At 42.1% G+C, this 285,688-nt stretch overlaps 20 protein-coding genes and 3 long non-coding RNA genes across 30 annotated transcripts in view; 13 read left to right on the forward strand and 10 right to left on the reverse strand.

The window, feature by feature from the left end:
• Nucleotides 1-1,845, reverse strand: part of xkr6b (XK, Kell blood group complex subunit-related family, member 6b) — a 29,356-nt gene extending 27,511 nt beyond the window's left edge. Inside the window, exon 1 of the mRNA XM_067242138.1 lies at nucleotides 1,277-1,845. Coding sequence (XP_067098239.1) covers nucleotides 1,277-1,845 — 569 coding nt within the window. The remainder of the gene's footprint in view (nucleotides 1-1,276) is intronic.
• A 4,284-nt stretch (nucleotides 1,846-6,129) lies between these two features.
• mtmr9 (myotubularin related protein 9) lies at nucleotides 6,130-14,204 on the forward strand. Its single transcript, XM_067242327.1, has 11 exons — nucleotides 6,130-6,167; nucleotides 6,797-7,001; nucleotides 7,466-7,574; nucleotides 8,091-8,216; nucleotides 8,821-8,994; nucleotides 9,320-9,537; nucleotides 9,732-9,893; nucleotides 10,376-10,517; nucleotides 10,640-10,860; nucleotides 11,107-11,258; nucleotides 14,041-14,204. The coding sequence occupies exons 2-11, from the start codon at nucleotides 6,820-6,822 to the stop codon at nucleotides 14,202-14,204; spliced, it is 1,650 nt and encodes a 549-aa protein (XP_067098428.1). The 5' UTR covers nucleotides 6,130-6,167; nucleotides 6,797-6,819.
• On the reverse strand, nucleotides 13,611-17,063 carry LOC136948063 (uncharacterized). Its single transcript, XR_010877043.1, has 3 exons — nucleotides 17,024-17,063; nucleotides 16,765-16,864; nucleotides 13,611-14,200 (listed from the first exon to the last, which is right to left on the reverse strand). It is a non-coding gene; the product is annotated as an uncharacterized lncRNA (long non-coding RNA).
• A 1,931-nt stretch (nucleotides 17,064-18,994) lies between these two features.
• On the forward strand, nucleotides 18,995-24,761 carry tdh (L-threonine dehydrogenase). Its single transcript, XM_067242306.1, has 10 exons — nucleotides 18,995-19,067; nucleotides 20,030-20,151; nucleotides 20,875-21,070; nucleotides 21,527-21,569; nucleotides 21,693-21,763; nucleotides 22,556-22,705; nucleotides 22,793-22,965; nucleotides 23,265-23,355; nucleotides 23,976-24,245; nucleotides 24,479-24,761. Exons 3-10 carry the CDS (start codon nucleotides 20,887-20,889, stop codon nucleotides 24,616-24,618), a joined length of 1,122 nt encoding a protein of 373 aa, XP_067098407.1. The 5' UTR covers nucleotides 18,995-19,067; nucleotides 20,030-20,151; nucleotides 20,875-20,886; the 3' UTR covers nucleotides 24,619-24,761.
• A 7,675-nt stretch (nucleotides 24,762-32,436) lies between these two features.
• On the forward strand, nucleotides 32,437-52,323 carry pinx1 (PIN2 (TERF1) interacting telomerase inhibitor 1). Its single transcript, XM_067241467.1, has 7 exons — nucleotides 32,437-32,467; nucleotides 32,884-32,993; nucleotides 33,652-33,744; nucleotides 34,145-34,226; nucleotides 34,710-34,799; nucleotides 39,357-39,439; nucleotides 50,677-52,323. The coding sequence occupies exons 1-7, from the start codon at nucleotides 32,449-32,451 to the stop codon at nucleotides 51,499-51,501; spliced, it is 1,302 nt and encodes a 433-aa protein (XP_067097568.1). The 5' UTR covers nucleotides 32,437-32,448; the 3' UTR covers nucleotides 51,502-52,323.
• LOC136947400 (uncharacterized) lies at nucleotides 40,335-48,035 on the reverse strand. The gene is made up of 5 exons (XR_010877013.1): nucleotides 47,939-48,035; nucleotides 42,527-42,600; nucleotides 42,188-42,307; nucleotides 40,933-41,073; nucleotides 40,335-40,640 (listed from the first exon to the last, which is right to left on the reverse strand). It is a non-coding gene; the product is annotated as an uncharacterized lncRNA (long non-coding RNA).
• A 2,090-nt stretch (nucleotides 52,324-54,413) lies between the features above and the next one.
• On the forward strand, nucleotides 54,414-58,317 carry sox7 (SRY-box transcription factor 7). The gene is made up of 2 exons (XM_067241466.1): nucleotides 54,414-54,899; nucleotides 56,337-58,317. The coding sequence occupies exons 1-2, from the start codon at nucleotides 54,668-54,670 to the stop codon at nucleotides 57,290-57,292; spliced, it is 1,188 nt and encodes a 395-aa protein (XP_067097567.1). The 5' UTR covers nucleotides 54,414-54,667; the 3' UTR covers nucleotides 57,293-58,317.
• Nucleotides 58,318-71,513: 13,196 nt separating this feature from the next.
• Nucleotides 71,514-76,065, forward strand: LOC136947586 (retinitis pigmentosa 1-like 1 protein). Its single transcript, XM_067241703.1, has 4 exons — nucleotides 71,514-71,999; nucleotides 74,527-74,704; nucleotides 74,946-75,449; nucleotides 76,049-76,065. The coding sequence occupies exons 1-4, from the start codon at nucleotides 71,514-71,516 to the stop codon at nucleotides 76,063-76,065; spliced, it is 1,185 nt and encodes a 394-aa protein (XP_067097804.1).
• A 994-nt stretch (nucleotides 76,066-77,059) lies between these two features.
• Nucleotides 77,060-81,999, forward strand: LOC136947587 (nucleolar protein dao-5-like). The gene is made up of 4 exons (XM_067241704.1): nucleotides 77,060-77,233; nucleotides 77,295-78,715; nucleotides 78,769-81,856; nucleotides 81,964-81,999. Exons 1-4 carry the CDS (start codon nucleotides 77,060-77,062, stop codon nucleotides 81,997-81,999), a joined length of 4,719 nt encoding a protein of 1,572 aa, XP_067097805.1.
• A 2,293-nt stretch (nucleotides 82,000-84,292) lies between these two features.
• Nucleotides 84,293-85,517, forward strand: LOC136947588 (retinitis pigmentosa 1-like 1 protein). Its single transcript, XM_067241705.1, has 2 exons — nucleotides 84,293-85,051; nucleotides 85,488-85,517. Exons 1-2 carry the CDS (start codon nucleotides 84,293-84,295, stop codon nucleotides 85,515-85,517), a joined length of 789 nt encoding a protein of 262 aa, XP_067097806.1.
• Nucleotides 85,518-85,568: 51 nt separating this feature from the next.
• LOC136947590 (pneumococcal serine-rich repeat protein-like) lies at nucleotides 85,569-88,149 on the reverse strand. Its single transcript, XM_067241706.1, has 2 exons — nucleotides 85,618-88,149; nucleotides 85,569-85,586 (listed from the first exon to the last, which is right to left on the reverse strand). The coding sequence occupies exons 1-2, from the start codon at nucleotides 88,147-88,149 to the stop codon at nucleotides 85,569-85,571; spliced, it is 2,550 nt and encodes an 849-aa protein (XP_067097807.1).
• A 143-nt stretch (nucleotides 88,150-88,292) lies between these two features.
• On the forward strand, nucleotides 88,293-89,428 carry LOC136947591 (uncharacterized). Its single transcript, XM_067241707.1, has 2 exons — nucleotides 88,293-88,382; nucleotides 88,472-89,428. Exons 1-2 carry the CDS (start codon nucleotides 88,293-88,295, stop codon nucleotides 89,426-89,428), a joined length of 1,047 nt encoding a protein of 348 aa, XP_067097808.1.
• A 5,976-nt stretch (nucleotides 89,429-95,404) lies between these two features.
• On the forward strand, nucleotides 95,405-103,367 carry blk (BLK proto-oncogene, Src family tyrosine kinase). Of its 3 annotated transcripts, none has more exons than XM_067241128.1 (14): nucleotides 95,405-95,504; nucleotides 96,453-96,622; nucleotides 96,723-96,819; nucleotides 97,014-97,044; nucleotides 97,199-97,295; nucleotides 97,567-97,665; nucleotides 98,044-98,147; nucleotides 98,425-98,574; nucleotides 99,032-99,184; nucleotides 99,480-99,659; nucleotides 100,030-100,106; nucleotides 100,959-101,109; nucleotides 102,515-102,646; nucleotides 102,820-103,367. In XM_067241128.1, the coding sequence occupies exons 3-14, from the start codon at nucleotides 96,724-96,726 to the stop codon at nucleotides 103,020-103,022; spliced, it is 1,473 nt and encodes a 490-aa protein (XP_067097229.1). In that variant the 5' UTR covers nucleotides 95,405-95,504; nucleotides 96,453-96,622; nucleotide 96,723; the 3' UTR covers nucleotides 103,023-103,367. The 3 variants fall into 3 exon arrangements, with proteins under 3 accessions (XP_067097229.1, XP_067097231.1, XP_067097230.1); XM_067241130.1 differs by having other exon boundaries at nucleotides 97,202-97,295; XM_067241129.1 differs by having other exon boundaries at nucleotides 95,478-95,504; nucleotides 96,509-96,622.
• A 9,637-nt stretch (nucleotides 103,368-113,004) lies between these two features.
• Nucleotides 113,005-131,865, forward strand: fndc4a (fibronectin type III domain containing 4a). The gene is made up of 6 exons (XM_067241137.1): nucleotides 113,005-113,080; nucleotides 120,587-120,702; nucleotides 121,729-121,933; nucleotides 127,211-127,300; nucleotides 129,648-129,781; nucleotides 131,824-131,865. Exons 1-6 carry the CDS (start codon nucleotides 113,005-113,007, stop codon nucleotides 131,863-131,865), a joined length of 663 nt encoding a protein of 220 aa, XP_067097238.1.
• A 5,686-nt stretch (nucleotides 131,866-137,551) lies between these two features.
• Nucleotides 137,552-166,139, reverse strand: si:dkey-71h2.2 (low density lipoprotein receptor adapter protein 1). The gene is made up of 9 exons (XM_067241134.1): nucleotides 166,055-166,139; nucleotides 151,475-151,617; nucleotides 149,770-149,882; nucleotides 144,875-144,989; nucleotides 144,430-144,502; nucleotides 144,174-144,254; nucleotides 142,971-143,098; nucleotides 141,974-142,008; nucleotides 137,552-137,719 (listed from the first exon to the last, which is right to left on the reverse strand). The coding sequence occupies exons 1-9, from the start codon at nucleotides 166,137-166,139 to the stop codon at nucleotides 137,560-137,562; spliced, it is 933 nt and encodes a 310-aa protein (XP_067097235.1). The 3' UTR covers nucleotides 137,552-137,559.
• An 859-nt stretch (nucleotides 166,140-166,998) lies between these two features.
• Nucleotides 166,999-179,138, reverse strand: si:ch211-278j3.3 (E3 ubiquitin-protein ligase RNF19A). The gene is made up of 9 exons (XM_067241125.1): nucleotides 178,973-179,138; nucleotides 177,749-178,239; nucleotides 175,859-176,064; nucleotides 175,064-175,211; nucleotides 172,826-172,988; nucleotides 172,422-172,536; nucleotides 169,919-170,050; nucleotides 169,359-169,623; nucleotides 166,999-168,976 (listed from the first exon to the last, which is right to left on the reverse strand). The coding sequence occupies exons 1-9, from the start codon at nucleotides 179,123-179,125 to the stop codon at nucleotides 168,676-168,678; spliced, it is 1,974 nt and encodes a 657-aa protein (XP_067097226.1). The 5' UTR covers nucleotides 179,126-179,138; the 3' UTR covers nucleotides 166,999-168,675.
• Nucleotides 179,139-185,188: 6,050 nt separating this feature from the next.
• znf513a (zinc finger protein 513a) lies at nucleotides 185,189-192,699 on the forward strand. Of its 2 annotated transcripts, XM_067241123.1 has the most exons (6): nucleotides 185,189-185,369; nucleotides 186,121-186,258; nucleotides 187,261-187,395; nucleotides 189,323-190,093; nucleotides 190,258-190,467; nucleotides 190,563-192,699. In XM_067241123.1, exons 2-6 carry the CDS (start codon nucleotides 186,219-186,221, stop codon nucleotides 191,486-191,488), a joined length of 2,082 nt encoding a protein of 693 aa, XP_067097224.1. In that variant the 5' UTR covers nucleotides 185,189-185,369; nucleotides 186,121-186,218; the 3' UTR covers nucleotides 191,489-192,699. The 2 variants fall into 2 exon arrangements, with proteins under 2 accessions (XP_067097224.1, XP_067097225.1); XM_067241124.1 differs by lacking the exons at nucleotides 185,189-185,369; nucleotides 186,121-186,258; nucleotides 187,261-187,395 and adding an exon at nucleotides 187,923-188,696.
• Nucleotides 192,700-193,538: 839 nt separating this feature from the next.
• Nucleotides 193,539-218,030, reverse strand: snx17 (sorting nexin 17). Of its 3 annotated transcripts, none has more exons than XM_067241131.1 (15): nucleotides 217,296-218,029; nucleotides 212,509-212,583; nucleotides 210,443-210,560; nucleotides 208,823-208,887; nucleotides 205,934-206,044; nucleotides 204,135-204,225; nucleotides 202,419-202,506; nucleotides 200,425-200,494; nucleotides 199,475-199,567; nucleotides 198,895-199,098; nucleotides 197,075-197,203; nucleotides 196,669-196,746; nucleotides 196,262-196,336; nucleotides 196,113-196,154; nucleotides 193,539-195,875 (listed from the first exon to the last, which is right to left on the reverse strand). In XM_067241131.1, the coding sequence occupies exons 1-15, from the start codon at nucleotides 217,353-217,355 to the stop codon at nucleotides 195,756-195,758; spliced, it is 1,419 nt and encodes a 472-aa protein (XP_067097232.1). In that variant the 5' UTR covers nucleotides 217,356-218,029; the 3' UTR covers nucleotides 193,539-195,755. The 3 variants fall into 3 exon arrangements, with proteins under 3 accessions (XP_067097232.1, XP_067097234.1, XP_067097233.1); XM_067241133.1 differs by lacking the exon at nucleotides 217,296-218,029 and adding an exon at nucleotides 214,446-214,721; XM_067241132.1 differs by lacking the exon at nucleotides 196,113-196,154 and having other exon boundaries at nucleotides 217,296-218,030.
• A 930-nt stretch (nucleotides 218,031-218,960) lies between these two features.
• Nucleotides 218,961-221,316, forward strand: atraid (all-trans retinoic acid-induced differentiation factor). Of its 2 annotated transcripts, XM_067241135.1 has the most exons (7): nucleotides 218,961-219,190; nucleotides 219,357-219,490; nucleotides 219,666-219,734; nucleotides 219,831-219,902; nucleotides 220,001-220,122; nucleotides 220,212-220,312; nucleotides 220,526-221,316. In XM_067241135.1, exons 1-7 carry the CDS (start codon nucleotides 219,101-219,103, stop codon nucleotides 220,628-220,630), a joined length of 693 nt encoding a protein of 230 aa, XP_067097236.1. In that variant the 5' UTR covers nucleotides 218,961-219,100; the 3' UTR covers nucleotides 220,631-221,316. The 2 variants fall into 2 exon arrangements, with proteins under 2 accessions (XP_067097236.1, XP_067097237.1); XM_067241136.1 differs by lacking the exon at nucleotides 219,666-219,734.
• A 739-nt stretch (nucleotides 221,317-222,055) lies between these two features.
• On the reverse strand, nucleotides 222,056-227,759 carry eif2b4 (eukaryotic translation initiation factor 2B, subunit 4 delta). The gene is made up of 13 exons (XM_067241126.1): nucleotides 227,713-227,759; nucleotides 227,083-227,120; nucleotides 226,798-226,978; nucleotides 226,209-226,463; nucleotides 225,974-226,056; nucleotides 224,716-224,807; nucleotides 224,410-224,524; nucleotides 224,029-224,105; nucleotides 223,722-223,824; nucleotides 223,378-223,505; nucleotides 222,914-223,091; nucleotides 222,511-222,691; nucleotides 222,056-222,361 (listed from the first exon to the last, which is right to left on the reverse strand). The coding sequence occupies exons 1-13, from the start codon at nucleotides 227,753-227,755 to the stop codon at nucleotides 222,162-222,164; spliced, it is 1,674 nt and encodes a 557-aa protein (XP_067097227.1). The 5' UTR covers nucleotides 227,756-227,759; the 3' UTR covers nucleotides 222,056-222,161.
• Nucleotides 227,760-228,659: 900 nt separating this feature from the next.
• On the reverse strand, nucleotides 228,660-231,561 carry LOC136947217 (uncharacterized). Its single transcript, XR_010877004.1, has 2 exons — nucleotides 230,595-231,561; nucleotides 228,660-229,215 (listed from the first exon to the last, which is right to left on the reverse strand). It is a non-coding gene; the product is annotated as an uncharacterized lncRNA (long non-coding RNA).
• Nucleotides 231,562-238,045: 6,484 nt separating this feature from the next.
• Nucleotides 238,046-241,988, forward strand: nme6 (NME/NM23 nucleoside diphosphate kinase 6). 2 transcript variants are annotated; one of them, XM_067241138.1, is made up of 6 exons: nucleotides 238,046-238,076; nucleotides 238,335-238,429; nucleotides 238,966-239,068; nucleotides 239,345-239,384; nucleotides 240,269-240,429; nucleotides 240,689-241,988. In XM_067241138.1, the coding sequence occupies exons 2-6, from the start codon at nucleotides 238,337-238,339 to the stop codon at nucleotides 240,838-240,840; spliced, it is 549 nt and encodes a 182-aa protein (XP_067097239.1). In that variant the 5' UTR covers nucleotides 238,046-238,076; nucleotides 238,335-238,336; the 3' UTR covers nucleotides 240,841-241,988. The 2 variants fall into 2 exon arrangements, with proteins under 2 accessions (XP_067097239.1, XP_067097240.1); XM_067241139.1 differs by lacking the exon at nucleotides 238,046-238,076 and adding an exon at nucleotides 238,092-238,185.
• A 293-nt stretch (nucleotides 241,989-242,281) lies between these two features.
• baalcb (BAALC binder of MAP3K1 and KLF4 b) lies at nucleotides 242,282-244,593 on the reverse strand. The gene is made up of 3 exons (XM_067241141.1): nucleotides 244,410-244,593; nucleotides 242,956-243,155; nucleotides 242,282-242,508 (listed from the first exon to the last, which is right to left on the reverse strand). Exons 1-3 carry the CDS (start codon nucleotides 244,591-244,593, stop codon nucleotides 242,332-242,334), a joined length of 561 nt encoding a protein of 186 aa, XP_067097242.1. The 3' UTR covers nucleotides 242,282-242,331.
• Between the last annotated feature and the right edge of the window lie 41,095 nt (nucleotides 244,594-285,688).

The following is a 285,688-nucleotide window of genomic DNA, read 5'->3' on the forward strand; positions in this document are numbered from 1 at the left end:
CCCCCCCTCTCTCTCTCTCTCTCTCTCTCTCTCTCTGTCTGTTTCTTCATCTCTTTCACTGTCTCTTGCTCTCTCCCTGTCTCTCTCCCTCCGTCTCTCTCTCCACCTTGCCTCACACGCGCACACACACTCACACATGCGTTGTATGTGTTCAACAGCACAAAAAGAGCAATAGAACAGGAACTACTGAGACCACCGAGCTTGTCTCGATGCGCAAAATAAAAAAAATGCTGGTTTTACATCCCCCAACCCCCACCCCCCACAGCAACAGCCGTCATGCGTTACATTTTCCCATTAAATGTCAGCCACTGCGTCTGTCTGCACCAAAAACAACACGCTGCTGAGAACCACCGAATAAACAATACGAGTGGGCTGATTCTGTGAATGTGTGTGTCCGTGTGCCTGTGTGTGTTTGTGTGTGTGTTTGTGTTTGCATCCACCAGCATAATTGTTAGAGCAGTGTAGGGTCAGATTTTACTACCAGTGCTTCTGCACATCAAGTCAGCGATCACAAATTACGCACACGAAGGTAGACCTTAGTAGACGGGAGTAGGGAGATGCGCACGGTCGTCGACGCATCATTTGGGGTTCTAAAAGCAAAATTTAAGACCAAAGAGCCCGTCCGTGTCGCAGAGGAATCGATGACATCATGTCTGTAAAGGGGAGGAAATGTCGTTTTTATGAGACGCGCGCGTTGCCGTGAAAACAGATGCTTGTCTAGCCGCTGTTTGCAGAGTTGAGTGTTTCATGCGGGAGGGTGAACGAAGGCTCCTGAATCCTCACATGCACTATGAACGGCTAGCCTGACGCCAGCTCCCACAGTCATGGGCTACACCATTTACACACACACACACACACACACACACACACACACACACATACATACAGGCACTGGCAGTGGCGCAGAACCCAGTGTGCAAAGACTCTCAAAATATAGACATGCAGTCAACTGCGATGGCGCGTGTCTGAGTTCCAATTTGTTCGGGAATTGTGCACAAGCCATTAACACTTTACCGTGAAAAGCAAACAGCAAAGTGGGACATTTGTGTAAAAAGCAGTGAGCGATACCAGAGACACATACAGCCAGACAGGTTCACTTCTCTGTCTTGTGCTGCTATACCTCTAAACCATGTCGGCTACGCAGGGTTATACCAGGTGACAGTGAAGCAGGCGAGGAGAGTCGGGGTGAATGTGTTTAACAGGGATGGGGCGGGGGCACAACTGCGCTTGTGGTTTTAAACAGATGTTCTCTAATGGAGATCACTGGTAAACTTACCTCCAAACTTGCCCCATCTGAAAGATGTGGATGACTGTCTGCCAGACCCAAACGGAGAGGAGACAGCATCTGTCTCTCTGGTTTCCGAAGGTAGCCGTGGCTCTCCGGCTACTCAATCCCTCTACGGAGCCCAGTCCACCCCCGGTGTAATCCTGCACGAACCACCTGAAGCTAAGGATCTGGACCAGAACCGAGGGGACAAGCACGAAGAACAGGGTCAGTCCGGACCAGAGGTAGTCCTGCTTATGGTAGTAATCGATGGCCAGCCACAAGTCAGTCCCCACGTCCCAAAAAAAGACCAACAGGGCCAGGACAATCCACAAGCAGTCCAACCATAGGCGCTCCTCCTGCGGCGGTCGCGCCGCATCTCTCTCCTTCCCCTTTCCCTTGAGGTAATGCAGACAGGCGCTCCGGCAGCCCCAGTAGCACGATGAAGTGTTGCAGCAGTGGCAGATGTGGAAGGAGCTGCCTCCTCGCGGGTCGCACTCGCCGGTCCCCACCACCTCATCCAGGTTGTGCAGCTGGGCGAAACCGGTGACGACCCCGCGACCATCGGATTTCGCTGCCATCTTGCTCTCTGAAGCTCCCACCTCCGGCTTCCGGGGTTCGTGACGACACTTCCCTGACACCTGTTTTTCGAGTGCACCCCAAATGTGTGAGCCATCTAAAATCGGGGTGACGGTGCGGAGGCGTCGCCCAGTTGATCCCCAGATTGAGCGATAGTGGCGTCACAGAGCCAACCCATCATCCCTCTGTTCACGCTGCAGATGTTCTCACCTGTTTTCGGTGGGTTTGGCCACAGGTTCAGAATCAAGTAGCCTATATCCAAAAAAGGCTGGTAGACTAATTTATACCCGTGTAGTTATTTCTCGTCAAGCCCTCAGCGTTGTATACTCAGTGTTGTCCTTCTCTGCGACACTCCGCCAGCTGCAAGGCTGAATGCCATGAGCAGACCATCTCTCCTCTCCTCACTCACTGTCCCACGACGACGTAATTCACCCCCTCCTCTCTCTCTCTCTCTCTCTCTCTCTCTCTCTCTCTCTCTCTCTCTCTCTCTCTCTCTCTCTCTCTCTCTCTCTCTCTCTCTCTCTCTCTCTCTCTCTCTCTCTCTCTCTCTCTCTCTCTCTCTCTCTCTCTTTCTCTCTGTCTCTCTCTTCCTCTTTTTCCCTCTCTTTCTACGTGATTGCCACCTAGTGTCTTGTTTGAAGCCCCCAATATGAGGCTGCATGATGTAATGCTGTACTGCACACAGCGTGCTTTTAACCCTTCACTTTTTTTCACCAACAGTTAGGCGCTACAAAGGCGTTATAAATACGGGGCATCCGGCGTATTTTCAGTGTTGAAGTCAATCTCAGCGGGAGCTGTCCAGTGCTGAAGTGGTGCTCATGTTTGACAACCTTAGACTACGGTATAATTGGCCTGTTACAAAACCGTTTTGATGTATGAGTCAAGGCTAGCATAGGCTACACAAAATGTATCCACATTTATCTTCCCTCTCTCACACTAGCTACTACTGCAATCAACCTGCAGCAGTCACAGGAATTAATTACAACAGCATTTCCTCCCCTAACAATCCATAATTTGTGTCACACATGCCTGCCTGTTTGCGATAGCATGTCACAGACAGGCAACCAAACTAACTTTACGTACTTTGTAGGCCTATAGGGTCCTGGAAGTAGGCTACAGCCGACAACACTCTCATTTCCCGCCAAATAACACAAAAGCCCAGGTAAGACCAATGATAAGGCACTTCTTTGGGTCTACAGAGAGCTCCCCTTAGACTCAACCTGCTGAACAAACGGATACCCTGCTCCAAAGGTTTTGTGAAGAACTTGTTGAGGCTGATGTCTGTGATGTTGACTGGCGTTTGATGGACGCAAAATCGCGGAATGCGCTTATAAGGTCCATGAATGTAAACATTTAATGTAAACCTTAAAATAGCGAATTTGGCCTAGGCCCTACTTAAATAATTACGTGTAGCCTCCGCACATTATAGGCGTTGGAAACATTAAAATAGCGAATTTGGCCTAGGCCCTACTTGAATAAATACGCACATTATAGGCAGCATAGGGAAGCAGCAGCATGCCTGCCAACCGCGGCGAGTAAGACCCATTAAATGAGGCCCGAATATGCCGAACAGCGTGGACGCATGTACTTTACTCTACAGTCAATTTCCGTGCAGCATATGAAATGTAGAGTTTCCTTTCAATACCTGCAGGTTTTCTGGTCTCAACTGGTTGATGCTTGAGTGACCTACGACTGCACCCCTTGCCTAGATCTGATGCAGGTGTAGCCCAGTGAACTGGGAGAATTTTAACCAATTGAGGAAATCGGATCAGACATAAGAACAGTAGGTCCTATGCCTTTTCAGTTCAAAGCAGGCAATTCCAAAGTTTTTTTAGGCCAAGGGGCGGCCAATCGCCAAGGGGGCTATAGCATACCGAACCAGGTAATAGGTTATAAAACAGCACGTCACGTCATCTTTAAACATCCGCTCTGAACCACACATACTTTTTTTCTTCCAACCCCTCACACAACATAAAACTTTGATGAAGGCAAATAGAGTAGCAGAAAATTCCTTGGGCGCGCAAGGTTCATCGCCGCACACATGTAGAGTTATCTAAATAATGCAATGGAAGTAATTGGTGACAAATCCCAGGGGAGACTGCGCGCACTCAGTTTTCTCGCCAGGAGAGGCGGCTGGGTAAAAGGAACCTCTGTCTATTGCAGCGGGTGCAGATGCGCGGCCAGAACCTGACTCAGCCCCCAAACATTGATAACCCCACTGCCTGACACCACTTTGAGAAAATAAAATCTGTGACACTAATGCTGAGATGTAAAACCCGTTCCTGTGTTGGCCTACATAGAACGCTTTTTTGAATAATCCGCGAAAAGAGTTCGAGTTCGAGAGTTCTTCCATAAGGAAGCTTAGGTGCTACACTTGGAGCTACATCTTCTATTAACCTCGAATCTCGTGTGCTCTCTTATGCGTGCTCTCATCCATCTTCAGCGTCTCTACTGACTATTTCATTCTGACCACAGTTGCATCCTCAGAATAATAGACGGAAGAAGGGAGCCACCTGGCGGTGAAACAACGAAATTATTAGATTATTTTATCATCTTTATTTACAAGAGGGGAAAGCACAAGCAGTGATCTGCTCTGAGCCCACACAACCCCATAGAAGCAGTCTACATTGCGCAACCAATTGTATCAGTATGAAGATGTTGAAATGTAAACACTGATACGTCAAAATCAGAAACTGTCAATGTTAATGCTCAGATGCTCCCATAACTAAAAGTACAGTCAAATAAAATCCAATATGCATTTTTGACCTTGCTGTTGTAATTATTCTCGAAATAATGTGTTGATCACAGATAACTTAATCAAAATCAGGATCCTAAAACTGTTGTCAACTGCTGATACATTTGTATCAGAAACATTACAAATGTATGATTTATTTAAGGCTTTTAGGAAATAAAATGTACTTGTTTAATAGACATTAGACATCCAGAACGTGCACACATGTGTACAATAGGTATGTGTGTGTGTATCCTGCTCCCATGTCACCTCTACAGTTGATCAGACAGTACACCTGAGTGAGAAGAGAAAAAATAGACTAGAGGAACACTCAACAAATGAATTGTGCTCTCTGCCGCTGGTATGGAGTTTCACCTGTTACTTTTGCCAATTAAGTTTCAGGGTTGGCAAGGGAATCCCATGCTCACTGAAGCAAATACAATTTCAGTAGGTTACATGTTTTTGTTCTCATAAAATAAATGATCATATCCTGGGAATACAGTTTAGGCACTAGGTCAAATTTCCTCCTGCAGGCAGTTTTCCCACAGCTGTCCTGAAGAGTCAGTTCCTGTTTTAGAGTAGCAGTTAGAAGAGCAACGGCTTGTTTCCTCACTGACACGGTATCCTGTTGAATAAAACATACAGCATTTTGAGTGCCATGATATTGAAGATTTGCTTTGAAAGCTATTTTTTCCCTTACATCCCTGTCTTCGCCAATGAGGTAAAAACAAACAGCAAGGCAACTTTTCCTAAGACAAAGGACATTTATTTGGTTTGTAAAGCACACTGGGGTTCCAATACAATTGACTGCTGGCATCTCCATGGTGCCTGGAGACTCACCACCCTGTATGATGTGGGCTGGCAAGGCACTGATTGTGGAGTACAGACAGCCTGCAACGGAAGCAGATATCTGGGTGATTTCTAATACATCACATAAAGTTGACCAACACAGACAGGCTGACGGAGGAAACAAACAAGCAGAATGCATGACTCAGCCAAGCTGGGCCATCTGTTAATCCTTGTATATCAAACGTGTCCCCTATCCCCTATCCGTGTAGTTGTGGGAGTCTCTCATTCCAGGTGTGTGCCTTTTTCATGCGGATTTGGAGATGAGAGGCGGGGTGGAACAGGCTTTGGAGGCACCCATGAAAGGAATGGATAATGAATACAGCCACATGAATAAGAAAATTCCTCAGTTGAAATGCTGATGGTGACATGAGCTGTTTGATGGGTTCAATCTGATTAGTTGCACAGCTTTTAGCACGTAGCTCGACAATGACCTCATTCCCAGGCTTCATGTTGAGGCGTTACCTGCTACATGGGTCCTGGGAGTAGGCTACTTACTGTACCTCAAGTAATAATAATAATGAAATAATTTCGGATACGTTTTTAACATACAATGCAATGTAAATGTGAAGCATACCAAATTATGTAAAATTGTTGCTTGTAACGTACAATTTGCAAACACGCCAGGCGCCCAGCTGGTCTGGTTGAGCAGAACATATTTCTCAGCTTCGCTTGTTCCCATCGGCGTATTATTGTCGGAGCACCTCACTTTCGTTCGATCTGTCAAAAAGCTGAGACTGGTATCAGGTAGTGTATTCCCTATATAGTTGTATTTTAATCAGTTGTCTGGCGGGTTGTATCACCGTTAGGTTATTATATCAATGTATTGGTTTGTTCCCATGCTTCTTTATTCACATAACATCTTAAAAATCCATTAATTACGTTACTCAGTCCGTTGCTTCCGTGAGCTAAGCTTTCTGAGGAAAGAAAAACTAGCAAGCTGCAATTTTCTTTGACAAAATGTAGCCTAGCTCTATCAATATAGACGGCATTCAAAGTGTTGTTACTGACGTAGTTTTATAGTAAGCTTAGACTGACAATCTGCCATGTTTGTCCAGTTAGCTAGCTAGGGAGGTAGACTAACGTTATCACCAGTCTTACACATGATACTGTTTAGCTAACTAGCTGCCTAGCTACTGTAGCTGCACTGCAGATGAATGGTGCAACTCTGTGCTAGATACGTAGGCTAGCTGTGGCTTGACTAGTCTAGACAGCCTCTGGACTTCCCTGTTCGCATCCTGTTCTACGCATATCTGTATGGTCACGTTATTAGCTATATTAGTCAAGACCAATATTATCTTAAATATCGACCAGGTAGTAAACACCTTTACAACACATCGATGCCTGATAACACTCGTGTTTTGTCCCTTCTATAGATTTCCTAAACCTCATCTCTGCAATGGAGTTTGCAGAGCTGATAAAAACTCCACGGGTGGACGGGGTGGTCCTTCACCGCCCCTTCCTGCCCACAGTGGAGGGGACCTTGTGTCTGACAGGGCACCACATTATCCTGTCCTCCAGACAGGACAACACAGAGGAGCTGTGGCTACTGCACTCCAACATCGACTCCATTGAGAAAAGGTGCAATAGGATAATTGTAGACAAGCCCCAAATTAAGAGTTTTTAGCATATACATAAAGTACATTTAGGTACAGTTTGGCAAATAATTAATTTGAGTGTAATTCACTGAGTGTGGCGAGTAGTCTTTGGTACATAAGCAAACATTGTGCTGCATTAATACAGGATTGTGACTGTAGAGACTAGCCTTGGCAGAGTGTCATTTCTTTAGGTTGGTTTCAGTGCCAGACATCTGTGAATCTCTCTGTAACTGCTTGTTAAAAGGGCTATACGTACAATTTGAGTTGATTACACAGCTAAGGGAGAGGTGTGTGTTTACGAGGTGCCTTATCAAGGTCCTAGCCCACACTCTAGATAAGGGCAATATATCCACTTGTGGCTGAGGAGTATTCATCAACCTCATTCAATTATGTGCCAAAATAATCTTCATAGACCTTGTTATATGATCATGTACCTCACTGTCTCAGGTTTGTAGGCTCTCTGGGCACCATAATAGTGAAGTGCAAAGACCTGAGGGTGATCCAGCTGGATGTCCCTGGGATGGAGGAGTGCCTCAACATTGCCAGCTCCATTGAGGTAACAGAGCTGTGCTCCAACTGTGATGTCCTCAAGTAGCAGTATCCACCTCAAATCTCAAGGACTTGATTGGGTTCTGATTAGTCTCCATTTAGAATATGTGCAGGTAAAGTTGTAACCTGCGACCCTTACATTGGCATGGGGATGGGTATAGCTCAGTGGTCGAGCATTCGGCTGCAGATCAAAAGCAGTGCTAAATAAATACACTGTTATTATTATAGCATACTGGTTGTAACAGAGTGCGGCTTGTCAAGGTTTTTACAAACTGTGCCCTCAGTGCACCTTCTGTTGCCTCTACTGCTGACGTAGGCTTAATAGTATCCCCTCAGTCATCAACTTCCTGCATTCTGTTAGAAGTGCTTACTCGGCAAGTGCCATATCATCATTTGATCATGTGAATCCATGTTTTTTGAAGCCCAGTCTCCTAGCACCCCATTGGAGACTGTAGGTTTTTCACAGTAAATGTGTTTTGCTGTGTAACAGCAGGTGTACTCTGTCTGTGCTGACTCCCCACAGGCTCTGTCTACATTGGACTCTGTTTCCCTGATGTACCCATTCTTCTACCGGCCCATGTTTGAGGTCGTAGAGGATGGCTGGAAGTCCTTCCTGCCAGAGGACGCTTTTAAAGACCTGGAGTCCATGGTACAGCTGCTTATGCCCACTCTCATTCATAGGATTATTATATGTTTAAATGTAGTACATCATTTGGGGCATCCTGGTAGCTGACCGGATAAGTGCAGATACCTTGTTGGAAAAGGCCTTACTGCAGTGGCCTGGGTTCAGTCATGTCAGCCCTTCTCTCTCTCTCTCTCCCCTTCATTTCCTGTCCCCTTTACACTGTCTCTATGACAAATTATAAAGGCAGAAATACCCCCAAAATACTTTTTAAATTTTTTATTACAAGGGTCCTCACTGTGCTCACTAGTGAGTGGGCCTGTTTTCTGCGTAGGTTACACCAGTCAAATGTTACAACCTGATAAAATGATAAGCAAAACCAAACAGGGGTTACAAAGGTATCCGGTTTCTCAAATTCAACTTATGAAAGATAAAGGGACGTTTCAAACATCTCAGTTGATTAATAAAAGTTATCTTTCCCTATCAACTCTTCTTCTACTTCCTCTCGCCTTATCTTACTCTACTCATCCCCCCCTCTCTCTTCCTCCCATGTCTCTTTACTTCTCCCTTCCCTCTCTCTTTTCCTGTCTACTCCTCCCTTCCCTCTCTCTGCTCCACATTACCCTCCCAGACAGATGAGTGGAGACTGAGTGAGGTCAACAAGGACTTCAGGACGTGCCCCTCCTACCCTCCTCTGGTCGCCGTGCCCAAAGACATAGATGACGACACCCTGAGGAAGGTGGCCACCTTCCGCCATGGAGGACGCTTCCCTGTCCTCAGCTACTATCACAAGAAGAATGGCATGGTGAGGGACACGGCATCATGGGAAGTGGTGTTCCCACATGACGTACATTTTTTTCCCTCACCCTTCACAACCATGAATGTCTCTTTGGTGTCTCTCTTCCTCTCCTTTGTAATCTTTCCATCTCAATTGTATTTCTTCTCTCTCCCTCCCCATGTATCTTCTCTCTACCTCCCTCTCTTCTCTCTCTCTCTCTCTCTCTCTCTCTCTCTCTCTCTCTCTCTCTCTCTCTCTCTCTCTCTCTCTGTTGCTGCCTCTCTCTCTCTCTCTCTCTCTATCTCTCTCTCTCTCTCTCTCTCTCTGTTGCTGCTTCTCTCTCCACACCCAGGTTATGATGAGATCGGGCCAGCCCCTGACGGGCACCAACGGGCGTCGCTGCAAGGAGGACGAGAAGCTCATCAATGCCACGCTGAGGGCGGGCAAGCGTGGCTACATCATCGACACTCGCACCATCAATGTGGCGCAGCAGGCCAAGGCGCGTGGGGGCGGGTTTGAGTCCGAGGCCAACTACCCCCAATGGCGGAGGATCCACAAGGCCATAGAGAGGTAGGGGTCAGCTTAGAGGTTGTCAAACTAGTCATTAGGTACATTGTTATGCATTCGTCCAGGCACAAAATGATTTCCTGGAGCACATATTCATGTGTACTCTAGTAGTAGGGTACCACCTGAGTGATCTTTGGGTGGAAACGGCACTGTTCAAGCAGCTGAAGTAACAACAAGGTGGAAACTCTCTCCGTCAGGTCCAGCGTCCTGCAAGAGAGCCTGATCAAGCTGGTGGAGGCCTGCAACGACCAGTCCCACAGCATGGACCGCTGGCTCAGTAAGCTGGAGGCCTCCAACTGGCAGAGCCATGTCAAGGAGATCCTCACCACCGCGTGCCTGGCCGCTCAGTGCATTGACAGGTGAGTGACGGAGCACCGCCTCTGTTGTGCTGTCTGAGGATCTCTCTGTGTAGGTCTCTCTGTGGCTTTGTCTCTGTGGCTCTTTCTGCGGCCCTGTCTGTGGCTCCCTCTCTGTCTGAAGCCGTGTCTCAGGTGGAGTCAGTTGGCTGAGCGGTGAGGGAATCGGGCTAGTAATCCGAAGGTTGCCAGTTCGATTCCCGGTCATGCCAACTGACGTTGTGTCCTTGGGCAAGGCACTTCACCCTACTTGCCTCGGGGGAATCTCCCTGTACTTACTGTAAGTCGCTCTGGATAAGAGCGTCTGCTAAATGACTAAATGTAAATGTCTCTGTAGCTCAGTTGCGTTGCTCTCTCTAACCCTCACTGTCACTTGCTCCTCTGCTTTTCTCACTTGTCTCTCTCTCTCTTACTGTCTCTCTCTCTTACTGTCTCTCTCTCTTACTGTCTCTCTCTCTCTGTTTCTCTCTCTCTCTCCCTCTCAGGGAGGGGGCATCGGTGCTTGTCCACGGTACAGAGGGGACAGACACCACCCTGCAGGTGTCCTCTCTGGCCCAGATCATCCTGGACCCGGCCTGCAGGACCATCCGGGGCTTCCAGGCTCTGGTGGAGAGGGAGTGGCTGCAGGTGAGGAGAAGCAATAGATCAGAAGGGGTGGGGGTGGGGGGTGCAGATAATGAATGGCCACCAATTACTCTCCCTCCCTTCCTACATTCTTTCTCCCCCTCTCCCCCTGCGCCCCTCCCCAGGCCGGTCACCCTTTCCAGCAGCGCTGTGCCCAGTCAGCTTACTCTAACAACAAGCCCCGCTGGGAGGCCCCTGTCTTCCTGCTCTTCCTGGACTGTGTGGGCCAGATCCTCAACCAGTTCCCGTGCTCGTTCCAGTTCAATCAGAACTTCCTGGTTCTGCTTTTCGAACACGCCTACGCCTCCCAGTTTGGCACCTTCCTGGGCCACAGCGCCGCCGAGAGGTCAGTTTATTGACCGTTACAAGAACCTGACCGGCAGGTTCAGAGCCCAAACACAGCAGTTTGATTTTAGCGCCTGCTGGACTGCTAATGATGGATGGAAAGAAACAAGGAATGAATGGTCTGTGAGCTAGGACATTTACCACATGCTCTACATCTTCTAAGTGTAATGTCAGTCTCTTTTTTTCAAACTTTTTCTCACTCTTGCTCTTTCTCCCCACCCTCTCTCTCTTTCTCTCTCCCCCACAGGGCTAAGCTGGGCCTGCCTGAAAAGACAGTGTCTCTGTGGTCGTGGGTGAACTGTCCCCAGGAGCTGGAGCGTCTGTCCAACCCCCTGTATGAGCCCAACAGCCTGGTCATCTGGCCCTCAGTGGCCCCCCAGAGCCTGCAGCTGTGGGAGGGTAAGACCTCTCTTTTCCCCCCATCTCACTTCTCACCTCCTATCCTCCTGAATCTGCTGTGGTGAAAAACGGTTTCATATTTACACCAGAAGGGGGCAGCCTTTATCAAAGTAGAAAAACAGGATATATCCTGAGTATTTGGCATTAAGAAAACATCTAGTCCGGCAGATCAGGAGAAACCAGTCAAACGACAACAGAGACATTTTCTGTAATAAGCTCATATTTGATCCTCCTGCCTTTTTAATGTCTCATTTCCCCAGCCCTATTACTCCAGAACATATAGCAAACCTGTATTCCTTTCAGTTATTGTGATTGACTGAAAGGTTATTTAAGTTCTTTCTGTTGCTACACACACACACGTTCCTGGAATGTTCAAACCTCAAACGTACGGTAACCCCCACAGAGCAGAAATAGTTCAATCTTGTCATGTGACCACCTTACAACGCTCAAATGTTGACTTAGAACCGCCCACTCTGACGACTAACCTGACCCTGAACATAATTTGGACATATTAACCTTGTCTAGTGTGCACCTGACTGAACAACCCTTACCGCTTACCCTAATAAAGTGATTTTGCTGAAATGGAACTCTTCAACTACAGTCTAGATTTGAAGGTAGTGAGGCACTGGGTTTACTAACTGGATTTGGATGTATATGGAGGTATATGTGTACCTCATATAGCTCTGTATATCCTCAACCCCTCTCCTCATCTCAGATCAACCAGTCATCACAGCCCCCAACCCCAAAGGGTAGAGGGTCTTATTATAGACTGTACCACAGGTGTCACCTGAGCTCCCGTGACGCAGACCGGTCCAGTTGGAAAGTTTGCTACTCATCTTGGCGGTGGCATTGTAGCTTTACTAATCGGTGGCATTGTAGCTGTACTAATCGGTGGCATTGTAGCTGTACTAATCTTAACTCTCTGTGGCGGACGGAATTTAACGGTCTTGAGCATCAAGACTAGGATTTTTGTCACATGTAGTCTTTCACCTGATAATCCCTGCAAGAATCTTGACCGAGATTCTGAGAGTCCATATGAAAACCCTCTTTCCACCTTTTCGCCCTTTTCAGTGTGTCCTCTCTTATTCCCCCTTCCACTGTGGAGCCTGACCGCTCAGAGAGCAGACCCCGCCCCTCCGCTGGGTCGTGCCGAGGCAGGCGCCAGGGCGAGGGTCACAAGGTTCAAGCGTGCCATGTGCCGTAGCTGGTCACACTTCATGCTCAGAGGGGCGGGAGCCACATTCCACAGTATGGGGCGGGCCCCCGGAACCATGACAGAATGTCTCCCACATATAAAAGCCTGACGCTCCACGTTTACTCAGGAAACAGCTCCATACATTCACTTTAACAGGAGGACCGGTTTACCCTGAGAGATTTATAAAAAGAATGTTGGTACATTATGTTAGTAGTATAGTATTGGTTGGTAATAATGTGGTTGTAAGGTTGATTAGTAGTATAGTATAGTTGTATAGTGTGGTAGTAGTGTGTGGGGTTGGCATGGATCAGTAGTGTTGTAGTAGTAGTGTTTTAGTAGTATTGTGTGGTAGTACTATTCAGTATTAATACAGGATTGTAATAGTGGGAAAGCAGTGTTTCTACTAAAGACTTTCTTATATTTATATTGACATATACAAGACATCCTCACTTGTAAAGCATTTATATAAAAAGTGTGTATAGCAGATGTGAAGCTAACTGGCTATAGACTTGTTTCCCTGGTTACTTTAAAGCATTGTCAGTGTGTAACATTTGAGCCTTTCATAAACCTCCTTCTCATTGTTAGTTAAACGAGAGTGAAGAAAGAAAGAGCATCACTTTTCCGTGTCATGCTGAGCCTGCCCTGATTGGTCACTCCTCCCCCACTCCCTCCTCCGATGTAGGCCAGGTGTTTTCTGTGACTCACGTGTGGGAGGCGTGTGGAACCACACCACCTCAACTGCGCTCCCCCAACCCCCTGCCCCTGCCGACCCCCGTACCCACTCTGTCCTGTTGGGATGTCCTGTCGCTTCGTCTGCACAGGGGATTCACATGATGTTTCTATATATGTCGCTGTCTAGACTACTTGATATTGCCACCACACACACACAAACACACACTTTACACTGCATACTTAGATTGCTATTTTAGAAATGGCATGCCATAAACTTTCCTAAACTTTGTAATTGCTTTCCAGTCTTGTTTTAATGACATGGTTTTAGCCATAACTTCCCCTCACTAGTTATTATATATCTGGGGAGTCTGAACTGAAGTAACAGCAGGCCAGGTTCTATCCACTAGCTCCGAAGCTCTTGAAAAGCCTTGACAGACTGATAGACCTGACTGACTGACAGATCTATATAGTATTTATTAGAGGTGTAACAATATATCGTGGAACAATATATCGCAATACAAAATGTTTACAATATGTATCGTAGAGTTATGCCAATATTTTAACAATACGACGTCCGTTTGATCCTATTGGTTGAGCTGCCAGCACGTGACCTACTCTGCACCTGCGTCATGCGTGTATTCACTGCATTCACAGAAATCGCTTGAACAGAGTTAACTGAATTGTATGTACAACAAAGAAAATTATTGAAAATGTTTAATGTTTTGGAAATAAATCTGTTAAGTGAATTTCAGTTTAATTTCAAATGTTGTTCAAAATATCGTGATACATATTGTATTGTACACCCAGTATCGGGATACGTATTGAATCGTGAGCTGAGTGTATCGTTACACCCCTAGTATTTATATGGCCCAACGTCAGGTGACTTCCATGCCCTCTCTCTCCTTCCCTCCCCAGGGGTGTTCCTGCGCTGGAACCGTTCGTCCAAGTGCCTGGATGAAGCCTACGACGAGATGGTGCACATCATCGAGTACAACAAGGAGCTGCAGAGCAGAGTCAACAGCCTGCGCAGACAGCTGGCCCAGCTGGAGACGGAGGACCCTCTACTGCAGACACCCTAGAGAGGAGGGAGGGGGGGGGGGGGGGGGGGAGGGAGGGAGGGAGGGAGGGAGGGAAAATGGAGACAGAGAGATGGTGGAGGGGTAAGAGAGAGAGAGGGGATGAGAGAGAGGGGATGAGAAAGAGGCGGAGAAAGCGTCCTGTCACTAGGGTTCACAATGGTGGTCCTTTTAAAAAAAAAAGACAGTTTCGGGACATGAATTAATATTCACAAATTGAGCTGTGCCAAATGAATTGAGGTTATATCAAGTCAATAGGGAGAGAATCATAAAAAGAAACACATCCAGTCACTAACTCGTCTAAAACAAACACCCACCATCCCTCACAACATGTAGGCCCACATGCATAATGCATTCTCATGCATTCAGTACTCAACACACACATTCACACACTCACAGGCTCAACACAATTATTCAACACTCTACTTGTCCTAAATGTTACTGCAGTACATCACATTACTACTGAACTCTACATCACACTACAGCACACACATTACACTGCGTAACCATGGCAATGTAGACCAAGGTGCCAACAGAGCCCATAAATGCATAGGAATATATCTGTGTATATATATAATATATAGACAGACACTGAGCATACAGGACCCAATGAAACACACGTACACACTGAAACAGTACATACTGTACAGGCCAACTGCCCCCACTGAAGTACATGTATACATACAGGCCAACTGCCCCCACTGAAATACATGTATACATACAGGCCAACTGCCCCCACTGAAATACATGTATACATACAGGCCAACTGCCCCCACTGAAATACATGTATACATACAGGCCAACTGCCCCCACTGAAATACATGTATACATACAGGCCAACTGCCCCCACTGAAATACATGTATACATACAGGCCAACTGCCCCCACTGAAACACAGGAGTGAGTGTGGAGGTCAGCCGCTCCCACTCACGAGTAGGCCCAGTTCTGCATGTATTAGGTTGAATAATGCTAAACACTGAACGTAAGCAGATAGAACATGTGTAGGCCGAGTTCAAAATAGGTTCGACCAACGTGATTTAATCAACTGAATACAGCTTTACTGCATTTGCTTTATCTTGATAAGTTCTACACAAGCATGGTGCGGAAATTGAGAATTCAGCACATATGAGAGCAGAGCAAAGTGAGGGAGACAGTTATTGTATGTGATTCAGCTCAACATGTTACGATAACAGGACAGATCAGAGCTCTATGACATGTTATATATGAGTGTTCTGATGTTATGGGTCATAGGTTATTGCTAACAGGAATGGCAGGGCACTTATTGGACAGTGTATTCTGTGTTTTACTTTTACCACAACATGCAGAAGTCCATGCTTTTTAATGTTATGTATTTTACACTTTTCTGACCATTGTTTTCAATACTGTCCCATGTCTGTTCACAGTGGCCATACGGTCCTAGTACTGAATGTCAAAACTCAATCAATGTACAGCTTCAGTCTCGTCAGGAGACAAGAAAATCCTTCTTTGCCCCCTAAAGAAATAATCTCTGTGCTTTTCTATTCCTGTTATCAAACTTCTGTGCTGGTTGTGCCTCATTCCTGAGGAAAATATTAATAATTCTGCACAGACTAGGTCTATTGATCTTCTGCTTTACTGTTCTTACTGTGTCTAAACTACTATATCTTGTTTTCTTCTCTTTGTGTTGAATATGATTTATTATCTTGTTTGCTTTGACCAATGCTCCATGTTTGAGCTGCACACTATATAACCGCTGTTGCGAGAGACAACAAAGTTCCAGTGTTGGTGTCTTCAAAAATTGCACTGTCATTATGGGAAAACAATGTCACGCTGTATGGCTATATTCTGTATTATTACCTAAATTCAGTCAGCTTGCAAATGTGGGATTTTGTGCGTTGCTGCTGCCAGTTTTACTTTACAAGCCAAGTTTACTTTACTAGCTGATGCTGATGATGTAACATTCTCAACTGGCCTAGCAAATGTCTGGTATTGTTTGTTTTTATAAGGGAAAATAGTGCATTCTTTTTTTTTTTTACTCTACAGAAATCACTTCTATATTATGTGAATATGTTCAACCTGCTTCCAATATCCTTATAGTGACATTTCATGTAAATATTTACACTTGCATGTATGAATGGGGTTGACATGGTAAGTTTAACAGAGGGTTCTGGGTGGTGTGGCAGATAAACCATTTCCACACAATTTCTGCACTATTTAAATATGATAGATATTATGATAGAATATTCTATTTTGGCACAGGTATAGTCACTGGGCTTTTATTCCATGTCACTCTGATTGTATTGTGCTTTCAGTGTCATAATCCGTGCAATGAATTTTTGAGAAATTACATGTACATTTTTTTTTTTTTTTCTATCATTACTGTTATGAGAAAAAAATAGTTTTTGTATTAACCTTCTGCAAAGATCATAAATAATGATTTATTATGTTTGTTCTGGGGGCATTAAAAAAGTCTGTTCAAAAGGCCTCTAATCTTCTAAGGGAAATATAGAAAATGTTCTCAAACATAGTGTGTTACAGTGGAATTCAATCGGGTGATATAAAAAATCTAGTGAAACAGGAGATACCTCCAACCCATTGTGGCAGACGGCAAGGAGAGGTGAGTGGTGATTGAGGGAAGATATCTGGCAGCCCGTTGGCTCCACCCCCAAGCCATGTAGGGACTTCCTGCAGCAACGAGACAGGCTGTGTCATTAAGCGGTTAAGTGATTGAGTGTTTGTATATAAGAAGGGAGCAGGCCAGAAGGGGGGTGTATTACAGAGAAGTGTATCACAGGGAGCGTGACTGGAAACTAAGATTTATGTGACGGATTTAACACTGCATACCGAATTGGACTGACGGAGAACGATGCTTTGGATTGACCCTGGATAAAAGGACGAAGAGAATGGATTGTGAACGGTGAACTGATAGCTGAAAACCCCTTTTACCAAATTGTGAACTGATTCCCCTATTAAATGTACATCTGCATTGAAATTGGACTGTTTGTGCGTCTGTTTGTTATTGGGGTTGATGTTGTGGAAACCCCACACCCCTTAACCTGTAAGAGCTTATATTTCAACACTACATTCAACGTGACAACAGTGACGTAGGTATAGATTCACATGGTGTCCTCAATGCAAGGTATGCCACCTCACCCCCATCAATGTCACGGTTGAGTAATATAGTATGTTTCCCCCTTGCATGACGAATGGATCATCTGATGAACCCATTCGGAAATAAATAGCCCTGACTTTTCATTAATGTGTGTGTGTTGAAATCTTGAATTGCTACCTGTTAGTTTCCTATTGGCCATTATTTGATTTTCACACATGCATAAACGTTTTACAGTATCTAAGAAGCTTTTGTTAGAATGTTTGGGTTTGTTAAAACATGCCTTCTGATTACACTTCACGCCCTTTCCTCCATCAAAACTGAAAACCAGTACTTCGATCTCTGGGATACATAATGTAAAGTAAACCCAGTATGTGCTCCGAGAACACAACCTGTTAAATGATTGGATTACAAAAACATGCACTGATTCCTAGAATCTGTGGGTGTGTGTGTGGGGGGGTGGGGGGGGGTGGTACATCTGAATGCAACCTCAAAATCCCCAGTCTGGAGTCTTGTTTCATGCTATCGTTAGGTGAGTTCGACTTCATGCAGCGCCGGCGTCGCCTGCAGCCGTCCGCAGCCCGGCTGACCCGAAGCAGCCAATGGCATTCTCAGCTTCAAGTTAGCCGGCTGCAGCCGGCTGTCGGCGCCGCCGGCAGTGCATGAAGGCGAACGTACCTATAATCTGAAGTGGGGTGTGTGATCCTGTCGACCACTCACATGCTAAGATTAAAACCTGCCTCCTTCCTGATGGATCCACAGTTCATTGGCCCATTCTCTCCTAATTCTCTCCTGTCAAAGTCAAACAGAGGTTATGGTGACACAGCAAACTCACCTAAGGCTGTTCATTTTCACATTTTATATTTAGGTTTTGTTTTACTGTCTCAGAATCTGGGGTTCCTGAATGTGAATGTGCAACCACAAAAGCCAATATTAAGCTGTTCTAGTTGATCAAAGGTTTAAGTTTAGTATGTCTATTGTAAGACCTAGGTCCTACTAAAAGCTCACATTCTCCAGGTGGTGGTATTATATTACACTGTGAAAGCGAATTCTCCTGGAAACCAAGACAGTGGGCTTTGGACATGTACAGTTAGTACCTAGTACACACGCCAAAAAGATGCAGTGAACTGTGCACACAGACACACACGTGAGTGGAAGGACCACTGCCAGTGTGGCCATGGCAGGTCTGGTCTGGGGACTATGGGTATTATTATTATTATGTATTTTTTTTTGCATTATGCCTTGGCCGTTTGACCGGCCGTTCGGGAAATCTCCCGACTATCCCGACGGCCAGTCCGACCCTGGGCCATGGTGCCTGGAGGAAAACATATGCACCACTTGCTTGATCATCAAAACGTTTGCCAAACTCTCCCTCACCCAGGCAACCTTCCGTCCTCCGAACACCACCAACTCTTTACGACAACCGCTCTCACGCCTCCCCGCCACTTGCTGACTGTTTCAGAGTCTGGAACCCGTGGCACCGTCATGCGCAGCAGTGACACAACCAAGAAAGCCCCCAGTGACGTGGGTGGGAGTGGTTTCTGAGTTTTTTGAACCGCACCTCCGAGTGTCAGCCAATCCGAACAAAAGCCGGCTTCCCTTGAAACCAAATGGCCGCTGATATATAGCTTGAAGCCGAAGCTGATGCAATAGCAGAGAGATAACACACGTGTGGCGTCAGATAGACTGCTTATTATAAGGACCACCTCCAGAAGAAGCATCCGTATCTAAGCACAGAGGATAGGGACGTCCACTTGTCTGTTTTTATAAAACCTATTGGTGAGTTAAATATATTTGTATTTATATGTACGAAATGTCTGGATAGTCTAACTAGCAGACTGCCTTCAATTTATTTTTCATGTATAAATGATAGTCTACGATATTAATATGCTAATATTGAAAAAAAAATCTACATGGATTCAGGATTCCATATCGCTTCATCCTTTGTGACTAATGGAACTAATGTCTGTTGTCTGAGTTCTCGGCGGCCCAAGATCTATTGTAAAACTGTTTGCCCTGCTCAGGGCTGGCTGTCAGTAGAAACGGATAAACCTAGTCTACACGTTGTACGACAAAAGGAAATGTCGACCCTCCCTCTCAAGAGAACTGATTAAGATAGATAAGCGCATTTGCTACATTCAGTTATAAAATAAGGAATTAACTCAGTAGCTATTACCCCAAAAATGACAGAGGAGAGAAGGTAATTAATAACAATTGTATTCAACCATGCATACAAATCTTTGTCTAGTTTTAATTTAGTAGGTTACGGCAGATTAGCCCAGCGATCTGTCAAATAAAATAGGCCTAGGCCATATGATTTAAGAATCTTTGACCTCTTCGCGAATCACAGCCAGTCCACCCAATTAGCCAGTGGAGTCATAATGAAGACAAACACAGGCTGGTTACGCAACCAGCGTATTTATAGCCTACTTGATTAGCACGTCAAACGCCACTGCTTCAATAGTTGGTAACCATGCCCGTTTAACCCAAATTGCGTAAAGTGGGAATTTGGCCAGTTGATGAAAGGGCAGTTCAGGACGGTGTCTGTTAATTAAGAACATAATTAGGTTTCAGTGCATGACTGCAACATCGCGCTTTATTATTTGAGGGACAGATATATTCACTCTACATCCTGTCAGATTAAAAGAAATATAATCGTGGTCCTTTTGTGACTTTGATCTGGTCAATTTTGTGTGACCTGCTGAAAACTATTTCAACAACTTGGCCGTGTTTTCTTCCAGACTGTACAGTATCATCATATCCACTCCTCCTGCTCTGATTGGCTGACGGTGAAGGCAGGGCAGTATAAGTGCTCTCAAGTTACTTACTTCTTTCCTTTTTCAGAAACTCACCCGACTTTTAGGTAAGATCAAACCCATACAAATTATTATTATATATAATGGACTGTATATATATATGATATCGATGCTCAACAACAGCATGCATATATGGGTGTCTGAAAGGGCATTCTTTCAAAGATGCTTTGCTTCCCCCAGCGATCACGTTCTCTGCGTAACAATGTAGCCATTATGCTATAGAAGCACTGTAATAATGCGCTCACTTTGTGTCAGCATGGGCATTGGGGAATTCGTACAAGCGTAGATCTACAAGGGAGTGTTGAAAATTATCGAACCTTTTTTCACTTTGGGATATTGTACGCTACACCATGCAACTCGGATTTTAAACTCTGTAAATGCAGACTTCTCGATAATATCAATCCCTGGCTGCAGAGTAAGCTAGAGCTCTATTCTCATTTTAGTGAGTCTGCTCATTTATTTCCTTCTCGTTTACTGGCATTTCTTTGTTTCCTGGCACTGTTCCAGTTGCCATGTTCGGTTTGGAACACCTCACTGTACAATGCGTCCTGAACTCTCCAGATGATGAAACGAAACGTTTGTTCTGCGTAAAAATCTTCCAGTTTGAAAACAGTGTCTCAAACGTAACAGTGAACAAAGTGGAAGTTTGGAATTTGTGTGAGATTGTCCCATAAACAATAAAAAGGAAATGGTAGACTGAAGTCAACTGTGTTTGATCTTTGCTGCAGCATTATATGGTTAATTCTTATGCTGCTCTCTCCCTTCAATAGGTGACTGTCAAGATGCCTGTAGTTCGAGCCCTCAGCAAGGTGGCCAAGCAGGTCCTCCTCACTCCAGGGTGTGGGTGCCAGCCTCTGACCGTGGCCGTGAGAAGCATCAGCTTTTCCCCGCGCCAGGTCACGTCTGATGCCAGTTTCCATTCTGTGTCGTTCTCTGAGACGGACCACCCCAAAGTGCTCATCACAGGTAAGGAACATGATAAGTGAAAATATTTAGTTATGTTTTTATTGCCATTATTTTTACTATGGCATTACAAAACTGACTGTGTGACAAGTACACCCGATTTACTCAATATACTAAACTTGACTTTACTCTTGGGATGGCAAACTCAGTATATACAAATAGCTGGCTGTATGTGCAGCCAGGCTTGGCACAGGAAACACCCATGTGTGTCTTGTATGAGGTTTCAACCACTAAGACCCTCCTCCTGCCATTTGCGTTCACAGTTTCTCATTCACAGTCTCTCTCTCTCTCTCTCTCTCCCTCTCTCTCTCTCTAACGTAACCCAATCACCATGGAAACACTCACAGAATTCACAGCTATTGATCTAACCAAGTGTTGTTGTCTTTCTCGAGTCAAGGATGTCCTCTAAACTCTGGTCGTCCCCACTTCTCACTCTTTCTTTCTCTTTCTTTCTCGCAGGTGGCCTGGGACAGCTGGGAGTGGGGCTGGCCAAAATGTTGAGGTAAGACTACTGCAGAGTGTGTGACTTCTTTAGTCTTTTAAAAACTGTGATTACATCAGATTCGATTACCCACCATGAAGTTGACACAACTCCCCGTCTGAAATGTGGCTTCCTGTCCCACAGAAAGCGGTTTGGAAACAACAATGTGATTCTGTCTGACATCAGGAAGCCTCCGAGCCATGTCTTTCACAGCGGTGAGTCTCACCCTCCAACACATGCACACATAAGGAGTTTTATTGTTAATAATTGACATATGATGTATGCTTTGAACGTAAAATAAATACAATAATTAGGAAATAATATTAATATACTTTAAAAACACCCACATATCTTCGATGACTTAAACATTTAAAACCTTGTATCATGGCCAGTAGAGATACTCCAAATTCTAATGCACGCATGCAATCAGTTAATATTTTACATATGTGCCAAAGCCAGCGTTAGAGTGAGATGTCGACAGAAATGGCAAATACCACGTTGGCAACCGTTTTTTCAAAAATATTGGGCAGCAGTTTTCCAGAATCGTACTTGAGAGCAGAACAAACACTGGTATTGATTTTAGGGGAGGGGGGGGGGGGGGGGGGGTTGTAAAGAAAGGTCAATAGGAAGCCAAAGTGTTCTTTTCAAAGGGGGCTCTGATGATGGTGACCTTCTGGATCAATACATGACTTCTGCAGGCTGGCTTGCTAAGCTAATATCCATTCACAAAAGTTATCAAACTAGGTTGTTAACGGTAACCCACAAGAACATGATATGTCACCCCAGGCACAGCAGTCTTCATACTAACACATGTAAAGGCCAGATAGCACTGGTGTTCTCCTATCCGCCGAATTATTATTATTATTATTAATAAAAATATGGGATCAGCACAGAAACCAAAATGGGGGAGCAGATGAAGTAATTACTTATAGGTCTCTCTGGCAGCTGGCCATTTTTTCGTAGAGTGAGCGATGTGGTTTAAACCTTCCCTCCATTGTTTTCCTCAGGGCCCTTCATCTACTCAGATATCCTGGACTATAAGAACCTGCGTGAGATTGTGGTGAACAACCGCATCACTTGGCTCGTCCACTACAGCGCTCTCCTTAGTGCTGTTGGAGAGGCCAATGTACCCCTGGCACGTGCCGTCAACATTACCGGTGAGCACAGGCCACAATTACGACAGCAGTTTCCTTGAAACCCAGGTGTTTTAAGATCCTAACCGACTCCCATTCCGTCTTTCTCAGGCCTTCACAACATCTTGGACATTGCAGCTGAACATGGCCTGCGTCTTTTCGTCCCCAGCACCATCGGGGCCTTCGGACCTACCTCGCCACGTAACCCCACCCCTGACCTCTGCGTGCAGAGACCACGCACCATCTACGGTGTCTCCAAAGTCCACGCAGAGCTTATGGGCGAGGTGAGACTTGGTTGGTGTTGGGGTCAAGTAATTTATGTTATGTGGAAGATAGTGGATGGGGTGGGGGAACCAAAATTCATTTCTTTAGACTTTTTCACACATGTTAACATTTGAGAAAACCCCTCAAAATTAAAAAGCCAGTGGATAAAGAACAAAAAAAATGTGATTTATGCAAAAATATATACCCGGACAAATTGCATTGCATCTTCCTACTTTAAGACCCTTGTAATTCTCGTTATCAATCCTTCTCTAGACTACGAAATCTGACTGTTATTTCCCTGTGTGTCCACCTCCCTCAGTACTACCACCACCGTTATGGCCTGGACTTCCGCTGCCTGCGCTACCCCGGAATCATCTCTGCTGACTCCCAGCCTGGCGGGGGCACGACAGGTGAGCCAATCACATGCGCCTGTGCCCACGGTTTCTCCATATTGCTCTATTTGCGTACTCTGACAGACCCCTGCTGACATCAGCTTGTCACATGGTTTATGTAACTGTGACTTCCAAAAAGTTCTCATGGCCAGTTGTATTTTTAGTCACCCTGATTACATTGGGTGGGGCTAGCTCATGTTTGAGCCCATCTTCTCCCATACGTCAGACCCCGCTTTCATTCTTGAAGGAGGGGGTGTTTGTAACTAAAGCAGGTGTCAGACTGTGTCATCTGAACTGTAATATTACAGAAATGATCTTGTACTTGAAATCAATCCTACTTTTTTGTCAGTTGGTTTCGTAAGATCAACCATCCCAGTAGAACTACAGTGTTTGACATCAAGGGTTTGTCATCTCAAATATAACCACAAAAACAAGATCTTGAAAATGTCTCACTTCATGTACACCTCCATAAAACTGTATAATAATAGTTTTACGTTGTCGCTAATCCTGATGTTCGGTTCTTTCTACTCACTGGAGAACCTTATCAGAGCCCTTTATGCTGTAAACATGTAATATCCAATACAATACACCCTCATGTTCCTCACATCTACCAAACTTCACCCATTCTCTCAACACAGACTACGCCGTTCAGATATTTCACGACGCCGTCAAGACAGGAAAGTTTGAGTGCAACCTGAAGTCCGACACACGGCTACCCATGATGTATATTGATGACTGCCTGCGCGCCACGCTGGAGGTGTTGGAGGCTCCTGCTGACTCGCTGAGCATGAGGACCTACAACATCAACGCCATGAGCTTCACCCCTGAAGAGCTCGCCCAGGAGGTACAGAAACAGATGCCCGATCTGGAGGTCACGTACGACATCGACCAAGTGCGACAAGCCATCGGTAAATACTGCACACACACACCACCAATAAAAAAACATATTGTCTGGTCCAATTCTTATCTTTTCAAATCTATGAAGTATGTGCTGAGGCAAAATATTTATTTCAAATCTCTATTAAAAACCTCCCTTTTAACCTAAAGAGTAGATCCAAAACCAAAGATGATCCAGAGGCTGGGAATGTTTGGGTCGTCTCGGAACAGGACATTGACATTTCTGTTTCTTTTCCCTCTGTAGCCGACAGCTGGCCCATGAACTTTGATGACTCCAATGCACGGAATGACTGGGGCTGGAAGCATGACTACGACCTTCCTGAGCTGGTTCAGACCATGATCAACTTCATTGGCTCAGAGTCGCGTATTGCTCGTGCCAACTGAAAGGCGAGGATGAGGGCAAAGGGAGTTTCTTTGTACATACTGTAAAGATGGCTTAATTAGAATGGAGACATGTGGTCTGTAAATAGTATTTCTGTCTCTAATCTGTGTAATTTGGAAGGGCTCTGTTTGCCTGCCTGGCTTAAACTACCGTATCTGCAGAATGTGAATGTCACTCAACAGAGCATTCCAACCCCCTCCACTTCTCTCTGTGCTGCCACCTCATTTCACGCTCCTTATTTCCCTCTCTCTGTCTGTGTTCTGGGGAACTGAGCTTCCTTTGCCAGTTTGATTGTCATTGAGAAAAACATGGCAGATTGCATGGGGTTCGAGAAATACATTATGATCAAACCTCCTTGGGGAGGACTTGCACGGCTAACAATTGTAAGCAGTAAACATCAGTAATGCGTTTTAGGAAAAACCAAGCAAATTTAACAAATGAATGGAAGCGCTTGAACCCTTTCTCTTTAAGATACTAAAGTCAGGATTGCTTTATTTTATTTGCTAAGTCAAGTTCTTGTGAGTTCAGAAGGGGGGGCAGATCTATACGGGCAAAATCAAGCTGGGAAAGGAGTTTTGATTGAAAGGTTTTAAAAAATAGAAATGGTGTCTTTTGATGCACTTTAGAAAATATTTCAACCTTTTAAAATCATCATTTGGCAAACTGATGCATTGAATCGCCATGAGTGAGGAGGTGGTTCTGTGCATTTGCGTTCAGAGGTGTGGATACATTTTTGTATTTCTTTTTTTTTGTTGCTTTTTGTTATTCCATTTTTTGCATTCTATATTTATTTTGTCTGCTTATGAAATGTTTATGGGAATCATGTTGAGCAAATGTGCTTGTTGCACTCCTGTATGAATGTTCCACAACCCAACGGAAGTCTTTGTCAAACTAAATATGGACTGAGTTTTTCTACTTGTCTGTTTTAGTCTTTTTGGCAGGGTGACTCCGTGGAGTTATGGATTAGAAAAGGGAAATGTAGTCATTTCTGCGATCTGTTCTATAATTCTGTTAATGAGGATGAATGATGAATTTAGTCACTTTCTATGTGAAAGTATGAGCAAGTGATGTTCTTTCGATTGCAAACACCTGCTTCATTAAAAACTTATTTTTCATGTACCTAAGTCTTCTTTCTAAATTAGTTTTACATGATGTTAGTCCCTAACTACAGTATCGGTGCAAACAGACTTCTGTTTGAGCATGTTTTTTCAAACTTCCTCCAAAAGCATAACATGACAACAATGGAAACTATTCACACACTAGAGGAAGTTCCAAAGCATAAATCCCACTGAACAAAATGTCTTTTGACATTGGGCTTTGACTTGATCGATAATAAGTCTGGTGAGTTTCACTGACCTGTCCTTAGGAATGTATGCATGTTATAAAAACCGTCAACATTATTCATACAACTGTACCTTCAAGGCTGACACCTAAAAGCTCAAATATATAGCATTTTTTGCATTGGAAAAATGTATCAAGTAGCAGTAGTTGAAGTGATAGTAGTAGTAGAAATAATAATAATGGTTTCAGCGGAATTAGTTAACATAATTGTAATAGTAGTACAGTATTAATAATGTAAGTAGTAACAGTGTTGGTCTCACTAGCAGTAGTAGTATCAGCAGCCTGACTCAGTGGGTCATCTGATGGCAAAGGCTTCTTTCTTGTTCTTCCAGTTGTAAGGACAATAAAACTGCTTTGAAGTTTGTACAGTATTGTTTGAGCTTAGACTTGTCTCCATTTCATGAGCCAGGTTCAACACCTACCCTAAATTACCACCAGCTTCGAAATTGAGTGGTCATATGCTTCTTTACTGTAAGTCAGGACCGTTTTTAATCAATCATTTGGTCAGACCTTTTTTTGTAGCTGTTGACATGCGGGTTTTGAAACATTAGTACGTTAACAGGAGCAGATGGGTGATATTTGCAACATGAGATTAAGTTTGTCAAGTCACATTTGTGCTCTTTCAAGGGTGACACTCAGGATACATTTTATGTAACTGTGAAATACCACCGCTTCCGTAAAAATGTATAAGCCCATATGTAGATTGTTGATTTGTAGATTGTGATCTAAACCTTTCCATAGCATACACACGTTATTTTACAGTTGTTTTTCATGACACATATACAATAACTTAATACATGTACAAGGAAAGATATTCGCCCACAAGCTTGAAGAAAAAATTATATTTCCAGTCAGTTTTCCTCCTAGAACATTCTGTCTGATTCTTATTGTTACTGTGCGCAGGTTGACCTTAGCTTTGAATCAGAGGCGTTGTTAGACATAACACTACTGGGGCACAGGCCCCTAATTCATATCCTTTTTTTTCTTTCAAGCTTGCTGCGCACAATGCACTACTAGGCTATAGAAACTCCCCTTGCTTAACCCACTATACAACAGTTCAGGGACGCAAGTTTGATATCAGCTTTGGCAGGGACATCAATAGTTAACCGGAGTGCGCATTCGGTGCGCATTTTTTTCGCATTCATTTGAGCGCAAATACTGTTTTTTTGAGCATCATGTCATATTGGTTTTATGTTTTAGTCAAAATAACATGATCGGTAGGCCTATCATTTAGAAACTATCTTTAGTTTTGTCATGTTTCTTAGCTTACCTCAATTCTGACTTGTGTGCCGAGTCCGACACCTGGGGGGTATTCCAGAAAGCAGGTTATGTGACATACCCCTGTAAGTTAACTCCCCAGCTGACACCCAATTGTAGCAACATTGCCAGTAGGTTGCTGCAACATTGTGAATAAGCTGGTGTGAATCACTATTTGGCAAGCTCAGAAGAGCGCGCTGACATGGAATTCTGAATGCATATAGGTTTGGGTTTTCGGTAAAACACTTTTACAAGCGTTGATTGATACTCCATTAATTTTCCGGGATTATCAATCTAAATTAATGCACTGACTAATAAATTGTTAAAACTCAAACTTTAGATTTTACTGGGGCACAGCAGATTTATACTGGGGCACGTGCCCCAGTAAAAAGGGTCTAACGACGCCCCTGCTTTGAATAGAGCTGCTTAAAATCCTTTAGGAAACCTTTAGTTTGACTTGGTTACATCATTGTACTGGGTAACTCATGCTAATAAATACCTGCTTAACAAACTGTAGAACATAATTTGTCTGAGCCAAAAGGAAGTATACGTTGTATTCAACCATGGAGGCACAGAACATGCTGCTGATCAATCAGTTTTATGAGACAGGGGTAAAAAGCAAGGTGTCAGCACCACAGATCTATGACTCATCAGTGTGTAGTCAATGGGAGGCCATCACAGGTCAGTTTCTTTGTGGGATTGAGTTCAGTTTTAGCAAGCAGAACACTATCATACCTCCTCACCTACCCACCCTGCCCCCTCCCCTTCCCACCTCCCTGGGGTGACCGTGGGGCATTTTGTTTGAGATGGGGTGGAAGGGGTGGAGGTGGAGCAAAGGACATTGGCCGGATTTCCCATATTCGTTAAGAAGCTCTTAACGCTAAGAGCTTCTTAGGAGCGTTCTAAGAGCGTTCTTAGGAGCGTTCTTAGAGAAGCTCTAAGAAGCTCTTAGCGTTAAGAGCTTCTTAACGAATCTTGGAAACCCGGCCATTTTGGGTGAAAGCGGTCTAACATGCTCAGCATGATATCACACAGTGTTCTCGCTACCTCATCCTCCTCCACAGATGTTGATGTTCTCACAAATGTGCTACGGGTTGTTACATGAGTGCCACATCTGACACAGTGCAAATTTACAAGAAAAGACATGCACAGACATGTATTTCCATAGAGAACAGCCTGTCTAGAGAGAGGTAAATTGGTATAAATGTTAGTGACTTGTCTTTCAGGTATTGCTGAATTGCGGATGTATTTTGCACTAAAATATTTGCACTCAGACTTTTTGTATATTTATTATGCAGTGTCAGAGATTCCTAACAGTCCTGCCTTATTCTGTATTGGACCTTGCAGATCTGAAAATGTTCTGGAAGGAAAGATCCCGCATGTTCATTTTCATCCTTCATTCCACCCCTTTATCCTTCTAAAAACGTATCTTCTTTGGCTGTGCCTGAGAGGGTGATTTCATCTACATTCAGCAGTTGAGGCCCTATTATGGCCCTATAAGGCCTTCAGGGTTTCCAAGAACACATTGGCCAAGCAGACCAAGAAGTCTCGATTACATAGAGAGTGTGTGTGTATGAGAGTGTGTGTGTGTTTGTGTGGGTGTATTGAGGAGGGGCAGTGTTGGTATTAGAGGCTTGGCTGGCCTTGAGCCAAAGCCTCTAAAGAAGCGGGAAGTTTTAGGTCGTTGAAAGAAAGGCGTGGGAGGGGGAGGAGGGGAGGCATCTGTCAGGGCCTAGCTGCAGCTCATGTCTTTAACAAGAACTGGAATCTGAGCTGCCAGACCAGGGGTGGGCTTCCCTGTGTGGGATAAAGCCATAGTTATGCAATAGGCCTTGGTGCCTGCACAGCCTGACAGCTTTGGGGGGCTTGTTGTTTTTGTTTGATCGTCATGTAATAAGATTGGTAGCAAGTGGGAGGTGGGTGTGGACCTGAAGGGGGGAAGTTGGTGTATGCATATCTATGAGGAAGATACTGAAGGAGGGTGGGGTGTTGGGGGGCATGGGGCTTGGGGCTTGGGAGTGTGGGGGTTAGGGGCAGGCATGTTGCACTTTAACAAGCCTAAGTACGAGATAGTATGGGGTGGGAAAGGTGCAGCCTGTGCCAAAACACTCTGTGCTGCAGATGTTGTCTACTAAGTAACCTGTTGCTGTTGAGACGTGCAAGACAACTCTCCCTCTCTCCTACATTGGTTATCCTCTCCCTTGTAGGGTAATGGAAGAGTAACATGGGATACCCTCCCTCTAGCTTTGGAAACTAAGTCAAAACACTGAAAAAAGGTGGTGAGGGAGTGAGGTTATGGACTAAACAAACAAATCGACGAAAGCAATGGACCAAACATCCATCTTCTCAGGATTTATAACAACCTATAAATGGATATTGGTAATCGTGTTTCTAATTAAATCTTCGAATTAAATCATCCAATGCAATAGACTCTTTAATCAGACCTAACATGCATGTTGTTCCATTTAAATGTTGTGAACATGTTGAAACCAGCTTTGCTATGTAAAACTGGCAATGTTTCATGTCCTTGAGACATGAAACGGTTGTTCAGAACTGCAAACCAGGTAAAAATTCCCTTTACAGGAAAACAGTACGTGCAGAGCACGGACAGTTCCTCAACTTGTGACCCAACATGTACTGTCAGATTATTTGGAAGAAAGAAGAACTCTGTCAAGATTGACCAGAAGTCATGTTGAAACCTTTGAAATTCCACATCAGTTTGTGTAATGTCAAAATTCACAATTCCCCAATATCACAGATACACTGGTGGCCTCCCATTGACCCCCCACTGTTGAGTCATAATTCTCTGGATCTCTGGACACCTTTCTTTTTGCACATCCATTGTTTGACCAGATCTCACCAGTCAAAAGCATTATTGATTTTATTTCCATCCCATCTGATTTTTTTTTCAATCCCATCTGATTGCTTAATTTACTGTATGAACAACCATACCAACTCATCTCTCTGACCTACACTTTTTCCCCACACCCTTTGTTAAGGAACTACTTTTGATAAAAGTACATATTTGATTGCTACATTTTACACCGTTTTAAATAGCAAAGGATATTAATACTGTGGTGCAGCTCTTTGGGCTGACCCCTCAGATCTTCTAAGAATGATGGCTGATCCTGGTCACTGATCCATCTCAAGCTACTGTCACTGTTGCGTAACACCTTCTTAAACCCTTGCTTGAGGTAAAGGTTTCCTTTAGACACAGACCTGGGATCAGATTACCCAATGCTTAGTTGTTGCTTTCACTATCTGAAAGTTAAGTTACCTTCAGTAACATTTAATCCTGGATCAGAGGGTTAAGTTAAGGATATTCTGGTTTCTAATTGCTTTCGTTTGACACTCTGTGAAATGGCATATTGTATTGTAAATGGCACAGAGAGTAAGTTTGGATTTCTCCTTAGGTGTCCTCATAATCTATTATCTATTAGTATAGTGTGGAAGGTAGCCATAAGGATTCATGTAATTTATTGCTATAATTGGTTCATAGTATCATAACTTTCTCTACCAGGGATGTAGTACAGTATGAACTTCTGGGCATTCAGTCAGTTCACCAACCCTGATTGATTTATGATCTGTCTCCTCTTGAAGGCTTGAGCTTGGTTGCACCTTATTGTTCAGGTATCAATGTAGTGCTTAATGCATATAGCCTGCACAACAGTTCCTGTCTATAGTCCTTCAATGCTTTTCTTCATAGAAACTGTAGTCATGAATGTAGAAAACAAGTCAGCAAACCAATGCCATTCCCAAGAACACTGATAGTGTTGAAACAGGGATATTGATGTTTATTTAACAAGGGCAGACAATCTTTCAATCTTGAAGTAAGATTAAGTGTTCAAGACAAGTAAAGAGGTGTTGCTACCATGGAACGGCAAGGTTTTGTCTAAAACTGTAAATAAAAACACTTTGTTATTGACATTTCTTATCAGAACACTGGGGGTTTGGTTGCATTTGATTACAGACATACATTTAGTAAAATCTTTCATAAGAATTTCTTGGCTTTTTAAATTTTTATTCAGGTCACAAATACAGAAGCATAGTACAAATACAATTTACAAATACAATAATAAAAACATAGAATGCAAAAATAAAGTAATAACAATAAGATTTAAGTACAGTGGATCACAATCAAGACAGTCAAAAATAGAAAGAGATAGAGCAGAGACATATTTCAAAACAGTTCCTTATAATATTGAATAGTATATAAGGCTGTCTTATTTCGGAGAAGTTTAAGAGATTCTATAAAGAGATTAAAGTATATTAGAAATAGGCTACAAAGCACGGAATAGTTTGAAAATGTTGCTTTATGAACATGAAATTTACCTATCAACACCATAATGTTAACTATCCAGTTTAAGGATATTAGAGTACAGTCAAAATATGCAATAACATTTTTGTCTTTGATAGTAATAGAGTGACTAGTTTGATTTAGTATGAAACCTTCCATATCTTTCCAGAATCATGGCTCCTCTCCTCAATAGGTGCGTTCGCCTTCATGCAGCGCCGGCGTCGCCTGCAGCCCGGCTGACTTGAAGCAGCCAATGGCATTCTCAGCTTCAAGGCAGCCGTGCTGCCTGAAGTCGAACACACCTAATGTGATCTGCTCAGGATCTTTACGTCATAGCTGTTGACTGTTGGCAAGCCTAGCGCACTGAAAGGGACAATTTGTTACGGAAAGGTTACGTACATTCATATTGTTCGAGAACAATATGAATGTACTTTCTATGGCTCTGGTTTGAGGTAGTACCCCAGCCAATCGGATCGAGGCTAGTGTGGCCGTGTTGTCCTTCCCACATTAATCTTTGCACGTGCACAAAATACTGGAGCCACACACTCAAATTTCATTATTTCTTGATCTGTTGGTCATAAAAACACTTTCTTGTCCAAAAACAATTTTGATAACATTGTTCACTTCTCTGAATTTTCACCGTAGTTCTATTTTTTTTATTAAAAAAAATATTAAAGGAGACGCTTCGGTGAAACTGATTTAAATGGTTCAATGGTGACCCCTTGAGTTACAAAACATCCAATTTCAGTAAAAAATAAAAATAGAAGATAAAGGAATCCAAATTAAAGACCATTTGCAAATAACTAATTGCAGTAATAATTAATTGTATTTGGAATAAATGCATTCGAATTCTAAATAAAATGATATGATAATAAATAATTTTACACAGGCAATTCTAAGACTCACAGGACCTGTCTACGTGTTTAAAGACCTCAAGATGTCCATGCTTGCGGAACGTGAGTGTTACACTGAACTTTAAATATCTGGATGTTGTATGTAATTATGTTAAAATACGGTTCCGATGTTGTATTCCTTGTTCATAACAAGTCGCCATTCATTTAACATAAAGTCATATTTTAAAGAAACGTTTCCGTGAAAGTGTGGGCTGAAAACATTTTCCCCAAGTTAGCATTGTACAAGGCTAGGCTAGCAGGTATGGAGGCGTTAATTGTGTGCACTAGTTAGCTTCAACTCCTGGTACATACTTATCTGTCTAAATTGTATTGATTGTAATGTCACGTATCTATAATTATGGAAATATAGCAACTTATAGTATACAACAGATTCATACCACAACATTGTGCCTAGTTAGTTACGTAATTTTGTGATGGGCCTCAAAAAGCTCGCTAGCTAAGGTGTCTGTTGTTTGTAGCCCGGAGAAAGCAGAAGTGGTCTGTTGATCCGAGGAACAGCGCCTGGAGTAAGGATGAGTCGAAATTTGGCCAGAAGATGCTCGAGCGGATGGGCTGGTCGAAGGGCAAGGTAGCGTGCGAATACTAACATATTTTTCTATATAGCTATTAAAGCCAAAATTATTGTAACATATAATGTAATACTAATGACGTATTGCTGAAATTTGGGGCAAGTTTAAGAAACGTGGATGTTTCAACCGTGCTTAAATTCCAGCTCTAATGTTTACCCCCATTTTATTAGGAGGGATGCTGCAATTCAGTCTGTCTTGATCTTGGTCCTCGGGACCCCTTGCCATGCTTCTTGTAGATGCTTCCAACACACCAAATTAATAAGGCTCGTGGGCTAGGGAGTCAGATGGCTGAGCGGTGAGGGAGTTGGGCTAGTAATCTGAAGGTTGCCAGTTCGATTCCTGGCCGTGTCAAATGACGCTGTGTCCTTGGGCAAGGCACTTCACCCTACTTGCCTCGGGGGGAATGTCCCTGTACTTACTGTAAGTCACTCTGGATAAGAGCGTCTGCTAAATGACTAAATGTAAATAAGGCTTCCACTGATCTTTATAACAACCCATTCATTTGAACCAAATGTGTTGGAAGAAGGAAACAGGGCAGGGGGTTTGTAGGGCCAGGATTAAGAAAGGTTACGAGTGGTCATTGCTTTAGAATCACCTACAGTGGACTTGTAAACTCGAGAAGAGCAGAATCCAGAATTGTACTTATTGTGTTTGCAGGGATTGGGGAGAACAGAGCAGGGGTCAACAGAACACATTAAGGTAAAGGTGAAGAACAACAACCTGGGTCTGGGAACTGCTGCCAACCACGAGGTGAGCAGCTCCCCTGAGGTCTCATTGTAGCATGTGTCCTTGAAACGACAACCCTGTGCAACATGTGTCCTTGAGACTACAGCCCTGTGCAGGATTTATCTGCTGGGGCCTGTTGTTTCCTTGCTTGATTGTGACGGTCATGAATGGGTACCATTTTACCAGACGGACACACATTCTTTTCCCTGTTCCTACATAGTTTAACCTGGTAGAGGAGCTGGTTTGTAATTACATGTAGGGGTGTAATTTATTAAACACGTGTAAAGGTATGGGGAAAGGAACCTTCGATGTGTGTGATATGGTGACACGGCAGGTACCTAAACCAAAACATAAGCCAACTAGTCATTTAAATTGCGATAGGAAGACTTTCATGGGTGTTTTTTTGCCCACAAATTGTTAACAGGACAATTGGATTGCTCATCAAGATGACTTCAACCAGCTTCTAGCCGATCTGAACAACTGCCATGGTCAAAATGACAGCAAAGGTAAGAGACACACAGGCATGCTGTGATGTTCTTTTTAGGCTCTTTATGATCTTATTATGTGTTTTTCTGGAACTGAAATACATGCAAAATCCAGAGATAAATCTGAAATAGGTTGTAGTGTGAAGCCCAAGCAATCATCATGTGTCCTTACTCTCTCTCCCTGATGCAAGGATATTTTAAGCTGTCAGTCAAATGACCCTGGAGCCCATGCCCCACAGTATGAGAACCATTGCTGTAACCGATCATGTTAACCGTATTGGGCTCATTTGTTGCCCACTAGGAGGTGCTGTTGTGACACACAGGCCCTACAATGTTAGCTTGTAAGCCTTTATTGTAGAAAATGCTAATCAATAAAATAAAAAGTATTCTGTGCTAAACAAATGGAACAACTGAAGGATATTGTAGCCTGATGGAAGTGAAATATGGTTGTTGGTAACTCACCACCTGTGACATGTTTATGATCGTTTTTTGTTTGTTTCTCAGAGCCCCCGACAGAAGAGAAGCAGAGTTTTAGTCTGGAGGAAAAGTCAAAGACATCCAAAAAGAGGGTTCATTACATGAAGTTTACCAAGGGTGAGTGTGATGTCATCAAGTTATTTTGAGATAAGTTGTATTGTTTTTATTTAAGCCTTCGTGTTGGACCTGGCCTGTGTGCATGTAAAACATCCTAATCGAATCAGATCTTCCCTGCACGGTCGGGTAAGTAGGGACTGAGGGTTGATGTTCTGCATCCCCATCTGTCAGATCTTAGATGGGCTGTCCAGGCACGTCAGTAATCTGCCTCAAAGGGCATATCGTTTGTTGTTCTTTTTATTTACAAGTAGACACCAAATACAGCTAGACACCAAAAAATAAAAGTTAAAAAAAAATCGTCTTTGATTATTTAACAGTATCTCTGCAGAATCCCGGCCGAATGTTAATTTTTAACTCCACATGATGGATCCTCTGCATGGTTGCTTTGACCTCAGCCTAGCTGCTCTCCCCACAGCTCACAAAGCCCCTCAACCCCTTCGCTGACCTCAGCCGCAGGTCACAGCACCACTCCATCACGCCGTACCAGGTTGATGAGGAACGGCTCGGTCAGCCTAACCACAATCCACTTTCTGAGAGGGAGGGGAGAATGGAGAGGGAGAGAAGTTGAAGGGGGAGAGAGGGAAGGAGGTTAATATTAAACTTGCCTGTTTTCTGACCTGACATGACTTCCTGTCAGATAGCCAAGCATCAGGCCAGAATTGTTAGTAGATACCAAGGCCAAATGTTCAGGTCCATTGGGGATGGATATGATATGAACCAGTTGCATTGCAACCTGTTGTACATGAATGTGAGGGGAGGAAGTTTAAGCATCCATGATTCAAATAGGCCCATTTGCACCACAATGAAGAGTTGTTATATGGTATATTTTGATAATAATATAGCAAAATCATACCATTTAAATAAGCACCTTTAATGTTCTGCTCACATATGCTATGAAAAAACTAAACAGTTTTACAGCAGCAACATTTGTAAATAGTTCACATATCGCATCATACCTTCTCACACCAGTGTTATTGGAAACTACCCTGTTTTGCCAATACAAAAATCCTCACCTCACCTGGAAGACTCACTGCTACGTCACTCAATGGCCACTTCCTGTTTCCTGTTTGGGGCATCTGGCCTTTCCATTTGAGCCCCCCCCCCCAAACAACATCTACTATCGTCTGTGTAACCCATTAGGTGACCCCTCCTCTGATAACACAGACCTCAATCTGTCCCCCAGACTCTTTAGGTCCTGTTTTGGTGTTCTTTATTTAGCCGGGACCGGAAAAGGGTCATGCACCAGATAGATAAATAAGAGAGATTTGGATGCACCTTGCAGGAGACACTTGGAGGAGAGGATGGACATCCTCACAGCCTTGCCCTTCCACCTCCAAGCCCCCCCCCCCTCCCCCAAGCCTTTCCCTAACAACATCATTGACCTCCATGATAGAAAACCAAAAATAAACCCACTCATTGCCAACATTTCATCTCTGCATTCCTTTGGAATTTGGTAGGGGAATTTTTAGCAAAGAAAACACTTTGCTCTTATAATGGAGCAAAGTTGATAATGTCATCTGCTCATATGTTTGTTGATAACAAATTGGCAACAAAGAAAAGGTTAGCATTCATATAATTTCCCATTACCCCCCCCCCACAGCACTTGATGGACAGCCTAAGCCAAAGAGCAGGTTGTACTTTGTAGGATAGTTTACATCAGGAGTCCAGTGTTTCCCACAGATTAGAAAGCTATTTGTGGCGGGGGGGGGGGTCGAAATAATTCACAAAATCAACAACAACAAACAAATAATTTCTGCATATGCAGGTAGCGACGCTAGTGCTAAATAACTATTTAACTGGTCGGCTCCATGATGCCGGGTAAGTATCTAGCTCCTGAGACTTCTCACCAAAAGAACGAAGGGGAACCTTCGATTATGTCCGTAGGTACCTAGCGAAAAGTAGCCTCAACTTTCCTTGACCTTAGCTACGGCACTAATGCTGAAGGCTCGCTGATATAGCTGTCGGTCTTACTAGAACGGCGTAGGTATGCATCGTTGCTAACGTGTGCTGACATTGTGATTGTGCTTATGTGAGAAAGACGGAGGGAGAGCAGGGAAAGGAAATGCAGCTGAACGAATTAGTATTATTTTTTTTTTTTACGAAACACAATATGTGGCGGCCGGTGTTGATTCTGTGGCGCACCGCCACAAATTAGTCTATGTGTGGGAAACACTGGGAGTCTCTTGTTGTCATGCCATTAAAGGGACGCTGGCTAGACTCGTTTGTCCACAAACTGCTAATAACGGTGTTATGAAAGTAATGGCCTAATGCTAAGCAGGCCTTTGTGGGAAGAATAGAGTATCAATTTACATTTCCAGGGTATGGTAAATGGGACATAACTATTTCCTTGAGGTTCAAATAACTATCTCGCCGCTATGGTTACAGACAGTGTCCATAAACCCACATCACCCACCTGAGGTAAAGTGTTGCCTCTATCTCCACAGACAAATAACGGTTACTTGGCAACTGGCGTATAGCCACACCCATTCACATGCCTCTTGCATGAGTACCTCTCCAGGGCGGCAGTTGCCAAGTTAAGGCAGGTAATGGATTTACAGTGACTAAGCCATTTACATGAGAAGTTTTAAAGGTGGACTGGTCACCGGTGCTGCTTATGCAGCTCTGGCAACTCACATGTAATTAAAACATAAAAGGACACCGTTTATATTTACTCATAGAACTGAACCGATATCATGAGCGGGAACAACGAGCTCCCTCAACCAGTCAAGAATGTTGTTGAAAGTTTCCCACAGTTAGGATGCAAACTATTGTCTGACTATCGCAAATGATCCCACATTTTGATATTTATTGAATTCCAGAACTCAGGAGTTATTTTGTCAACAAAGGTGAGTGTAATTGTGAAAAAGCAGTCTTCATTAGATTAGTTTTCTTTCTTTTTCTTCTCTGTCCAGGCCTCCTCACTGCTAGCATGGAGGATTGATGGCCTTCGTTTTCTGTAGAAAGGCACCAGCATCTCTGCTGTCTGGACCTCTGCTCACAGTGTAAACAGTAACCCAGTTTTAATTGTAGCCTTCACCTATCACCTGTCAGGCAGAGGTAGTGCATTTGATGGGGTATGTAACCACTGCAGTCCGTAGCGCTAGTGTCTGGCGTCACTCGGGGGGCCCTCGATACAATATAACCCTACTCTCGCTCTGGTTCAAATTCAAGGAAAGTACTTGGCTTTTAAAATCTGTACTTTTTAAAGGTGGATTTAGTGTTGGGTTGCTGACACAAACCATGTGAAGTGTACTGATTAGGTAAACTAAAGGTCACACTATAGTACTGTTGCTGGTGTTGCAACATGTACTAAGCCAATACAATTCCAATCTTTACAAAAACACTTTTGGCCTAAACTCTCCCGAACGTGCAGTTAAATGTCACTCAGCATTAATTGGGACACGATAGCTTTGATCTTGGACCCCGTACCATTCAGGTTGTGTTCTGAGTATCTTAGATGTCAGATTAGTCAATCTGCTTGAGAGGGCAATGGGGCGATGGGGTTAAGCTGGTTTGGCAAGCATCTCCATTGGCAATCGTTGCATTCGCAACTGTGACCTTGGAACCAAACAACGTATTCCTTAGAGCTTCCCTTGTGCACCGCGAATACCCTCCCTCCTGTCCAGGCCAATGGCAACCAGCCATTTTGGGACGTTCAACACAGTGGGGGAAAAAAAGACTAGATCCTTTTTATCTCCATGTTTCGGCTAACACTTTCACCTGAAAGTTTCCCTGTCCATTTTGACAGATACTTCCTGAGGCCTAAACATGTCACGGCCGGGTCTAATTTTACCTTCAACCAAGATCAGTAGGGTACACACAGACAGCCCCCCTGTTTGTTTTCCACTTGAAACACCCGACTGCTTGCTCAATCCTCAGCCCCTGGACCCTTTGGCTTGAAAGGCAGGGAGGGGGAGGAGGAGGAGAGGGTTGGCGGTTGGAGCAATAAATAACCAAATGTTATCAGAGCCCTGCTGAAGGAAGAGGATGCAGCTGTAAGAACAGGACTCTGAGTCCAAGACGGCTGGCCCTTGTGCTCCTGGAGTCTTTGAGGCTTGACTGGAAAACGGGAGGCTGAAGGCGTGGCAGGTCCTCCTGGCGCTGCGCGTTTATTTTTCTTCTTGGTCGTTTTATCCCGAAGCAACCATGCAAAATGTGTCCTTTCTCCACTTTTAAGTACTTTTTCATCCCCCATCTCCTCCCCTTCAACGGCTTTAGCTAAAGTTTAAGATGTTATCAGTTCATAAATAGCTAGAAGCATTTGTTCTGTTCTGTGGATTGTGAGAAATTGGGACTGGTCGGCATGTGCCACAATTTCTGCTCCTATTCATTCTTTTCAAGAATGACCTCACCCCCCAAGGTATAGACGCAAAAACCACTCGTGTGAGCTGTGTATCAAAATTCAATGTGTGATATACTGAAAGAGCATACCTTTGATGCATTAGAAAGAGTTTGATCCATTTGTATTGGCCCAAACTCGTAAAGTAGGCACAATCCCACAATGTTGCGTAATGCCAGGCATTAATAAAAGTACATCTGTTTAATCTATTTTTCCAGGAAAGGACCTGTCCAGTCGCAGTGACACTGACCTGGCCTGTATCTTTGGGAAGAGGGCGACACACTCTAAAACCCAGAAGGAGGTAACACACCACCACCTTCATCCTTCCCCAACTCACACCTGTTAATGATCTGGATGACCCATCCCTGCCTAATTGACTTGAACTTTTGCTGCAGGAGTGAAATACCTCCACAAGTTATTGTAAGCTTAAACTAAATTGAAATGTATCAACCAAAATATCCACCTCCTGTCCAATAGGATCACACTGGGGGGGTGGCACACCTCTGGCATTATTTAGTCTTTTCCTCATTTGACACTGTAATTAAGTCCGACTACCGCTGCTATAACCAGCTGACACAACGTCACCCACCCCCTCTTTGGCTCAAGGCCTCCAGCAGTCTGTGGTCCTGGATTAACTGTGATGTAGCGTGCAGCTTGAGCACCAACAACCGGCCACCTTTTAGAGGTGAAAGCGCCTCAATCCAGTTAAAGGATTTGCACTTCAGCCCTTTTTCCTCCTCCTTCTCTTCCTCTACTTCTCTACCTTCTTTCCTCCCTCCTTCTCTGAAGAGAGGTGGCTTCAGGTCATTCTGTGTGCCAAAGGGCACCATTACCGGGGACCTGAGAATTTGGGTGAGGTGTGCAGAAATCTGTAATGATGACACCTGCAAAAAAAAGATCAGTTTGCTCAGTTTTTCAACTCTCAACTTTACTGGTTTGACCACATTGAACTTGTGAAAACTGCGATATGGCTCTTTTTGGTTTACTCTGATAAATTCATGAAGCTGCAAGTCCGTCTCCAACCTATAGAGGTCCCTGTCGACGATGTTTGTTTTAGCTGATTAAGCCAATTAGCAATGTGACTGTCAGCCTACGCTATGTCTTATTTCAGTAGTTAAGCCAAATTGTAATGCCAGCATGGATAGGAAAAAGTATAGTTTAAAAGTTTTTAATTAACAACAACTGGAATGTTTTTTGTTTTTTTTGGGGGTTGGGGGTGCATATTGGGAATTGATTGAAATAAGGCACATTTTGATATGTTGATTTAAAAGATTCAGAAATGACTTCAGAATTACTGTTTATTGTGGGTACGTTTTCCTTTTTTTTTTTTACATCACAAAGATCAACAATTGTTCAGTACATGGTGTCATCTTGATCTGTTTATTTGGTGGCTGTCTCAGTGTAGCGTAGCTAGGACGAGGTGGGACTGCGTCATGCAATCCCACTGCTCAGGTGTCGAAGTGATTGCCTGCTTCATGTTGTTGCTTAGCACCTTATTTGTTCTGAAGGAAACAAAAACACAGTAAACAAACTGTAATTAAACACTTATTCATTTATCAGTTCATTTATATGTAATGATTATAGAAGGAGGTTAAGTAAGGCTGAAATCAGTTCTTTAACAGGAAAACAATTCCCTAGGATGTATTGAGAGGTAGGCTAATCATTAGTGGGGAACAACTTGACTTTTGTGTCACAACTGTGTATTTGTCTGTGTATTTGAGTTATGACAGTCATGGTAGAAATATTTTAAGTGGAGGACAAAGGTAAAACAGGACATGTGTTCCATAACCTTGCCTTTCATATTTCATTTAGAAACTATCATCACCACTTTAAAAAAAGATATGTCTTTGAGCTGTGACACGTTCGGCGCCTCTTTTGTCTGCGTCTCAACAGGTTTTTCTGCAAGCTCGTTATTTCCTTCCTGTCGTCTCAGGCCTAAGAACACAGACAGAACACAAACACAGGTGTAGCTTAGACTAGGATGCATACTGGACACTGACTCCATCTCCCCCTGCCCTCCCCTCTTTCTCCCCCATCTTTGGCTGTAAGACATTGGCAGCCCCAAATCCATAATTCCAGTTAAAGAGGCTCTTCATTCCCCGTTGAGGCCAGGCCATCGGCATCACAATGGCCTCATCTCCCACGATGATTAGCATTGGAAATAAACGCAAGCAATATGTGCCTTTTTTTTTCTCTTTTTTTTCTTTTTTCTTTTTCTTCCTTATCCCCCTCCCCCTCTAATCGTTTTGTCACGGGTTGTTATTGTCCTGGTCTGATGGGACCCCATTGGCTGGATCGAAAACACTCAGCGCATTCACAATGGTATCCCATGAGGCAGTGCGGCATGGCCCAGGAACAGCAGAGGCTGCTGGGTAATGGTGGAGGGCGGTGGCGGTACTGGCGGTTTGCAAGCGTGAATTTCATGCGACCCAGTGAAGAGTATTTAAACTCAGACTCATGCAATGGGATGTTTGATAGTGTCTTGTTTATTTCTATGCATACTTGTGTAGTTGTAGCTTTATGTATCTATTCAGGAAGAGTTGTGTTCCCCAGGACTGAGGCCTGTATCCACACAGGAAGCTGCATGTGTACCTGGTTTAGTGCCTAAATCCACAATAGGAGGTTTGGTTTGTTGGCGGCAGTGGGTCCACTTTGCTAACACACACACACACACACACACTCTTAGAACAGAGGGAGCAGAGCTGGTTGGGGCGTGTTCACACTGCTTCCAGACCCATATCTGCACTCCTTCAAGGTAAGGCCCTGGGACCATCTCCCCCGTTATCTGGATGAACTTCCCAAAAACCTGTGTCTTCCTTCTCCGGTGGCCACCTTCCTATCCCTGTCCGTACCCCACCCTCCACCCACTCCTGCCTCCCCCTTTTCCCTCCCCCCTCCCCCTCCCCCGCCTACCCTACCCCCCCCCCTCTCTCTCTGCTGGGGTTTTCCTTCCTCCACTGAGATGTGCTTCCTGCCAGCCCTTTATCACTAGTCACAACACTCTCTGACAGACACACACACAGTTGCCGTTCCACACACTCCTACTCACCACAATCTTTGCTGTTTGCATGGAGAGGAGCAGGAGGACAGCCAAGTGTTATCGTCACCCTCACCTGCTCGTGTGCAGTCTTCATGCATTCATGGAGCTTAAAGTGTCTTCTCTCGCTAACTGTCTCAAGTGAGCATGATTTCGAACATTTTCATATAATATATATATTTTTTTGTCCCGTTAAATTATACTTTGACATTAAACTTTATTCTTTTACCAGATGCTTTTATCCAAAGCAGTGTACAAATACTGCATTCAGAATGTAATGCAGAAGATCAACAGAACACATTTCTAAGAAAAATTAAAACAGCTTTAGCTTGAAGTATTACAGTAGTCTACCTGTCTCATCGTGTGGGTGATTGATGCTGGTGTCACCAGAGACTCCCAGGCTCCACACCCTAGTCTCCAACCACCTGAAAATATTTCCATCCAAACATTATTCAACCCTCCCCAACCAGGGTGGCTTATCCAGCAGAGTCAGAGCAGCTGTCCATCCACACTCCTCTCTGTCATCCATCACACCTCCCACGCCCCCCTTCCAGCTCCTGCCTTCGCCTCTTGTCTGCTCCGCGACACAATTACTCACGGCAAGACAAACGACAGGCTCTCGCCTGCAGAGATATCAAAGAGCCTCGGATTTTTCTAAATGAAGGTGCTTTGGCAGCCTCATGCTCCCCTTGCTTATCGGCGGGCGAGCAGTGCCCCTGGCCGTCCTGTGTCCCCGTCCCCACACTACCCCTCCTTTGACTCCTGTGCCCCCCCCCCCTTCTCCTAGTCTCCCCAACCCCAACACTCCTGACTACTCCTGCTACCCTCCCTAAACCTCCCCCCTCTTCCCTTTTCTCCTGCCACCTCTTCCCTTTTCTCCTGCCACCTCCCCCCTCTTCTCCTTCTCCTGCCACCTCCCCCCTCTTCTCCTTCTCCTGCCATCTTCTCCTTCTCCTGCCTCCTTCTCCTGCCACCTCCCCCCTCTTCTCCTTCTCCTGCCACCTTCTTCTCCTTCTCCTGCCACCTTCCCTTTTCTCCTGCCACCTCCCTCCTCTTCTCCTTCTCCTTCACCCCTGCCTCTAACCCCCAACTCCCCTCTACTACTCTTGCCACCCCTTTCCCACCTCCCAGCCCTCCCTCTACTGCCCCAGCTCTCTGCTCTCTCCTCAGGGGGTTTCGTTAGGGGAGCCTCGGGGAGGACCAAGCAGCCTTGATTTATCTCTCCTGCCCCTTCGCCTGGCCACTCCGCCCAGCCGAAAGAGCCGACGAGGCTCCATCGGGCCCCGGCTCCAAAGCCCGGCATTAGCTGAAATAAAACATCCTGCCGCACGGTGAAAAATGTCCTCTGATTGGCTAATTAATCAGTCAAAGGGGAGCGACGCGGCCCGTGACTTGAGGGACCCTCGCGGGCGACCGCAGAGGGCCCGCTGATAAATAGACTCCACGCCGATTCATACATCAAGAAAAGTTACTCATTTTTAAAGCTGCCAGGCTGTCTGAAAGGTGGAAACGCCAAAGCCTACAGTTTTGTAGTTTTCGCAGACTATATTTCTTTCCTCTTTTGGTATGGAATAAGGCTCCTGTCTGACAATTGTATGTTTGACATTGTGACATTTCTTGAGCTTTTTTGTTTTATTCCTTGTAAATCATTATCCTTGCTGGAATATTGTGATTTACCTTTTTTTAAACTGGACTTAAAATTATCTTGTCGATACAAAACCTTATTTAAAACCCATCTCAGTTGTTGAAGGGGGAGCTTTTATGTTTAGAATTGAATTAATAAGTTTATAGTTGATAACGATGAGGTAAACCACCTCCTAAAAGATTATGAAACCACTAAGAACCCACAATTTGACTATGAATTAACATGGATTTTGCCGAGGTGCCTGAATTCCAGTCAAATTATTTTTCTTGTGGTTCATTCAGATACTTTACCCTTGTGTTATCTTCGGGTCATTCTGACCCATCAGTCATTGTGACCCACCGTCGTATTGCGACAACTTTACCGCATACAAAAACAGTTTAAAGTAAAGCATTTTCTTTTAACCGTTGGGCTGTCTCAGACCCCCCACATTGCGAAGGTTAAAAGAAAATAATTTGTATTTGTTTTGTATTGGGTAAAATTGGGTAAACACAACGATGGTTCGTTATGAACCTTTGGGTCATGTGACCCGAAGGCAGCACAAGGGTTAAGGTGTTTAAAGAACAATGCATTTTGTTACAAGTAGCAGAGCATTTATTCATTATGAGCAATAATTGAAAAAATAACTTTCAAACGACCCTAAAGAAACAGAATTGTAGTGTATACTCTTATAGAACATATTCTTTAGATTAAACTGACAAAAACATATACCATCAAGCAGCATGTTATATAAAGAGAGCACATCCATATTGTCATGCGACAAGTTTCCTACACCTCATCCACGCTGATCTCCTCCTCAACACAGCAATTGGTGAACAGTGGCTTGTTAGTTTCTGTTGTTTATAGTGAGTCTGGACCCGTTCAGACGCCAGAAAAGTTTTCTGCAGTCGGCATGGCGTGCTCCTGGGGTCGTCCTGACCTCCCTGCCCTCTCCCACTCCCACTCAAGCACAAAGGGCCAGAGCCCGGGCCTCGCCGAGTGGCACCTGTTGCTGGTTACTCCTGCCCACGCCCCGTCCACATGAAGGATCACACATCAGCGGGTGCCTCCCCTGGCGCCACCCTCTCAAGGAAAAGGGGGCGGTGCCGACTGGGGGTTTGGCAGATGCGCCAGCGAGGTGACGGGCAGAGAGCATGAAAACACTGCTGACTGCACAGAAGCGTGGTCTCTTTTTGCCCACAGAGATGTATGCTAGCAGGCTAATGCAGAGGCATGAGTGATGCCGGACAATTAGTTAGATGAGACATTCCCAGAGGTTTATATTAGTTTGAGTGTTTTTCTTTTACTGTTTTTAAAAGATCATTTAGGTTACTACTTGTTACCATGACCATCCTGGTTCAGGTTGTTTACAAAACTGGCCAAAATTAAGTTACATTGAACTACCAGTTTTCAATGGAAGTTCAGTAGACACCTTTTCATTTTGTATCTCATATATTGTCAAAGTGATTATCTTTTGTAGCTTAAGATGTTTTTTTTATGTAGCTAGATGTTTCCCTCCAATCAAGCAATCGTATTCTCATTAGTCTCACTTTCCACTCCCTTAATTGTTCATTAAGGTGTTGACAGTCAAGTGTTTGTTTTTCCTAACCCTGCTGGTATTTCATAATGGAATTGCCAAGGAGAATTTTTTTTTTTTTACAGCATGCTGAAATAGACGTTCTTATTTTAGTCTCGAATACGCTGCAGGTTCCCTTGTTAAACGTGCTGAACGTGCCCCTTGGTGGGCCGTCCTGCCTGCTCGGCACGGGGCTAATGCTCCTGCCATGTTTGTTGTGAAACCGAGGAGCTCTAATTCACTCTCGGATAGCATCTAATTGCCTCAAACAAAAGCGCTGCCTCTCAAAGAGCGTGGGCGTTGACAGGGCCCGCCACTGCTGCCTCCGCTCCTGCGTCTGAAAAATAAGAGGCCTGCCCAAGTCACACTGTCCCTTGCTCACCCCCACCTGTGCCCACCCCCCGTCCCATCCCCGCTCCCTGGCAGCTCACTCGATGGGTGTCTCCAAGCGGTGCCAGCTCGCTGACGCGTACAGATTAGCGCAGAGGGAAAAGGGGAACAGAAAGCGTCTGTCTCCTAGTTACGGGGCCGCGGCAGGAATGCATGGGGTAGGGTAATTACAGCCCCGATGATGCTAACCATCCTGAAGAGTTTCCAGCCCCCCTCGGCTTGGTAGGGCCACTGACTCCAGTTTAATCACTGCCTCTTTAATCTAATAAATCACAGCAGGACGGCGGGGTTGGGGGGGGGGGGAGTAAACGCTGAATCCTCCATCTTGAGAGGGGTGACATCTATGCTCTGGGGGTGGAGGGCACTGCTGGCAGAGTCTCACCATGTTAAACAAGCACAGGGTAGTCAACCTGCATGCATAATGCTGTCTCAATTTTTTGGCATGATAAACGTTCCTGCAACGCCACGCAAAGGAGGTTGCCTCTAAACGGAAGGTCTGTTTTTGTAAAGGTCAAAGCCTAGTAGTTCATTTGAATAATTTTTCTTGCCTCTGAATTGTATACTTCATTATCAAATACTGTTGCTAGACAATACCATTTCGGCTAATTCGCGTTTATGTGTCCGTGCCCGTACTGTGTAAATAAATATATATTAAATATAGGGTAATATAAATATTACCCTATTACTCTTATTACCCTGCCTTAAGCAAGGAAAGAATAACCCACAAAACATAACTTTAATATTTATATTCAATAATTTACACCATCACAATCAGTTGTGTGTTTCCATGTACAAGTAATTGATTATGACGGATCAAGTGGCATGGTCATGTCTGAGCTGCAGGAGAGCCCCCTGTGTTCATGTCCGCCCACGCCAGGCCCATAAAGGATTAGTGGGCAGCCCTGGGAGCTGGCCAGGGAAGGGCAGCAGGGTAATATGGTCCTTAGATCCATAGACCCCTGCTATCCCCACATTTATTATTGTGGCAGGACAATGAGGGCCCCTCCAGACAATTAACTGACCCTCCCACAATATCGGCATGATGATATTATAGAAAAACAGCCATCAGTAATGCAAACCGGCACTTTTTTGGAGAATAAAGTTCTAACAAAGGCTCCGATTGGGTTCTTGAGCTACTGAGTCAGTACGACAGCGTCTGGATGTTTTCTCACTCTACAGCTGCCAATGAAGAGAAACCGTTGGCTTTGGGATGGAACCGTCTTGTAAGTCTTTGATCCTGGAAGTGAGTGAGTGAAGGATGGAACAAATTTGCCTAATTGTCTACTTTTCCACGCAACTAATACTTTTTTTTTGATGACAAAAATGTGTCCACCCTCTGTGACAAGCACAGTGGGAGGACTGGAGACTCATAATTCACTTAAGCTTTTATTGTATCTCGGTGTAGTCAAGACCAGGCACCAGACATCCAGTATTACTGGACTTATCAGGAAGATCAAGGAACTCTGCGTGTTTTGTAATTGTAATACTGCGTTTAGCTCTATACAGTTTAGAAAATGAACACTTTTGTGACAAGGCTGAACAGGTCTTATCAGATCCTAAAGAAGTGCCTTCTCTCAACACATATCTTAACACTTCAGATACATCATGGATTACTCCTGTCACAATGTCAGAAATCCTCTCGTTCTTCACGTTAGATCAAGACGAGCGCCGCTTGCACATTTGACATTGACGGCCACTTGAGGAATATCTTGATGTAAGCCAACCTTGAGCCTGCCGACTTAACAGGCTATCGTTTTACATAAACAACAAGACCGATGTTCTCAAAACACCATCACTATTAACCACCTGTATTAGTAATGAAGTATTTACAAGGTAAATGTCATGAGGCTTTCTTGAGCAGTTTATTAGGGAGGGCACTAGTCATCCTGGTTGATGGTTTGCAAAGTTTGTAGCCATTGCAGTATTGTACTTGATTACGGCATCTCAGCATTGTGTCATGTCACCCTCCATAAGTAGGTCTTAATCCCTGGACACTCCGAGAACAGCCCATTGCTGACTCAGTAAAAAGCAAAAGTAGCACCCAGAAATCTGTTCCTTTTTTTTGTATTAGAGCTTTAAATACACTTATCTAAAAAGTAGCTCTTATTGTGAACTTTGTATGTGCTTGTCTAAGTTTAAAGTCTGTTAAAAGGTAGCAGAAGCCATTAGGATTTACCTTTTGCTTCATCATTTTGCTGCATTTGCTGATGATGCCTCTGAATGACTTGGCTTCCTCGTTGATGTCTTGGCGTTGGCGCTCCTGCCTCTCCTGTGGACACATTACCAGTAGAGATGAAGCTGGAGTGTCTTAAAGGGGAGGCCGACACAACCCTCCTCTCCCCCCCCCCCCCTCTCTGGGACCCTCTCGTGGCCCTGCCTGTGTTCCAGCCCCCATCCCCAGCCAGGGTAGAGGGAGCAGGAAGGGGCTGATAGCCCGCCAGGCCTCTGCTCTACCGAAGGAACCTTATCTCCCAGCTGCACACGGCATGGGGAGTGCATCCTCTTCCTGCAAGCTTGGAGGTGAAAGAGGAGGAGGAGGAGGTGGTGGTTGGGTATAGGTGTGTTTACCTCCTCCTTTACTCCTTTGCCACCCTTTAGTTGTTTTATAATGCTAAGGAAATAGATGTACTGTAACTGCATCTGGAGCTGTGACCATAGGAGTGCAGTGTTTGGGAGTAGGATCCCGTCTTTGTTTTTTGCATGTTTCTTTTTGTGTGTTGGTTTGTTTTTCTGTGTGAAATTGTTTTGTTTGCGAGTGTTTGCTCTGTTGTCTCGTATGCGTGTTGTGCCTGTGTGTTGTCTCTCTGGGTATTGGTGTGTTGTCGGGGTGTGTTATTTTGTTAATGTGTGTATGTTGTGTTGGTGTGTGGCACGCAGTCTAGCCTGTGCTCAGCACAGCACTTTTCCCCGTTGTATCACCGATGAGCCTAATGGAGGTCCCCAGGCGAGGAGAGGAAAAGCCACACACCAAGCCCATACTTCCTAGATGAAGGGGATATTTCCTCCTCTCCTCTTTCCCCTACCCAGTCCCTTGAGAGTCATTTCACAGGCAGTTGGAAAGTGCCCCCTAGCCATCATCCCAAATCCCTGTTACATGTTAGTTTGACCCTATCAGCCGTAAGCCCCCATCCCCAGACTCCATCCAGAGGAGATGCCATTGTGCAATTACAGGGAGTATAGATTTTTTTCGGGGGAAGTCTGAAAGTTTTGTCTAATGGCCCCCCCCCCCATACCCGCAGGTCCCTTTTCTTCCTTGTTAGAAGTTCGAGGCATTTTGACCAGAGGTCTGCGCTAGCAGGAAACTTCACAGATTATTTGAACTCTTATGGTCACAGGTGCACCCTGTAGATCACATGCAAGTCTTTAGCATGCAGGAAAATACTTCATCTGCATCATCACGTCCATCTAGTTAATAAGAGCCAAATTTGGAGGCTCCAGTCAAATCACAGCATTTGTCACTGTATGAAGAAGAGAAAAAAACGACAACTCGAATTAAAAGAAATACATTCAATTGGACATTGTTATTTATAGAATGATGTATCTGTTTTTGCCAATTGATCAATGTGTAAGTCCTCAAAACAATGCCCACACATACATACCTTCCCCATATGGAATAATATTGATTATAAGGTGTGTTTTGGTTGGTTAAGGACAAAGACTAATGACCAGTTGGTTGCTACCTCAAATCCCAGGAGGCCTAACCTAGTGTGAATCTTGCAATATTCTTGAAATACTTAAGTAGCTAAATACATTATCTAAAACACATTTTGTATGTCTTCCGATGAGTTGTAAATCAGTTGTGTTTTGTTCTTATGCTGTGGATAAAAGGTTGTTTTTTTTAGCTTTTAAGAGTACAACCAGGTTTTGAGTTGATAAAACCAAATGATATTCCTTTGTTCTTTTCGCTCATAGTTTTCAGTCGATTGTACCTATGGTGTTGGCATTTCCTTAGTGTCCCTGTTTGACTTACTGCTGCTAAATCAATCATGGTTTTGCTAAGGTTACCCTTTCATCCTAATCTCCATGTAAACACAGTAGGCCTCACCGCAAAGTAGGGGTTTGTCTTATTTAATCTCCTATCTGTAGCTTTTAATAAATGTCGTCCTGGATGTTGTGTCTCTACGGTAATGTTGGGAGCGGGGTGGCATTGTTTAGTGTGGTCCTCCTAGGGAGAATGTGTTCTTCAGGACAAATCATTATGCATTGAATAGGCCATTAGGAAAATGAAGACAAATGGGCCAATGGAGCAGTGTGACAAAGTGTTGTAGTCTGTACAGTTAAATGTAGACTGTCCCTCTGTGGAGGGTTACCATGTGTACTACTCCTCTACTGCTGTTCTCATCATTTGTATTTGTCTTGGTTTTGTTTTCATTCAGTTTTTTTTTAAAGCACTTAGCTTTCAGACCGCTTCGTGTCAGTTTAAGTGTCGGCCTTCTTTTCACACCCGTCATGCCAGACAGTGTCATATTTTTCTGTCAACGAAATACATTTACTATAAAGGAATTGCCTTTTTTTCCCTTTTTGACCCATTTAAGTTTAATAGGGGGAGTTGACTCGTTCAAGTTCATGAGAGCAGTGATGTGCTGTCACCTCAGGGTGTTACAGAGACGGGTCAGAGGAGTTGAGATGCCAGGGGTAGTGTGTTTAGGCTCGGCGGTTAAGTGACTTAATATGGGAGGGAACAAAACGGGGTGGGGAGGTAAGCTGTGCCATGGTGTGTATTGCCAGCGACATGCTGGAACTTGTGTGTATCTTATCAGGTTGCATAGCATAATTGCTTAATTTTATCAATAGCCATCCTTGAACATTAGGGGATTCGTGCTAGTGCACCTGTCAATTTCCTACGATGTTGTGCAAGTATGGAGAGTTTTCCATAACATCTAAATCTTCTCCCATTGTTCCCTATCTGTCCAGGAGAGCAGTGGTTCTGATTCCCAGGGCGAGAAGGAGGAGGAGGAGGAGGAGGAGCAAAAGGCCTCCTTGACCCCTGACCCTGATGTGGAGTCCATAACAAAGACCGTCACCAGCACCCTCACCATGCAGGAGTACTTTGCCCAGCGGATGGCTCTCCTGAGGAAGGGTCGGGATGAGACTCAGGATCCTGCCTCCAGCGGAGGACCAGCGGAGGACTACAGTGAGACACAGGCCCCAACAGAGACCTCCAACTACATTCAGAACACCACAGATGACACAGAACAACCCAAGTCCAAGAAGAAGAAGAAGAAGAAAAGAGAGGAGACGGCAGAGGTGGTGGAGGAAGCGAAGGAGGAGGAAGTGTGTGCAGTCTGTCCTATAGTGGTGGACTGTGAGGACCAGGAGACCCCCTCACAGAAAAAGAAAAAGAGAAAGCGAGCAGAGAAGGAAGACCTGCTGTCTGAGAACTGCAACGCAACTCCCGATCAGGAACAGAACTGCGAGGAGGAGCAGACTCCAACTCAGAAGAAGAAGAATAAGAAACGGAAAGAAACGAGTGCTGAAACCGATTTAGTTAATGGACAAGAACCAACTGAAAATGAAACTGAGGACCAAAAGGTTGTAAACAAAAAGAAAAAGAAGAAACAGAGGGAACATGTGGAGGAGGTTGTAGTTGTGGATGAGAAGGACGAGGTGGTTGAGATTGTGGATGACGACAACGTGGTTGAGATTGTGGACGACAATGACGAGGTGGTTGAGATAGTGAAGAGAAAATCCAAAAAGGACAAGAAGAAGAAAAAGAATGCAACAATAGCATCGTCTTAGATACTTTCTGAATTTTGGTGTCTGATACATTTGTTTCCTGATGGTGTGAATGAGCGACAAAGACGTGATTGGTCAGCCTCCCTTATCTGCAAAGGAATGTTCAGATGCAGCGAACTAGTGTCCCAGACACCAACTTGGTGCTTCTCTTCCCCATCCATTCTGATAAATAAACGTATATTTCATCCTACTGAATTCATACGCACTTGAGACATTGAAAATGGGTTAAGTGGCAAGTTGGTCAGGCCAGAGAGTACTCAATGTTTTTAGAACTAAAAAATCTGATGAGTTTATATTTGATGAGCAATGCCTTCTAGTGCAGAGGACTAAATAAAAATATATGACATCAAATCAAAATGTATTTGTATAGCCCTTTTTACAAGCAATGTCACAAAGGGCTTCACATATGCCCATACAACTGCCATCACAATTTTATTTAAAGAAAAATACAGCTGTATTGTCTTAATAAAATACCATATTGTGAATAATAATCTCTGCAGTATCAATCAAAATAAAGTTTGATTCAAGGGCAGGATATAAGATTTGAATATAATTTCATTAAACTATTCAAACCTTGTTCAGCGTCATTTGCATCATGTCAATCACAGCTTTATAATGTCGTCCTTTCAACACCCTATGTGGATGTGAGGCTACAATACAAAGAGAGCGAGGGTGGTATGTTGACAAATGACTACTGTCATGATGTTTCCATGACAAACATTTTACTGTGTAGATGTTTCCTGGTTACTGCTACTGTTTTACATGTAATGGCTGAATTATGTGGTCAGTCTTTCCAATGTCTAATCCTGTTATTATAAATTAAAAGTTGCCTTTCTTTTTATAATGTCATTTTTTTACAACATGGGGTGAACAAGCAGCTGACTGAATTTTATTTAAATGCTGCCTCAAAAGGTATATTGACTTGATTTGATTGTTTGGATAGATTACACTACACAGTTTCCTGTTTTTTCTGTTGTGTCATGACGCCCAGTCATAGCTTAACAAGACCAGGTCGCAGCAGTGTTCCCGTTAAAGGACAAACTTGTACAAAACCACATGAAGCACACGAGAATACAGAGTATGCCATCTGTCAGCTGTTATGGAGGTGCTAGTCTCTCTGGCGCTTATTGGCATCATTTCTAAATAAACATGCAGAGACAGTTCACACTGAAGACCCTCATATTTTCAGAGGGTTACAAACAAACTTTCAATACACAAAATTATTTTATTCAGCTCTTCACAGCTATATTGAAACCTAACAACTGTATTGTATGAATGAACGTGACTGACTGACATAGATTGATTGGTTGTCTGATTGATAAAACCAAAATGGTAGCACATAATTCACTCCAACGAACACATGGATAAATCCCTGTTCTGATTCTAAAACATTAAATAAAATGTTCTGATGGATTCATACTCTTAAAGTATTGATGAATTGAATCTACTCCACCAAGCTAGCTTTAATAAATGACAAGTGCAGTTTCACACTTTGGCAACTCACAGCAACATGCACACGTGTGTGACCTCCACACCTACCTACACCCAAAAACACATACGTCAGGACAGAGAAGATGTAGACAGGGCCCCTCTGTTCAGTCTGAGACATCACGGGCCATTCCCTAACCTTGTAGAGGAAGTTCCTAGGAGGTGTCACTGAAAACTGGATCATCTGGTTGGTAGTTATTTAGGTTCACTCTTTTAAAGAGTCTTTAGTTGTATGAGGGCTTTTTTCAATCTTTTTAACTTTGATAAAGATATGGTGCTTGAGCTGAATACAGTAAAACGATTAAATATGTGCATGTTTCAAAGGGAAGATGATTGAGTGTGTTGCAGAAAAAGCATGAGCGCAAACAGTAGCCAATAGCCTATGCTTACGTGTGAGTTTGTGGTTGTGCGCGAGCGTGAGTGAACGTGCATCATTGTGTGTTATAGTAGTGGAGTATCCATGACGAGTGAACACAGTTACTTTGTGGCAGCGTTCCAAGTGAATGCTGTCAACATGAACACTTTGTCTGATACTCCGCTGGTGACCAGTGGCGGAAACTGATTGTCGTCTTTCTAACACAGACTGGTCTAGATTTGCGTTGAGAATTACAGTATTGTTGAAATGTTATAGCTTACATAAACTTATATAAACTTTGAATTTGAATAGGTTGACCCAAATTGGTTAAAATGCATTGTCTACATTGGTTTGTGTGTTTAACCATTTTAAGGGTTTTGTTTTATACTTAACATCTTTTGAAGGGCACAAATGGCCGGTTTGTGCGTAAAACAACCTCAGGTTTGAATATTAAGTGACGTCACCATTAAATGGATGCTGACACCGGACCAAACAGGTTGGATTGGTTTGAAGTAAAAGTAAAAAAAAAAAACAATTTCGAAACAATAGGCCTATACCAAAATGTCCCAAGACAATCGCAAGTCATCAAGATTCACGAAGGTAAAAAATAGGCTACAGATATTCAATTACACGGAAAGTTAATTAGGCTATGTTAAAGGCAAAAGTGTGGCAATTATTTCCACTATTCAGTGCCGTGGGTTCAAGATGCTATGGTGAATTTAAGACCAGAATGTAACACTGAGGGTCTACTGTAGGCTATCAATTTACATGAAAATCACTATCAAGTTATAAGCTTCATTTTAGCCTAAAAAGATAAACAAAAGTCCACATTTAATGTCAGTTCCACATTGTCAAATTAGAAATAATGTTCCTATGATTTTTTTTTACATATGCCCTATCATGTAATCATATTATGCTGTGGTACGTGATTTAGTAGTAAACGTTGTTGAAATGTTTTCCTCTCTGCTTCCTCACAGGTTTCAAGTTGCAATTAAGGAGGAGCTGCAAGTCCTTCGGGGCTTCTCTTGGAACCTGCTCCTCAAATATAAAGAGCTTCCCCTATCCTCAAGGAAACACTGAATCAGAACCCATGAGGAGGAGTCGCGCGCTTTACCGCCCATCTCAAACCAACCAGCGCATGGCTTAATATTTGAGTCAGTCATCAAGAGCAGTTGAATTTTCTCTCACTCTGTCTTTCTGTAATTAGTTTTTACTGGAACTCTTTTTTCAGATAAAGTTATTTTCTTATCAGTTAGTAAAGCAAAACTTACTTTATTTAAGGAGCGCGAGAAGCGTAAGTATATTTTTTTGAGAGAGCGCGCTCAGATGGCTGCCCTGATCAGCGCGTACTCGTCGTGGCCAGAGAGCTTCGAGTGTTCCGCGGGAGATGGGGACGTGCCCGACGGACACAGCTCGCACAGGACTCCCGCAGACAAAGTGTCGGAGCCGCGCATCAGAAGACCTATGAACGCGTTTATGGTCTGGGCTAAAGATGAGAGGAAGCGTCTGGCTGTTCAAAATCCCGACTTGCACAATGCGGAGCTCAGCAAAATGTTGGGTGAGATGAAAAAATATGATAATTCAAAACAGTTATTGTCAAGTTGTTTAACTCATATAGTAATAATTGATGTAGTGTGACCCTCATCTGATATGAACAGGCCTAAACGTTGGTCGCCGGTTTATCTTTTGAAGTTATGGCAAACAGGCCCATTACAAATTCGAATAAACTGAGTTGTTTTTAATTGTTCTGAAAGTTTAAAAAATGTTGTTTCAAACTTTGAATGAGAAAAGCTAATTTTAAGAAGAAAAACGAAATCAAACATTTTAGTTTGGTTCCCAAATTACGGTGTTTGCCCAAGCATCCTTTAGACAAATTAATTGAATTCAATAATAATAAGGAAAAATTATTTTTTATAGTGACTATGTCTTATAACATTCAGCAAAACGAAACTGGTTCAATTTCATTAACATGAACTCCGTTTTACACACATTTATCAGTTTTTAGACTAGCGCGTAGTGATGGTTTGCTTAGTGCGCTCAAAAAACACGCAGATCACATTATCTTTGCCAAACCGAGATTTAACAAAAGCAGGCATACAAGACGGGGATTACGAAAAGATGCACACAACTTGAAACTCATGCCAATTTGATTTTTTTAAATAGAATGTATGGGGTTAATCTATCACAGGTTACATATTTTGGGCACAGACAAAATTGTCAAAACAACATATTTCATGCATGAAATTATGATCTTTTTCGTTAAGATAAAGTTATTTCACAGTCACACTGGTAGATTTGTTAAATAAATGATTATTCTCTTTTATTTAAAATGAACATGAAAAATTACCACAGCCAGTGGTAACCTTTCGAATTATCCAAAAAGTATTAGGATAATACAATAGGCTAGTATTTATTATAATAAACGATTTATTCTTTGTGCAGTATCTCTTGCAACCAACAACCATTGTAATAGGTCTTGTGCAATTTATAATTTGATTCTCATCCCTTTACATAAAAAATTCCTGCTGTTTTAAGGAATCCATATTTTCTATCAAAGTGAACAGTTAATTATACCTTTATCAAACCATAAAAACAAATATTATCATGCCATTACATGGCATTAATTTAACACCCACTAAATGTTTGCTTTTTATTAGCAATGCCGGGTCTTTTTAACAGGAAGTCATGTTTTCCAAACTGACTTTTATGTATATGTAGTTAGTTATATCAACAGTTGGGTAATTACTTAACAGTTTCATAAAATTAATAATTATTTCCCAAAACTTATTCCCTCGCAATAACACATACAATAACAAATGAAAACATTTACTGTGTTCTTTGGTTGACTGAAACATTATTATGACAGTATTGACTCAAACGTACAAGGATTATGATATAATGTTCTATGGTGTACATTATTCTGTCCTCCAGAATAATTAAATGGAAAAGTGCACTATAAAATGCACTAAGTCAAGCCTTTTTTGTTGTCATGCAGGCAAGTCATGGAAGGCCCTGACACCCCCACAGAAACGTCCATATGTGGAGGAAGCAGAGAGGCTGCGTGTGCAGCACATGCAGGACTACCCCAACTACAAGTACCGGCCTCGCAGGAAGAAGCAGCTGAAGCGCATCTGCAAACGCGTAGACCCAGGTTTCCTCCTCGGTGGCCTGCCGGGCCCTGACCAGAATGACCCCCGAGGGCTTTGCCACCCTCTTGACAAAGACGACGATGGGTCTCCTGGGGTCGGCGGGGGCTTCTCGTCCCACAGCCCCGTGCTCCCTAGCGTCAGGTCCTTCAGGGAGCCCTCCAGCTCCAACAGCAGCTTCGACACTTACCCCTACGGTCTGCCCACCCCACCGGAGATGTCCCCGCTGGATGTCATGGACCACGAACACTCTTCCTATTACTCCTCCTCCATCACTAGTGGTGGCATCTCCTCCTGCTCACCCTCCTCCGGCTCCTCCTGTCCTGAAGAGAGACGCCAGTTGTCGGCTCACATGGGCAGCCCCCCTCCCTATCACACCGAATATGCTCAAACCCAGCTCCACTGTGGGCCCACGCACCTGGGCCACATGTCCATGTCCCAGGCTGGGAGTGGGGCTCTGATTCATGGTCCTCCGCTGTCTTACTACAGCCCGTCCTTTTCCCAGGTCCACCCTGGGCTCCAGGGCCACCTAGGCCAGCTGTCCCCCCCCCCAGAGCAGGGTCACATGGAGACCCTGGATCAGCTAAGCCAAGCAGAGCTACTGGGGGAAGTGGACCGCAATGAGTTCGACCAGTACCTGAACTCCACAGGGTTCCACTCCATGGAACAAGTAGGCATGACCGTTACGGGACACATCCAGGTCGCGCCAGCATCTGCATGCCCCAGCAATTCCACGGAAACCAGCCTCATCTCTGTGCTGGCGGATGCCACAGCGGCCTATTACAACAACTATGGCATTTCTTAAGCTGTTGCCTGGCAACTGCGCCCATCCCACCTGTAACTAAGTTGAGACAATAGGTTTGGCGAGTTGGGGGGGGCATGGGGATGCTGGGCAGGGGGCAGGACCAATCACAGAGCAATATGATTGTCTGGGGCCTACAGAAGAACAAAGAGGTTTGTAGAAGGCGAAAAAGATAAATCTACGCAGAGTGAGAAGAAACTTTAATGGAAACCTCAGGGACGTACATAAAACAAAACTAACCCTAACCTCTGGTCCATCAGATTCATATCTGATCCCAGAATTTTAATCGGACTTGCAATCCAGTTGTAAATGTCTTGTTGCCATGCAGGTGTGTACAAATGCTCTTAAGCTAATTTAAGTAATTTGATGTTTCGCATTAATGCTAATTGTAATGCTATTATCAACTCTTTTCTTGTGAATGTTTGTAAAATTCGTTCTCTCTACATTAGTTGGGAGTTTTACCTCAGTAGTTTGTATTTAAATGAGGATTAGATTACATTGACATTTCTTATGCAATTCTTCCAGACAAAGTAGTATATCAAAAAGAAAATAAATTTATATACTTATCATTCTTTCAAGTACTTAATATATAATCATAATCTTTACAACGGAAATAATAAGGATAACTATTACTGTATGCTGATTTAGGTTTGTGAAAATTTATTTAAATTAAAGTTCCTCTTTTATATTGATTTCTTTAAATCTGTTTAATTGCCATATAAATATGCTTACATAGACATGGATTGTGTGATATCCTCTGCAATTTGCATGCTGTGAAACAACGTCCCTACGTCTTTAATGTAATTGACAATATAGTTTGTTGGGTTTTGGGTTTCCATATTAAACCAGCGGTTGCATTGGAATTAATTTGCAATCTTATAATAATGAAGTTCTTCACCGAAGGCTCAACTATTCTCATTGAAATTAGTTTTGATTTGTTACGTTCAGAATTCAAGACTTGACTAGTTAATGTCAAATGGTTTTCCTTACAAAACATGATCTTTTTTTGTTGTTGAGAAGAACACTAGCTCTGGTCCTAGCTGACAGCCTGCTGTCCCACTCTCTGCTTCCTCTCTTCCACCCTTCTTCCATCCTCCTCCTTCCTCCCCAGTCCCCACTCGCTTTCATTCCACCCGCGGTTCAGAGGATTAGTGTAAAACACCCACAGCCCCCTCCTTTCACCCCGCCCCCCCTCCATCTCAACCCGTCTCTTTGTTTTTCCAGTGTCTTATTCTGGGTGCCTTTCTGTGGCTCACTATAACCCACCTACCCCCCACCCTATCCTACCCCACCCCCTCACCCCACGTCCTATCTTGCTGATGCAGACCTTTCATAATCTGCACGGAATAAATAAATAAATCTCGGGGGCCCCTGACGACTGTTTTACACGTTCCTCGTTTCTCTCGCTCCTTTTTCTTTCGTAAAATTCTTCTCTGTTTCGATAAAAGGAATTCTGGGGCTTTTGACAAATCCTGGAGTCTGGCTGGCCTTCCTGCGTTTTTTGGGAACGGTTGAGTCGGGCTTCTTGTAAAGAGGATGTGGCGCAGGAGCGGTGTTTCCTGACTGATAAGGGAAAAGCCTCTCTCCGTCAGGATGTTTGGGCCTGGCTGGTTGTCGCATTAAAGAGCCCCAGCCAGGGAAGGGAACCCGCTGTCGGACTAGTGGGAGGAAACGAGACCTCGCTGATTAGCATCTTACGCCCGCACATTTTTTCAGGGAGGCCTTGTCGACCTGGCCCCGACAACGAGCCTCGACCACACACACCCACACACACGTAGGCATGCACACAGACAAAACCACAAAAGCTCACACACACACACATACACTAACATACACACACACACCAACAAAGGACTGACACAGATTTCTTACTCTGTCAGTTCACTCCAGTTTGACCTCTGTGAAGAATTTTCAAGCCCAAGACAACAACACCCATAGGGTATACAACACATGTGTCTTGTTACACCACTCATTCCCCTAGTACCCAATGTATGTTCCTGATTCAATACACCTCCACTGCACTGTTCCTTGAGAATTTGATTAAATTGACCAGAATGACAACATTCATCATATGCCAGAGTTAACAGCTGTAAGAAATAGGCCTCATTTTTTGAAGGGGTATATCATTACCCTTGTTGCCTGAGGGAAAACTCTGTGGAGATATGTAGGAGGAACAGAGTGCTTTGGACTGGACCGTTGAGTGGAGTGAGTAGCCTGAGGCTGGGGGCTGTAGAGGTTGAAGAGGGGGGTTTGGTACAGTGTCAGCTGGGTACCATTGGGGTCAGGTCAGGTTCCTTCAGCTAGCCTCCCTTGGTAAAGACTCCCTGTGGTGTCTCAACAAGCACTTCCACTACCCCGGGGGTAGGGCATTGTAGCGTGGACAAGGACAGACACTCAGCACTCCAAACAAAGGAGCAAGTCTCAGTGGTCTCTGTGTATCACTCACTTGGGGTTTAATCCAATTAGTTGTCACATAACGTTTGTTTTAAGTTTGATCCTTTTCACCTCAACTGCAGGGCTTAAGACCCTTACTGCAGCACCATGCACGAACACAAGTAGAAGGGGCACTGGCAAGACTACATTTATGCACCGTGTTCCACTTCAACAAAAAGACAAGAAAAACGTTCTACTGCAAGAGAAATTATGTCCTTCACATTGATTCATCAATGACTCCTACGCAATGTACATAATCCAGAAATTCATTGAATGAGTTACGTAGTTTAATGAAATATCAATTTTCCCAGACAACTGCTAACCCTATTTCAATCATTTCTCCCTATACAGTAAATCAGACAGTACTAAAAAGTTCCCTGTAGAGTTGATTGTTTTATCATGAAAAGATAATAAAATAAAAATGTGGTTCATGGAAGACAAAGTCCTTTCTTTTTCTCTGTGACCTGACCAGCTGAGTTCTACACAATTGCTATGTGTTGACTGTGAAGTTATGAGTTCACAGGAAGCAGGGGCAAAACACTAAACTTGTCTAACTCAATCCCTTCCTTTCTGAAAGCTGTGGTCCTCAACATAACCTTTGTTCAGACACCTCTGCTAGGCACTACAGTAGGCATGTTTCAGAATACCACACCACAATCAGTCATTGTAATCTGTTCATTGTAACATTAAATTTACATTTAAAAAGCACTATACGACTACCTTAATAATTGCAGGACAACCGTAAGATGTTTAAATGATAACTGGCACTTGTGACTTGATGAAGTTAGGAGTTTCAGCCAGGTGCACAAACTAATCTCATATCATATAATCAAAGGATTATATGTATGATATGCCATGGGATTTATAGAACTAGCCTTATTAGGATATAGTCTGAACAAACAAATCTGAGTCCTCTCCTGTTATTTCTCTCTGATTGCTCCCTGGCCCTGCCCCAACTTCAGGTCAAGTCTGTGGAATGAGCCTGACAGGTAGTCTGTTATGTTTCCTGTTTCCCCCTATACCATCACGTCACATCCCTGGGCAAACAAACAACTCAGCCTTCCAACTGAACTCCAAAAATGCTAAGGTAGCTGATTGCTGCGGTGCTGTGTGAGGGCCGGGATGAGAGGCAGCTGTTGGAGGGCCAATAGCGCAGCTGTGTAAAGTATTAGCCATCCGCTGGGACTGAGGTGCGTGATGATCACCTGAAACATCATGTCCACCGGAGACACTCAGGAGGCTGACTGTCTGCTCTCTGCTCAGAGGGGAGGCGTGTGGACAATGACTGCCCGGACAAGAGCATCGTCACCAAGTTGGTCTTTACGTGGCCATGATGACACATGTTGCTGACGGGGCCCTAGGTCAAGGGGAAGTGGATGATTTGCAGTACGTGACTCACATGTTGTACTCATGGTTTATGTGGTGTATTTATGTTAATAGTTGATGGTTTAATAATGATGCCGGGCTGCTATATCTAGGACCCATTCTAGACGCCAAATAACATAACACGTGTGTGCTGATTGCTTGACAATGATTCTGAAATAAAATTGTTTTAGCTATTTGTTTACAGTAAGTTGTTGTATCATGTAAGGCAAAAACAGAATGATTTAGCAAAACTTTCTAAAAATCAAAAACTAAAGGATGAAGTCAAGATTTAAGATAAACACATGAGATCCAGCCACAAACATTGCAGGAGTAATTTTACATTTGGAGTGTGTTGTGTGCATAATAACCTGTTTACAATTTGTATTTGGCTTCAATGGTGGCCAAAGGAGGGAGAACCACCCCCCCCCCCCCCCCACCACCTCACAGCAAGGGATTATGGGTGCAGCTATTCTCCGTCTCATTGTGGTCGAACAACAGGCGCAGTGTGCGGTGGCAAGCAGGCAGGGGTGCGTCGCCGGCTGAAGAATGGACCAGACTCAGCAAGGGACGGTTGCCATGTGGCAGAGGATGCGCAGGGACGCAGATGGGGACCCCTGGAAAACTTGGGGGACGGTGGGCACAGCCAGCGGCCACCCACCTGTACCTGCGGCTGAATGCAGCAGCCGAGCAGGGTCCAGCACCTGTTCTAAGCTGATACAGACAGGCAGCGTGGACACAAGGAGGCAAGCCAGAACTAAACTGCCAAACCTGGGAATGGAGAGATCTATTTACCCACAAGAGCAACCTGATTCCAACATCAACAAATGTAACAAAAAAGAAAAGAAAATAGACACAGCTAAGAAGCTTTCCAAATGCAGTCTGTGTTGGTGTTGTTTACAAGACAGTATTGGGCCAAATATTCTGGGCCTGTTTCCACTTTGAGGAAAGTATCTTGGAAGAATACATCTATGTTCAATTATTAGAATGTGTCCTTTAGTTTCCAGTGATTTACAAGTATTTTAATCGAACAGTAAAGGCTGTGTGGGGCCTATTTATAAAAGCATTGGCCTCTCTGTAAATGAGATGGGGCAGAGTTCTCCGAGTTGTTTTTGACCAGAGTGCAGTCTCCCAGGAGTGTTATAACTCTTAACCTCTATGTGGAAAAGGATGTTTCCTATTGTGATTCCTAATTACAACGTGGATCATTCCTTCAATGGAATGTAGCATCCACATACTGTATCTTCTCTGTTTTCATTAGTGCCAAAACGTTTTGTATTCATGCTTTGCATGCTTTCATTCATGCAATATTTAGATAGTGCCAAGCTTAACATGGTGTAATTGCATTGTTATTATTTTATTTTATTCCACAACTTCAAGACATGATAATGATTCTCTTTGACTCATCCTGTGTGAATCCTTTAAACAGGTAACTACTGAAAACTGGAAAAAAACAACAACATAAAAACAATGCACATAAGTAGAAGCAATCTAATCTAATAATGTCCACTGAGAACACCCATTCCATTACACTCGTAGTTTTGGAGGCCTTGCCATTTGGACTAGCTGTTAATGGCTCAATCATTCTTTCCTGCATTATGGTGGACTTGTATACTTCAACACTGCTGGCCTATCTCTAGTACTACATAGCTACCCTTTCATCCTGCGAGTTTAGAGTATACTCAGTGTGCATCCTGAATAGCAGACACAGTAATGATGTTGATGAGTGACATATTAAGGTCAGCTGTCTTAGAGAGACCCTTTTAACAACCACTCCACATACATAGACACAGCAAGCTACCACACAGCCTGTTGAAAGTTTCAGAGAGGCACAGGAACTCAAACGAAAATAAAACATGGAACAACGGGGGATTTTTGGGAGGCGTGTTAATTTGTGAGTCTTATGCACCAACTGCAGTGGATAAGAAGGCTGGGGGGGTGCTGATGAAAGATTTTCCATGTAAATTAATCAGAAAGATGAATGTGTTCTAACACAAAGTCAAAGACAAGGTGACAACAACGACACATACTCCACTCTAGGCCTTGATTTTGGTGTAGTACGGATCTCAACCAAAATGGCATCTTTGTTTTGCTGAGGGTCTCCCAAAGGCTCACACGGAAATATAAAAAGCAAGATGACTGATGAATGATGTGTGGTCCTGCGCATGAAAACAATTAAACCTGCAATAACTGCTCATCTGGACTCTCTGGCACGTCAGTCGGTATACAGAGAATTTCCGCTGCTTTGATGTCGAGTGTTTACACTGCAGCAGCATTGGGGGAGAGAAGAGATGGTGACCTTGACAATTAGATGATGGTGGCATCATTTCCATACTCACTACTGTGCGCCAGGCTAACCACACATGGGCGGAATATACCCGGGATGTTGTTGATGTCTGAGACTGAAGGAATCCCTTCCTGCTGGATGGTCTGTCTCACTTCCTAAAAGTCTTCACATCAAATGAGACACACGGAAATGACTCACTCGGTCATTCCCGGAGCTCTGACACTTGGAATATCTGCCCCATGTTGACAGGTACAAAACAGGATGTGAGTTGGAACCTATGTACTTCGCATTGGATTGTAAATGGTTGTTATTATTTGCTGTAATGAAAACCCTTTAAAGCTGAGGTGTGTACTTTTATCATGACCACAAGGTGCAGGCTTTTGACAGGCCTAATATATACAAGAGCAATGGGGGGGGGGGGGGGGGACTGGACACCAAAAAACCTTGCTGAAATATTTCAATAGACATGAGATAAACCTGTTATTTGGAAATCTTGCATCGCAAAACAGACATGGTTTGCATTTTTCAAAGGGCATCACACTTGCCCTGGGGTTTTAAAACTATCCCACAAAACTTTTAATTAGTGTGATGTCATGCCCTTAAAGACTACCATCATTAGTCTACTGACCGTTTTATGAATTATACAGGGAAACATTCAGTCAGCGTAAGCATATTCATTTTGCACATCCCACACCTTTAAGAAAACAACCCTTCCCCCAGAATCTTCATATATACTGTACCCACTTACACTAACCCTAACCCGAATCCCACTTCTGATAGAAATTTTTGTTTTGACTTGGAATAGTAAACATTGGGGTTCAAATATCGTACTTCAATGATAGACACGTTCTCTGTCCTTTGCTAAAGTTATTGTTAAACCCAAGTAAAGTTTATGGTAAAGTCACTGGCAGATATTTTTTGCTAAGGACAAGATTTTTTTGTTGTCAATGTTGTTTGGAGTGGCCGTCTAGAGAGTACAGGAAGCAGAAGGATGATACATTTGAAACAGGGACAAAAGCAAGAGAAGCAGGCGAGATAAACAGATGAGGTTTGAGAAAGGGGGAGGGTGAAATATGTTTTTATATATGTAGGCTCAATGTATTGTCTCTATTGTTTGCTGTAGAGGTGCATCATTTTAAGGACATATTATATTGTGCAGTTTCAAGTTGGATTTGGAAAGCTGTCTTGTAGTGTAGACTGTAGCCTATTTTGAGCTAAATATTAATAATACTATCAGTGCTAGTTGTTAATCACTACATTAGAGTCCATTAGTCATTTTGAACAGTTTGCAAACTTATATAAATGTGACAGCAAACAAAAAGCACCGAATGCACATTGTAAAATAGATCAGCACATCAGGATTCATTTTTTCCAGTATTGTCTCATTGTAAGTGTTGGCTTATTTTAAACCAATACAGGCCATCACAGAATCTCATTGAAAATAATCCAATGCACACCTTTAACAACGAAAATCGGCTAGTGTTGGGAAAACACCACATCCCACTAATAGGATTTGTTGGCCTTCAAAAATGCTGGCAAGCTAGATTGGCGGACACGCATAAAGCATGTTTTTGAGCATAAAATCTATTTATTTGTACATTAAATATCATATTGTTTTACCACCAGAGAATCCTAACCCATCTTCACAATTGTGATCCTGGCTTTAAAATGCACCACACGCACTGATACAATGAGCTATAGCATTAAAATAAGTATTATAGAATTAGAAAGGCTTTGTTATTCAAATGAAACTGCATGAAAATAAACATTGAATACTGTAACAGAAGGGCTCTGTATGGCCCTATAAAATGTAAATTGTTCAAATTAAGGAATTGTGCTCCTACTGAGCGAACATGCTTTGCTTTAGCCCTGGATACATGGGCAACAGCAAAAAATGCCACATCTTCACAGGTTCACTTGTCTGTCTCTGCCTACCTGTCTGCCTGCCTCTCTCGCGCCCTCTCTCTCTCTCTTTCTCACAAGCTACAGAAACCAATTACACCGAGCATGTGAGCATTCTGCATGCCACAGAGAGATTGCGTAAAGTGTATTAGAGGCTTAAGGGGCCAGGGGTCTCCTCTCTGTTACATTTATAGTCCATGCTGCTTTATGTGCCCTACTGATGTCTCTGGGAGATGAGTGGGTACATGGGGTAAAGCAGGTCAAGGAGAGTGCAACCTGTCTGGTCCTGGGCCACACATGGGCTATCTATACCTTAGGTGATGTGGGGAAAGGGACTAAGGCAATATTCTAATTATCAGTGGTGTAGTGTATGTGATACATAGGCCTAGGCATGCACTGCCTATTAGGATTTCCTCGCTTGTTATGAGCCATGACTGGGGTTGCTGAATTGACAGTTTGCCCACTACACCCTTGATTCTGGTTATGATCTCTTGCATTGCCACTGAACCTTTTGTTTAAGCTGTGCATGCTGATGCATTATGAAATGCATGCTGTATATTTAATGTAATGCTGTGCAGTGATGTGTGTATTTATTGGCCTCTTGCCAATGATCCTAAACACAGATTCAAGAGTATTTGACCATTGGAGTTCACACCATTGTGATCTCTATTACATATTCAACCTTCAACCCCTCATGTGTGAAGCTTAGAAAGGACAGCGACGAACATAGCTGCAGATTGGCCACAGAGCTGTGTTCTGCAGTAATTAGCCCTGACGGGCCTAAAGGGGAGGCTGAGTGCAGCTAAGCCCGGGCGTCAGCACTCACATGCAGGCTTGAGAAATAAGTGTTGGGTGTGTGAGCGGAGCTGTCTTCACCACAGGAGTGTGGAGAAGGAAAAGAGGTGGAAGAGAGGTGTCTTCTAGTCTTGGTTGATATTGGCTATGAGGTGATCTTAAAACGGATTTCTCTGTCACTCTCTGTTAGTGACTGACTGTCCACTTCTAGAAATGCCACAACATTACATTTCTCAGAATTCCAGGCTTTGAGTGGCTGTATTTTTCAATTACATCATCCAAACAGTATTATATAGCCAATGGAAAATATGTGGTAAAATGCATTGGGATGGACAGAGTCTCTTTGGTATTGGTAGTTTCCTACACAGCCATATTCCCTTTAAGCCCTAGCTACCCCAAGTCAGTGTGTCAGCTGAGCCTGTTAGGTTATGGGGTGATTTGGTCTTCCTGGTTGTGGAAAGCCTTCAGTGTGTGTGCACGGCACAGAACGGTTTGACTGATTACAGAGTCAAACGAGAGAAGTGTTGAGGTTGTGGTGTAAGTATGTAATGTGTGTGGACGTCATCATAGTTCCTCTGTACCAGAAAATTGAAGCCAGGAAGTGAGACTCAATAGGAGGGGGGTGGTGGGGGGGGTTGCTTCTCATGAGTCATGCAAGAACATATCAGCGCACTCCACTCCGACCCCTGATCCGAAAAGCTCCTTAAGATGCAAGCAGACGTCCGGGCTAATGCTGCGCCCCACTGAGTGTGTATTTGTGTTGGTGGGAGGCACACTTGTGATTAAGCAATTCTTGTAGCAGAGACCACGCAGACATCATAGGGAAATGACTGGCAATGCACACACATCTGCAAGCCCTGATAAGACAAGAACAGTCACTTGTTATTTGGTGTGACCTTTGCCCTTGAAAAGAGGGTTGATGAGCTCAGATTTGAATTACGACAAAGATTCTGTTGATTTTGTGCTTCTGTCCGTGACTAGTTACTTATAGTCATGTATGAAGTTTGCTCACAAGTGAATAAAAACAGAAATTGGATTGTAAAGTTGTCTCTGGTTAATATACGACACAAAATGGGGCTAGACAATGTTTACATTACAGTAAAAAATACTTTCTATTAAAGAAAATATTTAATCCGATAGACAAATTCTTCACATACTTAGTATAGCAGTGTGTGCCCCATGAATTGTGAATAAATGCTGTTACTCCTTCATATAGTATGCAGAGTGAGGTCAAGCAGACCTTGTGCAGGGTAACTCAGGGGGAGAGCATGCAACCTAGTAGGATTAGCTAGTGTGTCCTGGAATTTAATGCAGGTAATCCCCATTGGTGACACTTTATCAAGTTCAAGATAACCAAAGATTTTTGGTACAATTTTAATCAGATCAAATTTACAATTAATAAAACGCTTCTAAAACTTAAAAATAAGAAAGGTTCCCTCAGTTCACCTAAAAAAAGAATAACCTTATAATAATAACCTATAATAATAATAATACAAATTTGATATTATCAACTTGATAATCATTAATTACATGATCAACTTGATAATCATTTTCTATAAAGTACAAACACCTGTTCATCTGACAGCATGCATATATATATATACGGTTTGTTATATATATATATATATATATATATATATATTTGAAAATCCTTTTCCTAAAAAAAACAGCCCTATAATGATGCATGCAAGCTAATCTTAAAATACATTATATAAATGGCTGACAACATTTCAATAATCACCAGAGGAGTCACTGGAAATCAAAGATTGGTTGATCTCACGATTCCATTTGCCACTTGCTGAGTGATCTTAATCCCACCAGCATGGTGTTAAACCTTGTCACAATCAATCCCCTTGAATCAGAACAAGAACTGAGCTGTTTGGACTTTGGACCGTGCTGCTTCTATCAGCATTATTCTGGCTAAAGTTAGATTTATTTTGTATACTTAATTTAGTAATTTAGTGTCATAAAAAAAATCTGTGTGGACTATGTTACTGCTGCTGTAACAGTGCTGTTACCCCAGTAATCAATACTCTACTCTTAACCTTTGATTTTACCAAAGGAGTTGTTTTCAGACCTCTTTGGTAGGCTGCCTTCATGAGTCTACTGTAGTTCTTGGTGAAGGTGAAGAATTTTCCCCTTGACTTGTATGTGTATCTGTATGTAAACATTCATTCTTTTTAAAAATAATTTTACCTCATTAACTTAATTTTAACAATCCAGACTTTGGAATATTGCATTAATTATTTTTGATACCAAAAGAAAAGCCACTTTCTTAAAGTAAAGTGTTCAACAAATCACAAATTGCAAATATTTGTTTAAATATTGATTCATGTGTCAGGTCAGACATTGTCTCGCTAAATCTGAACCATTCACATGCAGGTACCACATGGAGAAGCTGGCAAAGGGGATGAGGGTAATGCCGAGTCATGGCCGGTCCTTGCTTTTCAGTGCCTTCTGTCCAAAACGTGCAAAGTTGCTTTCCCTTTTATCAAAGGGTGTCCTGGTCATGTGTCCAAAGCCTCAGGCAATCTCAGAGTGATTAGAAAGGCTTTTCGTTCTATCCTTAGACTCCTAGGGACCCGATTAGCAGGTAGGCCCGTGTTTGGAGGAGGGCTTTTGAACTGGCTGTTCCATCATCTACTCGTTCGCACAGAAGGCACAAGGCTTGGTGTCTCATTCGGAGTGTACTTCCCATTTTTTGGGAAGATTTTTTGATGTGCTGTTATCCCTTTTTGATGGATTTATTCATGTTTGGTTGAATCATGATTGTTGACTGTGTAAGTATACTGAGCTTTTACTCAATGTTGCATTTGTACTGTAGAAGATGGAATGGAAGCAAAAAGTTAAACCCGCAGGACAAAGAGCAAGCGGGTGTGGCTCTCGCATGAGGTGCACACAGACCTACCTTTAGGTGTTTAGACAGTACCAGTGTCTAAACACCTAGTCTAAAGGAGTATTGGTTTTGATACATTGAAATAGACCAGTCATATAAATCCTATTGTGAGGAAAACAACTGCAGTATTGTCAGTCAACTGTCTTCTGAAACTTTTCTCAATCTTGCCCTCATGAATGAGAAGGCTTTGACGGTTTTTGCACCAACTTCTGACCATAAAACCATTTTTAGATTAGATTAGATTCAACTTTATTGTCATTGCACAGAGTACAGTACTGAGGCAACGAATTGCAGTTTTCAATAAAGCAGTAGGCAAAATGTTAGTTCATGAAAGAAAGTTGACCTTTTTCTACCTGTCTGCAACCAACAAACATCAAGCCACAGAAAGGTACAGAACAACTTATGACAGCTAGAAAACAAGGATGATATATAATAAAATGGCAATCATCCAGTTTCTAAAATTAAGTAAAAAGAAAAGTTGTAGAATGGCTAAACTGTACATCGGTTCTGTAGCCATTTCCATGTACTTTTATACAATGACTTTGCACAGGCAGTAAAATTATTATTAATGCAATCACTTACAAGGGGTTTCTTCATGTATTGTCTTTCAAGATGCTGCCTCAAACTGTTATGCATGATATCAGCACAGGCACACAGTTTGCCACTAACGGACAGTGGTTCTGACATGTTTTGGGAAATAAAATGATTTCCCTCTTTGTAGCTGAATGTTTTTACACCTTAGGGTTGGTGAGGTTCTTCTCAAAAGCAGAACTCAGAGAGGCCTGTGTCTGGGGGACATGAAGCTGTCTTGATCCTCGGCAGCTAGAAAGATGCGTTTTCATCTGTAACCCCTTTATTGAGAGACATTCCTTGCGGCAAGAACTGATAATCGGTGATGTGTTTGGTTCACAGTTACATATTCTCACAGTGTGAGAATGTCTCTATTCTTCTAAACCGATGCACTATTCTGCTTAAGAGATCCTTGATCCATTATCCACAATTCAGCTAAAGAGATTGTATTTTTGTCAACATGAGGCTTTTCAATAGGTTTACCTTAATGTACCTCTTTACATACACATCCAGTTCTTCAACAGTGTAAATAACAAGGTCTACTCTGAACTCTATGCTCAAATGCTATAAACAATTATATTAAGAACTCCTACAACTGTCTTACAGTTAATGCTTTAGTGTTCATACGAACCAGAATAACTTTTTTCAACTCAAGGTGTATTGTAAGCCAATCAAGTGACAATTGACAGGCTGAAGGGGCTCTCTGTAAACTGGTATTAGCCCAAAGGCAAACTGTGTAAGATTACGTTATGAAACATTAGGTTTCTAAGGCCATGTTGTGTATACATGTATACAGACTGTAATAAATTACAAACTTTCACATGTTTTTATCTGGAAAATGGTGTCCTGATAGCCATGCGATTCTTGAAAAAGTCATATCATTATTGTATGTTGTTACAGGAGGGAAGAGTAATATGTTTGACCTGTTCTTGCAATACTTCAGTATGGCCTACTTTTTGTATTGCTGACAGAATATTTAACTCTCAGTCATTTCTGGCACTTGTTAGTAAGCTTAGGCTAGCCTACATTCCTTTTCTCTCAACACAAGATCGAAGGGCTACATTATCTTAAAGTCTCCACATTGTATCTGTCCATGAACAGTGTGCTTATTCAGTGCTTGTATTTATGTATATTTTTAGTGGGTAATCCTGGCATTATAGACAGATGAATTGAACTGTGGCTTAGTTGTATGCTTAGCTTCATACAACCAGGACTTGAAACCATCGTCCACTTTCTCTGTCAGTGAGGACTTAAGCTTTTTATTTTGATCAAGCTTCTGTCCGCTAACTGCCTTTGTTATACTGTCTCTGATGTCTTCACAATCTGTTGATGTAAAAAAATAAACTGTTGTATTCTGTTAAAGATATCAGTACAAACACCCAGTTGTATGGTTCCAGGTAAAAGTTTCATCCTACTGACATAACTCATGTGAAGCCCTGTTATACTTCTAAAGCCACATTCTTAGACTTATCAGCTTAAGAGTATGAAAATCTGTTTAAGGCCTTCAGTTCACTTCCATGAAAACAGAGAAAAGAACATTAATGTAAAAGTGTAGAGTGAGCATCTAGACTCAGATTATCATATCACCCGCTAACGGTGTTTGACATCGAGAGAAGAGTAAGTGGATTTGTGCTTGAAATGTGGCCTGCACACATTTACAGTAGATTCAATCCCAGATTTGAGTACACAATAACACTATGGTGATGTTAATGATGCAGGCTTAGTGTGTTGTCAAACCTTGATAGGGATGTAAGTGTTGTCAGATATTGTTAACCTTGCTCTTTATGTTCTATTCCAGTTAGGGATGATTGGAAGGAACATATTCACCCTGTGGACTATCAGCCCCTAAACAATGTAACCATGACAACCATCGTCACTCCCATCTACCTCCGTTGACCTGTACGGGGCCACATTCGCACGGCTGAGACACACTTACGCCCAGAGCAGGAACCTGCTATTGTCCGGCAGGAAAAGTGAAGATGGCCTCCCACAAGCGTGGTTACCAGTGCTTTGATGGTATTGTGGATGATGCGCACCAAAAACCTTCACTTCCTGCCGGCCTACACTCTTCCTCCCGTGGTTTTTCCCACCAGGAGCCAATCGATATCCAGGGATGCTACCTTTGCAACGAACACAAACAGGCCCATGATATGGGAGTGGAGGCGGGAGGGGCCCATTCCTCTGCCTGGTACCATCCCCATCACCACCAACACCAGCAAGCTCACAGGAGGCTCATCCGACCTGAGGAGACCCCTGTTGAACACTCTGGCCACCACCACCACCTCCCTCACCTCCCTCAGCGGGACAAGAAGAAGGTGGTGCTGGTGAAAAACAGTGACCCCTCTATCCGGAGGACCATAGTGCTGCATCGCAGGACCCTGCGCAGCATGGGACTCTTCCTGGATGAGGTTTCGGAGTTCATGCAGTACCACATCAGGAAACTGTACACACTGGAAGGCCGCAAGGTGAGAACACTTACACTTGGAGCAAACAAATGTTATATCATGGCCTACATAAAGTTTACTGTGCTGTCCTAGATGATGCCTAGATTGTGCAATGTTACCTAAGTCAGTTGGATTTTGCAACAAAAAAACATTAATGGATAGTCAGCTTCTAAACATTTATTTTCCTGTATCATTTGTGCATTCAGTTTGACTACTTTTATAAAACAACTTTTTTTAATTATATGATCTAAAGAGCAAGCAATACTTAACAGAGAGCGTGTCAGGCTGAGTTGAGTAGATGAGTGAAAGAGAGGCCTCTAGTGATATGAGTTAGGATAACCACATCTTTAAATACTTAATCAAGAGTTTTTGGGCTTAGAAGGGCAGTCAACGTTCATATTATTCAAAAACACATATTTCTCAAATTATTCTTGAGAAGAGATATGAGATTTGGTTTACCAAATAACAATGGCTAATATCTGTGACACTAAAAGACACACACAAGATACAGTTCAGGCACACTACAAATTCCCCCAGGCTAAGAGATAGGCCTATGTTTTGAGCCGGAGTCAGTCGCTAGATTGGAGCTGGTGTTTCCTGTCTTTTGGGACAGTCTCTCCTATATACCCCACCCACCACCTACCCACCACCAGCAGCTGTATTCTCAGTGGTAGCAGGCATATCCTCCTATTAACACAACCCCCCAGCATGTACTTCCCAGGGTAAACATGCTGTAAAGCACAGCAAAGCTTTCCATTGGGGCCTTTTAGCTTGCGCTTTCCACAAGGATGCGACCATACTAAAATCATCCCTACAGCAGCAATGATGACTTCATAGTATAGGTTTTTTGGTCTGGATTTATATGGAACTATGGAGATTTAGTAGACGTTTGAAATTGCTTGGATATTTAGCAAGCAAGGAAATTAATACATTGGCACCTTTGAGGGTTTTTTACTCTCCACAATAGATAATAAAGCTACCACAATGAAAACATGCTACAGGAATGGTTTGTGAGGGTCCATAATGAGGTTGTAAGAAGTGTAAAGAGTGTAATCTTGTGTTTATGACGAATTTCAATGTGGACAAAAATTGTGCTTCCTAACAAAGGAATGAAAGTGTCTTGTCCTAATCATAGTAAAACAGAATCATATAAAAGTTCATAATTTAATGAAAAGTTATATTAATCAGTTCATATGTTATACCAGGCAATTATATATTGCCTGCTATAACTGCTGGAGATCTGGCAGTTATAGCAGGCTTCTCCATACTTTTTGATGTGTCTTTTGGGAAAACAACAAGGATATTCCCTCACATAGATGGTGGGAAATGCTTAAACTCTGTGGAATAACCATTAATCTTGGTCAAATCTAAGCTATTTTGAAAGAGAAGAAACAGGTCAATGTTGAGAATACACACACCAGCTTGAGACCAGTAGTCTTTCAGAAATGCATCCTCCACACTGGCAATTAATTATCTTCATCTGGGCTTCGTGTGTCTCTGGATGAAGTAATTTATCTGTTTTGACTGCTGTACATTTCCGTTCCACAACTAAGAACTGCTCTATCAGCACAACTGTATGTATTCAAAAGTAAAGTAATTTGATACAAAACATCTCCACACATCACCATTCACCTAACCACCATTATTTTCTTAAAATGTGCTTGGGTCTGATACTAAGGATGTGATAGATAATTGTCTTTTGTGCAGCCATCTTAATTTAAGAGTTACTTTTATTACTGTATTACCTCTCCAGATAATGAAATGGTGTTAAATCTAATCTAATTGTGAAATTGTGTTACATCTAATGTGTTAAAGCACCGAGGAGAAAGACTGATATTATTGACTCATACTGCACTTATACATGTATACCCTGTGAAATACAAACAACATTATTTCATCAATTTGGGGTTTAATATGGTATTGCACGGTAATTTCCTACATTCACACATGGGGTTTGACAAAGAAAAGTGACAAGTTAGCATAACAAATTGATGCACAACTGCAAAAGATTGCAGTAGGAATTAGGACCTAAGCAAATACTTTATTTTGACTCCAGTATGGAGATTCCACTTAAGACAGTGTATCACACAAAATTAGAAGTAGAGGGTGTCCTTGTGCAAATAAATCATGCTGTAATTATGCTTAGTGTTATGGATTACAGTGACCAAGACCAGGTCTACTGTTTCCCCATCGTCAGCACACTTGTTAGGCTGCTTCACATAGTGACAATGGAGGCTGGCCAGGACCAGACTGCACTGTCACCTCAGGTGGTTCTTAGTAGATTATCCTGTGTTAGGATTACAATCCAGATGACACCCTCAGAGCCATTGATGCAAGCATGTTGCGTGATCACTAACAATGACACAACAGTTCATATAAAATGTATAAAGTGTATCAAGTGTTCATATAACACAAGTAATAACATTGGTTGTAAATACAATTTAGTCATATTTACTTAAAATATTAAAAACAAGTAAGGAATGGATAAATAAATAATATATAATTATCATCTTGCTGTATTAATAAATATCTATACCTTCTGTTTCAGATTGACAGTGTTCAGAGTCTCTTGCAGTGCCCCAGTGTACTGGTCTGTGTAGGGCGTGAGCCTTCACACCCTATCATCATTGAGAATTTTCGACAAAACTTAGATGACAGACTTCCACAGATAACACCAAGGTCAAGGTCCAGTGTCTGCAGTGAGGCACATGAGAGCAAGAAAAGCGGTATGAATACATATTGTAAACCAATAAATATGTTTTGTTATTGTTTTATTTAATGATTGGTTGGCAAAAATAAGATTCTTTAAGTAACGTCTTCAGTCAACAATTGCTTTTGATAGCAATTCAAACTATTCAACATTCTACACTTGCCGATTCCAAACATTAATACTATAATTCACCAAAATTGTTATTCTCTATTTATTCAAATGTATGCATTATCTAATCTATTTCTTGGTTACTGCAGTGAATTTTGGACTTGAAACAAAGAAGAGCACTATCCACCCAAGATCTGAAACCAGCAACCGGTCTGCAAGACATTCAGAATCATCAGAAAAGTCATTTCCAAATGGACTGAACTCTGCATCACCAGGACACGAGCCCTGTCCTCACGCAGGGGAAGAGATGATGGATGATGACATAGAGAAAAGGGTGCTTGTAAACAAAGATGGCAGCTTGTCAATGCAGATGAAGGTTCGGTTCCGGATAATGAATGACGAGACATTACACTGGTCCACGGAAATAAAAAAGGTATCAGGGACAAAATCAAATTATCCCCACGGGCAACATATGAACTACTACCTCCAACAAAGTAGTGTTGAGAGCTGTTCAGAACCAGAATCTGTCTCAGTAGGTGAGGCTGACAATGTGTACATCTCAAAGCTTCATGAAAAGCACCTGGAGGAATCACATTGTCCACACTGCTGCAGTCATTGCAAGGAGTATGACATGTGGAAAAACCCAATCTCAGGTACACAGGGCATCCCTCATCAATGCAGATCTTCCAGCTCCAGTGCCTCCTCACACACAATGGTCTGTAAAAAGACATTGGTGGAAAGAACTGTATCCAGGTCTAGTGAGGAGTACACTGAGCATGTGGTTGAGAAGGCAACATGCATTCAGCAAACTGTTGAAGAGAGGGACACAGTTGAATACTGCACCATCAACCACTGTTGTAACAGAAGTGAGGTGTCTAAGAGTGAGATTATTGATAAAACCCAGGCCACAGACAATGATGAGACTACACCGGATAGTCCATCTTCACAACCATCAAATGACTCCCAAAATGACCACGTTAGTGTCAAAATCACAAATGTTTCAGATGGGGAGGAACGACCAATATCTGCTGTAAGTGCGTCCTCTCAAATCCTGGCATCTTTCAAGGAGGATCAAGATGAGGAGGATGACGACCTTCCACCAAGTGCTTCAAGAGCAGCTTCATGTTCTCAGAATAGTAACCTTGAAGATGAAGAGGCCACCCAAAGTGCAGTTTTGAGTACAACGCATATGCATCATTTGTCCCCTCGGCCTCCAAGCAAGGCATCTACCTGTTCTGTGCGGTCTGTCAAGTCCAGAAAGGTCGCTAAGACTGTGTCTCCAGAAGCAAATAGACCTGATGATCAGGCTGATTGTAACAAGCGGCCAGCCAGTGAATTGTCATCTACTTCAAAATGTTCCACAAAATCCCAAAAGACTAAGTGTCAACATGGAGCATCTGATGAAGCATTGCCAGATGATTCGAAGGCAACTCAGGATAATAATGAACCCTTAGTGGACACTGACGAAAAAGACAACGAACCTGAGGAGAGAGCGGTGAGCACAATGTCTGCCAAATCAAATGTCTCTACAAGATCAAGTAGATCAACAGCTAAAGGAAAAGAAGTGGAAAAAGGAGAAGGATCGTCCAGTGCCACGTCTGTCAAATCCAATGCCTCTGTAAAATCAAGTAAATCCAAAGTAAAAGAGAGTTTGGGGGATGAAGAGAAGCACACAGGGAAAAGACCAACAAGTGCCATGTCAGTTAAATCAAATGTCTCTACAAAGTCTAAGACTGGTGTGTTAAAGTTTGCACCTGAAGAAAACAAAATAGATCCAGAGTCAATGATATCAGACATGGCAGCTCAAGAAGATACTGAAGGATCTCCTGAAGATTATGCAGAGATCAAAAATGAGGAATGTGAAGAGAGGGCATCCAGCTCTGTGTCAGTTAAATCGAATGCTTCAAAACGCTCAAAGAAGTCTGTAATTTCTTATGTTCCGGTTGAAGAAGCGGCAACTGAGGAGAGAGTTCCAAGTGTTATGTCTACCAAGTCTAATGCTTCTGCTACTTCACAGAAATCCAAAGCTTCTGCAGTAACACCCAAAGATAATGTAGAAGATCCTGAAGCAGATGAAGAAAGAGCCCCTAGCGCTTTGTCAGCAAAGTCAAATATTTCTGCAAGATCAAGGAAGTCTAAAGCTTCTGATATTCCTGTTGAAGCGGATGCAGAAGAAGAACCAGAAGATAATTCAGAAGAAGCACCAGTGCAAGACAATCCAGAAGAGGAAGAAGAATCAGTCGAGGAGAGGGCCCCTAGTGCTATGTCAGCAAATTCAAATATTTCTGCAAGATCAAGGAAGTCTAAAGCTTCTGATATTCCTGTTGAAGAGGATGCAGAAGAAAAAACAGAAGATAATGCAGAAGTAGCACCAGTGCAAGACAATCCAGAAGAGAAAGAAGAATCAGTCGAGGAGAGGGCCCCTAGTGCTATGTCGGCAAAGTCAAATATTTCTGCAAAATCAAGGAAGTCTAAAGTTTCTGATATTCCTGTTGAAGCAGAAGCAGAAGAAGAACCAGAAGATAATTCAGAAGAAGCACCAGTGCAAGACAATCCAGAAGAGGAAGAAGAATCAGTCGAGGAGAGAGCCCCTAGTGCTATGTCAGCAAAGTCTAATGTTTCGGCAAGATCAAGGAAGTCTAAAGCTTCTGATATTCCTGTTGAAGCGGATGCAGAAGAAGAACCAGAAGATAATTCAGAAGAAGCACCAGTGCAAGACAATCCAGAAAAGGAAGAAGAATCAGTCGAGGAGAGAGCCCTTAGTGCTATGTCAGCAACGTCAAATATTTCTGCAAGATCAAGGAAGTCTAAAGCTTCTGATATTCCTGTTGAAGCAGATGCAGAAGAAGAACCAGAAGATAATTCAGAAGAAGCACCAGTGCAAGACAATCCAGAAGAGGAAGAAGAATCAGTCGAGGAGAGAGCCCCTAGTGCTATGTCAGCAAAGTCAAATATTTCTGCAAGATCAAGGAAGTCTAAAGCTTCTGATATTCCTGTTGAAGAGGATGCAGAAGAAGAACCAGAGGATAATGCAGAAGAAGCACCAGTGCAAGACAATCCAGAAGAGGAAGAAGAATCAGTCGAGGAGAGAGCCCCTAGTGCTATGTCAGCAAAGTCTAATGTTTCTGCAAGATCAAGGAAGTCTAAAGCTTCTGATATTCCTGTTGAAGCGGATGCAGAAGAAGAACCAGAAGATAATTCAGAAGAAGCACCAGTGCAAGACAATCCAGAAGAGGAAGAAGAATCAGTCGAGGAGAGAGCCCCTAGTGCTATGTCAGCAAAGTCAAATATTTCTGCAAGATCAAGGAAGTCTAAAGCTTCTGATATTCCTGTTGAAGCAGATGCAGAAGAAGAACCAGAAGATCATTCAGAAGAAGCACCAGTGCAAGACAATCCAGAAGAGGAAGAAGAATCAGTCGAGGAGAGAGCCCCTAGTGCTATGTCAGCAAAGTCAAATATTTCTGCAAGATCAAGGAAGTCTAAAGCTTCTGATATTCCTGTTGAAGAGGATGCAGAAGAAGAACCAGAGGATAATGCAGAAGAAGCACCAGTGCAAGACAATCCAGAAGAGGAAGAAGAATCAGTCGAGGAGAGAGCCCCTAGTGCTATGTCAGCAAAGTCTAATGTTTCTGCAAGATCAAGGAAGTCTAAAGCTTCTGATATTCCTGTTGAAGCGGATGCAGAAGAAGAACCAGAAGATAATTCAGAAGAAGCACCAGTGCAAGACAATCCAGAAGAGGAAGAAGAATCAGTCGAGGAGAGAGCCCCTAGTGCTATGTCAGCAAAGTCAAATATTTCTGCAAGATCAAGGAAGTCTAAAGCTTCTGATATTCCTGTTGAAGCAGATGCAGAAGAAGAACCAGAAGATCATTCAGAAGAAGCACCAGTGCAAGACAATCCAGAAGAGGAAGAAGAATCAGTCGAGGAGAGAGCTCCTAGTGCTATGTCAGCAAAGTCAAATATTTCTGCAAGATCAAGGAAGTCTAAAGCTTCTGATATTCCTGTTGAAGAGGATGCAGAAGAAGAACCAGAGGATAATGCAGAAGAAGCACCAGTGCAAGACAATCCAGAAGAGGAAGAAGAATCAGTCGAGGAGAGAGCCCCTAGTGCTATGTCAGCAAAGTCTAATGTTTCTGCAAGATCAAGGAAGTCTAAAGCTTCTGATATTCCTGTTGAAGCGGATGCAGAAGAAGAACCAGAAGATAATTCAGAAGAAGCACCAGTGCAAGACAATCCAGAAGAGGAAGAAGAATCAGTCGAGGAGAGAGCCCCTAGTGCTATGTCAGCAAAGTCAAATATTTCTGCAAGATCAAGGAAGTCTAAAGCTTCTGATATTCCTGTTGAAGCAGATGAAGAAGAAGAACCAGAAGATAATTCAGAAGAAGCACCAGTGCAAGACAATCCAGAAGAGGAAGAAGAATCAGTCGAGGAGAGAGCCCCTAGTGCTATGTCAGCAAAGTCAAATATTTCTGCAAGATCAAGGAAGTCTAAAGCTTCTGATATTCCTGTTGAAGAGGATGCAGAAGAAGAACCAGAGGATAATGCAGAAGAAGCACCAGTGCAAGACAATCCAGAAGAGGAAGAAGAATCAGTCGAGGAGAGGGTCCCTAGTGCTATGTCGGCAAAGTCAAATATTTCTGCAAAATCAAGGAAATCTAAAGCTTCTGATATTCCTGTGGAAGCGGATGCAGAAGAAGAACCAGAAGATAATTCAGAAGAAGCACCAGTGCAAGACAATCCAGAAGAGGAAAAAGAATCAGTCGAGGAGAGGGCCCCTAGTGCTATGTCGGCAAAGTCAAATATTTCTGCGAAATCAAGGAAGTCTAAAGCTTCTGATATTCCTGTTGATATTCCTGTTGAAGCGGATGCAGAAGAAGAACCAGAAGATAATTCAGAAGAAGCACCAGTGCAAGACAATCTAGAAGAGGAAGAAGAATCAGTCGAGGAAAGGGCCCCTAGTGCTATGTCGGCAAAGTCAAATATTTCTGCGAAATCAAGGAAGTCTAAAGCTTCTGATATTCCTGTTGAAGCGGATGCAGAAGAAGAACCAGAAGATAATGCAGAAGAAGCACCAGTGCAAGACAATCCAGAAGAGGAAGAAGAATCACTTGAGGAGAGGGCTCCTAGTGCTATGTCTGCCAAGTCAAATGTTTCTGCAAGATCGACAAAATCTAAAGCATCTGAGATTCCTCCTGATGACGATGCCAAAGATGTTCAAGAAGATACTAGTGCAATGTCAGCTAAGTCCACTGCTTCTGTAAGATCAAGGAGGTCAAAAGTGTCAAGAGGTCCAGCTGAAGAAGAAAAGGAAATTGAAGAGCGGGCACCTAGTGCTTTGTCTGTTAAATCCAATATTTCTGTCAGATCCAGGAAGTCCCAAGCCTCTAAGCCTTCCCATAAAAAGAATCCAGAGGACCAAGAAGAAGCTGAAGAGAGAGCACCTAGCGCAATGTCAGCCAAGTCTAATGTTTCTTCCAGGTCAAGGAAGTCAAAAACATCCGAAGCCCCACCTGAAGACAATGAAGAAGAACAAGAAGCAGGCCAGGAGATGGATGCAGAATCAGAGGCTGAAGAAAACTCTGAAGAAAAAGAAGCACTTAAGGAGAGGGCTCCTAGTGCTATGTCGGCAAAGTCTAATGTGTCTGTAAGATCAAGGAAGTCAAAGGTTTCAGAAGTTCCTCCTGAAGAAAATGTAGAAGATCCAGAAGCTGATGAAGAACGAGCCCCTAGTGCTATGTCTGCCAAGTCAAATGTTTCTGCAAGATCAAAAAAATCTAAAGCATCTGAGATTCCTCCTGATGACGATGCCAAAGATGTGCAAGAAGCTCCTGAAGAGAGAACCCCAAGTGCAATGTCAGCTAAGTCCACTGCTTCTGTAAGATCAAGGAGGTCAAAAGTGTCAAGAGGTCCAGCTGAAGAAGAAAAGGAAATTGAAGAGCGGGCACCTAGTGCTTTGTCTGTTAAATCCAATATTTCTGTCAGATCAAGGAAGTCCCAAGCCTCTAAGCCTTCCCCTAAAAACAATCCAGAGGACCAACAAGCAGCTGAAGACAGAGCACCTAGCGCAATGTCAGCCAAGTCTAATGTTTCGTCCAGGTCAAGGAAGTCAAAAACGTCCGAAGCCCCACCTGAAGACAATGAAGAAGAACAAGAAGCAGACCATGAGATTGATGCCGAATCAGAGGCTGAAGAAAATGCAGAAGAAGAAGAAGCACTTGAGGAGAGGGCTCCTAGTGCTATGTCAGCAAAGTCTATGGTTTCTGTACGATCAAGGAAGTCTAAAGCTTCTGATATTCCTGTTGAAGAGGATGCAGACGATGTAGAAGAAGAACCTGAAGATAATGCTTCAGAAGCACCAAAGCAAGACAATACAGAAGAGGAACAAGAATCAGTCGAGGCAAGGGCCCCTAGTGCTATGTCAGCAAAGTCTAATGTTTCTGCAAGATCAAGGAAATCTAAAGCATCTGAGATTCCTGCTGACAATGATGCCCAAGATGTGGAGGAAGATACTGAAGAAAGAACTCCTAGTGCAATGTCAGTTAAGTCCACTGCTTCTGTAAGATCAAGGAAGTCAAAAGCATCCAAAGGTCCAGCTGAAGAAGTAGAGGGAATTGAAGAGCGGGCACCCAGTGCTTTGTCTGTTAAATCCAATATTTCTCTCAAATCAAGGAAGTCCCAAGCCTCTAAGCCTTCCCCTAAAAACAATCCAGAGGACCAAGAAGCAGCTGAAGACAGAGCACCTAGCGCAATGTCAGCCAAGTCTAATGTTTCGTCCAGGTCAAGGAAGTCAAAAACGTCCGAAGCACCACCTGAAGACAATGAAGAAGAACAAGAAGCAGGCCAGGAGATGGATGCAGAATCAGCGGCTGAAGAAAATGCAGAAGAAGAAGGAGCACTTAAGGAGAGGGCTCCTAGTGCTATGTCGGCAAAGTCTAATGTTTCTGCAAGATCAAGGAAATCTAAAGCTTCTGAGATTCCTGCTGACAATGATGCCCAAGATGTGGAAGAAGATACTGAAGAAAGAACTCCTAGTGCAATGTCAGCTAAGTCCAATGTTTCTGTAAGATCAACAAGGTCAAAAGCATCTAAAGGTCCAGCTGAAGAAGTAGAGGGAATTGAAGAACGGGCACCTAGTGCTTTGTCTGTTAAATCCAATATTTCTGTCAGATCAAGGAAGTCCCAAGCCTCAAAGCCTTCCCCTGAAGAGAATGCAGAGGACCAAGAAGAAGCTGAAGAGAGAGCACCTAGCGCAATGTCAGCCAAGTCTAATGTTTCTGCCAGGTCAAAGAAATCAAAGGTTTCAGATCTTCCAACTGTTGAAGTTGAGGACACTGAAGATGTGGAAGAAGATACTGAAGAGAGAACCCTAAGTGCAATGTCAGCTAAGTCCACTGTATCTGCACGATCAAGGAAGTCCAAACCATCTGCAATTCTTGTACAACAAAATGAACAGGAGGAATCAGAGGAGAGAGCCCCCAGTGCACTGTCAGCAAAGTCCAATGCTTCTGGTATATCACGGAAATCAAAAGCATCAAAAGCTTCAGAAGCATCTCCTGAAGAAAATGCTTATGTTTATGAAGAGAGGGCTACAAGTGCTTTGTCTGCCAAATCAAATGTCTCAGCAAGATCTGGGAAGTCTAAAGTGACCTCTGAAGCTCCAGCTGAAGAAAATGATAAGGCAGTGTCTGACACACCAGAAAACAAAAATGATGAAACTGAGGATCGGGCAACAAGCACATTGTCTGAAAAGTCAAATATTTCTGCAAGATCAAACAAACCCAAAGGCTCTGAAGTTCCTACTGAGAGGAATGTGGAGGGGGGCATGGAAGAAACCAGGAGAACCCCCAGTGTTATGTCTGTTAAATCAAATGTTTCTGCAAAATCTAAAATGTCTAAGAGGTCTGAAATTGTTGCTGAAAAGACCACTGATTCTGAGGACAGAGCAGCCAGTGTTATTTCTGCCAAGTCTAATTTATCTGCTAAATCTAAGAAATCTAAAAAGTCTGATGTCCCAGGGGTGGTAAACCATTCAAATGGAGAAGAGGAAGAGAGAGCCCATACGGAAATGTCGGTTACATCAAAGGGTTCTATATCTGCCAGATCCAAAGCATCAGATACATTAAAATGTGATCACTGTAATTCCCAATTGCAAGAGGCTTCAAGTCCAGGATCTTCCTCTAGACATATTTCAAACACGTCTGTGCACTTGGAGTCTGGGAAATCTAAACACAAAGAATCAATTTATTTGGAGGTAGATGGAAATAAAATAATAGATGATACCAACAGTGAAAATGGGAGTTCAGTGAAGACTAGTAAGTCCAGTAAAAAAACGGCATCAGAGAGCCCAAGACCACCAAAAGGAATCCCAAATAAGAGTAAACATCCCGTTATTCTCCTTGGTGGTTCCATGGCAGATAGCAAGACTAAGAACAAATCTCCACCAAATGGAGATTCTAAATCCAACATCTCTGAAAGAACATGCAATGAAGCTTTGGAAGTTATTGAATGTAACAAAAAATTAAGTGACAACAAAAGTGACATAAGTAGCAAATGCAGACACAGGAGAGACAGTGTCTCCTCATGGCACAAAACAGAGGATGACGTCTGTGACATAGTTCCATCTAACTTACCAAATGCCTCTCCAAATGAGGTTGTGAATGAATGGCTGAAGAAAATTCCTTCAGACAGTGCTATGTATGACATTGCGGACGAATTCAATGAAAACTGTGATGGACTAGAAACAGCACAATCAACACAGGAATTAACACCAACAGATAAAGCAAACAGGATTGAGGTAACTGAAACCCCTGCAGAGTGTGTAATGCAGATTGGAGAAGAACTTGAAGAGACAAAAAAGGTGCCTGATACTGACAGCCCAGTTGAGGCAGAATCACAAGATTCTCCTCCCAGCACAGGCTCCAAAGTTGCACCAAATACATTCCATTCCTCAGTGCAGGTTATGAAAGTATTACTAAGTCCCACCCTTGATCGATGTAACAGTTTACCAGAGGTTTCATCAACTTATGGACGTAAACTAAGTACTTCAGCCAGAGGTCTCCTTGATTGTCTTGCGAAATTACAATTAATAGACTTTGATCCCACTGACACAAACACCAAAGATGCAAGATACCGGAGGCTGATGAATATCCTCCAGTCTCTGTGGTTATGTGACCCCTCAGAGAATGAGAAGAAGATAAAGCAGACTGAAACACCCAATGATCTGCACTCTGTAGATGACGAATTCAACCCTAAATCCTCTTCTGGTGTGGATGTCAGTAGTGGCTCAACAGGCTCTGGCAAAAGCAGTGTTAACAGCGGTGTGCCACAGACACAAAATACACAGACCATTGTAGAGGGGAATGAATCATTGGCAAATCTACAAAAAGTTGATGAAGCAGAGGAGGAGAGCCCAGAATCTGCAGGTGTGCCATCTAACCAGGCAACTCCTGACATACCCTGTGGGATTCAGTTAACATCAGAGGAAGGGCAGAAAGGGATGGATGAGGATAAACAACAGGAAGATGATGTCCCAGCATCAGACGAGACTATCAGAAGTGATGCCAGCCCACGAGAGTTATTAGAAACACCTCCATCTTCAGATAAGAGCTCAAGGAACGACAGCAATACACCTAAACTACCTGAAGAAGCTGAAACAGACCATCAGGAGGACACAAGCTCTGGCACTCCACCTTCTATTGTAAAAGCACATTTAGCTAAAAAGGTCTCTCAGGATCCTGACCCTGTCTGGGTAGTGAATTTGCTAAACAAACTAGAAAAGCAGTTCATGACACATTATGTTGATGCTATGGCTGAGTTTAAGATTAGATGGAACTTGGACGATAATGAACAACTTGACACCATGATAAGTGAGTTGAAAGATGAGGTACAGAGAAGGATACAAACAAGTATGGACAAAGAGCTAAGGAAAATTCATGGCAGAGCTGGAAGACCAAGACCTCCTAAAGAGGTAATGTCTCGTGAATCAACGGCAAAAACTGAGCAGAGACGAAGGAGGCTGAAGGTCATGCGCGATCAGTCAATTGAAGCAGGAGTAGCACAAAGTGATGGTGATAACACTGCCACTGGAACATCTTTCAGTGACCAGCGAAGTGATGATGAATATTGCCCTTGTGACACATGTATCATGAAAAAAATGGCAGCTAGGCCTGCGGTTCTTGCTGAGGTCATGAGTACAGCTCCTGTTATGATGGATTTTGATTTGAGGAAAATTCTCCAAATGAAAAAGGAGGTGCCTGTATGTAAAGAAAACAAAACAGTATCCAGAAAAGAAACAAAAATGGCAGAAAAACTAGTTGAAAAAGTAATCCTTAAGGCGTTGAACACAGTGGAGTATGATGATGAGTTTAAGGAAGTTAGAGAAACAGAGGAGGACATGGTGGAAGGGAAGGAAGCAAAGAATGAATTAGAAGAAAGGGAAATAGCTGAAGCAATGACATTGAAAACAAATGTGGAAGAATGTGCAGAGGCAGTGATGGGTGAAGAGGAAGCAGTGGAAGATAAGAGTCCTGAAACAAGTACAGCTGAAGAAGAATTGTCTGTAGGCAAGACTGCTGAGACAGTGACAGATGAAGGTGAAGATAAGGCAATTGAAGAACATGCTGCCACAAAAGCTTCAGCTCAGAATGAATCAGTGGTTCATTCTGAAGCAACATCTGCTGTGGATAATACAGAGAAACATGAATCTGCAGAAGAAGAAATAGCAGAAGAAGCTACAGCTAATGAATCAGCTGAAGAAGAAACCGCAGAAGCAGCTACAGCTGAGGATGAATCTGCAGAAGAAGAAATAGCAGAAAAAGCTACAACTAATGATTCAGCTGAAGAAGAAACCGCAGAAGGAGCTACAGCTGAGGTTGAATCTGCAGAAGAAGAAACCGCAGAAGCAGCTACAGCTGAGGATGAATCTGCAAAAGAAGAAATAGCAGAAAAATCTACAACTAATGATTCAGCTGAAGAAGAAACCGCAGAAGGAGCTACAGCTGAGGTTGAATCTGCAGAAGAAGAAACCGCAGAAGCAGCTACAGCTGAGGATGAATCTGCAAAAGAAGAAACCGCAGAAGCAGCTACAGCTGAGGAGGAATCTGCAGAAGAAGAAACTACAGAAGGAGCTACAGCTGTGGATGAAACTGCCGATGAAACTGCGGAAGCAGTCACAGAAGATGAATCTGCAAACAAAGAAACTGCAGAAGCAGCCACAGCGGATGAATCTGCAGAAGAAGAAATAGCAGAAGAAGCTACAGCTGAGGATGAATCTGCAGAAGAAGAAACCGCAGAAGGAGCTACAGCTGAGGAGGAATCTGCAGAAGAAGAAACTACAGAAGGAGCTACAGCTGTGGATGAAACTGCCGATGAAACTGTGGAAGCAGTCACAGAAGATGAATCTGCAAACGAAGAAACTGCAGAAGCAGCCACAGCGGATGAATCTGCAGAAGAAGAAATGGCAGAAGCAGCTACAGCTGAGGATGAATCTGCAGAAGAAGAAACCGCAGAAGGAGCTACAGCTGAGGATGAATCTGCAGAAGAAGAAACCGCAGAAGCAGCTACAGCTGAGGATGAATCTGCAGAAGAAGAAACCACAGAAGCAGCTACAGCTGAGGAGGAATCTGCAGAAGAAGAAACTACAGAAGGAGCTACAGCTGTGAATGAAAATGCAGATGAAACTGCGGAAGAAGTCACAGAAGATGAATCTGCAAACGAAGAAACTGCAGAAGCAGCCACAGCGGATGAATCTGCAGAAGAAGAAACCGCAGAAGCAGCTACAGCTGAGGAGGAATCTGCAGAAGAAGAAACTACAGAAGGAGCTACAGCTGTGGATGAAAATGCTGATGAAACTGCGGAAGCAGTCACAGAAGATGAATCTGCAAACGAAGAAACTGCAGAAGCAGCCACAGCGGATAAATCTGCAGAAGAAGAAACTGCAGAAGCAGCCACAGCGGATGAATCTGCAGAAGAAGAAATGGCAGAAGCAGCTACAGCTGAGGATGAATCTGCAGAAGAAGAAACTGCAGAAGGAGCTACAGCTGAGGATGAATCTGCAGAAGAAGAAACCGCAGAAGCAGCTACAGCTGAGGATGAATCTGCAGAAGAAGAAACCGCAGAAGCAGCTACAGCTGAGGAGGAATCTGCAGAAGAAGAAACTACAGAAGGAGCTACATCTGTGGATGAAAATGCCGATGAAACTGCGGAAGCAGTCACAGAAGATGAATCTGCAAACGAAGAAACTGCAGAAGCAGCCACAGCGGATGAATCTGCAGAAGAAGAAATGGCAGAAGTAGCTACAGCTGAGGATGAATCTGCAGAAGAAGAAACTGCAGAAGGAGCTACAGCTGAGGATGAATCTGCAGAAGAAGAAACCGCAGAAGCAGCTACAGCTGAGGATGAATCTGCAGAAGAAGAAACCGCAGAAGCAGCTACAGCTGAGGAGGAATCTGCCGATGAAACTGCGGAAGCAGTCACAGAAGATGAATCTGCAAACGAAGAAACTGCAGAAGCAGCAACAGCGGATGAATCTGCAGAAGAAGAAATAGCAGAAGAAGCTACAACTAATGAATCAGCTGAAGAAGAAACCGCAGAAGGAGCTACAGCTGAGGATGAATCTGCTGAAGAAGAAACTGCAGCAGCAGCTACAGCTGAGGATGAATCTGCAGAAGAAGAAACTACAGAAGGAGCTACAGCTGTGGATGAAACTGTCGATGAAACCGCGGAAGCAGTCACAGAGGATGAATCTGCAAAAGAAGAAACTGCAGAAGCAGCTACAGCGAATAAATCTGCAGAAGAAGAAATAGCAGAAGAAGCTACAACTAATGAATCAGCTGAAGAAGAAACCGCAGAAGCAGCTAAAGCTGAGGATGAATCTGCAGAAGAAGAAACTGCAGAAGTAGCTAAAGCTAATGAATCAGCTGAAGAAGAAACCAAAGAAGGAGTAACAGCTGGAGATGAATCTACAGAAGAAGCTGCAGAAGCAGCTACAGCTGAGGATGAATCAGCAGAAGAAGAAAATGCAGAAGGAGCTACAGCTGATGAATCTGCAGTGGAAGAAACTGGTGAAGTGACTACAGCTGATGAAGCAGTAGAAGAAGAAACGGGTGAGGCTGCTTCAGCTGAAGATGAATCTTTAGAAGAAACTGGTGCTGAAGCTTCTACAGTGGAAGGTGAAACTGCAGAAGACGAAACTGCAGAAGCAACAGTGCAGGCCGAGGAAACAACTGACAATAAGGAAGAGACAGATGAAAAGACAGATGCAAATACAGATGACGATGAATTAGAAGGTGACACAGCAGGAGAAGAGGAGGAAGAAACAGCTGAAAATGAAGAAAATGATGACGATAAAGACATTGCAGAACGTGAGACTGGAAAAGAAGAGTCAGCTGTACCCGAAACGACAGGAGATGAATCTGAAGGAGCTCAAACAGCAGGAGAGGAGGGGGGAGAGACAGACAGTGTAATAGAAGAATCTGCAGTAGAACATACTACAGAAAATGAGTCTGCAGAAGTGGAAAGTGCAGGGGAAGATTCAGCTCAAGTTGATGATACAGGAGAAGAGTCTGCTGAAAGAGACAAAGTTGAAAGTGAAGTAATAGGTCATAGCGCGGCTGAGAAGAATTATGTTGGAGCCGCAAAACACAAAACATTTTGTAAGGTCAGAGACCTGATTCAGGATCTTCAAGAGGATTCTCCGCTAGAATCGAATGTCGAGGGAACTGAAGGTCATGATGAGGTATCAGAACTGAAAGCAGACGATGAGGCAGAGGAAGGAGAAACATCAGATAATAATGAAGAACGGGAGGTAGAGGAGGAAGATGACCTAGAGGAAGAAGGTGGTGACAAGAACACAGAGAATAAGGTCACTGTAATCCAAGTTATAGATATTACTGAGGCATCTGAAAAAGATGAAGAAACCGATACAGCCAACGAAGAAAACCACATCGGGAATCAAGGGACATCTGCAGATGGGGAGGATGAGGCAGAAGATGATGAATCTGAGCCAGAAGAAAAACTAGATGATGTAGAACAAGACACTGTGACTCCCAATGAGGATAGGTCCGATGTGAGCATGCCAGTTGAGGAAACAGCAGTGACCTCATATGATGCCTTGATGAAATTGAGCGTAGACTCTGAAGATGGGGCCTATGCAGATGTTGAAGATTCAGAAACAGAAGTACACAATTCAGAGGAAACGATGGACTTTGAGACAGAGCGTGTTGACACCCACAAAGAGGAGAACAAGAAAGAGGATGAGAAGGAACTTGATGATGAAGCCAGTGAGAAGATGGAGGTTTTGGAGGAGGAGAATAGTATGGGTTCAGAGGAGGATGATGAAGAGACCAAAGAGGAACAAGAAAATCAGGAATCTGAGACTCCAGTTGAAGAATTGCAGAAGGAGTCTGAGGCAGTTGATGAGACTGCACAGGAAAAGGATGAGACTGCACAGGATGAATCAAATGATGACATTCATACAACAAGCAAATCACAGACTGAAGATGATGATGAGGGTGATGAGTCACGCAAAATGAGCCTATCCACTCAGCCTACTAAATCTTCAGTGGAATCTCAACCCGGATCCCTAGAAGAGGTCCTTGATCAGGAAACAGATCTTCGGAAAACGGCCAAGTGAATGTAGACAATGGGGATGCAGAGTCAACCAGTGAGATTTTAGCGAAGCAACTCGTCTCCCTGAAGAAAAGATCCCCAACCAGATCTGTTCAGTCAAGAAAGCCAAAGGGAAGTGACATAGAATAACACAATTTAGATTTTTAACTTGATGCTTAGCAGAATGTTTTGTAAAATACCATATAAGCACTTTATAATAGTACTACTACTACGACTGTGAGGGCACACATACACAGGAACTGTAAGTAGAAAAGTTATGTTAAAAGGGAATATTGGAAAAAATACTTGAAAATATGCAAACTAACATTAAGGAGAATTTATTTTACAACACAGAAAACTACAGTATTTTCTCCTGATGGCATATTGCCACTTATGTTGTTTGTTTTATAAGATGAGTCAGTATTAGTGCAATTATTTATCACTGTATTGAGTAGAATTGTTAAGGTTTATATTCTACTCAGCTGTAAGCCTTAGTCCTAAGGAGTTTACAAGTAAGGAACTACAAACGAATGGAGCACACTGTGTTTCAATAGTCAAGTACTGTATGTTAATGAAAAGTATCACAATCATACACTATACAGAAACGTAATAATGTGGTATGTATTATATGTATTTTTGGCAACATGCTTTGCTGCTGTCAATAACTATCCTCAGGTAGCTGGAGCTATACATTACAAATGGTTGAATATACAATATGAAAGATAAATAATTTAATTGTCTAATTTGTGGAGTTGACTTTGAATTAGATTGCATTATGGTCACATGTCTGTGAGATTATCTATTTTTATAGAAATAAATGCACTGAATATGACAGCCAGCTGACACATTGACAATACCTATATTGGTATTGAGTTTGAAAACCCCTGAATTCTCTGTCACTTTGTTTTTCCAATACCGGTATGTACATTTGCAAGTGAAACATTATAATACTTATAGTAAAAAAAAGTATTTCAGGAGTATCAAAGCACCTTCATTGTGAATTACACCTCAGTCTCATAAGGTGTCAACCCTTGAAACGCACACATTGGGCCCCTTCCCCAAATGGAAAGTATATATGCCTTAGAAGCTTCTTGATTTACATCAGTGTAAGCTATAATACTAACATTTCCATTTGCTTATGTAACTATTAACCCTAAATCTGTACAGCCTAGTTGTTCCTATGGAAATGAAAAGCAATTGCCGCAAAACTGTGCAATGTACCGTGTAGCTAAGGGGGCATCACACACCAACTGAAAGATTCCAAGTGTACTATTCTTTAGATTAATTTAACATGTTGAATCAGCTGTGCTCTGTCCACTGGAAAAATATAACCATTCAATGTGGAACAGATGTTTATGATGATGTGGCTACAGCAAATCAACAATTGCTGAATGTATGTATATAATTTATGATGAAATAAAATTTTAAAAGTCCTTGAAATGTTATTTGTGAAATATATTTACTATACAAAACATAATGTAATAGGCCTTGTATATATGATCACAATAATGTGAGAACAAAATGTTCCATATAATGACATCAATGCCAACAAGACATGTGGGCTATATTGAAGGTGGAAGTCTATTACTAGCATGTCTTGACATTTGAATTCATCTCAAGTCCTCAATGGTAGGTAACATCCTAAGCAGGGATGGACAGAATTGTTTTGCCATTTTACGATGACAGTTTTTAAGGACTGGCAGCAGGTTGGTTTATTGAAAGATGTGGACAAGTATCGTCCCCAACACTAGCTGCGAGGACAATGACACAATAGATGGCTTGTTTTAATCAATGAGAACAAATACATAGAATCAAGAACTAATAAAATGTTACTTGAAACAATAGACCAATTAGGGCTGTGAATATCGGCACTGAATAGATTAAGATTCAGGTTTAGTGGGTGTCATCAACTTCATCTCACACACTATGTTACAATGAATTGGTGGATGGATATTTATGAAGCTGTCCGTTGAGCTTTAATTTACTCATATAGGGAGCCAAAGCCACAGGCAGTGTGCCCCATTGGACTAAGCTGATGGATGTGTCTCTTTCTGAACGGTCCCATTGGCTCTTCCTGTGGGTACGTGACATAAATAATTGGTGTCACTCTGATCGAACGCTACACTATGAGGTGGAGCTGACAGAACACAGGCCAGTGGTCTGCCATTAACACATATACTTCCTCAAAAACCCATGTAAGTTGGAGAAAAACTTTAATATAGTTTCTGTCCCACAGGCTCAATAGAGAAACATTAGGTGTCAAAAACTATAAGTGTCAGTCATGTGAAAACAAGTTTAATTGGTGTTTTCCACAGACTGATAAATGGCTAGCTTCCGACATGTAACCCTGTTCTGAGCTCCACACCATTAAAAGGTCATCCTCAGGACGTCACCTTCCATAATCTAATCAAGCTTCCTCCATAAATCATTTTTTAAATATTTATTTAGCGAGGAAGAGGAAGATTATGTATTGTTCCATTCCTGTTAAATTATATTCTAATGTGTATGGGAATTAATTATACTGTAAGTCTGTGTTTCAAAGAGTCTGGATCTCAAATACATTTCTTACAGCAAGTAATGACATCAATGTGTTGAGAAAATAAAAGTACCTAATGATTTGTGTTTAGACCAGTTTGCAACACATGTAACATAATATGTATTTATCCATATAGTGGGCTGATAAGCAGAGATTGGTTTGAGGAAGCACCTGCTTGCAGGCAGGCAGGCTATTTCCATACTAAACTCTGGGAGGCTGTTGTTTCTCAGGAAGATCCGAGGGGCTTTCCCCTCTCCCTCGGTCCTGTTTACCTCGTTCTGTCACTCAGTGATCCAGATGCACAGACCTGTTACCATCCTCCCTCGCACGGCGATGCCTCTGTCCAGGTGTTTCTAACCAGCAGGTGCTTCAGCCTTTGACTGGGACAACACTGAGATTATTATTTAGCCAGTACATGACGTGATAAAACTAAATATTATGTTAGGTTAATGATATACTGATAGAGAGCTTTCCTAAAACTTGGGGGGATTACTCCCTCTGACAATACTGTCTATTTCGTATAATAATCATTTACAAGGAAAATTTGTATTTTATTCTCCATGTAGGCAAAAAATGATTAAACAAAATCACAATGTCTAGTGCATAGAAAAATTCCCTCACTGTACAGTATTAAAATTAATCAAACATGATTTCCTGTCAAGTCGCTAAAAGCTATGATCTTGATAATCACTTGGCTCACAGCCAGCACTGAGACTGTGAACCTGCCGCAATTGCCGCCTCCACCCATAAAGGAAGAACGATGTGTGAAGCTATCCCAGACCTCAAGGCAGAGGGGCAGCAGGACAGCTTCTGGAGCGGCATTGTGGGGAACCGATTGTTCCCCTGTTTATTGACCATCACCTTGTGTCTTTGAGAGGACAAACGCAGGAGGGAGGCCTTCTCCCCTCTACACGTGTGAGAGAGGACAGCGATGGTTCCCACACGCAGAGGAAGTGAAAAGAGGCCTCCTGGTGTGGAGGTGGGGGGGGGAGGGAAATTAAAGTAGGAAGAGAGGAGAAAGATTGTGTGTGTAACGTTAGTAAAGTCTGCTGCCCTGGGTAATTCCCTTCATGGCATCATGTTGTCTAGGCAGGCATTGATGGATAAAAGTCCAGATGACCTTGTGGCAGCTAAATACAACACAGGACAATTATCCCCACAGCATGACTATTACAAACAAATGAATACACTGTATCTAAACCTCTGATCCCTTGCTGACTTGACATGCATGCAACCCCTAACACCTGCCACCCCCCCCCGCCCCCTCCACCCCCTACCCTTCCCACACACAGCAGCCTCCTGGCTTTTGGTACACAGGTGACTGTGCCTATGCTAGTGAAGGAGCTCAAAGCTCAAAGCTCAGCCTCTTTCCCACCGTTGTTCAGGTTATCCTGTGGGGCTGCTGCCGACCCTCGGCAGGCAGGATGCAGCGTCTGGGGACCCCAGACAGAGACACACTCAGTATCCGCAAGCCCTGGGAAAGAAAAAAGGAAAAAAACAAGGACTGATGGAAAACCTGAGCAAGGAAGCATGGAGTTATGAACCAGGACACAAACCTTGTCATGCACCTGCAGCCTGCAATGTGTAAACTCTGGAGGTTGTGGGGTTCAGGCACAGTTATAGTGTAGTCCCCACTCACAAACAGCACAGGTGGTCTTCACAAAATCTGTGAAGTGCTGCCCAGATAGCAATACCCCCCATGTTCAGCGTTGTATAAAACCACATAGGAAACAAACACTTCCGGTGTCACAAGAATGATAGTTCCCTTCTTGTTGTCCTCAGCATACTCCTGAAAGATGTGTTCCTTATAATGTCACTCTGATACTTTTACAGTGTGAGAGCCTGAATACAAAAGGGGGAGGGATTAAATGGGTAACAGAATTATTGAAGGACATATTGTTTTTGTGTTTATTGTTTCTGTTCCTGTGGAACCCATGAAATCCCTCAACAATGCGACCTGCAGTGAGAACGCGGAAAAACTCAAGTCAAGGATGTGAAGTAAAAAAGTAAAACATTGTTTAATTTTGATGAAGTGTTTAAGCACTTATCAACTAGCATTTCCTTTTTTGTTGCCAGTGACACCTTGCACATTGTCTCTTTTGTCCACATTGACAATTCAAATACTGATGTGTGTGTAGGACATAGAGTGTACATTTGTCCCTGTTATGTGTAAGTATGAGCGCACACTAGGGTGTAGTTGTTGGGGAAGGTGCCTGTAAATCAGCAGTGATAAACCATAGTTCATAAGTGTACTCTCCTGCCCTCTTGTGTGGATGTATGGGTAATGGCTAGTTTTTTGGTCCTTAAGTTGGAAACCTACATGATCAAACCAGCATGGTACAGCTCTTCCTTAAACACATAAAGACTATAGCATATTGCTATAATAATATCATAATAATAAACATTTATATAATATGAAAATGTAATCTACACATACAGTGGTTCAATTATTTGTCGATTCATACATTAATTTGTTTTAGGGATACAGGCAGACATCAGCTTGGTTATTTAGCTCAATATTTATAATTGACTTAATTACATACATTTGATCAAAGTTATGATTTCAAACTGTAACAATAACCTTCTACTCAGGATATCAAGGGCATTACTAGGCTGAAACTATTCCTGAGAAATACTGTTTAGTCCACCTTGTGGTTAAAACAAGTACTACCTCTGATTGAAAATGGGTGTATTTTACACTGTACAAGTTGTACAGTGTAAAGGAAGAGTAAGAGGCTCAGAGTACACCCATAAAGGATGTGATAAACCACACAGTAGCTCAAACACCCAGGGACTGAGACTGCAACGTCATGGAAACCATACACACACACACACACACACCATCACATACAGGGAAACATCTGTGGTATCTATACAGACAAATACACACATGCATTTTTCTAAAAATTTGCATTTTACTACAAACATTTGAGACGTTTGTAAAGCAGACCAGAGTGACACTGTGAAACATGGCCAAAACAGGAAATGCATGACTGTGTGCTAGCACATAGCTTCTTGATGTACAGTATAGTGAACTGAAAATACCTCCAGGACAGATACAATGAAAGTATGTGTTTTTGGGGGGGTTATTCAACACAGTGTAATAAAGATAAAATAAAAATCTTGTTTTTGTGAGACATTGGTCAAACAAAATGTATGATATATAAATGTTTTTATTTCAGTCTCGGGTTGTGTGTGTTAAAGTACACTTTGGATATGTGTGTCTGGGTAGGTGTGCGGCAATGATGGACCCCATATTTCAGATTGAGGCAGGAGTTGCAGTTTTGACATTGTGGGTATTGAAGCAGAGGAAAGGGTGGAGGCGGTCAGACTAAATAAACACTGCCACTACTGACTACTTATCTATTCCAACTAATGTGGTCCCTCAGGCAAGCCACTGGACATATGCTCTGTGAGTGCGTGTGTAAATGTGAGTTGTGTGTGTGTTTCAGTGTGTGAGTGAGAGAGCAAGAGTGAGGGAGATAGAGAAAAGCTTTGAATGAGGAAACTGCAGACACTTTATTCTGGATTACATTTGATGACAGAAGTCAAAGCCAAGTTCAAGGTATCTATCCACGCTTATAGTGCACTCTCTTAACATGCTACATACAAATACTATAATCTGTTTAACCATTTTCATAATTGTAATTTTATTTATGCTTTGTAAGAGTGGCATTTACAAGTATTAAACATGTGCATTCTCCATTATTCAGCCTACACGTTAGTGGCTGCCTAATTGATTCAAAGGTATTCGTAGCAATGTGAATATGTATCAAGATGACAAATGTATCAAGATGACAAATATGACCTATCTCTGGGCCATTACGTTTTCTTCCTAATATCTGTAACAATTTCCTCTGACGTTACGGACTGAGCTTTCCAAGAAACCTAGCCACTAGTTCTTCAAAATAGGACTCAGCAATAGAATAAAAACAATTAAATTGAATCGTTTATAGTGTGCTAATGTCAAGTAGTATTGTAATTTTGTAATAGTATTTTAAAAAGCCAGAGGTGATGTCCAGTCCTGTAGGTCTTTTTGTGAGGAGAGGTAGAATTAAGGAGGGATATAACATGAGGGTGGGGGGTGTGGAGGTTGGTCATTGGTCACGCTGTAGACTCACTCAAACTAACAGGCTCAAAGCTTCCAGCTATGTGGATTTGCTGGGTTATCTAAGGGGAAATTCTGTCTCAAGGGAGCATAAGAGCCGCTACAAGTTTCAGGGAAAAGGGTAGATCTATGGATCTCAGATCGTACCATTTCCTACATGAAAGCAGATATGGAACTCGATAGGGGATGTGTGTAGATGGCTTGGCAAAAGTAAACCCTCGGCTTGTTTTTGATGGTCAAAAAGTTATTTTTGTTGGTCAAAACGTTATTTTTGTTGGTCTTTTCTATTCCTGCCAATGCCTATACACTCTAACATGATTACAACGTACGCATTTGCATGTTAATACAGATTCTGAGAGACAGAATACATTTCCACAACAATTTGGTTTATGTTTTCTGTCACAGATTCCTGTCGAGGTGACGTATGCACGTTGCATGTGATTGATACAGTAGTATCTCAGTTCATTTACAGCACAGGGCATGATCTCACTGAGGCCTATGTGGAACTGCCCAGCTCCTCATAGTTGGCAAAGTGGAGACTGACATCTGTATTTCCAGTGTCAGATAGAGCGCAGGTAAGAGCACACAACCACTATTTACACATCACCACAGAGAAATGTTTCGTGTGTAAATGTGCTGACATCCTCCGTATGTGCATGTGCCCACCCCTGTTAGGATGGGTTGCGCGTGTAGTGGTGAGACAAAGGGGACAGAAAACAGATATGAGACAGGGAAAAACAACGGTCAATCATCTCACTCTTCTAAAAATACGGTGAGTTGCTTAGCCTGTGTGGGAAAAACAAACCAGCCCAATGAAGATCAAGGGAGTAATGGTGCAGAGTTAGTGGGATACCAAAACATCAAACAAATCTTCAGTGCTGGCTTTGTAGAAATGTTTGGTCTGGAGACATTTTATTGTGATGTTTATAATGTTCTAATGTATATATAATATGTTTTGGCTTTCAGGGATCCAATGGAAAACCCAGCTCAAATAATGGTACAAAAAAAATCAAGTTGAATGTACACTACTGCATGAGATTAACAAAAGGAGAAATATATTTAGTACATATACAGGGGAACCGTACTGTCCAGTGTTTGTCTTTATAGTTATAGTTCTAATGAGAATGCATTGTTTTTTCTTTCATCCTCAGTAGAAGAAAACATTGTCATTGCTCAGCATGACTTCAAACCAACCAATGACAGCGATCTCCCATTCAAAAAGGGAGATAGGCTTAAGGTCCTGCAAGAGTAAGTAGACTGATGTCATGCTATTGGTCAGGTATACTGTATTTCAGGTGTTGCGTAAGTTAGAAAATTCATTTTCTGGTGGTTGAGTCCAAATGTGTCAGACGGCCCTGTAATATATATCGCTATTGATACTATATGTAACCTATTTGTCTATGCACTGCTCCATGGTACATTAAGTTCTGATTTGCAATCAAAGTTGTTCAGTCCTAGTTTATTTTCATTGTAGTACCACAGCACAAAACTGATTTGTCTGTGTTCTTTTTCCTTGAAGAAATGGTGAGTGGTGGCTTGCGAGATCCCTCTTGACTAGAGAGGAGGGCTACATCCCATGCACATATGTAGCACACGCTGACACTCTGGAGGTGGAAAAGTAAGTCTGAATACAACAAGTGCTGTGCACAGTTACAACAACAACATGACTGGTCAGTTACTCGACTAATTGAAAATATATTTCTTCAAATGACGCCATGTAAATAGTTCTAAAACATTATAATGTTTGCAATGTATCCAAACAATACCTATTGACCCTAGGATTGGGGAGATGGTTTTAACTGATGTAATCATATTTATCCATATCTTATTTAGCAGTTACTTTTATCAAGGCAAAGCACGAATCCTGTATTTTGTAATTATAGCAGATAATAAAAGGTTTAAAATTCACCATTTAGTTCCTTATCCTGAAAAGTCAAAATACCTGCTCATTAGTCAAAACGATAAACTGGTAATTAATAGCTTGTCTTTCTTACAGATGGTTTTTCAAAAACTTAAGCAGGAGGGAGACCGAGCGCCTGCTCTTGGCTCCAGGAAACAAAGCTGGATCTTTTTTAGTCAGAGAGAGTGAGACGTCTAAAGGCGAGTAGCCACCTGACAAATCCACAGAGTATGTATGTACCTACACAGTATGTATCAACATGTGGTAATAAGACTCCATTCAGTACATTACTCCATTCAGTGTACTTCTTTTAATTTCCCATTTAGTTTGATAGCTAAGTAATCCAACATCTCAGCCTTTGAGACAACAGTGTAAATAAGTGCAAACTTAAACCAGTCCAGTCCCTTTACAGATCTGAGATCAAGTGAATCAAATAATGCTTCCTGTATTCGAACATTCACTCTTCCTTTTCCCCAGGGGCTTTCTCCTTGTCCATCAGAGATGCTGGGCCTGAACAAGGCGACATGGTCAAGCACTATAAGATACGTTCGATGGACAATGGTGGCTTCTATATCTCCCCTTCCACCACTTTCCCCACACTGCAGGAGCTGGTGAACTACTACAGGCGTAAGTAAGATGGATATATATTAACAGTGTGGTGAAAATGGATCAACCGCCCTTCTTCCCTTTTCAGTTAAAGCCTTTTCTGTTGTTGTAGTGAGCTATCAGACGTATATCACACATCTCAGTGGAAATCATTCTAGATATAGATGAGATTAAATGTGAAGCAGACTTTTTAACGCCCACCCCCTACTGAGCATTTCCTGTGTTACTGGAGCGGTGATCTTTCCACTCTGTGGCCTAACCACCCGATAAGCAAGACTTTCAATGCTCACTCACTCTCTCCCTATCTCTCTCTGTGGAATGTATAAATGGCAGGTCTTCAAAATAAATTAAACTAAATGTAAATATTTATTTTATAAAAGCTTTTGATTAGATGAACGCCACTATTTGGCCCATGTAGGCTGGTATTTCACCCGTTACTACCATTTGGCACTCACTGAATGACTGTTTCTGGGTACAGGTATAACGGATGGGTTGTGCCAGCGGTTGAACAGCCCCTGCAAGCCCAAGGCCCTTCAGACACCATGGGCACAAGATGAGTGGGAGATACCCCGCGAGACACTGAAGATGTTGACGAAACTGGGAGCCGGGCAGTTTGGAGAAGTGTGGATGGGTAAACCACTTCAGTCAATCACTTTGTGGATAATCCATCAGGGTTTGAAACTGTGAAGCTCAGAGTTATGTATGATGTAAAGAAATTACATTTTATGATACATTTCTACTTTATGTTGCACAAACAAAGAAATTATGAACTGCAGTACATATGTTCTTGAGCACAGAAGAAACCCAGGCCTCCTATTTACTATCTTCTTATAGTAGCTTATACATATACTACAGACTGGTATTCAACAACATCTTTTCATTTGTATTCATTCAACATTGTAGAATCTAGTAATATCTTTTTTCAGGATACTATAAGGACACTCAGAAGGTGGCCATTAAGACGCTGAAGGAGGGCACCATGGAGCCGGAAGCCTTTCTCCAGGAGGCCAACCTGATGAAGAAGCTGCAGCACGACAGGCTGGTGCGCCTGCACGCCGTGGTTACCATGGAGCCCATCCTCATCGTCACCGAGTTCATGATCAACGGTGAGGGAGGGGAGGGAGGGAGGACAAATGAGAGGAAGGCGAGGGAGAACGAATTAAAGGCAGGTGAGGGAGAGAGGAATTGAAGCAGGGAGAAGAGTAATGGAGGAAGGGAGAGCTATGGAGGAGGGCAGCCATGATTCTAGAGAGGAAGATAGAGAAGCAATAGAGAACAAGAAAGCAAGAGAGAGATAGAGGGGAGAGAGATAGAAAGTATAAGAAAAAGAGAGAGCGGTCTATGAGGAGAGGGCCAGCAGATACAGAGGCAGAGAACCAAGGTCAATGTAAATATTTGTAAATGTCACCCCCCCACCCCTGTTGCTATCTGTTTCCACTCTGACTAGTCTGCATGCTTCTTCTCTCTTATCTACAGGAAGTCTATTGGACTTTCTGAAAACAGATGAGGGGAAGAAACTGAAGATGACAAAGCTGATAGACATGTCGGCACAGGTGAGAAGCCAGACTTCAGGGAAAACCGAGTGTAAGATGTAAGTTACGGTGTGCATGACTTGTACATGCACACCGTAACTCAATAAGTTACCGTGTGGTTGATCAACATCATTGGCAAACTTATTCAAATTCCATGCTGTAATTTAATATGATCATCACAAAGGCAACATTCTTTACACACAGGCAGTTTACATCTGGCATTCCCTGAGGGAAGTGAGCCGTGAGAGATATCCACATATTTTCTTGTCTATCTCAACATAGTTCATAAAAAGAATTCTGCATTCATCGCTTGTTGATTTCTCGGACATTTGCATGCAACACCCATTGAAATGGGTGTTTTCACACCCAGTCTTGTTACTGTGAATGAGGTCTTTTTATCAGGGTGCTTTGAAAATGCTGCACTTTTCTAGTATATTTCACACATACTGACAACAGTGCATTCGGAAAATGTCAGCTTTAGCAATGAGGATTCTGCGGGGTCCTTGTGTACTTCTAAGCCTCAAGGGCCTGCATCGATTATTAACTTCCGGACAGGAAGTGATGCCCCCCCTTCTCCACTCCACAGACAACCAAATTATGCTTCCTGAAAGTAGGGCATCCTGTTGAACTTCTGTTGTGTACCCACAGTGTCAACCTGACATTACTTAAGTTGTCATAAAAAAGTGTTTTTATTATGCTTTACTTGCCTGTGGTAGACCAATATGAGGAAAGCATTGTCTTAGGTAGGACAAACCCTTTAGACCACATTATGAGAATAAAGTTATAGAAATGTACAAATATTTCCTTTCCTTCTTTTATTTTAGATTAATTTACAAGATTACAAACATCTTACTCTGTCCTTCTCTGTGACAGATAGCTGAAGGCATGGCCTACATTGAGAAGAAGAATTACATACACAGAGACCTGCGTTCTGCCAACATCCTGGTCAACGAGACTCTGCACTGCAAGATAGCCGACTTTGGCCTGGCCAGGATCATAGAGACTGAATACATTGCACAGGAAGGTATGGTACCACAGCTCAATTGACCAAGATCGATTATATTTTTGTATGTTTTGTCTTTAGAGTCGCTTAAGTACAGTCGTGGCCATAAGTTTTGGCAATGACAAATGTTGTGTTTTGCAAAGTTTGCTGGTTCAGTATTTGAGGACAATGTTTTCACGTTTCTATAGAATACTGCAATACAATAAGGCACATTTCATATTTTTTAAAGCTTTTTTGGGGCGAACATTTTCAATATATGCAAATAGTCCCCTCTTTTGCAGCAGTCAATCTGCTCTTAAAATCCAATCAGAATGATAGAGTGATTTCACCTGTCTAGAACTAGTTCACACTTTCCCTTGTGCAGTACATCTATATGGGGAAATCTCACTTTTACTGTGGTTACAATGTATGGTGAATTACAGAGTTTAGTAGCCTACTGTTGCAGGTCTAGCAATATACATGATAACATTTGTTGTATAATACACAAAACCACCAACATGCAAAACACCAACTTTTCTCATGTGATTTTCACAGAAGACTATATGCAATAGGAGAACTCTTTATCTGAATAGGAAGAGATCATTCTTCAAGTCTTATCAGCATTCTGCAACTGCAACTATTAACCACTTTTTTTCTACTGAACTTTTATCTATGGACTAAAGCAAACAAATATCTTAGTTAAGGACCCTTTCTGGTCTATAATTTACACAGACCTGAAACCTATTTTGATCAGAAAAGCATGGCTCTGTTTTGGGGACTAACCTTGACACCCTAAAGGAAGAGGAAATGACACTTTCCAAGCTTCTGGCTATTATAGACAACATCTCCCCCCCCCCCCCCCCCCCCCCCCTCCACAACATGGTTGTGATGAAGCGGAGCACTTTTAGAGCATGACTGATCACACACCAATGTCACAAGGAGTGTTATCGGAAGTCCTTTTTGCCGGCAGCCATTAGACTTCATAATGCCTCAATGTGAGCCATAACACTGACTACTGTTGGAACACCACTCAATCACCTTCATTCAGGGCATTCTTATTTCCTGTATGTAATAATACTGCATTGTTTGAACTGCTCTGTTTGAACTGTTTAGTAGTTTTGTACTATCTCTACTTGGCACACGTCTCCATTTATGGCTTTTGTATTTATTTGCATATCAACACTCATCTGCACAGTTTACTAGTGCATGCTGTTCACTGTTTCACTGTCAGCAGTATTACCTGCATCACCTGTGTGTCACATATTTTTAATATTTTTATATATTGTTTTGTAAATAGTTTTGTCCATAGAGTACATTATGTCTATTACCCCTGTTTGTCACCTGTGTTGAATTGTTTAGTACACATGTGCTTTACCCCATGATTTAATCCTGTGTTTTACCCCATATATAGCCCAATGTATTTCTGTTCTATTTCTCCTTTGCTCAGGTGCCAAGTTCCCCATTAAATGGACAGCTCCAGAGGCTATCAACTTTGGAACCTTCACCATAAAATCTGATATCTGGTCTTTTGGCATCCTCCTCACAGAGATCGTCACGTATGGAAGGATTCCCTATCCAGGTGAAATCAACAGTGCCCTGCTCGCATATAACACACAGTAACATAGACTGCAAAAACAGTAACATAAACTATTAATACTACTAGTAAACCTTGTGTTTCCCCTGTGTCCTCTTGTATTCTGAGATTTGTAGGAACAACAATAATGTACGCTTGACCCACACCTCTGCTTTTAGGTATGACTAACCCTGAGGTGATCAGAAACTTGGACAAACAGTACAGGATGCCTTGCCCTGACAGCTGTCCTGCGGAGCTCTATGACCTCATGATGATCTGCTGGAAGGAGAAACCAGAAAATAGGCCTACATTCGAGCACCTGCAGAACACCCTAAATGACTTCTTTGTTGCCACTGAGGGCCAGTACGAGATGCAGCCATAAAGAAATGAACTAAAGAACCGCAACAGTTAGGGGGAGTGGAGTGGAGGAGTGGAGCCTCTTATTGAGTTTAGTCATTGGACTATGTCAAGAATATGCTTCAAAGTATAATGAGGATTGGATGCCTGGCTGACTGCTGTATGTTTTTTCACAAACCCAGAAGTTAACGGGCTGACAGTGAGATCTACTCTAAATGGCTGTATGGACATAAAAACATAATTCTGAGACAACAAGCTGTAATTCCTCACAGACTGAGACTTCACAAAGAACGGCACTTTTTGCTTGAATACTTTTAATCAGCTGCCCTAAAGCTTTTTATAAATAAAGATGTTTATTGTTTTTAACTTACACATCTTTATGTGGATGTTTTAGAGAAACAAGAGGTTAAGTTGTGGTTCATTGCTAACAATGGTCCACACCTGCTTGAACAGACATCAAATACTTGTACTGCAACTGTCCTGATCAAAGTTAGGTAGCAAAATGTTGTTTTACGTACTGGTTAAATATAGCGGAATATACATTCAGAAGGAATAACAAAAATAATAATTATTAAAGAAATACTGCATAATCTTGGAAATATGGAAGAAAATATCAAACTATTGAAAAAGCTTTTCTATAACGTGAATTTAAATGTTTTACAAGCTAACAATATTGATTACTCACAAAGAGAGATGAGTACGCCGAAATTTACAGTAATTTGAAACCATGAACCAGGAAACCACAGTCATCCTGTCATTATATACACAACTCAGAAGCGGTTGTGAAAGCATAATAACGCCAACTGCTATACAGAGTACCAAACAAGACAACACAAAATAGAAGACTTAGGCAGCAACAGTAACTTAACAGACCATAAACTCATTCAGTTACATTCATTTGGACAATAAACTGTTCTATAATTTCCTAAATAGAGATATTACTAGATGCCTCCCCCCCAAATAATACCCAAAAGGCGAGTCCATCCATACATCCATTCTACATACTATTTAATATGCCTGAAAAATATGTAGTATGTCCCAATACATACAACATCAAATGCAGAATGTCCTACTGCATCTGGTCACATTTTGAAGTATGGAAGCTAGAATGCTTCTTGGCTATTGTGACCCACAATCCTCAGTGTAGCCGAAGATACATCATATTATATCACAGGGCATCCCTCAGAGATATGACTATGAAACATCCCCACCCCAACCTAGGGCAGAACCTACAGCTTCCTGTACAGACAGGAAAGGGAAGTGTGAATCAGCATTCCCCTTCATACTCCCTCACAGTGAGGGAGTACCTGCTGGTCATGCTAAGTGTTCTGAAAATGTAAACAGGGAAGTTACTTCCATATCCATTTAAGCAAATGGGATGTTGGCAAAACTGTGCTATAACAGGGTTCCTTTGTTTAGACAGTGGAGTCATTGGTGTTCCGTAGCTACTGACAGAGAGATAAAGACATAAAGAGTGGCAGAGAAAGAAGGAGAGAGAGGTAGAGACAGGGAGAGAGCAAGAAGGAAAGAATGAAGTTAAGACATAACAAATTGTAAAAGCCCGACCCTGCTAATGGATCGTTTGCATTCCACCATCCCATTCTTCAACAACATCATTTTGTTTGTCCAATTTATTACAGACAAACAGCAACTTTGGGCCACAGTACCACTAGGATTAATTGAGGCTAGGAGATGTGAAGATGAGGTGCTTCATCACATTCCTGCCAGTTACTGGATATATAGAGGAATCAGAAGGTTTGTTTTTGACAAATTGTTGCGAGCATATGCCAGTGCCCTGATTCTGCGTGTCAGTGATTTATGCTCTGGGGGGCGCTTATTCTAATGCATCATCAAAAATTGCTCATCGGCAAAGGTACAGGAGAAATCCGAGCCTATTAGGAAGATTACAAGCGGGCTGAGCAAAGGACTTATAAAATATATGTCCACATTATAAATTGAAAGGACCCTGAACACTTTAAACAACAGCAAAGTTTTATTATTCATTTATCTAAAAGGAAAACATCTTAGTTTCAGATTTACTTAAAAAGACATATTGCCCAGACCTATGACTTTTCATCTAGTCATCCTGCAGAGGTCAGTGTTACATCACAGCAGTGTGAACAAACATGTCAGTTTCATGATGAAAACACATGCTGTGACTTTCAAAAGATTGTTGCTGAGTTAAAAGTAGGAAAACTTACACAGATTGATAGTAGTTTGAAAGCAAGAGATATTTGACTTATTAACTAGTGGTAAAACAATTAACAAGATGGCTGGTTCAGATATCTGAAATAGCATATCCCAGTGCCGTAGTTTAAATGAAGGCAGTATGATGAATAGCTATTTTGAATACCCTAGACTATTTCAAAAACATCTTGCTAGGATAATATTAACTAGCATGTACAACTTGTGACCTTCTCATGTCAGAGCAAACTCACAACCTCTTTGCATTTTAGCTTTGTGTAGCCGACTCCTTTGTGGGATCTTTTTATATGGAGATGGCAGGTTGTTACCCAGTTCAATACGTGGTTGGCTTTCTATGCTCAAATGCCCAATTACTAATCCTCTTACAATATCCTTCAGTCATGTTAGCACTGTAATTAAATGAAGAGTGAGAGCAGATGATTGGAGTCTCAGTCTTACCCTACACACTGATCTCATTTTGCATTTAGAATACAATCCATTAAAGTGACAGCCTGTCTCTCCATACCTATATAGATTTCAGTCTGCTTTTTCAAACCACATGACATAATCTCTTTGCTTACATTTTGAAAGGCTGCAAGATTAACTTTATTTGGGGAATTTGGAATCTCAGTGACACCATCTGACATTTTGCCAGAAAATATTTTACAGCATTAGATCTTCATTGAAAATGAATAAAACTGGTAAGAATAACACAACTAAAAAAACTGCAACAGAGCATGTACGAACAGGGCTACGAGAGGTAATTTATGAATATATCTTCATCTGTCATTTCCTTGATAACTTTTCCCTATCTCCTCTGAAAAAACCCTAAGAGGGGGTTAAATGCAACAGCCACATGGAGGAGTCTCTTTCTTTGAAGTCTGCCCCTGGGAATTTCCATTAAAAAAAACTGTGTGCATGTGTATTTGCATTTTCTCATGGACACTCACGCACACATTCACACACAGACACACACATGAACACACACATGCACAACACAATGTTCACCTAGGAATAATAATGGTATTGTAGAAATCTCACACCCAGATTGATGGTCCATCTCTGGATAAAGGAGCGTGTCATTTTCTCCCTGCTTGGATGCACCCCCACTGGCACTCCAGATGAAAATGAGAACATCAGAGCAGATCTAGATAAATGGCCTTGGATCCGTGATCTCCCTGTTCCCTGTGGTTCCATAGACGTAATGTTTCTCATAAACATGTTTTTCACCCCCCCAAAGCTTTAATAATGCCGAATTAATGGGTGTCATCAATAAAGTCTGAGTTTAGCAACATAGATTTGGAGGCACTCAGAAGTATGATAAAAGATGTCAACATTATCTACGAGAGCTTCAAGGTATTTGAATCTTATACAGATCATCCAAGCAATGAGGAGGATTGAGTTCAGGTTAGAAAACACAACAGAAGTGTGTTACTGTAAGAGCTGTTGGGGATGAAGTTTACATGTATTCATTTAGCAGATGCTTTTATCCAAAGCGACTTCCAAGAGAGAGCTTTACAAAAGTGCATAGGTCAATGATCATAAACAACAAAAACATTGTGGGTAGCCACAACATGAAGCATACCTTGTGAAAAGCAAATAAGTGCCAATGGGAAAAAACATAAGAGCATTTACATTTAGTCATTTAGCAGACACTCTTATCCAGAGTGACTTACAGTAAGTACAGGGACATTCTCCTCGAGGCAAGTAGGGTGAAGTGCCTTGCCCAAGGACACAACGTCATTTTGCACGGCAGGGAATCGAACCAACCAACCTTCTGATTAATAGCCCGATTCCCTAACCACTGAATAAGAGCGTCTGCTCAATGACTAGATGTAATGTAAATGTTATAATTCACAGCGAGTACAAGAAGTTAAATCAGTTACAACTAACCAACAGTTCAATGCTTTACATGTACTGTAGTCTTGGTTGTGGCAACAAGGATGTGTCTAAATGTCTCCTAGAAAGTATGCTGGCAAGCTATTTAGGCTTAGTGGCATGAAACAGGGATCCGAACAAGTTAACATAAACACACTTGCTAAAGTGCCAGAAATTGATTTTACTGAAGTTCGCCTGGATTGACGACAAAATGCTCTGAAAAGATGAGCTATTTTGAAAGCCTTGATGTAAGGTAGAGAGAGAGGTAAAATCAAGATGGAACTCACAGTACAGCCAGTAAGTCCAGTGATGGATATTACAAGGCATTTGTTGAGAGTCCTGGGGATTGAAGGTATAAATAGCTTAAGCAGAGGAAAATACACATGGAGAGGTATTTACATAGACACAATTACCAAAGGAAACTATGACCTATGATCACCTCCACAGATTTACTCATCCCACCACAGAATCAATGCTGAAGTTCTAATTCTTGAATATTTGTCAGTACTGTGACATAGACACTACACTTGCTTTATTGTGGACAAATGTTGTGATGTTTACACTCTTTGAGTTGTTTATACAAAATTGTCATGCTTCAAGCACACTTCTGTAATTTCATGCTCTTTCATCACACTGTGTCTTTTCGTACAACTGCCCATTTCTGAAGTCATTGTTTGTCCTAAACATCAAATGCTGACTGCTCCTGATTTGATTCAGTCTAAAGAGAATCCACCAACAAGATGGGAAGGTATATATGTATTCCACTACTGAACTAATAAAGAACTCTGAAGATTCTGTCTTCTGATGGAGCCAAACATGTCTCTCTCTCAGCACCCTTTCAGCTCAGAGACACCAACCTTCCCTTAGACTCCTTTTCAAAGGCATCATCAGTGTGTGGTGAGTGAGGTGATGAATACCAAGTAGGGAAGAAAAATAAAAAATAACTAAAAGAGGCCAAGAAAGAGCCTGAATTCATTACTATACATTTAATGAAAAGATACACCCACAGAATATATTTATTTTCTTCACAATAAAAATTGATCATGACTAATGGAGTTTTCTTTGATGAAGCCAATACTCTGGAGAGCAGAACATGGGGCCTCGATTTACGGGTGGGGGCTCTCGCGGTCTCTCGGCCGGCGGAGGTTTCTGGAAGCCATCTGCTGAATGGACATTTTCTCTTGATATATGAGTGCATGTCAATTCATTTATAAGGTACCATGGGAACCCACACACACACAAAACACTCGCACCCCTTAGGCTGTGTTGAATGAGACTCAAGGTCAGAGGGCTGTAGTAGCCACTGGAAAGTTTAATTATTGGTGCAGTGGTGCAGCAGCAAGTAATACTGGGCACTGTGATTCTAGCTGAGATGTGACTGCTGTTCTTGTGCTATGTGATCACAGGGGGCTAACAGAAATCACAAAGTAAGTCTAACAGGGTACAATTTAGTTGATAAATGCTTTGCAACCCTAGGCTACTTACCCTTTCATCACTTGGGTTCTGTAGAATTGTCCACAAACTGTTGTTGTGGCTTGTACTATGAGATGCTAAAACCGTATATCAGAAATTTGACATTGTGGTTTGTCATACTTGTTTATTTTAGTTGATAATGCATTAAGATGGACAGTTTTTTTCCCAATGGATATAACCCACTAACTGGTTTCTCTGTGAAAGCCTTTTTAAAATGCCTCATTAAATGAACGTTCTTTAGTCAAAGATCAAGATCACACTTCAGGCCAGTTACTGTAGCCTGCTGCTTTTTCACAAGATTTACAATAATGAAAATGTATTGAGGATTACCACCCTGAATCAATCAACAGCATTGTATTAATAATCATTCACATACCTAATTAATAGTAAATAATTAGCTGAGTAACTGCAATTAATTATCATAATTGCAGAAATCCAATCATTTAAAGTGATTCCATTCCATGGTGGGATTAAGCAAAATTACAGGGCAAATGTTGGCAGAACTTTGTACTAATACCACTTATAAGTACTGCTCTTTATAATCCGTAGGTAAACGTAACCTATTCAATATTAACACCTGTATGGAGGTGATGGAGGGTTTCTAGAAAGTTCAATTTGATTTTTTTGTATTTGGCAGAAATGGCCAAGCAAAATCTATTCTAGACAATTTCCTATAAAACTGGATACATTATATTCCTGATTAATATGCCTGTTTGCTAAAAGTGGGTTGAAGGTAGAGAATGGTGGCAAGGTTTTGGTCAAAAAGCAACAAAGAAACACTTTTTGCAGCAAATTATATCAAGTTATAGCACCAGTCCTATGACCATGCCAAAAAACATTCTGAACTTGGACAGGTTCCTCAGTCACGATGTTGTTAATTTCATTAGTGCAATAATGCTATCAAATTAAGAAACATGCAGGAGTGAAAATGGAAGGGAGGGGATGTTTGGTTTGAATATATTGATGGGAATGAGTCTATAAATCAGAAGCCATTCAAACTTCTGAATAGTTTCAAGCACCCCCATACCCACCTGGTAAAAGTTACAAAGTACATTTACAAGGCACTGAACACAAAGCAATTAACGTTTGATTCTCAAGCCAGGTGAACTACTTTTGAAAGGGTTCTCTAGTCTGTCCTTCGGAAACCTTGAGGTTTCCACCCAGCTCATTTGGAGCATGATGGCAATTAAGGATATAATTAATGAAGGAATATTAAAGATGGTTTGAGAGGAAAGGAGGGAGGGCGAGGCTATATATGAGTGTGGATTTCAAAAGACAAAACTTTAGGATGGTTTTGGAAGAGAGCCTCTCGGCATTTAAACACCCCCTTGCACCAACTTAATGGACTTTAATTTATTCATTAAAACCTTCACTTACAGACATGATTTGCATAAAATTAAGAAAAAAGACTGTCATTCAGGCTGAACTGGTTCCAGCCTTTTAGAGGTATGCAATGTTACATATAACTCTCAACTAAATTCTACAATCACCACACTCTTTACTAAAATGGAGTGGACAGGACTCAGAGGGGAGGAACGCCTCGAGAGAAGAAGATGCCTCGAGAGACAATTCATGCCAGTTGCTGGCAAGAATATCCCTGGCTGATCACGTAAAGTGTGAGTTGTGTACCACACATACAGGCCAGAGTGGCCAACCATGGCGGGAAAGTCAGTCTCCAACCACCTAAAATGTATGTGTCTCAGCCTCTGGACTCTCAGAGGTTGTCACAGTGTGTGTGTGTGGAGGGGAAGGGGGGGGGTGTATATGAGTTTGTGCGTATATGTATGCCTGTGTGTCAGTGTGTAAGTGTGTGTGTCTTTGTGAAAGCCTTCCAAAGTGATAGACCAAATGAACTGTGAACAAGCCAAAACCCAGAGCAGGCCTGAACCTATTAAAAATGTTTGCTACATTGCTCCCAAACATCTTCAGTTTTGTGTGGTTATAAGGCTGATTTGCTGTTAGTTTATCATTGTTGACTATGTTTGTTTGTCTTTCCTGGATATCATACATTTTTGTTTGCATTACTTTATTGTCACCCCATCTTCTGGATATATAAATTAAATATGCTGGATGGGGTCAATACAAATATTATTAATAATTACCATCAATCACAATAGTTATTTTCCCTTAAGGTTTTCTCCCAATATGCTTTATGGGCCCTTTGGAATATTTTTCACTGAGTCCAAAATTTACCTCTCTGAACACATGGCAGAACGTTGCTCATACACCAACGGGGTTCTGAGATGTTCCTTTTCAAGCTCAATCAGTTATGAGGCTTTCATTTGTGTCAAGATTGAGGACATGTGAATGCAGAATTCAGAGTACGTTCTGATTGGATATCAAGCCGTCCATTCATCTGAAAGGCTGAAGATAGTGTAGTTCAGATACCAAACCAACCCCCACAGCGCAGACATAGAAGCCCTGCATGAAATCATTTAATCCAACTCTAGATACAATCTAGATATAATCTGCCATGTCGGGTCGCTCTCTCCTGCTGAGAATTACCTTTTAATGATTGTTGGGCAGCTTTGGCTCATGTAGGATGCAAATGTATCTGGATATCTAAAAGTAGAAATACATTGTGTTCCAAGAGAAAATTGCCAAATCACGTAAGAATGCTACCACAGTCACAGAGACCCTAATGCATGCTTCCAGAATTCTGAGAAGCAGAAGTAGCTATCTGTCAGACTTTTCCCAACATCAATCGAATAACGACTTTGACTGATTAATTTTAAGGGATTTAACGATCTACAAATAACTTAGTTGTATATAAAAATGCTATAAAATACTCAGCAAAGTTGTAGCCTAGATCACTAGATTGCCATCAAGTGTATTTGTGTCACTAAAAACACATGCATATTAAAATAGGATAGGAGGGGCTTTACCATAGCAGAAAACTCAACAACCCAAAATGAGCAAAATGTCAAAGAAATGTCAGCATATGTAGAATGCTGACATATATACAAAAAAAGACATTGTGTAAGGACAGCTGTCATGGTAACTCACAATAATCTAAAAACCTGATGTCATATTTTACATAAGGCACTCCAGGTACACAAAGGGTTGGTGAGCACATTGAAACCATGGCAACATCAAACGTCAGGGGAAAAGGTATACAGAAGTGGATCACGATCTGGCAGTTTATAAGGTTCTCATCTATTATCTAATCACTTGCTGTTGGAGAGACCACGAAGGAATGATTCCACCATCCATTTAATGAATGAAGCGTGAAACATGGTGCAGGTGCTGAGACGCACGCAGAAGCAGTCCTGGCGTGTTACACCCATGCAAGGTATTCTAAGGAACACAATGTTTCTTGGAAATACCTAATTTATTCACTTAAAAATCATAAGAGACAACAAATGGGAGTCAGTGTTAAGTCATTTAGCGTCGTTGTTTAGAATGTATTATGATGAAATTATACAGAAGGACGGTGTAAACAACGAAAAGTAGATAGGCCTAAAGAAAAACGTGAAACAGGTTAGGCTAATTAAGCTCCTTTTTTGGGGTGCCGAAAAGTTTGCTTTAAACCTAATAGGCTAAAGTCGCTTGCATTGCGGTAAATATGATGTATTTTGACATTTCCATGAAAATCAGACTGCATATACGTAGGCTATTAGCATACTACGTACAACATAGCTTATTAGGTTCACTCATTGGCCATTTTACAACAAAGCGTGATTGGATCCCGTATTACATGCATTTTGTACATGGACGAAATGTTAAAGAGAATGTAAAAAGAGAATGTAAAAAGAATTTGAAGTGCTGAAAAAGAGTAGGTATTTGCCTTTAGGACATTAGTGAAGCGCCGGAGAGTGGCTCCGCGGAATGACACATCTGCCTGAATAAATAAATCAGAGCTGCAGCGCTTGTGAGCGAAGGCGCACTTTAGCTGGTGCGCCGCGTGGTGCTTAGGCGCTGTCTGTGGTGCTGAATTGCCTGGACTTGTCCCCTCAGTTTGAGGGGACCTCGCGAGCACAATCAGGGACTACCTGTATGCACCGGCACTTAACGAGCGCCCTGAGCTCGTGGAAGATTAACAATAGAACTTGCCGAGGGCATCAGCGTTCGATACGGATGGAGCCACATGTGAACACTGAATAAGGGCGCATCAAACGCAGTGAGATTAAATAAGGGCACAGCGATTTGATATAAAGACGTTGAAGGCTACAACATTAAGATTCTAAACGAAATGGATGGAATTTTTGTTGACATGGACGTCATGGGCGTGTTGACAAACTGTTCCTAAATGTGGGGTATTTTCATATAAAGTTGATTGACCTACTCAAGCCTACATACCTGGACTTTGTCGCATGGTTCGGAAAAGGAATGGTTCGTGAGAGGAATCATTTCAACAAATCCAATGTGCTATGAAAACGAGCAAATAGAGTAGGCTACATCTGGGTCATTGAAAAAGAGTGGACCTAGAACATTAACATTTTTACCAGAAGATACTAAGACATCCTCCAGACATGACTCGCCTGCTTGTGTTGCTGAACTCTGTGATCCTGTTACTTTTCGGCAGTGACATGTTCTTGGTGGCAGCAAGTAAGTAGTTATGCTGTTTCATGTTGATGTAATGTCTGTAATGCCTATCAACACGACTTGCAATTGCAAATGCATGCACGTTCATAATAAATAAAAACTCTCCCTCTTATGTCATGTGACTTTGTAGATTCAAATGTCAAAACGTGGATATTGTTACAAACATAAAACTGAAAAGTTACTCATTTGACTATTATTATAGGACATTATTGTGTCCCATTATTATTTTGCTGCCTGTCTTGGTCAGGTCTCCCTTGAAAAATAGATTTTTAATCTCAATGGGACTCTCCTGGTAAAATAATGGTAACAAAATTAAAATAAAATAATCAACGCATGAACAAAGTGCAGTTCCTAAGGGTATCAAGTATACACTAAAAACCTCATTGACCTCAGTAATCTTAACCTCTTCAGGATCACGGCCTAAATGTGCTCTTTCTGTATAAATGAAGATATCTCAAATAAAGAAATTGTTGCTCTTCAAACATATGCGGACTGCAGGCACTGTCAGCCTTTAATCGTTCATTTCAAACTAACCTAACATGGTAGGCCCATGTGTGTACAGTAGTAATGCTCATTAAAAAGCCCCAATTACTGCAGTTATTTACGGTTGAAGTATTTTGTACCAATCCTTCTACAGGCTATAAGCCTACAGAACAATATTCTTCACCACATATCATCCAAGACACTGCAAGCAATTCACTAGGTATTATAGGCTACTCATTTGCTATACTCTTTTATTTATTTAAATATCAGCATCGCTTTCTTCTCTCCCTCCTGTTACGGATTCCCATTCTCTCTCACTACCGAACTCACTATGGGAAATAGTGTCTTGTATGTTAGTTTTGGCAGTGAGATTGGTGTTGGGGTGTTCTGTCTGGCGCGCTTTGCGCTCTCCTGACGCGTTTTCTGAGGTGCGCGTACATTTTTTATCTCCATGGTAAGGGGAACGCTCCGCTGTCAAGTAGAGAGGAATACTATTAGAAGACTCATTAAGAATCTCATGAATATGAATGGGCTGTTGAAATGGGTTTTTAGGTTGAAAATAGCTTTTGAACTTAATATTGGACTTTCCAATGCATGCGCTGGAGCAATGGGGTTTACAGTCGCATTATTCATCTGTTTTCATTATCCTACATCAAAAGCACGCCTATTCGGTTTTATTTCCCATTATGATTTCATAATTATAAACCAGTAATGGGTGGATAAGGAATTCAATCATTAGATGTCAGTTAAATTGGGCAAAGACAGTAAAATAATAAAATCAATTTGTTACTGCCACTATTGCAATTAATTGTAGAAAGGCTACAATCTGGAGATGCTCTTATAGCCAAAGGTACAGTTAATAATTCTTCTCTAAGTCTTTCAAAAATACAGTAGGCTAACCTTTCAATTAATTTGGCCTGCATAGCTTCTTGGATCCCTCCACATTATAAGCTAATGGCTTCTTCAGGACTAGACTACAGAAGGTAGGACATTGTATACCATGTTCCACATAGAAAAAATACTATGGCCTTTATCAATCAAGTCTGAGCAAAGTAGCCTACTACTCATTCTTATAAAAAAAAGATAGGCACAGGACATATGGTCAGACTGATGATCGTGCAGTAAGGCAATTTGGAGAGCTAGAGGCTGCATCCTCCCCGACCATGTCAGAGACATCTGCAGTGTCACTGTGTCACCCCTGGGAGACAACCTGTGCAGAATACTAAAGTGAAATTATCTCAATGCCTCTTGATTAGAACGGGAGGGGCCCAGCTGCGCTGTGACCTTGACTTGGTCTTTCCTGCTCAGTGGAATACACACATTAATTGAGTGTGGCGAGACAAAATAATATTTGATTGCCTGAAAATATATGCATGCAAGGTGGGGATTTTGTATGAGGTGCAATGCTTATTTTGAGATTATGGATGTACAGTATATGGACATTTTCTTGCCAATGCAAAACCCATCTCCATCTGCTAAATTGGCAATTGTGTGTTCATAAAATGTTACGACGGGTATTTGGCAAATTGATGGACAAATCATAAAGTAGTTACATTTAGGCACCCCAGTGATCCTGAGACTCTCATTTCCACCTGTTACATCATCTGTCATGGACTACATCCAACCAATTAAAAAATAATGACACCACTCTCGTCTTAAAAGACAAAATAGTCTGTTATAAATTGTTACAAGAAACTCGACTGGCTTCTCATCTTTTATTGTGAGTTCCTTTTACGCTTCAATAGTGAAAAAAAGCATTGTGCCTTCAAAGTCACGCAGCCCGTGAGACTGGATAGTGATTACATTAACCTCAGACTGACACCTGGTCCCATTTGGGGGCCAGCATGGTGCCACTGCCCTTGCTCCCTGACATGAAAGCATACACCATGCACCTGAGGGAGATGGACAGGGACAAGGAGTGCCTGTTTTACTGAGGCACTGACAGTTTATAGGGTTCAGATACAGCACGCCTCACTAACTCTGCTCCCTCCACTGTTAGACCCAGGAACTTTGTGTTCTGTGCTTTGTATAGGCTACATATTGTACATTAAGGTTGTTTACACGGACAAGGGGGCAGGTGCAATGGCAACAGCTGCATGGGGCTGTTTGGATGAAGTAATGTGGCTTGCAGATATTCCTAAAACACTTGCATGTGTTGCTAGTTCATTGAAGACTAAATATCAGAGACAAAGGCATTCCAATTAATCCTCCAAAAATGAAACACACAAATCTTGCATACAACTGTGTCTTCCAATTTCTGTCAGAATCTTCTTTATAGAGTCAACTACTGCAGTCTAGCTGCATCAATGTAGTACACAGCTTGGAAAGCACAATGCCACAGACCAAGACAGCAGCTGCTCCCACGCCATATCAAAGACAGGATCTCATTTCCATCTTGCCACAAACCTCAAAGGTGAAAGCAGAGGAGTGACTTCCACAGAAGTAAGGGAGAGAGATGGGGGTTGGGGGTGGGGGGGCACCAGACACATCTTAAAGATAAAACCAGCATGTTACTGCCTCAATTCTCAACCGCAGAGCAAATTTCAAGATGCCAGTTTAGTGAAAGCAGCCTTAGAACACCCTTCACTGCGAGAGCCCAGAGTGCATTTCTCAGTTGAGGTGAAGAGAAAGTGGTTTATCCAGAAACCAAACAGGTAAATTGTTGATTTGAAGGCTTGTCTTGAAACAGTATTGCTGCCTTTGTTAAATAAATACAAATGAATGAAGAACCGTAAACAGATTTATTTGACCGTTATTCATGCACAACACGATCATTTACAAATTGTTAGTCACAAATCATATCAAGATGCTTGTGAATTCATTATTGACCTTGTCGATGTCATTCATAAATAGTGAATTATTTGCAGAAGTTAAATATAATGCAGAGTATGTTCGCATAACCACACTGTATCATGAACAGTCCGTCACCCTGGTAAACATGAGGGGCTGTGTCAGCCACTAGAATATTGTCAGTTATGACAGTGTTATTGAGAAGATCAATCACTTTGAACTTTAACACGTCCTGTATAAAAGTGCCCAGTTTTGACAGCCTGATGCTAGAATCTGTAAATTCAAGTGGCGGCAGCCTTTACCACTGGGGCATACAGTAAAGACCATACTGAGGTATTCACTGGGCAGTACAGTAAATGGCAGTGTTTTACAATTCTGGATAAACACATCAATGTGTACCAACATAGTGGCCCCTCAACAGATATCTATGGCATTATGGCTATTGTAGCTATCTCGGCAAGCATTAGGCTGAGTGCTCCCTGGAAAGATGGGGGGTGGCTAGTGTGCTGGTCCATGGCTTCACACACCATGATTCATCCTGACAGGGCGTTGGTGTCCCACAAGAGCTCTGTTCTCCCCCCGTCACGCTCCTAACCCCAGGTGACCTATCGTTGTTTGATTTCAGATCTTACATAATGTGTTAAGCCCACAATTACATTTGTTGCTGTGAAACAAGTCAAGTCTCTAAGCAAAGAACTGCGGTGGCTCGCTGTTAAGGACAACCTCAAACGTACCTACCTCGTCGGTTTGAAACATTGGAAAAGTGTTTGATGTAACTTTATGTTTTATGATATTAGCTCAAGAAACGACATCTTAAGTTTTCCATCAGCATACCAACACAATGATAATACAGAGAAATTAAGTATTTGATTTGTTAATTACTACTAAGGTACCTATAACTGCTTGTGGATAAGGAACATTAAATATTTATTATAATAAAGTCTATAACTCGAGATAGTATTTTTCTGCTCAATTGTTTATGTGTGTGTGTGTTTGTCTTTATGTCTGTAAATTGTAATTTTTGAATGTTCCTGTTTAAGTGTTTTGAACACTAGAGTGTGTGTGGTGTGGCTATAGATGAGCTGGGTTTACAGAAACACTTTATCGCTATTATTCATGCCCCATCTTCAACTGGGCCACCACATGCTCTATCAGCAGTGTGTCCATAGACCATATATCACAGAGGCTGCCTGTTTTTACTTGTGTGTGGATGTCTGTCACCCCTATTACCAAAAGGACAATGAGCTCTTGTGACAAATGAACATGTCCTCCACTGAACAAATGCTATACCTTAGTTTCAGCCTTGGACTCTGTGGTAGGAGAGCTGTAGCAGAGGTGTCAAGGCCTATCCAACTATTGCTACCACCCAATGAGGAACTGCCTTGAACATATGAACACCCTTCATCTTGTGGCCAAGTGTCAGCCATGAATAACTCACATGCAAAGTTAAATGACTGTACATGTGATGTTCAAGTATTAACTGATGAATTTCCAGGGGTAATGATGAGATTGGCAGCTAACAGTGTCATTATTGTAATTGTGGTATAAAGCTGAGCGTGAGCATTTACTGCATTAAATGTACACACGTAAGTAGAATTTTCTAAAGCTTGCCAAGAGGCCAATGAGTTAAGGATGTTTTGTTTTGGATAAAGTGACAGGGGTAATAATATTTTCTCATTTACACCCCAGCAGCCTATTATACAGGACTGAGGTGAAAGCCTTGTTAGTCATCCTGTAGGTCTATGATTAGTTTAATATTATGGGGAACAATCTTGTTTTCTGTAAGTACAACCTAATACTTTATCCATATGACTACAACAAATCATCATTATCAACATTTTCATCATCACTATGAGTCATGTGTATGATGAAAATCATGCATTTATCTCGTTCAAATTCAAAACTTATTTTTACTAGCCAACTCTCCAATGCAGTAATATTAACATTCTACAACCCACTTTATATTTTCACCCTTCCTTTCTCTCAGGTTCCCCAATGTTCTCATTAAATGGTCAAATGAAACAGACATGACCTCTTGATTCCATGATGTCACTCTCGGGACTACGCCCATCTCACCTCTCTCTCCATCATTGACTAGCCATTATTCATAGCTGGCCCTACATTTAGTTTGGTATTTTCATTGCCACTATCCATGTGGATGTCACAGGATATTGGAGATGTGTGCCAGGCCTGTAGTTGACACTGACCTCCTGCGTGTATTCTCTCCTTGAGGCTGAAGCATAGATATGACTGATATCACAACCTGGGGCACAGTGACCTCCCTCTGCGGTGTCATTGGATGGAATTGATTCTCATTCTGATACTTCGCTGCACAATCGCTCACCTTTGTGACACAACGAGGAGACGGCCATTGATCGTATTCCTGATAAGAGTGAGGTAACTGGGCGAGGGAAGGAGGGAGATAGAGAGAGGAAGGACCAGACTGCTAATGATTTGGAATGGTTCCCAGTTTTGTCAATCTTTTTGTTGGTATTTCCACGTGGCTCCCTTCGGATGATGCTTCTCCCGTGTCATCTGAGGATAACATGGTTAAGGGTTGGTGTGTCCTAGTCAAATTGTCAAAAGCTATTGCTATTTGACAAATGCAAATGCCACTGCTAATTGACTTTGAAAAATGTAATCTTCGATGCTGATCCAATAACTATTGTGCCGCTATTTAAAGCAAATTCAATTCTAGCAGGAGTAGGTATTTTAATCCAACAATCATCCTGACATTCTCACATACTGTACTTGGTGTTGCATTCATCCATATTATACAACTGATAGAAATCTTGCATTATATCATTTAGCATGAATGTCACTAGTTATCCTTTTCTTTGTATTTAAAAAAGGGGGGGGGAATACAAAACGAGAGTCACAAGAAAAGATTCTGTAATACACAAAGTCTCTTATGCATGTGAGGAAGGATGACAGAGGCCCTCAGGGAGCTCATTGGTTACAGTTCGTCCACCTGCTTCTCCCTATCTCCTCCTGGCTGTCCAGTCTTGCCCAAGTGATTGCTGGGAAAGCGAGACACTGGGTCTCCTATTGAATGTGTCACCCTCTGTTTCTCAGGCCTGATTGCCCATGCTTTTGTGCCATTCTGTAATCAGCTTGTCCGGTGGCCATTAAATGATGATAGATGACTGGTAAGCAACAGGGTAAAGAAATGTGGCACCGATCAAAAAGGATGGACAAGAAACATTTTAAAGGCCAGACTGTCATCAGTTGTTGTTTTACCAAACTGAATGGGTGAAACAAGCAAAACAAGAGGTTGCAGCGATATTTATTGTGATAATGGAAAGTAATTGAACTAAACAGCAATTGACCAAATTAACTGCTACATTATTAGAATTAATTATTTTACAATTCCTTCATTATAGTGCATTAGTGGGCCATGACAAAAATTTGATGAGCTATGAAGAGGTTTGAACTCTTCAATTCAAACAGACAAACACTTTTCCACAAGGCAGTCTTGTCTCTGTATGCCTACCCTCAATCATACTGTTTATGTTTCTCGGGCAGATGCTTAGAAGCACTAAAACATACAAAACATCATAAATTCTATCTTTGTATTACTGAGATTGCCTTCTAAAATAGTGTATTCATTCTAGATAGCTCCTGTTCGGATATACTATGGCTTGGGTTTTTACATACAGCGGCAGGGTTGCCAGATTGGAGAGCTTTCTTGGCAGGAAATCCTTTCTGTTTAGTTCAGAGGAGTAAATGGAAAAAGATGTGTCACAGAGTGTTTTTTCATCTTCTATAAATATTGTATAGCAGCTTGACTTGACCGTGACTAAACCTGATTTCCAGGAAAGGTGGAGGAAAATAACTTCATAAAGAAACAGAGGAGGTGTGTGTGTGGGCGGGGTGGATTATTATACAGGAATTTAAGGGCTATTATTCTCTTTCAGTGGAAATAAAAAATATATACAATGCATTCATGAGATGTCGTTCTGAATTTGTGTCATAAGAAAATGTATTTTACTTTATGGTAAAAGCTCAGTTTTAGCTATTTATAGATGGAGCTGTAAAGCAGTTTTACTTCCTAAATCGGTCAATTATTAAACAAAATGTAGTTTAAAATACTGTAGGTGATTCTGAAAAAAGGGTCACACTCTTTCAAAATGTCCCTTATACCTTTGTGATATGACTCCAACACAGGTACTATACATTTCCTGATTGACTGTTCACTTATTCCCTATAAATATGGTCTCTTTCCTCTCTCTTCAGACCGCCCACCTGCTCCAGTAAATGTGTCTGTCATGCACCTGAGGGCGGACTCTGCCACTGTGTCCTGGGAGGTTCCAGAAGGTGACATCATCATTGGCTTCTCCATCTCACAACAAGTAAGTTGCTGTTGGATTTTGCAATCTGGGATTTGGGCTAACATGATTTCACAAAGGTGTGTGAGTTAATGTGATACCTGAAGTAAATTGGATACATTGTCCCATAAATTCAGTTACCTGTGTGAAATGTCATGTTTTATCCCCAGTGAATGTTTTTTATTTTTATTTTTTATCAATATATTCCTTACTCTTTGCTGTATCGGAATTGAATGCAAAAATTCCCTTTTCCCACATATTCATTCTCCTAGCAATACCAGCTGTGTAGTTCACAGAGTAATATAAATGATCCTGCCAAGAAGAGTGATGGACTAAATCTGGCACCACAGCTTGAAATCTAAATAAAACCTGACATGCCTGATTTGTCAAGAGAACCTTGTTTGCTGGGGAAATACATACAACAGACAACATCTTAATATTTTTCGAGGCTAGCTGGTATCAAAATAGCATTGTAAAATGAACTGTTAATGCTCACATGAGGAACGAAAACATTTCTTTAAGTTTTTTTTCTTTTTTCTTTTCTTTTTACTTCGCTCAGTTATGTACAAGGCAGTACTTGATATGCACAGTGGTCATAACATTTGAATGACTCTCTTTATGGCCGTTAATCATGGTCTGCATTGTGGCTTATGCGGGTCTAATATTTGCACGGAGTGTGTGGCGGTCACATGCTTGCATTATTTATTGTTTAAAGAGCGAAATGAGCCCCTGTATCAGATCTCTCTGCCAAGTGTGCCAATGAAAAAGAAAATAAGACATCTAGCCGAGGGCCTTGGAAGAGTGATTGGATAGAGAGGACTGGGCAGAGCCTGAATACAAACATGTTCATTGACCCCACCCAGGGATTTAGGAAAGTAAAGGCATCCTCAACATGATGCACTTTCAAGTTCAGAGCAAGGAGTAGTAGCAAGTAATATCTAACAGATTGCATATATTCATTTACATGCTCTTTGAGTGAAGTTAAATGTATCCACTGAGTTATCTCAATGGTCTAACCCCTGGCTCATTAATGGCCTGTGTTAATCGCAGAGGCAGGACGGTCACATGCAGAGGTTCATCCGCGAGGTGAACACAACCAGTCGGGCCTGCGTCCTCTGGGACCTCGAGGAAGAGACGGATTACATCATCCAGGTGCAGTCCATCGGCCTGTATGGTGAGAGTCAGGCAAGCAAGAAGGTCCATTTCCGCACCCTCAAGAAGTCGGATCGTTTCCCGTCCAACAGCTCCAACCAGGGTAAGTATGTCTGTTATATGTACCAAGATGGCTGAGATGTGCATTTAGACTTTATAAATGGATGAATGCCAGGTAAAACCCTTAAACTGAAGCACAGGTTTAAAAAATACACAAGCAACTCCGTTGGTTTGCAAAGCAAATGTACAAAATGATTACTGCAAATATTAAAAGTAGTATTGGGAATTGTTGAAGTAGTACAGTAGTAGCCACCCTGGGGCTGTGCGTCTTCTTCCTGTAGGTGAAGTAAGGAACCTCCCATTTCTTAAAACTCCAGGAATAGCTCCTCATGCAGGAATATCTCCCCATGCATTAAATTGCCTCTCTTTTTGCTTTCAAGCATGGGACATAAGAGTGGGATAGGGTACCACAGTACAGTAAGTGCATGTAGCCCGGAGGCCTCCCCCTCCCCCAGCTCTCACAGCAGCTCCCAAAGGTGCATCACTGTGTCTCTCTCCCGGTGATTTTCTTCTTCTGCCCAATTTATTATTAACAGAGTCTTCACGCATGGCTGCAAGCGAGACTGTAAATGTATGCATCTCTGTCTTACTCAAGGTGGCTAATAGGGGTTTCAGACAGATTGCAGCATGGTCAAGTAGATAGGATTAGGGATGAATACGCTGTCCCTAGACAACTGGGGGAGGGTTCAATAGCTTTTAGTGCAGAAGGAGATTTAGATTTAGAATTGACTTAAGGAAGGGGTGTAGAGGTTAGGGGTCATGGTTAGGGGTCATGGTTAGAGGTCATGATTAGGGGTCATGGTTATGGGTCATGGTTAGGCAGCAGAGGTGGTAGGGGGGTCTTTATTGGGCCTTCACCTAGACAATACAAAATATTTATAGATCTGGTTCTACAGAGCAGAGCCTTTCTTTTCTTTCATTTTAAATGGTGGGGGGGTCACATCCTGTTCACTGGAAATGCTGATATAAGGTGAAAATTAATTATACATTTTTGCTGACTCAGGATGGGTACCATTATAAAAGGTGGAATGGATCAGCAAAATCTAAGATACCGTGTGGTGAAATGTTAAACATTGCTTTTCAAAGCATATGTCACATTTACATTTACATTTAGCAACATTTTGTGTACTTGTCAATATTGCAACGGTTGGACCAAGAAAAACAAGAAACAGTGGACCTTAAAGATGACCGTATAATGAAATATGAAACTTTAAACTGAAGATTTTAGTTGAAACCAATCCACTTTGTTCTCAACATGTACACATATATAAATAATGCAGAGTTGACATCAAAAATTCCTTTGAATCCTCCATTAGTCAAGTAGGCAGTCTCTGAGCGGTTTTAAAGATTCTAATCGAGATTATCTATCAAGTTGATACTTGATAGATAATCTCGATTAGAATCTTTGATAGATAATCTCGATTAGAATCTTTAAAACCGGGGGGGTCACAACTAGTAGCTCTCCTGAGTCATCCAAGTGGGTCAGAGAAACAGTCCAGTCAGTAGATGAACTTCATTAGTGGAAGTGTGTGTTTTGGGGTTGTAGGATGTAAACAACATCTCAGACTTCCTGGTAAATCTTGGCTGGTGTCCAGTCTGCTTCCTTTGAACTCCCAATGTATGTGGTACAAATCTGAGCAGTTTCCAACGTAGGCAAACAACTTTGGGCGCCATTATCTATACAGTGATTGCACACTGAAATCCATCTAAAATCTACAGCCATCAAAAAATCATATATATGTATATATCAGTATGTATATAAATATACATACTGAGAACTGCATTGCACTGCAGATTGTTTATCCACATTGTTTCCAATCATTGGTGGCATCCTTCATCCAACACTCTTGGATTAGATGATATCAGCTGTGATAAATAACATGAATAAATCCATGTTTCATCCTAGTCACTATATAGTCTTTGCATGATATGTCAACAGTAAAGAGTGTAGGCATCAACAGCCTGCTTTGACACTCAGGGTCTTCTTTAGTCACATTAAAGTATATCCCATTCATCAAGGATTCTAGGATCTTCTTGGTTGAAACATTGCAATAAAGTAAGAGAGCTACAGTATTTTTGTGTGCCGGTATTCACTTCTCTAATGTCTCAGAATTTGTTTTGAAGGGTTATGCAGCATGCAGCACTGTGTGGGATGTGTAGGCACTCTTCCAGTCTTGTCTGGTCATGTAACAACCTCAGAGCACACCATGGAGGATCAAGACGTTATTACGATAAATAACATAAAAAGAGACGTGTTCCTTAGTGCAAGTGCCGAATCTGTGGATATGAGAAAACAAAGCTCAGTCCCTTGCGTGTCCCTGCAACGTTATCTGTTTTCACGCCCTCTGGAAGATGAATGTTGTTATCACAAAATTACAGCTGCGTTATCTGGTGGCAATGCGTCTCTTTAACACCCTAGTGCCTCGTACACTTTCGTGTTTTGGCCTTAGAGAACATTTTGGAATTTTACATTTGTCCTGAAATAATGTAATCTGGCACGGCCTCCCACTTGCCACAACGCAATTAGTCACAACTCACCTTTTAAACGTAATGTCACATGTCTTTCTTTTGTGTGCATCCTGAATGCTTCAACCACAAAAAAGCCTTTTCAATCTAGACATCTGGACTCGTATTCAGAGTAAATGGATTTGCAGGCCCAGGCATCCAGATGCATTGCAATGAGCTACAGCTGTGATTGTTTCGGATCAATAGCCAAGTTTGACCCCGTCCTGACCAAAGGAACACTTTGACAGAAGAAACGATGATTACGTGTGTGAGGCATACAGGGCAGAATGTAGAGCCTCTCCCTCATGGTTTGATCCCTAACCCATACATGCCACACATAAAACACAAACAAACAATGCTGGCTCTCTACTGTACGGATGGGGAATTTGGATATAAATAAGCTTCGGTGGAATTTGTTTAGAAATCGATGCTGCAGTTTCAAAGACTCCAAGGCAATTTCATTACTGCCTGAACAATGCCATGTGATCGGAATATATGCATGTGAAGATTATTTTCCAGGCCACAAAATTCAAGAGGGTACTTCAGATGTGAGCGATGTTTCTACCCTGCTCTGTGGTTGGCCTCTATAGCAGCTGGGAAATACTCAGGAGTCATGTTTTATTTAAACTGTGGCTCTATCTGCAGCGATGTACTGCAGCTGGTAGTGTTGATAGTCAAACATGACAACATTGTATACTGTATGCAAATGTATTTAGGTAATGGAATGTATGATAGTGTAATTTAAGTATTTAGACTGTGGTACTGTTTTGAAGTATATGGCAAAATAATGTGAGGTTACACATTCAGCCACAGGTCAAATACAGATGGTACAGTACTATGAGGGGTACTATGATTTTATGTTTTTGTTGGTAAAAAGAAGCTTGATCAGGATGCAAGCAGGAAACTCACCTCAATGCATCAAATGTGTCATAAACAACTCAAAAGCAGCACAACAAACCACAAACCATTGAACACACAGCCTACCACAAAGCTCCTACACAGTCAGACTACAGTTGTTGCTGGTGGTTGGGGATGCCTATGTGTCAGTGGATTTTCAGAGGACGATGTCTGTGCTGCCAAACACAACTAAGAATGAGCCCCCCTTAGACACAATTACTGTGAGACTTCAAAGTGATTCCAGGTTGAGAGCACTGAGTCATAGTCTAAACCTGGCCTGGCCTAGCAGCTTTGACAGCAGCAACAGTAAACACACTCTGCTGCTACCTACACACCATTCTGAATAGCCAGGTGCTGCAGATCATTTGTCTTGATTCAGTTATGTTTATTACAAACTGTCACACAGCTCCATCCAATGCATGTCCAAAGACTGAGATTGCACTCAAGGGTAGGATTGTAAGTGAGGCTGTATTTCCATAATCTATATATTTGTGGCTTTAATGTTGATAATGGTGATAAATTATGTATTGTAGAGGACACTCTGAACTTGACAAACTGCAGTCGATGAAACACATCTTCAGACATCTTGAATTCACTGAAGCAGAATAAATCTGTGAACTTATAAAGTGAATAGCAACTTAGTGCCAGTCCATCACAAACATATTGATCTTCTACTTCACTTCTGGTTGAGTCCTGGGAGTGGGTTTTATTGATTAGGCACCAGGGGTTTAAACATAATGGCACCCATGAGTACAGAACAGAAATGTTCCATGCTGACGAGATGAATTGAAGAAATTGATGTTGTGTAAGTTACAATAACACAGAGGAGGTGTCTCAATGTTTTGAACTTCCAAAAATCTACTTAAAACACTCTCACTGATAAGCCCCCACAAGGCTGACTCAGTTCCTCTTTAAGAGTCAGTGAGCATATCTGAGCAATGCTCCAGTGTGAAAATGCAAGGAAGCAGCAGGTTTTTTGGGGTTGTTTCACGGTTCTTCTACCTGCCTCAGGGGCCCCACCTCCCCTCATAAATATTAATTTATGAAAAATAGCAGATGAGAGTCTCTCTCTCTGTCTCTGTCTGTCTCTCTCTCTCTCTGTGTCTCTCTGTCTCTGTCTGTCTCTCTCTCTCTCTCTCTGTCTCTCATCCTCCATTTTCTCATGTGAGGACAGGTTTCCTGCTCCTTGTCACTCGATTTTTCTCCCTTCTTAATCAAAAGACTGAAAGGAAAGAAAAAGAAAAAAAGTGTACAGGGATACATATGACCCTTCTTGGTAATTGCCATTGAGTGGAGAGCTGACAGCTGAGTATTTCCAGCCAACGTTATGACGGTGTGATCCACTAAAGAGAATCAATTGGGAAAAGTGCTGCTCTGGAAGAGTTCCACACAGGTTAAAAGATGGTATTGAGAGAAGCAAATGGGCATTTAGTCAATCCCCTTAAAGGAAGATTAATGCTAGAAGATGGATGTGTGGTTTTGTCCGGTTCTTCGTCTTCTTGTGACCGTTGTAGGAGGACAATGATGGCAGTGAGAGATAAACAGCAATCTTCACCTCCCCACACTGACAGATGGTTAATGGGGATGCTCATGGCCCAAGTCTTTGTTACGATAATATGTGGCTTTGTGGAGACTATAGTTTCAAGCAAGTTTTCTTAAGCAGCTAAGAAAAACATGTCAGTGAAGTTGACACAAGTTCTGTCTGGTGTTCTTTTAGAATTCTGTTACAACTCAGGCTTTGTTTTATTCTTCTTTTTAAAATGTCATGTTCCAGTTGTCAGATGTTCTTGCATGAAAAGTATTTTGAAATGGTCAAACTCAAAAGGCAAACTTTAGTTAATCACACTTAATAATCGCAAACAGAATTGTATTAATGTGATTTCTATAATGTGACAGTCTTGGGCCTCTCTCCTCACAGATGACCCCACAGTCCAGGGCCTGGACAAGTCCAGACACCTGCAGACGGGAGAGCTGATCATCATTGTGGTGGTGCTGCTCATGTGGGCAGGTAAGGTTTCATACATTGCTGACAAATTATTGAAAGAGCGTTACCCTTTGTGCTACAATATGCATTAAGCACACTGAATGGAAAACAACTTAGACCAGCAAAAAGCATAACAATTGATAGATTTGTTAGTTGTTGATGTGTAGTTTTTGGAATGGGCTTCAGGGATTCAAAAACAGTATTCACTCAAGCTCTTTCAATATATTTATCATATTTAAACAAATCAATTATTGTAATCCATCAGCCAGTGAACCCCAGAAAAGTCATTTTGATGGCAGGACTGTGAGTCATGAAACCTACAGTCAGTTTAAAATCAGTTTGAAAAGACCCATTAGGGACTTCAGTAGCTCTCTTTAGTAGCTTCAGACTGTCAGCTTTCTCCTTTCACCCCACAAAAAGGCAAACTGACACCACCCACTCTCACTAGCCTCTGCTCATCAACCCAGTTGGAGTAATGACTTGCCAGCTCTGTGAGGACCGGGTTTGATTAATGAAGAGCTGAAGCACAATGCAAACTGGCATATCCAACTTGTCTTCCAGGAACAGGAAGCAGGATACCCCGCCCATGGCTTCAGAGCTGGGGGAGTAATACTAATCACAGAAAAGCATATACAACTTTGAGAAGGAAGCAGGAAGCTTTGAACAATACATGGCACTTGTATCCATTAGTGAAAGTACAGATCGTTATCCCTTCGGCAATGAAGTGTTTTATGAAGTCTTCGTAAATGTGTAATATGCTTACAGCAATTGGGGCTTTTCATGCATTGGAAATACACAGCTAGTCTCATCAAACATTCATGAGGAGCAAATTGAGGTTCTGGGTTTGATGGGTTGGTACATATGTTCAACACTCACTGAGGATTTAGGAAACCCATTCAGATTGAAGTGAAGTGTTGATACAGTACATTTCAATAACAAGTACATAGCCTGTGTGTTCCCTCTCAACAAGAAGACATTGACCAGGGACACATGTAGCAGTTGTAGTACTGGAATCCCATACGAAAAATATAAAAAGTAAAGTATAATATACTTACAAATTATTAGTACAAACATACTTACATACAAGTATATTAAATTAAGCATGGTAAATACACATACACAAAAGTTGCCAATAAGTATGTGAGTATAAAACATCATTTTTAGCTCATATTAAGACAAATTGTTTGCTCCTTGCAACATCGTACTTTAAATGGCTAAAATAATATTTCACCAGATGGGTGATTGTCTTCAGGTTATACATGGCAAGGACATATACGTCAAGATGTTTGGTTGGTGTGTCAGACATTTTCAGCCCTGTAACAGGGAGGTCACATATTCTGCTAAGAGTGATCACTATTGTGTATTTACTTTCTGTGTATTATAGATGAGTCATTATCTATAATGTTATTGATATTGTGGCTCCAATGGGAGCATTTACCAAAAGAAACATTATCCTACCGGGATTGATGTCTTCTTTAAGACATTTGTATCTTGTAACCGCACCTCTGAAGTTATCTCTTGTTAACATTCTTATCTACTCTTTCTCTCAATCCCTCTTTTAAATATGCCCCTTGCAAACACTGTTATCCAGAGAGAAACACAGTCTCTAGCATGTATAGTACAATATCCATCGTGAGGTAATTGCTTCTTTCAAGGGCACAATGGTGTTGCTCTGACACTAACTGCTTCACTGCTACATTCCCTCAGACACTTTCTGCTTCTTGTTATATTCCCTCATCTAGCAGTCACAGGAATGTCTTCCATTTCTATGATGATAAGTCTTACATCTGACAGGACACAATATGTGGCATTTTAAAACACTTCTCAGTCTCTGCACGGTTCAAAATGTTCATAGTTCTATTTAACAAAATGAGTATTAGGTAGTGAGCTATTTGGGATGAGTCCCATAACTATGGCTATGAACTATTCATTATATAAATTACAAGGGATTAATGGTGCTGTATTTAATTTCACAATAGACCAAGGTCATATGGGTTTCCATGTCTTATATGCACAAGCTTCAAAATTCAGCACCTCAACTCAAACGCTATGTAGAATGACAGGTGTTTGAAGCTGGAGAATAAAGTCTCCATCACCAGACCCAAGGCTCCACTCCCCTGGGGGATTCCATTCCCCACGTGGCTCATCAATGTGCCTGGTGACAGGAAGTAACGACAGGCTTGTCATTAAATGACGACATCACAGAAATTCTCACTTCTGTGTCTCTCCCTCCCTCTCTCTTTCTCTTTACCTAACTCTCCCTTTCTCTCTCCATCCCCCTCCTCTCCTCTCTGCTCTCTCTCTTTGTCTTCCATCTCATCCTCTCATTCTTTCACTCTCTCTGTCTCACTCTCTCATTCACCCCCTGTAGCTGTCATCGCCCTGTTCTGCAGGCAGTATGACATCATCAAGGACAATGACTCCAGTAACAGTAAGGAGAAGGTGAAGCCGTCCTCAGAGAAGAGCACTCCGGAGCACCACAGTGGAGGCCTGCTCCGGAGTAAGGTGAGGGAACAAACACCCTCACACAACGCATCTGTTCAGAATGATGGTATCGCTGCACAGTTTGCTGTGATTGGATGGTACAGAGGCTGCCTTAACATCTCAACTAAGGAAATAAATCAATGCGATCAATTTACAGTATCTAATAACTGTATCTAGAACAATTGTTTACACACATCCCAGAACTCACCTGACCTAGAAAATATTAAATCTGTTCCAATCCCTATTTTACATCACCATCCCACCATCACCATGGTAACCTTTAGGCAGCGATTTCAGGATCTCCTTTTCCATATTACAGGTGATTAAGGAAAACCAACTAAAATAATCGAGCTGTAAAAATAAACACTGCCACATTCTATACGCTGCAGTTTGGATTACAGTGAGAACTCCTTCATATAGCGTTCCATGCCTCGGAGCTTACCTTATGGATTAGCTTGCCAGTGCGTCACTATGTGGGAGGCAGAAAGGGCAATGCTGGGAAGGAACGCGTCCCTGATATGAAAGATGCATGAAATCAAAGGCCAGCTAAATGGAGACAGAATGTCAGTGTTGGCTCATTGGAATCCTGGATAATGGTTGATATATCCAATAATAGGTCAGATTTGAGGGCATGGACCAATCGATGACTTTGGCCATTAGAATGTGATGTTTCCCAGTTTGTAGAATTAGATTAAAGCTGTATTGAATTTTTATATTTAAATTAGCTCAAGGGCAATCCAATGGCTTTCTTATTGTGTTTTTAGAGAGTTGTTGTCCAATTCAGCCTCTCATAAAGTGACCAATCATGGAAATGTGACAACTTAAGAAACTTCATCAACTTCCCTGGAGTTCTACAACTGACAGTGATTGTTTCTCTAATAACTGTATAAAATGAGACTGCTTTTCATTTCCTGAGAAAATAAATACCTATAGTTGCCATACCTTTGCAATTAGGAAAATTAACTTTATAGACACTAATTCCTGAGGTGTTTTATATTAATTTTGGTACTACTATTTTTTACTACAGTGCAAGAAGGATTAATCAAAACCAGTCTGGTTTAATATCAACACAATGTTTCTCTAATTGGTGTATTGCAAGCAAGGTTTGGGGGATTTGTTGTGCTTCACTGTTCTCCTTAATGATGTTTCCCATTTGATGTCCCACACACTATTACAAGTATATTGCATTCCTTACTAGGTTCTAGTCAGATGAAACAGCCTCAGTGGCTTGGCTGGTGAAATGAACTCTTAATGGGTGATAACAACACAACTGTTGAAGTCGGGTGGTGCCCGCTGGCCAACAGAAAATGGGTATTTCTGAAGAAAAACAAGAGAGCGAGACAGAACGAAAATTTGACACCATCCATTTCCACTCCCTGTGGAGGGGAGAATGCTGGATAAGAAAACTCTCTGTTATGGTGATCAATCTAGTCCCCTTTTCACCCCAGATGATCTGTCCAAAACCTTGCTGATTACCAAGTGTCAATGATTTTTCCTTATCCGTCAGACACATTTGTTGTGTTTCAAAACCTCCCAGAGAATCCACAACATTCATTAAGAAGCAGACAATTTTTTAAGTTTGATACATTCCTAGGTCCTCAGAGTAAAGCCATAATGGAACCTTCTACCTTGCTGGACTGGGCTAGGTTATTGTTCTGAAGCAGACTGAATCTAAAACCAATCCAAGCCTCAAATGAATGAGGAGGAAGTTAATGTGGTCATTTAGGCATGGAACACCTCCAACAAGCCATAGAGCACAGATTTGAGAGTTGGTGGTATTTTATTTAAACAAAAAACTGATTTCAAACCAGCAAACAATTGCACCAAAGGCAATACAAATTATATAAATGACTGGTCTAAATAAAGATGAAACTCAAATGCTTAGAGACTAAACATTAGTCAGGGGATTCCTTTGATCTGCACACTTTTCCTGGAATGCTTGATACATCTAACCATATTCTCAGCTTTTAATCAACATCCATCCTTACAAGCTTTTACTGATCATCTCAGTTGTGACAGAGAAACACGTCCCAATTATGCTTTTTTACTCTCTTCTATTGCAGTTTCATCCATCCGTGCGATCTATCAACATCATTGAGGTTTGATCGCCCTTCCCTCTCCATTGTCAACCCCCTCACCAATGAAGAAAACTCCTGGGCAGAACAAGCCATTAGCTTAACTGCTGCCGTGAGACCCGATTGTCGATGCAGGTCTGCCAAGTTAATCTCACAGAGGACACACATGCATCCACACACTTACAGTACACACGCACACACACTTACACATGGTTATAAAGACGCTGTACTAAGTCTCTCTCTATCCGAACACACACACACACACACACACACACATACACACACGGCTATAAAGCAATTCACTTCAGCAGGTTGATTGTGCATAATGTAATGTTAACACATTATGTAGTTAACATAACAGTTTTTGCCGGATACTTGGTTCGTAATTGCAATATAACACATCATTGCCATCTCTGGGAAGCCTGTCTTCATATTTTCAATGAGCAGTGTATTTTTGATACATACTGTAAATATTATCCAATCAGATGCCATGTAGTTGCTTTCTGTACAGTGTATATTTGTTTGGTTGATGCACATTGTCATATCACACCATCAATGTATAGAGTACTCATGACAAAAATAAACAACTGTGGTTAATTTAAGGTAATGCCACAATCGAAAGAAAAGTACTTCTGGACATAAACATTTACTACTCTGCATATATAAAATTATTCTCCACATGAACTAATGACTGTGTGCCATTCATGTATTACTGGAGGTTGCATGCTGGTCATTCACCTGTAGTATAGCATTTTAATGTGCTCCTAACTGTATTTTGAAAATGCAAAAATACATGTTATTGTAATACTGAGACAGTATACATTTTGGAATTCAGTTTGATGTCAGAATTAGAGCTTTTTTGTATGTTTCTGGAAGTTTAGCTGACTACAGTATTATACTTACACTCTCTATCGTGTTAGCTGACTTAGTTAAAGTGTCTTTAGAATACCAACAACTAGCGTAGGCTACTGTATCAACTGACCTAAAGTATAATATTATATTATTTTCTATCAAAACAGAAGGATGATGCTCATTATTCATTAAAACAAAGTTAGAAAAGCAATCAATGTACATTCTTATTTGTTCAAGCAAATAAATTCCAAAATATTACTTAAGTGTTCCTTCATTTTTTCTCAAATGTATTAAGAACTAGACATGTAGTAATCTGTTGAGTGAGTATGACAGCACTCTTTTTAATTATTAGTGATGTGTTTCCGGTTGTATTTACAATGTAACGTTTAACCAGGACAGAGATCTGCCAAAATGTTATGTCACTTATTAGGATTCCTCCTTGCTCGATAGCATGGTACTGAGCAAACCTGAAGCTTGGACATAATCAGGCCAGCATGGATCAGGAGATCCTGGTCCGGTCCTGGTCCTGGTCTCTGACATTTCTCAACAGCAGGCCATCCTTAACAGTGACGAGCAAAGACATGACAGCCAGGGGCCAAAAGGGATCCATCCATCCACTTTTTGGTTTGTTTACCTGCAGCCTGGCCTAAATGTAATTAGAACAAGAGTCGGTGTCTGGATGACAGGAGTGCTTTGGGAGGTTGCCTGTTGTACAGTAAAACATCTATACTGTATAGTACATATTTGTCCTGTCTGGGTTATTGGCTGCCAGAAAACACAGACGTTGTTGTTTGTTTGTTAAGCTAAGTTCTATATTCAGCATTACGAAGTGAATCCATGTTTATGGTGCTTTACTTTGTGTGCCCTCATAATCTTGCTGTATCTTAGTTTGAGCTTAATGGTGTTATCCATGTATAATGATATTAAGGCCACAAAATGCTTTAAAGTGGGCAACACTAAGTCAAGGAGTTGCCACTCTGACCATAAAAAGATTAAGACACTGTAGGTTAGCTGAATTTCTTTCGACTTGGTCCAATTCCCAATGGCATACATTATTATGTAACAAAACAGAGCACAGTCTATTCACATGGGCTCACAAAGATCACACAGGTTGGCACGACAATAAATCTTCACAAGCCAATTACAGCAGAGTATTACCTGGAGGCACAGGAGCACACAAGTATCAAAGTCAAGCGGAATAAGTGAGTCTCGGGCAGGTTACACTCAGCAAATTTACTGAAGTTGTCCTGGAAAGCTTTCAATTTGTTAAGCGTCTTTGTAGATGCATGTGTGTCTGCCTTAGCTTTACAGGGACGTTGTTTCCCCAGGTTGGTTGAAGTGGTGACTAAGCAAAATGGAAACAAATGAATGTTTTCTTTTGCTTTTACAGGGGTTGAATCAGAGGCGACATGCTACTAAGAAAAGTCAACGCACATCTTCATCCCCACTGTCCTTCTAATGTTGTCTCAAGACGCCCCTCTACAAGCAATATTTTTTACTTGGCCTAAGGCGTATGGGCACTGAAATATTACAGGTACTTTAGTTCTTTCAATACCTGCAAATCAAGACAATCAAGACAAAAAACTACACTACTATTTGAACAAATGTATTTATTTTTCAAACAGCATTATGTTTATCGAACCAAAACTGTTTTCAAAGTATGCACAAATGGAGCTATACCATGGATTAGACAGGACAATTGCACAAAGTAGCCTACACTCACAAGTAAAACTGAACGTGGAAAAATCCTACAATTGCATAGATCTCAGAAAATGAGCACCTTCTTTACAAAATAGACTGATCAAGTAAACACCACTTCATACTAGTCACAAACGTATTATAGACAAGGATTCTAATTAAATATATTTGAATACATAATGAACCATTACATTGATGTCGGAAATTATTCAAATGTCTTGTTTCTGTTGAAAAATGTTCCAAATATGGATCTGTATGTATCACAATCATTCAAAAACCATGCAACTGAGTTCAATAATTCATTTGAAATAAGATGCAGTTCAACTGTAAATGGTCTGGCTTACAATGCAAAAATCAATACATGTTCTTAAGTCAACTTTTGGTACTCTATAGAGGTTAGGTTAACTTCCCTTGTGTTTACACATTTTAAAATCCAATTTCCGAGTCCTCCAAGAGACATTGAAAACAGCCAATCTTAAAATCTGCAGCAATAAGAGGAAGTCACACTCCACACACACAAACACCAGGTGTTGGACTGGATTCAGGAGAAAAAGTTAATATGGCAAAGAAAAAACATTTCCTCCACAGGAGAAGGAAAGGCAATGCCTAGGTAGCAGGGGTGAGGAGAATGCCATAGTTTGAACTCAACATGGCACATTACTTAGTTTACCTTTGACTGAAACTGGAACATTTCCCCCCTTTCCCATCAAGTGAGTGTCTCATACAAAATGCTACAGTAGTAGAAAAGCACTGCAATACCTTATGAGATACAATGTGCTTATATCTATAGAGCTTCTGCTGTTATCTTCTGCTGTCGCTCTGGATAAGAGTGTCTGCTAAATGACTAAATGTAAATCTAATGTTCACACTCCTCACATACCCTGACATATGGGAGCCAGGTGGTATTTGAGACAGTCTAGGCAAAACAATGCAATTAAGCCATGGTCTAACCTGATAAGCCTTGCAAATATTCTGCAGTCATGACAACAACTCCCAGAATCCCCCTCCTTCCCTCCTTCTTGCTTCACACCAATACTTCTATCAATATGGGTCCAAATCTAAATATTTTGTATCTTAAGTGTAAAGGTAATTGTGTCTTTCTGTTTGTGTCTAAATTACTTCTAAAATAAAGCAATGTCTGCAGTAGGAAACTTGACCAGTTATACAAAATGCTCTACCTACAGTATCAATGCAAAAATCAAGGCATTCACAAATTTACATTAACAAATTGTAATTCAACAAGACTTGAACACATGATCTGACAATAAATCCTGATTCTACCATTTAAAATATCCTAATATACATAAGATAATTACACAATTTTTAACATTGAAAAAATACAGAATTAGGATATAAAGTTGTCCTTCATTGTACACACTTTACATTGATACCTTCAATAGTTAAAATCAGTACTGTACAAGGAAAACATGAACCTGTATGACCTGTTAAGCCCAATTTATACTTAGGTCGCAGACACTTTTGAAAAGGTCGCCGACAGAAATGACGTCTCGGTCGACACTTTTAACCGTCGCTTAGAAGTGTCGCCTACCAGGAGAAATTTCTACTGGCGCGGATGTCGTCACATAGTGAAAAATTTAAATGGTCAGTTTCTCCGATTGATCACCTAGGCTACAAAGCGTTAACAATGTAACCATAGCTATGAATGTAACGGTAAAATGATTCTGTTTACGTCACGCGAACCTTGAGCACAGGCGACTGTTTGCCGAAGTATAAATATTATAGTATTATTCGTTTTTTTCGTCGGCAACCTAAGTATAAATTAAGCTTTAGTAGCTGAATTCAGAAAAGAAAAAGGTTTGGAATTAAGATTGCAACCTTGGTTTGACTTGGATAGTCCTCTGACAGATGTGTTAAAACACATTAAGGGCTCTTAATGCTAAAAGCCATTTCATGCCATTTTTCAAGAATTGGCTACAACGTGATGAGAATATTTCTATAATTTTTGAGAAATTTTAAGCATTTTCTGTCACTGAAGTAAAGTGAAAGGGGATAGGAGGGATAGGAAATGACACATTTACTGAGTCAGGGCTTAGGTCCCCAATGACATGAGAAGCACAGAAAACATTTCATACAGCACAGAATATTTTCGATAACAATCTAAAAATGCAGGACCTCTAGGTTAGCTTCTCAACTGTTACACATTTTAATTGTAAATATGACATTCTCATAAGTAGATAGAGGGGGAAATATATGGCTAAAATTAAGTGTGTCACTGTCAATTGATGATAAATGTAATGACAAGATATAGGTTACTGGCATATTATTAGATGTTGTGTGCAAAAATGTAATGATAGAACAGTTACTGTTAAATAAACATTAAAAGGTTCATAAGTGAATAATGTAAAAACCTTTATGCTGAGATCAAAGGGTCCTGTTTTTCTTCAGTGATCAATGCATGCTATTCATATCATAGCACAGAAACACCAGAGTGTTGTACAGTACAGCATGTCACTGGATGAAAGAAACCTGGTCTAACAATTGATTGATTATATGTCAAGTTCCCTTTTGTTCTTCACAAAAACCAAGGCATCAACATGCTAGATCAAAGGAATCTATAATTCATAATGAAATAAATAAAAACCACTGAGCATTCGTACCAGCTTGTGTTTCCTAACTGGACCACTGGAGAGAACTATTCAGACTTCAGAAGCTAATATTCCACTGAGCAGATATAAAATATCTAATAATTGCTGTTGAGAAATGTGAGCTTGATGTCCATCTGTAAATGTGTTCTAAAGAAACATTGAAAGTTGGTAGGACTTAGTTCTTGTTGATCCTTAAAGGTTCTGTATCCTTAAAAGGTACTGTAAGAAAAGTAGATTTATTCATTGACTGCCTAAGATACAAAAGTTTGATTCCATCTCATCTAAATAAATAAACTGGAAAAACTTTAAGTGACTGACAGTTGTAACTGACAGTAGAAATTCAAATAAAGTACAATCTTATATTAGTGGAATTTAAAAAGGCTTGTTACAATGTTTGGCAGTAGAAATCCTAAAATATGTAAGTACAATTATTTCTTTGGGAAGATTAATGTTGTGATGCCTTACACGTGTTGGAATTGTAGAAGGTCAGTCTTCAGGTTGATTATGAGAACCATTATATGACGGGCATTTTCATTTGTAAAGAGGGCATAAAAGTGTGTTTTGGCAGTCAGGTATTCATGGTTTGTGGGGACAACTTGTTAAGCAGCCGATGTTGTGAGCGTAAGTCTGAGTCATCACTGCTCAGAGACAAGAGGTCATCGAGCTGGGCTTCCAGGGGACTTAGAGGTGCGTCCTCAGAGAAGGGTCCGGAGCGGGACTCTGCCAGTCTGGAAGACAGAGAGGTGGAGAGAGGAGGCAGAGATGGGGGCAGGTAGAAAGTGAGAGACTGATAAGATGTAAATTCTGGAGAAGGCAGGCCGGAAGGAGTCACGACAAAGGAGAGGAGTTGACTTTGGTTTATTAGTCGAGCGGCCCGGATCAAACAATCAGTTCAAGACAAGCTGATGGCATGAGTGAAGACTCTCTCTTACAAGAGTGCTTAAATACATGAGTTGGACAGTACAGATATAGAATGCACAGAATTGCTTCCTTAACGGGTCTTCAGTGGTCAGTGTATTGACACACTAGAACGTTCAACAGGTGAAGTGGTCGTTAATCACATAAGCCTTATTTGTACATGATTTTCCTTACTGTCTCCCCACTGTCTGGACTGCATGCTATATTCTGCTCAGAGGGGGCCTCGCTGCATGACCTCTTGACCTTACAGAGACTCAAGCTGTACATGTACTCAGAAACTCTGCCTTACAGAGATGGAGAGATAAAAAGAAGCAGAGAGAGAAGCCAATTGACAGAGGTCAGAAAGAGAAGGTCAAAGAGAGAAAGAGTGTACCCAAGGAGCCAAATGAGAGAGAAAAGAAAGTGAGAGGAACAGTGAAAAATGTATTTGAGTGATGGAATGATAATGAGGATGGAGTGAGACAAAAGGTCCAGAGTGCTATCTGGAGAGGTGCCAAACTGACAGTCAGTATGAGAAAGGAATCACAATACCTGTTGGCCACACACACACACACACGCACACGCACACACATACAGGCTATCAAACTGTAATAAATGGACAGAGTGAGTCAGAATCAGACACATTCACAAAAATGAATTACAGACCAACAAGAATTTTTGGGGATAAGAGTGCATGGGAAAAACACAAGCTAATGTGTGTTTGACATGTGCAGCACACTATAACAGCACACTAAAACAGCACACTATAACAGCACACTATAACAGCACACTATAACAGCACACTATAACAGCACACTATAACAGCACACTATAACAGCACACTATAACAGCACACTTTACCAGCACACTTTAAACATGCAGTAAATGGAAGACCACAGTTAATGCTCCACCAAGGCCACCTCTACTATTGGTAATTCCAAAAAATATCCCTTTACAATGCAACGCTGCAATGAGTGTATCGAAAGTCTAGTTTTTTCCACCGCAAAGGAAATCAACCTGCTTGGACTTGCATGATCATTTCGGTCTGATGGTTATATAATAACAGTGAAGGATAGTGTATGGTGGGTGAGTGATGAATTTACGTTAACCGCCATACGGTATGATGCCAAACACGCATCAGACATGCAATGATCATCTCACCTCACTTACCCATGTCCATCTCCTCTACATCCATATTGCTGCATGGCAGGTTGGAAACAGAGTACACGTTTAAGGGCCACTCCACTCAATATATACAGTTTTTTTTCTTCTTGAATATGCTTGATTAGCATTTCACCGTGCATTTCATATCGTAAATCAAATTCCTATGCACAAAATAAGGCTTTTCATCATATACATGGTGAATTATTATAATATTACAAATTGTTTTGTTGTAAAGCGCTCCTTCAACTATTCTACAAAGTGACAACTATTATGCCACAGTACAGCTGGAGAGCTTGGATTTCATCAACTTCCTCATGAGAGTTCAGAGTGAGTTTTAGGCTAGATGGACCAGCTGTGGTGGCACTAACCAGTGACTGTGGACATTTTTATTTTAGATCTCAATACATTATCTACAATGTCTGAGTGTGACCCCACTCTGGCTAAATGGGGATTCTTTTTATGTGAGCGAGCAAGCTAAATTAAAGCAACGAGAACATCACATTTTATACAAGGTTGAATTATTCAGGCTTCGTAATGTGCCAGGCAAGGAGTTTAAACTTTGTAACTTCTGCTTTAGAGGTATATCTACATCAATTATTCAATTTACATGTCAGAGCATTGACATTGCGTTGATATTGAAGCATTTTGATGCATCTTAAAATCTACTTTTATATAGCTTTACAGCCAAAACCGTGTCAGGGTACAGTGTGTGTGATTCAATGTGAGCACCAGTCTTTGCAAGAGTGTGAAAGACCAAACACCAATATGTATTGATATTCTCAAAGTCATTTGGAAAACACTGAAAAAGTGAAGTGGTCAGATCAATCTGGTCTGTAAATCTAAGAAAACAAACAGTGAGCAAACATAGTCACCCCATGTGGACTAGTGATTGATCTTGATGAACACCAAATGCATATGTTCATTTGTAGGGAAAAAAACATGGACGATAATAAAGAGTGTGGGGCTTTTAGATGAACACATCCAGATGTGTGGTTGTGGGTGTGTGTGTGTGTGTGTGTGCATAGGTAAGAAAATCAGTAAGAGGGAAAAAATGGACTTGTAGATCGAGCAACAGTAGGGAGTCAGGTGGCTGAGTGGTTAGGGAATAGGGCAAGTAATCAGAAAGTTGCCGGTCAGATTCCTGGCCGTGCAAAATGACGTTGTGTCCTTGGGCAAGGCACTTCACCCTACTTGCCTCGGGGGGAATGTCCCTGTACTTACTGTAAGTCGCTCTGGATAAGATCGTCTGCTAAATGACTAAATGTAACAGTAACTGTGACACATGCAGTGCTCCGTCGTCCTATAGCACCTGACATGCAGACGACTCACTCCACCCACTGTAGCACACATACCATAGCACTGTTACAATCCACAGACGACTGGATTGCAATTAAAGGACTGTCATCACACGATCAATAAATAATAAATCACATTCACACCCTTCCATCGACTACAAAGCCATTCCGCCCAGACCATCAGCTTTAACGACTACCCAGTGCTGCTAGACATGAACAGTGTATCCAGAACCCTCCTGTCTTTTCATGTGCTAAACTACTCTTAGTTCTACCTTCCTTCCCTGTGGTTCTTCTCTATAACCGAATCAGCGGGTCCTAAGCGTCTAGGAGCTGTGCTAGCTGGAGGCTTTGCGCTTAATGAGCTGTCTTCTGGCTAAAGTGAAGAGGATCCATTCCTGTCCTGTGTTTATGGAGGAATAATGTTCCACTCTGGGACACAGGCTCACAGCTGATTATATAATGACAACACATGCACAGACACTCAAATAAGAGAAACAGCGCCCCCAATTCTTGTCTGAACGTACGCACCCGCCAAGAAGGAAGGCCTGCCTCGCTGAATGAAATTGGCTGTAACAGGATTGCGCAAACTTAATTGACTAGACAGCAGCACTCATTAGCTTACACAACATGCTAAAAGGGGACAACACATTTTGTTACTTAAAATATCTTACCTATTGTACCTTTAACCACAGTTTGGAAATTGCTCTGATTGTATAAATATAGTCGACTAGGCTTCGGTTTACACTGGTTAGCATGACTATAGATTCAATAAACAATATTTTTGACCCTGAGTAATTAATATGGAGTTGCTAAATATCCATATCATGAAGTGTACTATGTAACCAATAGTCTCCTGAAACATTGACTGTCCAGGAGTCTAATGTTTAAGACTTTAACATTGAACTTAACCCCGGAATCTTATTATAAGAAAATACTGCAGCACTGGGCCAAGAACCTATCTGAGTTAACATTTAGCACCTTAACCCTCCTCCTTTTCCAGAAAGCTTTAGAAAGCTACTCAATTAGCTTTGCCTGAATTTCTGCCAATATGCTTGAGTGAGCTCCATGAAAGACTAGGCAGCCTCTCATTGATATTTGTGTCACAAATGCTACACATGCTGAATGAACAAGCAGTATGTCATATTCTTAGCAGTGAAGGGAAAATTATATTTGTTCGTTCAGCCTCCTGAATGCACTTTCTTTGGGAAGTGTGTGTGTGTTTGTTTGTGTGTGCGTGTGTGAGAGACTGTTAGTGTCAGCGAATTGAGCTTGAATCATTTATGAGGGGTTGGAAGGTGAATTTCTTGACCATTTCTGCCTCATTCAAAATGCTTCATCTACACATGAATGGATATCACTGTACTACATAACAGTGTACCGGTATATACTTTATGTCTTTATGTTTATTGAATACACCATGTACATATCTCTTCATTATCTTCATGTATGTTTTAAATTGACTATTTAGCATCACGTTTGTTCTATCTTTTAGCGATAGAAACAAAATACGAAATAAGAAGCTACTCAACACTGAAACAATAAACTAGAGTAACATTATTAAAAGAGCCATGACTAAGATTGTGCGCATACACGCACACATACCACAAGTATTGATGTCTACAGTACCTTGAGAATGCATCATCAAGGCCATCTTCCACATCCTGTGGATGGATACACAACACGATTAGAAACTATTTTCATCACCAACACACGTTTCAGTGCAGCACGGTGTGCGTCTGCTGTGGTACAGCATTATCAGTCGTCATGACAGCTCTCTGTATGACATGTCTGGTTTCACACTAGTTAATCAATGTGCAAAATCAAATTATTTGCAAATCCTTTCTGGCCTACAGAGCAAAAATGAGGTAGTAGTTTTGATGAAGACAAGAATACCTATAGCCTGCTGTAACGAGACTGATATTTCTAGATCAATATTCTATACAAAATGGTCTATCACAGTGAAATTGCACACTCCATTTGTGAGTTCAATACATCCTATTGGACCACATAAAATGTCCTTATATTCTCTAGTCAGCAGAGGAAGCAGAAGCCACATACAATTGAAAAGAGGACAAGGATACGTGTAGGGACTTCAAATGGCAAAATACTATTAAATTCAATCAATAGAAAGAGAGACTTTATAATCATGTTGAGATGGACTGGCTGATGATATTAGGCTTAATCAAAGCATACAAAGTGGAGAAGCCCATCAGCTGAGCAAGAGCGAGGGAGATTGATTTTGTATCCCAGGGCAGCCCCATTGCAAGTAGACTGTTCCATTATTAGACCAACTGTACGGTTAAAAGGAGGAAAAAAGTCCACCCATTCAGGCTACACCCTACATGTACACCTCAGGAGAGCTGAATGAAAACATTCTGAAGAGAAGGTTGCCATCCAGTGTTCACAGTTTGGTAAGGCACAACATCAAATTGTAAAACATATTTATGTACAATTATGCCACAAGCATTTCATACACATTTATTTTAAATCCTGCCATTTTTATCATAAATAATATCGTAGAACTATTTCAGTTCAACCTTGGACAAAGATACACAGGATTTATCCATATTCGGTCTGGTTATCATGTTTAAACAGCAGTCAGCAGACCAAGGTCACAACCTACCCAGGAATCGTGTTTGATTGGTCGTCTCCGGGCAGGATTGTTGCGTGGGGAGGGCGAGCTGAGGGATGTGGAGAGATATGGCCGCCTGAGTTTCTCCTCCACCCCCTGTGGCTTGTGTTTCTCTGGGTCTGAAAGAAGAGAGGATAGAATCAGAGGGTCATTATTTGTATTTCTGTTGTAAAAGACACTAAGTAAAGTCCATGGCCACCTTCAATGTGCTCCAGTCTGCAGGTCCACAAAGGCAGAATGTAAAACTGCAGAAAGTTAAACTTCCTGTTCAACTTGGAGCGCTTCAGGCCAACATAAGAATTTGTCAGAGTGAAGCCACCATTGGGAAATGGAAAGGGAGCAGAAAATAACTCAGTCTTGACTAAGATGACTTGCGGATTGTCAGAGTGTGGTTGATGAACAGGGAATTCACAGCCCTTCTGACCCCCTCCAGGGCTGGAGCGGAACAGTGACGTTTTAGACCAATCCATATAAAGGTCATTGCAACTGCTGGGCTGTATGCTACTGCTGAACGAATTGGTTATAATTACTAAAAGTTCTGGGCTGAGACGGTGGATTGTCTCTTTTTACAGCAGGATTCTTATTAGAGGGAGCATTTTCAGCATTCATAGAAAAGGCCATCTCGGCACAGTTTCACAGACATGGATTTAGACTAGTCTTAGACTAAAATATTCTTTTATTGAGATGTTCACTGGATTTTTCTCTCACTTAATCCATGTCTGGGAAACTGGGCCATAGTGTTTATTGTATATCTAAAAGTTAATATAAATGTATTCTGTAAATTATATTATTGTTGCTTGCTTTCCTACAGGTACACTCTTGCACTTTTGAGGTTCATATTGTTTAATTTGTAACTTGTTTAACTACTTGCTCTTATGTTTCTTCTCATTGGCACTTGATTGCTTATCACAATGTATGATCATGTTTTGGCTTCCCGCAATGTTTTTTGTGGCTATCTCGTTGTTTATGATCATTCACCTATGCACCTTTTGTAAAGCTCGATCTTGGAAGTTGCTTTGGATACAAGCGTCTGCTAAATGAATAAATGTAAATGTATTCATTGAAAAAGTTGCTAATTTGCATGCATTGAAGAAAGTGAACTAGTGTAACATAAGCATATTAAGATGACATTAAGAGGATCATCTACCTTTAAATAATTCAGTCAGTAACTGAATCAATTGTTAGTTGAGTTACCTGAGACACAGTGTGTGCTTGTCTCGGTCTGGCCTTCGCCGACAGAGCAGGTGCAGCAGCTCCTCGCCTTCTTGCTTTTATCTGAGGCCAGAGAGAATGAATCCTCAACTCAGACACCCAGTTCTTGGAGGTATTCATAAATGCAAAGATCTTATAAATAACAAGATACTTTCCTGAAAGGAGAGCTAAAAATAACCAGGACAAACAAGGTATACTTAAATATTCAAAGATTTTATAAATCACCAAAGTAACCTACCCTCCTGAGCGACTTCCCACAGGTCCAGGGCTACTTTGAAGGCCTGAGCCACCGTGAGTGTCACAGCCTGGGCCTGGGAAACCACAGAAGGAAAAGGAGCCTCAGGGAACAGTGAAGTACTTTATAACAACCACCAGATGGAGACACACACCCAACGTTGAGTAGGTGTCCTGAGGAACAAACAAATGAGTGGAACTTTGCCCTGTGAATGCATACATTCAACAGCATAACTATAAGAATGAGTTTACTTTTCATGGGAAAATGTGTTCAACAACTACCCTTTTGGGAAATTTGATTAACTAATAAAAAAAAGTTCTGATTTGTCATTCCAACTGTTAAAGATCTGACTTAATTGTATTGTAATACGTGTATTATATTATCAAACACAAGGGACGAAGTTTGGAAGAGAAAACATCGTAGATTGAGATGGTGGAAGGAGACTTACAATTTTCTTCTTCTGGCACAGGAAAGCGTGGCATTCCAGGGTTTCATTGAACTGACTCTGGGAAACGTAGGCAAAGACCTTATCCTGAGTTTTATCAGCTGTGCAGTAAGAGATTCTGCAAAAGAAACGTGACAAAATAATTCAACATGAGGCCATAACATTGCAATTTACGTTATAATGCAATCATTGCATCAGGTTATTCTGAGGGTTCTGAGCTTTTGAATACCCTGGTTCTGCTGTTCCATACTTGTTGCATATGCATTTAAAGACCAATCACAGCTTGAGCTGAGGGAAGGTCATGAATAATATGCAAATGATATATCACAGATGGGTTTCACTGAACAAGACTGAAAAGAGAATTACCATGAAAATTGGCCAATGAGCATCATACATGAGAACTGCCCAACATCACCATCACAGCTTCATGTCTTATAATGAAAATCATACAACCTTCTGAGCTGTAGCGACACTTCAAGTGATCAAGACATGCTATTCCAATCGTTTGACCTTTATCTTACTAGTTTTACAGACTTTATGATCGCAGCATCAAGACATTTTTTTGTTTTACTGTCATCTAAAAGCCATTTGGTACAACCTAGCCACTGGATCATCCTACTGACAGTACATGACAGGGCTGAGGAGTGTGGTATTAATTCAGGCTTTTCTAGAATCAAGAGGTTGATGTTATAATCTTGAATACCCTGCATGTCCCCAACCAAAGTCTCTGTATATCCCTGTGTCCCTAAACAATGTCCCTGTATGTTCCTTACCAAGGTCTCCGTATGTTCCTAATGAGGAACTGTGTACGTGTGTCAATTAGGTGAGGAGTAGAAATAGAGAATGGAGAAGCAGAGGAATATCTCATTCTCGGTGGCTCTGTGTTTGATATAAACCCTTGATTAAAGCGGTGTCCAGATCAGCCGACTCACAGGGAGTGGTTGTGCTGATGATACTCCAACAGGCCCGGTCTATTAAAAGGGCAGACAGGAGGTTGAAGGGTAAACCAAGGATGCTTCAGTGACTGTTCAGGTTCAGTTCCTTTTCTTCAGAGGATGTTCCGCCAATCACTTGTCTGCTCAGAGTACCAATTAGGTTCAGCTGCAGAGCACTCTTTGATCTCTACTGTACAACTCTCTCTCACGCACATGCAACACGAATGTTTGACATGGGTTGCCCTGTGTGTTTTGTGCAAGTCTGTCTTGCAAACAAACAAGTCCAGTTTCGCACAAAATAACCTACACGTTCACACATACTTTACACACACACAAAGAAATACGCCTGCACACAACATTACAAAAAGGGTGGGTAAGGAATTGAGGTAGAGTCTTAAAGTATCCATGCACATAAATCGGAAGCAAAGATGCTATTAAAACGCCAAAAATTAAACAATTGTGTTTTGTAGGGGGTTTATTTCTTGGCAAATCTCAGTCTCTGATTTAGCTCAATTTACATCTGAAGGTCGATTCTTCACTTTCAACATTCTAGATCAAAGAGCTCTTTCAATTCACAGGTGTTTGGGGCTTTCATTGAACATCATGAAAGAGAGAGAAAAAGAGAAAGAGAGAGAGAGATAGTAGAGGATTAATAAATTATCCCTCCACCCTATGGGGGACTGTGGAGTATAGATCTGTGTATGCCCATGCTAACTCACATACCTGTGGGAACCAACAAGGAGTGGCCACTTACTGCTCCACTTCAAACGAGTCCTTCTAACGAAGTCATTAACTCCTCTATCAAACAACAAGCTAGAAATAAGCAGCACTGAAACCCCACCAGGATTGCTAACTGTTGCTGTTTGCGTCGCTGAGGGCTGACCCAAATAGGAACGCCCAAGATACGCTATCATTCACGAATCCCTCTTTGCTTGCAGTGTAGCATAAGTTATTGTTTATATTTGGGGCTTAATTGAGGGAGAGCAGAAAGGAGGAGGGTGGAGGGGTGTCCTATATATGGTGATGTGTGTTTAGCCTTCACTTCGCATCTGGCTGAACAACGTCTCTTAGCTCCATCCATTTCGATCCATTTCTTTTTAGCAGATCTTATGAGTTTTAATTGTCTAATTGTATTTTATATTGATGTTTTACCTTGTTTTATAACTCTTAACTGTAGCACCTTGAGATCTGTTTTCAGATGAAAGGTGCGTTAGAAATAAAATGTATTATTATTATTATTAGCTGTGATATAATCATAAACTTTCAAGAGTTATTGCTTAAACATAGTTTGGCGGACTATACTGTAGTTCAATTCCAGCAAGTCAATAACTTCATTAAAATAACAAATATAACTTACTACAATGGTAGGGTTTCATATTCAATTTCTCTTTTCAGTAGAAGCACAGAAATCCTGTATTTCACAAAAAATCTGTCATCTTGATACAATGACATCAATATTCACACACCCCTCGGTGACATATGAACATGAAGTATAATGCAATTCAGTCCAGGTCATTGAAAAAATGATTATTATAATGTGGCAGCCATGTGAATAAAAAGAAAAAAAAACAAATCTGTGTACTCTTCTGTCAGTAGGGCAGCAGTGGAAGGAGAGCACATCTGAGCAGTGACACGCTTGGTCAGGATGCTCTCCTACTGAAGTCTGCATATATCACATCCTAGGGTGCGTCAAAAATAGCTGTGCTCTGTCTATCATGTCAGGATGTGTTTGCTGATGTGTGTGTGTGTGTGTGTGTGTGTACGCGTGTGTGATTGGGAGAAGAATTTTCCAAAGTATGCTAAATGTATATATTTTTTATTTCCCCACACAGTCTTCAGAATGTACCAGTCATTTAAATGTATTAGATACCTAGGTGACGTGTAACATCCCTTGACTAAATGTTACCTGACAATCTGTCCAAAACACTGAAGCTTGGCTCAGCTTCCTCACACTCCTGTTTATGCATAAGGCAAGGTTCTTTTAGCCTCCAACTTGAGATACACCAAATGACTCACATCAAAACAAACTCACACTAAAAAGAACTGACAAAATTCCACAGCTGTAGACAAGCTGGCGTATTGTATCAGCTCCTTAACGAGCGGAGGGAGGAATGTGGCTTTGATATGCCTTCTCCAAGAGCTGAGATGAAGAGGACTGAGGAAGCTGTTCTCTCTACACACACACACACACACAACAACTGTCTGCTTGCTTTCTTCTCCAGACAATGACAGCTCGTTTTCTATCCTAGCTAAAACCTCTCAAGCATAGCCTGAGGTTATCAGATGAAGCCTCAGCTGCCTTGAACACACACACACACACACACACACACAACTAATGGGAATCGGGCTAGTAATCCGAAGGTTGCCAGTTTGATTCCCGGTCATGCCAACTGACGCTGTGTCTTTGGGCAAGGCACTTCACCCTACTTGCCTCGGGGGAATGTCCCTGTACTTACTGTAAGTCGCTCTGGATAAGAGCGTCTGCTAAATGACTAAATGTAAATGTAATGACAAGGAATACTCTACCAAAACCCTCAACCTAACCTAACAAAGGGATTCCAAGCAACACTTTAATTCACACACACACAAACAAAAATGCAAGCATAGGGGGGATAGTTCAGTTGGATGATTAATCGATCCATCATCAAAATGTGTCCTCTATTGACCTCACTGTTAGCCCAGCATGGTATAAAACACTGGCCCTATCAGCTTTAAAGTGGGCACAAGAGATGAGTAATTAGCAATGGACATTTGTGTGTGATCAAAGCTCAGTCTGGTCATGATACGGAGAGATTTCTTCTTGGACAGAGCAGGAGGGGGAGGAGGGGAGGATGAAAGGGAAGATGCTTCCCCTGGCCCATGGTCTGTTTTAGCTGATAAGGTGGATCAGTGGGGTGTGTACTCTCACACATTCAAACACACACACACACACAAAGTCTCATGGATCAGAAAAAACATGCTTCAATGCCTCCTGAGTCTAGATGCATTCCCCCTCCCCCTCCACAACCCAATCCCCCCCTCCCCCCCCCCCACCAACTCACAGGATGCACACAGGATCACACATCGATACACACACAAACACAGACACACACACACACCATACAGACAAACACACGTAAACAACCTATCCCGCTCTGAACACTGCCATAATCACAGTCCAGCCATATGATGTTTCGTATTGTAATCCTGAAGGACACGAGGACCGGCCTATATTACAGTGCCTGAGGCCTGCTAAACATCACAATACACACACTCATCCTCTTAATTGCATGGCAGAAGGGGGGGGGGTGGAGTCCCAGTGCAACTTCTAGAAAGTTCCTCCATATCAGAGTTACAGGAAGAGCAACCAAACTGAGAATTTATCAGAGAGGCTGCAGGCTCTCAAACACCTTTTTTTTATACAGACGGGAAATCCCAGCTAGTTTCGTGCTTCTCAGAGAGACCTTGGTCTGAGTCCTCTGATTATCTCGTCGGGATATGATGCTATAAACGAGCTATGCTGTCCTTAGTCATTGGAAAAAACTATCATAAAAGCAGGAAAGAAGCCATGGAATCGTCTGCTCGTCTCTGGAGTCGTTTCCTGATTGCTTTCCCAGGCGAGGGGATCGAATGTGAGACCCACTTTGACTGAGGAGCAGAGAGCTGTATGGTTTAATCACGCAGAGAAGGGGGAGCCACGACACAGCGCAAAGTGACCTAGATAAGGAAGAGGATACTGTGGCATTATAATAGAAGTTTATTTGAAGTATAGGTTCCATCTATGGAGACCTCTATGAGGTCATACTTGCCTGTTTACATAGACATTCTCTTTGAGGTCAAAATTATTATAGGGAGATATTCTCTATTAATGTCGTAATGTCCTTTATATGGAGATGTTATTTATGATCACGTGTATATGAAGACATCCTCTCCGACATCATAATGATATGTTTATGGAGACATCATTTACGATGTCACAATTACCTGTATATGGAGACGTTCTCTATGAGGTCTGAGGTCTCTGTATCTGTGATGATGATTCCTTTCGGGGAGACAGTCAGCGTAACCTTACGGAACTTCTTGGTACTGGCTCGGGCCTGCTGATTGTACACACACACACACACACACACACACACACACACACACGGTAAAAGACCTACTATAGCTCGGAAGCTATAGACAGAACAAACAGAGCTAGCCAACAGTACTTGAGATATCTGAAAGGAGGTCAGACTGTCAGGAAACACACCCCCCTGTCCTTATATAAAACACCCGACTTGCTGGAGAGCTGAGCTGAGTGCCTACTGGCATCGCCACTGGCACCATGTGTGCTGTAAAGTTATTCCACAGGACCACACTGCCAGAATGAGAACACATGAGAGCTTTACGTCTAGACCCTACAGGCTTGATGGGTCTTTTTGAGTGTGAGAACAAGTTGTAGATAATGTGTGTGTGTGTGTGTGTTTAAAACTACATTTCTAGGTCTTTACATGAATCAACACTTCTGCTCTCCTCTAGAAAGAACAGAGAGGAGAGAACAGGAGGCGTCATTGTTAAAAAGAAAGAGGATATCTTAAGGACGATGGGACAGGTGTCTTCCTTCCTGGTGAGGCTTCCATGCCCTGCAGACCACTGTCCCTCTGCAATAGCCCGTGCATCAAACACAAGAGACAAAGGGACTATGATGAGGAGAGAGAGCAGAGTTCCTGAAGGTTTCTCTGGGGATGGCTTTCTTACAGGGTAGTGCAGCAGAGTCATACTGTCATGCTAATAGCCAACTGTTGCCAAGAGGCAAAAAGCAATCTGTCGTTTGTTTCTGTCACGCCAAGTTCAGGTTTTCAACTCTTTTTGCACCCTCAAGGCTAGGGGGAAAATGCAGCCCAATGAAAACAGAACAAACAAGTTCCCATAATCCTATTCAAGGTGCTTGGTTTCCAAGGGAACGCAGCAGACAATTGACTTGTGTTTTCCCCCACTCTCCTACAGTAAATCAATTGAATCTTAATCTCCCTCGCAGGTTTGCTATGGTCTCTAATTGAGAAGTGGGGGTTTTACTATTAGATGCTGGGCCCATTCTTTGCTGAGATGGGATTCAAACAGATTATGTGGAATCCCATCGCCGGTGGTGTGGAATGAATGGAGTGGTGTGTATGTGTGTGACTGCGATGGAGAAAGGGAGTAAGCATAAAAGAGAGAGATTTGAGCGAGATACAGAATAAAATGTGTGTGCGTCTATGTACATGTGACAGAAGTTCAATTTCGTTTTTTTGAATCTGATGGAAAGGAAGGTAGAAAGAGAAAGTGTGTCGCTTGTTTTCATACCAGTGGGTGGTCATCGACAGAACAGTTTGATTGCAGCTTTAGCTACCAGCCTTGTGAAAAAATTATGGGATTCTGAATTCACATGGAAAAACTCTTATGAGTTGCAAGGGCTGTGCAAACAAGGCATGACCGCATTGAAGGTTAACGTGGACTTTTATAGGGTTAGGGTTCCACAACAAAATTGTTAAGGTAACTTGTTGATGTATAGTACCTGTCTGTAGGTCTATGTACATCTAATTGTCTAAATCAAATCACAGGGCAATCACTGTATTAACAGCTAGCTTAGGTAAAGATTAAACTTCAACCCGTGCTCATAACAAGGCCGTGGTTGCCTAGCTTCTTGTCGGCATGGTAACCGGATGCTCACCGTGCTCACAATCCTGCGGATGGCGGCGGTGGCCATGTCCTCTCCTTTGGGCTGGCCCACCAGTGTCATGCCCAGGTACTTCACGTTAAACACCATTCCCTCCAGTAACGTCTCCTTGGTGTCCGTCCAGTTCTCTGGCAGCTCTGATTGGAAGAAAAGGTCAAAAAGTCTGTTGGATTTTATGCATAAATAACTGTACTGATTATCTGAATAGGGAATAATTATTTCTCAAACTATCTATTTTTTTTACAGGGCACATGCACATTAATGAGCAAAACAAGATGGCAGAAATGTTACAATCATCATCCACACTTGTACAGGTATAGATCCTAGTGTAAAAAGCATGAGCAGGACACTGTGTTGCCCTGGCTGTGTTAAAGCTCTCATGTGGAGCCCAGTTCTGTCCCCTGCCTGGTTACTGTAGGCAGAGGGAACCTGTGAGTAAACTGTGTAATGCTGAGAGCCTCAAATATCCCTGAGAATCACCTGGACACAACACAGAAGCCCACAGAGAGAACAGCTACAGCACAGAGTCAAGCAGATAACTGGCAGGGTTTTGTCCGATTTGTTCTTGTTTGTTACGACTATTATAGGTTATTGGTCGAGAGAGAGAGAGAGAGAGAGAGAGAATTGGAGGGAGCGGGGGAGAAAGAGAGAGTGAAAGAAAAGAGGAGGAGTGAAGGCGTCCGAACATTCTGCCAGTTCCTCACGCCGGCCGAGCGAGCGCTCCACACGGGCCGAGCCATCTGTCGGCGTGAGGACCCGACCAGCTGTTTGGGCGTAGAACAGAGAACGCCTCTCCCTCTCGCCTCATCTACACCTCTAAATTATTCACCCCATCCCATCTTCCCGACAAAATGGCTCAAATGAAAGATTAAAGTTTGTGATTTTGGTGTGTTCTTTTTTGTATAACCTGGCAATGTCTCATCATTGTGGAGACGTTTGTTCCATATCCACAACCTATTATAGTACAGATGTTTCAGAAGGATGGTTGACAACCCGGATGTGGCTGGGATGAGAAACAGCAAGGATCCACATATTAAGTAGTAGAGAAGGAATGCCCCTGAGGTACTCAAGTTAAGGTCACACAACCAGGAACTTGGATGATGAGAGTACTGTATACTGTTTTGTATTCAGGCACTGTTAACTCAGCCACAGAGGTCCCTTAGAGGTCCTGATGGAGTGTAATTGTGCTGTTCTCAAGGCTACAGTGATGAATGAATCAGACCAGGTAAGCTCAAACCCAGTTTGAGATCACCAGTCTACATTTTCTACTTTATAACAATAACAGTGTTCAATGTTCAAGGTCCAATTATTTTGAATAACTTCAAGAGTATTAAGTTTATTATTGTTCCAATGATGTGGGGATAGCTTGCTTCAAAGTGACTTTAAGAAAGACTTGGCTTCAAAAGAAACGTAAATGTTCCAAAGATAAACTGACCTCAGTGCATCCGTCTATCCTGTGGCTCGGAGCCAAATCCACCTTCACACACCTGGAATCCTGCTGTGGAGGGGCAGCCTCATCCAACCAGTCAAAAGTGTGACTGTGCCCAACTGCAGGACACAGAGTCCCCTCAATGTCTCTCCACGCTTCTTCAACATGCTGCAACGATACGCCGCTAAACTACCAGGGACCATATCATATCCTCGCCAGACTACACGCATGAATTATTAAACAGCTTTGTGTTGATGCTTCAGGCCTTCAAATACAACCCCCCCACTCCCCAAACCCCCCCCCCCCCCTCCACACACACACACAGCCCTTCACCCCCAAAAGGGGGGACGCTTAAATTTTTCATAAGTCTTCTTCCACATGCAGGCATACAGTACAGAGGGACGGGGCCAATGAGACTGACAGGAGCAAGCAAAGTGAAACTAATTGGATTTGAACATGTTTAACCAAACAGTGGAACGACACATGAAAAAGGCAGAGTAGTTTGGGGGGGGGGGGGGGGGGGGGGCACTCCCCCCAAAAACTGCTGTGTGGCAGGTTGATGTAATTTGAAAGAACCTGAAATAAGATTAGCCGAGGAGCAACAGAGGATGTTTGCATTTTTATCTAATAAATGCCAGGCCACACATTTGTTTCGCAGCAGCATTTGGAGAGAGCACGTCAATGCTTTTATGCTCACTTGACAGGTCTATAGTGAGAACACAGGTTAAACTCAATGTGGATTTTTCATCGCAATGAAACAGAGGCATGGATGACATTTAAGTGTTCTACCACTTCGAGCTCCGTTCTTAAAATACAACAAAAGAAAAACCTACCAGAAAAGTATACATGTTCTACAACTACTGTCGAGATGATTTCTCTTAAAAGTTAGAACCACTTGACACTCGACTGAGTTTATAATCGACGAGAGCAAAGGAACATGTCTCAGTGGTGGAGGAAGCCCTCGCCAAGTGTTGCTCTAGTGTGTTGGGGAACTAGGACTACATGTGCCTGCAGCTACACAACATGGATGGGTCACCAGCTGGCTTTTCATGCTCCATGCTTAATGATTTAAATTTACATGGAAAAGTCTAAATGATCCCATAGTGGATTCAACCACTGCTATAAATGAGCCTACCACATTGAGGTATAATTACCAACACAAACACTTTCTCTCTCATACACACACTCGTACACTAGTATATTACCACACACTTGCTGCATTTACATACCCACAAGGCTCACACAGATGAGTGCCAACACACACACACACACACACACACACACACACACACACACACACACACACACACACACACACACACACACACACACACACACACACACACACACACACACACACACACACACACACACACACACACACACACACACACACACACACACACACACACACACACACACACACACACACACACACACACACACACACACGGTGCTTTTAACCGCTAGGTTCATTTCCATAATGTTAATTGCCCGTACCGCTCAGGTACCAGTTTGTCTCCTAGAGCAGATAGAAGTAGCATTTCCTGCTAGTCTCTTCTAATGTCTCCTTTAAAGCATACTACTGCACACAGGACCTATTTCTTCAAGTTGTTTTGACGTGTTGCCAGCTGTTGCTAAACAACTGTCCATTTGTATGAGGGTAAAGTGAAGACTAAGCAGAATCTTCCATCTGCTTTTTCAACCCAATACATTTCCTTTCCTCTTCCTATCCCCGTTTTACTTTTCTGATAAGAATGTAGGACACCACCTTGACAGAAAATAGGGCATGTGGGGAAGATGGTGGTGGGTTGTATGGAAGTGGGAGGGGGGGAGAGGACTGGTTTTCTGAGTCTGCCTGGAGGGGATACCGTAGTCCCAGTCCTCTCTCCTCCAGAACCTACTCTCACTCCAATCCTTTTTCTACCACTCTACCTTCCTTCTCTACCTCTTCAAATCTCTCAACTTACTCCCTAGCTCTCTTCATTTCCAGCTCTCTTTCTTCTGCTATTCTTCTGTTTGCCAGCCATTCTTCTGTTCAACCTGGCAGTCCTCTGAATATGTCCTCAGTCAGTCTTCTCTCTCTTTTCTCATCCTTGGCCCTTCTGCTTGGCTCTGGTCATGTTGACACTTAGAAGGGAAACGTATGTGCTCTCTCTCTCTGCCTTTCCCCTCTCCATCAATTTGTATGCCCTCCTCGCTCTCTCTGTATCTATGCGTGACTCCTACAACACTCTTTACCAATACAGCTGAGAGCCACTCACGTACTGTTACCACCACCGACCCGACAACAAAAAACTAAAAACAATGGCAGAATGGAGACACGGTATCAGGGAACCAACAGCGGTTGCCAGGCATCCGTAGCCATTATCATTGGCCGTCTGACAACAAGGCGAGGTACACCACAATTAAATTACAAAACACCTTGGCTAGGCATCAGACACACAGACAAACCGAACCTGCAGTGGGGGGCTAGTACAATACCCTTCAGCTGAATACTCTTAGGCTTTGATTCACTGACGAGCCATGACAAGCTAAACCAACAAAATGGATGCCTCAATCCCTAAAAAGTACGACATGGAATCTAAAATTCCTTGTCGGAAAAACATATTTGATATTCAAATCTAATTTAAACAAAATGGAATCCCTTTTTTCTATATTGATCAATAGGGTAGGATCAGACAATGAAACTATAGCTTTTACAGCAGTCCCTCAGTAAGCTCCTATCAGGAGTCCTGTCAGGGCAACATCTTCTCAAGCGCTAAACTTATTCAGTTGCATGAATCGAGTCATTGCCCTCCAGGGTCTTAGGTTGATTCAGAGAGGGTGAGGAAGAGGGGCTTCACTTCAAAATACCCCCCCCCCTTCTATTCACCAAGAATCTTCATTAATTGCTTTCACTTCAAAAGCCCTATCTGCTGTTGATCCTAATTATGACTGGATTTATCCGGCATGTGCATGATTGAGCAAATAAAAGTTACTGCAAAGTGAAATTAGCTTTTCACGCTTTGGTCTGGGATGTGAAAAGGAGGGAAATGTTGAGTGCCCCCTGAGTTAATTGAGTGTTTTCTTTAGAATTTGTAAGAAGAGAATATCGTCTCTGGTTTTGTCCTGTCCTTCAGGGGATCACACATGACAGGTGCTTGGCTGAAACGATACCAAGGAGTTTCAGGGAGACATTCGTAAGGAGTTGAAATCTCAGATCTGCCCGCAAATACTCCAAACCATCCAGAAACATATGTCCAACACTCCTCAGAACAATCCCATGCCTTCAGGATTCATGACGCCTCTAATCACAACATTCACCGTTTCTGGTTAATGGCCAAATGGGATTTAGTTAAAACAAGAATGTTCCTAGTGGACTTACCCAGAAAACTAAATGTTAAATACTTAACACAAACTAAACAAAAAATAAAAACTCCCTGTACAATTCCGATGCAGAACTGCATCATATGAATATGTAAACAATACCAATCCTCAGAACTATGTCCTCATTATGAAAAGAGAGATCAAAGGCAGGTCCTGTATGTGATGACTGCTAATTGGCTTTTGGATGCATTCCTTATGCAAATAAAGGCCTTGACCCCTCCCACTTTGAGACACCCGCTTGGGATCAGCGAATCACTAATTAGAAGAGTTCAGACCGAGGCCTCTACATTTAAATGGTACAGTCGCCCTTACTGAACTTAACAGTAACATGGCAGAAGTTGGTTCATGCAGTAGACTTGAGAAACTCTCAGGATAGAATAGCTATTTGAACTACATCCAACCAGTTAATCTGCCTAAGCTGTTATCCAACCCAAATAATGGTTTGTGTGAAAATATGAGAACTGGCTGCTCTATAATCACTTTCCCTTTCCCATCGCAGGTAGTTCTGCCTTGTCTTTAAAAATGTCTTCGGTTGGTTTTTGGTAGTTGGAATCTAAATGCACCTGTAAAGCGTTGTGTGATGAGGCCTGTAAAAAAGGGAAAAACTTTTTTTACATGATTTAATTGGATTAAAAATGGATCTAATCAGGTATCCTGACTTCAAGTGTATTCAACATTTTTAACAAGTGCGCGACCAGGAACTTTGAATATCTTTAGTCCTATACACGCACACTTCCTAAGCCTATGTGAACAAAACATGACTGCATTGTATATTTTACATTTTACATTTAGCAGACGCTCTTATCCAGAGCGACTTACAGTAAGTACAGGGACATTCTCCCCTGAGGCAAGTAGGGTGAAATGCCTTGCCCAAGGACACAACGTCATTTGACACGGCCAGGAATCGAACCAACAACCTTCTGATTAATAGCCCGACTCCCTAACCGCTCAGCCATCTGACTCCCTAATAGTATAATAAGATGAGTTGTTTTAGCCACACAACCAAATCAACTAAAACATTCCACTCTGAAGTGAACTCAGTGCTGAATGTGCTGTACAGTTTAAGGTATGTCCTCCAGTGAGTGTGCACTCACGCACAAGGGAACTTTGTACCTGCTCCAGAACCCTCATTCTATTTATGGGCCTATTCCTGCTGTAAAGTGCTAATGTTTACAGTGTGGGTTGTTTGAATGTCTCTCTATAACATCTGCAAAACCTGTGTAGCGTGTAGCATAGTGTAGGTTACACACACACACACACACTGTGGGTTGTTAGAGTGTACATATAGAAGAAAGACACCCATTGTGGTCATATATTACGCTATACGAGAGATACGGTGTGAGATTGGTGTGTGGGTATAGTAATATTACAGTACATGCTGTAGACACAAAAGACCCAGACGCAACCAAAACAGCAATCAATAAACAGTACCTAGTTCAGGACTGCACACGGTCAATTCAGAATAGAACAACAATCATACAAAAACGCAGGACCCGCACGTCAACAACTGTTCAAACAGCACGCGTGTCCTCTCCGAATAGGGGGATAGAGGTTGAACGTGACCGCCAAAGGTCACGGTTGGAACCATTTATCACTTCCTGTCATGGTTGCATTCCCACTGAAGGTGTCAGAGCTGATAAGGTGAGGCCATATGGAGACAATGGTCTGAGTCCCTCTCACTTCACAATGAAATCAACTGGTCAGTGTTTAAGGGGGGGAAATCTGCACACTGACCCACTAAAGAGATACTGTGTGGATTCACCTAGAGTGTGCTTCAACCTACAGTATAGCATGGCAATGCCTCACCTTGGGTAGCTCCTTGGAATCATAAAGGGCCATTACATTAAGTCTGTGTGCGTAGGTTTATATTGTGTGTACGTGTGTGTGTGTGTGTGTGTGTGTTGTTTGTGTGCATGTGTGTGTGCGCGTCAAATTCAAGTACCAGAAGAACCTTTAAATCAGCGCCTTTGTTCATTCAAGGTCTGTGCTTAATAAGGACGTTAGCTGTGTCAGCTTGTCCTTTCAAAATTCTCTCTATTTGGGCTGTGAGACTGAGATAAAGGAATCAAGCTGAAATTGAGCAAAGTCCTGTCTATGCTATTAAGCAAAAGAACAATAATGAAGCCCCAATTAACAATACAAACTGTAGAAAAACATATAAAATGTACAAAGACAGCTATTCACATCTAGTACACAGGCCAAGCATAAACTGCTTCAATATCTTTCAACAGTGATCGCTTGCAGCTTGCTAATAAAATGTATATTTAACATGGAGATTTCTTGAGAAACAAATGTCCTATGATAGTGCATACCATGAATAATGAAATAATTCAGCATGCACCATGTGTCCATTCACTGTTCATTTAACTGGTATTAAATCTCCATTGCGTGAGCTGATGGCTAACACAGGTTTAGTGAACCAGAGTCTATACATCTTTGTACTGGATATTCATGCACTCCATTCATCTGCATGGATTGTAACCATTTCACCTTGAATACCGTGTGTCATTTCTCCTTTGCCTCAGTTTATTTAATGAGTGCAACCCCCAGATCTTCTGACAAATGCATGTTTATTTAATTTTTGCATCTAACATGCTCTGTGGGGGCCCAGTCCCCCTGGATATAAAAGGCAAAAAGTACTGCAGACAATGTAGTAGATACTGAGAGATATGCTATACCAACAGAGCACAATGCTGGCAAGTCTCGCTTAGACAATATTTTTAGCTAAACTATTCAGAGCCGGGCATGCTGGGGAAGCCTACCCTGGAGGTGATCATACAGAAGGCTAATCTTTCCGGCATTAGAACACTGTTTACTGCAGCAAATATAACCAAGGCCCATTTTTTCTATATTTATTTCCGCTGATATGGATCTTCCCCCCAGAATTTTATGTCACTTTCATCTCAACATCTCAATACTTGCATATAAATGGAGCTTTGATCGTCTATTAATCTATTCACATCATTGGAAACTAAAGATTGAATGGCTCAATTAAGAAAACTTTTAAAATCCAGTCAATAACTAAATAAATCAAAAGGATGTGATATTCAAAGATCCAAGAAAAAAAGCTACAGAAACATGTGCTTAGAACAAAATGGCCATCCCAGAGTAGCGACGATAAAGAAATAAAAACACCTCTCAGACAGGCATTGAAGAGGCAAGCCTCCCTCCAAGTACTGCTGCCAATCTTGTTCAAAAAAAGAGCTCCTCTGCTCCCCATTAATAGGTGGAGACTTAGGGGGAGGGCTTCCCAAGGGGAATCCCTGTTAATGGTATGTGGTTCTGCAGAGCTCTCCATCAGACTGATGAATGCCAGTCTGACACAGCTGTATGCCTCGCCTTGAAACACTCAGGTTTCAAGAGCTTTTATGGAAATGAAGGGGTTACTGCTGAGTGTATGGGAGCAGCTACTGTGTTTAGGAAGTTTGGTGAGGTTAAAGGCTCATAAAGGGGAGTATAGATGGGCTGAAGGCCAACATGTACAGGATCTCAAAACGTTTTGGGTGAACTAGCCCTTAAAAGGTGCATTTTTAACCCTTGTGTTATCAGTCATTGTGACCCACCGTCGTATTGCGAGAACTTTACCGCATACAAAACAAAGTGAAGCATTTTCTTTTAAGCGTCGGGCTGTCTCAGACCCCCCACATTGCGAAGGTTAAAAGAAAATTATTTTTATTTGTTTTTGTATTGGGTAAAAACAACGATGGTTCGTTACGAACCTTTGGGTCATGTGACCCGAAGGCAGCACACGGGTTAAATGGGTGAGGTGAGGCGTTGTTTTCCTTGCAAAATATGCATTTCGATTTATGTTCCTATTGTATTGCATTTTTATTGAAAAGTATGTCTAAGTACAGAAGATTTTCTTTCAAAACAAGGGTGAAACCGAAGATGCACACATCCAACATCAAATGTATAGTCTGTCAGAGTTTAGGAGGGCTATGATTAACTGAGATGCAATAAGACATTCTTGTTATGTTCTTCAGTCTAGGTCCTTCCTAGCCTTCCACTCATCCATACATGCAGCTGGTACTGCTAGTATGGTGCAGTTCTGTCTGTACCCGGTCATATTTCACATGGTGGTGTTCTGTGGGCGAGGTGTTCTCGTCGTTCGGCTCAGAAGGGGACATGACGTATCAGGATCTCAGGTGATCTGTCATGGGGAAGGAACAGAACGCTGCTCCCATTTGCGGACTCCTGGTGGATGAGAATGGAAGACTAACACATGCACACATCCACAATGCACACCGACCAACACACATGCTGTCCAAACTGACACAAACAAACATTCTGTCCAAACTGACACAAACCTCCCCCCCCCCCCCACACACACACACACACAAACACGCACAGCACACACAAACAAAAACACTCCAAAAGACTGTGTACACATTCAGAATAACAATGGGAACATCTTCAAAGCGTGTTGCACTAAAGTGACAGCATATCACATTTCACAGACAGCTGCCAAGGATATCAAAAAGAGAGGGCTATGATGTCAGCACATCAACTCTCCCCCAAGGACGCAGGAGTGTGTGTGTGCATGTGTGAGTGTGGGTGAAGGGCATGAACACATTTAAAAAGAGAGAAAACGAGAGAGAGGCCCTCTTGTGTAAGTGTTTCTCAGTTTCCTCCTGTTGCATAATTCACTTCACCTCAAGCCAGGGAACCCATTTGTTTCATGTAGAGGTGCACTTTACAGGCAGATTTCAACAGTCAGACTGAGTGTACATGAGACCAGGATAGATAGAGAATCATAGAGACACACAAAAAAGAGTGGTTCGGGAAGAGGGAACAGATCTTGAGAGGTAAGAGTGAGAGAGCGATGGAAGTAGGAAGTGAAAGACGGAAAATAGAATTGGAAGAGCAAAGACAGATGACAGAGAAGAGGGTGAGAAGAAGATAAGAGCGTGAGGAGAGTGAGACAATAGTTTGTACTGGTGGTGTGGGAACAAGCAGGATTTATGTCACAACAGGGAGTAACATTATTTATGACACCCATCTACTGTAAGCACAAAGATCCCAAATCATCTTTATACAGTTTGTTGCAATGATCAAAGATCAATTATGTGTAAATTGATTTGGGTAAATGTACTCAAGGAATGTACTCCCATAATGTTTAAAGGCAAGCGCTGCTGTATTGGTTAACATATAAAGGTCGGTCTGAAATTGCACTCATCTCTTTTTCTCTCCTCCTAGACAACACTATGCATTGCCTTTACAAATCTGTCAAGGGCTTCGAAACTAAAATCAATAGTCTGTAAAAATCTGTATAGAGCTGTTGCAAAGAATAGAATATGATGTGCTGCAGTTTTAATAAATGTACAGTTGGGCTTGAAAATCAATATTTGTGAAGCGCAACCAAGCAGAAAACTAATTTACCACAAACAAAAAAAAGCAGGCAAGTGCCCTTATGAGAGAAAAAAAAAAAAAAAATATATATATATATATATATATATATATATATATCCATATAACAGCAAAGAATTCTTGTTAATTACAAAGCTGAGAGGTTTCCATCAACAATACTGGCACAGATAAAGGTCTGGGACGCCCTGTTAGATCACCAGGTAGACTGCGTTCCAAACAGGCTAAGACCTTACTGCAGGGGCTCGGATTCCAGTCTGGGCCTTTCCTGCATGTAATCCCCCCTCTCTCTCCCTGTTTTCTCGTCTTTCTCTGACTGTCACTCTCAAAAAAAAGAAAGCTGAAAATGGCCAAACAATATCTTTAAAAAAAGGGGCTGAAAGGCTCTACAATGTGAGTTCCATAGCTAACATTCCACGGGCAGGAAGGACAACACACACCAATCTCTTCTACAGTGACATCGTCATCATAGTCATCTTGTTCCAGACACTACCATGGCCCCATGTGATACAGTCATGCACATCTGACACCTCCTTTATCACACTCTCTCCATCATCATCACACTACATTGTTCTTCCTTTCACCCCAACTACGTCACTGGTCTCGGCTCCTCGCTGCCATTTCCCTGACTCATGACTTCCTGTGTCTTAATGAGACTCGGGGAGAGATAATTGCCCCTTGAGGGGCGGAGCATGCAGTTCCGTTTGCTTCACTCAGTCAAGTTAGTGTCGAGTTTCATAAGACCGCTGGCGTGCTCACTAACCCAAGTTTCCCTTCTTCCTGATCTAGCGATTGCGGAATTGGACAATTATAGATCACTCTTCTGTACATATTTGTTGCCTCTTGACATTACAGGGAGCGAAATAGGTTCAGTGAAGCTCTGCTTAAGGGGATGATGTACAGAACAGGTCACAACTGAAAATTCAATGTTGTTTTACTGTATGATTCAGCTGTGGTACAGTGGATTATTTTTTACAACAACAACACAATAATAAATGTGACCACAGGGACTAAAAAGCTGTTCTGTTGCCCAGCAGCCATATACTGTACAGCACACTGACGTGCATTGCCTCCCTCCCACCCCCCCAGAGATATGCTGGGGACCAAAGCTCAAGCATGTAGCAAGCAGTCCTGTACCCAGCAGCAGTCAGGTTTGACCTTTTGGGACATCTAAAGGTCGCCACTGTTTCCTATGACAGGATCCAAGAGGACAACTAGCAGAGCACTCCAGGCACGTGCTGTGTCCTCCTCAGCGCTGCCAGAGACTGTGACCTCGACGGATGATGGCCAACAGGAACCGCCAAGGAAATGCTGCGCTTGTAGTTTTGGTTTTGGACGAAAAAGGGTTGGACAAGAGGAACTGGGGTTTTTTCTGTCAGTTAAGCTGGTTTGGCTAGGGCAACCTCCAATCACCCACCATGGGAGCACTGTGCTAAAGTCCAACTACAAAATAACAACCTTTGTTTAGTTTTGTGATTGACACATTTGGTTCAATAGCACTTTCCTCTGATAGTAGGCTACCCTGTCGGTTTTGAAAGAACATTGTTGGCAATAATGTCAAATAAATTAAGATCCATCAGAGGATTGAGGAAAAAACATTAAATGACTAAGACTGTGTTTTGACTTGATATTTGTTTTGTATGACACAGCGACCAGACAGCAGAGTATAATTAAGAGGTTACCGGGCCAATGGCCAAGCACGTTTTGAATTATTCAACAATGCACTTAGCCTAAAATCTGCAGTCATTACTGCGGTTGAATGAGGTGATCGGTCACTTGTTTTATAGTCGCCTGATGTTTTGCTAGAGATCTGCTGGAGACTGGCCACATTTCTTCTCACAGTCAAAACATCCTCAATAGCCTTGTAAATATTTCAAATTATGGACATAAGATGTAGACATAAAAGTTGTCCAATTTCTACATCAACGATATTATTTGTGAGGGTTAAGCGAATCATTCTACACCGAATAACATCGATTATTAATATTTGGCACAGGGTGCTAAACTCAGTTTGCTTCCCAGCTGCCAGGGTTGACACATTGCCACCACGCTGGCAAAGAAAGGTCATCCTTTATCCAGATTGACAGCTAAGTAGCTTCTGGACACGAGCTGTCACTCTCACTGCTACTGCTGTGGTCACATTTCTTCTTGCAGCCCGATTCCTGTGGTGACGTTTCATTTCAACAGCTAGCCACTGCTTCTCTCTTCTGGAAGTTGCACATGACTGGGAAATAATTGTCATTGTGTCTTTTAATCTGATTCTTATTCTGATAACAGAAGCTCACACTAACGTCAAACTGACTCATGCGTCAGGATGTTTTTTTTGTGATAGGATGACGACATCATCTGTTAGAAGGCATGATAATGAGACAAGCTGCTGCCACGAGAACCTTCGTTGATATTGTTCATTGGAAAACATTTTCATTAATAATGACATGGAGGATAAAATGTATGATTACGATGATAAAGATAGAAGTTGATTTTTGATTATGACAATGAAGACTTATGAAATATCAGGCCATTTTGTTGTTCTTAATCCAGACTCATTCTTCCCCCTTTCATCTGTAAAGCAATACATCTGCACCCCTGAAATCACAGGCCCACATTGTTCCTCAGTAAAGTTTGGCAATCCGTGTGTACATGTCTGGACACTGGACCTAGGATCCTCTTTCCTCAAAGCCAATACAAGTTAACAACTTGTATGTAAAAAATTAGAGTTTGACTTGTTACGTGTTGGGGGGTCCTCAAAGTGGACAGGGATGAAAACAAATATTTTACCAACCACTAAGCAACCCATCCCCCTCCAAATTCAAATGACTTTCTCTCGTGCTCCCCCTCTTCATCATATCTGAACCAGCACACAACTATATCAGCCAATGTCTCCTGTCATCAAAATAAAACCCAACTTCCTCCTTGGCAGAAGCTTGTTTGACAGCCTGTGTTCAAATTCATGAGAGTCCTTGATGAGATGACACCCGGACAACTGGGAAGTTGCTGCAATAATAATCCACTGAGACCATATCTAAATCCCTCAGGCTCGCACTTGAGTTTAATAATTAATTTACCTCATTTTGGAGAATGACTCAAGCTGCTGCGCACATCTGAATGGCGGCTGTTAAATGAGTCAGTCTGTAACATCTACTGAGATGCTGTGTGTGCTGTCTGCAGGCAGTATTCAGAAATACTGATTGACGATGTAGGAAATGTAGCTTTTATCTTGTTTCTATACTGTACGTATACTTATGCTCTAATTCCAGGTGGCCTCCCATGCCTCAACTCTAGAAAGTATCTTCATAAAAACTGTGTTTAAAGGGAAACTGAACATAACAAAAACGTCCTCCGTGGGTCTTTTCACCCTGTGTTAGTCTGTGTGGATTTCAAGAGCTCTTAAAAAGTGTGAAGGTTGTCACACAGAAGTATGAGGTTAAAGTGTTGTTGCCTGGAGACTAAGTCGTCAACCAAACACTCCACACATCAGAGTGACAGCCAGAGCTGCCTATGAGCTCAAGCACAGTCGCAACTTAGTACTTAGTACTGCTAGTTTATGTACCCTTAGTATAGATAGTCCACATATTTAAATTTTAGGTCCCTATATGTTTATTGTATGCACCTTCCTGCCAAAGAAAATTCCTTGTCTGTGCAAACTTTCATGGCGAATAAATCCCATTCTGATTCTGATTCGGAACTCGCTCTTCTCCTGTCTGTTATAATGTGACACAGGGCTGTTTCTCTGACCTCTATAGTAAACCAGCAAACTGGAATAAACTGTCCAGTAGCAGCAAAGTTGACATACAAAGGACCAATAGGGAATGGCGAGAGAAAGGAGGACAAGTGTTCTGTATTTGGTTGTGATTGTGGAGGATGGGCATTATTCTTTTATCTTTCTTGCTGCATTAATGCACATGGTAGGTATGTTCTAAAATAGAAACATGTAAGGAATACAGCATGGTCATCATCACTATGCTATTCTACTCCTTGGCACTATACGTTTATGAAACCTGATTCAACTTCACATATTTCACTTTAGCACTGCAGAAACAGCAAACTTCTCTCAATTTTGTGCAAGTCCAGGTATTGCTTCATAATGGAAGCTAAAGTACCGAGCGTGAGGTAGAGTAATAACAGGATTGGCGTTAGGACCCAGGAAATGTGTCATATTGCCGTTTATGAGCGGAAATAAAAGACATTGAAATAGAAGAATTTGCAAGATTTCGTCTATAAGGATTGATGATTAAAAAATATATTCGAATTAAGTGTAGTCAATTTATCTTCAATATAGCCTGTAAGGTGCATGGTGCCTATTGTCATGCTCTTATGTGACAGGTTTTCATGTTTCTTCTACATTGTTGTGTCTTTAAAACAGTGAGTGTAATATAAACAATTACCAACAGAATAATAAAGAAAACACTTACTTTCGTGCTTTGAAGTTCCCCATGTGTGCCGCGGAACTCCGGGACTCTTGATAATTGCTCTCCCTGCAGATTTCAAAGCATCCATGCTACGGTGTAGCTTCCGTCCAGTACCGTTGGCAAGCAGGTGAAAACGGTACCTCCGGTTTGCTCCGTTGGCTACGCTCAAGGAGTGATGTGCGGAAGGAGTTCGTTGTCCGTATCCCTACCTTCTTTAATGATCGTAGCGCAGTCCCTTTAGCCCATCCCGTTGCGAAACTGATAACCGGGAAGTGTTTTTTTGAAGTGAAAGGTGTGTTCCGCTCCCTGCAGCCACGCCCATGGTCTTGAGTGTTCTTTGTTGTATTTTACTAAGAAATAGCTCATTACAGAACCGTTAAAACTGATTGTCTACTGGCTTTTGTTTTTAACATGTTCAATTTTCAAAGCATACGCACCATATGAATACAAACAAAAGTGTCAATGCAATGTGCGTCCAGTCACCTTTAAGAAAATAGTTGTGGTCCAATCAAGAACTTCAAGTGCAGGCTAATAATATTAGATTTTCAATAATCTGAACATATTGAGCTTCCATGAGCTCCAAATAATTCATCTAACTTCTAATTCATATAACTTCAAGAAGTTTTTTATAATATACTTTATATAATATCATATTGTTGGAATTCAAATTAAAATGTTGAATGTTTATGTCTGTGTAAATACAGCAAATTTTTGTTATGTGATAATGTTCTGAGGGCTGTGTAAGTTACAGGTCAATTGAAGTGATCAATTAGTTGTGTTGTGGTGCCCTCTATAGGTTTATGCTGGGAATTACATTATGTCTCAACATCTAAAAGTACTTAATTTCCACCTAAATAATAGCGTATAAGACAAATAAAATTAGTCATAATATCATTCATACTGTAAAATTCAATTTTATTAATAATGCCATCAAGGCATGTTTGTCATGTCTGACAGAACAGGTGAAAATCCAGATGGACCTTGTAGGAGGAAAGTGTCATTACTGCTGAAGAAACAAAAACAAGTACACAAACACACGGTCATGTTTCGTCCTTCATGGTGAAACCTTTATTCATTCAGTCTTTGTTTCCTTCCCACGGTCTATGTAAAGACCCATTGTTACCCACAGGTTCATCTCTCCAAGGTAATTCACACTCAGGAACCTAACAGTACATTTTTGTCATATTCATCTAGAAGGGTTACTATAGCCTGAGTTGGCATGCTGTTCGATGGAACTTTGGTGATCCGTGGTTGATTGAGAGGGCCTTCCTCCTGTGTTTTTCTGCTGGTTTCAACACATAGGCAAGGCTGCTGTCAGCAGCAGTACGGAGCGGTCGAGGCTGGTGTCTCTGCGATGTGTTGTGGTGGGAATCCCAGATTCACAGCGAGGAGCGGAGGCATGCAGCAGCTCATTTTTCGAGATGTTCGGAGCCCTAAATTGAAAATCGCTGTGCTACTAATGCTTGTCAGTGATATGCTACATTTATGCAAATCTGAGAGAGAAAGAGAGAGAGTGCCACCCCACCATAATAGTTGGCCTCTGTAAAACGACCACGAATCACTGAGAGACCCCTTAGTTTATATTCGCCTTATTCCTGCCAGTGGAAGACATAGGATCTCAAACCAGGAGATATTGTCATCTGAGGGTCATCTCACAATATGCTCACTGTATCATCTTATGGTCCTTCTGTGGTCTGTAGTGTGTGGTCACTGTCATATAGTGACACTTATCATATGCTGACACCATCACCAGATAGCAGTTCCTCGAATGTCATTGACCAAATATACTCAAACAAGCATTTGGATCAAGGGCCCACTCCCAGAGGTCCAACTCCCAGACGCTTACTTCTGACAAACAATACATTCTTCAGCAAATTCCACCAAAAAAGGCTGGACAGCTAAGCATGCATTTTTTCATGTGAGACTTGCATAATCAGACCCACACTCCTGAGAACACCAGAGCCAACATCAAGAGGAAGATGTGTGTGGCATACGCTCGCCTCGCACTGGCTCACAGCACCTCCTTAGCTTGGGGAAGCGCCTGATAATCTCACAGGCAGCGGTAGGTAGCGCTGCATGTCATGTCTTTTGGCTACCCCTACAAAACAAATCATGCTTTTGAGTCTCTTTTAACTGTTTTAGTTTGCTTTGACAAGCGGGTTAATTAGTACAAATCACTAGAAGTACAACGGTTCAGCCAGAGGACAGGCTTGATAATTAAATAGAGTAGTGTTAGGAAGGGACACACCAGGGCAGATGTAAAACTATGCTAACACCCACCACATTGGTCAGCTAGCATGCTATTAGTCATTTCGGTTTGTTATTCATGACTATCTTGTGGATTGTTGGTGAGATCTCATGTATCACTCTTTGCCCACCATTCATTTTTTACTCCCCTTCAGTCTTTACACTCCCCCTTACACACACACACACACATGCACAAAAATGTGTCTTTTCACGCAGTCACTCAGCCACACTATTTCTATCACCATCCATCCATCCCTCTCTCTCCCTCTCTCTTTCTCTCCATCCCAAGTGCCTTTCCATTAGAGGGCATGGCTGAAAGGCAGCTGGTGGGCGGAGCCTTTAGTGAAAGCAGGGCATGGCCTAATGTAGGCAGGACTTCAGACCCTGTCCATCTCAAAGACTGGCATGCTGTCTCTGTCTCCTTCCTCTCTCCCCTCCTCTTTTCCTTCCTCTCTCCCCTCTCCTCCGTCTCCTCCTCCTTCCTCTCTCCCCTCTCCACCTCCTCCCCGGTCCGGTTCTGAGGCACATAGGTAGTCCTGGGACTGATACTGGGACGGGGAGTGAGCCAGCGACTCCACCGACAGGCTGCGGCTGGACAAGACACTACTCAGGCTAGGCTGGCGGGCTCCACGGGGATGGGCCTCGATCTCCACACGCACCTCGATGTTGGCACCCTCCCTGTGCATATGAAGTACACATGACACCAATATAGTGTATACTGAACATGTTTCAATCAAGGTATTGTTGAGTTGGTAGAGAGCTCTTTGAAATAAGCCCAAACCAGACCTGCTTCTCTCTGGTATATAACGCGCAAGACTGAGCAACAGTTTGACTTGTGTTGGCACTGTATTTTTTTAATGGGCACCCAAGGTTGTTCATTCCTGTGAGCTTTTTAAAGAATAATTACAGTGAGCTTTAGACTGACTACTATAGAGGGAAACTACCATAAAAACAATTTTAGCCATAAGTACTACATTCAGACTTATAGTATGTTTTACTTAACACAAAAAAGGGAAAAGGAAATGTCCTCAAAACAAGAAAGCAGAGGAGAGACACTTACCGCAAGGCAAAAGTCTGTGTGTCATTGGGCGAGCAGTCAGTCACCATCACCTCACAGTCTGAATGGCTGTCCTGGTGGGTGTATCCATGGCGTTTCACCTCGTCCAATCCCACACTGTTGTCTTGCTCTGGAGAGGTGGAGCTAGTACTAGGTAGCATGCCTACTTCCTGTACACTGACTCTGACTTCCTGTACGCTGGTGTCACTGAGCGCAGGGTTGGTCTGACCCGTCCAGTGGTCACTGACTACGTGAGAAAATAGAAGATCTTCAAAAGAAGTTGGAACTTCATCAGAACAGGCCATACTGGAAACATCATCACAACTGTCTTGATTTCAATCTCAAACATTTATACCGTACAGCGTTTTTATTTTCTCCTTATAAAACCTACATGACAGTTAAAGAGCAATGGAGATGTTTGTACCCAGATGCTCATTAATTAATGAATTTCACTATTGCCAACTGGCCATTAGGAGACAAATAGCAAAGCTAGACTGTAGCACTGTCACATGGTCAAGCCTCCAATGTCAGAACCTCTAATTGGGAAAGCGAAGGCTACTCACAGCTGGCAAAGTCCTCTAGCTGTATCTTGTGAGAGTCAGGGGGCTCGGTCTGAGGCCGGCACCAGCCGTTCCTACAGAGCGACATGGGGACCACGCCGTAGACATACGTCAGCATGAGAGGCACCCCCACACCTGAAACACAAGCAGAAGAGAAACAGGTGATCACCACCAACTCAGCGCACACAACTGTAACTCTATTCATTCATGAGAAATGTTAGGTCTTCCCTCAATCATCCTCCAGCTCAATCACGCCCTCTACCTGCAGTTCCTTTTCAAACACACACACAACCCGCCTGTCGTGAACACAATTTCTACTCTTAGATCACAGTCACCTGAGTACTGAGTCACCTATTTGCACCCTCTATTTAGTACTCCCATTTGCCCTTGGTGCTTTGTGAGGTATTGTTTTTTGTAGAATTCATTACCAAGCCATTTATATTTCCTCCCTTGTTCTGTCTTTAGATTTCCATGTATGACCCCTGGACCGGTTTATCTGCCTACTGTTTGAGCCTCATCCTTTTCTGCTCTTTGTATTTGACCAGCCCTTTTGACCTGCCCAGGACAGTTTTTGCCCTGGATTCATCTACTTCAGTCGTCTGGTACCTTTGCCCTGCCATCCTGCCTCACCGTGTACCGAACTCTGCCTAGCATCATTTTTGCATTCTGCCTGCTCTGCATGTGCCTCTAATAAAAGTGTGCTCTGCGCTTGTATCATCTACCCCGCTTCTTCTCCGCTGAGTATTTGTTACAAGAAAGAAGAAGCTTGTGATATGAAGGCAGCGCAGATCACTGCTGTCCACCAGAAGAGGAGTGGCATGTTCCTCGTAGACAACCATAAAGTTCACGTGCTAACAACACTAGTTTGACACAGCTAACATTATCGTTAAAACCCAATTCACATAAAATGTATGATCTTTCATGATAAAAGAGAAGCTAACGACATAAATCTATTGCAAATCAACTCAGTTCAAAATCTCCAGGATCAGAGTTTATCAAACACTTAAACAACTACTGAACCCAGATATTATTACTGCAAACGAGTCCCTATCAACCATGATTATGCTTTGCTGAATGAGTCAGGAATTTGGGAGAGACGGTGTGGACAGGATCAGAGACAAAGGGCCAGCAATAACGCATTAGCACTGGAGCTGGGAAACTCTGACACCACTGACCCGCTGCAGAGAATGAGAGAGAGAGAGAGAGAGAGAGAGAGAGAGAGAGAGAGAGAGAGAGAGAGAGAGAGAGAGAGAGAGAGAGAGAGAGAGAGCAAGAAAGATGAAGGGAGAAAGAGATAGAGAGAGAAATGTGATGGAGGATTGTGAGAGAGGGATGGAGATGCAGGGAGAGAGAGAGAGAAGAGGAATGATGGCTCAGACTCAGAATGCAAAAAGACACACGGGAGCTGGAGAGAGGGCCAAGTGAGAAATTGAGAGAGGGATGTAGGAGGAGATGGAAAAAGGGAGGTGGGACAGGGCAGTGCCGCCACTGTGCCTAACGTGGGCCCATCAGTGCATGGCGTGGAGATGGTGGTGACAGTGCCGGGGTGGCTGGAGGCCAGGATATTTCCTCCTGGGTAGAGGGGCCTTCTGATGGAGACCGACATGTCTGAGGATAGGTGACACATCATGAATCTGTGTGCATAGGGCTATTGCAGTCTGTGTGGACAAGAGGAAGTGTGTGTGTGTGTGTGTGTGTGTGTGTGTGTGTGTGTGTGTGTGTGTGTGCATTTTGGGGGAGTGTTGTGTATGTGAGAAATGGATATGTATACAGTTGTGTAATAAATGGACCATCTGTGGATGTGAGTGTGTATGTGTGTGTGTGTGTGACAGAGAGAGAGAGAGAGACAGAGAGAAAGAGAGAGAGAAAGAGAGAGATAGAAAGAGAGAGAAAGAAAGAGAGAGATGTGTATAGTAAATGACTGTAATAAATGGAGCATATGTGTGTGTACACAATGTGTTTGTATGTCTGTGAACACACTTTGTGTGTGTGTGTTTTTGCATGCGTGTGTGTGTTTGTGTGTGTCAGCTCCCAGATGGAGAGCCCTGAGCGCCAGCGGGGGCTTGGTTGAGAGAGAACACTGAGATCCTGGGGCCTCTCTCTGGACAGGAGACAAGCTCTGACTCAGCACTCTGGCCGGGGCTCCCTCACCTCACTGAGATCTGCTCAACGTTTAGCATGTCTTGAGGCCAATGTTGTGTTGTTTTTGTCTAAAATGTTTATCCCTTTTGCTGTCCAACACAAGCTGCTCTTGTTCGTCTCTGAGGACGTGTGGCATGTGACATGGTCAGATGGCCAACACTGATGAACTCGTAACAAATTGAAACTTTCACAACATTTGGCGTGACTAAATTATTGTCATATTAGTAGTCTTAAGAATCTGTTATTTCAGTACTTGGTCATTGTACGACTCATATGACAAGAATAATGAGACAAGAATAATAAAATGTGGCGTAAAATGCTAATTGCATCGCTTTAGCTTTTACTCTTTTTTTTTCTTCCTTACCCACAGTGACAGCTGCAATGACAGGTGACACGAACACCGACATCATCACCCCACTCGCCACTGTCAAGTAGTGCTTGCTTCCTGAGATGCTGTTTTTCTTACAGCGGCCGTGGACCTGAAAGGAGAGACAAGATGGAATAGATCCCTCTTCCATTTCATGGGAATGCTGTAACTAGCATATGGAGGAAAAAGTCATATTTTCAAAAAAATGCCTTTCCCTTTGTAAACAGGATGATAAGGGTTTCTTGCTACATATCAAACTATAATCTGGCATTGTAGCGAATGTTATTGTTTTAACCAAAAAAAAACATTTTAACAAGGGGGAAAGGGTTTAGGCAACTAGCAGATTTGAGGCCCTTCTTTCTGTCATAAATATTGTCATTGTGAAAATGAAAGAACTGTACCTTACGACCCATGTAGATGGGAATGCCCACGATGATGACGGGTATGGCGATGCCAGCAATGAGGGAGATGATGACTGGCGCCCCCAGCAACATGCCCACTTGCCACAGAACCTTCCGTGTCTGAGACCAGGGCTTCTTCCCCCAGAAGGTACAGCCCGAGGGACTGGCAGAGAGCACAAGGGGGGAAGTCTTTAGAAAACACATCTTCATAAGTGCTTTATATGATGCAGAGAAAAACACTCACAAAAGGAACACAGACAGAAATACAAGGGGAAAACTTTAGAGGACAGATTAATGCATTTATGTTGAATCAAATGAAAAGGTAAACACACAAGATAGAAATAGTACGTGATTTGAAAAACGCAGAAATTCATGTCAGGCCTAAGTGTCCTGCAAAAAAAGAACTAAAAAAAGAACTATGGTATTTTATGTATAGTCATAAAAATGTCCACTAAATGACAGCAGCACATACACACACACACACACACACACACACACACACATGTACACACCCCTGGATTGTCTGTGATGGCGTTAGCTGGAGGACAGTGGGGCTGTGACCTGCCTATGTAACAGAGGATTGACAACCCCACCCAGTCCAAATGGCAGCCTGACCACTGGCAGGCTGGCAATAATGCTCTACTCCATTATTGTACAGACAGATGAATAAAAAAGAGTAGACGAGTAAGGAAAAAGGACAAAACATGTAGGGAAAGATATTGGTTCCTGTCCAACTTGCCACATCACATCTAACCATCTCTGCATGATATCATACATACTTTTCATCTCTTTTTCTTTGCACTGTTCAACCTGATTGATTTATGTCCTCTGTAGGCACTGTACTTTCAATTCGGCAGGTGGACATTGCTTTGGATCAATGATCCAGGATCAGATTAAGGGCTCTATATGACAACCCCAGCTGTTATAAAAACGATATTCATCTAACAAAGGATATCAAATAACAATATGATACTATAATATCATAAAATATATTTTACAATATTATGATTTTGTTATGTCGATCTAAATCCAAAAAAACACTGCAACATGAACAGTGTGTTTGTTTTCATGCAAATGTTCTACATACACAGTATTACTTTGAATTGCCATAGCAAATGTCACATTCTGCTGGGGGATGCGTTAGACAGGAGAGTGATAGGGGCACATAACACGGTTCTAGACTGTTGGAGCAACAGAACCTGACTGATGGGTTTTGCTGTGAAATGCTAAAAGCTTTGTCCTTCATTCCTAGAGAGAAGCTGTCTGTAGGACAGACAAGGGTACAACCTGCATGGAGAAGAGGGTGGGGAGGAGAGGAGAGAAGGAGAGAGGAGAGGAGAGGGGAGGAGAGAAGAGAGGGGAGGACAGGGTAGAAAAGGGTGGGGAGGAGAGAGGAAAGCAAAGAGTACAAATAGAGAGAGGAGAGCAGAGGCGTGTACGACATCTACACTTGTAAGTCACATGCATGTGTAAACCTAAACAGGTCACACACACAGCCAGTGTGTGTGATTTGTGCACTACCCCCCCCACACACATCACTCATACACAAACACTTTCCACATGGCACTGAGCCAGCACAACACGGCTCTCCTGTATATCGAGCAAATCCAGTCCTAGCCAATCTCCTACACTTGGGTAGCACAGCACCCTGGAACATGGATGTAGATAGAGCTGATTAATTGATGAAAAGTCAGCACTGGCTCCCGTCCAAGAATGGAAAAATCAATGTCGCCCCAAACTCAACATGCAGTAAAGGTAGTGCAGAAAAAACATACACGCACAGACATCCACGGCTGACTACCTCTTCTGTCGTATTTCTACAAGACCAGCAGTCTTGCAAAGCCAAACAAGCCCCCGTGTTCGATGCCAAGTTAGTTCAGAGCCTGAAACATGTGCCAATCCATGTGGCATGAGAGTGCTACAGTTGCGCAACACCAGAGGACAGATTGTCTGGACACTGCAGTGAAACTGGCAGGACAGGGCCTGGTCTGAGGCAGTTTTATTTTTGTGTCCAAAGAACACAAAGTATACTCCATGGGAAAGTGATAACCTAGGGCTCACAGATGATAATTACCATGTGGGCTATAAGAGTGTGTTTGCTGAGGTGACTTAGATATTAGTCTAAATGCCCAGCAGACATGTACTGCTCTGTTTTTAAGCATATAATACAAAATGCTGTGTGTGTGATTGTGTGATTGTGAGATTGTGTGTTTGTGTGCATGGTTGCTGTTTATCTACCTGAGGTAGTGCACGTCGGTGATCTCCTGCATACAGAGCCAGCAGAACTGACAGGCACACACGGTGCAGTTCATGCGGTTGCAGCTGCCGTCATTGGTCTTCATGATGTAGGCGTTGCAGCGAGGGCACGCCTTAATCTCCTCCCCATCTGCAGCAAGAAACACAGAATCAGGAAAGCACCAATAAAATCCACCAAATCATATTCACAGCAGGATATCACCAATCAAATCCACCTATCTAATCCACCAATCAGATTCACAGCAGGACATCACCAATCAAATCCAACCAAATTGTATTTTTCAGCTATATATCAGCATGCTGCACATGAGCCCCATGCAGACGAAGGAGTCGTAGAACACATATCACATTCATGTTTATCAAGGATAACCAATGTTGAGATGTTGTGTGCCTTTCTGAAAGGCAATGACACAAAGGTCTTCATAGATTCCCGGCTACCAACCTGGATTGCAACCTTAACCCTGAGAAAAGGAACAGCTCTCTGAGAGACAATCCCAGGAGGGTGAGGAAAGCAGCTGGAATCCCACAGTACGTCCTTACGGCTCATTACCAAAGAGGCACTGGAAGCATCATTCCAACCTCTAGTGTCATATCTCGTCATCTCTGTTCATGTCTGTCTGCTTTATGTCAGGTACCCCTGTATTACCCCTGTATTACCCCTGTATTACCCCTGTATTACAGTATATACAGAAACTATAGTATACTATGCCGATCTGCATTATATGAAGTACCTGTGAATTATAATATATAAATGCCAAGTACTATTTTTGCTGGTACCTGCCCCTGGCTCCTCGTTGAACACGTAGAGCGTGGAGCCATCGTGGCCACCGGAGGTGTGGCGGGCACGTTGGCGTCGGGCCTGGTCACAGGTCTGGTCGGGGTGCCACAGCTGCCGGCAGTGGTAGCAGAACTCTGTGTCGCAGCCCTCGCGGCCGCAGCTCAGCTTGGGGCACTCGGCACAGCCGTAGGCTATCACTGCATAGCTGTGGAGAGAAGGTACCATACATGACAACCAGCACCAAGTCACATCAGAGGTGCGAAAGCATCAAAACGTCCCTGTGGCAAAAATGCGGTGATATCTTTATCGTCTGGAGAGAGGGGTGGGGGGCGGGGGAGTGGTCGAAATCTTGATGTGTTCATCTTTGACGTGCATTTGATTTTCCTCACAGTTGGCTGACAAGGGACGGCTCAATTTGGTTCCCTGACAATCAAATGCAATCAAGTATTGTTTTTAGCAGTACATGACACTGGATTGCTACATATACAGATCACCATGTGATATGGTGTCACTCCACATCGCACGTCATTCCACAAAAAAAAGAGCTTATCAAACGGAAATAGATTGACACACGTATTGCCATTAAAAATGCAGTTTTGATTCTCACAATCTGTAACGTTTCACAAAATCACGAACATAGAAGTGCATGTAAGCAATTAATACAGTATTTTCTCTTTTTTCTTTAGTGTTGTCTGCCTCAACACAGTTGTTTCTTTGCCAATTCAAAATATTTTAATTGCCAAGGATAACCTGTGTTGCACTGTTCACATGATAAATACAAAACTTTGCCCTGACACACACACCCTCCCACCATTAGTTGACATATGGTAATCTCTTGCTAAGCTCATGCCACTAAGAACTTCTGGAATGTGTGTGTCGTCATGGAACACGACACATCTAACAGGCTCACAGCAGCACTCTGCCAGGATTTACACCTAACATCATACTCTCATACATCATACCTCCTGTGTCACTGAGGGGGGGGGAGCTGAGAGAGAAACCAGCCTTTTCAGACACAAGGGATGAAAACTAGACTTCGTGCAACCATCTACAGCACAGACCGGAGGCCTATTGTCTGTAATTCAAGTTGTAAATTTGCCGCAATGCCAGATGAATTGGAGTATTGATCTAAGCCCCAGCCCTACAGCCTATTCAGAATGTAGCAGACCAGACATTGAGAACTGGGACAGACAGGCCAGATAGAGATGGCTGACAAAGACAGTCAACCACCCCACTACAGCACACACATAAACACACACACACAAACACGCTCTCTCCATCGTGACTTCCCATCAGCGGCCCTATCCTGTTTCCCTCCCTTGGACACCCAACGCTGGGCGCCATGGCGATGCATGTCTAATATGTGCTCCATCATGCTAGTGTGTCTCCAGCAACAACAAAACAGCGGAATGAGGGTTCTTTCCTCAGTGTAGCTTGAGAACAAAGAGATGCTGCACTGTCACAAGACAATGGGCTTCAATGTTTCAATTTTTGTTGTTCTGTCTCCCTTCATGAATAGGATAAGGGTACATGAGTTGTCATTGTCAGCGGATTTTTTGAGATATCTGACAGATGACAGCAAAATGACTTGCTGTAATTGGCTTAATTCATAGACTGACTCAGTATGTAATTGGGGTGAATCAATTAATACTCTGTTAGAACTAAGGAAGATTAGTGTTGTGGTGGCCTGGATGCAGGGGCCTTGTGGGGGCCATCATGGACAAATGGATGAGGTAAGTAGACAATTTTTGTGAAATAATAATGAAATATGAATTGGCCTCCATGACTTGTAAACCAATTATCAGACAGGATGATTGATGCTACAGACATCAGTATGTAGATAAGATACACAACAGTCAGGAAACAAGTTAGAAAAGGTGAAACCTCACCTGCAGTCTGGTGCCGGGCACCAGCGCGTGTCGGGGTCCCCCGCCAGAAAGCGTCTCAGCTGATACTCCTCGAAGCGCTCCAGCAGTGCTCCATCGTCCAGGATGGCGCGAACATCCAGTGGTGCCATGGCCTCGGGGCACTGTGGGCATGCTATGCCAACCCGGCTCTCTGAGATCTCGATTCGAAGGTACTGGCGCAGGCAGTCTGAGCATGCCCGGTGCGGACAGGAAGTGAGACGTGGGAAACGGCAGCGCGGTTGGCTGAGCAGGCACAGAGGACACTCCTCTAGGTGTTCGTCCAATAGCTGGTCCTGGCTGGAAGAGGAGAGGGACAGGACACCAGTGGAATCACTGCTGACTCCGCCCCCAGATTCCGCGGTGGCTCCGCCTTCACCTCTTGTCATCGCCCATCCCTCTCCTCCCCCTCCTCCAGCTCTTTCTGTTCCAGAAACTCCAATGTCTCCGCTCTCTTCTGTTGTGATGTTCTGGTCCTGTCAATGAGACATATAGCAGTATTGTCATCTGCAATCAGAAAACTAAATCTAAACATGTAAAAACGACCATATCTGAAAACTTCACCCACTAATTTCAGAGCTGTATGTTTACCTCCCACTGTTTCTGAGTTGCTCAAACAATGCGAGATTCGTGGGTAAAGTCAGCAACTCATATCAGTTATAATTAAAATAGTTATTATTATTTGTGTGTGAGTGTGCATGCGTGTGTGAGTGTGTGTGCGGGCATGCAGACGTGCGTGTGCGTTTGCACACGCATGTCTGAGTTTGTTCATACTGATGTCGTTTATACTTCTCTGTTTCTGGGCAACAGAATAAGCAATAATTGCTAATTAAACAGAAACACTAATGGATGAAAGCTGGGTGGGAGGGGGGAAGGGGGGATAAGCTTCCATATATAAGTGGACCAAGATCAACAGTTACTCCACCAAAAGAAAACTATTTGTTAAAATCTACTGCAGCAGAAAAACTATGATAACTACACAGACAAACACTCCTACTGTTGCCTAGGTTTAAGATAGATCAAACAAGACATACATCATTTTACAGAAAGACTGTGCTAACTTCATGACCATCAACATCATCTTGTGGTTCAAATCTGTCAACTGACTGATAGCCCTACACTCATGCACATGGTACATACTACACATTATACACCTTTATTCTTGCATACACTCAAAAAATCACACAGCATGTTGGGTAAAGTGTTCACCTGTCCTGCATGCTCGCTCGGGGTCAGGGTAATGGCCACCTCATCCTTGGTCTGGGCACCAGTAGGCCGATCGAGCCTGGGGTCAGATTTGGGCTTGCGGCTGAAGAAGCTTAGAAAGCTCAGGGCCTGAGTCTGCTGCTTGGGCCTCTTCATGTTCTGGATCTAGAGCTGAAGATGGAGCTGCAGTGCACTGGCCAACCAGCATGAGCAGGACCCAAAGTGACTGGTGTACCTGTAGTGTGTATAATAGGCGTGTGTGAGTGTGTGTGAGTGTGTGTGTGTGTGTGTGTATGTGGTGGGTGGGTGGGGGGTATGTGTGTTGCAGAGCCCTCTCACGGCTCCGATTCTGGGAGCATGGGAGCTGCTATGGTGAAGGACAGAGGGACAAGGAGAGAGAAAGACAGAGAGAGAGGGAAATGTCCAGGGATGAGGTCATCTCTGACGGAGGAGCACATCGCTAATCTGGATCCCGTATGAAGACCTCAGGAGGCTTCTCTTCTTCCTCTCCTTTCTTCTTCTTCTTCCTCCTTCTTCTCCCCCACCACCCGATATTCCTCCTTTCCCTCGTGTTTCAGTTATCCCCAGACAGAGAGAACAGCCTTCATCTCCTCTGGCCTCCTCTCATTGATGCTGACTATGCTTTCCACACCCTGGGAAAAGGAGATTTGAAAATTACAAACCCACCAGAGGGATGAGTGCAAGGCCGGGACCATGTCTGAACAGGTACACTGAGTATGGGCTGCTCTGAAAGGGGGAGCAGAATCAAGTTTGAATATAGAACTGTATGTTACAAGCTGTCCCGGAGATGTCTTTATTATGGGATGGCCCAGTAGGTTCCGACCACAACTATTGACAAGGACGTCCCCTGTAGGTCACCTGACACCAGATTATTTTATGGAACCACTATTTAAATCAAGTCAAATGAATTATTTTTCAACTGAGCCAGAGCAGAGGAAGAGGTTAAGCACGCCATGGTCACATCGCTGTGCATCACCCTCCCCCAGACATGAGAGAACAAGGTCAGAGGACAGAGTGAGTGATCATGGAGTAAACAGTTGCTTATTTGCTTACTTCCATCCAACACTTTTGACTAATTACAACTCAAACATGTCAACTTCATGTGTTTCCTTAGGTAATTACGCCTCAAAGCACGCTGACATTTTGCAGCTGTGGATACCCATTCATATTAAAGGTTTTAGTTGTTGGAGACTCATAATGAGACTGTGCTGGCACCATGCCAAACTCATTTAACACACTCCCTTTAGATAAACCAGTCACTGGCAGATAAAGTCCAACATTATACTGTATTGTATATACATAACATACTACTGCATAACTTTCATTTCAGCACACCTTAAAGTACTTAGTAGTAGACCTTGTGGGCTGACATGGCAGTGAGCATTGATAAACCAAAACAAAATTGTAATAAAAAACAGGAATGTGACTGATCCCTGTCCCTTATGACTGTTTCCGATCACCCTAACCTGTTTCTCCACACATATCTTTATTGTCATGACACAATCTGTTTCGAAGCAACTGTAATGGTAAAGCACCTCTGTATCCTGTTCCAGAATTCCACAGAGGAACTTATATCATTAGCAGGAAGCTTAGGAAATACTCTGGTGGATTGGTTATTTATAAAGAATCTCTCACATAGCAAGATCAAACACACACACACAGAAACACACAGCCATGCACAAAGAGAAGGGACTAGCATGTACCAAACACACAAGCATACACACCTACACACCAACGCACACACTGCACACTTTGCAGATAGTCTTCTTAATTATAGGGCTGTTCTCGAGTGAGGACCAATTGCCGCACACCAAAGCACAGATAGCTGACTAAGGAGACAATTGGCTGCTTAATGACTCAGCTAACTTGGGAGCCTCAAAGAAGCACATGTCCCTCATGACATGTTAACATTTCAAATGATCTTTTCACCCCATTTGACATTTTGGTTGACTGGAGAAACCACTCAACACATTACATCACACTTAGAAACCCTGTTATACATGGTCTACATTACAGCAGATACAGTTATCACATGCATGAACACGTAACGCTAGTATAAAAGGCTCAATACTAACACAGTTTGATTTGAAGCATCTTGGTAGACAAAAGTATTATGCGTGTCAAAAGTGTGCCTGCAGATTTAGACTACAATTTGTAGGCTTTCTTATGGGATGCCATTTCCTAAGGACCAATCCATATTCTGACTGTACGCATGCTTGATTTCAACATCCTAACAACAGTTTTTTTTTGCCCACAGATCTGTTGCTGTTGACCCTGTTCTTGTGGCCATGTGGTTACCCTGTTAGCATGCTATCTCTGTCCAGCATCCACAAACCCTCAGTGCATTGTTAGGAAGCTGTTATCTCAGATCAGATCATCCAGCCATCACTGCAGCAAACACACACACACAGACACACACGGACACACACTCACTAACATACACAGACTCACTCACATACAGACACACACACACTTACACACACTCCATTCATCTGGAACGATTTCAATACTTGAGGTCACTGTTAATCTCTGAGTTTGAATTTGTGTGAACAGGAATTGTGAAAATGGGAAGCAGGATGAAAAATAGGAGGAGGAAGAGAAGGGGCAGAGGGGAGGATGAGGAGGAGTAGAGGAAGAGGATGAAAAGAGGGGAGAAAGAGGGGGTGGAAAAGGAGGAGGTGGAGGAGGGGAGATCCTGTTATTCTTGGGTTAATGTCCTCTTCCTCAAAGAGCTCCAGGGAAAACACAGAAGTGAAACATGAACACAGATTCCGAGGGGGAGAGCACTTCTTCCGTTTACCGCCTAATGGTCTTCTGTTCTTTGTGTGTGTGTGTGTGTGTGTGTGTGTGTGTGTGTGTGTGTGTGTGTGTGTGTGTGTGTGTGTGTGTGTGTGTGTGTGTGTGTGTCTGTCTGTCTGTCTGTCTGTGTGTGCAAGAATCCTTACTTAAACATTTGACCTCCTGACATATTTTTTCCTTTGGAAAAATGTCTCATTAAAATAAACAATTGCACAAGTAGACCTGAGAAGAGATTATCAACTGTACATTTCTCAAGATGCCTCTTTCTCAAGGGATTACAGAGTGTTAAATTGCAGCATGTAACTTTCATTCTTTAGTCAGAAGTTTTTTGTATTTTATTTTACAGTCTGACTTAATGTAGACATTCTGACCCAAATAGTTTGTTGATTTCCTAAGATCAGTCTCTGATCCATGTACTATTCATTGAAAGCAAGAGAGTATCTGGGCTTTATGAAAGTAACTAGGAAATCGGCACCATTGCTTTGCATAAAGAAGATATAATGAACACCCTCCAACCTACTGCCCGTTTCTATAATAAACATGACAAATAAATTATATTAATTCAGTTTTACACTTAAAGCCTAATGCATGTATTTAATATTAGCACTGTTTCTGCTTAAAATGTAAAACATCCAGCTTTTACAGAGCTTAGCTTTTGGTGAACACAAGCTTGCTTTGTCCCACAATAACAGCCATTGTTGGGCAGGTATTCTGCTTCCCAGGTTCAGCCAAAGGGGAAGCTCCCAGACTGGGGGCAGCAATTAGGCAACCATACAGAGTATGGGAAAAATCTATGTAGACCTGTGTCCTGTGGGACTCCTGCTGAGAGGAAGCCTCTTCAATAAAGGCCAAAGATCAAACAAGTACATCTTAATGAGTTTGGAGATAAATGTTAAATCAATACTCATCTGTTAATTCAAGGAAATTATAAACAAATCCACCCTTCTTTTTCCCACAGTAAAAAGTACTTTGCTTTATCTGACTCACATTACTGCTATACAGAATATACTGATTTGCCATGGATCGGGTAGACTGAGCCTTTGCTCAGATGTGTCAAGATTTCTCCAATAGAGAGATATACAACCTTTGTCTTGGTACCAATATTGGTGGGTCAGCAATAGCCAGAAGCATTACGTAATCTGATTTTGGCCACTGTCCTGTTTTCAGTTACCTTGACTTGCACCTGTAGTAACTCATACTGTCACTCTCTTCAATCCCTGCTGTAATACCCATCACTAATGCTACTTCACATTGTGCTATGTGAGTGAGTGAGTGAGTGAGTGAGGGTGTGTGTGTGTGTGTGTGTGTAGGGAGGTGCCGTTTGTGAACGGAAGCCAGCATCAACCCGCCCTAATTGCAGGGGCTCATGTAGGACTCATTAAACCTTCTGTGATTACACACCCATCCACGTAATGTACACACTTACCCCCCCCCCCCCCCCCCCCCACACACACACACACACACACACACACACACACACACACACACACAGACACACACACACACACACAAATACAGACATACTTATCTCAATGTATTAGCTAATGACAATTAGTTCCTTAAAAACCATACTGTTGCAGGGAATAGCACAGAAAGACCTAGACAGCAGTGAAAAGAAACTTAATTGATTAGATGTCACGCCCACACAACGAACACATCACGTCTCTAATGTGTATAGATATACAGTAGAATGGTTGAAAATACACTGACCATACGACCCCGTGAAATCCAAATGACAGATGGTGCTATTACACAAGCGCAACTGCCGAAAAGCTTTTCTTCCTTTTTTGAAATGTCACGACAAAGCATTAGATACGGTCAAGACAGTTACAAACATGTTTGGCTTTTTTCCGCATTAACGTTGACATGCAGAGTAAACAAGGGTGCAATATGGCAAGGACATTCTACAGACGTGAAGCCGAAGGAAGCTTGAGGAAAAAGTAGGCAAAGAGAGATGAGACACTTGTTGTTGCTGTAAAGCTGTTGCTATGCAATCTGCGGACAGAAGGTCCGTTTTCAACAGCCCATAACATCGGAACCGGCCTGGAAGAGGCCAGGATGATGAGTCTGTACTTTATTCAACAGCTCTTCACTGGACAATATTTCAGCAATGCGGGTTTTGGAGGCATGTATGAGTGGACCTAAAGCTCGCGACCCACACACCTCCTGCCCCCGCCGCTGCATCTTTGACCACCAAGCACGAGCTTTACAAATGCCCATTCGAAATGTAGCTATCTTGACCAATTGCGAAGACAGACAGACCTAATCTAGCCTGTGTCCAATCATCATCTAACACGGTTTGTGAAGAAAAAAAATACATTTAAGAGAGGGGTGAAAACTTACTGTGACAACCTCTGAAGCTCGGCGAAAGCGAAGCGGTGGGCTATATTGCACCATTTACTCGTATATTAAAAATAAAACACCTTCAGGCTATTACAAGGTATTTTCAATTATTTATAAGAGGGTCGGACCAGGACATGAGCCTTACAGGGAGTGGCAAGGTTATTCGAGCCCATCTATGTTTAAAACACTTAATTCTAATATTTGCCAAAGTGCACGGGGTTTTCTGTTTGCGCTATGAGAATGAATGACATAAACATCACATTATTCACATTACGTAAACGGCATTGCCTACCTTGCCTCTGTTATGTGCGTTTGTGGCTTTGCAGTCCAGTCGACTGACTCCTCCCCTTTGGAACCAACACAATCAAAAATCCTTCCACTGTTAAAACATGTCTGGCCATCTATGCTATAGCTAGCATTAATTTTGCAAGATCTCACTGTTCGAGAAACGAGGCGCATGACGCTGACGAGGAGATCCCCACTGAAGAGCGTCAACGCTGCTGTGATGGAGAGTGGGCTGAAACGGCCTGCGGGAGGAACGCTGCAGTGAGAGGAGCCAATAGGATGACGCAGAAATAAAAGGATCTCCTATTCATGAAATATCCAACCTCTAAATTTGGTTGAGTCAGGTTCATTCGTATGGCTGGGAGGAAGGGATCTTCCCCTGAACCATTTAATTTCATAAATAATACATTATAAACACGAGTGTGTATAATAAACAGACAATTAAAGCCCATGACCTGTTCAGAATGTTTTATTCACAAGTTGCCTGGTACCTTGGAAATAATAGAGCATCTAATAATGGAATATAGGCTAGTTTACGCACAGTTTATGAACAGTTTTTGCGAAATCGTCAAGGTCGAATATATTAAGTTTTATTAGTGTAAATAAAAAGCATTACTTTATTCTTATTAACGTTTTTTGTAAATAAACTTTACACGAAACTGAGCTTTATGATTGATCTTTTTAAGGACTACAAGTACCATCATATAGTTGACCGGAAATGGATTTAGGAAACGGAAATACGCGAAACAGCGGAAGAGAAGTGTATACAATGGAAATCTAAAAATCAATTAAGTTATGAAAAACACCATTAATTGCCTTTCTTTGCCACCGCTGCTCATAAAGAAATGGCGGATATCAAGACACGGTATCGTTGATCCAGTTAATCTTCCCTCTAATGGAACGTTAACAGATGAAAAGAACCACAATCGAGAGTTTTGTCACCGATATTTTGGTACGTTAGCTGAAAAGCTAGCTAGCTAGTTAGCTTCTCTTGATATTTGGCTAGCTTTAGCTAGCACCATTGGTGGTTACTTACTAATTGGCTAGCTAGCGAGTCACAGGATAGGGTTTATTTGACGGCTTGAAAGCCAAACTAGCTACTCACTCCGTATAACGTAGTGTAGGCTACACAAATCGCACGTATCAGAAATTGTTCTACATGTTTCAGTGCAGGTTAGACAAGATAACGTTATGCTATAACTTATTGTTGATAAAAGGATTTGCTTATATCATGATTATTGCCACTCTGTGTTTACGCGGCTGCTAGCTAGCTAACAACTGTGCCAGGCTAAGAAAGGTGAGTTGGCTAGCCAATTTACAACGTTAGACTGTTTATGCTGCTCAGATATAGCTGGTTTTGGTGTGCGAGAGAACTCACACCTGCCTCCCCTGATGGGTCATGGTGCCACTGCACATTTCCGTTAGCATGTGAACTAGGAAGTACCGGAGCCGGCAGAGTGAGCTTGTCAGCTTGATTAGTTAAACTGTGCCTGAAACCTGTACGCAAAATCACACTAAAACGTGTTTCCCCACTTGCTTGGTCGGAATACTATTGACATTAGAAGACACAGAACTGGCTAGACTAGTAATTGGCCGGGAGGAACATATTATTTTTCACTGGAGAGTCTGGCTGCATTTCCAGTATGTCATAAGGTGTGTTTATGAATAAGTTAACGTTGAGTACATTTTGTTCTGTTTCCTAGAAATACTGGAGGAAAGACTCCCAAGATAACAACAATGAGCTGATCGTGTGCAGAGTCTTCCAGAAGAGGTTGCAAAAGAGAGAGAGGCTGACTGGAAGATGCCCAGAAGAAAACAACAGAATCCACAACCTGTCAAGTGTAAGTTCTTACTATACAGAGCACTGGAATTGAACTTACATATGTCATTATCTTTATTTCCTCACCAAGTCAGTCCTCAAACATATTACATGATCACTGAATACTTAGATTGTAGACCCTATATGTAGGCTTGGTTGTTATCTTTGACAAAATATATCAGGGAGTCATAGGACATTGCTCAAAATGCATCTCAGCAACCGTTTAAGTGAATGAGTTGGTCTGCCCTACTCCATAGCAACCAAGAATCTTGGAGATAAAGAATCTATTGGTTGTTACTCCTCATTTGGGGAGTCCCCTCCCCCTCCACACACTCATGCACGCACTACAATAATAGTAAAATGTAATTGCAAAACAACCACTGGAGTGCAGTAGACTGATGGGGATAGATGAGGCTCGCTGAACAAGCTCTACTCTCTCCTGGCTTTGTCCTTGAAAGTGAGCGGTTTCCTTGGGAGATGGCAGCTGTGCATCAGGGGTGTTGGTTCCATTACGCCTGAGATATTTCAGATGTTATTGGCAGAAGTTGCCGTTGAACAGAAGTTGCCAACAAGAAAGTACTGCGTCCAACAGAAAGAGCATCCATCTGTGAATTCATCGGAGACTGTCTTGATTTATGAATTTGTTTGTTTATTTCATGCTTGGGAATTGCAGCATCTAATTTCACTTGATAGAGCTTATTGCAATAAGGATAAGTATATAAAGTAATATTGGAAATGTAAACATATAACTAAACTTGTCACCAACACATATTTCACATAATTAAGCATCAGAATCAGAATTTGGTTTATCCCGGTGCAACAATATTTTTGTGTTATGTATGGTTAGATAATTTATATTATATTTTAATGATCTGAACCTATTGCATTGGTGCCAATAGTGCTATTGCAAAGTACTTTTGTGCAAATAAAGGTTGAAAAGATCACTACATAAAGTTGTCTGTGGTGTCATTCACATCACAAATACCTTATTTCATGTTTTTTGGTCGTCTTTTCCCAACTGCAGTGGATTCTGAAGATGGTGTACCCATAGAAACTCCAGGGAGCATCAACTTGGAGACAGACTTCCTTCTGGGAAATGACCTTGAGTTTGGTGATCCTGACGATGAAAACAAGATCCCAGACTTAGACAAGTACTCAGGTGGGTAGTAGTAGTTCCACTTCCTTAGCTTTCGAGCTGATTCTGAAATAGCTTTGAGAGATTCGGAGCACTATTTCTATTATTGAGAAAGCTTTGCAGCCTTTTCCCATTAGATTAAACATTTATAATTGGTGACTATTAGTGAGTAATTGTTACCTTGTATGACTTATTTGTAGATAAGTTGAATGTTGGTCATGGTTACTAGTGTGCAACAGCACAAGACTTTCTTCAGATAAAAAAAAAAAAGGTTCAGCTACCCTTGCCAACATTGCTATGCAGTTCTGTGTAAATGTTCCCTTTTTTGATGGCAAGAACAATGACTCCAGTGTGTTCCAACTCTGTTCAAAGTCAGATGAAAAACGCCAGGGGCTTCAGATTCCAACCACGGTCAAAAATACAGTTCTGTCTGACAACTGTCCTTTGTATGAAGCCTGCTTTCTTACCCTACAAATGTTTTCATGAGCAAAGCAGCTTCCCAAATTAGTTTTGATTGGTTTAGTGTGAAAGGAAGTAGTTTGGAAGTACAGACTCATAGAAGGTCCTGAAAGGACACATTAGCTCTGGCTCTCTCAATCAATGTACCAGGGCTTTCTTTCCTACTGTGACAGTCAGAGGAACAGATCCACTGTAGAAATCCTTCTTTCTGCTGTGGCTCTCTGTCAGAAAGAGCAATCATAAAACAGCAAAGCAAAGAAAAAATAGCTCTGTCACCACCATTATACAGGGGTCGTAAAAAGGGAGCCATTATCATCAAGGACACCATTGCAGGAAAGCATTTATTTATCATCATCATCATCATCATCATCTGCTGTCTCGGCTCCCGCTCCCCCGGTGTCATCATCATCATCATCATCTCCATCTCCCCCTCATCATCATTATCATCATCATCATCATCAGGCTTGCCATTATAGTCATCATCATTATCATTAGGCCCAGTAATCATTCACTAGGGGGTTCAGAAGGGCTCAATATAAGGCTGGGCCAGACTCCTGCTCCCCATACAGTCTGCCTCTGCCTTCCAGAGAAGAAGGTAGTTCTGCTTCAGTCTGCCTCCTTTCTCTACCAATACAGAGAGAAAGAGAGAGAGGGGGGGGGGCGGGTAGAAACAGAGAGGAGGTGTGTGAAGAAGAGGATTGACGGATTGCGAGAGAGGCGCATGGAGGCCTGGCAAGCTCGGCTGTTTTCTTTAGTTCTTTCAACTAGCCCACAGCGAAGAGATCTGGTATTTTTTCATCCCTCTTTTCTGATACAACAAACAGCGTACCGGCAGCACATTAGAAACACAGCTCCCTGCCAGCAGTGTAAGTATGAACACGGATGTTCTTGGAGAATATTGTCTTTGTGTCTTTTCTGGGTAAGGGCTTGTATTTTTCTTTGTATCTGTATTTTTTCATCTGAATGTAAGAGTTGTTGAGGTAAAGCCAAGTACTTAAATCTTATGAAAGCAAGTCCAAATGTTCTCATGTCAGAAGCGAGAAGCTGTTTTAAAACCAGTTCTTGGATGTGGAAATCTGCATTTTTCTGTGGCCCAGTTGTGACAAAAAATGTTTTGGGAGGGTTTGTTGTTTGATTCAGCAGAACAGAGGACAGTACTACAAATTATTGGAAAATGTATTATGAGATTTTCATCAACATTTGAGTTTTGTCTGTAAAAAGATTAACTTTGAAATATAAACTATAAAGTCAACAAACATAAGACCTCCATCCATAAAGACACACACATATATATATATATATATATATATAAGTGCCCCTTTGGAAAAGAAATGGCATCCATAAACATTAATTACACGCCCAATCACAATATCCAGTGATACTAACGACATAATGACACCCTAATGTTCAAGATGTGTCATGATTGTGGCAATTTGTGTGCTCATAGTTTTCAACCACCCTCTCCCTCACATGCACACGCCCCTCCCTGCAGACGCAGAAGCAGCCGATATTGGGTTCTCCGTCTTCCCCTTGGGTGATGAGGAGAGTCCTGCCTACAGCCAACTCAGCATGGAGAGCGACACCGACGACCCCCACGCTGCCACCGACCACCAGCGGGACGAGGAGGCGGCGGGCGCAGCCTTCCCCCCGTACCTGTCCTGCCGGGGCTGCGGCCAGCTGCGGGACGAGCCCCTCGGTCCGGGCATAGACCTGGTAGGCCCTTACTGTCTGCGCTGCTGCAAGGCCGGCAGGGAGGCTAAAGGCGGCGGGGACTATAGCACGCCGCCGTTTGGCCTAGCCAGTGGGATGAGCACCGGGGGGGAATCCCAAGAGGGGGACAGTGACGGAGGAGGGGGCGGGACGGCCAACGCGAGCCTGGCGAGTGAAGATGGCCAGTCCAAGTTGAGCTCGTGCCACCTGTGCGGTTTCTCGTCGCGCTACGCCAACCATGTGAAGCGTCACATGAAGACTCACAACGGGGAGAAGCCGTACAACTGCCCCCTCTGTACGTACGCCTCCGCCCAGTTGGTCAACCTGCAGAGACACCTGCGGATCCACACTGGGGAGAAGCCCTACAAGTGTGACAGCTGCACCTTTGCTTGTAGTTCCCTGGGCAACCTGAAGAGGCACCAGCGCATGCACACGCCCACTGCCACTGGCGCAGTACAGGAAGTACCCCGGCCAATCAGCAGTCACAACAGCCTCAAAAGGCCTTGGATTGGTCAAAGAGCCAAGGAGGAGGAGCCCAGTGTGTCAGTCGATGGTATAAAAGCAATATCATCTCTATCTAATTGTTTAAAGGAAAAAGACTCATATCTAGTGACATTTTCAGTTTAAAGTAGGGTAAATGAAATAAGTTTCAAAAGAGTTCCCCCGGTGAATGTGTCCTTTCAGCTAACCTTTGTGGACCTCTCTTCCTGTCTGTAGAACACGTGAGGCCTGATCTACATCTTCATGGTGGCGTGCAGAATCACACCTACCTATCAGCCTTCGATAGCCCCAGGGGGCCTCCTCCTCCTGAGCGCCCCCAGACCTCTCTCTTTGACGTCACTGGCAATGGGAGTGGCCACAACAGCATTAAGAGGTCCAGGATGGGTCAAAGAGCCAGGGGGGAGGGGCATGGTGCTTCATCTGAAGGTATTGTAGGTTTTTAAGCGTCACATTTCAACTTTCAGGGGTTGGTTTTCAGGTTGTTGCCTCATGAGCTCCCTTCCCTGTTGACCTCTTTGCAGAAGCTGTAAGACCAGATTTGAACACGCACGGGACCGACCACAAAGATGGCTACCTTGTGGCTTTCGACGGTGGCCTGAGGGGGGGTCCCCCCCCACTTCTGCAGCGCCCACCACCACCCCCCCTCCTGGAGACTGGCAGTGGAGGTGGGGACGGCAGGGGCGGGGCGGGGGCAGGGGCCGGACGTGACACGCTCCCCCCGCTGCTCTTCCCCTACACCTGCCGACTGTGCGGCGTGGTCCTGGAGGACGAGGACGGCTCGTCGGCCCAGATCTGTGCCAAGTGCACCCTGGAGATGCTGACCAAAGACTCGTCCTCCCCCAGCAGCCCCGGCGAGCGCAGTGACAAGGTGTACACCTGCCCCGTCTGCCCCTTCCTCACCCACTACCCCAACCACCTGGCCCGCCACATGAAGACGCACAGCGGCGAGAAGCCCTACAAGTGCCCGCAGTGCGACTATGCCTCGGCGCACTTTGACAACCTGAAACGCCACCACCGCGTGCACACGGGCGAGAAGCCCTACAAGTGCCACCTGTGTGACTATGCCTGCGGCAACCTGGCCAACCTGAAACGCCACCAGCGCGTCCACTCGGGCGTCAAGCCCTTCCAGTGCCCTCTCTGCAGCTACAGCTGCAACCAGAGCATGAACCTCAAGCGCCACATGCTGCGCCACACGGGGGAGAAGCCCTACAAGTGCCAGGACTGTGGCTACACCACGGGCCACTGGGACAACTACAAGAGACACCAGAAGAAGCACGGCCTGGCCACTGAGGGCTGGGTCAAGGTTCAGGCGCCCGGCCATGAGGAAGATGAGGAGGAGGACGAAGATGAGGGGATGGGGGTTGGGGTTCCATCCGAGAGGAAAGATGGAGGGGTGAATATGCAGTACGTGCTCGCCCGAGGGGGCGGAGTCCTGCCACACACATGAGATTGTAGAAGAAGAGAGACTTGGCAAAAAACAGCTACCAGCAACTACTAGTTTTTTTGTGTCCTCTCACAAAGTCCTTATATATTGTTTTGTATTGTTGTTTTATTGTTCTGTGTTTTGTCAAATATCTTCAGTGGCTGCTACTGTATCTAGAATCATGCACAAATTATTATAAAAAGACGAGGACCGGATTGTTTTGATGCTGTTGGACAGAGTAGGGAAGGAGATGCTCTTCATATCTTGTTTTTGATTCTGTTGCTGTATCATGCCAGACTAATGGATTTGTTGCTGCCCCTTAACCTGATTTGTACTAGACATGTGCTAGTCAACACACACCCCTCACCAAACACTGGGTTTACTCATCTCACATTATGCCTTAGTCACTTTTAATCTTCCATTATTGCACGCCACTCTAGTCTTCATGACTTACTGCCTGGAACCTGTGCTGTCAGAGGGACTAACGCCTACAGTGGGCTGTGTCTGATCATCCAATATGAGAAATCCAGCTTCTGATTCTGCATATATTACCCTGTAGCCTACTGCCCTGCTTCACACAGAGCTGGAGACAAACTCAAACCCACAAATGTAAGATGATCGTCTCCACCTGTGCACATTTCACTTCCACAGAAAACAATTATACATCACAGAATTGAGTCATTTGTACGCTCATTATTCAACATAATCAAGTTTTCCTCCCCTGCTGTGCCCTGATCCTTCACTCTGGCTCTCCTGTGTGATCGTATGAGACATCCTTTGAGGGAGAGAATGACTAGCGTTGCTTTGGTGTGTTGTGTCTTTATCAACTGTGAAACTAGCCCATTGTCTTTTTGGTTTTTACTTGAAGCAAGACACGTAATAGTAAGCATGAGAGTGTCAAAACTGAATATATAACGTTTATTTTTTTAACGTGATTGTATTTTCCCATTAGAAATGCATATTCCTAGATTTGGTTTTCTTCCACTTTTAAAGAATGTGTGATGTGTCAGTGGCATTAATTTTACACTAAAGAAAATATAAGGGACCACATTTTCATATTTCACAAACAATGTGAATTGCTACAAGTATGCAGTGATATATTTTCAGGTTGCAAAAGCTCTACGGGGCATTGAAACATGTTGATTTATCCCCCTGGTCCCTTGCTGTTTTCTTGTTCTTATGCAGTGGTTTCATAATTGCCTTAATTAAGTATTTTGAAATAAACACAAACTCTGTGTCCACTTTGTGGTAGATCGTATTTGGAGATTTAGACTTCTTTTAAATTCTTTTTAAGATTTTTATTTTATTTTTTACAAATGGCATACAATTCCACATCTCTGCCACCGGAGGGCGCCCATGGCCTAGCTAGTTTGAGGGAAAATTCTAACATATCCCCAGATCTGTTCTGTTTGTGTAATAATCACTTTTTTTCCCAAGAAAAGTCCTATCGCCTAGAATGCAAATATACTTTTCTTGTTGAAAACACACTGATCTGACAGTAAAACTGGGATCACTCTGTATATATTTGTATACATATCAAATGTACACCTCAATATTTACATTTGATCAGATATCAATTTTAAGGGGGGACATTTCTATTCAGTAAGTGAAAACAATGGCAGTGTCATGGGGTATTTAAGAAAACTTGCACTACAAAGAATGCAGATTGCTAGTAGTAATGCAGACAGGTACTCAAGAGTTGCTCTGAAAACAACTCACTCATCCATGATATTTCATACATGATTGGATTAAATTATTTGAAGATAGGTGTAACATCTTAAATAACTACTGTAAAATATATTTTAATAATATAGGTATAAAATATTTCTTGTTATAGTATGAATATACTTTCTATGCTGTGTAAGATTGACTGCAGTTGTTAAAACTGAACTATTGTTAGGTCTAGTTATTACTAAAACAATTTAAGCTAGAATAATGGTACATGGAAGTCATAATGTAGAGAAAGTAATGTATGAATAGAGGCAGGTGATCTTATCAATGTAATTAAAACACATGGCAACAGTACTTCACATGGATAACAATGGTTGCCTGATGACCAAAGAAACAACACAAGTTTAGGCTCATGGATTTTATTTGGCACCTACACATGTATTGAAATCCAAGACTTTGAAGCTCCCATTTATTTGTTCTGTAAAATACAGCAATGAAAAATAATCATCTGGATGGACCCCATGTTGATACTCTCCAATTAAGAGAATGATTTCATCCACACGTGTTTTCATCCACACGACTGAAAACACAGTATGAGCAAGAGAAACAGCTGACAGATAAACGATAGGTTTTCATTCATTTACAGGATACGGAAAAAACATGTTTGTGATACAGCTGGATTCCACCACTAGAGCTAATGAGAAGGAATGAGTTGCAGTTGGAAGTTAGAATTACATCTGTCACAAACTAGCCGTAATTACCATTTTAAATCTAGCTGGTGTGCTGGAAAACATCTCTGTTTCGGTTATCAACTGAAAACTCAATCTTCTCTGGTACAAGGACCAAACGAGATCCTTTTAATATAAGATTTAAAAAAGGAAATATGTGGGCTTCTCAATTTGAATGAAAATACTACGAAATATTTTTCCAATTAACTCAAGACATTAGGATATTCCAGGACACTAATGTCTTACTTTTATCCCCTGCTTCTGTAGTAAAGCTGAAGTCCAAGGTCTAGTCATCCTCTGAGATGACAAAATACAAAATAAAATCACAAAATGAACCCAAAAAGAAATGTTCCACACACCGTTTGCTCTCCAAAATCAGATAATCAACTCAAATCAGATGTGGAAAGATGTAAACACTTATCATTCCAACTAGTCTAGCTATAGTTACCTAAAACATTCTGTAAACAATGATAAATGTTAGTTTTTCTATTCCTTTATACAGCCTAGATTGAATTTGATCTATTTGATTACAATAAACTATTGATAATACAGATATTAGTAAATGTTTAGAATACTTTTTCTTAATTGCATGTACATATATAAAAGTTTCATTACCATGATTTTTTAAATGTCTCTTTTGTGCAAAATGCTTTAGTAAACTATAATTTTGGCATTTATGAGAAACCTTAAAAAATTGGTTGGAATACACAAAGAAATCAAAAGATGGATTTTTCTAGAATGTTCCTTGTTCATCATGCTCTATTTGTCCACTTAATAAATATCCATCTCCATCTGTATGACTGTGCAAAATGATCAGCTTCAGCAAGTGCAAGCAGGTTGGCCAAACCAGCCAATCAAACTCTTTCACGTTCTGCAAGATTATAGCTAGCACGCTGCCATTGGCTAAGGTTGATCATACATTTTTGAGTTTTCAACCAATAGCAAACCCAAGCTGGATTAGTAGAGTTTTGACAAGTTGAAAGGAGAAGCAACCAGTACAGTTAAGGCGCAGAAAAACGTTGAGAACATTGAGAATCAAGTCAAAGCCCACATTGGTATGCAAAGTACTGTACTACACTACTTCTGCCAGCATTCCATCTTCAATAACAAATAGATGAGTTCAAAACCAACATATTATAAAAACTCAGTAAATGAAAATAAACTATTTGGCACGTTGGATTAAGAATGAACTTTCCCATAACATTTAAACTCACTAAATAATATAAGAATTAAAAGGAATCCTTTGTTTGGCTGTTCTACAGAATAGTCTTCGTCACTAGTGTTAAGCCTTTTTTTACTATCTGGTCTCCTTGTCAGAAACAACAGTGAAGAAAAATAAAGCATTACAGATCTGACACTGTCTCTCATGGTTGATTAGATATTCTTTTGCACTAACCTGATTCAGAGTAGCATGCAAAGGGAATGGTTTGACAAAGTTATTTTGTCTTTTGTACAATAAACCAATCAAAGGGATTCTCTGTGACACAGTGATAAGAACATGATGTGCAAAGAATAGAATTGGCAAGAATGTGGTCGTTCTCACAAAAAAAGAAACTGACAAAACCTGCTACAAACAATGCTTTAAACTGAGTGACTTGTCTTGATTGGAACCATTTTGAATAGCTATTTTCTGAATTACATCAGATATTCTTGACAATAATATAATATGACAAAGTCGTGAGTAGGAATGCATGAAGTGACAAATACAACAGAAGTTGGTCAGTCATAGAAAGGTCAATGAGTATCGGACATGACAACAGAGTTTAAGGCAGTGAATCGCCCAGAGGAGGCTACAATCTTGCAGAATGGGAGGCCTTGGCTTTGCTCGGCTCAGCTTGGCTTGGAATCTTTGAGGCCGCGTTCGATGTGGGCGGGTGGGAGGGGCCAAGAGATTACAGGTCATCGTCGCCGATGCCCTCGAATGCATAATTGCCGTGGAAATCGGTGCCGCTGATGTCATTGGCAGAGTTGGAGGCACTGATCCCTCTGAGAGAGACAGAGTTCAGCTTGGTCTGACGGAGGAGAGGAGAAGAGAGGAAGAGGAGAGGAAGAGGAGAGGGTGGAGAGAATATAGGGATTAGGAAAGGATGGAGAGAGCAGAGAAGATAGGATGGATGGAGGATGAAAGAGGGGTGGATGGAGGGAGAACTTTAATAAAGGACACTGTCCGTTGGAGGTAGACTTTCTATTAAATAGTTTAGAGATACACTATACACACTGTGAAATCTAAACATCACGTCTACACTCACTGAGAGTTTGACAATCTGTTCACGATTTGGGTCTGGGGAGTCCTGCAGCACAAAGAGAGAAACAAAACCAAGGTCAAATCTCTCAAACTACCACATACTGATAGAAAAGACATTGTAAAAACACAAGTACATGCAGTTCCTATACTCACCAGTAGAGGGGGGGATTTCACAGCTTGCTGACTGTCAGACCGGTGGATGGAGCCGTTGTGACGTTTTCTCAGCATCTGAAGGTCACAAAAACACATTAGTCACACAGCAGTTCTTGTTTTTCCCCCTCCATATTCACATATTTGTCAGCAGTTGTTTAAAGAGAAGCTTTCTGTACTGTGTTGCTTATTAGATTATCTGAGAGTTAAAAGATCTGAGGTGTGTTTTATGATTGATTTCAGAAAATGTCATGGTTTCGTCCAATCATGTTAGTATTACAAAGTGGTTTAGTCAAAATCGAAGGAAATGCTATTTACAGAGTATGTGAAATGTGCGTTAGGGGTGAACTGAATGATCTGAGTTATGTCAGGACATAAGCCTTTTCACACACACATGTACACACACACACCTTCTTGACGCTCCCACCGGACTTCTTCACCATAAGTTCGTCCACCATAGACTGGAGACAGATACTCATCATGATGGCCTGGAGGGACAGGTAACATGGGGTTGGAGTTATGATACTGGACCTATTCACAACATGCTGCTATACCATGACACCACCAGTATCACTTACTTTATTAGCTGGTAAATTGACCCATCATAATAGTGTTCACATCTTATAGCAAATATGTTGCTATTACTTACTATACAATAATACAAGAGTATTGTGTCATCCTAGTTTTGTTTAGAAGATCACTGAAAGGTTAAGAAAGGCACTACTCCACAAGAGGCCCTGGAAACACTCGACTCCTACGCGACTGGTACCTGTCTACTGGTATATGTACTCATGCCCCCGGTCCCCGACCTCTGACCTGTGGACTGGTGACGGTGACCCACTGCAGGCGGTCCTTGCTCATCAGGTACTCGAAGGCCAGCTCCAGCTTCACCTCACACTTGGCTGAGCTGCAGGGGGTGGCTGTGCCGTTGGCTACCGGGACCTGCTGTTGGGGGAGGGGAGGGGCGTCAATGAGGCTGTGTGGAAGGGGTGATGATGGTCATCATCATCGTGTACTCAGGCATCCATCTTCATCATCATTGTTCATCTAAATCAAGACTATACCCTGGCCTTGACTTTGTTAGGGTAAAGTTCCTGTCTGATTAGAAGACAAACCACTCTGACCAATAATAGAAGCACTCTCCTTCTCCTCCAATCCCTTAAAACATCCTTGATTGTTGGGCACTGCAAGCACACACAAACACAACAACTAAACACAGGCCCACACTCCCTGTGATCTCTCTAAGGATCAGATCTGCAGTCAGGACCACTTCCTGACTTACTGAGCCTGGACAACCCACACACACATTATTACCCCCCCCCCCCCAAAACATTCATATACACACACACACCACACGCACACAAACAATTACCTCCATTCTAAACAATTTGGAACAGGCTTTTATTTATTCCTCCTCCACAAACTTTAAAGTACCCCAGGGTTATGAGATGCAGCACGGTGCCAGTGAAGATGTGACTGTCCTCAGTCTGACTTAATGGCCGTGACTTAGTAGAGGTATTAGCTTGTGGAGTACCTACTAGGTTCATTGTCTAGGACCAGAGGTTGAACTGACGACTCACATTTGAACTTGATCTTCTAATCTACTGCTATGCCTCGAAATCTGTAGCAATGCCAGGGTCACAGAAGTCATAATAGATTTCTCTGTCTCTGCCAAGGACTTCCTCTTTCTATGAAGACTGAGTATAATACGGCCATACAGAGCTTTACTGTCACTCCAATTTTTTTTCTTTTCATTTTGAAATGGTAAGAAGAATAGCAGTTATTCACCAACATGGTCGAGAGAACTTCAAACTATCAAATACAAAACCTTTTCATGCTTGTCAGAGCATGGGCATTATTTAAAACTCTCACTATAAAAGAAAAGAATTGACATCATCTAGATGGGTATAGCTTAGTTGTAGAGCATTTGACTGCAGATTTAGCTTCAAATCCCCCGCTAGACACCTCAAAAGCGCCTGCTAAATGAATTCATTATTATTACATTCTCTCAACCTAGAGGGAACAACACCAAAGAGAGGAGGGATGCCTGATAGACTTTTATAACATCTGACTTTCAAAATGTCCTGAAGCATGACTGGAGCATCAATAAGGCATCTTCACTGGGGTGTGATTACGTGCTTCTCAGGCACCATTCTCTTTTGGTTTCACACCTGAGAGAAGACAGAGACTGTGGGAGGAGGTGGATCGATACAGAGTGGAACCACAGAGGGTTGTGTGTGGTTCATTTAACTGATGAAGAGGAATGGGTGTTGCTGACCCTCCCCCCCTCCCACCCCTCTCTCTCTGGGGAGTGGAGAAGGAGAAGTGGCAGCCAGAGTGAGAGAGGAAGCCGCTGGCACAGGATGTTTTCTAAACCTGCAATAGTGTTAATGAGAGGGAGAGAGAGAGAGAGAGAGAGAGAGAGAGAGAGAGAGGCATAGCAAGAGACGGAGAGACATAAGAGAGTTGGAGGGAGGGAGGGAGAGACAGTGAGATAATGACAGAGAGTGGGGAGAGATAGAGAGTGGGGGAGAGATGAAAGACGGGAGAGGGGGAAAGCAAACTAAACAAAATGAGTCAGCATAAACAGCAGGACAAACCCAGTCAAGCCAACCCACATGGCCAAGTCCACTTACTGAGGAGGTGACCCTCCAGCACCTCATCCGTGTGACCTTGAAACTGCCTTCCTTCATCTGCTCGTTGGGCAGCTTGACGTGGAAGTTGAGCTCATTGTTGCCCGCGCTCACAATCACATGGCAGCCCTTTTCAGGGAAGTCTGTGATGCACGGGTCGAACTTGATGTAGCCAAAGTACTTGAGCGTCTGACCTAGCCGGATAAACTGGGAGGAGAATACAGGGGGAAAGGTGCAACTGGGTTATATATGCTGTATAATCATGCCTGCATCACCCTTATGTAAAGAATACAAACACAAATACCATATAAGCTTTGAAGTTTTTTTAGGCTGAGTGAACGTTTAAAAAAAGAGGTTATAATGCCTGCAAAGGAGCTAAACTCATCCAGAGTAAATGTGCTTGTGTAAAATGTTTTGTAATCTGCAGTTTTATATGCCCTCAGTTACTTCAAGCTTTGTTTGAGTAGAAGAATGTTCTGGTTCAGCACCAGAATAGTTAAGAAGGCTCAGTATCAGAATATTCTGGAAGGACCAGTAAAAGAATGTTCTAGAAGGCCCAGCAGCAGAATGATATAGAATTTACCTCCTTCTTTGAGCCTTTCTCTTGCAGTGATTTGAGCTGCCTGTGCTGGTCTTTGTTGACTAGTATCCAGCCTCGCTCAATGTCAGACACCGTCTGCAGAGAGAGTGACAAACAGATAGTGTGAGAGAAGAGATAAATAAAAGAATGGGAACCATTTTTGATATTCTGATCCAACTATGCCTTGAGATGCTTGAAGCTTTGAAATCCAACTTTCACTTTTATTCAAAGTTTAAAGGCCATGTTGAATGTAACTAACGTATAGCGTTATTCATGCAGATACACATTCAGATGAATATTGCTTGTATTATGAGAGATCCCTAACCCTAACACACCAAGTACAAACTCACACAACCTTCTACAAACAAATCCATTCTCTTGTTCCAAGATTCTCTAGCCTAAAACTTCATCCATGCTCTATGCACTATGCATGCACACACACACACACGCACACACGCACACACAGGCTGCCAGCAGGACAGGTTTTAATCACATCAGCCTTCTCTAAAATGCTTAAGAAAACATAATGGGGCTGACGAGGTGAAGGCTACTAAAGGGGCAGCGCTATAAAAAGAATTACACACACAGGAACTGGCCTGAGTCCTGCCAAACACCTCACACAAAGTCACACACATCTGCTTTAGGGATACACTACCACCAGGACATCTTAAATAGATTAAGGCTTCTACTCATTAGATGGCTAGATAAATTAAACTCAATTTATTTTGGTCTACAGTACAACAAAAGCCCGTCTGTAGGTCTACTTAAGAGAATTATATCCAAGTGTACACCAATCGAACCAAATTTACAGTAAGTTCAACACATAACAGATGGCCTGGTCTGACTGGTGTCAGTCAGTATATCCACATGCTGTTAAATTAGACTGGTATAAGGAGGCAACAGCCCATGTAAATGTCTTGAGTCCGAGTCTTGACCCCAGATTGACCTCTCACCTGGGCATATAGCAGGTTCAAGCCTACTCTGTTGTCCATGACATCACTGTCGTATGCTGTGTCCCAGTAGCTGAAACAACAAGAGCAATCACTTGTTAGCAATGTGTTAGCAATGTGTTAGCGAGTGTTCACCCTCTGGTAAAAAACAACACAAAAAAAAAACAATAGACAATCCTTCCAGTTTTACACAACTAATAGTACAGTAAACCTAGAACCCTATATATATAAAATTGTGAACATTTTTAACTCAAGTTGACTATCAACACTCGATAAGACGGATAAATACAGTAAATGATGGATAATAGTGAGAGTTTTACATACCCGTAAGCCAATTTAAAGTGCCTTGTCCCTACCTCCTTATCCCTTGTTTCCCCAAAGGATTCCCAGTGTTATTATAAGAAGCTACTTGTGGCGGTAATGTGACATTACCACTGTCCTCAGTTCCCTGTGGTCTAGCTTGTCTCATTCTGCTCCCTAGGCCTCGGGCCTTAATTACAGAATCAGGAGGAAACATTCCCTGCTGGATTCTCAGTTTCAAACCAGGGTATCCTCTTATTCTTGACAGGTTCTCGTAGGGGGAGTGAAGAAGTGGGGAACGGCCATTAAATGAACAGAATTTCCCCAACCCTTTTAGCTATGAGTCAGGTGGCTGAGCGGTTAGTGAATCGGGCTAGTAATCTCAAGGTTGCCAGTTCGATTCCCGGCCGTGTCTATTGACGTTGGGTCCTTGGGCAAGGCACTTTACCCTACTTGCGTCAGGGGGAATGTCCCTGTAATTACTGTAAGTCGCTCTGGATAAGAGCGTCTGCTAAATGACTAAATGTAAATGTATTCGGGCAGGAGACAGGGAGAAATTTTGAAAGTTATGTTGTATTGGCTTTCGGAGGAGGGTGAGATGGTGTTTGTCTGGATGCGTCTATCATTGTTTTTATCTAGCATATTTTCACAGTTTATTTTCTTTTTGGAAAGCTCCTAAAAGTCTAGAGCAGATAATAAAGCCCGCCTGCTATCAACAGGTTTTTGTTTTCATTCTGACCTGGATAGCCTCTGCAAACATCATTATGAATTCATTTGAAACTAATCCACTTCCTGTTCTTCTGCAGAGGGGGTGTGTTTATGTGTTTTAGTCCCCCCGTGAAGCAGGGCTCAAAGCTCTGGGATGTAAACTAGGTCAAATGGACCTGAGACTTTCCTTTAGGGAGATCGGAGTGAAATAACAACATCATGTATATCTTTGCTGACAGGGTGTGTGTGTGTGTGTGTGTATGAGATGTGCATGCGTGTTTAGCTTAGGAAAAAAAGTTGAAAGTCAGCATGTGTGTGTAAGAGCAAAATAATGTACTGTGTAGAGTGTGTGTATTGCATGCATCACCGGACCATTGCGTGTGTGTGTAACAATGGCTGAGGGAGATATCATAGACCAGGTGGGACAGTCTCCAGTGGAGTTAGACACCGAGCGTCACTGGCGTCAGAACAGTCTGGCCTAGTACACACAGGATCCCCAGGAGTTTCCTAAACCCACAAACCAGACTTACTGCCAGCCTGGTTTCTATCAGTACTTGTTGACGTCTGCTGCTCTCCATAAACAGTGGTGGGCACACCTCACAGGCTGGATGACCATGTGGTTACACTTAAACCCAGCAGCTGGACACATGCTGGAGCAATTCGGGTTAAGAGCCCCTTTGCTCTTATGAACTTATGAGACGCCGCACTGAGACATGTGATTCAACGTCTAACGGATTATTCCACAGTGGCTGGTTGGAGAAGACTGGACTCTACTTCTGCTAGAATGTGGCGGGCGGTTTCTCATAGCTAGGCAAGGAAGAGCTTGTAAGTTCAAAGTGCCTGAGGAAATCCTAATGTCAGTAACAGCTTACAAAGCATCTTAGTGGAATGCCATGAGAATCCCTCCTGATATCTTCCTGTTTACCCAGGCATTCGAGGAATGACAGGGCGATGTCAGAGTGATTTGCGTGTTGAGTGAGCTGTCCTACCTCTTCCTGAGGACAATGTGAAACTCAGAGCTGTGCAGGCTGGATACAGAAACATACGGCAACTCAAACTCCTGCAGCTTCCTCACAACTAGGAAAGAGAGACAGTCAGAGTCAGGGAGGGAGGGAGGGAGGGAGGGAGGGAGGGAGGGAGGGAGGGAGGGAGGGAGGGAGGGAGGGAGGGAGGGAGGGAGGGAGGGAGGGAGGGAGGGAGGGAGGGAGGGAGGGAGGGAGGGAGGGAGGGAGGGAGGGAGGGAGGGAGGGAGGGAGGGAGGGAGGGAGGGAGGGAGGGAGGGAGGGAGGTGGACGAAAGAAGGAGAGGAAGGAGGGAAGACCACAGTGTGATTCCAAGGACATCTAGATAACAAGGATGACAACAAGACATGCAAGAAAAGGAGTCCATCTGGACGGAACACAGGAGGGTACAATAACGTGTGTGTGCATAAAAATGAGTGTGTGTGTAAATGTCTATGTGTGCGTGTACGATCTGCAGCTGTTCAGAGGCCCTTTACCCAGGCCTATATGAGTGGATCACAGCTGGGACTGCTGTGGAGCTTCTACCCAACGAGGAACACAAACACAACACTACAAACTTAGTGACAAAAAATCCTTCCAGAAAGAGCTGTTTCCTATACAGCGTAACACAAAATGGAAACTAAACGGCTAAAATATTAAGATGTAAATCATTAAAAGAGTTGGGGTTGGGGGGGGGGGGATCTAAACCAAAGAAAGATTGGCACAAACAAGCGCCATAATGTGAAGCAATCATAAAATATCCGCTTCAAACTTGTATGTTCTGGTCTCCAACTTCACATACGGCTGGCTAAACCCTTTTTACTGTAGAGCTTAGAAGGGAGAGATTCCTCTCGGGACCTTTATTTTGACACAAAATGATAAACTCCAAATAGAATGTTCTACCACCCGGCCTGTTGATAAGCCCTTCAAGCCTGATCCTATCCAGTAGCAGAGGCTGATTTTGGTCAGAATAAATGATCAAGGATATTCTCTTCTACGTTGTGCTTTTCAGGGGAAAACATCTGCCAAGAATTAAGATAATGCCTGCTATGCATGTCCAAATATCTCCATCTCCGTTTGGAGAGCCTGTTCTCTCATGAATGATAGGATCTGGCAGAGGGCACAAGTATATGGCAGCAAATATTACAAATATGGAAACATGAAGGCCCTAATGAGGCCTAGACAGGATGGGATGGAGTGTTTGTGGGGACTGTTGCCAGGCACACACACAAACAAACAAACAAAATTATCCAAACAATCAGAGTGCTAAACTTAAATTAGTTCCAATCTGGTTTGTGGAAACGTCCCAAAAAACTGTTTGTGTTTGTCATTGTTTGTGTCGCCTGAAGAAACTAAAAAGAAAGACACCCTGCCCATCAAGTTAACTCCCAACATCAAACAACACTGGCATACAAAAATCTTTTGAGTATAGAAAAAATTTAATAGAATGTGTCTCCTACTACAGAATTTGAAATTAAATGATTTATAAACAATACAATGTTATCTTCACAGCAAACAACCTGGTACCCAGACATTGAGAAACTTCAGGTTTGAGCTGCAATTCTTGTATGAAAAGTGCTATATAAATAAAGTCTTACTTACTTACTTACTTAAGGCTGGTAATACTAAACCCCAGACGGTTGTTGAGTAACAGTTTGTCATTCACAACAAGGGGAAATGAAAGGTCAGAAGCTTGGTGCTTACATGTTAAGCCTCCGTCTACACCTTCCCGCACCAGGAAGAGACTGAAGTAGCCAACCAGGTCGTCAGGAAGGTCCAGCTTTGTTGCAACAGCCTGTAAATGAGAAGGTAGAGACTTACATAAATCAGGATTAACTCATTAAAAATGAACAACTGTTTATTGAATGGAATTCAACTACAGCTTCATATTTTGCATTTCTTTGACATGAAAAAGTTATTGGGATGTTAGCAACAGAATTTCGGTAACGGAAACAGCACTGCAAAGCTAAGATTGAGTTTGGTTATTATTAGTAACATGTCTTTGTAACAGAAAACGAAAACTTCCTGCTTCCTCGTTTAATGCATTAAATTAAAGTAGACAGGAGTTTTACAAGCCTCCTTAGTTCATAGACAGGGACAGTACAGCTCTGAAGCTCAGAGGAATAACCCAGGTTTCAGCATCAGTGTCTGCGGTGGTCAACACGTTCTTGTAAGGACTGTTTATTAACAGCACTTGACTACTTTACTGCTAGAAGTGACAAAGTTCAGCTCTGCACTTCACACTGAACCAGAAGTTTGCCTACTCTGTGTTTGTTGGAGCGAAGTCAAAGTATGTCTGGGTGAGTACCAGTGTGTGTTTGTACAGTAAGAGTGTGTGTTGTAGAGTAAGAGTGTGTGTTGTAGAGTAAGAGTGTGTGTTTGTAGAGTAAGAGTGTGTGTTTGTAGAGTAAGAGTGTGTGTTGTACAGTAAGAGTGTGTGTTGTACAGTAAGAGTGTGTGTTTGTAGAGTAAGAGTGTGTGTTGTACAGTAAGAGTGTGTGTTTGTAGAGTAAGAGTGTGTGTTGTACAGTAAGAGTGTGTGTTTGTAGAGTAAGAGTGTGTGTTGTACAGTAAGAGTGTGTGTTTGTAGAGTAAGAGTGTGTGTTGTACAGTAAGAGTGTGTGTTGTACAGTAAGAGTGTGTGTTGTAGAGTAAGAGTGTGTGTTTGTAGAGTAAGAGTGTGTGTTGTAGAGTAAGAGTGTGTGTTTGTAGAGTAAGAGTGTGTGTTTGTAGAGTAAGAGTGTGTGTTGTACAGTAAGAGTGTGTGTTTGTAGAGTAAGAGTGTGTGTTTGTAGAGTAAGAGTGTGTGTTTGTAGAGTAAGAGTGTGTGTTTGTAGAGTAAGAGTGTGTGTTTGTAGAGTAAGAGTGTGTGTTGTAGAGTAAGAGTGTGTGTTGTACAGTAAGAGTGTGTGTTGTACAGTAAGAGTGTGTGTTTGTAGAGTAAGAGTGTGTGTTTGTAGAGTAAGAGTGTGTGTTGTAGAGTAAGAGTGTGTGTTGTACAGTAAGAGTGTGTGTTGTACAGTAAGAGTGTGTGTTGTACAGTAAGAGTGTGTGTTGTACAGTAAGAGTGTGTGTTTGTAGAGTAAGAGTGTGTGTTTGTAGAGTAAGAGTGTGTGTTGTACAGTAAGAGTGTGTGTTTGTAGAGTAAGAGTGTGTGTTGTACAGTAAGAGTGTGTGTTTGTAGAGTAAGAGTGTGTGTTGTACAGTAAGAGTGTGTGTTGTAGAGTAAGAGTGTGTGTTTGTAGAGTAAGAGTGTGTGTTTGTAGAGTAAGAGTGTGTGTTGTAGAGTAAGAGTGTGTGTTGTACAGTAAGAGTGTGTGTTGTAGAGTAAGAGTGTGTGATGTCAAGTAAGAGTGTGACTTTGGGTCAAGACAGTCTAGAGTCCAGTGGACACACTGCATCTGTGTAGAATGTGATACAAACACAAATACATGCACCACAAACTCCCACACACCCAGTAGTTTTACCATGGTCCATGGTAACCAGGATCATGGTCCTCTTACCTCAAGAACATCTTCTGTCTGGTCAGAGGTTAGGATATCCACCTTGACCTTCTGACCGTTGGACAGGTAGACCTCCAGCTGGGCCTCTTCAGTAGGGATCTGCTGGGTCTCCTGTCGGACACAAAGAGAAGAGGGATTACACAGGAAGTGGAGGACTACAGGGGTTACATAGGAAATGGAGGACTACAGGGGTTACACAAGAAGTGGAGGACTACAGGGGTTACACAGGAAGTGGAGGACTACAGGGGTTACACAGGAAGTGGAGAATTACAGGGGTTACACAGGAAGTGGAGGACTACAGGGGTTACACAGGAAATGGAGGACTACAGGGGTTACACAAGAAGTGGAGGACTACAGGGGTTACACAGGAAGTGGAGGACTACAGGGGTTACACAGGAAGTGGAGAATTACAGGGGTTACACAGGAAGTGGAGGACTACAGGCATAGACATAATAAAGAGTAGACGCCGCATCGGCCGCTACGGCCTACTGGCTCTGACGAGCCCTGGGGCCGCCATCTTGGAACGGGCAACCGCTCCACTCAGTGTAATCTGTTTGGCTGGGGCAATGAGCTGTCAGCGCATTTAATTAATCATACCGAACTGAATACCGAACTGATTTTCACGTGGTTTGCTTTTCTGCAAAGGTCATACATGTTGCTTTGATACAGGACATGGTTATTCCTTTGAGAAAATACAACCAATAGTATGGTAATGTTAAATCTTGTGAAAAGTAATCCCCCCGAGTCCTGTTTGCGATTGTCCGCCGATCTGAGCAGGAATATTCTGCACAGTGCTGGCATCTTGTTTATTCTGATGCTACGCAACTAGGAATTTGCCCTGTCCAAGATGGCGGCCGCATTTCTCGCGCCCAGCAGCCAATGCGCCGTCTACTCTTTATTATGTCTATGACTACAGGGGTTACACAGGAAGTGGAGGACTACAGGGGTTACACAGGAAGTGGAGGACTACAGGAGCTGGTGAACTACTGTGCCAGATGGACACAAGTCATTGGACATAAACCCATATTGATGTAGGATACTTGTGGCTGGATGAAAGTCTTTTCATGTTGATGTTCCTGTGTAACTGTTTTATGCATTGTAAAATAAGGCATTCCTTGTGGAAACAATATCCAGTCCTGAATTTTGAACAACACTATCTCTTTACATCAACAATATTACGTCAGTAACGGAAGAATAGAATTATCATTCACGTTGTATACATCTACTGCCCAACCAAATGACCATTCCACTCTTTACCACAGTCACCTACGGGTGTTGAAACACAGTATTTCCACATTCTGAATTTCAACACACTCTGGATGAAAGCTTTCCGCTTATTTCTTCTCTGTTTCTCTTCCTCTGCATCATGGCCCTAACCCCAACCCCCCGCCTTAAATCTTCCCCACTTCCCATCAACCCCCCACCGACCTCCCTCCCCCTCTTCTCCACACCAGCCTTCCTTCCTCCTCTTCACTCCCCCCCTTCACCCCCCACCCCCCTACCCATCTCCCACCAGACAGAGGCTCTCAGACTGGATCTTCCTGCTGGGCTGCTGATGAAATGACAAAGCATGGCGCTAACTCATCTCCTTTTCTGCATCTGCTGTCTTCACAGCCTGAGACTGAGGGAGGAGGATGAGATGGAGAGACTAAGGGAAGGAGGGTTGAATGCAAGGGGGGATAGAGATACAGAGGGAGGGAGGGAGGTAAAGGGTGGGAGGGAGGGAGAAGGGGAAGAAGAGACTGAGGGAAGGAGGGTTGAATGCAAGGGGGGGTAGAGGGAGGGAGGGAGGGAGGGAGGGAGGGAGGGAGGGAGGGAGGGAGGGAGGGAGGGAGGGAGGGAGGGAGGGAGGGAGGGAGGGAGGGAGGGAGGGAGGGAGGGAGGGAGGGAGGGAGGGAGGGAGGGAGGGAGGGAGGGAGGGAGGGAGGGAGGGAGGGAGGGAGGGAGGGAGGGAGGGGAGACTGAGGGAAGGATGGGGAAAAAGTATGAGGGGAGGAAATGAGCTAGATGCGGTGTGACTGTACTGTAATAATTCTGGTGGTGGGGGTTAGTGGATGTAAAGCAGCCTGACAACTCAGGTCACTGCTTGAGCGATGGCTTCCAGCATCAGTCAATGAGGGGAAACTGAGGGGACCGCACATTGATTTATTTGGAGGGCCTCGTGAATATTCATTCAAATCAATCATCTCAATATCTCATATGCAAATACACATTCTAAGTTACCTAGAACAGGTCATAGTGACACCATAGTGTACTAAGAACAGGCTCATATTATAGTATAGTTTGGTGAAGCAGCTAAATGAATAGTTCATTCCCATTTTAGCATTTTACTTGAACGTGGCATTTGGCGTAATACGCAAGACAAAAACCTGTTGATAAATTCACTGGGATGAATCATGCCAAGCCTCACTTCCAATATTCCAGAAACATCTGCTCTTAGTTCCTTCACAGCATTACAACATAGTAAAACGGTTAAACCAGTCCACCTCCCACACAGGGTGTTATGTTAAATTTGGGGCTGTTTCACCATGGTGATGTGACTGAAGTAATAATTTGATGCCAACATGCACATTCATTCCGTCTAAACATTCAGCTTCCCTTCATGTGAGCCTGCTCCCAACTGACTCCCCGTGAGTCCACGCACACACACACACGCTCATGCTTTTCCTCACATATGGAAGAACGCGGTTTGAATGTGCAACACTGTGATCCGTGACGGGTAGAAAGAACACGGCCACCTCAACGTGTGTGGATTCACACTGGGGCCAAAGGTCATTAGAAAGACTGCGAGTAATGACTGACAGCCTCCTGCCACAAGCAGCTTCACCACCTCCTCACTGCTGCTGCCTGCGTGAAGCAGACCGGCCTGCTGGGGCACTCGCTACTCACCTGCTGGGCTTTTCTTAGGAAGCTGTTGAACAACTCGCTGGATCCGAGCATGGGGTCTTGACGCACTGTGGAGAAGAACATTCGTTAGTTGGACATTCGTAGTTTAGTCATGAGAGGAGCTCCTTAGGATAGGTTATTGTGCTAGGGTGTATAATCTGAGATGTGCAGTAAGGCCATGATGTTGAGTGATTATGATGCAGCACGCGGTGGGCTTTTGTTATTTACAAAGACTCGAGTGAATACTCAATACAGGATCTTTCTACAATCATTGTTTTTTGTCTAGTATTAAAATGTATAGGGACGGCAGGATGGAAGACACAAGCAGAGGCAACTATTGATAACTAACTGATCCTCTAGCTTTTATTACAGGGCTAGATCCATCACCTCATGGTAAACATGGCAAACATGCTAACTCAGTCTGTACACAGAGCCCAATCTTCTACCCTGTCAAAGTTGACACTACCTTTATTGTGGCACATCGCATCATCCATATGACCAGAAGAAATATGTATGTATATGTGTATATAATATATATACACACACACACACACATATATATATATATACACATACACACACACACACACACACAGGGACACGAACGGTCAACAGAAGTAACCTAGAATACTGGCTCACATCTAGTGTTTAAATTTCTGCTATCTGTAGCGTCGTTAAAAAGTGCCACTCCGAAGATGCTCCAACCCAGCCAGAAGACTGACTGAGCAGAATGTGTGTTTGTTATGGTCAGTATTTCATAACCATATAAAAACCAATTATGTAACCAAATGAGCATCCGGCCAAAAGCCCTGTGCGTCTGTTCCCAGACTATGAGCAAATACGCCACCCCAACAAAGTATCACTTGTTCTACTGTACCCGTGAGTTCTGGATGATTAAAACAAACGGCCAGCTCTGAGGCCAGTTCCAAGCTGTTCACTTTGTGAGCGTAACAATTCCCCTTGACCTTTGGGAAACTACAGATGGGGCTTGGCTGAACCTCTCTCTGGCCCTTTGACTTGGATTGGCAGAGGCTAGAACATAAATGAAAATGGAGAAATATTCTAAATAATGACCAATGGCTGGTCAATCCCTTGTCCAAATATCTTCATTTAGACAACTGAGCAATTGGGTGGGGTAAGTTTGTGGCATATTATCACTGTCCATAAAATATTCGGAAAGATTTTTGAAAATGTCTAGACCTGAATACTGAGTGATTTTAATGTCTGATTGTAGGTGTGCCAGCATATTTGAGGAGGCCTTGGCCCCAAGGCCCAGCATGCTTTGGAGTTTACTTATCATCAGATTACAGTCAAACACTGTGAGTTGTAACGTGGACTAACAGAATCATTTTAGCCTGAAAGACTCCCAAATCAAAGGTCAGGTCAGGCCGTCTGAGGTCAATGTGGCTAACAAGGACATGATTCAAAAGAAGAGTTGTATACTGCTTGACAGATCGGGATATTTGTTTACGCTATCCTCCTTTAGCCAAAGAGACAGATAAGAACATTTAAATACAAAACTATAATTGGAAAGATTTTTTAGGATAATTGTAAACACTTGAAGAGGAATGTATACCCATGACTGACGTTAGAAGGATCGGGCACCAACACAAAAAACCTCACCAGCTTGCATGTACTTCTCCAGCTGTTCTCGCCTCTGTTCCACCTCTGCAGGTGTGAGAGTGAAGATCTTCTTTGGGGGGAAGGCAGGTACCACATTATTCCCATACTCTTTCTTTATCTGCGAGGACACAAAAACAAGACAATGTTCACACTTGTGTTCCACCAGAAAATGTGGTTGGCTCCTCAACATCCAAATGCTGGATCAAACTCACATCTCAGCGCTGAGACTGTAGGCTCTTTCTGTGTGTCAACTTTCACTCTAAATGAGTACAAGTTACACAACAATCAGATAAATAACTGAGATCTAAGAAATATAAAACGTGACTGATGATTCAAGATTACAATGAAAACATTCTAATCACTTGATAGTTTGCACACTGTAACATTAACTTAATATCCATCCATCCACACCTATAACAGTGCAATTCCCAACATCAACAAAGTACTTCTCTACTCCATCAACAAAGTACTTCTCTACTCCATCAACAAAGTACTTCTCTACTTTTGTATTATCAGTTACACCACTGTTGACCAGTCCAGGAAGACTGCCTGTCTGTCAGTCAGTGTAGAGTGGGTGACCTCCATATCAGATATCAGAAGACCTGCACAGAGGAGCCTGGGGGGTTTTCATCTGGACATTCTGCCCTTCGGTATTTCCAATGTGCCTGGCCTGGTGTCGGCCATGCAAACAAATCAGCTGCTCCAGAAGCACTCTCAAGCAGCCATAGCAGCTTTAGGCTATCAGAGCCCTGTAGACGAGGCAGGTAGGAGACATGCTGGGAACCCAGATAGCCTGCACTAGCCGCCACTCGGAATAACAGTCAATTCTCGAAAAACAATCTTGTTCTCTAAATCGTTATTTTAAGACTTGTGTATTGACGTCGCTCTCTTTCTCTCTCCATCTCTGTATCTAGCCTGAAATTGAAGAACAAGTTATTTAACAGAGAATCCACAAGGGGAGATTGTATTTACAACAGGACTTCATTAACATTCAACTTCTATCAGTGCTAATTGGATGGATAGGGCACTGCAATTAGTGAAGGGCTTGGCAGGGGATACGTGCTCCATGGCAACCCCCATGAGAGGAGTCGTCTGATCTGACCATGTCTTCCCCGCGCACTGTTACCTAGCAACGGCAGATGTCGGGCTGGTTAGCAAAGCCTTAAAGACACCAAAGTTTGCCCTTTCTTTTGATAATTTATTAATATATGACTGCAAGCGATTGTGCAGCCTCTCCATAAAGATGGGCTTGGTGAGTTATGAAAAAGATCGAATTTTCCATTCGTTCCAGCTTGCAGTGGGGGCTTTTAGTTATTGTCCCCATTATTGCTGAACTCCTGGTGCATCCGACATCACCCCCATATCTAGGTCTACATTTTACCTATCCATGGGGTCTAACTTGACTTAGTTATTATTTAATGATTTCCAGCAGCAATGCAAATTATTCAAAAGTAAATTAATGAAAAATAATTGTTTTAACATTGCCCAAGAAACATAAGTAAAATGTTCTTCATTAATATCAGAACAGGAAAGGGTAAAACTGATCTAAAAAATTCATGAAAGATTATTCACAGCCTTCAGCACACCCACAGTTTAAATTCCCAACGGGTGAAGGATAGAGAGAATCAGCCAAGAACATTCTTTCCATATCAGCCTCTCAACCTTTTCTACCTGCCCAGCTGTTTCTTCACTATACTGAACTCCCCAAGCAGGGGAAGGGAAGACATCAATCAACTCTGGGTGTAGGCTAATTTTGACTGACACATGGTCATCTGTAAGGAGGAAAAAAAAATGGCCTCTATGTTTTGACATTTAAACATGGTTGTTAGAGCACCAAACACAAGACCACAACCCTAAGATAGATCAAGGGCAATAATTTGTGGAGACCCCTTGGAGCCTTTAAGAGGGGCTCTGCTATGGCAACAACACGTTTGCAAACCCTAGGCAGTTAGTGTTCAGTTAGGGCCCAGTAATATTCTAATGATCAACAAACCTTGTTGAAATGTAAGACAAAACTCCCTTGCAGAAAAACAGAGCATCGATATGCAGTATTAAAGCTATCTTACCTGTTCATGAAGGCCCAGGAGTTGACTGTAGCGCACACGACAGTGCAGGACACCGTTAACATGGATATTATAGGCCTTCGGAAAAGACACAAAAAAGCATTATGGTGAGCTTCCAACAGGGCTGAAGGCGACACATGCGTAGACTACGACACAACAACGAGACTGTGCCTCAAAATTCCTGGATCCTTTTGTTCCAAATGAATTGTCAGGTAGTGTAGCAGACAGCAAACAATCAGGTACACAGGGCTGAGTGCCAATCAGTGAATCGATAGCCATCAGCTATGAATATTTCCCATCCGTCCTTGAATTTTCTGTAGGCCTAGGCTGTATATTACAATGTACAGCTCTAGTACTGCATGTTGTTACATTCATCATTGAAGTGTGACAGGAAGACTCTTACAATATGCTGGAATGTAGCTTTTAATCAGCCTTTGAAATGATGTCTGTTTACCTACCCCCCCCCACACACACACACTACTACTGCATGCAGTGTTACCTGGTCAGATGTTGTCACACAGGAACTACAAAATAACATTAATTAGCCTAAATGTGAAGGCCTATATGACTTTGCAACTCAAACTCAAATCAGGGAGTCAGATGGCTGAGCGGTGAGGGAGTCGGGCTAGTAATCTGAAGGTTGCCAGTTCGATTCCCGGCCGTGCAAAATGACGTTGTGTCCTTGGGCAAGGCACTTCACCCTACTTGCCTCGGGGGGAATGTCCCTGTACTTACTGTAAGTCGCTCTGGATAAGAGCGTCTGCTAAATGACTAAAAATTTAAATGTAAAAATGTAAATTTCGCCTCCCATTTCAGCATAGCAGAGGAAAACCTCCTCCAGCCTAGGATTGCACAGCTGCTGCTTACAATTTTGAGACCATTATGCTCCATGTTGATCTTAACTTGTCTAACTTCCCTGTCCCCTGTCTGTTTTGACACATGCCATCAGTGGCTTTCTAGCTCCCTGCTCCTTCACGAGTCCTCGAGCCAAATTCATCTTCCAGTCAAGCAGAGGCAGACGGATTCAGAGTTGTTTTCGTCACAAAGGCCTCATTACCAAGGATTCTTGGAAGGCTGGCGAATATGATAGCATACCACATAAAGCCTTCCTCTCCACAACCATGTAACAGCCAATAACAGACTAACAAAAACTGACAAGAAGAAATACAAGCACAGGCAGTGGCAGGCTGTCGTGGTGAAACACCTCATCAATTAGGCACAAGTACAAGCAAGTACCAAGTCTTAGGCTAGCCGTGTAATAATATCTGTTGTGGTTGACACAGTAAAGGTTCTGTCACATCGGGATAAGACTACCCTAGCCCTAACATTATCATTTATTTAGCAGGCATGTTTGACAAAAACAAGAAAGGACTAAAAGTGTAGAGTGCCAACAGCATTACAGTGGCTTCTTTATGAAATACAGTGCAACAACAACACAATATTAAATATAATTAAGATAAGGGGTCATTGAACCCCTGCATATTGTGATATTATTATGATATAAATTCAGTGGTAAATAAATAGTGGTATAGTGGTAATAAATTATCTGATGTTCTACTATTTAATGCAGGCTTCTGTTGAAGAGTGTGAAAACCAGTCCAAATCTGAACCGTTCAAATCCAGCAGGCCATCTGGATAACCCAGTAAATCAAGTATTCTTCTCTTATCTATTAGTCTATGACCATGTTCTGCAATGAAGCATAGCCACAGGCTGATTTTGGAAGGAGACAGGCTACAAGAAGGCACATACAGTAAATTGGCAGCAAAGTTTCCCGTTTGAATGTCAATGGCGTAAACTCAGCACTTTTTTTTCTACTTAACTTTGGTCCCATCTGGTCTTTACTAATGAATATTTATAGTCAGCATGCTGTGTCATCAATCCAAACAAAACCCATTTCTGATGACCCCTGGGTTAAAAGATTCAGGTGGATTGAGCATACCATTACTCAGCTGGAGTGGAGGCAGCCATTGGTCAACTGGATTTGAAATATCAAGGCTTTCTCCCACGGGGGCCAAGGGAAGAGGAAACTCACAGAGGAAAACAAAGTAACAAAATACGTGAGGTAGGCAAAATAACATTCATACAGGAAGGAAGGATAAAAGATTTGTCACTGATAAATGGGGAACAATCACAAAAAAACTGACTGGAAGCGGAGGGAAAGAACTGAACGAAGCATCTAGTGAAACAACTTGAAGACAATTTACTCTAATGCCTGATTCCTTTTTATCCTTTCAACACACCATAAAGTGGACAAACATCATATCTTGAAAGATCTAAAGATCTTCACAGTAAACATCATTACTGAAATTAAATGTATGAAAAGTGAAGGCTACGATGTAGTTTGATGTCCATAAGGGGCATAGTCTTCAAAGTTCTTTGAGTCCACAAAAACAGAACATACCCCATGACTGCGTGCTTTACTGTGTGCTCCCCCCCCCCCCCCCCATACAGACACACGTAAAACTCCCCATCCCCCAAACCACTTACTCTCCTTTTTTTCCATTTATCTTGAATGTATGCTCTAGTCTAGCACAAAGGATATTACAAAGGATTCATGATGGAATGTTAAGAATTCCCACCTAAAGACAAACACGGGCTGTAAAACTCAAATTCATGTCATCAGTCCCAAACAAACTCATACACTGATATCAGTACTGTTAACTCGATCCAACCCATTTAGGCTAGAAAAATAATTAGACACCTTTTAATTACAGCAATCTACTCGATACAGAACCACCGAGAAAGGCAGAAGGAAAACTTGTCTGCCAGCGAACAGGAAGTGTGAGCATTAACACAGCAAACTCCACCAACTTTTTCCATGGCACACACAGGAAGTCTAACATAAAGAAATACAAAGGATAAAAATGCAACCTCTGTGTTTTTCCAGAGCCATATGCACACTCAACACATTCTGTAGCCTTCCAGGTTCAAGGTACAAGAGCAATTTCCAGGTATTAAAAACAACTGGCTGAATCAGGCCTTCCAAACTGACCACATACAGGGTCACAAACCCTACCTGCCTGGTAAGAGGCACACTGGGTTAAGTGGGCCTACTCGGAAAGCACTGTCTGACCTGAGTCTGAGCCAAGCCTGGACACATCTAGACTGGACACATTGGCTACAGAAGTACTGAGGAGAATTAATCAAATGCATAATGAAGGGAAAAACTTTCATTAACATCCCAGTCCCTGTGGACCAATTATTACTGGGCTACAAAAGAATATGGAACATATGGAGATAAATAAGCTCTATGCCAGATCTTCTGAGTTCAATGTTGAGCTTGTAGAGAAAGCGTAGGAAAGGAGTGGAAGAGTATGAGTACAGGATCAAATCTGAACCCATGTTGGAGATTGGACAATTGGTTGATTGGGCAATGCTAGTGTAAACAAGCACAACCAAGGACAGGGCGTTGTAGTGCGACCAATGACCACACAAATTAGCTTCTTCTACGAGACAGGCCTACTCATTGTTGAGCATATGGGATCAAGATGTCCCCACAGGTCTGTCAGAAGTCACAGTAGAGGAGAGAATAGGGAAATTGTGATTTCACACCCCACTCCTGTGTTGCCAGGATTCAGGTATCAAAACATCTGGCAGAAAGGGAAGAGGAAATCATACCAGACCTTTAAGACGTGGGTGTGATGTGTGTCATCTGCTAAAGTCAGAAAGACACGCACACACATACATACACACATACCTAGACGGAAAGTACACAAGAAAGTTTGGATTTTAAGAAACAAGTTTCCATGTTTGTCTTTGTCAGTATAACCAATGGTCATATGTAACTATGCCCTGTTGACTGCTCTGAAAGAGAAATGCCTACAATACCCCTGCTCCCTTGCTGGAAGAGTCCTTGAATAACCTCACTGTATAATCCTCACACCAGTGCTACTCCACCAAAGTGTCAGTGGCTGTTTACTGTCTGGGACAACTGAATAAATCTGAGTCAGTATTTAGACGTCACAAGATTTAGAGTCACAAATGTCTGTGTCCCTACACGTTGTATCTGAAATACAACGTGTAGTTGAGGTTACAGCCATGCTCCTTAAATGTGTTATTCCAAAGCAAAATGAGGGAGCTAAAACTAAAACAGGTCGGATTGCCATATCATGGTGGTAAAACAAAAATCTGAGAAGGGATTTAAAATGCTGACTCAATCTCAAAAATACAATAGGCACATTGTAGAGCATGAGGTCAGGGCCAGTCTCTCACTGATCCTCAACAGCGCTTCACAGCTATGCCATAGCTTTCCTTTAAACATGTCCAAATGTCTTTAAGAAATTAACTGGCGTGTAAATAGTTTAAAAATTACATTTAATTTTCAAAATCAAACATTCTTGGCATCTTATCAACCTATTTGGCAAATAACATCACTGCACCATACGGTTTTTGTTCAGTAGCCTACCCTGTTTGCAGTCAGTGTAGGCTACCAGTGTTATACAATGCATAATACAAATTGCCTGTAGTGAAAGCTAAATCTGGACCATTTTAATATAAATCCCAACGGTATACAACTGTACGGCAATTTCTTGTCTAACAGTATCATTCCAATAGAGAAACTTTATTTTAGGCTAAAATACATTATTCGCCGCTTAAACTGTACCTACATAACGCACCACTTACTGGAACGTCAGAGCGAAGGTGAAATATGTAAGCGAACTATTTAAAGTAGCCCATGTCGTATTTACTAGTAGCCAAACATCTGCGTTGGTCAACCTGTAAATTCATAGCCTTTGTATAGCCTACATAACACACACACACACAACATAACAACGTTTCTTGAACTCACCACATATGTTGATCTGTTTTCTCCCGAACGAACCTCCGTTTCGGGTATGGAAAAATGCATTTTAGGTTACAATTCAAATACAGAACGGGAGGTACCTCGAACCAAGGAGAAGGCGATGGAGAAGTCACCACAAATTCAGAGAAAGTCTATTGCAGCGACTGGTTGTTGATGACTACAATCATGAGAAGAAAGTGGCCTCTTTCGTGAGCATTTGTTCGGGTAGCCTAGCCTACTCCACCGTGTCCAGTTGTTCGGTACGAGAATAGTAAATATTGACAATATTACAAACGACAATTTATGCATGAACTCGATCAGTATAAAACTTCTCCCACGTCAGTACTAAACTTTTGCCATACAGTCACCGTAGCAGCCATGTTGCAAATGTAGGTAAATCCACCTTCATGGTTGATCTTCATTTGTGCTAAAACTATATATATATATAATATATATATATTTAGCTCCTCACACATTCACAAGACATTTCAAATCCGTTTAGAATTCGCATGAGCAATTCCAATCACTTGGTTTCATCAGTTGAACTTTCAAATGGAAAAGCGCAGTCCGTCCCTGCAAAACCCCCGTCGTTGACAGCTGGAATGGTTCAAACGAAAGAGTGTGAGGGAAAAACACCCAAACCAGTTTTTGTATTTGTCTGGTTCTTTGTCTCTTAAGAACATGAACATGTGGTGCATTTATTCATAGACAAGCAGTGCGGAAACACTGATCGAAAATAGAGAAATTAAGTAGGTGTAACACTGCCATGAAACAATAATGTTTTCAATGTGTCCAATTGATCGTCAAGAGGCGTTGCAACAGTCTTTTGGGCTAAACCATTGACAAAACAGGGGGCTAGACGACACGGTTTCAGACCTATAATTTGCCGCTCCACAATTTTTTTTTAAATCATTAAATTTCATGAAAGCTGTCTACACTATGTACGAAACTGTGTGCATATTAATGCCTTTCAAAAGCAAATAGCCTATTGATGTTCTTCGATTGATTCCCTTCCTCCTGATGGGGTGTTCCAGTGTGTCAGAGCAGTAGGCTATTAGCCTATTCGTGCTGCATAAAGGTGCACTTTGCAGACCTTCACTTTTAAGGCTTTTGCTGCTGTTAAAAGAGAAGAAAATAATGTCTTAATGGCAATGTCTGTTCCAACATGTAAAACAGAGTAGTTAGCCTACATAGGACCATAGAAATTCAGATGGTTTCCGCACCAAACATCTCAACGTTCAACCAGAAGTTCTTGACTAGAACTGACCTTGTTTAGACAAATTTAAACCTCGTCTAAATAACTGTAATAGTGATGTGCTTTAGGTTGCCTACATTAGATCAGTAGATCATTTGTACATGATCAAAAACTGGAGGAGAACCCTTTTGTAGAAAAAAATATATTATTCAACTGCGCGCAAGCACTCAATTAACTAGCTCATAAAAATACACCATAATGCGACAGTCTGTGTTGCTGCAAAATTGCTGCGCAAAGGTAAACCCACTGAAGCTTTTGTTTTGGAAGCGTTCAAACGCACCCGTGTCGTTTCCTGCCGTCTTATGGTCGTTTCCTATGTTCCTAATCAGTGATCTCAAGAGTAGTAGTTGTTGTAAAAACATTCAGGAATATTTTTCTTGTACCCAGTCGAGATTAAAGATGTAATTAAAGTGTACCGGATTAATTCAGTCCCATCAGATCAGTGATAAATGCCCAAAGAAATAAACCAATGACACGTGGGACAGTGCAACCATATATGGAACGAAGCCCAAACACATACTTTAAACTGGTGTGATGATGACGATCGTAGCTGAAAATGACAACTAGGTATTGGCATTATAGAGCAGTACTCATATTAATCATACATTTATGTTTATTTGCAAGCTGCCAACACACTGACCTGCAGGTAAGTGTAACTTGCAAATTAAACTATGGGTCATGTACTGTACTTGCGGGTGCTAGCTTAGTTTTGTAGCCTACTAGAGTTCTACTGCAAAGAGTACCGCATAGAAGACACTCGGATTTTACTGATGTGGTTTGGACAGTTTCTCAAAACAACTTTATTATACTAGCTATGCCAGCGCTGTAACGGGACACTTCAGAATGCCACCGCATTGGGACTGTATTGCACTTCAGTCGAGGGTCTGGTCGACGGCCGTTGCTGTTTGCGAAATGACAACACAAGCGAAGCTGCCAACGTCATTGGGTATAATTGCTGTAATATTTGTAGTCATTTGCACTATTTAGATCGCTGAATGTAATACTCACATGATTGTAAAGTCAGTTGTTGATTAGTGTTTTTCCTGAGGTTTCACTGAAACTTGGCGTCATCATGCCATGTTTTCATGTTTCATTTTCCCTGTCATCAATCCGTTTTTCAGATTGGATCTTTCAAACTGTAATTTGAAACATGTGGATGACCTTCAAGAAGCATCTACTGCTATAATGATGTATGAGACCGTTTTCTTATGTTATGTATTATGTACTTTCTGTTTTTATACTTTTTCACTTGTAACTTTCACTTTCTCTCCTTTGTGGCCTCGCAGAGATCTGTCACTCAACCCTATTTTCAACTTGAGTGATTCAGTGTTTCAAGGATTTATTCAGTTAAATTACATGTAAGTACAAAGAGCTGTGTAATCTGAATGTTTCAAAGTATCTTCCTCTCCTGCTAACGTTTTTGTGTATATATATATATGTATCTGGGTTCTCACAGCAATCTGCCTGCGAATCTTGGATGTCCAGGTGGGAATGCATCCTGGGAGAAAGTGGAAGTCAAAGGTGACAGTTGTCTTTGTGAAGGTCAGAAGAACTTTTGTAACCAGACTGGACAGATGTGTAAGTCTATTTTAGTCTATTACAAGTGTTACAAGTGTTATGTTGTAGTTGCAGTGTTATAGTCTTGTATTAATTCCGAACATCTACAGCTTTAAATTGCCCAGAGAACTCCCTCTGTGCTCCTTATGGCCCTGGTCTCTTTGAGTGCAGCTGTGTACACAACTTCCATGGATACAAGTGTCTGAGAGAGGTCAGTAAACTCAAGACATCCAGTGTCAAGAATCTTCATGATCCACGAGTCCTAGAAAGCGTAGCCCCAACATATTACTGAGAACACACTGACATGTTTGATTGTATTATTTGTTTGATAATAATGTCACCCATTTCCATTTGTGCATGTAATAAAAAATCATCCATTGAGTTTGTTGAAAGTAATGTTATGTTTTGTTTGTGTTATGAACAGGGAGAGTTCCCTCTCGTCCTGGTGTTTGGGCCTCTGGCGGCCTCCACTGTTGGGGTCTCCATCCTGCTGTGGGTGACCCAGAGACGCAAGGCTAAATCAGTCTGAGTTTGAACCTGAGACCCTGGTGTAGGGCCTTGTCCCGGGGCTTTTTGATAATTCAGTCGAGGGATGCTGGACAAAAAAAACATACTGACATAAAATACTGACATAGCTGACTGAGTTGATCTCAGTAAAAATTTTAATGACTGTTTTGTCTTTGAAAGGCAGCTAAAGGTTTTTTGCAAAAGGTTTTTAACTGACATGTATATTGATTTAAAATGTTGTGTGAATGATTGTTACTCTACCATAAAAGTGCCAATTCTACATTCTGACTCTTTGGGCAACCCAGAGTTCAGAAACTTGACATGGTTGTTTCATGACATGTAGATTTAATCACTAAAAGAGGTGCATGAAAATAAGATACCTTGTTCCACAGAAGAACGGCAGCTGATGCCGGAGTCAATCCTGTAAAATAAAGTTTATAATAAAAAATAAAGACACCAGAGATTCATGACTGATGCATGTGATGCACTTTGCATGTACTTTTGTTGTAGCATTAATGCTCCTGAAACAATTAAAACCATGCATTTTCAGGGGTACAGTATTTTATCAGAACATATCAAAAGCTAGAATTTAGGTCTACAGTTTGGTGTTAAGTTAAAAAAAAACAATACATTGCTTAAATTACTTCTGTTCTGCGCACATTAAGCTGTTAAAATGTGCTACTGTTTAAAGGTTTGTATTTAATCTTGAATTAAAAATGTATTACAGAAACTAAAGATGGACATTGATATTTTAAGACCATGTTCTTATTTCCATTTCTTTTTGTCTATTCATGTCAAATTCTAACATTGCTCAGTTGATATGGAATCTTATGTTGTATGTCAAATTAAGTGGCTCATTCTGAGAGGCTTGTGTCTATTGATAAGAGATGACCTGAGACCAACAGTCTGAGATAAGGGTTTTAAAAGCTGACAGATGAACAGACTGTTTGAGCAGTCTGTTCATCAGTTGTGAAACAGCTGACAGAGTAAATTACGTTCAGGCTGAGATAGGAAGAGATGGTTCATGGGTTAATAATGAGATTTTTGCTGCTAAGGGGCAATTTTGTGATCTGTGAGGAACAATGGAGACTGATTAGTTTTAGAAACTATAAGGGTGACCTTTATCCTGTAAAGTCAGGATGAAGCCAAACTATTAGTTGATCATAGTAAGGACTTATTGACAGACATGTATGCTGATTGAATTGACAAATGTTAGAACCATCCTGAATAAAAGGCAGAGTCTTGGGTGTAGTATCACTATCCTGAGGCCACGAATACTGGCTCAGCCTACAAAGACAGAGATGTATAAAAAAAAGAACCTTTTAAAGTCTACATGAATATGACCTCATCCTGGGCATAACACCACATTTTCATACAAATTAACCACAATACAACCACATACTCCCTTTCTCCACCTTCCAACTACGAAGGAACACACAGGACTCCATTTAAAAAGCATGTGCCATGTTCAGATATACATTTATTGAATGCCAAAAGCACAGTGTTGGTGTTGCTGCTAATGGGACGCAGGGATTGAGACCAATTCGACCGTCTCACTGATCCACGTTTTTGACCCGCAGGACCACGGGGACCGAGGTGCAGGGTATCATGCCCAGCTCTGTGATCACCAGGTCCACAAAGTCCGGAGGCGTGACATCATAGACCAAGTTTAGCAGGCCCAGCGAGGGCACTTCCTGCCAGTGCTCCAGCTGCGTCTTCCCTTTCCGGGTCACCATCAGGTCATCAGGGTCGCCTGCCAACAAAAATTGATTTGACGGTCAACTGAAGTTGGATCAGGAGGACAAACAACTGAGCACGTACTTAAACATATTGGCCCTGTTGTGTTCTCTCATTATTGTCCGCAATGCAGAAGACGTAGGTGTTTGTGTCCCATCTCAATACCTAGCTCGTTGGACACAAACGAGTCCGTCTGGACCCTCTCGCAGAACTTGTAGGTCTCGCAGCACACCAGCACAGGCACATTGAAGGCCTTGGCCACCAGCGCCACCTGAGATGTCCCCACCCGGGACATCACGTAGCCATTGGCCAGCAGTGCGTGGGCGCCCAAGAACACTTTAGATACCTGAGATGGGAGAGAGAAATGGATGTATAAAATAAGGGAGAGAGAGAGGGGTGAAAAACTAGGTGAGAAATAGAGAGACCACTGAGAGGAGTCCCCTCAGGACTCAAGGTTTCCTACAAGCGATAATGTGTTTTCAGCATGTGAGGCTTTTAAAGATAAATAAGAAGATTCAAAGATTTAACCCCTGGTGCTGTAGGGGGGCACTGTAGTTTGTGAGCTCACCTCGGGTAGGATGTAGGAGAGGGCTGAGATGAGAACATAGGTGCAGCGGATGCCTCTCTGGACCAGTCTCCTCAGAGCCTCCCTGCCCTCCAGACGAGGCCTGCTGTCCACCACGATCACTCGGAACTTCCTGCTCTTCTCAGAGGCCTCGCATAGGATGTGGTTGACCAAGGATGAACTGGGGAGGAGGGGGGACTCAGGTAATCAGTTCGGTATCCATATTTGAGTTGGCCTCAAGTGACAGTTGGCTGGAAGCCACAACAACATCGAAAATGTAGTTTTTTTGTTTGATTTAGGTAATACAATGTTTATCTGAGAGATTTTCCTCTTAAAAGGATTCCCTGTGTACACAAAGGTTAATGAAAACAACACAAAATGGCTAAATCAATCCAGTGTTTGTTGTGCTAACATGTCACAACGCAGTGAAGGCTTATGTACAACAATTGGACGCATCATTTTCTCACCATCCATATACTAGAATGACATCTCCGTCACTGATCTTCTCTATAGCATATTCGTATATGGCTTCGGCTGCCAGGGTGATCTTCTCATTGATATAACTGTCTATACAAGTCTGCAGCTTATTCTTGGCCTGTTGGGGAGAGGAGAGAAAGAAAAAACTAAAGACAGACAGAATGAAAGGGAGAGGAGCCTCAGCATATGGGGAATATGGGATTCCCAATCCTTCCAGTACAGGAAGTTGATCCCTGTACAGCTGCAAACAGACTGCTTGTCCTTCCTGTTCACCCATGCAAGAAATGATCCAACCTCAAAAGACTCTTAGTTCACAGAGTTGGCTCATCCTCACCTCCTCCTCTTTGCACTGACTGGGTATATTGGAGATCTCCTTCTTGATGTATTTGATCGCATTTCCCATACTTGCTGATAGAGGGCGACACTGATTAAGAAAACTGCAACAAACAAAAAAAATGTTAATACATTTTATTTTCAGCTGTAAAATAATCTTATTTTACAGATCATTGATTCATCAATAATTCATTAGATGCAGAAGTGTCACAAAACCTAGGGTAATCACAACCCCAACATTGATTTAGACTACAAATGGGATCAGATGGAGGGGTCAGATGGATGCTTCTGTACATGGGCCCATGTACCTGATATAGGGCTTCAGCTTGTTCACCAAGTCCCTCGACAGCTCCTCATTGGGAGGGGTGTTGTAGTCCCTTATGACCTGTGTGGATGTGAGTTGCAGTTCTTGTAAGACAAAGTGTATAAAATACAGTATATTCACCCATGAAAAGGCTAAAGAAAATGTGAAAAAATGCCCATTTAGAAACCATTTAGCATTGAGTTTAGGTGGGTGGTTCATTAAACTGTTAAACCCAAAGAGGTTAAGGTGAGTAAAACAAATATTAAAGAGGTAGGAAGGGAACCCCCATACGTGTTGATCTATAAGTCAATTTCCTGTTTAGCTACAGATATTAAATAAGTCACCTCAAACATGCCTATTGGAGCCGGCCTGCTGTGGTCTGTACCTGTTTGAAGGCATGGAGAAGAGCCACCGAGCGAGCGTTGGATCCTGCCACGATGCCCTGGGAGTACTGCAGACCCAACCGCACAACCGAGGGGTGGATCACCGTGGAGGGGATGCTGCCACAGACACAACCAACAATCACCGAAACACCAAAGCTTTCAGTCCATTGTTGGGGTATGGAGAATGAGGCCTAATTGGACCCTTGATGTAATAATAGCTTAACAGTGTACTGCTTTAAGGTTAATTTCTCTGTATTTGAAGAATGCAGACACTTCTGAACACATGCAACGGTGTCAAAGGCAACTACCTGATCTGCTGTGTGAGAGGAGCTTTCTTGCTGTACTGATGAAGGTGAGAGAAGAGGCTGACTTTGTACCCGTAGTCGGACCTGAGCGGGATCTGTAAAGAACAGATCTTAGCTGTCACTCTTATACTGTGGGAAACCCCCTGGAGGAAGGCATGAGGTCAGAGAGACCGAGGACAATGAGGTGAAGGGACGGTCTTACCGAGGCAGCCTTGAGACAATCAAGAAACAGTTTAGACACAGCAACAGGCACAGATCACACAGATAAAAGGGCCCTTAATAAACTTCAGGAAAATATGTAAACATGTTAAATAAGATTTTTTTAAAGTAATTGTCTGATTAGAGATTAATTTCAATTTCAGGCTGAGTTAGGAACCATTATTGAAACTTTGTTTTGTTAAATGTTACTTTCAACTGCAGGTTTGGTACCCTTGTAGTTCACTGAGAATCTAGTGCCTGGTGCTCAGACATTCAACAGCAATCTGACATCCAGTACAGACATCTGTGCTACATTCACAACATGGCCTTGGAGGAGCACAGAGCACCACCAATCAGCAGGAGACTCTTAACCACTGATTCATGTACTGTACATCAACTATATAAAGCTGTATATATATTGAGTTATATATTAATATTATATTTCTCCTTATTTCTGTCTGTATTTATTTCTTCTCACTCTCCCACTTATCTTTCCATCTTCCATTTTCTTTCACTTTATACCTCCTTTGGCATTTTCCATTTCTTTCTCTCTCTTTCTCCTTCTTTCTCCCACCCTCTCATTATCCTGTACAGCCTTTATAACGCTGGGAGATGAAATCCCCCGAGATCAAAACGAGATTGACAATTAAAACCAGAACACAAAGTGGGGGTGGAAGGCAGACCTTGACGCCAGATCTCTTTTTAGCAGTGCCCTGGCCTTCAGTCTGAAAGAAACATGAGGCAAAGCACATACAGAGAGAGAATGACAGAAGTGAGGTTAGGATGACGAGGTGACACTGAGGTACTGTTAGCTCAGTTGAGCTAACGTTAGTGCTGTGAGATTAGATTACTTCATTCCTCTATAATGCTTATTTTCAGACCTGTGATGATTAAGATGTTCACTCTTTTCAATGTTTTTGACCCAGGTTTCTTTGGGACACAGTTAACATTATTTAAGACAGTAGTCAACACGTTAGTGGGACAAATTGCATGACTGATCTTACAACAGCAATAAATTAAATCAATGGTGAAGATAATACAAAAACAATAAATGGAGCCCAACCTGTTGTCTTTCCAACTTCTTGGCAAGTTTTTTCACCACTGCAGGGTCATCTACTTGGACATGTTCTGGAAGTCGTTTCACCACTGTTGGTAACAGATCAAAAGGTTTCTACTAAGTGAAGCAAACAAATTGTGTTCAGTTGTCATTCCGTCAACAATGCCAGTATTAGTCTTTTCTCTGAAGCCAAATAATTCAGAGTGGTAGGCTTACTGAATACGTTGTGACTAACTCATACCTGGCTGGAGTTCATTTGGGGGAGCCTTGGGTTTGCTGGAAGAGGCCTGTGGGCCGGGCTCTCCGCCCTTCTTGCCCTGTTTGGATGCCCGGTCGGCCTCTTGCCGTGCACGCCTCTCTGCCTTTAGTTCAGCTTTACTCTTAACAGGCTTGTCTGCAGAGGTGGGGCTGGGGCTAGGGCCAGGAGCTTCAGAGGCAGGCATGGGGATGGGGATGGGGAGAGATGCAGTTGAAGGTGCAGGCACTGCTGAGGGAGCTGAGGGTAGAAGACAGACAGGTGCCAAGACCAATGAGAAGCTATTTGTAGATAAATGAATAAGGCTAACAAGGAAAAGTACAGTTGTTCTCTTTACCACATTAAACCTAAAACGTGAATATTTCCAAATATATCTCAGAGATATAGATATATCTATAAGATGAAAACATCATAGCGTGTTTCTTGTCAAGTTACCCATTTAAATTGTGTAAGGGGTCTCCATTACACTAACCAAGCCAAACTATAGCCATGTTGATAAATACGTAATATTGCTTAGCTATCTGAAAGTAAACAATGGAACAATTTAGCATGGCACCTCCCTTGTAATTATTACCTTTTTGTGTTGGAGGTTTCATAGACAGTGGTGTCGAGGATGGGGTGACAGGCTTTTCTTTATCTCTTTCCAACGGGGCCTTTTCATCGTTCTCACCCTTTTTATCTTTCTGTTTCTTCTGCTGTTTCTTCTCCTTCCTCAGTCTTTGTTTTTCCTCTTTGGTCAACTCCTTTCCTTCAACCTTTGGGTTAGTGATCCACAACAGGTTAAACAGTTAACAGTAACGTTAAACACATTGTACTTGAACCAGGTGAAAAAATATGACAATTCTAGTAAAGAAAATACCTTTGCACGTGTAATGTCACCTGCAAGTCCATCTGCAACTGAGGGTGAAAAGGCACACTGGTGACTTAACGAACAGCAATTCTGTTAGTTGTCTATCTGACGGTATTTCATTCGTGTGACTGTAAATGAATCCTCAATGTAGGCATGAGAATATTATCCAGCTGACATTGCACTCTAGTTAGCTAGCTAGCTAGCCTGCAGTATGAAACTAGCTCGTTAGCTTGAAACAAGCTAACTAGTCAAATATTGGATCAAGAAACCTACTGATTCTATAAGGACATAATCGTGTTTCGGTGATGCAAACATCAGAGAAGCCATGAGTAATTGAAACACCTAAGAGTTTATTTGGCCAATAAACTGAGTACATGATGCAACATTCATCAAAAACATGAAAGTGAGGCCATACGGTACCCAACATCACTTATGTCTGTTCAGTTAGCTAGGTAAGCTAACCAGTGATGCTAGCGAGCTTTTTAGCTCACTTCCATCAAGAAAGACCAAAGCAAACCCAGCGTCACCAAACAGACAGAAAAAACGACTGACTGGAATACATTACTCTGCGATATGCGTTACAGGGCAATTCCACTTTTACTTATGTTTCTCTTGGCAGTCATGCCTTTCCAGTCTCACCTGCTTCTCCCGTGTCAGCCATGTTTACGGTAGCTTGGCTCATCGGGAGCTGTCACTAACACCACTAGAAAAATTGTAGACTGCCCTCTTGCGGTAAAAATTTAAATTCCTTATGTCCTTATGACACCAAGTTCAAACTTTGTATAAAATGGTGCTAGATACAGCATATTATGCAAATATGGTCATATGGTATGGCAATTTGAAGAAAATTGGTCCTCCAAATCTTAGTGGCAGTCACGAACCAACCTCCAAAGCATCACTCCTCATATTGTTTTCTAATCTATGGTACATGCTACTCAATCTATTTGCTTCATGTACTGTTAGGCTACCATAATTATCTCATGATTTTGTTTTCTTGGCTGGCACACTTATCGTTTTATCACAACGTATTCCATGGGGTCTATGGGCCAACCGGAGCAATGAATATAATACAAACTTAACTATAGTGACAATGACTCCAAATCTAGTCATGATACAAATACACATGTTATGTAAGCCCCATCCCTTAACCCAGGACCTCTACAGAACTCTATTTAATGGGTCCCTAAGAGATAGATACATATCCAGATGTTATTTTAAGAAGTCATAGGCCTATTTAGTGTTCACTGAAACGCCAAAATGTGTGTACTGTCCTGCTCTCCTAGTTCACTGCGCATGAAGGCCTTGTGACTAAACACCACATGCTGTGTGTTCATTGTGAAATATACTCAATTTCAGTTAAAAACACAATAAGTCAGCTGCAAACTATAATCAACTGCATTGATGTTAAATAAACTACGGTTTATGTGTTCATTTAAAAAAAAATATTCATTTAGTAGACGCTATCAGACGCTAAATGTTGCTATAGGATGACTTAAATTTAACAAAAGGTTCCTTTTCAGCTGGTATTGTTCAAAGCATTTGTTATTACTGTATGTAATTGTGTTCACACATAATATGAAGACACATTTTCATGATTTGATTATTTTATTCAGAGACAAATTTAAGCTAATTCAAAACATCCAACAAGTCAATCATTCTTTATTTTACAGGTACAACATAAAACATATAACAGAAATATTTGAAAAGACAATAACAGGAATTATGTCACACCAGCATGCAGAGACAGAGCTATGGCACTCTTTCGTTCCCTCCAATGGCTGCTGACTGAAATCACGACGCAGTAGCTGGTTGAAGGGGACCAAACCTCACAGAAACACCTGACTTGGTTCCATTTGACCAGCGACAGCAAGACGTGTTGCTTCAGGACGAGAGGGAGTACGAGAAAGAGAGAAAAAGAAGAGAGAGAAAGAAAGAAAGAAAGAATGAAAGAAAGAAAAAGGTAGAGAGAAGCCGTTGAGTAGTAGATAGAATAGTAAAAGAAAGGGATGAACTGAGTGAGAAACAGAGACAGACAGAGAGAGAGAGAGAAATAGACAAAGAAAGAGAGACATAAAGGTAGTTGTGTGTAGAGTCATCATTGGTCAGACATGACATCATGTCCTCTTGTTTCTCTTAGCCTACCTGTTTAGAAGAAAGAGAAAAACAAAACTGTGAGAACAAACGTGACCTGAAAATCAGTTACCACCTGTAAGAAGCACAGGATGTATAATACTGTGTACAAAGTTGTTACTTGGCAAATTGTGATGAATCCACAAAGGCCACCCACACATATACCAAAGATGTGCCACACTCCTATCCCACCTTTCTCCCTCTCCTGTTCCCTCATTTTAAAAGCCCTCCACTACCATAACGGGAGGCAGCTGTGGCCTGTCAATCTTCCCTGACTGTCAGCAGTAGGGCAGGATTTCTATGGGGGTTTGTGGAGGGGGGGGGGTCTTCACTCTGCCTATCATGGCCCTAGTGTTCTAGCTGCACACGTGCCAAGGGGGAAGGAGACACTGTGAAGGACAACATTTTCACCTGTTGGCCTTGGGCCACACACATACAAAAATTAACCTGCACACATCAACACACAAAATAGAACACACACAGAGAAATACACACACAAACCCCCTTAGCAAAAAAACACAAATTCTCAAATTCTCTATTCTTTTTAATATTCTTAAAAACTAAGAATATTAAAAATGATGAAAACAAGTTTGCCACCTGAGTTGAATGTTACTTTCATTTAATGAAATCACTTAAATTGTCCCTCATTTAAAATATAACACAAAAAGTCCCCTTCCCAGTTTGGCGCTCAAATCCCCTTGAAACCACACACTTCCTTACATTCCATAACTAGCGTATTCATATGGGGATATAAGGAAGCATGTCTTCACAAGGGGCAACAACTGGATTCACTGCTGGTGGGGACAAAGCACCCTTTCATAGCCCCTGTGAATGGAGCCACAAACCAGTTCCACAATGGTTAACTGTGAAGGAGTTGGACAGGGAAAGACCAAAAGGCTGCATCATGATACTGTCAGAATGCAACATTTTCAGATTAACTTTTGCGTTACAAATTACAGTACAAAACTGAATTTAAAAGCTTAAAAAGTTTTCTATCACAGTTGAATTGCATTATCAGTTTGTCGTGATACGTTATCTTTTTCTAAGCAGCAGTAGCTCTATAAGGGTTTGTTAGTTTGATGGATAATGCTGTCATATTGGATGACCAACTGTTCCTCACAGTAACTTTAGATGTCCATGTGCCCAAATAACTTTCAGGGGTTAGTCAGTGATTGGCCACTACCAGATAAAGGTCAGTATCCAGGAAATGTTCTCAACCTTGCACACCATGTCATGCCAAGTCATTTTTAACCCAACAACCAACATGATAAAAATACCCATAGTGAATTTTTTTCGAGAGTACCGTGTTTCATAACTATTCAATAACCACACACATTTGACACTTTAATACATTTTAGAAATCTTAAGTGAATTCAAATTGGTTTCCATACCTTAGTTGTGATTCCGTTGTGAGTGTCCCTGGACTCATCTTGTGACCTTCTGTAGATTGTGTGTGTGTAGGAGTGCTGCCACACACACTGACTGGAGTTATAGAGTAAGCCTGAACATCTTTCCAACCTCTTCCTGACTTGCTCTATTTTAAAATGAGGCCTAAACTTTCATCGTTCACATTTGTCACTCCCTGCACAAATTCCACAGAGAAAAAACACCACTTCTACAAAACTTCAACAAGCACACTTGGTTACGTGAAGATCAAAGATTTAATTCAAAGGTAGGAAGAACACCTTTGAGTTCCCAAATTAGCCTCAGAGTTCTCCCCAAAGGAACCCCCCAACACTAGGCCTCACCTGTAAGAGGTGTTACCTCCTGTACTGTCCTGACAGAGAGGGTTGTATCCCTCGTAAACCAGAGACAGATCCAACAACTCTTCTAACGCCTGCTCCCACAAAACACAGTACACATCAAGGGATTAGATCACCAGAAGCCAAGATACAACAATACTGGATAGAATCCCATGGAACAGATATACTTTTACAGATGTCTGAATTAAAGACCTAGTGCCAGTGGTAGCCCAAATGTATACTGGAAGGAAACCAAACCAAAGTCAAACAGAGAGTATTCACAACAACAAAGAAAACCTAAAAAGCTGTGAAGCTGTGAAGAAAAATACACTCAATACGAACACAGTACATATCTCTGTAAGAGTGCCTATACTAAATAAAACTGAGGTAAAAACCTGAAGACACTCTAACTTCACTCCTGTCTGCTAACTTCCCTCACTCAACTACTCCCTCATCTTCTCCCTCATGCTACACAGCCAACCGCTGTCATCCATTTCTATTGCCTCAACCTTCCCTCAGTGGTTTCTGAACCTTTCCTTTCCTCTCTTCTTTCTCTCCGATGTACCATCCTCCTCCATGTCGAGCCGGTGGATTGTGTCCAGATTAGGCCTCGCCGCCCTGTCTTATCTATCCAACGGACGCGCCCCCCTCTACGGAGGCCTCCCACCTGTTGGTGTCCTTTAGAAGCCTGGGCCTCTCCTGCACCTCCTGCTCTGCCCAATCAGCCTCCTGACAGGGGGGAGCCAGCCTGTGAAATCACACCTCTCAGCTGTTTGCTCTGGGCTCGAGATACCCTACACCCCCAACGTTGGTTCCAACCCCCCCCAACTACCCGGTCTCCATCCCAACACCCTTCCCTCCATCTGCCCCCACCTCTCTAACCCACTCTTTAACGTTGAATGTCAATGGCTCCTTTTTGGAGGAAAAAAATAGTACCACATGGACAAGGAAACAACTGCTCTTGAGAGTTTTTTATTGGTTGGGTACAGTTCGAGCAACAGTCGCTGTCACAGCTGAATAAAAGGTTGGGTTTCGGGGCCTCTGTGGATTTTGTAGTCCTATGTGGATAAATGACAGTATTAAATGGGTTTGGGCAAGCTGGCATATTCTGTTCAAGTGAATGTTATATGTATCATGTTGCTTTGTGCATTCTGATATTACACTGCTGCTGTAGTGTGTATTCAACATGTTAAGACAACTTTTTATGTATTCTGTAACTGTGCATATGGAATGACATAAACACATGAAACACACAAAATCGAATTTGGCACGATTGAAAAAAAGAAGAAATCTAAACGCATTCAACAGCTTCTGAAAATGCATCATAAGTACAAACAACAGTCTTTCTTAAAATGTTCCTTACTTACATTATGAAATGATTATACATTATTATTATTATAAGTGCACTATAACACTGACAGAGCAACATACTGACACCTTTGAAAGTCCTCTCTCACCGTGGATGTGGTTTGGTTACATTCCAACATCCAATCCACTTTTAAATGTGAACCTTGGTGCCTGTGAGGTCAGACATGGAAGGAGTGTGAAGCATGCCTTGTGGGTGTTCTCATGAGTTCATAAACCATGCAGTAAATCCAAGATTGGCCACTACAGTATGCCAAACAACCCCCAAGAAGGTGATTATTTCACATTATTTATTGTGGATTTGGAGTGATTTTTGGATAAAATGTAGACTGGATTTGAATATTGTTATGTTTTTTGCAAGTTGCCCTTTTACGTGGCTGTCAACTGTTGGCTGGCTACAATTCCCTCCTGGGGATCATTAAAGCACTACTCTACTCCACTCTACTCAACTGTACTTTGTATACTATAAATAGGTGTCCATGTGCAGTACAGGACAATTATATGTAGCTGGTATTATTATATATTGCGAGGAAATGGAACAACAAAGACAGAATTTTTTTTTACATACAACTTTCTATGGATAGTGTCGGTCACCGGATCTAAAAGCATAATTCCTTGATGTGAAGGTATGAGTCAGACTTGACAGATTTGGTGCATCGGTAGCAAGTGAGACAAGTCATCTCAAACATCCTAATCAAGCCTTTCTCTTCCCCTATTCCCATACATGACCATGTGTTCAGCTTCTCTCTAGCCCAGGAGATGATTACCCATAAGGATTGTCAGTTTCAGCTTCAGGGGAGCTTGGCCCACAGATCCATTTTCCTCTGCAGCAAGCACAAGTAGCTCCACTAAGGTCAACACCTGTGTTCTAAAATCAGACCTAGGGTGGGGGTGCCATTGGAACTGGAGGGGGAGGGGAGGAGGGGGGCTCATTCACAGAAAGCTATGGCTCTGAGCAGGGGCTTATAATGAAACCAAACGCGGATGCTATTTTAATGGCATTTGCAATCTACAAATAGAACATCTCATCTTTGTAGCTATGTTCCTCTTGTCATCCGCCAGGATGTCGACTAAATTTGACAGTTGTTCGATATTCCCCATGGCTAGAAGCCGACACGGACACAAATGCAACATTTCCAGTTATGCTGGCTATGTGGCAGATATAGAGAACGATATTGAATGTCTTTTTGTCACCAATTGAGTCCTTGGTCATTTAAACCGGACACAATGGCCAAGACAGTCACGATAATCCTGCTGTTCTTACTACTGCAGCAGCTGACTTCAGTTACATCCTAACATGGATGGCTGGCCAACGGTGCCAGTGATTGCCAATACAAGTTCTTACTAAAGTGGCAATTTTGGGGGGACTTGTTCCCTAACTGTGTATGGATAGGGTCTTTACTGGGATTTATCAACATGGTCTTACTGTATAGATGTTTCTACAGTGTAGGCCACATGACAGTACATACAAAGTGAAGACTATCTTGCCACAATTCCTGTAAAACTCATTGATTTGATTTATTCTAAATTCTTGTTTCTCAAAAACAGAGAGCCTGGGGAATAATTAGACCCCCAAAATAAGATTGGGTGGTTGATCAGAGTTTGAGTGGCGTGTCAACTCCAAATTGGGTCAGTGGAGTTATTTATATCCCATGTACACATGCCTCAGCCCAAGTCCCATAATCACTTTGTTCCCCTCTGTCAGACAGCCTTACCCTACCAGCCAAAGTCCCACTGTGGGGGTAGGTCACAACTAGTTCTCTCAAAAAGACATATATTCCCTTGGGACAGCATGAATAAGCTAAGCTAACTCAGGCTAAGCTTACCCGTTTCCCCAACAGTGGAGGACACAGATTCCCCTGGTAAAAATACACTGTCAGCTGACACCAAAGCAGATTCTCCTCTACTTCAAATTGGATAGTTTCCCTCAGGATGGAACAACCTAACAGCTTAGCCCAAACCTGGGTACCTATTTCTGGGAGGAAATTCCATTTGGGAGGGTGTGTGGGTAAAGATGATATTGTCACACCCTGTCCCCGTCTACTTTACCACAAAAATCTTGCCAATTAGGATGTGAGTTGTAGTTAGTTTGGCTGAGAATGATCATGTGATAGTAAGGGTCAAATAACTTTCTTGTTTTACCATGGCACCTCTTCTCACAGGAAGTGACTTTATAGTTAAGTGTGTGACAGCAATGCAAGTACAAATATTTTTCTACCAGATTATAGTATGTTAAACTGAGCCCTAAAAAACATTAACCTATCATAATCAACCAAACTGTTGGTTTATAATTTGACAAGTGAAAAAAGACCTGAAATGGGATGGTTACAAATATTCCACTGCAGAAGAATAGCAGATTTATGTAGCTTGCTGTCATGCAAATTTGTCAGAGAATAATGCTAATGTTAGTTAATCATATGCTAATGCTGAAAAGGATATAAATCAGTTATGTTAGCATGTCTGCCCCTATCACTGCCAATTGTTGTAAAACTTTCATTAGACATATATATAATGAAGGAGGGTAGAGTGAAGCATAAGTAGCATTCATAAAAGCAGGAGAGCCATTAAGTGGCTTTTTGCCATGCTCCTGACTCATTGTGAGCTGTGGCTAGCTGCTAGCTATGTCCTTCACTGGGCATGCCAGTTGCCACGGGGCTGAGGTTGACACAGCTGTTGCTGGAAGCCCGGTCTCGCATGGTGAGGCAATGGAGCGGAAAGGACAAAGGTCACAGCATTTAGGCTAAAAGGGAGAACAGGTGAGAATCTTGCCAAGGAGAGGTGAAGGCGATGTTCCCCAAATGAATCACAGAAAAAAGGGGTTGTTGATGAAAACAAGCCATGAATACTGAAACAGACCGGTAAATGACAGGCCATTCCTCCAAATATTTCCACTACAAAATACATCCCACGAAGTGCATCTAATCACAAAAAAAAACTAAACATCTGATTCAACCTGTCAACAGAATTGCGTATGTATAGTATAAGTGCATCCCTCGTTCTGTCTACTCATTATCAAGGTGCCACGTCCTTATATTCACTAAACTGAAGACCAAATGGGGTTATGACAGGAAATGCACTTCTGACCTAGGAGCCTTTTTCGTCCTTCTACAACATCCAGCACATGAAAGACCCAGGGGTGTTACAATGGGACGTGTGTCCCCTGTTAGTGCTAACCCTGTTGTAATAGTCAGCTGGCCTTCATGTGAGTGGGTGGCAGAGAGACTTAACGTGCTGGACCATGATGCTTTGCGGGTGGCCGGGAACAGTGGTGTCAAAAGTTAGAAATTCTCAGAGATCATGAAATATAACATGAACTGAAACTGATCAGTACAATGATACAGTTTCACTGTTAGTTTTTTCAAAACCATACGCTAAGACATGCTTTTTATAGAAACACTTTTTATGTTCATATTCTCAGACTAATATCTGGCAAGAGTTGTTGAGAAGACTGTTGAGTTGCCGTCTCATGTTTATCATGCGGTTTACTTTCCATCACTCAACGTTGTGTTGATATGTGTATTTATAGAAGTTTGTCACTACTGAAGATATCGTACAGCATGTCTCATGTGGTCTCTTCCACAGTGAGATACATACATGAGAAAATGAGGTATAATTTTACATATTGAGACAGAAATTTTATTTTATCATACAGTGTTATCATCCAAATAATTATATTTGACTCCTTATCAAATAGCTTTATCATGTATGTACTGGGACCCTCCAAGCACTTAGCACACTATGCTCAAGCAGTAACCCACCTCATGTTACACAACTCACATTTCCCCATGACCCCCCTGCAAGACTTCTTAGATTGATACGCAAAACATAAGGTCATACACAAACAAGATGGCTGTTTGAGAGAAAACATTGTAAGTTTATCATACAGTTTTACATTTACATGAGAGAGCAAGTTGAATGTGGCACAGACTCAGTGGTGGTGGGGGCCGTGCAGCTGCCCCACTCCCATCCAACGGTGTGACAACTGCAGCAGAGCCAGAAACAGCAGCAGTTAGCAGCACAGACAGGCAGCAGCTACCCCCAGAAAAGGGGGAGGGTGCGTGGTGGTGTGTGTGTGTCGCTGTGTGCTCATACATGCATTTGTGTGTATATGTGTGTATGCCAATCTGTGTGTGTGTGTGTGTGTGTGTGTGTGAGAGACCATGACATGGAGCAGGATCAGTGTCTCAGTGCCTGCTGTCCAGCTCAGGATGCTTAATGCAGGAGTCAGCGATGATGATGATCCTGGCTTAGATGCCTCAGGACAGGCAGGCAGGCAGGCAGTAGCTGTGACTCTAGGCTTCATTCATGCATTCATGTGGTTGAGGGAATCACAATGGGTCTGCAGTGAGTGAGTGAGTGAATGAAATGTTTTCTGTTCAGTTGTTTAATCTCTTTAGTATCAGATTTCTGTCATATTATATTGGTTCAATGCACAACAAAGTGAATTGGATCAACCTAAGGTCAAATCCAAAAGGTCAACAACTAGAAGTGACCCATATACAGTTCTTTATATGGCCACCATCATCCCACTTCGTCTCACCCTTAGTTTGCAATGTCATCCACTGCATCTACTTCAAACATGGTCTACGCCGCAGCTCCCCTTGCCTCCATGATTCCCCTCTATTCTTCCTCCTCCTGATCCGCCAACACCTACCTCTCCACTTCCTCACTTCCTCATCGTCAACTCTCCTCTCCCCCCCATCTACCTTCCATTGTCCCCTTTTCCTCCCCCTCACTTCCCCCCTCCTCCCTTCCTCCCCCTCAGTGGAAGAAACAGCTGAGGCGTCACCCCAGGTCACATGGGGATGGCAGGTGGGACAAACCTATGTGGGACACCCATCCCCCTTTCCTTCCCATTGCGTCCCTCCCTTTCTTTCTCTTTCTAAATGTCACCCTGGTTTCAAGGGTGTGGCATCCCTGTGTCGGAATGTGCCAGGTGTTCAGAGTCTCTCACGTTGACAGGATTCCAGAGACAGAAATCTGTCATATTTTATTCCATCTTCATTGCAGTCATGCCAGCATTAAAACCCTCTTCTTAAGGATCTTGATAAACTCATATAGTATATGACGTAAACATTGTATGTTTGTGTGGATCTGTGTGTGTTCGCAACCAAACCTCTTGGTATGTATATTTAGATTGAAAGTGTAATAATTATTTGGTGAGATAATAAACATATTGAAACTGTTTGCCACTATTCTCAAGGATGATATTTACCATCAATGCTTTGTTAGGGAGAGAGGCTGCTTTGTTGTGTGTGAACCTGGTATGCTGGAGTCCTAGATCCCAGAGGTGTCTGTGGGACAAAGACAAGAGGAACAGGAATGTTGGGCTTGTCATCATGGCTATGTTTATCAATCAACACAGAAAAAGTAACCATGGTGATAAATCAACTTCATGTACAATTGATAGATTGGGCCACCTGGATGTCCATAATGATTTTGGTAGATTGCAACTCGAATCCACGAAACGTGCTTACAAGGATATGAGCTGCAAATTGTATCAATCTATTCATATAAAAATGTGATTCAACGATATATCATGAAGGCATTCATTTCCCATGAAGGGGAAATAAAACCTTTTGTTTTGATATTTCGCTTTCCGAATTTATGATTATGCGGCTGTTTTACCTACGTTCGTGTGCAAGGTGTGCACTGTGCACTGAAAGCGCTTTTAGCAAGGGGAACTTTAGATTGAGATTTCAAGGATCCGAGGACTGTATTTACTGACGGACCAGGTCAACAACTGTCCAACAAATTCTTGTACAGGTAGCTATTACATACTATAACATCGGAAAAGACGATGTCATACTTGCGGAGATAATCCCCAAAATACATGTTGACATTTACGCGAATTAATACGACTCTGGGTGAAAAGGTAAGCTTTTGGTCGACTGCATACCCCCTAATTCAATCTTGGCGTGAAACCAACGTTTGCTGTCTTGTTTCGCTTGTAAGCTAATGTGGGGTCAAATTTTGCTCAACAATCGCTATTTTGTATGCGTATGTGTCTCTTTTCTTTCCTAGCCATGTTACTAACCACACATCGCTATGCGAAAGCACTGCAGCTCACCCTCGCGGTCATCAAGCCAGATGCAGTTGCGCATCCCGTGATTATGGAGGTGAGTCGCTAAATAGCCAGTACTGGGCGAGATACATGGTATGTTTACATTGTCCTGTAGAAGTCCATGCCTAGGAATTGATTGAGAACATTATGAATCAACATGCTGTTCATGGTGTCAATTACTCAAGGTGATATGGGATACAGGCAGAGGAGTTGCAATATACATTTAGAGCCAGTAATCTAGCACGGGTCATTAATCAACCTACCAGGGTGTTGACTAACAGTTCAAAAATCATGTAATCCTCAATCGATCACAGTTAGGGTAATGCTGTAGAGTGTAGAACTTCTCTCCACAATGGTATCTGTTCCCATGGAAGTAAAAGTCTCAAAGGCTGTGACTCCGTATGTGCATGTTGTTAAAAATATGTTTAAATCCAAAACCATGTCCATTGACAGCTCAAGTTCACCAAATGCAGGATTTAATTGGTGAAAACCACTGACATAAATGTTTTGATGAAATAGGAGACAACATAAAATAGTAACATGAATAGGTTTACATATTTAATAAGTGTATTACATGCAATTTCCTTACAGGCCCTCCACCAGAAAATCCTTGAGAACAACTTTGTCATCGTCCGTTGTCGAGACTTGGTGTGGAGACGACAGGATTCTGAGAAGTTCTATGAAGAACATGCAGGTTAGGCAAAACTAGTATAGGGCTTAAGATCTGTGACGCATGCAGGGAACAGAGTAAGCTACCCTTATGTGGAGCTATGTGTCTGCATGCTACTATTAACTAGTGTATTATCTCGACCATCTGGCTCTCAAAACAATAAAAACATCTGTGTCTTTGACTGACCAAGTGAGTAACCTTACATATATATTGAAGAATGACCCGGAATAACTTTTAGTTGTGTGTCTTCATGATTAGGTTTATCATTGTTTCTTTGATCATTTTTGTTTTGCATCATAGGAAGATTCTTCTACCAAAGACTGGTTGAGTTCATGTCAAGGTAGGCTTCCATTTCACAATTTTAGTGGCATTGATTTTACCTATCCTTGATATAGTAGTCTATACCTAATCCTGAAGTGAGAAACAAACAGTCACGTATTCTCTATAGCATGTGTTATATATATGTCGCCTATTGTACTTACATACATACTTACATACAGTATATGAACAGGAAAACAGCTGTTCATATTAAAATGGGGGAAGAGTTTGTTTGAAACTTATTACACTTCCCACTGAGCCAACACATGAAACACCACCTCGCTTTGTAGCTCAGGGCCTGTTTCTTTGAATCATCCCTATCTGGGCTTTGAAGCAGGAACATTGGGCTCTCAATTGTCAGCAGATGGCCATATTTAGAATCCACTCTCAGGGCCCTTGGTTGGGGGAACTGGTGCACACCCTATCTACAAGCATGATGCAGAACACTGAGGACCGCACAATAGTTGAAAAGTAAGAAAGCAGATGGCTGCAGTGTTTTTTCTGCTGTTGCCGTGGCAACCTAGGCCTTGACGCATTGCTCCTACCGCTGGGATGAGCGGTGATGTGGGATGTTGCCACACACCTGGAGTTGGCCTTTCTGTGTTTTATTTAGCATAAACCATTGGCTAAACATGTTTGATATTCATTGAAAGTAAGCAGTTTTCTCAGTGGAATTGTTGTTAAGAGTGTACTGTCTTTTACAATGTCTGAATAAAGACATAAATAACTTGCCCATTGGCTTGTGGTTTTTGAATAATCGTTTTTCAGCTGCTGTATCTATAGTGCCAATGAACCGAGTTGAATTGGTTAAATATGATATAATGTAACAGTAAGGGTAATGATGGCTCTATGTACTCTTAAGTGCTACTATCCTGCTCAATCTCTTCTTCTGTGACTGTCCCACAGTGGTCCGATGAGGGCATACGTGCTTGCCAGAGAGGATGCCATCACTGTCTGGAGGGAGCTCATGGGCCCCACCAGAGTGTTCCGGGCCCGGTTCACATCTCCGACCACAATCAGAGGCCAGTTTGGACTCACAGACACCAGGAACACCAGTCACGGCTCAGGTGTGCACACGGTCTCTTTCACGACGGTGCAAATTCCTTTGCCATGCCCATCCATTTTGATGTGGGGACCAAAAGTTTCCAACTTTATATTACTCTGTCTAGATTTTATATATTAGTCATTCATATGTTTTAGCAGCCATTATTGTATTAACCTGTATTCATCTTTCTGTGAACTTTCATTGGTAATATATTTTCTACTTGTGTGTTTCTTGGACTGGTTGAATAACACAACATATTTTCCATCCTTTCTGATCTTCAGATTCGTTGGAGTCGGCGCAGCGAGAGATCGCCTTCTTCTTCCCAGAGTTCCGTGTGGAGGAGTGGATGGAGAAGGAGGAGCCCTCATTCAGGAGGGGTCTGATGGAGTACGACCAGCAGAGACACATCCACACACTACCCGCTCCTCGCTGAGCTCAGATCACACCAACATACGATCCCTGCTCGACTCACAGTAACTCGGTGGTTCTCAAGCTTTGGGCCTTGATCCCCTGGAGAACGTCAAGCGATTGAATGGGGATGTAGTAAGGACTTCCGGACAGGATTAAAGTACCAATATGTTGTTTAGATAAAAATATGATTATAAGGGGAGGCTAAACACATTTTTTCCAATTTGCAAGACCTGACCTGAACAGGTCTGAAAAGCACTGCAGTAACTGATCCTGGAGCAGATCTGAACCAAACCTGATATTCTAATGTTTATGTGTATTTCCTTAGTACTCTTCCATTTAGAAATATTTTTTTTTCTTGGGTCTCGCTGGAGTGTCAGGTGGGCGGCCTTTTTGGGAAACGCTTATTTATTTAATTGTGTTTATATGAAATCTATCAAGTACACACAAGTAGATTTGTTTCTCTTCCAAATAAGCCCATGGTTATGTTACAGTACATAATATGTATTACCATAAGAATACCACTGAAAGTGTGTCTTGTGTGTATAATACATTCACCCTTGACATGTTTTATACGGAACAAAGTGTAATGTTTGACTGTAGATTTGTTTAAATAATAATGTTCTACTTTGATAAGAACTTAGATAAGCAAACTTAACGATGCCATACAACTTCCATGAAGTGATTTCATTTAGGAAAAACTAAGAATTAAGTAGTAAACTGTATGATTTATTTTCAGTACAAATGTAGACTGTTCTGATACACCTGACAGGATAAGGTAAGCCAAGAAGACAGTGTACAATGTGCCCTATTACAATTCATACAAAATATAAAATGGGTTGTTATCCAGTTATAGCCGCTGTACATCATGTAGACACAAACCATGTCTAAACCAGCCAACCCTGCTATACTGCATGTACTGTAGTTGTACAAGAGTGCACATGCTTGTCAAGTTCATGAATGCAGTTTGGTAGAACATCTTAGGAAATGTCTAAATTCTATATAAATGAATATATGTCCTTCATGCCGTTCCCGGTTTCACAGTGTTAACCTTGAATAACAATGTTTTTTGTCTGTGATAAAATAGTATGTACTGTTTGAAATAGGATTGTCGTTAAGGTTTCTTCTCACGCTGTTTTGTGGGAAGAAAGACAAAGAACATGTCTGACATTGGAGGTTTGTTGCATTGCTTTAACCAGCCAAGTAGACCTCTTGTAAACATGATCCTCTAAAAGAACACTTGTTATTAGCAAAGACGAAACACGACCAGTCACAGACAGAAATACATGTACATTGCAAACCATCAAACTTTAACACTTCCTACAAAGGGCGACAACTATTATATCAGTTTCAAAAGCTCAAAAGGCCTTGGAAACTGTTGGTCTGAAGTCCTGTTTTAAAAAAAACAATATACTCTTTCAGAAGAAGCCTTGAGTTTTTCACTCATAAAAGTCCTTATCACGGTATTCAACAGCTTTTGGTCGTTATAGTTTGTAGGTACTTTAGCTCAGGTCTCTCAGTGCACCTCTGTGTTCTCTGTTGTCACTTCCTTCAGAGCCTCCATAGGCTTCATCACCTCGTAGGTAGTGAGGGACTTCTCCTTGATCTTGCCACTCTTGTCGACTTGACGAATGCTCTGTGTCACCGTGATGGTGACCTGTTTGGTGGACATTCTGTTGTCCTGCCACTTTGTCTTTGGGTGGAATAGAGGAGGAGGAGGGAAGGAATGAAGAGTTTAGGACTTTAAGAGGCGTAAGGGAGTCTAGCTGAGTGAGGGCAAGGATGAGATGACTGAAGCTCACCCATCTCTTAGATACCATTGGCACATAGTGTAAGGCTACTGCATTCAAGTGACCAGAATGGTGGCCAGAGAGGAGTGTGTGAGGAGTAAATGGATGACTCGTGGCAAGACACTAAGTCAGCAGATCCATTACACATTAACCATGTGACACATGGCTCATTAAATGCTATTTGTTTCCAGAACATCCAGTGAGATACAGGCTGATCAATGGCTCAAGTCAGACCTAAGTGTGTCCAGATACACAGAAAGACAGGAAGGTGTCAAACTATTTGTCAAATCAATCCACAAAGGAAAGGGCAAGATTAAAAAGTAATTGTAGGCCGGTAAAGAGTAACTCACAATTTCTTCTGTGTGAAGGACACTCCTGCGCTGTACGGTTGTGCCAGTGGAAGGTAATGACACATCCTGGTGTTGGGAGGCCAGTATTGCAGGCGGACTGTCAGGATTTCCTCTATCAAGGCTGGCCTCAGACATGACAGAGCAAACCTTCAGGTAGGCCTGGGCAGGAGTAGGCACGCCATCATCAAAGAAATCTGCAACTGAAAAACAAAGGAGGTTGGTGGTGTCTAAAGCACTTCCTACACTACTATTATTTTGTTCTGTAATGCAATAAAGTTTCAAGGACTAGTGGTTGAATAGATGAAAACCATGTTTGGTACTTCTGAGTCTTTGTTTTCATGACGAACGTGTGGGTTTAGTAAGACCTGGTCCAGTGATTAAATTTCCCTCTGCATCATTGTCCTGTTGAAAATTTCAATTGGCACTCGGCTTTGATACAGGTTTAGTATTTTCAGCAAGTAGAACAGCTTATTTCTCCTCACATGGACCAAAGGCTCTATGGCAGCCTCTAAAGACTGTAGCCATCTCCTTAGCAACCAGAGAGGCCTCATGGCAACATTCAATTGGTAGCTTTTGATACACCCCCCATCGAAGCGTTCATCCTCCCACATCAAAGAGTACTGGTGCCTGGATATACAGAATTGTTAACTGTGGCCAATTTAGATTGGATTCCATCACCCTTTGCATTGTAAAATGCTGTGTGTTCCCTGTTGAGTATCTGGCTGTAAAGACCAATTCTTACTGTACAATCCTCTGAATTAAACACTTGATTGGTGCAATGGCTTTGGTCGTAAACACAATGACCAAACACAGCGTGACTGCATTCAAAAACAAAATCAAAATAACAAAAAAGACATACTCTGCTCTCAAAACAGTATTTTCTACCCCGCAGAAGAGTAATAAATTGATATTTAATTACTGCGGACATTATACGTTAACATAATTCTATAAAATATGAGTACAACTACTGGAAAATATTCTCAGTCTGTAAAGCCCAAAGGGTCATCTTTGAATCTGTGCTGTGCGATATTCCCCTTTGAGAACTGGTCAGAAGACACCTTCTCTCCTACTCGTCCTGATCTAGGAAAGCAACTGTACTTAGATGACAGAATAGATAACAGCTGTGCAGAAGGTCACAGGCTAGGTGTGAACTACCCAAATATCAACAACAATGCCCTGACATACCCTGTGCCCACTGAGTCATCTCCATAGACCCAACATTCATGACACTTCTTTAGAGAATCAAGGAGAACACAAGCATTGGGAATAACACGTCTGGCATATCAAATCGTTAAGAGGTTGACAAGAAGACTTTAATTTAGCCTAATTCCGATTTGACTCCCTTCAAACAACAGAAGAAGAAAGGAAGACAGAAGAAAGGAAATTGGACTGAATGTAAGAATACAGCTTGGTGGATGTGAACACAAGCCAGATCTTTTAAAGATGTCTACTACCAGGGGTGTCGCTTTTTTCAGAAATGAAGCCCATCTCGGAGGAGTTCTCTGACGGGATGCTGTGTATGGACGACAGGGGGATGTCTGTGTCGGTGCTTGGTAGCCATGTTGACTCTGTCTCCTTGGTCCAGCTCTCCAGGTACCGTGGCTCCAAAGCATCTGTTCTGCTGCCACCACAACCCATGGTTCTCTACTGAGAGAACCTGTTAGATCCCACCCCGGGTAAGGTTAGGACCAGTCAGGTGTCCAGTGTTTTCTTCCTGAAGCTAAAATGACAATGAGGTTCAACAGTATTTATTGGTTGAAGTTTGTACATTGTTGTTCCTCATTCAGATAGTGTCTTTGTTTCTGGTGAGTTTCAATGATGCGACTATGGATTGAATTGGACAGACTTGGAGGCTGATCTAACCAGTCACCTGCACTCTCACTCCCCATTGGTCTTTTGACATCACAGTCATTGGCAGACTTCCTAAATGATGTGACCTGTAAACAAACCAAAAAAATAAATCAGCTGCGCTTTTGTAACTAAGAATTTCACTCATTTTCAAGATATTGACACCCATACTGCAATCTAGTTGCTTTCAATCGACATCTCAACATAGGTTTCTCTGTGGAAAAAATAGAAGCAAGTTTTAGCCTCATAAAATAAAAATGTGTGCTCTCCTTCCATTCTGTCTATTAAGGGTTGCACTGTTGTGTTTTCATCTGATTGTGATTCAAACCACAATTACAACAGTCTAATGACAGATAATGTAGGAGAAGAGGGATGTCTTCCTATCTGACCATGTCAACCTATGGTAGATGCATAATATAGTCTTTGTTTACTGGTAGTTGCAAGTGCAACCCTCAAACAACACGTTACCCACATCACCAGAGTATACTAACCCTATAGGGTACTACTTTTTACTACAGACAACAAACGCCAGCAAGAAGTTGCATGGTGTAAGGGAAAACCATTGAAAATCAATAGACTGCGTCTAGTACAGAACCGCATTTTAACCCTTGGAATAAGCTCTCCCTATTGAGTGACATTGATAAACTCAAATGGTATCACAATGTCATATATGATCATTTCTGCCATGTTATTTCTTGACTAAAATCAGAGAGTGGCAATCTTAACTGATTTAAAAAAATGTGGCACACATTTTCTCCCAACACAAGAACAAAAATAAAGTCATTAATTATATGCTACATGGAAAAAGATTATGTATCGAACGGCATGTGCCGTTGCCTATCGGTCCTTATGTTCTGAACACTCATTTTCACCGGCTATAGAAAAACAAAAACAAACGTGAAGCACAGATAATGCGAAGCAGAACTCATTGATTTGGCGCAATAAACACTACATTTTCTGGCCAATAAATGGTAGCATAAGGCCTACTTACTATTGATGGAAATCCGCCTCACATCTATGGATCCGTGATTCTAAAGATGCGCTAGCTAGTATAATTTGATGTAAAAAATGACACTCCTCCACTGAGTACGCGTGCGTGCGTGCCTGTCCATGTGATTGTGTTTGGTCTGTAGGTGGCCTATTCTTATGCCATCTGGTTTTATTACAGCACCCTGTTGGCGACGTATTAGCCTACTATAAAGACATAAACATAGCGTGGTTGCTCTAAACCGGCTCTAAACACATCTGACGCACCTATCTGCACATGATAAGAGTTAATCGGGTTTATGATGTGCACCACGTGCTGAGATTGCTCAGCTTTCTCGACTTTTGAAGAAAAACGTAATTAAAAATTATTTATAATTTGTTAATGGCCTCTATTTATCACATTTCACATATATCCAATCACAGACCACATTTTATTAGATTTTTTTCAATATTAGACTAATTTATTGTAAGTTTATTTGCTTAATTCAAAAGGTTGTCAGTTGTCATGAATACGCTAGACCTAGATGTTTTCGTAATATGTAAAGCTTTAATTTCATAAATAGGCATACGTGCATTCTTTTACACGTAGTAGGCATAGAAAGATTAGGCTAGGAGAGGGATTACACGTAGAAAAATACGAAAGCCGAGATAGTGTAGGCCTACCTTAATGTCCACAAGGGGGCAGTAACGATTAAGTTGTGTTTCTGGTGGGTGTTCGGTTCGAGAAACAGGTTGCAGTGTGGTTTAAGTATGAATTTGCTATGTTCAATCCCGTATATCACATATATAATGAGTTAATCTTTGGGCCTATCATTAGATGTGCTCTGAAATATTTACAAACATTACAATCTGACAACAACATACCATACCAAAAAGTACCTAATCAAATGATAACAAAAAAAAATCACCTTATACATTCAAACTGTGGAACAAATTAACAGTATTTTTGTTAAAGGGGAAGAGTAGATGTGTAAGTCTAAAGTAATATCTTAAAATGAAACAGTTAAGACAGATAGGGTAACATTCAATAGTAGTTGCTACTTCCTCAGTAGGCCAACTGCATTTCCATAATTAATTGCTTTATTTCTGACTTGGCAGTGAAGAGGCCATACATCACAGCAGTGTGAATACTATAGAGTCAGCATGGGTTGGGGATTTCCATAATGAACTTGAGAAGCTGTACATAAAAGCATGTATTTTGTTTATTTGAATGTGGAAATGTAAATAAATAAAGTGGAGTTGTTTGGCACCTGAGTATGTCACACTAATATTGCAGTTGCTCACATTTATTTTTCTTTAAATCTGAAATAATTTGGGATGTTACAACAAAACTACTGAATCTTACGTAAACAGATTGTGCTAATGGGGCAGTTACATCCTCATACCTGTCACAGAATGCTCTGACAATCTAACGAATAACCACACATGACATACCAGGATCAGTACAAGATCAAGCAAAGTATACATGTTTGGACAGTCAAAACACCAATATTGACATTCTTACTATTGTATTAGAAACATGTAACCTATATCTAAAATCCCAGACTTGTGATTAAGGATTTAGCTACACTCAATCGAATTACCCCGAGTCACACAGCTCCAGCCCTCACTTAACTCTCTGTCACCACCTTAATGAATCCTAGTTCTCATCACTGCCCAGTCAGTGCAAGACCTGATTTCTGTTGATTTGTGTGCCCTGCCGACAGGCAGTTCACACGCTATCGGACTGGACATCGACAGACCTGTCTGCACGTTACGCTGGGGATTCATGGAGCAAAATGACCCACACAGGGACTGGTGCAAATGCCTTTGCAGTCTCTAAGCAACACATGATTGTGTGTATGTGTGTGTATGTGTGTGTATGTTTGTGTGTATCTGAGGTTTCACTCAGGTATGGGCACCAACTAATATAGAAACTATAACCTATACTTTATACTGTATAAGTAAGAGCTCCTTTTAATGTGTGTATGTGCTAAGCATTATTTCCAAGGCGATTGATGAACACAAGGCCAGCAGCAGATGAGCTGTGTATTTGAGTAAGAGTGTGTAGACATTTGACATTGTGTGACTGCCATGTGTATTGTGTCTATGTAAAGCATAAGCTGTGGCATATGACTGTAGCTGGAGAAGTTTGATAACAAATAATAAGCATTCTTCACTGGTCCATGAGGCTTAGGGGGAAGAGGAGAGAGGGAACTTTGGCAGCGCTAGGAGGAGAGGCAACTTTGTGTTTCTGGGACTGTTTGTATTTGGGGGGCGACAAGTGAGCCAAATGCAGGGAATGTGAGCCGAAGCCAGACTGGTACTGAGGCTTCATAAAGACAGACTGAGTTACGGATTAGAACACTCTGCCTGGATACACCATCCATCTAGTGGTTATCATTATTCATTCATGTGTCGATCCATTCATTCATCTCTCTATTAATGCTAGGAATCTCTGTTTGTGTGTGTTTGTGTGTCCATGTTAGTCTCCTACGATTATCTGGAGAATCGGGCACTCTGCAAAATTAATGGTCCTTAAGTGTCCTTTTTATAATCCAACGGACTGCAGTGCCACGCCGCGATTGACGTTGTTCGGATCAGCATTTGGAATTTTTTCACATAAGTGAATGTGTAAATGCGAACAAACTCTTAACACCAAATGAACTACACATTATTAGGCACTATGCACCTAATAATGGCTATAGTTCAAGTAATCTGTATTTGTGTGTTTCACTGACATCTTAATCACCGACTGCATTACGGGCACTATGCACTAATTCAGTATAACTACTGAACACATATTTCAGTTGTAGGCATGGTCTTTCAATTTATGAAAGGACCTTTTCAATGATGCCAGTGTTGTACACAAACTTGATAGACTTGATGTCTCTATGAGAATATTGATTGTGTAAACTCTACATCTGAGTCATTCAGTCATGAAGAAGATTGCATGTGATGACTGTAGACAGAGTGACCTTTAACCTCTGCTCAAAGTAACATTTGCATTGTTGCATTCAAATGCTGTACCACACTTAAGCGAACAGATTGACAAAAGCTCCCCTCCATTCGGGGAAATTATCATGCAACAGAGATAGTCAGGAAATTCTTACCTACAAGGAATGAGGCTACATTAATCTCAAAGCTATAATTATTCACAGTTAGTCAGAGGCTCATATCATCTGTGTGCAGTTAGGCTTAGAAATGTTATTGTTCCTCTTTTTCCTCTATTTCAAAGACCCCCTCCCACTACATAGTCTTCAGGCAATCAGCAGGATAGTTTATTTCTAAATAAATTCAGGCCTAACACCATAGAAGCCCATGCAAATAATACTTTTACTAACGGGCACCTGCATGTAAGTAAATAAATATGTTTTAGAGTATGGGTAGCCTATCAAATCACACCTCTCAATTATTCCCACTGGACACTAGGTGGACTGAAGCAATGTTCTAGTTCCTTATTCTTCTAGTTCCTTATCAACATTCTAGTTATTATCTAGTTTCTTATCCGATCTCTCAATTAGGCCTACAAGAAAATCTTACCAGAGTCACACAAGGTGTGGAGGACCCTGGAATTGGATTGCCTCTTATCTTTGCTACCCCAAATCCATCCGCAAATCGCGAACATTTCCTCCGTTGCCAAAGCAACGAGAGCTTTGGCTGAATTGGGCACTGCCAAGGGTCAAGGCTAAGCCGCATCAATCACGTTTTCTTGGCAGCATGACGCGCTTTGCGCACGCTGACACTTGTTCCCACTCGTAGCACCGGTCCAGCGTTCTCTCTCTTACATCAACATCTGCGCTAATGTGATGTCTTTCATTATTGCAAAGTGCTATCACCACAATCCCACCAAAAAACAGTGTTCGAGGTCTCTGACGGTATTGTTCAAAAAAGTATATAGGCCTAATATAGAATATAGGCTATAGCCAATGCTAACATAAAAGTGTGATAATGCAACTTTTCACTTAGGAACATTAAAGTAGCTACCTATGCCTTTAAGCTGAAGCCAAGGCTGCATGTTTCAAAATCGAGCAATATATCCATAGGACTAGCTTACATCTTGAAAAAAATACATTGTTACGTTGCGGGGTGGGGTGTGCGGACGAAAAATGCTGATAACATTGAAAGCAACAGGTCGGGTCGGGCATTATAAATCATGTTTAACCTAAAGAGCTGAATACCGTAGTAATACCATGGTAAAATGCCCCGTTCATACGAGCAAGTTCCTGACCTTAAAAATCAGCAACTCCCACCCTTGCCTTTTTCAGTCTAGTAAGTCCGTAGGCCTAAACGATTCTGCACTTCATTTTTTGAACCGATATTCTTCTAAACTATATAATCCTATCAAAGAACGCAGCATGTGCCATAATATGCTTTAGAAGGGGGCTTACTGAGTGAGAGAACATTTGTATTCATTCCTCAAGAATTCTTCAGGACAGACGCTTCGTTTTAGGGAAATTAACCGCAGAAGCTCTTACGGAACTAACATATCCATCATAGCGTTAACCACCGGGCGCGTGGCTGGTTCCGCAGGCTGGTGGTGGAGCCAGAACGCTTTAAGCAAGGACAGACTTTTCTTTTTAGTCTTCTGTCAAAAATTACCTAAAAACGGAGGAAGTACAGAATATTATTTCACTCTGAGCCTTGTGTAATATTGAAAGTGTGTGTGTGTGTGTGTGTGTGTGTGTGTGTGTATGTATGAGTGAGTGAGTGAGTGAGTGAATGAGTGAATGAGTGTGTAAGTGAAAGAGAGAGAGGTACAACTCTACCAAACTGTCTAGCATTCCCAAATCCCCTTTTACCTTGGGTTTATCTCAAACAACTTTCTTTAAGACGTTTTCTAAAACTTTTCCCGATAAATATTCTGACGTGACATTTGAAGAAAGAAATTAATTAGAGTTAGTCCATCTCCAAAAGAAGCTTTTCAGAGGAGAAATCCTTAAGGCTCTACAAAAATTTAACCTAATAAAAAAAAAAAATGAACTTGTTCAATGCATTCAATCTGAAGCATGATTCATTCTTAGAGAAACTTTACTTTACCAAAAAGCTTTGACCTTTAACTTGAAAGTATGTTGCCCTTTTCTATATATTTTAGAGTTTCAAATACTAACCCTTACTTTAATAGTAGTTTATTACTAATTAAGAGTTACCATACACACTTAGTGATCTAGGCTGTAAGCTAAGCATAAACATTAATTCATTCAGTATTTTGTAGAACATAGCAGGAACCAGAAAATTATCAAAAAGTGGGATCCCTGTACATTAAAAGACTTTAAAACTATTTGAAATGTTGAATTCTCTGAAGAGGACTATTATTTAACTGGCCTGAAAAGTGTAAAATAAATAGTTAGCCTAACAGCACCACTTGTCTGAATCTGTATTCAGTGCAGCAGCTTCTGATGCAGGAGGACGGCCGTATTGAGTGCTCCTGTGTGAGATGGATATGATTACAGTTAGAGACCACCTGATTATGCAGATGTGGTCTCAACATGCATATTATGTGAGAGAGAGAGAGGGAGGGGGGGTGGTGGTGGTGGAAAGAGATAAAGAGAGGGGGATGTAGAGAAAAGGTGAGAGAATGAGTGAGAAATAGAAATAGAGAGAGATAAGTCGAGGCAGATAGAGGGAGGGATGAAGATAGAGGGAGAAAACACCTTCTTTCAATCAAGCCACAACCTGGTGGTATTCCTGTTAGTATATTGTTTTGCGATGAGACAGGATTTGTCCGGACACACTGAGTTGCGTTGTGGTTGGGGCACACATCTGCTTCCTGTCCGGGGGGATGAACACAGAGGAGGGAGTCCCTCTGGAGGGTGCAGCCACATCTGTTCTGGTGACTATTACAACGGATACAGTATAGACATGGATCCATCAGGATCACAGCTTATGTTTGGAGAGATGCTGCTTAATTTTCTCTAAAGGGATTGTCAGCTATTTCTTATACTTGCCGAACAAAGATAGAAAGTGAAAAATACCATTCACATCTCAGCAAAGCTGATACAGGTGATGTGACACAATATCTAAACTAAAACTCAGAAATGTACACGTACATACACACACTTGTGAAGGCAGAGCTTGAGGGAGTTGTAATTTCATTTCGACAGTCTTACAAGATGAATTGCACAGCAGTTCTGAGAGAGTGACATTTTGACAGTATAATTTCTGGCATCGCTGCTGAACTCTTCAACGGTGTCATTCTCCGTGAATTGAAATGAGTTAATTAATTACTAGGCCTTAGTTGATGGCACTTACAATATTTACTTACAATATGAAAATATGATGAGCAACCCACGCTAGTAATTACTCCACTACACATGCTAGTAATTAGTAAAACAATCCTTCATTTTCTACAATGAGACAGGCAGCAGGAAGCGTAGCTCACCAGACTGGACCACTGAAGAAGGTGAATCCATTGATCCTGTGGATTTGATTCTGAATTTGTGGACAAAAAGATGGTAAATCTTCATCCCTCAGCAAAAAAAAAGGTGAAAAAGTTTTTTTTATCATTTTATCGTGGTTGTTTATAAGAAATGCTCTCATACTGTAGTATTAGGATTTATTTAGAAGATTTAGAGCCACCATGTAGTAATTATGTTAGACTGCTAGGAATCTGCAGAAAGAAGCAGGACCAATACGTCGAATGTACTGCAGTACTGTCACTGTTTTTGGCAAATGGCAAATAAACTTGAAAGATCATGAACTGAAAATTGAATTCCTAGTGTTTTCCCCAAAGTTCTCTGTCAAACACAATAACCTTTCTGAATGGAACAAGATTCTGTCAACAATGCTTTACTTTTGAGTGTGGATATCCACAACTTTACTTTCTCTATCAAAGTAACAGTGCCCTATTTCATAGAGGATGGACACAGCCCAAAACTAAACAGAGACAGACATGTACTACACCATAACTACTTTGGTAGTGCCTCGGCAGGGCTGCAAAAGGGATCGTTTCATATACTGCTGATTCAGTATAGTGTATCTACCCCCCCCACCCCCCACCCCATCCTGATTAATGCTGCCGAAGAGAGCAGACATCTTCTTTTAGGTGTAACACAGAACACAGACTCTATCAAATAAATCAAACAAAAACACAAAGTTTATGATACAGTAAAGCACACACTTTTTAACAATACTCGATACCCAGGCACTACAGCAGACCCAGAATTCGAAATAAAACACAAACACAGGCTAAGCATCCGTCCACTTGGCCACTGGACAAAAGCAATCACGTTGTGGGGGTGAAGTAAGGTAAACGACTGGCCAGATACTCCTCTCCTAGGACAAGGTGAAGTAAAGCCTGTGGGCGGAGCTGATCAGGCTGATGTCTTGCATCATCAGGAAGCTGTCAGCAGGAAATGATGTAAGACTGTGGGCAGTCCAGGGGTCTGGGGGCCTGTCTGTCTTCATCTTCCACCCTACATCATCATAGCCCCAGCTGTAAGTATAAATGCATCAGTGATTTATGGTCCTGTGAAGTTATGTTAATAGACAGGCAAACCTTTTTTTGTTAAATATATTCATGAATTACATGATGTGTGGTGACAGCAGGTTAGCACCTTGACAATCTATCTTTTACATTTTCTGGCAAAAACTGAAAAGCTACCAGATCAACTATTTCTACCATGTCTACAATACCTCCTAGTCTGTTCTGTTTCTGTTAGTTCTGGAAGTTTTATGTGACTCCTGACTGACTTTTATACTCAGAAAAGAACAGAGCATTAAAGGAGCTGATTGTGTTAGCTTAACTGTGGAGAGAAAATGTTCTGCTTAAAGCTGTTGCACTGAAGGTTATGCAGGAAAACTGAACAACAAAATGGCCTCCATCAGATTCAAATGACTCACCTTATTATCCCACTGTAGCAACTCACTATCTTCCAGAATGCAACAAAGAGTCTACAAATGATGAGAGTGTAGCATGTAGAAAGCCTGACTGCTGTGGTACTGTGGGAGCTCTGTGCAGTGCCCCGCAGAGAGTCTACAAATGATGAGAGTGTAAAATGTGGAAAGCCTGACTGCTGTGGTACTGTGAGAGCTCTGTGCAGTGCTCAGCTGTGTCGCTATGTTGACCCCCCCCCCCCTCCTCAGCAACACACACAGACAAACACAAACCTAATGCTCGGGTTTGTATTTGTCCATAAAAAAATGAGGAGCGCTTTGTTAAAAACTGGAGAAGTCAAGTTATGGATATTATTATTTTTGACAGTTAAACCAATTTAACACTTAGAGGGTGTCTTGTTTCTATCGCGGCATGTTCAGTCATTAGGGATTTCTGTTCATCAGCCAATGACTGGGTGCACTATTCAGCGCACTCCATGTGAATGAGTGTCAGTGTGTTAAATTGGTTGTTAAACGATTAAAGAGCCTACAGTCTCCCTCTGACTGTTTGCTTCTGTAGTGATGAAGGAACAACAGGACAGATTCACTCTAAGACGCACGCTCCCAGTGTAGTCTCATAGCCTTGGCTCTTGAGTCACGACAGACTTATTCACATCAACAAAAGTTCAAGCATTGAAGCCAGAACATGATTTAGTGGAGAGGAAGCTCCAAAAATTATGACCCTACCCTCCGCCTCAAGAAAATCAATATATTTTACCTCCAGTCTGCTATGATATTTGTCACTGAACGTAATGAGAAAATGGAACCTATTACCAGAGAAAGCCCCCTTATAAAATCCTTGGTCTTCCTGGAAGAGCCACATTTTATTTTTCAATGCAACTGTGGGACAGTGAAGTGTAAAATAGCCCCCTTCAGTCCATTTGTGAAGCCTGAAGTGCTCTGATGTCCAAACTATAATACCCAACATGGAGCAATCACGCCAGTGTCAGTGTTAACAGGGAGCCTTGTGCAGCTTGGGGGTACTACTAGATGCTATCATTATCATTACTGTGGTTAAGCCTAAATTCCATCGCTTTTTTTCTATGTAACATACTATAAGGTAGACCTGGACTGTCTGAGAATTTAAAGAGGGCGGAAAGCCTTGGTGATTTTCTCTAACCCACTTCACCCCCCAACCCCTCCACCCCCCCCCCCCCCCCACCTCAACCCCTGTCTGATGTTTTATCATTGGCTCCTCCCTGTTGGAGTGGGGCCCTGGAGCTGCTAACAGAGGCCTATTAAGTCCAAGAGATGCATGAGGCGGGCTCCATTTGTCCGATGAGGTTCAGCCTCTTCAGCCTACCCTGATGGTAAGGGAGCAAATGAGGAGAATGAGATGTAGGGTGGGAGGGAAGAGGGGGAGGGAGGGAAAGATGGATGAGTTGTCAAGGTTGAGGCCATGATTAGTCTGAGCTGGGGCCTGAGAGAGAGGGACGAAGGGTGGGGGGGACATAGGCGGTACGCACCTGCCATCCAATGAGGAGATAGTTCTGTGTGAGAACGTAACACTGCAACAGATGAACAGGTTTACTAACGACAGAAATGAAGTACAAAGGTCTCTGACCCCACTTAATTGCCGGAGCCGGTTCTGTCATTGCACTCAGGCAGCGCGTCACATCATCAGCTGATGTCGCTCATGCAATCAACTGCAGGTGTGCTGATTCAAGGTCCAGGCCTTCCCCTTCAGAGGACTTAAATACTGCACACATTCACAGACCCAGACACTCATGCTCACACATCATCGTGTTGCTGTGTACCTGCATATTGTGCCATTGTTGCCACCCTCTATCATCCCCAGCTCCTCCATACTGTTTCATACATCATCATCGCTCTTTGACCCATGTTACAGGGGCTTGAATGAAAGTAAAGTTTTTTTTATGTACTCATTTAGAAAGCTTTTGACCTCAGTGTCACAGATTGAACATACACGACTGTATTGATTCTGTCCACACACCACTTGGTGGCAACAGTGGTTCACAGTGTCTGTGGAGGCCGTGTCTCACAGAGATTCTGGACTCACTACTGTGATGACATGGTGCCATGAATAACCTTGTTTGATCCTCCTACATGGAGTTACATCACGCCTACTCTTACCACAAAAGGTCAAGGCATTTCGTCATGGTAGTGTAATACTAAAGTTTTATCTTTACCACGTTAAGACCACCACAAGTTCAAACTTCAAACAGTGTTGTAGGGCGAACACTTCGGAATCAGAATTAATTTATTTGTGAAATGGAGAGAGAGAACGAGAACGAGAGAGAAACTTGTTCAATATAAGACCATTTTAGAAAGACATTGACGGAGTATTAGAACTATTACACATTACTATTACATGAGTGTTGTATTATTTCATGTGAACTAGCGGTCTACATGGGCACACATGGGCACTGCATGGTCAATAATATTGGTAATATTGTGATACTTATTATACAGTAACGTAACATCTATTCCACATGCATGATCAACAGCAAAGCAAACTTTGCTCTTTTGAATGGAAAAAAAGGTTTCCGTTTGACCCAGTCTGCTTGTGCTCACTTGTAGCCGTGCTCATCAGAACTAGAGCACAGATGGCTTGGGGTTTGTCTGTAACTCATGGATATGAATACAGCCGGTGAATATCTGAGGTGGACGAGACTTGAAAACAAGATGGCGAATTGAAAACATGACAGTCCAACTACTGGCTCTTGCGTTAGAGGAGAAACTATAAGCGAAACCCTACAAAAATCTAGATTTCATTTTGTGTCACAATAAGATGGTGTATACATTTCCTAGGCGTTAATTAATCCAATATGTCGAGTCTGAGAGATGTCCTATTGTCCTAGTTTTTATTGAACCTTTATTTAAGTCAATGAGAACAAATTATTATTCACAACGACTGCCTGGCAAGTGGAAAAAGTCACTTGAGGGGACTTGCATGTTTGTGTGTTAGACTAGATAATACTTTGACGTAAAGTCACTCAAGTTCACATATTTACTCATTATGCTCTTCCATACCCCAGGCCTTGAGATAATACTCGTAGTAACTCAGTAATAGAAGCTTGCAGAAGTGGGTGAAAAGTCCCTGCCTGAGTGCCCTATTCCTCTCACATTCACAGCGCGAGGCCATCACTGGGGAAAGCTTATCACTTCGGTATGAATGTAACACGGAGTGCACAAGCTAGAAGATAAACAGGCAAAACATTGCCCATTCAAATTGCACCCAGGGGTTTTTCTGCTACAAATTCATTGAGCGGACCTTGAAATATTTTTCTGTGCAAAAGCTACCTAATTTGAATTGACTGAAGACAGCAAAACTAAACAGCACACTCTGCCTTTTTATAATTTGTGGGCCAGGAATCACTACGAGTCAATTACAGATAAAAAGGGTGGAATAGCAATATCTTTAACAAATTACCAATTTTATGTGTTTTTGTGTATTCTTTGGGAAAGAGGGAAGGAATTTTAATAGGATAGTCATAAAATGTAAACCTCATGGTTTAACAAGCTGGTCTCTTACATGTTACTGTCCTTAGATGGCTGGTTATTCAATATATAAAGGTAGTTGGATTGATCGTGTAATATGAAATTCCTTATAACTATATACTGATCCATAAATCTGTCCGTACAAAACTCCCAAACAATCCCAGACTCCGTAGCTGCTGTTTGAAGTGTCCACGGGTTAGGACAGGATGGCTGAGACTGGGATAGACCAAGATAACTGCCACCTGGTAATATTACTTTGACAAAATCATTAGTGCCTCATACTCACTCAGTTTTGCCTGAAGTAAAACACACAGCTTATTGGAAGAAGTAATTAGCAATGGGAAATGTGTCACTTATCTTTCCTTTGAACTTTGAATACATGTGGAGCTGAGCCATGAATATCGAAGAGGTTCTAAATCAAAGTCCTACCTTATGCTCATCCCTGGACTGTGTGGTTACAATGTAATGTATGATTGTTTTCAGCACAATCATATCCCCAGTGTGTACGATGAACAATAGCATTGCTACTACAGTTTACATTAACAACAGGTCACAACTATAATCTAAATTAACATTTCGTCATAGAGGGAGGCACGTCGGTCAGTTTCTGTGTTCTGGACTACAAGCAAGAGCCTGTATCACTCTGGCTCTGTGATGGATGCATGCATGGTTAAACAGGGAACAAGTGATTGATTTGAGCTGTCACTCAATGTGTTGTTTGAACTTGAGCTGTGATTATCTTAAAAAGGCCCTTTCAGTGAAGGGGAAAGGGACATTATTCCAGTTAATCTTTGCCAGTGGCATGCTGTCCTGTGATTGGTCTACACCTTAGAGAGATTGTCACATGCATTGGGTCATCAATGAGATGCCTCACATGTCATTGCAGGATATGCCAGTGATAATAGTATAGTCATTTTGAATAAGGGTCATATTCCAGAATGATGTGAGGTAGGTAAACAGTTAGAATATCTCACTCTATAATACTGTGCAAAATACTATGATTTTAATTTGTTATTTCATATTGGTTAGAAGTCAAGACATATTCCTCTCCTTGTCCAACTGACACATTTATTTAATACACAGAAATTAGACTAACCCAAATGATCTTAAAGACCCATACATGGATAATGTTCATTGTTCTTATTGTACTAAAATATGGTTCAGAACAAAGAAGAATAAATAAACAGATTTAAGCTACTCATTCCTACTGAAGAGCCTCTTTCTCTTTGTGTTACATGGCAACGGCTCAACACATTTACAGCTCCAAGTGGAGGCCCTACTAAATGAGTGGGCCAGATTAATTCAGGGAGACATCACTGTCAGGCATTAAAAGGGGCTTAATTAGCAACAATTACCAACTCTGCTTAAAGATGGGGCTGAAGTGAAATATATAAATGAATGAATAATTTGGATTCCATTGAGCTGCCTTTTAGCTTTGCTAACCCTGTTTAGAACTGCTGGAGCGTCTCTCCGCTTCCTGAGTGCATTATCCTCCAATGGCCATGAAGAAAACAAATTAGTCACACTGGGTTATGAGATGCTCTCGCCAAGCATGCTATAAATGTTGTACTCTGAAGGGCCTTGGTTGTATACAGAAGTTGCAATAAATCTGAGGATAGGTACAGTATAGATGGATGGATAGAGACAGACACAGAGAGAGAGAGAGAGAGAGAGAGAGAGAGAGAGAGAGAGAGAGAGAGAGAGAGAGAGAGAGAGATCATGTGGGAGAGAGGCGAGTCTGGTTTAGTTGATGTCTAAGATTGGTTCTTGTCCGCCCCTCAGCCTACCTGGTTAATTGGGTCCAGATATCATGTCCACCTGACTGGCAGAAAACTGATAAGTAACTTCATGTTACTCATGTCCACTCATGTTGAGTGGAACTTCATTATGGAATTTGGTTTATGTCTGTTGACTTGTATGTAGATGGGTAATTGAATAATTTATCAAATTTGCAGTTTACTTTTTTAATCCCTAAATGCAGAAATTTGGTGGTTCAAAATTGAAGTCGTTCATTTTGAAGAGGATCATGTCATTGACCTTTTCTAAGAAACACAGCCTACCACTCCACCAAGGTAAAGGTCAAGCAATAGAAAAGTGATCTCTTCACTATTATGACACTGCATTTAAAGTATGTGAGGAAAGGTCCATTTTCAATACTTCCCTGTGTTAATTGAAAATGTTAAGTTTTATTTTTTTGCTCAAAAATATTCATTGATGGATATTCTTGCCTCATGCCTGATGCATGAGTGTTTTTTGTTGTTGTTGATGGGTTGGAAACATTATATAAAACTACAAATCATGATTGTGTTATATAGTTTCAATATTAGAGTATGGTTTCAGAAAGTGGTGTTTAACGCTGGTACTGTTATCAACAGCATCAGCAGCACAAAAGAACGGACAATGACTGGCTGTACATTGTTGAAAGATCTCATGAGGAATTAACTATTTTCCTGGCTTCTCATTCTGGCTAAATACCATACTGTATACAACTCCCAGTGGAAGATGATGGCTTGCAGAGGATTATGCCAGTGTTTCATATGTTTGTCTGAGTAGCCTGCTCACTAGAACCTGCATCTATGTCTATACTGACAAAAATGGGTTGTGGATGCAATGTATTTTAATGTATTTGTTGTAATGTAGATGTTTAGAAAATTCCACTTCAAATTCCACTCCAACCATGGAGACACTTATATATAAAATCTATATAGGAATATCTGTTAAATGCTCGACGGTCTTCTCTGTTCATACGGTACATCTCTCCGTCATCATCCAGAACCTTCTCCATCTTAATATCCCCGGTGGGATGGTCGCCACAAATTACTGGCAGGAAAGGAAGATCACACTTGGGGTTTGGTTCTTCAAAACCCAGGGTGAAAGCTCCAGAGTGGACATAAATCAAGCAGTCCTCTTTCTCTAGCGTTCCGGGCTCCGCCAGGGAGCCTAGCATGGTCCTTTACGGTAATGAACAAAGAGGTGAAGGGAGAGGCAATCTTCCCTCTCACCTTGCCAAGATGTGTCGGCAAATTCATAGCCTCTGAAATGGCAGTGTTTAACTTAAATGCTGAGTCATTTGAGACATTTAACCCCAATTATGACCTGCTGAGGAAGAGAAAATGTTGGCATTTCCAAAACTGTCAATGGAAAAATTGGTTCCAATCATATCTTGTGATCGTATTCAATGATCTGGATTTCATTATATTGCTACATAGAGCTTTTTCTAGTAAAAGTCTCAATGAATGTCATTTCTCATAGAGTCAGGAATCTGTGTGTGTGTGTCTGTGGCCAGGTGTATTTCTCAGAAACCAAGGACGTGCAATGTTGCGTGTGAAGTTGTTTGGATGAATGGTTGGCGAGATATAAATATATAGTGTTCTCCCCCATGTTGAGTTGTACTATGTGATCAAGGCATGGATCTTGCAAGAAATAAATATAAATCTCTGTAATCGAGCACTGCTCTAGCATTCACCGTCAACTGCCACTGCCCTAGTTTGTTTAATTGACAAACTTATTTTAAGCTTTTTTATTTTGTTTTCAGTTTTGATTTTACAAATGAAAATTACAAAGCTATCTCTTAAATATTGAACTGCAAAGTTTTCAATGAACAATTGTGTACATTATTATATCCCCACATAGGCTCAATACTGCATCAAAATATGAATTCCATATATTCCTTTGTGATAATCCATTCCTAGGGCCACTAAATTGGTGAAGATGACTGTAAATGATGTTAGTCTCATACTGTTAAATCTATGAAGCAAACGATCATGTTAAAGCCATCTTGCAAAAACATGGTACTGAAGCAACTGGCTGGTAGATACAAACATCTCACGCGTTTTAGCGTGTGGTTTTTCCTCCTGACCACACAGGATGACAGGTTAATGAGTTCTCTCCCATTTCATTGATAAACAGTTCACTGAATCATTTGGACTCCATGGTACATGTATCCTGTCTTGTGTTCATGGACTTCTCTGTAATAAGGTCATTTATGAATAGGCCATCGAGGAATTTAAATGGCATCCCCATTATATCCTGACGGTCGGTTTAATAACATACTAATGCCTAATGTTGTAAAATAACTGTGTAATAAAATGGTGGCTTAACTGTCTTGGAACATTTGATATTGTATGATCAACAGTCACATTCATACACAAAGAAAACCTAGAGAATGAGCCAATTGAATAAAGAGTGTGGTCATTCAGAGGATGTTGACATTGGAAGACAAGGGTGCTATGCAATCCTAACCAGTGCTTTAACTGTGTCAGTGATCTATGGATCTCCCCAAGATGAAAAGTGGATGGGGTGGTGGATAATACAAATAGCATAGGACACCCTCCCATTTACCTTCCCTCACATGTTCAATTTATTCTCCCTTAACTCCTATGTGTGAGGTGTTGGATAACACTAAAAGCATAGAACCCCCAAATGGGACTACGTGTCACTTCAGCCTACCGAAAAGAAGGCAATGCCAGCATACATGTTCAGGTTTCAGTCCAGTGTATTCAATTCAGCCCCTTAGATACACAACCATAATCTAACACCGTTTTAGGTGTGACACCGATGATCTTATAAAGTTACGACACAGAGTAAATTATGACCAGCATAAAGAACCGAATCTGAAAATAACTTCGAGCGGTCGCCTGGCTTGCGCCAATTAACCTACAAGAAACCAACAATAGAGAGGGGAGGAGCAACGAGGGCAGATAGAGACGGAGCTCAATTAACCATGCCTGTCTGCATAGCAGAAATGTAATTGCCTGCAGGAGCACTCATAACGTAATCGATTACCTGCACCGTGTGCATTGTCATCCTGTAATAGATTGCTTATTGTGCTGTTTTGCGCCATTGGTTACGTGAAAATGGAACTACCTGGTGAAGGTACAGTAAAAGGCTGGCTTAATAGGTTTGGCTGCGATTCAATGGTTTACTTTTTCCATGGTTAACTATGACAGTTCAAACTTTCCATCAGTCAAGCCATTCGGCAGAAATTGAGTCAGTAAACGTTTATACTCATGGTTGTGTAAAGCTAGTTCCTTTTATAAGACTGCAAAAGTTCACTCACGACGAGGTGGGCGGAATATAACACAGCCCTTCAAAACTGATTGGGTTTCGAAGGAGGGTTTAAATGTCCCCGGAAAGGTGCAATGAAATGTGTACAGGAAATAAGGTCGAATTCGGTCCCTAGTGGTGTAGGCTACTAAGTTAAGAAATGCTTCAACGCTTACCCACTTCATGGGTTTGATGACTGGACTGTATCCTGAACGCTCAAGATTTCAGCAGTGTGCCGTGGGACACCCCACCGATGAATTGTCAAGCGCTCAGTTACTGTAACAACAATCAGCAACAAGTTGACCGTAACTTCGTAAATAGGCCTATACCCAACACGATGTGAAAATAAACGTTTTTAGAAAGTATAGCATTAATCTATTATGACATTAATATAGAAAGAACCAGAAAGAAATGTAAATGAATGAGGTGACTGAAAAGTAGAGAAAAGGAAAGATTAGTGTATAGAACCCAGACACGCGATTAATTTTATTGTTTTTCTTAATTTCTCCAGGTGAATGACAAGAAGTTAGAAGTCAAGTGTTCCGGTCGGGTAGGATTACGATACATGTCACCCAGAGTGGTAAAACCTAATAAGCACATCCAGATCTCCTGCAGCTGATAGAGAGCAGACATGACGGCTAGCAGGAAGCCATACATAACCTTACAGTGCAGCACATTTCAGCCTAACACATCTGAGATACCTCTCTTCTAGTGACAGAGGGAGGTGGAGGGAGGTGGAGGAGGAGGGGGGGGGGAAGGACTGCTGCTGTAGTCATTACCAGAGGCAAGGCTTTGTATGACTAGTGATTATGGTTTCTTCTTCGGGCTTGGGAAACTCACAGCAAGATATGGGGCTGGCCAGTACGGCAACACATCTCCATAAATAGATCTTTATTTGAATAAATCATGTGTGTCCAGGTGAAGGTGACAGTAGTGTAGAGTGTAAAGAATGTTTATCCATAAATGTGGCATGTGTTAACCAGACACTATACTAAAATACATTCCCAAAACAATTCGGAGATCAGTGTCAAATCCAAGAAACCATGAATAAAAGGCCATCCAGGAAGCACATTTCCATACAATACTGTTGACCTTGGCAAACAGATTGTAGAGGATGAAACCTTGCGTGCTGCCTGGCACTGGTCTTTTTATGTCTTCAGCAAGGACACTTTAACAAGATTGTGTTGTCAGTTAAGTCAAGCCAGTGATTAAGACTCTCTTAAGTTGATTACACTTTTTTCCTAATAGCCTGCAGGCTCTATAAACGGGTGCTAATGTTCCAGTAATAGGATTCGGGGTTATCTAATCAAAACTCAGATCCTACTGCAGAGGCCATAGCTCCATCCCAGCCAGACAGAACGTGATACGTGAACCAGTGTTTCTTAAAAGACAGTTTTGGCTGATTATTTGTCATTGTCGCTGTGGATAAAAGCTCTGAAGAATTGAGGCATGTAAATGTGATTAAAAACACAATTGATTTATGACAATGTTGGTGAAGGTTATTTTATCTAAAGAAGGTAACTTAGACATAGAAAGATAAAGATGTACAAGAGAGATAAATGTATTATTATTTGAAATACATTTTAAAATTAACTTTCTGCAAAACAAATTTGACACTCTGTCACTTCATATGACATAGTCAGGGTTAACAGTCAAAAGACGTGAGAACAGAAGAGAGAGATGGATTCCTGTTTTCAGAAGGTGAACTACAGCCGCAGTGTAAAGAAAACACAGTGCACAGAGAATTTACCAGAAGACTCTTTCAGTTTGTAGAGCTTTAAATTTAAAGGGAAACAATGATACTAAATGAATGCCTACTCTTAACAGGCAATGAGACGTTAATGAATAGCAAAATATGTCTCTGCAATTGTGAGTAAATTATTTACATATCCCTTTTTTTCCTATTGGAATTGTGTAAAATGACTAAATGTGTGTGTGCATTAAAGATGTGTGTTATGAGACACATAGGTGATGGATTCATGGACAAGAATTCTATTTCACTTCTGTGAAAATTATGGCTGTGGAATGTCATTTATTTCCAAAGGTAACAGCATCGAACCGTGTACAATGATTGAGTTAGTATTTGAGTAATGACTGTCGCACAAGTCCGTCTATCTAAATGATCCTTCAGATCAATGAAATCAATGTGCCAGATAACACCATCCAGTAAAGTAATACAACTGCATAGACCACTGGATTGTCAGTGTACTGTGTGTCACTTTTATAACACACTGGCAAGTATATTACTTTTTACCACCATGAAAAGGTAGTCCCTTAAGGCAAGTAGGGAATATTATGGTCAAATAAACAGTTAACTGCTTAACCCTTGTGTTATCTTCGGGTCATTCTAACCCATCAGTCATTGTGACCCACCGTCGTATTGCGACAACTTTACCGCATACAAAAACAAAGTGAGGATTTTTTTTTTTACCGTCGGGCTGTCTCAGACCCCCCACATTGCGAAGGTTAAAAGAAAATGCTATTTATTTGTTTTTGTATTGGGTAAAATTGGGTAAACACTACGATGGTTTGTTGTGAACCTTTTTAAGATACTCTGTAAAGCTTCACAAGCCTTGCTTTATTTGGACAAGACTCAAGCAAGACTATTCTAGAAAAATTTGGACACCACACACTTCCACTGGTGATTACCAAGGCACTGACCTTGTTGGGCATGGAAACCCAACCAACTACTGCACCATTAGACCAAAGTATAATTCCCTGAGAACAAAAGGTGATGTTCCCTTGGTCATAGGCTATGCTACTCATCCCACTAAACTAACCTCTGTAACGAAACACCACAATCCATCAATGGACTTTTACTCTATTTGCTCCCTGCCTCGTATTGCTTCCCCTATATTCATATAGTCTGCCAAAGTCACACCTATTTCCATGTCTATGGTCATCAATAAGTGGTCAATTCAGTATTCAGAGTGTCTTGACTGAACTGGTTTTACAGGAGCGTAAGTGCTGTAGATTGTTGCAAATGGAATCTACTCTACTACTTTTTCTAGTGCCATTTTTGAATTGAAGGTACAATTTGACACACAACACAATTTGAGGACAGAACATAATGTGTGCTCTTCACGGGCAAAGCTTTTAATAGCCCTGGAGAAAGGGCTTTAAGAAGTCTAGCTGCTTGTGACATGTTCACAAGCCTTGCAAAATGTGTACGTGCACCACCATCTGCTTACAGTCACTGATCCATGAAAACACATTTCATCCACTAAAAACCTCGCCTAAGTAAAACATGAGCTGGATTGGATTTGGAGAGTATACCAACCGACAAGCTGTTTAAGGTGCGTTATGGTTCTCCTTGGTTACAGTACAGGGCAGGCCCATTATGATGATTACAAATAGAGGAAATCACGTTGATCACATTCGGAAACATCAGTTTTGTAAACTGGACAATTAGAGGTTGGGCAAGCAAATCCTTGTGTACAGAACAGAGTTTGTATGTGCAAGAAAAATCATCTTTAGTGCATCCCATGATTCCAAAAAATGTGTTTAGTACACTTAGACAAATCACAGAATGATGCCTCTATCTGATGTCTTCAGTCAGCACATACACAACGAAGCTGTTGACATGTTAGTTAATTACTGAATGTTTGTCATTGGACTAAGTTTATGTAATTTCTTAATAACCGATTTGCATGGCAAAAATATTCCCCTCATTTAAAGTCACAGTGATTGGTCTTATTTGCATAGTTTTGTTTTAGAAATTACCCAATTTCCATTTAGATTTAGTTGTTGCATATGTATTGACACTATTTGGGTTAACAGCTCCACTACAGTAAGACTCTATCAGGAGTGGGACTGATACAAGATAATGAGGCTTTCTTCTATTTAAGAAGAATTTATAGCCGAGGAAGAACTTTAATGCACACAGGATGATACAGATATTTATTAGTATCAAGTTTGGATCATTGCACCTTCATAGCATTGAAACCATAAGCTATAAGAATGAGCAATAATGTAGGTTATAGATTGGCTACACATCTGGTAGTGATGCTCCACACTAACTCACATTCTGAGGTGTTTCTCCAGTCTCCCAATGCTGCCCCCCAGTTAGTGAACTGGTGGCTCAGTGAAAACATCTACATACCTATAACCAGGAGGGAGAGACCACTTCCTTTTTAGCTTTTGACCCATAACTGCAAGAATCCACTGAAACACTGTGAGTCAGATGGCTGAGCGGTGAGGGAGTCAGGCTAGTAATCTGAAGGTTGCCAGTTCGATTCCCAGCCGCGCCAAATGATGTTGTGTCCTTGGGCAAGGCACTTCACCCTACTTGCTTCGGGGGGAATGTCCCTGTACTTACTGTAAGTCGCTCTGGATAAGAGCGTCTGCTAAATGTAAATGTACTGTTAAGTGTAGAGTAGCATCTTTTAACCCTCGTGCTGCCTTCGGGTCACATGACCCAAAGGTTCATAACGAACCATCGTTGTGTTTACCCAATTTTAACCAATACAAAAACAAATAAAAATAATTTTCTTTTAACCTTTGCAATGTGGGGGGTCTGAGACAGCCCAACGGTTAAAAGAAAATGCTTCACTTTGTTTTTGTATGCGGTAAAGTTGTCGCAATACGACGGTGGGTCCCAATGACTGATGGGTCAGAATGACCCGAAGATAACACAAGGGTTAAATTGACCCCAAATGCATTTTCTTGCAGCGTTTCAAGTTTATAGAATAGTTTTTTGGGTTAGTAGTAATTCAGTTGAAGGTTTGAAATGACAGAAAAGGTCTTGCATGAGGTAATGCAATACAAAGTGATATGCTCAGACACATCAAGGGCATCAACCATGCTACTGCAACTCTTCATACTCTAATCCCTGTTGCAGTGAAGGGAGCCTCCGCCCAAAGCCTCTGACTGTTTTGCTGTTCATCAACAAAGCCCTCACTCTAACACAGCCCAGTTTATTTCACAGGAAAAATAGAATGAGAATCTAATTCCTTCCTCCTCCCAGCGGGGGAATGCTAAAGCTGCGCTGAAACGCTGTTGATACAGAAGGGCTTCATGATAAACATGCCTGGGCTTATTTGCTGGGTTTTTCCATCCATTGCTCTCAGAAGAGGACTTAGAGCGCATAGTCCGAGATCCCCGACCATGGATGGTTCTGCTGAAGGGCATTGTGAGTTGTTGTGAAAGGAGATAAGCAGTGCTTTTTCATGTATTTTTCCTATTCAGAAATTAGAACACTGTATTTGAACACATTTAGAACTTAAAACTTTTGACACATTATTTAGAACTTGAAACACTAACAGTGTCCGTTTAAATTCAAGGCTTGAGCGTTTTCAAATCAAATTATGTCAGACACAGACGTGTATATCAAATGCTCTCATTCACCAGAGAAACATGCACCCCAAGCCGTGTGAAGAAATATACTTTGGCTGATTGACCTTAATATAACCCTAATATCTAAAGTAACTGAATTTATACAGTAGTTTATTCCTCCTATAAACGTGTCAACATTTATTGATTCCTGAATTCCTCAATCAATCTTTTTGAGATATTTTGTCTCCATAGAGATGGATAAAATATGTTGCTGGGTTAAATTTACAGCAACATATTGATTTGTCCGGTGCCTCTTCTGTGGCAGAGAGGAAATTATGTATTTATGGGAACTGGATTGAAAATATTCAGGCCACTCTCCAGAGTAGTCTTGATAAATTTGCCTCCTGGTTTTCTGTCCTCTCGGACGTGACATGGCCTTTTTAAAGACATCTGAGGTGTGTGTCTCTGCAACATTAGGAAGAAATATAACAGTATAAAGTCATTGTCTTGACTAAATGAATATGTTAGAATTTCTTTGATTGGGTTATTAGGAACCTGACATCGCTCGCCACCTAATCACTGATACCAGATTCCAGGAAATACTGTATGGTTCATAACACTCAGGAAATGCATCTTTAATTTTGAATGATATAATATTGAATCTATACTTCTGTTTACACCTTCTAATGATATATGAGAGGTACTGATTCATTTTAACAGACTGATATGTTCCTAAGAATGAACCATCATATTTCTGAACAGATGGCGCTTAAATAGCTGTCCAAGCAGTATTGTGAAGATGAACTGTCAACATCAAATATGTCCATGCTACCAATTTCCGTAATTGATCTGTATACTTGGGTATACGTATGATGAATGCACATGTTCACACGTGTACATGACAGGTCTCTATTTAACGCAGGATAAATGAGTATCCAGCACACACAGGCTACGTGGTTTTCATATTTCATCTTTTGACATAGATTCTTGGTCTCACACAGAATAATGAATTGCTCGGCCTGATACCTAGTAGGCTGCAGGACTGACTCGGAGAGCTGAGCTCAGCCTCTGCTTCGCAAACTGCACTGTGCACCACCATCATGGTCCTGGCCGCAGGCCACACACTGGCATTACATTCTAAACTAGAGGAAGTAGAATACTGCTTCTGTCCTCTATTAACCGGCATCATCTATACGATCCTTCTAGTCGTATGCACAAACCTCCTCCAAAAATGAACCCTCACCCACACGCCCTGTGCATGTCATGGTGAATGTTATGGTATAGAAAGATGGGTTGGGGATGAGGAGTGTGTGCTTGTGTTTTGTGTGTGTGGGAGGGAGGGGAGGTGTGAAATGCTGAAAGGAGACTCAAACTGCCAGTTAATCAAGCATCTCAGGCTCCAAATGTTACTTTCCTCCAAGGTCACGAGGATGGCCCAGTAATCAGAAGACTGAGTTTACAGCCTATCTAAATCACAGATCTCAGTCTGTTCACTACCGGCACATCCCCTTGTTTTACCTGATAATGAGAGAAACCAGCAGGCACAGCTAATTAAACATGATTGGACAATCCAGTTCCCAAAACCTCAGTGCCCAATGCAGCTCATCACCACCAGTGGGCAAGAGGGTCCAGCGGAGAAGGTTAATCCCAGCAGAGGGCTAGTCAGCCTGGGCAGCCCTGGGCCATGTCAGCTCCTGCAGGGATAACTACCAGACAGAAGGGTGGATTGTCATCTTGTCACCTGTGAGGTGAAACCTCTTTGATGAGGAAAGTAAAACACTGACCTTTCGGAGCCAGACCATACAGAGGCTGGATCAGTTTGCTTTCTGCAAGTGTTTGATCTTGTGTTCCTGTACTATATGTTCCTGTACCAGCTTCTGTCAACACAAATAATCTAATATTATGCCTAGAAGCAGACCACTAAAGATGCCGCTAATACCAACACACACATCCAGGATAATTGACATTAGATGTATTTTGTTAAATTCTGGGGAGTCTTTGGGAAGTGAGCTGCAGCCCCATCTTGAAACAGGATCAAAGCAAATCCCATTTCACACACCAATTAGTGTTTCCAGTGAAAACTCAAGCACAGATCAAAGGTAGACAGCATTACTTGACAGGACCTTAGTAGTAGTAACCAGGCTCCGGCATTACAGGGGTATTCACAGCCAGGGCTCTCCTCACAGTCATCCATTACTTTCATCCTTCACCATCACAAAGATGGTGTTCCACTTCTAGAATGTGACTTCGACAAGACAGACCATTTTAGAGAATCCGTGTTAATGGCAATCTGTAGTAGCTGATAGGTCCAACGGAAGCTTTTCCATGAGAGCCTGGTCTTTGTGAGTGACTGTGAAAGGGACAACCTTGTTTCTAGCTATCACAGTATCCTCCCCTTGTAATCCACATTGTCATTATCCAATGGCTGAAAATGAATTTTGGAATAACCCAGTAAGGGCTTGTTTGCTTATGATGCAAATCTCAAGAGGAAAGACCACAAACACGATGTCACGGGCCAGAAACAGATTAACGTCTGTGACGCACCCTCGTTTACCACACAACACCTCTTCTGTATAATCAATGTGAGGAAACAACAAACTCTGGGATGTTCCATTTAACCACAGCCTCTATTGTCTGTCCCCCAACCTGGTGCACGGGCCAGATTTCTGCAAGGTTACACAAATACTCCCCTGCAAATCTATTTGTCACGCCAAAGTGATTGTGTTTGGGTTAGGGTTAAGTGGTTTGCCATGCCAAATCTCCACTCAAACGATTTAAATAATTTCACCTGACATCAAATGGCTCTAGCAGTATTTTATACGTTTGAAACTTTTTGGTTGAAGTTTAATTATTTAAATTAGTTACGTAGTGTAGTGCAGGATCAAAAATGCCTGAGGCCCAAAATTTATAGTAAAAATGTTTACTTCTTAGTTTTGGTAAGATTTGAACACAAGGTTTGATAATTGACCACAGGCTATTGGCCATGGTGAAACCATACGGTGCTTTGCTGGAGAAGAATCTGCTGTATGAGCCTCAACAGATGGTAATTACCACCATAGTGCTGCTCTCTGATGCAAAAGCCAATGGTGCTTGTTAAATTAACATCTGGCTCCATCATTAAGTTGTATACACTAGTCACAGAGAGGCCTAAAGTATGTTTACAGCCTATGATGGAAATGCCAAGTCATGTCTAACCCTGACGGAGGAGGGCACCAAATCAAACGTCAGACTGATTCTCCTGTGGACCAACATAACAAGGTCTTTAGCCCCTGCACTAAAACATAATTGTCCACAAAGGGTTCAGATGAGCTGCATTTATTATCATAATTTCCCCGCACAAAGTTGGAAGATGTAAGCTACACATTGAAATAACCTTTTTATATTCTCTATGACATGTTCATAGAGTACCGGTACTGGCACTTGATACAGTCTTAGTCATCATTTAAACTTTTCATTGCACTCTGAATTTTATGTGAGGCACACCAAGTTCTCTACACATATGTCTCTGGATGAACTTCCTGCATGACGAAGTTTGTTTTTCATGACTGAACTTCAGAGCTAGAGAAAGAGAAGGGGGTGGAGAGAAAGAGAGAGAGAAGGAAAGAGACAAGGCGAGAGAGAGAGAGAGAGAGATAGAGAGAGAGAGAGAGAGAGAGGGAGGGAGAGAGAGAGAGAGAGAGAGAGAGAGAGAGAGAGAGAGAGAGAGAGAGAGAGAGAGAGAGAGAGAGAGAGAGAGAGAGAGAGAGAGAGAGAGAGAGAGAGAGAGAGAGAGGGAAAGAGTTAGAGATGGAGAGAAGACTGGTGCAGGTTTTTGGATGATGTGTCATCAGAAGTGTGTCATCAGAAGATGAACCCTGTCAATGTCTGTGACAGGTCGCTCATCGAAAGACATCAACTGGCATTTAACACACCAGCCACTCCTAACTCACTGTGACAGGCCACCACACCACAGTCAATCGGGATGTCACGGGCTCTGGGAACGATGAAGACAGAATCCTTTTGAGTTGAGCACACAGTGGATGATTAGTAATGAGTTCCCTAAGGATACTGGTCCTTCAATCAAGCTGCATTACGGTTCAGAACTCACAAGAGAAACAACAGAATTCTTCTGCACTGCAAGTGTAATTGGCTTCAAGGGATTAGTGTTATTTGTTTGTTATCTCTGCCTTATGGTCGTCAGAAACTTTAGCAATCCACAACAATAAATTGCATGTAAGCTACTTAAACATTGTTACAGAATACTTTGAGCCAGTCGAATATGATCATCCTATCTTAAAATGATGTTAGTTGTTATGTTTTGAAGGGGAGACCAATGAAATGTTTGTTCTTCATTGATGAAGTTCACTAGTTTGAAACCAAGAAAGACACAGAAAAACAACAATAAATCCTGCAACCCAATATACTGCAAATAGAGTCCGCTAAACCAGAACAATTAAATGAGTAAAATTCAAGTTGATCTGGAAAAGATTAAGTTGGCAGACTCAACCATCAAGGGGAGTTTCACAGAGAGGGGAACAAATGGACCTACTTAAAATATCGTTTTTTCCATGCTTTTATATCAAATGTGTTCCATTTTATGACTCATTAAGGCATTTCCAAATCCCCGCATTGATACGCATGGAATAAATTGGCAGTTAACATTTGTTTTTGGTATTGCTCTTTGTAATTAATCTTGGTATTACTATTTATCGCTCTCCATTCCCAGATACCTTCAATAAAAGACTGAAGTTAAGAATTGTTAAACCAGGCAACCTGTTCTCTACGGCCTCGCTGCAATAAACTCTCATTCCTATTCCTTTTGTAGTTACAGCCCCAGGTGTAACCTCCAGCATAATTAATGTGTGTCCTCAGAGGTGATCCAGTACCTCTGGGCTGTTTTCATGTTGAGGGCAGCAAAGCGAGAGGGGTCTCTGCTCTCACTATCATTAAAAGAGCTTGGGGTGACCACATTTTTTAATTTAACTTGTTTAGGGTTTCAGTATCCCAAGTCATCAACACAATTGGTACTTAATGAAACTTTCTTGCTTTGCAGCATTACTGCATGAAGCTAACTTGTGATGGCTACATACCAGTGTCTTTGTTCCTGATTCTCCCAGTGCTATTTGATATTTCCAGATGAAAAAAGTAGGTATATCCACTCATATTCACCAAATATATATTCACCATTCCTTTTGCCAAAGGACAATATTTACATCTTATTTTAGCATTTCAATGGAACATTTGACATTTTCTCCCACAAAGGATGTGGGCTTTATGTTCTTTCAGGGGTGAATATTTGATAGGAGTGGGTGTCTTAAGTGTCCATTTGACAGACCATTTAAAAGCCTCCAAGAGCTTTCTTTGTTAAGTCTTGGCTGGAAAGAAATCCCACATCCCCACTGTTTATATTTTGAGCTCCCTATTGAAGGTTTTCTATCAAACTTACTATGCTGCCATTATTCATTTGGCGTTTAGTTTGTTTTGAAGGTAAAACATGCATAGTCTTCTTCTGTTGTTTTGCACCTTTTTGGTCTTCTTCTGTGGTTCTGCTACTGGATTGTCTTCTTCTGTGGTTCTGCACTTGCTTGTAATGAGGATTCTAATGGCAGAAACACAGAACACACAGGACTCTTTGGATCACATGGAATTGAGCAAACATTCTAATAATGAAACAGCAAATAAATGGACTAGGCTGGTCTTTCTTTATTATGGGAATGTCATTGTTGACCTTCCCATGCATATAGTAGCTTCACAGCATGCATCTAATATAATATAAATATAGATTTGTTGATTACTGTACCTTACACAAACATACACCCTAACAAGGTGACACCAAGTACACACCATATTAACTGGTATACGTAGAAAGACACTCACAACAAAATCTTGGACGATTTTATAACCTTGGATCTTGTCAAATCATCAGAAAAGAATCCAGGAACAACTATGCAAATAACAATACATGAAAAAATAATATGGTTGGACAAGATGATAAATATCACCTGAAAAGATGACCAATACCATGTGACACATACCTTATTTGTCAACAGGATAATAACTAACCCTGGAAGGCTAGGAAGAAGAAAAAAAATAAAATGTTTTACTCAATCTGTCATCTCATCACAGGACTCAGGTGCATGTTCCATTTGCCGCTCCACAATTCATTTGGAGCACGTTTGCGTCACTCAGAGGGGTGGCACCTGGTTGTCACCTTAAATATGTTTATTTATTCCAGTAACGGAACACAGAGGTGGCATTTTTTGAATTGTTTCTCCGTGTTCTGAGTTCTGTGGAAACGTAAGAGGGAAGCAAAACTCTCTGAATGAATCTGGTACAAGCTGAAAAGGTTTGTGCGAGACCATGTTAGCATGCAGATGGAACAAAGCCTCATTCACTTTGTCATGGTTATAGTTCCAATATATGTATAGACCCTTTATTCAAAATATGAGATATGCACAACTTGTCTAAAAGCTCCAAAAAGATTTCCCCTCAAAAGAACGACACACTACTGACTAGATATCAATACAGAGGAGTAGTTTTCAGAAACAGCATAAAATGAGCCCATATAACAGTAAACGTCTCCCAGGTGTAGTTTATAAGGCAGAACATAAGTCTAATCTCTGGAGTCATTCATCATTCTGACATCCGCTACAAGGTCTGCGGTGTATTTTTCTCTGAAGCAAAGTGTCTAAGCTCACAGCACTATCGATCGCTTTTGTTAAAGTCCTGAAACGGAAGGTCAAGATGGTTGATATATTTACTGATAGGGTGCTTATGCTCCCATACACACCCAGAGACAGGGGTTGTTAACAAGTCAGTGCCACTCATTGCTCTCATCCACTATACAATTTGTGTTCTGTCTTTGTATTTGTATTATCTTGATTGACAGATAATCCGACATGCGATACAGATCAGTCAACTGAAACCTAAAATTGAACGAAAAATGGAATTAGTTCGATGAAAATCAGGTTGGGTGACACCCACTGCCCCTAATGCATTTTTTATTGTTGAATTCTTTCAGAATGCCACTGTGTTAAACTATAATGAAATAGTATTTTCCTGTAAGCGCTTGAGAGCAATGCTGGAAGGCTGGGGCCTCCCTTGAGTGTGATTCAGTTCTGAAATAAGCCTTTCAAAGAAATGGGCCTCTCTGCTGTAAGCCGACATCTAAAATCTCCCGCTTCTTCTTCGTCTTGACCACTGGTCCTCAAAGGTCTCCGAACACCCATGTTCCTTTATCATGTCTCCATGGCCGGGGCTGTTGAGGTGCTGTAGACTTTCTAGATGGGCTTTACCTATTTATTTCTGTCCTGTGTCTCTTCTTCTAAGTCCTAATGTGTTTTCAGGTCTCTTTTCTCACAGTTTCAAGATAGTAATTTAACACACCTACCCACACAGGTTCCTGTTGAATCCCCCTTGAACTCCATATCCCCTTTTCTGATCTCATATCCGTCCAAAATCTCACAGGCAATAGACAGGAACATGAAATGTGACATGAAAATACATGCCGTAGTTTTGAGTTTGTTATTGTATTTGTTTGCTGTTTACTTACCCACCGTAATCCCAGTAGTGAGCGAAGTAAGGACGCCGCTTACGAGGAATGAGGAGTTATTGTACACGTTTATGGACAATGAGACAAGATAGACTGGGCAGAGCACTCTTTACAAAGAGGACAGCATCTATTACATTACAGACACTGCTGAAACCCTAATGGACTCAGTGGGAAAGTTGGCCGTGTCAAAGCCACTTCACTTGGTACCATAGGCACCACTTTAATAGGGGGCTTCGCCCTTATTATCGTTAGTGCAAGCATCCAAGCATTTTGAGGGTGTGTGCGTGTATGTGTGTGTGTGTGTGGGGGGGGGGGTCAGTAAATCAATAATGTGTCTACTCCAGAGGAGACTCTACAAAGTCGTCCAATTCTTTTGTTTTAAAGGTGTGGATAATCAGGCTCTTTAGGGTCTGGCCAGAGGCAATCATAGATCACTCTCAATGATCAGCAGTGGCAAAATTACCTGTGCACTTTTTCTGGCGGTGCACAGGTCTACACTGTCACTAAAGAGAAAAATGGAGGCCTTCACAAGTTGACAAACGATATCATTACAGTTGATTTTGGCAGAACTGTGGCTACATCACATCTGGGAATGTAATTAATTCCTCTCTTAACTTGAGTAGCACTTACAAAACAAAGGGTGTTAGGTATATGCTTCAGTGCCAGAAGAGCTGTTTTGAATCTAGAGGCAAGTTGACAGGAAAGGATTCTCCGTCATGATACTGTCTTTCCTCATTGGGGAACTGAACAGTGAGCGTTTGAGAAAATTATCCCATGACAGAGAGTGCCCCCCCCCCCACACACACACACGCACACAATTAGAACCCACATCCTGAGAAGTATCTTTCTATCCTGCAGAACCAGTGGCTATTTCGCTCCAAGACTGCCAGCCAGATCCCTCATTAATGCAGCAGTGACCAGCACCAGTCACTTGTTTATTGCATGTGCATGTGCTACGGAATATTCCCAACCAATCAAAGCACTGGTGATGGAAGGGGTTCCTGACAGGGGAGAGGATGCATTTTGTCAGAGCTAGTGGTTCATTACACAGACCCCTAAGGCAGCCAGAGATAGATCACATGGCCTGTGCAGAGATGTATTGTTTGAAACTGTTTAAGGTTGTATGTCTGTCTGTCCAACATACCTTTTAAGTCAAGCACATTACAATGAGATTGAGACAAATACTTAATTTCTCATTGTAGGCTATGCAAGCAGCTATGAAACACAATGCATGACAAAAATCACAGTTTCTTCAAAGCACATATTTATTCTTAGGATTCCAAATAGTTCACTCTGTACAGTATGAATATTACATAGCCACACACAACAGTTCCTTATAGCTGTTCTTAATCTTACATTTTAATCTGCCCACAGTATCCACTGATAAACCCTGTTTTCCCGCTGAGGGATGTAAGCCTAAATAACTCATATTAGCATTTTCCAGATCATCTGCAAACAATGAACAAACTCAGAAGCACTTTTTTCATGCCCCATGACCTGTGTTTTATGACACCCTGCTGATGTATCACAGTGTTCAGACAGTCCCTAAGCCGATAACTCCTCCACTTGTGATTCAAACATCCACTTTTTGTAGATTGGATGTCGGCCCTGGTTTCTCTCTGGAGTCAAACAAAAATATCTCCTTTGAATATGTATTGTGTCTTTAGGGAGGTTGGGTTTGGAGGGCGAGGGTTGCCAAAGACTCAAGGCTCTGGGTCAGCAAAACACAATGATCATAATCATTCACGCCACACCATTCCAGAGGTGTGGGAGTGAATAAAATGAGACTTGCAATATGTTTCTTAAATCATGGCCCCAGGCGGCAGCTATAACTGTTAGTGAGGGGACTGAAGGCCGTGCCCCTAACCTTGGGGCTGAACACCATCCTTATGTTTCTGTCACTGCAGGAATTATTTATGTGAAGGGTTGTTTGTGTGTTGGGTCTGGTGAACGCTTGTGGCTGGTCAAGACACGATTATTGAGTCTGAAATACCATATTATACATACAGTTTATACCATATGTATTATAATATTCAGCTAGAGATTTGACAGGGCAAAAAATCTCTGCTGAGTTTTTGTCTGAGCAGTGCCCAATTTAAATATTTGTTAATGAGGGCTAATCAATTCTTTACTCTCTGAAAAATATGTATTTAGTAATCATTTTAAAGCTATAAAGACAAACAAGAGAAAACTGGAAAATAAAGTACAAATGAAAAATATGTAGGCAAATCCATATTTCTGAATTCAATTGAGTTCAAAAGTAATCGGTTCAATCTGACTGACCAGCTGCATGCAGGCTGCTGTCTTGCTCTTGCCTATCACCACGAGAGAGCTTACCTTTTATCTGGGGTAACACAGGGAGATAGATATCTGTTCACTATTCCCAGATGCTCATACTCACAATAAAAAGCCTTCTATTTCCTGTGATTGTATTGGATAGTTTTGAGGAAGTTTCCTGTCCAAGTTAATAACATATATCATCCCCTTTGGCAAGGTTATGACTGCCCCAGCAATGGTGTATTAAATTAGATAAGGTGTGAGGCTCTCAGAGAGGCGATCAGGGTTATGGATAGTTTCTGCCGGTGCCATGCAAACCTGTGATTAATGCTGGAAAGGCCCATGTCTGAGTATGGGAAGTACTGGGCTGTTCTGACAGTTGAGTGAATGACCGAGAGGTGGACAGGGAAGTTGAAGAGCTGTTCTCTTTTAGCTATGGAAGTTTGGATGTTACTTTCTAACTTTTTTCTATTTAAGGAAATACCAATACAATAGAAAACAACTGGGTTTTTATGTGCATTGTCAAACACAATAATTCATTGGAGAGGTTTCTGTTTCCCCCAGTCTATCTGCACATCCAATATCTCAACACCAAGCATGGCTACATGCCATAAATGCACTCAAAAACTCAGAACAGTTTATTGTATCAATACAAATGACAACCTCTGAAAAGTATTCTGTGTTTACATTTCCCAATGGAGCCATTCAAACAGTACTGTAGGTTCAAACATGTTTAGGTTGTTTGCAATGTGAATTGAAATGTCAGATTTAAACAAGTACCTTGGCTTCATAGAAAGTGTATGCCCACAGAAGTCATAAACAGAAATGCACATAGGCAATTTCTGTCAAAACAGGGATATGAGCGGGGCAGAGGGGGGCAACAAAAAGGCCTTAAATAAATGAGGCTTGTGATAGGAGCATTGATTACTATCTCAGCTAAATTAAGTTTGGAGGTTAAATATGTATTCATCACTGTATTACTGTAATTATACCTCATCCCAAGTGAATTACCTCAGCTGGAGGAGTAGGCTAAAGTCATACTTCTGCTGCAGCCATCACACAAGGCTGTGTTGGCAATCAGCACAGCTGCTTTTCTGGTTATTAATATTCAGGCAAATGAGAGGACAATGAGGGTGAAACCACATATGAAGATCAACAGAGAATTCTAATAGGAATGTATTTTTTTAAAAACATAAATCATTTATTATACTGATCACACAGCATCTCCAAAAGGCGTGTGTCTTCTCTTCATTTTGTAGTAAACAAATGCGGTGCTTCTTCTTCCATGCGCCACCGTGATGATCTCCTTGTTCAACTACACAGCTCTACATCCCTACCGTCCTTCTGGCAAGGTCTCAAGATGCTCCTCTTTAAGCTTCTCTCTCCACAACTAAATACTTTTCGCTTGGCCTCAGGACACAGAAAGAAACACATCATTTGGCAACATTACTTCTCGCGATACCTGCGAATGTAGTATTTTCTCTGCATGTTGTAGTTGAGAGTAGCAACAAAAATCCCTTTTGCAACCTGGCCTCTATAAAGTACTGTAGGTGTTCACAAAACCACAGCTACTCAACCCTAAGGAAGTGTTAGATTTAGTTTGGCAAGGTTGTAAAGCCGCAAGGAGAAAGTGAAGGATGAAGTCTCTAGGTTTCACTCCCTCTGAACCTCATTCCCCTAGTCAGCCGTGCAAAGTGACAGCCAACATCTCACCTACGGCAGGAAAAGTGCCAGCAGCAGCGATATTTTAACAACCTTTAGACAGGCAGGTTTTTTTTATGTGACACCAGACGTCTTGCTGACTGCTGTGATGTCCTCCTGATGAAAAGCATGCTAGTCAATAACGCCTACGGCCTGCATAAAAAAAAAAACGCAATTACCCCTAATTCTAATCACAGTTGTCCTGGCTGTCAGCTGTCTCAGGCACGCATGGTTTTTAAAAGTACTTAGTGAGTCAAGGTGTTTCTACTTAAAAGCAGCGAAGGCCTCAAAGCCACGTTGTAATTGAACTAGACTACAAACAGGTAGAATGAATTATACAGGTGCAAGGTTAATCATGGCCTAAAGAGAGAACAGTGTGTCGGAGGATAAGACCTGGTATCAATCATGCATGGGTCGCCGTAGTAAAAATGTGTTTACACCCTCAGTTGTGTCTAAGACAGTGCCTGGTGTGTTTATGGAGAGGCTCAAAGTGCAAGCAGCATACCTAAAATGAATTGTCACTCCTGGGATGACTGGTCACGCCCCTGCATGTTGAGGGATTTACAGTGTCCGGATATCTGGATATTTATGGCTGCCAGGATGATGCTCTTATTCTTATGGAAGATGATAGTCTCTCATGACTCAACATTCACATATCCAGGCAAATCCACCAGATATTGTGTATGGGGCAGGGCTGTCTATGTAGTTGTTCTTGTTTCTGTAGAAGATCGTTTTCTATTCCAATGAATTCCAACGTAATTATCAAGTTGATGATATTGTGGTAGTGTGCTCTTTCGGAAATACATTTAATTCATATTTTAAATATTAGACAGGTGCAGAGCCGGAAAATTGAGATATGGGTGTCAATGCTGAAACGTCAATACTGACCTTTTTTCAACCATTTGATGAACAGTTTATAATTTGTTTTTCTGGTTGTGATTATTTACATGTCATCTGACCGTGACCCGGGCTTCCTGTTAATGAGAAACTCCAGCGTCTCTCCATCTCTTGTGCTCGGGGCTATATTGCAGGTTTGGATTGCTTCAACATTTTCAGAGAAAGGCTTCATCACTATCCGTTTGTTTAATTTCTCACCTGGTTTTAATGTATTTTTTAATACTCTCTTATCATTGTTACGTTCTTGGCATCATTTCCAAGGAATATTTCAATTTGGTTTTGAACATGCAAGGCCTGCACATACGGTAACAGTCATAACTGAGAGCTGGACTGCTCTGCCCTCATCTCAATGACATTTGTATTTCAGGCTTTGTTATCTGAACGCTAGCTGAATCTGCTAGCATCTGTATAATGCAGGTTGGTCAATTGTATCAATTCAATATTCACCAAGCATTTACTTCATTGTCCAGATGCCCCCTCTAAAGATTTTTTCACAAGATATATCAGGCCACAAACAATTAAAAATGCTGTCAGCACACCGTCTGCATATATCACACCATTAGTGATGAACCTGGCTGGAAAGTATCTGCTGTGTGCGGAGTGAAGCAATGACTTTGTATTGATATTTGTGTAAAAGAGACAATATAAATGATGCATTTGATTCGAAACGAAATTGGATTCCCATCTATCGTAAGCAGTTCCTCTGGGAGCCAGGGCACCTCGTCCTCTGGTCCTCCTAAGTAGCGTCCTCAGCAGCAGAGCCCAGTGGTGTGTGGATCCTGTTCCACGCCCGATGAATCCCTCCTCCGCCTCAGTTAAAACAAGGGGAGGAGTGAGGGGTGTTGGGGGGCAGCAAAGTGGGTTTTAATGACGGAAAGCGTGCAACTGAAAGGGAGAGAGGAGGCACAACAGTGTGTGTGTGGGGGGTGGGGGGGTGGGGTGTAAATGCCTGTCTAGTTGTGTCAATGGTACGTTCACTCAGGGAGTGAGGACACACAACAGCAGGGTATGTTTCCATAGAAATGTGTTCTCTGCATTTTCCCATCCTATTTTCCACCATTCCACGGCAGCCAGGAACAATCCTGAGCCACATCAAGGCCAATACCAAGTGTTCACCTCATGCCTGGCCAGGAACATGGGCAGAAGAATAATGTGTTCTCCAAACTTTTAATTTGGGGTTCTTTGTGGAGGAAACCCATGTGAACACAGGGAGAACATACAAACTCCACACAGAAAGGCCTGAGAGATAGCCCACATGACCACTAAACAGTTGCCAAAGCGGGAATTGAACCCAGGACCTTGTTGTTTTGAAGCAACTGTGCAAGGCACTGTGCCACCTATGTGCACAGAAGCCAGAAGAGTATACGTGTACATTTGAGCCCACATAACCCTTTTTCACTTGAAAGAAACAAGTTAAACTCAGTTTGTAATATCATTAGAGTCTGAAAACAGAGATTTTCCCAGAAGCTCCTAAACTCATCAGAGCTGTTGAAAGAGTGATACTCATTCTTCTGAAAGGTGGATAGACTGTAGCAGTGTGCTATTCCACTGCGAAGCGCTAATATGAAGTGGCATCTTCATCAGGAGAGCGCTCGAGGGAGGTGAAATTACCTAGCCACCTGTCAGTCGTCTTCGCTGCATACTATCTAGGTGGAGGTTCCCGTTGATGGAGCTTGTGACTTCTCTGCAGCTGCAGCAAGAGAACATTTAAAACTCTCTTGGAAGAGAGTTCACATCTATCTATCTGTTTATCTATCTATCATCTGTCTGTCTGTCTATTGATCGGTCAGTCTGTCCATCCGTCTTTGTCATTAGCACTTAGTAAAGGATAACACTGGACAGGAGAAGGTCTTGTAAAAAGGAGTGGTCAAATCTGGTACCGAAAAGTTCTCCTAAATTCTGCCTCCACCGCCATAAATTTCAAGACCTGATAGCAAGGACTCTGAATGATACAGTTTATGTATTCTACAGACACCCTGAGGCCGACTCGATGTGCTGCATGAATTGAAAGGCTGCAAGGAAATGGACACATGAATGTGTGTTTGCTTTGACATGTTGTCCTGCAGTGCACAAAGGGTATATTAGGAGAAGTACCATCCAGAGAATAATTCATGCATGTTACTGTAATGCTTGTTTCACCTGCCTCCAACTGACATGAATGGTCATATAGATGTTATCTCATGGACGTGACTATTTCCATACCCAAAAAGCATTAGTGTGCTGATAATAAAACAAAACTATAAAGATGCTTTATTTAAAAAAATAACCCAGCGGATTGTGAGAAAGGAGCTACTTGTACAAAGTCAAATGCCATTGATGGAAGTTTCACCACTCACAGTAAGATATATATATTCTCTCTTCACTACCACGGAATTTCCATTTCTCCTCAGACTACGAAACTGTTGAGTTAAGCCTTAAGACACGCCTTTACTTCCAACCAGCTCGGTCCCTAGCACCCTCACGCTGTCAAAGTGTCAGCCATCAGCCAGACTTAGGGGCTGAAAACATTACTCGTCTCGCCTTCCTGGGTCCCCTCACAGAGAAACAACATCCTTCACTCTCCCACTGCGCTCCATCACCCCAATATGAGACTAATTAGAGCGATAATGGCTCTATTTTTCACACTAAAGCTACTAGCTGTTCCTTAATCGGCACAGATCCATCTGACTGGAGGTGGAGGTTGTTTGTGGGAGCGGAGCGATAGAGTCATGTCGGAGAACTAGTTACACACTGGGATTTCCTCAGCTTACTCTTCACAGGCAAAGCGTCTGAAAAGAAAGAAGGGTAGAGGACATGTCAACCCTCTTTACTTCAGATGAAAATTAAAATAAATGCTTAAATGCTTAAAATGTTATCAAATGTTATGGTGTCATAGACATTGGTTACTGAAAGGGAGTGATGGAGGACTGTCGGGGGAGAGGGGGGAGAGGAGTGAAGATACTGACGCTGAGCTTTGTATGTGTGGAAACCCACCAACTTAATTAAACTTTGGTTGTAAAACCCTTGTCAGATGGAAGCTGGGTAATGTATTTTTCGACCTGGCTGTAAATCATTACAGATTCCTCATTGATTCTCCATGCCCAGGCACTAAAAAAGTCTGCTCCCTTTCCCTTGTTGTGATGAGGATGAATTAGGGATTCATCTTCAAAGGCTTGTATTAGGAACCATAAACTCCAAGTATATCCTCACACTCAAGGAAGGAGAAAGGAGAGAGTACGAAAGATTGTCACGTATATACGACTGTACCTCCAATGTGACCAATACTCTTGCATCCAACTTAGGGACATCAATTAGTGAGAAAGTAATTTAGTTTGAAAAAAATGGTTCAGGCACAATTACACAAGCCTGAAAAATATGTACTCTCTCAATGATCGAAAGGCACTGAAGACCTCAATAATAAACCTTTCTAAATGATTGCATACAATGGACAAACAATGTAATTGTGTCAATGTGGTCTTCTAAATAAAAGAGATTGATCAAAATAATCTCTTCATTCTCCATAGCAAAGAACAGTTTCCTTTTGTACACTGTTCTGTTTGACCACAGGCTGCAATCAACCCTTCTAAACCATCACCAGGGTTCTTTTGCATAATTGAAACCTCTCCCTCTATCTATCTTGCTCTACTGTGGCTCCAAATCAGTCCTCAGGGCACTCAAACAAACTGTTTCTCCACACCTGGGTGGAGAACTAGCCTTGGTCATCACATTTGGTCACAACAAAGCCAAGCCATCTATCACATTTAGCTCTGCTCAATACAGTAAATGGCCGTAGAGTTCCAGCAACTTCCGGAGAACGATAAAGTCGTAGTTTGTGATCCATCACGCCACACAGCCCCTCCTGAACGACAGCTCATCTGGGTCTTTTTATTGCATGATGAACTGTGTGGCTCTAATGTCTGACACAGACACACATTTCAGGTGGTGCTTGTGGCCCCGGCTAAAGACAGAGGAGTCAGAGCAGCACAGGAACACAGTCAAAGCAACATACTAAGGTACATCCATTTCCTTTCAAGTTTTGTTCCTATTTTCATGACTTGAAAATGTCCACTTGACAGATTCAACTCCAACTGAAACATGCTTGGGTCCGTTTGGTTGATGATGGAATTAATTAAATCAGTTGTTTTGGAATTATGCTTAGTCCAGTGGACATATTTTTTTCTACAAGCACAAAACACCAATCACCTTCTGTTAGACTGGTTCAATCACCCAGCACCGTCTGTTGACACAATACGCTTTTGCTGAATAGAAAGGGAATAGTGCTGGATTCTCAAACACGCTGCATCCCTCAAGCATGTCCCAGTGTTAAAAATTGCATTTAATTCCCTAAACTTTTGCCAGACTCCCAGTGCCCAGCAATCAGACTAATGGAGGAGAAGAGGGTCCCCGTCACAGCAGCTCTTTACAGACCCATTAGCCCCGCAATCTTCTGGAGTGCGGAGCCAGAAAAGCACCCGGACGATTCTCCAATAACACTCATTAACTCCAGCGTCCCAGGACCCATCAAGGGGTCCAACCTCCCCCTGCTCCCATTTTCCTCCCCCAGAAGAGAAAGGATGTTCTTGGCCCCCGTTATAGGGCGGTGTATTTTCTGTAGTCTGGAAGTTTTTCCCAAGTCTTCGGAAGCCAAGTCTTCCAAGTCAACTTCCAAGTCTTTGGAAGTTGTATCTTTCTGGCAAGTGAGACATGGTTTCAAAAACATTAGAATACAACAATTTACACATTTATGGTCAATTATCAATTTTCCCAGAGTTTGATGACCATGCATTGCATTTCTTTATTTAGACACATGAGTGTATCCTGCATCATTTTCTGTGCAGCTAACCTCAAATATGATATGGGTGTGGGAGATAGTGTCTGACCTGTTTCATATCCATCCCATCAGCGTGTTCTGTAAGCAGACCCAGTAACCTGAGAACAACCCCACAGCATTGTCCTGGGCCGAGCCCTTGACCCAGAACACAAACACACAAGCTGATGATGACAGAAGAAATACAGTAGCTTTTACAATCCACCCAAGATGTCCATTATACAAGGGAGAGAGGTGGACATTATTACTTGCCTAGGTACCTTAGGACTGTACTTTCACACAACCTAGAAATACATTTAACACATCTAACCTTTATAGTGGTATGGTGTTTTGACCTTGGAACATTTTTATTGGGTGGTTTGAATATGACTGATTCGCAAATATCAACACAAGGTGCTTGTTTTATTCTTCAGTTTTTCTTCGTTGTTCAGAAACGTGACTGAGAAACTATTCAGTCTGTCAGTAAATTGACCACAAGTTTGTGTCATCAAAAAGCATTGTGACATTAACATGGAATCTCCGAAGGGACAATATGTGACCAGCCCTTCCGACAGGGAATGTGGCTTGAAAGTGAACCAGTCAATCTTGTGTTCAATTAAGCATATGGCTCCTATGGCCCAACTTAGAGATCAAATGTTCCATAAAGTGTGTCCAATCTTTGAAGATGGCTTGACAACGGCCGTTAACCTTGAGTGAAAGATTGACAGTGACTTAACAAGACTGACTCACCAGGTTTCTACAGTCTGCTGTGGGGGAGAGGAGTCCCTGCACTGAGCTTTTTGTGACACAATAAGCCCACGTTTGTTTTCCATGCATTAAACATGCATTGAAAACTGTGTATTATGCAATGTTGTGACGCATTAGCGACATGGTAACTTAGAACAGGAGTCAGGTGGCTGAGCGGTTAGGGAATTGCGCCAGTAATCCAAAGGTTGCTGGTTCGATTCCCGGCCGTGCAAAATGATGTTGTGTCCTTGGGCAAGGCACTTCACCCTTCTTGCTTCGGGGTAATGTCCCTGTACTTACTGTAAGTCGCTCTGGATAAGAGC

Source organism: Osmerus mordax, chromosome 8, assembly GCF_038355195.1.
Source record: "Osmerus mordax isolate fOsmMor3 chromosome 8, fOsmMor3.pri, whole genome shotgun sequence".
NCBI classification, from domain to species: Eukaryota; Metazoa; Chordata; class Actinopteri; order Osmeriformes; family Osmeridae; genus Osmerus; species Osmerus mordax.

Bases quoted from the DNA above. Each gene is read 5' to 3' on its own strand.
- tdh (XM_067242306.1), top strand. From the start codon at position 20,887: ATGCCTGTAGTTCGAGCCCTCAGCAAGGTGGCCAAGCAGGTCCTCCTC. The intron at 21,071-21,526 runs GTAAGGAACATG...TCTTTCTCGCAG, and splicing joins CCCCAAAGTGCTCATCACAG to GTGGCCTGGGACAGCTGGGA. The intron at 24,246-24,478 runs GTAAATACTGCA...TTCCCTCTGTAG, and splicing joins CCAAGTGCGACAAGCCATCG to CCGACAGCTGGCCCATGAAC.
- atraid (XM_067241135.1), top strand. From the start codon at position 219,101: ATGACAACTAGGTATTGGCATTATAGAGCAGTACTCATATTAATCATA. The intron at 219,191-219,356 runs GTAAGTGTAACT...TTATTATACTAG, and splicing joins GCCAACACACTGACCTGCAG to CTATGCCAGCGCTGTAACGG. The intron at 219,903-220,000 runs GTAAGTACAAAG...GGGTTCTCACAG, and splicing joins TTTATTCAGTTAAATTACAT to CAATCTGCCTGCGAATCTTG.
- mtmr9 (XM_067242327.1), top strand. From the start codon at position 6,820: ATGGAGTTTGCAGAGCTGATAAAAACTCCACGGGTGGACGGGGTGGTC. The intron at 7,575-8,090 runs GTAACAGAGCTG...GACTCCCCACAG, and splicing joins ACATTGCCAGCTCCATTGAG to GCTCTGTCTACATTGGACTC. The intron at 8,995-9,319 runs GTGAGGGACACG...CTCCACACCCAG, and splicing joins ATCACAAGAAGAATGGCATG to GTTATGATGAGATCGGGCCA.
- si:dkey-71h2.2 (XM_067241134.1), bottom strand. From the start codon at position 166,139: ATGGATGCTTTGAAATCTGCAGGGAGAGCAATTATCAAGAGTCCCGGA. The intron at 144,503-144,874 runs GTAAGTCTCCTT...GTGGTTTCCCAG, and splicing joins TGTGCCAGAAGAAGAAAATT to GCCCAGGCTGTGACACTCAC. The intron at 137,720-141,973 runs GTACTGTAGACA...TCTGTCTTCCAG, and splicing joins CTTGATGATGCATTCTCAAG to ACTGGCAGAGTCCCGCTCCG.
- LOC136947586 (XM_067241703.1), top strand. From the start codon at position 71,514: ATGGCCTCCCACAAGCGTGGTTACCAGTGCTTTGATGGTATTGTGGAT. The intron at 72,000-74,526 runs GTGAGAACACTT...CTTCTGTTTCAG, and splicing joins ACACACTGGAAGGCCGCAAG to ATTGACAGTGTTCAGAGTCT. The intron at 74,705-74,945 runs GTATGAATACAT...TGGTTACTGCAG, and splicing joins ACATGAGAGCAAGAAAAGCG to TGAATTTTGGACTTGAAACA.
- blk (XM_067241128.1), top strand. From the start codon at position 96,724: ATGGGTTGCGCGTGTAGTGGTGAGACAAAGGGGACAGAAAACAGATAT. The intron at 97,045-97,198 runs GTACAAAAAAAA...TTTCATCCTCAG, and splicing joins AAAACCCAGCTCAAATAATG to TAGAAGAAAACATTGTCATT. The intron at 97,296-97,566 runs GTAAGTAGACTG...TTTTCCTTGAAG, and splicing joins AGGCTTAAGGTCCTGCAAGA to AAATGGTGAGTGGTGGCTTG.
- baalcb (XM_067241141.1), bottom strand. From the start codon at position 244,593: ATGGGTTGTGGTGGCAGCAGAACAGATGCTTTGGAGCCACGGTACCTG. The intron at 243,156-244,409 runs GTAGTAGACATC...TTTGTTTTTCAG, and splicing joins TGAAAAAAGCGACACCCCTG to TTGCAGATTTCTTTGATGAT. The intron at 242,509-242,955 runs GTGAGTTACTCT...TTCCACCCAAAG, and splicing joins TCCTTCACACAGAAGAAATT to ACAAAGTGGCAGGACAACAG.
- znf513a (XM_067241123.1), top strand. From the start codon at position 186,219: ATGCCCAGAAGAAAACAACAGAATCCACAACCTGTCAAGT. The intron at 186,259-187,260 runs GTAAGTTCTTAC...TCCCAACTGCAG, and splicing joins GAATCCACAACCTGTCAAGT to TGGATTCTGAAGATGGTGTA. The intron at 190,468-190,562 runs GTATTGTAGGTT...ACCTCTTTGCAG, and splicing joins GCATGGTGCTTCATCTGAAG to AAGCTGTAAGACCAGATTTG.
- si:ch211-278j3.3 (XM_067241125.1), bottom strand. From the start codon at position 179,125: ATGAAGAGGCCCAAGCAGCAGACTCAGGCCCTGAGCTTTCTAAGCTTC. The intron at 170,051-172,421 runs GTAAGGAAGAAA...CTTGTGTTTCAG, and splicing joins CATTGCAGCTGTCACTGTGG to GTGTGGGGGTGCCTCTCATG. The intron at 168,977-169,358 runs GTAAGTGTCTCT...TCATATGCACAG, and splicing joins ACACAGACTTTTGCCTTGCG to GGAGGGTGCCAACATCGAGG.
- eif2b4 (XM_067241126.1), bottom strand. From the start codon at position 227,755: ATGAGCCAAGCTACCGTAAACATGGCTGACACGGGAGAAGCAG. The intron at 226,979-227,082 runs GTATTTTCTTTA...ACTAACCCAAAG, and splicing joins GTGACATTACACGTGCAAAG to GTTGAAGGAAAGGAGTTGAC. The intron at 223,825-224,028 runs GTACATGGGCCC...TGTTTGTTGCAG, and splicing joins AAGCTGAAGCCCTATATCAG to TTTTCTTAATCAGTGTCGCC.
- sox7 (XM_067241466.1), top strand. From the start codon at position 54,668: ATGGCTGCCCTGATCAGCGCGTACTCGTCGTGGCCAGAGAGCTTCGAG. The intron at 54,900-56,336 runs GTGAGATGAAAA...GTTGTCATGCAG, and splicing joins GGAGCTCAGCAAAATGTTGG to GCAAGTCATGGAAGGCCCTG.
- LOC136947587 (XM_067241704.1), top strand. From the start codon at position 77,060: ATGTCAGCAAATTCAAATATTTCTGCAAGATCAAGGAAGTCTAAAGCT. The intron at 77,234-77,294 runs GCAAAGTCAAAT...TTCCTGTTGAAG, and splicing joins GGGCCCCTAGTGCTATGTCG to CAGAAGCAGAAGAAGAACCA. The intron at 81,857-81,963 runs GTAAGATCAACA...TATTTCTGTCAG, and splicing joins CAGCTAAGTCCAATGTTTCT to ATCAAGGAAGTCCCAAGCCT.
- fndc4a (XM_067241137.1), top strand. From the start codon at position 113,005: ATGACTCGCCTGCTTGTGTTGCTGAACTCTGTGATCCTGTTACTTTTC. The intron at 120,703-121,728 runs GTAAGTTGCTGT...TGTTAATCGCAG, and splicing joins GCTTCTCCATCTCACAACAA to AGGCAGGACGGTCACATGCA. The intron at 121,934-127,210 runs GTAAGTATGTCT...CTCTCCTCACAG, and splicing joins GTCCAACAGCTCCAACCAGG to ATGACCCCACAGTCCAGGGC.
- LOC136947590 (XM_067241706.1), bottom strand. From the start codon at position 88,149: ATGTCTTTATCGTCATCATTTTCTTCATTTTCAGCTGTTTCTTCCTCC.
- nme6 (XM_067241138.1), top strand. From the start codon at position 238,337: ATGTTACTAACCACACATCGCTATGCGAAAGCACTGCAGCTCACCCTC. The intron at 239,069-239,344 runs GTTAGGCAAAAC...TTTGCATCATAG, and splicing joins GTTCTATGAAGAACATGCAG to GAAGATTCTTCTACCAAAGA. The intron at 239,385-240,268 runs GTAGGCTTCCAT...ACTGTCCCACAG, and splicing joins CTGGTTGAGTTCATGTCAAG to TGGTCCGATGAGGGCATACG.
- LOC136947588 (XM_067241705.1), top strand. From the start codon at position 84,293: ATGGATGAGGATAAACAACAGGAAGATGATGTCCCAGCATCAGACGAG. The intron at 85,052-85,487 runs GTATGTAAAGAA...TGGATAATACAG, and splicing joins AAATGAAAAAGGAGGTGCCT to AGAAACATGAATCTGCAGAA.
- pinx1 (XM_067241467.1), top strand. The intron at 32,994-33,651 runs GTAGCGTGCGAA...TTGTGTTTGCAG, and splicing joins TGGGCTGGTCGAAGGGCAAG to GGATTGGGGAGAACAGAGCA. The intron at 39,440-50,676 runs GTAACACACCAC...CTATCTGTCCAG, and splicing joins ACTCTAAAACCCAGAAGGAG to GAGAGCAGTGGTTCTGATTC.
- LOC136947591 (XM_067241707.1), top strand. From the start codon at position 88,293: ATGAGTCTGCAGAAGTGGAAAGTGCAGGGGAAGATTCAGCTCAAGTTG. The intron at 88,383-88,471 runs GTGAAGTAATAG...GACCTGATTCAG, and splicing joins TGAAAGAGACAAAGTTGAAA to GATCTTCAAGAGGATTCTCC.
- snx17 (XM_067241131.1), bottom strand. From the start codon at position 217,355: ATGCATTTTTCCATACCCGAAACGGAGGTTCGTTCGGGAGAAAACAGA. The intron at 196,747-197,074 runs GTCAGAGGTCGG...CTGTCCCTCCAG, and splicing joins TCACCGTCACCAGTCCACAG to GCCATCATGATGAGTATCTG. The intron at 195,876-196,112 runs GTGAGTGTAGAC...CTCCTCCGTCAG, and splicing joins AACAGATTGTCAAACTCTCA to ACCAAGCTGAACTCTGTCTC.